The sequence below is a fragment of the Peromyscus leucopus genome, chromosome 4 (genome assembly GCF_004664715.2).
Source record: "Peromyscus leucopus breed LL Stock chromosome 4, UCI_PerLeu_2.1, whole genome shotgun sequence".
NCBI lineage: Eukaryota > Metazoa > Chordata > Mammalia > Rodentia > Cricetidae > Peromyscus > Peromyscus leucopus.
In genome coordinates, this window is record NC_051066.1 from 47,760,786 (window position 1) to 48,039,727 (window position 278,942).

Here is a 278,942-nt window from a genome sequence, read left to right on the forward strand (position 1 = left end):
GAATTGCTAATATGAGTCTGGATACAAAAATCCAAAGAAGAATTTCAAAACAACATTCCACAACTCTGGGGACAACAGGAATGGAGCCGGAAGACATCTATTCGTAGTATTGGGACCAGTGGAGATGCAGCAAAGTAGTGAGAAAACTGAAAGAAGAGAGAAGTATTCCTATGTGGCTGGGAAGACATGCTAAGTTTTGTGGAGAGCAGAGGAACCAGGGTTGGGGTGTGAGCCAGGGACAGTCTGCTTTGGCCTCCCTCAGGCTAAGGCTGCAATTGCCCCCTGTATCCCCAGTGGGTACTGTCTGGGGAGCAAGGGCCTGGCCAGGGGTGGGGGTAGGGGGTTAATTCCAGATTCCAGTCAATAGGGTTCAAACATGAACTTTACAAAATCTGCAAAATGGATGATGTGGAAATGGCTACGTAGGTAAGAAAAAAAAAGAAGGCGTGTAAGTGAGTCAGAAAGAAGGCGAGTCTCTGAGAGGAGAGGAGAGCTGGAGGACACAGGGTAGAAGACCACATCAGACAGTGCCAGGCCAGACGTTTTGGTCTTGCTGGCCAGAATCTCGATTATGTCCTCAGCCAATTCCTGTGACCATTAGTCTGCCTATTCCATGGCCAAGCTAATTCCTACCAGGCTGTGGCTGTCTTCAAACCTCTGCCCCACCCAGAACTGGACTCCAGCGAAATATGGCTTGCATAGCTTTTTTGAAGTGAACTTATGGAGGTAGAGACAGAAAGAGGACAAACAGCTGTGGCCTCCAAGCACATGAGGCTTCACCCAGATCCTCCGGGTTTTCATCGTCGCTCATCTCAAAACATTTCCATATTTCTTTTTTGATTTCTCCTTTGACCGGTTGTTCAACTGGGAGTGTGCCGCTTAATGTCCCCAGTATTTGCATTTCCTTCCCAGATTTCCCACGGAGAAAGGACAATGTTAAAATGTCTGCATTTGGGAGGCCCAAAATGAACCCGGGTTGGAGAAGACAGCAGGGCACGGGGTTAGGGGAAGCAGCGTCCCAGCGAGTGCTCAGAAGGAAGCCTGTGAGGCCTTCCACACACCCCTCGGAGGACAGCGGTGACTCTTCCTGTTTGTGGGAAGTCCACACAGGGTCTCAGACCCGGGAAGGTGTGACATGTCACAGAAGCAGGATTCTCCTAGATAAAAAGCTCGATCTACATCATCATTCTGCCTTTTTTTTTGGGGGGGGGGGCTGGGAGCCCTTCAGACAGTTTCTTAATTCCCTAGGTCTCAGTCCTCACATATGAGGATGACAGCCGCGCCTGCATCATGAGGTTATTGTAAGGACAGTGATAGTTCCTAGCAGACACAGCACCGCAGAAAGATTCATTTTGAGACAGGGTCTGTATTCAAGACTTCCTTCTTGTTCTGACGAGACACTTGACTAAAGTGACGTAAGCAAGGAAGGGTTTGGGGTGACTCAGTTTGATGATTCTGTCCACAGGGTGGGAGGGCGTGGTAGCAGCAGCTGCCAGCTCTGGCTGTAGCAGCCAGAGCCTAAGGCAGCTGGTCCCTTTGCATCTACCAAAGCAGAGAGATGGGAATGCGTGTCCTCAACTCACAGTCTCTTCATGGAGCCTGGGACCCCAGCCTATGGGATGATGCCGCCCACAGTCAGGGTGAGTCTTCTCAGCTACACCTCTCTGGAAACACTCTTATAGACAGGCCAGAAGTTTGTCTCCGAGGTGATTCTAAATCTTGTTGGCCATCAAAATGAACCTTTACCAAGTCTCACTAGGTAGCTCAGGCTGGCCTTGAACTTGTGATTATCTTGCTTCAACCCTTGAGTGCTGGGTTAGTGTGGGAAGATTTTAATAAATGTCAGCCAGGGGCCTAGGATCTGGGGCTTTTAATATCAACTTTGCTACAAAGCCCCCACTACTTCCTGGGTTTGAACGCTGACTCTCCCCTGGAATAATCTGGTGGCTTTGACTGGTCTCTTAATCTCTGCACATCTCTGTGCCTGCGTCTCCAAGGAGAGTGAGGGCTGATGTGAGTGGATGAACTCACAGAAAACTCTTCCAAATAGCCGGGTTACTCTGGTGCATACCTTTAATCCCAGCACTCGGGAGGCAGAGCCAGGAGGATCTCTGTGAATTCGAGGCCAGCCTGGTCTACGGAGCGAGATCCAGGACAAAACAAAAAAACCAACCAAACAAACAAAACTCTTTCAAATAGTCACATGTTCCTGCTACACTCATGAAAGTTAAATTCCTGTTAGCTTTGGAGAGACAAAAACCAATAAAAAACAATTTATCAAAAACAGTTGTAAGTTGTGATCAATGCTAGGAAGGCAAGAACACAAAGCTAAGGAGAGCCTGGGCAAAGGTGGCTTATTCAGGAATAAGTAGGTGAAGCCTTTCCTGAGAAAGAGACGTCTGAGCTGAGGCTAAAGGGCTACAAAGAACTGAGATCCGCTCTGTTTTCAACTTGGGCAAAGACTGAAGGGAAAGCCTTTCTGGTGGAGGGAACAGCAGATAGATACAAATGGCCAGAAGCGATTTCAGACAGAATTCCTAACAATACCAGCAGCAGCAGACCATGGATGTGTCATGTTTGCATGGGCATGATACAAGATGTTGAAGCACAGTAGACATGCTAAATGCACATACCTGGACTTGCAGAGGCTAGGCCAATGCTTTCCCGCTGAGTTCTATGATAGGCCAGACAGAAAGAGTCTAACAGAACAGATTGATTTGGGCGTATGGTTTCAGAGGTCTCAGTAGTTAACCGGGGATTCTTTTCCCTAAAGACTCACAGATAAGATTGTCTTGAGTCTCAGAAGAGACTTTGGGCTTTTGAATAATGTTAGAACTGTTAAGATTTTGGGAACTCTAAAAGCATTTTGCATTATGAGATGGATATGGGCATTTGAGGACCAGAGGTAGGCTGTTATGGTTAAAAGGAACATGGTTGGATGTCAAGTTGACAAGGAACGGACTTGTAATGTTAATTCTTCATTGCTAATTTGATTTGGAATCACTTAGGAGACCCACCTCCGGGTGTTCTTCACACTGGGAGAATGTTTCCAGGGAGGTTTAACTGAACAGGGAGAACACACCCTGAACGTGCATGGCACCATCCCACGGACTAAGGCCCCAGGTGTATGAAAATGGAAAAAGCAGATGACCATCGCATAGGTCTCTCTCTCCTGGCTGCAGATGCAGCGTGACAAGCTCTGGCTTGCACCCTTGTTGCCACTGTGCTCTCAAAGTGTGAGCCAAAATACGCCCTTCTTTTCCTCAGTTGCTTGCATCAGGCATTTTGTGATGAAAGAAAGGTTACTATTACATCTAAGATACTACCATTTTCACATGTGCTAATTATCCTCGTTTAGTCTTAATTGTCAACATGATATAGCCTGGAGTCATCTGGAAGGAATTGAGGAATGCCTCAATTGAGGAATTTCCTAGATCATGTTGGTCTGTGGGAACGTCTATGAGAGAGGGTCTTGATTATTAATTGACAGAGGAGGGTCCTGTCCACTGTGGGCAGCGCCATCCCTCAGGCTGTGGTCCTGGGCTATATAAAAAAGCTAGCTGAACATGAGCCAGTAAGCAGCATTCGTCCATGGTTTCTGTTTCAAGCTCCTGCCCTGATTTCGATCAAGGTTATATTGTGACCTGAAAGTGTAAACCAAATACACTCTTTCCTCCCCAAGTCACTTTTGGTCAGTCATTATCACAGCAACAGAAATCAAACTAAAACCACCATAAAAATCTATTGAGCTGGTTGGTGGCTCTTGCAGTGGCCTGTGCAGGTCTATATGCTGTACTAAGGGCTAGAGATATGGTGATGGAAGGTACTATTCATACCACCATGGAGTTGGTGATCCAGCAAGAAAGAGAGGCAAGCAATCCATCACAAAACAATACAGTTGTGGTTTCAATGTGAAGTGTCCTCCACAGCCACGTGTTTGAACACTTGGTCCCCCGCAGATGGAGCTGTTTGGGGTAGTTACGGAACCTTTAGGAGGTGGAACCTTGCTGGAGGAAGTGGGTCGCTAGGGGCGGGCCTTGTGATTTAATAGGCTGGCATGACTTCCGGGTCACCCCCTGCTTTCCGACAGAGGATAGCACGTGACCAGCTTTCCTCCCCCGTCGGTTGCTGTGCCTCCCCCCCACCCCCCATCATGATGACTGCGTCTCCTTAAATGAAACCAAAAGAAACCTTGCTCCTTTTGGTTGGGTCTTGTAAGAAGGCGTTTGCTCATTGCAAGGAGAAAAGCCACTAACCTTGCGCTATGTACAAGATGTTACAGAAAGAGAGCATCTCCTGTTGATGGAGTCGAGAGCTCGTTTTCCCGATGGAACCTAACAGTGACCACTGGTCGGCTTGGTTGGCGCAGATTCCTAGTCACGGAAGTCCAGCCTTGTTTTCCTCGCCACACCCGTTTTCTTTGTGTTGTTTCTGGCTAGCGACTAACGTCTGCTGTTTTCTTTGGTGACACTCTCTTTGCTGCTTGTCATTTCTCTCGGATGAGTCCCTTTTTTTTCTAGTGCTCTTGGGGATGAAAGAACCAGCATCAATGTCTCTACAGTTTGGCTTCATCCTAGGAAAATCCCACTATTCCTAGTCGGTTACGTCTATTTCTCATTTCAAAACTCAAGAGTGCTTTGGAGGTAGAGGCTGAGGATCAGAAGTTCAAGATCAGCCTCGGCTACCCAGTGAGTTTGAGGCCACGTTAGGTTTTATGAGATCCTGTCTCCAAAGATCAAACCAACTGACCGTAAAAACAAAACAAAACAAACCAACAAACCAACCCTAAAACAACGGGAAGCGCCTACAAGATAGCTTGAGACATTCTTGTTTCTGTGTCGGGAGGGCGGGTTGCTGGCTCTGTGCTTGAAGGGAAGCTATAACTTAGGTGACCCCAAACAAAGAATGAGCACCTCTCTGCTGCCTCACTTAGCTTCTCTGGATACTTTCTCTCATATTTTTGGAAGAGTCTCGTGTGTCCTCAAATCCTCCAAATTTTACCTTTTTAACATACAGTGGTCACACAGGCCTTCCCAGCCTTCAGGTTGAAGGCTGTCTGCGAGGTTCCCCTAATCCACTTAGGAGGAAGTAAAGGTCCCTGCAAATCGCTTTGGGTGAGTCCCTGGCACTTAGTGACTGATGGTTTGGAGTTTTTCCTTGTTTGTTTGTCTGTTTGTTGAGACAGGGTTTTTCTGTGTAGCCTTGGCTGTCCTGGAACTCACTCTGTGGACCAGGCTGGCCTTGAACTCAGAGACTCACCTGCCTCTGCCTCCTGAGCGCTGGGATTAAAGGCATGCTCCAACACCGCTGGTTCCTGGTGGGGGTTTTTAAGGCTACACAGCAGTGAGGGGAGAGGAAGGCAGGTAACTATTCTTAGGAGCCAGAGACAAAGCATGGACTTAGTTCAGACAAGCATTCTGGCACCCTTCTGTAAGTGGAGAGTTCTGGATTTCCAGAAGGCTGGAGATCTGTGGCTAGCTGTTTCCATCCTTTGTCTGCAGCCATCAGATGCTACACCCTGTAGTTGTATTTTCCTTGTCTCCTTCTTAAATCAGCCATAAATCATTTTCAATGCTGAGATTTCCGCAAAAATTCCCTGTGGTTTCTCTTCGTCTGGCACTCCAACTCTCACGTTGCGATTCCCACTGGCAATAACGCCGGCATCTGCTCTCTCTGCCCGCACTGTTTGCAAATGCTTTGAGACCAAGTCCGCGATCACTACTCCAAAGTTCAACTTCTGTTCGCTCGGAGCCAAAACACACACTGCATTATCCAGTTTAAATAGTTTCCGATCCTCATCTGGGTGGCAGGCTTCATCAGCTCCTCCTTATTGGAATTATTCTCCTCCACTGCTCCTAATCCTTTCCGTTCACTCACTGGAGGGGAGATTAACTCTGGTCTTGAACCATGCTCACAGCCATTCCGTGCCTCATTCCCCTGCAGCCGCGATATTGGGGACTTAGTTTGCACATTCTCAAAAGCAAGTCACCGGTGCTCATCTGTTTGGTGTTCCACCCCTTGGCCTAAGATGTGCACAAAAACCTACTGTGAAAGAGCGTTTTCTGTAGGGTTGGTTTCTTCTTTCTGGCTTGAAATATGCATGGCTTTTGGTGGTTTGCATGTTTGTAATGTGCCTGTGGTTTGGTGTTGGTTTGAGATTTCTATGTGCAAGTATGCATGCCTTTGGGTTCTCTTGGTTTTGTTTATATACTCTCCTGAACCACTTAGCTGGACGGTTCCACAGTAGAGCTGGGTATGCCGTTCTGAGCGCAGTGACATTTTTACAAGTGGTCCTTTGGGCATGGGCACTGTTTCTGGTCTTGTGAGAAATACATGCCCATATGCTCATATGTACATGTCAGTACACACATGAAAGACTGGTACAGAAATTAAAATCACACATAGAGAAAGATGCCTAGTCAAACCCAACAGCCCACAGGAATGTCACCTACGCTGGCTGAAAAGCTCTCCTCAGGTTTTCAAAGATACATTCGCATTTATGTGAGCATCAGAGGAAATCATAAATTCAAATGAAACTCATTAATATTCTCATGCTACAACTAGCAACATTTTGAAGGGGCTCCCGTATCATTTGCTACCCTGTTTCGAGGCAGGACTATCCTCATCCTGTTGACAGAGAGCGCCAGGGGCTCACCCAGGGTTTCAGGTCAGATTGGGGGAGGACCAGCGCCGGTCATACATGACGACGACGACGACAGCGCCTGAGTCCATTTCTTCCCGTTTGGGTTTTGTTGTTTTCACATGCTTCAAAATCAAGAGTAGGAACGAAATGGAAGATGCTCTTCCTGCCTTCTGGTAATACATAATTTCTTTGATAAATCTAAGAATCTTTGGGGTTTTGTATGTATTTGTTTTGTTTTTAATTTTACATGTGTGGGTATTTTGCCCGAGTGCAGTGCCCTTGGAAGCTAACAGAAGACACTGGATCCCCAGGGACTGGAGTTACAGAAGGTTGTGCGCCATGAAGTAGGTGTTGGGAATCGAACCCAAGTCTTCTGGAAGGACAGCTAGTGCCGCCACAGCCAACTCTTCAGCCTCCCCACCCCCCCAATCTTTGGGAGCTGGAAGTGGTACTGCTTCCTGGTTGTACAATCAACACTCTGAGGCAGGAAAAGATTGGGCTGCTCCAGGCACATATCAATCAGGACTTCCAACTCCAAACCGACTCCCAGTACCAGGGTGCTTTTCTTGCAGTGGACTTAGGTCCTTTGGTCCCTTTCTTGAAGTGTGTCTTGTTAGTAAAAAGTGACTTTTAGGCTGACTGTACTTCTTCTCCGCAGTAGTCACCCCCTCCCCCACCTGAAGGAAACTCTGAGCTAAAACAGGAGTCCCGCCTTACTCATATCTAGCAGGACACATTGTGTGTATTTTTGGCACTTCCAAAAATGTCAAAATATTTATAAGGAAGATGAATATTTCAATAACAATGGGAAAGCCGCTTGTCATGTTCTAGTGATGACAACAGTGGGAATTCAATTAAGATTTGATAAATCAAAAAAAAAAAAGATTTGATAAATCAATTGAATTTCACCTTCAAATATTTAGGAAGCTTTCTCACACTGACTCCCAAAACTCTCTAAACTTTGAAAAAAAAAAAAAAAAAAAAAAAAAAAAAAAAAAAAAAAACTGTTTCTGGAATAGAAATGAGGAGTATGAGCAGATATGGAAATGTTTCCACAGCCTCGCAGAGGGGCTCTCTCCTTATCTGTGACCACACAGAAGAAAACCCTCATGTGCAAGCCCAGGCCTGGTGAAGTGGGGGTAGGCATGAGTTCAAGGCTAGCCTGGACTGAATGACAAAGCTCAGCCCCAAAGTCACAAACAAAACCATAAAAAAGGATGTCCCCAGGTGCCTAATGAGCCGTGTGTGTGTGTGTGTGTGTGTGTGTGTGTGTGTGTGTGTGTGTGTGTGTGTGTGTGAGAGGGGGGGGGAGGGGAGGGAGAGGGGGCTGTGTGTGTTGTGTGGCATGCCTGGGTGCTTGGGCGTCTTCCAACCATTCATTCTCTACCTCGTTTTTTGGAGATAGGGTCTTTCACTGCACCCAGAGCTCGCAGGCTGGAGTGGCTGGCCAGTGAGACCCAGAATCCTCTTGTCTCTGCCTCCTCAGCACTGGATTGCTGGTGTGTTCCCCAAACTCATGTTCTCAGGCTTTCATGCCAAGCACTTTACAGACTGTAGAGGAGAAATTAGTAGAATCATTGTATCTCAGGTAAACTTGCAAATGAAATAGTTATTTTCACTGTATCTAGGGTAAACTTCAGAATGAATAGTTGTTTTCTAGAAGTATTTTGACCTTGAAGAAATCATTGTGGAAAACAAGGATTATTTTCTGTGACTTATAGAGTTGTTTTTCTGAAGGAGCTTTAGCTTTAGATGTTTTGGTACAAGATGGTTGCACACCTGGAGCATCTTGACTTATTGGGTACTGCAAACAGTACACGAAAAGGATTAAAGCTGTAAGGGGTGTAACGTTTTCCTTCAAAAACATATAGATTAGATCAGGGGCTTTTGTATAAGGAAATTGTTTTACCCAAAAAACAAGTTTTGTGTAATGATCAAAACTATGTCTTTGCATGCTGTTCGAGTTTCAGTTCACAGAAACTGTTCTCCCTGCTGGGAAAGAGCCTGAATTGCATCTTGTAGTGACCCTCTTTCCTGTGTCCCACGAAACACAGAACACCCGACAACAGACTGAGCCATCTCCCCAGACATGTTAAAGGCTGTAAAGCTCCTTCAGAAAACCAACTCTTTAGATTACAATAGATTCCCAGTGGGCTCCAGGATAGGTGGGGAAATGCTGAAGAGCTGGACAGGGCAAACTAGTGGGGACTCCAATGTGGCTCAGTTGAGAAGCAGGACATGAAGTCAACAAAGCTGATCAGCAGGAACCATGTAAAAGAACTCGGCAGGATCACAACATTCCTAAGTGGGTGGCTTTAGCACTGTGAGTACAAGGGGACTTCCATAAAACAGCCCCTGCAAAGAGCCCCTTAGTGACAGACTGACAGCCGTTCCCCGGGGCTCTCTGCACTTCACCGTTAGCAGAGTAGGAAGCCACACTGGGTATGAGCACTGGAGCAGGAGCCCTGCAGTCTCACCGAGTCTGGTGGGAAGCCCAGGAACACCAGTGAGTAGAGGTTCAGGGAGCAGCTGAGGAAACTGAAAATACAAAATAAACAGCAAGAGAGGACCCTTTTTATGAGATCTCACTTCTCCGTGCAATCTTGCAGAGTCTGTTGTTCTGTGTTGAGGATAAAAACTACTCACATTCCATCATCTCTGTGGGAAGCCAGATGCCACTTTTTTTTTCAGATCCCACCTTTTAAAGGGTTCTTATGAGGAGGAGAGAGGGATAAGAAACTTTTTAGATCGAAAGAAAGCAGAGAGGAGACAGACAGAAACACAGGACAGCTCCGGGGGGACCTGGATCAAAACCCAATGGCCCCTTCTGTCAATTCAAAAGGGCTTTTTATAACAATGTCAATGGGTGGGGCAAACGACCCCCCCCCCTTGCTAGATCAAAGCATACCACACAGCTAAGTGCAGACCCTTCCAAACACCTGATAACCAGGTCCAGTGGTCCAATCATTCCCCTATGCAGCCCTGCTGGGAAAAGCAAGCTCAGATCTCACTAGGAAACCTCTGTGGGTCTCCACACATCTCCCTCTGCCTTTCCCAACTCTAAGCCAGTTTATAATCCATGGAATTCTGTGATGTTTTCTTTTAAGTTACAATTCAGTGGCTTTCAACTCTAACTATATATCAGAAGCTCCCACATAATAACCATTCCCTAGGCTCTTCCGAATGAGTGCCTAGAATCGACATCTAATGGTAGACCCAAGTCGGGAATGCATTTGTAACTTCCTAGACTGCTGTATGAACAGGCAGACAAGCGAGGAGGTCCAGTGTCCCACAGCAGTGAGAAGTCTGCTAAGATTCTCATTTTAATGTGTGTGCAGTTACCCGGGGATCTTGTTAAAGTGCACATACTGGTTTGGTTGTTCCCTGGGGACCGAGGTGCTGAACAGCTAACAACCTCTCCCGGTGATGCCAATGTTGCCATGTGCAAACTGCTTCTGAGTCTACAAAGACGGCAGAAAAATGAAGCTGGATAAGAAATTCTCAAGTAGAGTGGACAGAAATGAGAACAAAATAATGAATTTTTCTTCTGTCACCAGAGGGGGTTCACCCAGCAACTGATGGAAACAGATTCGGAGACTCACAGCCAAATATTAAGGTGGACCTTGGGGAATCCTGTGGAAGAGGAGGGGGAAAGATTGTAGGACCCAGTGGTGTCAAGGGCACCCCAAGAAAACCCACAGAACCAACTAATCTGGGCTCGTAGGCGCTCACAGAGACTGACCGACAACCAGGGAGCCTGCATGGGATGGACCTAGGCCCTCTGCATGTATGTTACAGTTGTGTAGCTTGGTCTTCCTGTGAGACTCCTAACAGTGGGAGCAGGAACTGTCTCTGACTGTGTTGCCTGCTTTGGGGACCCACTCCTTTTACTGGATTATCTCATCCAGACTTAACAGGAGAGGAGGTGCCCAGTCTTACTGCAACTTGATATACCAAGGCTAGCTGACATCCACGGGAGGCTCCCCTGTATCTGAAGAGAAACAGTGAAGGAGGAAGGGATGGGGAGAGGGGAACTGGAAAGAGGGGAAACTTTGATTGTGATGTAAAATCAAAAATAAATAAATAAGCAAACAAAAAAGTTTAAGACAAAAAAAGAAATAAGAACAAAATTATGAAATGTTCAATGAAAAGCACAAAACAGAAAATGCATATGGCTTTTTCTTATTAAACCTATGATCTTAGCTAGAAGGTAGAAAAGTAATGGCCTCTTTTTTTATGTGATGAAAAAAAAATCAGTGTGGGATTGCTGTGGTTTGAATGGTCGTGTGCTACATACACCTCACCCACCAAAATACACACATGTATATGCATGTATGTATGTATATATAGGCTATGGTCTTTCTACATGTGCCCAGCATCATGTGTGTGGAGTAAGGGGGATCAAATACCTTGGCTTCAGGCCCTCTGTACCTGTTCACCGTCCTGACCTCGAAGGCCGTTGGAAGGGCTGAGCTGTTCCAGGTTTGCTAACTGAAGGGCCATGCTGATCCCAGAGCACGCCTGGGGTGGAGGCCTAGCTGTACTGTGGTGGTGGCAGCCTGAGCCCTTGGGGACCCTTAGTCTTCTCTCGCCGTGATAAAACACCATGACCAAAAGCAACTTGGGGAGGAAAGGGTTTATTGCAGCCTCCAATTCTCAGGTCACACCTCATTACTGAGGGAAGTCAGGGCAGGAACTCAAGGCAGAATCTGGAAGGCAGGAGCCGAAGCAGAGGCCATGGGGGAGTGCCGCTTACAAGCTTGCTTCCCATGGCTTGCTTCCCCTGCTTTCTCATACCATCCAGGATCACCAGCCTAGGGGTGGCACCACCCACAGTGGGCAGAGCCCTCTACAGCAATCATTAATCAAGAAAACATTCTACAGACTTGCTTACAGGCCAAGGTGACGGGGGCATTGTCTCGATTAAGATTCTCTCTTCCCAGATATGTCTAGGTTTGTGTCAAGTTGACAAAACCAACCAGGACAGTGACAAGACTTTACACCAAGTGCCAGGCAGGGTCCACGTGGGTTAGGCGGAGTGAGGAATGGTGCGAAAGAGCACTGAGAAAGGGCAGGAAGTTAGGCAGAAAGCACCAAGAACATGGTTGTGGAAGGCCAGGCAGAGCACGGGGGTCAGGGTGGTTTTTAATGTCAGGTACACATTAGCATCATATCGCCCACCTTAGTTAGCTATTCTGCAGTGTCCAGCTCAGTGGCATTCTGCGCATTCCACGGCTGTGTCATGGTTACTGTCTGTCTATAGAACTGCTCCATCTTGCAAAATAAAAACTCTGCATGAACCCACTTCCATCTCATGTAAATGAGCGATTATATATATATATATATATATATATATATATATATATATATATATATATATTGTGTGTGTGTGTGTGTAATAAGAGGATCATATATATATGTATATATATGTATATATATGATTTGTTTATTTTATACATCTTTAAGTTCACCTATCTACCTGAGTTGGATTTTTTTCTCTCCTCTTTCTCTCTCTCTAATGACCAGGTCTCATGTAGCCTAGGCAGCCTTCCAACTTACTTTGTAGCCTAGGGTGGCCTTGAACTCTTGATTCTCCGCCTCTGCCTTTCAGTGCTAGAACTGCAGGTGTCTAATCCTTCAAGGCTGAACAATGTCTCATTACAGCAGATGCCATATATTGTTTACTTACCTGTCTGCTGACAGTCAGTTGAGGTATTTCCACTTTGGGGCTATTATGAATAATGATACGGCGAGCATGGGTGTACAAGGAGCTCTTCAGGATTTTTTAAATTTTTCTTTTGAAAATAGAGCCAGAAATAGGATTGCTGGAAAGTCTATTTTTAATCTCTACAGGTACCACTGTACCATTTTCCACTCTGTGCAACATGCAAGACTTTCTAATTTCTCCATGTCCCCTGCAAGACTTCTTTCTTTCCCTCCCCCCCACCTCCTCTTCTCCTCCCCAGTTCTTCCACTCCTCTCTACAGGGACCTGAACCCAGGGCCACAGACTAGACAATTACTCTACCATTGGGTCATTTTTCCCTTTTAAATTATGCGTCTGTGTGTGCGTGAATCCTGTTGAGTAGTCGTGCCCCGGGAGGCTAGACAGCATTGGATTCCCCTGGAGCTGGAATTGGAGAAGTGCTGAGCCAGCTGTTGTAGGTGCTAGGAACCGAACTCGGGTCTGCTGTGAGGGCAGTACTTGCTCTAGACTGAACCACCGAGCCAGCTCTCTAGCCCCACTTCCCTTCCCTTTTTTGTTGGTAATCATCCTAATGGGTATAAGGTATTATCCCATAGTGGCTCTGAATTTTATTTTCTAATAATGAGAACCCTTAACAATTTTCACGTCACTGGCCACTATTTGTACATGCCTTTTGAATACGTGTTCATTCAAGTGCTTTGCCCAATTTAAATTCTTTTTTTCATTTCTTTTTGGAGACAGCGTCTCACTATGTAGCCCACGTTGGCTTCAAACTCAATCCTCTTGATCAGACTCCTGAGAGTGTAGATTACAGGACATACCATCCTGTCTGGTGCCTTTTGCTTCTTTTCCAGTCAGGTGATTTCTATTGTTGAAATGTAAGGGGTTTTTGTTTGTTTCTTTCTTATTTTTTTTTTTAACATAAGGAAATTCTAGCTTCTAAACCCTTTCAAATACATGATTTGCAAATATTTTCTTCTATTCCATGGTATAAACCACTTGAGGCACACCAGTGACCAGGCCCCTCCCTTGAAAACCTCCAACTGCCTGGTTACAGCCACAGAACATTCTCACTGCCCAATGGCTGGACCCCACCCCCCACTCCGCTCTATGTAAAACGCCCACGCTCTGAACTTGAAATCCCACCAATCCCCACCCTGGAAAGTATCACCCTGAAAAGCTAAATCTCTTTCCCCCCAAAAAACTATATAAACTCTGCCTCCTGTTCAGGTCTCTGCTGTTTCTCACCCAAGCAGAGGCGGCCACCCTTCTGGTTTTTTTTCCTCCCAATAAATCTCTTGTGTGAGGTTCGTTGTGTGATGTGACTTTGTAGTTTTCCTTGGCTCCCAACTGCCAGGACACCTTTCCATCTGAGCTGTACCACTTACACGTGGGTCTACCTTTTACATTGCTGACTCAAGGCTGCACTGTTGTGTTGTACCCTCAAATGTGCAGATTTTAATTGTGATGTGACCCAAACTGTCTCATTTTTCTTTTGTTGTGTACTTTTGGCCCTATTCATAAAATCATTGCCAAGCCTAACATCATATCATTTTCCTCCACTTTTTATTCTAATCATTTTTATAGTTTTAGGTTTAAATTTACATTTTAACCTCCCTTAATATTTGCCTCTGGTATACAAGAAAGACTTAACCCCCGTGTTTTGTATGCAGATATCCGGTCTTCCCAACATGATGTTGAAAAGACTGTCATTCCTTATTGAATGGGTTTTGGTCCCCTTGTCAAACTGTGGGACTCTATGCGTGCAGTCTTATTTCTGGACTTCACAAACGCTAGTGTTTGAGTTTATTTGGGGGTCAGGTGATAACTGAGAGGTCAAGGTGCACACTGTCATGAGCACCTCGGGTGAATGGCCCATGGAGTGATGCTCTGCTCCAATCCTTCACCTACCGAGAGGGATCTCTTGCAGATCTCTTCCAAGTAGCTCAGATTCCACCTGTGACTGTTCGGATGGATGGTGAGGATGCTGAATGGGGCTGAGGTTCTGTGAGCAGAGCCCTGACATGTAGCAGGAGGTGATTCATGTGAAGCTATGGGAGGCACCACTGACAGGACCTTGGGTGCTAGACAGTAGGTTCTCTAGAAAGGATGTTGTTAGGCTTTGGCTGGGTAGCACATGATTGTGGTGGTAATCTAATTGTACTGAAATGTGATTTTGATTGTATGTTAATAAATAAAGTTGCCCGGGGGTCAGAGCTATTAGAGCCATAGACAGAGTGGGGCGGTGGTGGCACATGCCTTTAATCCCAACTTCTGGAAAGAGCTATATCCTGTCTGTTCATTTTTTTTTTATAGCATTTTGTTCTGCCTTCTCATTGGTTGTAAACCCAAACACGTGACTGCCTCGTCACTGTCTGAATGTACAGCCCCCTAGGTCTTAAAGGCATATGTCTCCAATGCTGGCTATATCCCTGAACACACAGAGATCTATGGGATTAAAGGCGTGTGCCACCACCGCCGCCACACTCTTGCTATGGCTCTAATAGCTCTGACCCCCGGGCAACTTTATTTATTAACATACAATCAAAATCACATTTCAGTACAATTAGATTACCACCACACATGATGACATTTCTTCTTGTGGGGCCCCCAAAAGAGTCTTAAAATAAATATAATAGGGATGGCTTAAATGATGTGCTCAAAGGCTGGTGACCACTGGAGCCAAAACTTTGAGTAGGAGTTGCTAAACCCACCTGAGCCAATGGGCATCCATTCTGAACTGTCAGCATCTAAGAACAAGGGTCTATCCATGCTCACTGCAGTATCCTCTGTGTCCAGCACAGTTTCTCACAAAGAGATGCTTAATAAATATTTGTTGGGTTGACCATAAAGCAGGGAAACAGAAATGACTGTATCAAGTAAGAAAGTCCCTTTTCACTGCTAGAGAGGGTTTCTTGGGATTAATAAAATAATAACAACAATAATTTATTATTTAAATAATTTTAATATTTAAAACAATTAATAATTATAATCAGACTATTAGTTACTAATAATATAATTATTAACATGATAATTTTTAATTATAAATAATCAATGCTTTAATTTTAAATTAATAATAATTTAAAATTATTATTATTATTATTACTGTTATTCTAGTTCTTGGAATCAAACCCAGGGCCTCAAGTGCAGTATACAAGTACTGCATCACTGAACTACATTCTCACATCTTCAGCCCTAATTTATACTGTAAGACTTCATTTCTCTTCTCAAAGTAGACAAAAATCTTAATCACCATCTGTATTAGTCATGCTTCACCAGAGGCGGAACCAATGTCACACACACACACACACACACACACACACACACACACACACACACCCCAAATAGTAGCACACACCATGAAGGGATTCAGGATACATCAGAGGAGTTGGCTCACGTGATTATGAAGGCAGAACACTCCCACAGCAAGCAGCCTGCAAGGTGGAGCCCCAGGGGAGTGGATGATGGAACTTTCGGCCCAAGGTTGATGGCCTGAGAATTGAGGAGCTGCAGACACAAGTCCCAGAGTCCCAGTCTAGACATCCTAGAATTCTGACGGAAGAGTTCTCTCTAGAAGAAGGAGCTGGCCTTTCCTCTGCCTGTTTAATTCTGTCTGGGCCCCCAGCTGATGGAGCCTTCCAACACTGAGGACCAATCTTCCCTGTTCAGTCCACTGAGTCATGCACCAACCTCCTTCAGAAACACCCTCACCCCTACGCTGAGAGACAAGGATTTGCCAGTTATCTAAATATTCCTTAGTCTAGTCGAGTTAAAACCTAGAATTAACCATCACACCATTCTCCATAAAAAAAAACAAAAAACAAAAAACAAACAAACAAACAAACAAACAAAAAAACGCTATTCAGTCATGTAAGCCCTTATATGAGCAGTTTTTAAGAACTGGTCACCTCCTGGATCGTGTTTAGTCCTTACCCTAGTGTGCAGGCAGGCAGTGTCTTCATTGGTCTGGAGATACTATGTGTCTTGCTTAAGGTCACACACAGCGGCAGCAAAGCCAGGATTTCTACCTCCCGGGGCCCCACGCTTCTTCTGAGAACTCTTTTTTCTTCTTTCTACCTCAGAGTCGGCCCTTTCCCCAGCATGCTTTCCTTTTAGGGTAAATAAGCACATTTTCTCCAGTCTCTAATCATGACTCTGATAAACAAAGCATTAATAATAATCTTGTATCTGTCTCTAGCTTTCCTCCCCGTTCTACAAGTTTGGCTCTAACCAGCATTTAAAATATCATCTAGTGAAACACACACACACACACACACACACACACACACACACACACACACACAAAACACACATATATGTACATGCATATACACACATACATACACACACTGTTGTTTTGAGATAGGCAGGTCTTGAACTCGTGATCCTCCTGCCCCAGACTGGTCTCTTAGCTCAGATAATTTGGACCCTGGTCTAGAGCCGGCCATTTGTACAGAGCTGACAGGCAAGGCAGCGCTGCCTGCTGGAGCCCTCGGCCTTTCACCTGACATCTCAGCAAAGGTTTTCGGGCAGCAGGGTTCCCTGAATGCGCCCCTGGTTACAACTTGGGTGCCCATTTTGTTTGCAGTTCTGTATCCTAACAGCCCGCAGAGTCCTCCCATCTCTAAGACACAGGGTGGCAGCCGAGTGGTGACTTCAGCTTAGAAGTCAACGCTGAAGAGTATGATGGTGCATCTCCCTGAGCAGACTCCTCAGCAAAAGTAAGAAGGAGGAAGGGGGGGGGATGGGGTGGAGGAGAAGGAAAGGGGGAGAGGGAGAGGAGGAGGAGGGGAGAGAGAAGGGAAGGGCAGGGAAAGGCAGAGCGAGAGCATTCTGAACTCCTCAGTGTGTGTGGGTTTGCATGGGGAGGGAGACTGAAGGCTGGGGTCCTGTCCTCTTCACTCCGAGGGGAGGAGGGACGCCTCGTCTAACGTGAGAACATGGGACTTGAGTCTCACCCTCTCTTTCTCATGAAACAGTGTGCTCTGTAATTGGCTTCACTTGAGTCCAGTCCTGTGACTGGCTGGCCAGGGGTCCCGATTCTGCGGTTGAGTGTTAGGAAGTATTAGCAACTGTTTCCACGTATCCTACGTAATTATTAGCAATAGCTCTGATGTTCTAGCTCGCTTTCTGTCGCTGTGGGAAAACACTGACCAAACCAACTTGGAGGAGAAAAGGGTTTTGGCTTACGTTTCGCCATCACACTCCATCCCTGAGGGAAGTCGGGGCAGGAGTTCAGGTGGGACCCTGGAGGCAGGAGCTGAAGCAGAGGGAGGAAGCTGCTGACAGGCTTGCTCAGCCTGCTTTCTTAGCCAAGCCAGGACCACCAGCCCAGGGGTGGCACCACCCACAGTGGTCTTGATCTTTCCTCATCAATCATTAATCAAGAAAATGCCCTACAGACACACCACAGGCCAATCTGATGGAGGCGATTCTGCAGCTGGGGTTCGTTCTTTGACTTGCGTCAAGCTGACAGAAACTGACCAGCACAATCAGAACGTGAGCCTTACTCTCTTCACTGAGTCTTAGTAGGTCTCTGTGATGCGAAAAGCAGGCAGGAAACACAGACGCTAATTTCCGCTCCTCTCTGAAGACTCACCAGACGATGGGGACTCCACCACGTGGTCTTGACTATGGGTTATCCTGGGCTATTCACTCACTTACCCTCCATTGACTTCCTTACAGAGGGATAGAAGATTTTAAGTCACTTGGCCATTTTATTCTCTCTGATTCCTAACCCGTTTCCAAGGAAATAGCAATCTGGCTTTTCTCCTTCACTGGGCCTGAGGATTTTCTGGTTTGGCCAACGACTTCTTCCCATTCCTCTGAATATATCTGATCTATGTCTTCCTAAATTCAGGAATCAATGACTCATGACTTTGACATGTCATGGCGGAAAACAAACCAACCACAAGCCTAAGAACTCTGGGATGGTAAGCATCAGATAAAGGGAAGCCTCTATCCTATACATTACCAAGATCAAAATACCCTACTCACCATTTCTGTAGACTCATAAAATCCAGGAAACAGAAGAAACCTTACGCCCCTGCATGCTTCCTAACTCTGGCTCGGTTACATTTCTTTTGGTCTTTTTCAAGCTCAGGCAGGGGCGTTTAAGGACAAAGTTCAGATCCGGGAACTCAGTTAGGAGACACTCTTGCTACAATCAGTCTTCCCTGACCTTGCATTTCCCTGGAGCAACATTTAGCTGATCTCTGCCTTTGGCTCAACCTCCCTGAATATGATACTTACTTGCCATATACTATATACTGTAGATCAAATCCTTAAGAAAGACACTGCCCACCATCGACAGAGTTGAGCCCTCTGATTTGCTGCTCAGTTTTCTACTTCCATCCCACCCATCACTCAACTTTCCCATCCCAAACATGTAATGTAAAAAGAGCCTAAGTGTTGATCCGTGACTATAGGCTTCAGCACCTCTCTTTGGAAAGTTACCAACACAGTAACTGCTAATACAACTCCTCAAGTAGGCTAAACCAACCAACCTTCCTTCTTTCTTTCTTTCTTTCTTTTTTTCTTTCTTTCTTTCTTTCTTTCTTTCTTTCTTTCTCTCTTTCTCTCTCTCTTTCTTCCTTCCTTCCTTCCTTTCTTCTTTCTTTCCCTTCCTTCCTTCCTTCCTTCCTTCCTTCCTTCCTTTCCTTCCTACCTTTCTTTCTTTTTTTCCTTTCTTTCTAATTATTTTTACTCCTTTTAGATTTATTTATTTATTTTATGTGAGCGTTTCGCTTGCGTTTTTGTCTGAGCGCCAATGTGCACAAGGGGGCCAGAGGGGGTCAGATCCCCTGAAACTGGAGTTACTGATGCTTGTGAGCCACCAAGTGGGTGCTGGGAATCCAACCTGGGTCATCTGCAAGGACAAGTGTTCTTAACCACTACGGGCCACCCCTGCCCGGAGTACTTCCTCTTCACACGTAAACACAATCACAGAATATCGTATGACTGGAATAAAACGCAATATAAGTGGGCCACAGCAAAGGAAGTACAGATGGTTTTAAAAACTTACATGAAGGAAGAAAATGTTCAGTCACACAATCAACTAGGTTTCATGACCTCAGGGACTTGGACCACGAGGCCACCCCAGTCATAGATCTTTGGTGTTCCAATCCCCACCCCAGGCCAGGCCACGGGCAGGAGCTGGAGCAGGGGTGAGCCCTGCATGGTGTCAGGCCAGAAGACTGTGAAGAGGTCCTGCATTGTTCTCGGGACCCTCCTTTGTGCTTATGACCAGCTTCTCACCCCCTGGCGGACAAACAGCTCTACCAAATGTGTTCTAAGGAGCTGAAGCCAGGGCAGGAGCAGCATAGACAGAGCACATGCCTGGTGTGCCGAAATCCACTGCCCAAGTAGATATCAATAATATGTTCAGTTACTCTGTGTCAATTAGAAATACAAATGTATACTTTTTTTAAAGTCAAAACTAAATGACTATACATCTAAACTTGGAAGAGAGGGAGAAAAACAAAACAAAACCCCCACAAAACAATGAGGGGAGGCTAGCTTGTTTACCCAGGGGATGCACAGAACCTAATTCTCACTTGGGCACAGGGCTGCTGGGCGCCGGCTCCTGGCACCGGAGGTGGCAAACAGGTCCCCGATGAACCACTGGAAAGGCCAGCGAGGAATGAGCAGCAGCTGGAATGAAAGTCTGTCTCCGTGGCTGGTCTTCTCCCTCTGAAAGAGAAGATCTCGAAGCATTTCCTTGCTCTGTTGGGCAGGGTGAGCAGCACCTGGAGGGTGAGTTAGGATGGGAAGGCGGACCAGAACTGGAGGAAAACAAGCCGCTTCTAATGAAGCTTTGTCTCTTAATCTCTAGAGCCCGAGCATTCTATTAGGAAAGAGAGCTGCAGATGAGGAGAGTGGGTGATTAAGGACACACCCAGGTGAGGACGAGGAGACACACACCTTTCCGGATTTCCGAATCTTACTTTTCATTTCGACTAAGAAAGGAAGAAAAAGAAAAAAAAAAAAAAACCACCTATCTTTTAGAAATTCAAAGTGGATTGTATGTATTAAAATAAATGAGGACGGTGAGAGAAGAACTAGGAGAAACGAGGAAAGCAATTATTCTTGGAGGCAGAAATGTTTCTCTTGCCTCAGTGCTGTGTGCTATGCTGGCAATTTCAGCCATTTTCTCTCAGGTAATTTTCAGTACTGAGTGCCGGTGCTGCCCAGGGAGGCTGCGCTCTGGCTCACCTGCAGGAGCTGCCCACAGCTCACAAGGGATGGAGAGGGACCATTCTGTCAGGCAGAAAGGGCCTCAGGAGGGAGACACATTACTCCAAGGAGGCAGAAATCAAGAGAAATGAGGCAGCAGGTTGCATGGTGTTGCTTGTGCTAAGTACAGAACATTAAAAAAAAAAAAAATTAAAACCCACTAATACAATCAACTCAACAGCATTAATCTTAGGAAGTCACAGTTTAGCAGATTTCCCCAGGGAGAAAGCCTTAAAAGCCTGGAGTGTGGGTGAGTACACCCTCTCACTGTGGTTTTTTAAACAACCATACTTGATATATAAAGATTAACTGAGGAAAAATTAATTTCTTCTTCTTTTTCTCTTTGCAATGAACAAGGAAGTGTCTCCAAAAGGAACAAAAGGTTGAGAACATTGCCGAAAAAAAAAAAAAAGTTTTTTTTTTTTTCAAGACAGGGTTCCGGATGCAGCCCTGGCTATCCTGGAACTCGACCCATCTGGCTCTGCCTCCTGAGTGCTGGGATTAAAGGCGTGCGCCACCACCGCCCGGTAGCGGTGGGAAATTTTTATAAGGATGACACAATTCACATTTCTCCTGGTGCCAGTCACATCAGCCCACAAAGAAGAAATGAGATTGGGGCTTGTTAGGGGGCGTCAAAAGCTCGGGAGGCAGAGCCAGGCGGATCTCTGTGAGTTCGAGGCCAACCTGGACTACAGTGCGAGACCCAGGACAGGCAACCAAAACTACACAGAGAAACCCTGTCTTGAAAAACCAAAAAAAGAAAGAAAAAAAAAAAGCTCATTTTCTTGTAACATCTGAGAGCAAAGCATTGTGGTCTCCCCCATCCCCCATCCTTGCTCTACTTAGTGGCTGCCTACTAGAGAAAATCAAAGTTAAGACACAGAACACTGAGATACCAAGCTCAGGGACCTGGCGACTGCTTCCAGTCCGGTATGGATTCCCCACCTCTTTATACAATGCTCACGTGCCTCTAACTGAGTGAATCTCAACCTTCCCTACCCTGCAGCCCTTTAATCCAGTTCCTCACGTTGTGCTGACCCCCAACCATAACATTATTTTTGTTGCTACTTCATAACTGTCATTTTGTCACTGTTATGAATCATAATGTAAAGAGCTGTGTTTCTGATGGTCTTAGGTGATCGCTGTGAAAAAGGTCGTCCGTCCTCCCCAGGGGTCGCGACTCACAGGTTGAGAACCGCTGGCCTGGCTGTTCCTTGCTGGAGGTTAAGTGGTTGTGAAACCGCAGGCAACGGGGAATCAGAGGCTGTTGTTTTAAGCTCTTGGCCAAGTCGTGGCTCCCGTCGCCTGCCTCCGACAGCTCCGGCGGCGGCAGCTGAGGGTCGGCTGTCTTTGGCCATCTGGAGGTTTTAACGTGTTCCATCCATCTCATGCCAATCTGCTGTGCCAGAGTCCCGGTCACTGTGCTCAAGCCCTCTGACGTGGTGTGCGGGGAGCTGTGCTCTGTGGCCTCCCGAATCCATCCTCCTTTGCAGGTGCCCTTCCGCCTTTTCCGGCTGGTGCTATTTTTCTTGCCCTCTGCAGGCTCTCACCTGCAGAGCTATTATTACTTGCTTGTTGCCGCATGTTGCTGATTCATACTCATAGGAAAAGTAATTTTGTCTCCAACACCTCTTCCCTGTCATTTAAGGCATATGTTAATGAAAGGCAGATTTTGGCATCCACTCTCCTCTATAGCTCTGAGGCCACACTATGGATTCATTAAAAATGAAGATGCAAGTGTTATTTCACTTCTATTTATATCTGTAACCATACCGAAGCCAGCTTGCAGGGTACCTTTGTGCCTTTCAAATCCCAGACCATATTCCAAGAAAGGATCCACATTTCGTGTTTGAATTGGCATTAATGTGGCATTCATGTACATACAATGTTTTCAATAAAGATGTTTCAGGCATGTTTTATTACTGGCACCTCCTGATTTTACAGATTTTTAGGTTACAGAACAGCCCAATCCCTCTGAAGATGTTTTAAGGGCTTTCCCCTTCCTTGAAGCATGGAATATTTTATTTTATTTTTGTTCCTTTTAACTTTAAACTGAGGAGTATGCAAGTGGTGTGCTCTCTGCAAGGAGGCTTGCCAAGTGCAAGGCCTAGCCGAGCCTGCGGGGTGGGGTGGGGGTGGGGTGGGAGTGAGGGGGGTGGGGGGTGGGGAGGGGGTGGGGCCGAGCTGAGCGGACTCAGAGAGCTGAAGAGAGCCGATTGAGGAGGCCCTTTTCCTTTGCCATTCCTCACGGTCCTTTCCCTTCCTTCCTTTCCATTTTATAACTGCGGACAAGTGCGACCTACTTATTTCACAGAACGACCGGATCTCCAAAGAGCAGGGACCTGGAAGGTCCTCTGAGCCCAACTCCCACGAGCCCTGCAGCGGATTCAGAAGCCTCTTCTCCGGCATCTTTCCCAGCGCCCTCGAGCCCACAAACGAGGTTTTCGGAGTCAGGCCATTCCAGGTCTACATTCTGACTCTGCCAGTCAACACCTCTCATATCCTGGGCAAGTCAGTCACCTAGCATTTCAGAGCCCCAGTCTCATCTGCTAAATGGCCCTGACAACAGCTAATTCGTAGGCTCTTGGGAACCAAATAAGCACCTGCTGTATACACAATCCGCACTCAGAGCTGAATGGAGAGAAGCGAAGTGGTTCAATGGGACCTGGAACCCATGCTTTTCTAGGAGACACTTTTCCATAGCATTGTACTGTCTTTCTCTCACAGTGTCTCAAAAACCACCGAAAAGGTATCTGTTGAATGCTGCACACGCTACCTTGTAGACTGTAAGCGATGTTATTAATAACAATACCTCACACATTCAGTGCTCTGGAATTTACAGTATGCTTTCCACAAGGGGGAAAGTACCCCGCCAACATGTAGTCTCCTGATGACTAATGGGCAGGCGGGCAGGAGGAGGAGAGGCTTTGAAAGAGGTCTATTAGCGATGCAAATGTGAAGTCATCTGCCCTTGTGAGGAGCATAATAAACATCAGAATCAATTAGCTAACGAAGCTGATATATTCAGGTCCCCATGAGCTGGAAAACCATAGACATGGAGGGAAGCAGTTCTGGGAGAGAAGGAAACCATCGGGATGGCTCAGATGACTGTGGGGTTTGTCCCCAGGAAAGCAGTTATTTGCATATGGGTGATTTTCACCTAGCAACTAGAGTGCAGCAATGATTTACAAGCACTTCATGGTAGGAACCAGGATGTGTGCACAGTTTGGAACCCAAACAAGTGGTTAGCAGAAGTCAATGGCAACTGAGGAGGATTTCGATAGGACACTTATAACATCGGAAACCCCAAATCGACTTCCTCTCCACCTTCCCAAGTGGATCCTCCTGGGAGAGTGTTCCCAGGTGGACAGTGTTCCAAAGTGACTTTCAGAATTGGAGAAAACAGAGCGTGCTCTTTTAATCTATTTCATTGTTTCCCTCGTGTAAGAAGACGAAGGAATACACCTTTTTCTGTTAGAGGGAAAATGGACTCTCTGAAATGCGGCTCTCTCAGAAATGGATTTTTAAATATCAGCCTCTGTTAACCACGGTCCTAGCTTTATGAATGTGAGGGGAATTAGAATTCCACGCAGTTATCAGCTATTTTAAGCTAATACTCAAACAGATACATTTGTGACACCTCATGATTTCTCGGTGTCTACAGGCAAAACTCCCCACAGCCCCCTTCTCTTGGCTGTCTCTGCTTCTATCTGCATTTCTGTCTGGCAGCAAACCTGAGGAAGGATGCTCACGCAGGTAGGCTGAGTGGAAAAAGGACCGATCAGAACACAGAAGATGGTGGGGGGTGGGGCCGCTGTGGCGATGTTCAAAGATGAGGAGATCTATGCTGGAGAGAGCCCAAGAAAGCCCAGTTTGTGTCTCAGAGTCCAAATTTGGTTGATGTATTTTTGAAGCTTTTAAAGGTTAACTCACATGCTGTAATACATTATAGAAAGATATGAAGCTGAATTTTACTGTGCCAGTCAAGAGGCTGGCTTGAATCTGCTATTTAGAACTGAGAGAGACAGTACAATTTACATGTGTGAGAATGTGCGAATAATTTTACCTTCTGTTGTTTTTAAAAACCACCTTGGGCCATGGTTTTTAAATGGAGACATGAGAAGATCTGTTGGGGTTCCCATAGCAACATTAACTTATCTAAACTGCCCTGTTGTATATAATACTTTCATGACTGTTTTGGCTTTTAAATGTAGACTTTAATTATGAAATACAAGTGAGTTAAGAGTCTTGGGCAAATTCTGACTCTTCCATTTACTGATGTGTGCCCATTTCAACAGAAACCTTGATAGCCGTACTTTTGAGAACTTGCCACCAAAGGCAAATGTATTCCAAAATCAGCCTGAGGCTTTCCTCACCACTGATCATTGGCCTCACCCATTTTTCGTGCCATAGACAAGTCTTCAACAAATCTCTCTAAACATGCTTGTAGAACACCATGGCCGGAAGGAACCAGCTTGGATGGCTCCTGTCTGGAGACTGGATGCCTCATCCTCACAGTGCTGGTCTGTTCACAAGCTGCCTTGCTCCAGCTCGTGTCCTAGGCAGGCTGATCTCATTCAAACACTCTTGAGAACAGAGTCAAAGATGAGCTGAGGCCCAGCTCCTTCATTTCCCCCCACTCCCCCCCTACCCCCAGCTATCTCTCCTTAGAAGGGTGACCCTGCCACCTGCACTGTGTGGGATGATGATGATGACTGAGCGTCTGTGCTCAAGCCTGTTCCTTGAGGCACTTGGCCTGACTCCACGCGTTCTGGGGATACCATCAATTAAGCTCTTCTGCCACAGTCTGCTATGAGGTCAACCTGTTATCCAACTTGGGGTTACAGTCTGTGCTCCAAGTTAGGTCTGGTCATCCGTCCTCAATAAGTCAATTAAAAGAGCCAAACTTACTGGGCGGCGGTGGCGGCGGCGCATGCCTTTAATTCTGTCTCTAGGGAGGCAGAGGCAGGCGGATCTCTGAGTTTGAGGCCAGTCTGGTCTATAGAGGAGGGTTACAGAGTATAACCCTGTCTCAAACAAAACAAAACAAAACAAAACAAACAATCAAAAAAAAAAAAAAGCCAAACTAAGGAGGAAACTGGAAAAAGATTTACTCGATGTAGTCACAGCAGAAGAGGGGCAGAGACGCTAAGAAACCCCATGTTGGTCTAAATCTTCCAAAATGAGATTGAAGTTTAAATACAGACCCTAGGACAGGCACATCTAAGCAGTCTCATCAAGGTGTGAGCCTGCACACCACTGATACACCCTTGTCTGGACTTCAGTCTTGTCCTGTAGGGTGCTGTTGTTAGAACTATGTGGAATCTCCTTCTGGCAGGTAAGTCCCCCCCTGTGGCTGATGCCTGCTGTGGGATGGTCTTTCTTTATGCTGTGAATATGTGTTGCTACCATTGGTTAATAAAATAAGCTGCTTTGGTCTATGGCAAGGCAGCTTAGAGGCAGGTGGGAAATCCAAGCAGAGATACAGAGTCAGAGGAGAAGCTGAGCACTGCCGGGAGAGCAAGATGTAATAGAACACAGGTAAGGTAACGCCACGAAGCCATGTGGCAGAACACAGATTAACAGAAATGGGCTGGATTAAGTAGCAATAAGCCTGAGGCCACAGACCAAACATTTTGTAGTTAATATAAGCTTCTGTGTGTTTCCTTGGGACCAAGCGGCTGTGGGACACAGGAAAACTTCCTGTATAGATGCCCTTTCCTTCAGGTCAGCATGAGATCCTGGGGTGAGTTCCACTTCTTCAGGGTCCACTGTTTCAATGGTCTGATAGTCAGATTGAAAGACACAAGTGCATCTTTGGAATATCTTCATTTCTGTTGGGTTACAAACCTACAATCCCAAATGGACTCATCACATTCTTCTAGGAAACCAAATTCTAAGGGATTTCAAAAGTCTCACACCTGGAAATCTGAGCACCCTGGAGGCCAGGGCAGCAGGATCATGGCCTGTGTTGAGGCTAGTCTGGGCCACAAGTCAAATTGTTTCAAACAAGCAAACAAATAAGAAAAACTTTTGGACCTGGATTTTTTCCAGACCACTGCTTTCAGAACTGTGCATCTCCTCTGGGTAAGTCCCTCATCTGCTCATTGTCTGGATCTGAGTTTACAGAGACCAGCCCTTGGATAGCACCACTTTGATAGCACATCCTCAGCACTCTATTTAAACTTTGATCTCACTTCAGAACCCCAAAGACTGGACTTAGAGAGGTCCCCTGGATCCCTCTGACCCTCTTCCCAATGTGTCCACATTGAATAAGTTTCCTTTTTCTGCTTTCTACTTTACTTTGATTCTTTTAATTGGCTTCTTGAAGATGGGTAACCAGATCTGAGTTGTGGTACAAGTTGTGGCTCCAAAGTTTGATAATACATAATGGAAACATTCAGTAAACACTGCATAATGAGGGACTTGTTTTAGGAACTCTGTTTTACAAAGGGCAAATAGCAAGCCAACATACTTCTTTCTGAAGCAAGGGAACAAATACATTTCTAATTGTTAGAAGAATTTTCTTGAATGTATACCTTAGTTTCTGTGATAAAAATACCCTGACCGTGGGCCTGGAGAGATGGCTCAGGGTTTAAAATCACTGGCTGCTCTTCCAGAAGATTCCTAATGGCCATATGACAGCTCTGTCCTGTAGTAGTTTCTTTCCAGATTGAAACATTCATATCTCAGAGTTAAGACATAAAGTAGATAACTCAAGATAGCTCCAGGAAGTCCCGAAAACTGAGTAGATTCACTAGGCCCCTCCCTCCCAAAAGTAAATAGTAAAGAGGAGCCAAGGTGCAAAGAAGCAAAGACCGGGAGCTGCCTAGAAGAGAGTGAGGCCTCTCCAATCTCAGCAGCCTGCAGACTGTGCAGTGTGCGTCAGGTCCAGCGCTGGGGCTGCTGCCCATGCTGGGTGGGCTTTGGTGAACAGCTGTCCTTCAGTCATTTTTACTCCTGTAAGCAACCTCTCACCCAGATTCCTGTAAGTGACCCCAATAAAACTCATAGGTTCACTAAGTTGGACTTCGGTAGTTAGTATCCGTACTTTGTTCTGTCACAGGCTCCTTATCTGGGGTGAGTAGACAAGTGTGTGTTGCCTCTGCCCAGAAGAGTCTGTCATACAACAGTCTCACAGCCACCTCTAACTCTAGGTACAAAGGATCCAGTGCCTGTAGTGAGTCTTTCTCTGTCCTACCAGGCAGCTCCCAAATCACACTTACTATTATGAAAGTAAATTTATGAAAAGTAAATTATGAAAGCTTGGCCTTAGTTTAGGCTTATTCCTAACTAGTTCTATAACTTAAATTAACTCATGCCAATTTTTTTTTTTTTTTTTTTTTTTTTTTTTTTTTTTTGGTTTTTCGAGACAGGGTTTCTCTGTGTAGTTTTGGTGCCTGTCCTGGATCTTGCTCTGTAGACCAGGCTGGCCTCAAACTCACAGAGATCCGCCTGACTCTGCCTCCCGAGTACTGGGATTAAAGGCGTGTGCCACCACCGTCCAGCTAACCCATGCCTTTTAATCTATGTTCTTTTATATGGCTTGGTTACCTTTACTCTGTACTCTCCCCATCCTGCTTCCTCTCTGTCTGGCTGGTGACCCTGCTGTTCTTCTTCCAGCGTTCTGTATGTCTGAAAATCCTGCCTAGCTATTGGCTGTTCGGCTTTTTATTAAACCAACCAGAGTGACACATCTTCACAGTGTACAAAAAGATTATTCCACACCATTTCCCCCTTTTTTTTGTCTAAATAAAAAGGAAAGGGTTTAACTCTAACACAGTAAAGCTATATATAATAACAATTATCAGGTAAGAATTACATTCACAAAATTTCATCCATTTGTATTTGGCAATTTTGGAGAAAATACTTTATTATTTATCTTACCTTGGTGAGTTCAAAGTTCTGTACCTAATTAATCTTCTATCATAACTAAGAAAAACTATAACTATGACTATCTAGTCTTCAACTCCATCAAAGACCTCAGAATATAATATTATCTGAGTAAATATGAAGTGAAAGCAAGCAACTTCCAAAACTAAAAGAGATGACAGAGACAGCTGGCTGCCTGGACAGTCACCCAAGGTTCCTCTGTAACATTGAGGCATCCATCTTCAGCCTATAGGCCTAGAATATCTGACAGACTTTTCTGTGAAGCGGGAACTTTTGAAAGACATTCTACCCTGTCTTGGCAAAGTTTGGCAGTCACTTTTCTTTGTGTCCTGCTGGTCCAGTTTGGACAGCATACTGTCAGCAGTTGAGACAGGGGCAGTTTCTTGCCCAAATGGCTAACTTTTGCTATAAAGAAAGCCAAATCCTTATGGAGGTTCTTTGATGCCTATCATCCTTTTTTTTTTGAAGTAAATTGGTGCTGCTAGGAGCAGACGTGTCTCACTGTCATTAAAAGCCCTATGTTAACAAAGCATTTTAAATGTCATATTTTTGCAGGTCTTTGAAGTGTTTGAAGATCACCTATTTATATAAAATATATTCCTGTACGATCTTGAAAACAGACCTAACATGACTGTTTTATAGTTACAGAAGACTAGCAATTAACCTCTATTTATTATCCTAAATAGTTTTCAAAGACTAAAAAACTTTACATAACCTTTTAAAATGAGCTGCATAGGTACAATACCTTAAATAAGAATAGAAACACACACACATATATACATTATAACAAAAATAACATTAATTTGTATTAATATACATAAATCCACACCAATGGAAAATAGTTGAGACTAGTAGTTGTTTAAAAGTAGATTCAACAGTCTACCCCTTTATCTCATCATTTCTATACTATACCTCCCTTTTTTCCTTCAGAAAGATATTCTTGAATCTAACTTCTTTGTTTAGCTTTTTTTCCTGACCAAGACCAATAACAACTTATAACCAACCCTCCTAGATGACAAACATCTATAACCAATTGAATGACCAAAAGCCATCCACCCCACCTCTTGGGAATGTGGGTGTTATGTTCTCTAGACTGCTTCCTATTGTCTGGGAGCACTGGCATGTTTAGGAGGCCTTGGGGAAATTGGGATATTGGTCAAGTCCTGGGAGAGCTAGATGTATTATTTGTTGTCCAGCCTCTGTGCAATGGTAAAGTGCAGGGCTTATCTGAAGTTTAGACTGGAGTATTCTGTGAGGCTGGACCATCTCGGCCAGTAGCCTTGAAGCTATTCTAGATGCAGAACTCTGCGGAAACTGCAACAGAGGCACTCTGAGAGGCTGAATCACCTGGGCCATCTGTTTTCATTGGTATCTGGTTCCCTTGTTCTGAAAACACATAAACTTTCAAAGGTAACATACATATCTGCATTAACACAAGAATGGAATGTGCAATGTGTATAAGTCAGTTAAAGATGACTTTTTGTTTTATGTTTGAGCAAGTAAGTAAAAGGCATCTGTCAACTTCCTAAGTCCATTTGGACTGTATAATCAAATTGTAATATAAATCTCTACCCATGCCATATGAAAGGATGGCATGTAAAAAATAAGTCATGAGGACTCTGTAGCCAACAAGATTTATCATGTCTCATCTCATCTCAGAGCTGTTCCCATGTCAAGGGATCAGTTTACACACCACCTGTCTGTCCTGTAGTCTTTTTGGCTTCCTCTCCCATGTCTGTAGCCAAGATACTCAGGAGGTCTGCCCCAGTCAAATCTGATCTCTGTTAATCTGGAAGATATCCACAGCTTTTCATTTCCACTGGAAACAAAAGTATAACCTCTACTCCAATGCAACACATTGTCAGATTTCCATTTCGAAGTTAAGACATTCTTAAAATATATAGGTTGGTTTAATTTAGCAGTTTCCAAGTCCAATGTCTCTCTGCAGCTATAGTTTGTTTATCAGCAATCAGAAAAAAAAATTGAAAGACAACACAATAACATGCAGGATCCAGACTCCCTGTGTATTTCCCATCTCTATGTGGCTTATTCTTTATTTTTTATTACTTTACTCTTTAAAGACTTTATTATATTTATTTAGTTAATGTATTTTTATGACTGTCTATATCCTTTTTCTTAAGCCTACACACATTGTTAAACACACTGTAACCTGTTTAGAGATTTTTTTCAGTCTGAATCTGCTTTACTGAGTATCTGTAACCTTTTCTGTCTGCATGAACACAATTTTAAACCACTGTGCAGCTTAGCTCATGGCTCACTGGCAGCTCAAGCATGCTGACAAGTCTCTGTACCATGGCCAGCATGAGAGACAGAAGACTAGGACACTGCCTTGGCTCCATTCTTGTGTGTTTAGAACCTTTTTTTTTTTTTTTAAAGCTTCCCCAGGTCTTATGTGGATATATGTGATACCACGGTGGATGCCATTTGTAGTAAGTCTTTCTCTGTCCTGTCAGCCAGCTCTCAAATCATAACACAGAGACTTATTGTTAATTACAAAAGCTTGGCCTTAGCTTAGGCTTGTTCCTAACTAGTTCTATAACTTAAATTAACTCATATCTTTTAATCTACATTCTTTTATGTGGCTCAGTTACCTTTACTCTGTCCTCCTCATCCTGCTTCCTCTCCTTCTGGCTGGTGACTCCCCCTTTTCTCTTCCCAGCCTCCTATATGCCTGAAAATCCTGCGTAGCTATTGGCCATTCAGATTTTTATTAAGCCAATCAGAATGACACATCTTCACAGTGTACAAATTCCACAACAGACATCTTCAGCAGGCAGAGATACTGATGGCCTCTGCGGGCACTAGGCATGCACACGGTATACTGACATACATTCAGGCAAAACCCATGCATATAAAATAAAAAAAAATATTCCAACAAAAGCAACTTAGGGGAGAATGGGTTTATTTTAGCTCACAAATCCAGATTACAGTCCACCGGGTTACAGCAGGGAAGTCAGGAACATGAAGTAGCTGGTCACATTCACAGTCAAGAGCAGAGAAGAAAGAACACAGGTATGCCAGGGCTCAGCTCACTTTGTTCACTTTTACTCGGTTCAGGATCCAAAACCCAGGGAATGGTACTGTCCACAGTAGGCAGGTCTTCCCACATCAATGGACACAGTTAAGACGAACTCACAGGCAACTGACACTCTGGAGACTCTTCCCAGGAGAGTCCAGACTGTGTCATGATGGCAATGAAAACTAACCCCACAGCAGGGCTGTCTCAGCAATGACCTGCACATCTAAGGACAGTCGGAGAGTGAGTTAACGAGGGCCACACTGCCTCATTTTTGGAGAGGAAGAGAAACTAAAATTGTATTTCAGACATTAGCATGGGGAGGGAATAAAAAGGGGGGCTGGAGAAAATATAATAGAATGAAACAAAAACAATAAACCTTCATCCTGGGCTTGTAAGTTCCCCTAAAAATAAGACACACTGCGCCTCTGCTACTTATTGACAATGGAGGGCGGTTTGACTGTCTGGGAATGCTTCACCACACCTAATAATAAAGAAGATTATCTATTCCACCTCTAAAAAGCGGACAGGTTGCATTTCTCAAAACTATATGCCTTATATCAGTAATTTAATTCAAAGTCATAAAATTCAAGGGAACATGGTTAGACAAAACCAAACCAAACAAACATACATTTCAAGTTCTGAAAACAGAGGTTGGGACATTCTTTCAAGTCGCTCCGTGTACTTAAACTGTCCCAAGAGCTCAGACAACAGAGCAGAGGGCCACAGATGCTCTCCTCACTGTCTATGGACAGCAGCCTTTGAACAACATCACACCCTGGTTTCATACCTTACCGTGACACGTAGCTCAGTCACAGAAAGGAGTGGAAATGCTCATTTCAGCCCCTTTGAGTCCAGTGCAGTGGTTTCTGGAATTTTCCTTGAACCCACACTCGGTGCATCACCACCTGTTTTTTCCTGTTCACTTGCAAGCGATGATCAACCAGATTTTGCTTCTCATGTAATCCAGCCTCGCAGAACATACGGTGGACTTCCCCTTTGAGGCAAAGGTGGCAGTCAAATACACAGCATGTGACGGGGCGAGGGAGGAAGGACCAATGGGGCGCCATGCAGGACTGTTCATCTGAGTTTCGTTTACACCAATAAGCACTGTACAGCTAGGTGAAGGAAACCCACAAAACCAAGTGCGGCAATCTTATCTCCCCCGTTTGCGAGTGGGAACAGGTCGACAGGACAGGGCCATCAGGACCAGGGTAGATGATCAATAGTTTGAAATGTGCCTCCTTCACGGGCCTCTGTTTTACAACGCAAGACTACATATTCTAAAAGGCTCTATGAAGTTTGAGGAGGCCCTTGGATGCAGGATTCACTTGGTGTTGTCAGAAGCACTTGTTCAAGACAAGAAATTGACTAGTGAGAACTGATTTTCTTTAGACTTATAAAAATAAAATTCTTTCCTGTGGCTGTGGCATACTATCAATTTTTTTTTTCATACCCAGGCTAACGGTATCTCCAAAATTACACCCGGAACCTTTACTCTAATATAAAAGTGAAACAAGTGACTGTTTCTTTAGAAGCAGTTCTACCTGGGAGACATGCAAAGGCAAAGGCTGTTTGCAGGCTTTCATGTGGAAGTGTCGTGAGCACCAGGGCATGAAGATATCCGGGCCGAATCACCACTGAGGCCTGGTGCTCACAGCGTCTGAGTGTCTCCCTGGCAAATAATTACTTGAGGAGAATTTTCACAGCTCATTATTTACCTTGGGTAATAGATCAGCATACCTTTTGTAAAGAAATAGGCTCTGGTACCATCTCCTCGGACATAAAAATTTTCAGATAAACAACGCCCTAAAAAATAAAAAAAGAAAAACTTGATAGTTCCTTCAAAAACAAGACAAATCAAAATAATTTGACATGAAATATTTTTATAGTCCCAAAACACATTAAAGTAACTTATAACTCAATATACTATCACCTTTTAAAAATTCTATCTTTATTTTAAATTACGTATATATGTGTCAGTGTATCGGTATATGCACATGTGTGTGGGCAGACACCAGAGAGGGCGTGGGATCCCCTGGAGCTGGAGCTACAGGCGGTTGTGAGCTTCCTAGTGTGGGTGCTGTAACCAAACTCCCATCTACTTTAGAGCACTTAACCACTGAGCCACCCTTTCAGCCCTGTTACCTTTTTTAAAACGAAGCTGAGCATTATCGTATCGTCCATGATCCCGAAATAACAGCATTCCCCCAGGCTTCAGCAACCTGGAGAGTCGGTGGACAACAGCTTGCATCCTTGGAAAACAAAGTAAGCCAAAGAAATCATACATGTAACAAAAAACAAAACAACAACAAAAACCACACGGAAAAAAAAAAGCATTTTGTATCCGAAGGAACCAAATTCGAAAGCTCGACTGCAAACCACAAATCTGCAATCCCAGATCCTGAGGCAGGAGGATCGTGGATTCCAGACCAGCCTCAGCCACGTAGTGAGACCTTGTCTCACACAAACCAAACCGACAACTCACCCACCTGTCCACTTATGTTTCCTCCATTAAATATGGTAGGAGACAAAGGTAAAGGTGTGCCATTTTCTGTAGAATAAGACATGCCAGAGCCACCCCAAATTCACACAGCGAAACGGGTCATCTTTCCTCCACCTTAGTTCTTCTCCTAGCCTGCCTGCCTGCCTTTTGTGTGTGTATGTCTAGTACTCACGAGTAGGCACATACATGCTCACATACGTGTGTAAGCCCACAGCTGACATTGTGCAGGGTCTCTCACGGAACCCAGGTTCAGCTAGCCTAACTAGCCACCTTGCTCCCGGCTCCTGTCTCTGCCTCCTGGATCCCAGGATTGTAGACTGCACCCACGTCTGTCTGGATTTCCCCCTGGGTTCTGGGAATCTGAACTGGGGTCCCAGCGGTGTACAGCAGGCACCTGAGCTGCGGAGTCATCTCCTCAACCCCCGACTTCACCTCAGGATGCAGGGGTCATCCTTCTTTTCTTTCACTATCCTATCCATGTGCTCAATTTTCCTCCTTCTCCTCCCCCTCCTCCTCCTCTTCCCCCTCCTGCTCCTTCCCCTTTCCTTTGCTGTTTCCTGTTTCTCCCGGCAGTTCCTTCGGACAGACAATTACCTCTCCAAGCCCAGAAACAGAATCACTTCCCAATACACTACATGTCCTTCTTGTTAATTCTCTGTGGATGTTAGCAATGAGTTGTCTGACATCAAACAATGGTCCTAGAAAATCACCTCATTGCCCAAAGAATTTCATGATTTTAATCTGGAGGGCAAAGTTTTCTTTCTTACAGGGTTCTGAGGATGAATTCTTCCAATGGCGTTTCTACTGCTCTGACCAAAGCTTCCCTCCCAACCGAACAGGACGGCACGATGGGCTCCGTGGCCTGTGCAGGCCTTGTGTATACGACTTCCTCCAAAGACAAAGCTCCTTTCTCCTTATTCTTGGCCTGTTTCGACTGTAGTCACATCTCAATTCCAGCTCCATACCAGGAGGTCTGGCTTCACTCTTGTTCAGTCCTTATTCTGCTTCTGGATCGTGCAATCAAATAGGACTCTTAAAATAAATCGATGTGGTATTTTGGGTTCTGTGTTCACGGTCTCTGTTTTGTGGGCCAGAAAGAGGCAGGTCTTCTATTGATGGTGAGTGACAGGCACCGGCCGCCCACAGCGCCAGTGGAGAGGGCTCACGGAGCCCACGGGGAATGACAGTCAGGGCACAGAGCTATGGCCACTGCCTGCTGGGGGAGGGAGGAGAAATGGCAGACTACAGGGCAAGTCTTTGCTGTCTCTGTTTTGTTTGCTTGTTTTTTGGCTTTTAAGACAGGATCTTACACTGTAGCCCAAGGTGGTCTGGCACTCATTATGTAGCCCAGACTGGTCTCGAACTTGGGTCAGTCCTCCCGTCTGAGCTTCCTGAGTGCTAATGTTACATACGTAAGCCACCACACCCAGCTCGGCCTCTGCCTACCTAAGCCACTTAAAGTTGCCGAGGCTTTCTTATTTTGAAAAGATGAGGTTAGCTCAGGTAATTTATAAATTCCTTTCATTTAAAACAACATTCGTGTCTGCCAAGATAGCTCAGCAGGTAAAAGCATTGCCACAAAAGCCTGGCAGCTTGAGCTGGAGCCCTGGAACCCATGTAAGTATGAAAGACAGACACCCACCCCCTACACTCTCTCTCTCTCTCTCTCTCTCTCTCTCTCTCTCTCTCTCTCTCTCTTTCACATGCATAATTTAAAAAATTTTTAAAATTAAAAAAAATAAAATAAAAAAAATTAAAAATTACATTTAGTAGAATAGTGGGGTGAAATCCAGCTTCTGCCAAATTATAAAAAAAAGCAGTCAGGTAAGTGGTGACACACGCATTTAATCCCAGCACTTGGGAGGCAGGGGCAGGTGGATCTTTGAGTTCAAGGCCAGCCTGGTCAGAGCATCCAGGACAGCCAGGGCTATACAGAGAAACCCTGTCTTGGGAAAACAAACAAACAAACAAAAATTAAAATAAAAAAAAGGGGTTGGGGATTTAGCTCAGTGGTAGAGCACTTGCCTAGCAAGCACAAGGCCCTGGGTTCGAGATTTAAAAAAAAGAGATTAAGACAGAGAAAGAACAAGAACTCTCCAGTCTGCCAACTCTCCACTCTGTTGTTTTACAGTGTGTAGCTTCCATTTTCTTTCAATGACCAGAAAGACAATTAACTCCCTCCTGTAGCCTCCTCTCATGATTCTTTCCACTTAAACTGCTATCCTCAGACTCAGGATCTAGCTGAATTACTTGCCATTTCCTTGCTTCTGCTGCCAGTGAGTTACTTTTCTAGGATTTTCTTGGATGCACATTCACAGTTACAGTCCTAAATGATCCTAAAGACACTGCTGAATTATCTCTTGATTGCCTCTCTTCTACGGGATCACCTCACTTTTATATAGTTAAAATGACTCAAGGTGGGGTTTCACTGTGCTGTCCAGGTTGGTCTCAAACTCCTGGGGCTCCAGAGACATTGTGTCTTAACCACCCAAGTAGCTGGGACCACGGGTGTGCGCCACCACACCCAGATCATTCACCTCATATTTAGATCATTTCCATATAGGCAAAAAAGTTGTATTGACATGAGACATTTGAATTTATTTTATAATAAACAGAGTGAATATTATAAAAGTAATCATCCTAAGATATCTGTTTCACCTTTTTACTAATATTCAATTCAAATCACAATAAAATACACGATCAGAACCAATCTCAAATAGTCTTTCTGCAGTCTTCTTTAGAATCTATGCATTTCCTGTTTTAAGTACCAAATAGGAAATCTTGCTCTTTATCTCCTACATCATCTTTCTAACTATTCACATACAGAAGCAAAGCCCAGAGCTGACATCTGACTCTTCTGCAGTAGTGCCAGCAGATGAACATGTTATCAGAAAAGAAATACACTGTGGAAATGGTGAAGGGAAAGTGGCTTTAGTGGCACCTCATCTACGCATCAGGTGTAAATATAACTCTCTTTTTGATTAATCTGGAATCAAATTTTCCCTCACTAAGTAGTAAAGTGCTCAACTTTGAATGGGATCTAAAACGCCAGCAAAGGTGCCTGCATGCAGGACTCACGTTTCTGTGGGAGGGGATTACACTATCAGCAAAAGGAATCCGACGCAGCCCTGTTCCTCTTGTCGGGGGCTGTGAACCCTCATTAAAGCACAAGTCCTATGGGCATGGGGGTGCATGCCTGTCATCCCAGCGTGGGGAAGTTGAGGCAAGAGGGTCACTGGGAGTTTGAGGTCAGCCTGGGCTGGATAGAGAGTTCAAGGTCAGAATAGGCTATTCAGTGAGACTCTTTCTCAAAACAATCAAAAATGAAAACCAATATCATGTAAGCATAAAAACGTAAGTCATACTTAAGAGGTGAGGGACACTCCGCAGAAGAACACATGCTGGACATGCGCAAGATCCTAAAGTTAATTCCCAATAACACACACACACACACACACACACACACACACACACACACACACACACAAATCAATCATGGTGCTCGATCCACCTTAGCCCCTACAGGTCCAAGCACACCCACTTTGTCAAATCACTATAGCCATGATTCCTCAGCAGGCTTCTTTAAAACACAAGCCCCTCACTGGACCTTCGTGAAACCACGCAGACTGCAGCCCACCTCTCCCCAGACAGTTAATATGAGTCTAAATCAAAGATGTTTGTTTCTGATCACCTAGTGCAATCGCCCTCCTGGGAGTCTATTAGGCTGTTCTGCATGTGTAATTTCCCTGAAGTGCTGTCACTTTTAATAGGTATGTGTCTTCCAGAATATGCTCACTTCACTCTGACAGCGACAGAAAGCTCGCTAATGAAGCATTTGACCAGTTCCTTTCTTAGAGTGTGGAGAGAGGAGAAGCCGCACTTAAAAGGTTGCATGTTAAACATAACGGAGCTCACTAGATAATCAAGTCGGGGAGTGTCGCTTTTGCTTTGATAGTTCTGAAAACCCCGGCTGCTAGAGGAGCTCCACACATTAGCTGTGCCCTTCCGTCTTCGTTTACCTGCCAGGGTGAATGGAGGAGAGCACAAAGACGAGGAGAATAGCGTCCAGGACCCCGTCCGGAAAGGGGTAGGCCAGGCCGTCATCGCACACATCATGAACAAAGGCAGAGCAGAGGGCCTCGGTGTAGGACGCATGTGACTGTCACGGAGAAGGGATACAGAGTGGGAGTTAGCAGACCTCCAGGGGGCTTGTTTTCCTTATATTTTATATCCTTTTTTAAATAAAGGCCATTTTAAAAAATCCTTTCTTGGATCAGTGAGGCGGCCTGGCGGGTAAAGGTGCTTGATCTCGGGCCCCACATGGAAGAAGAGAACCGACTCCCCCAGATGGTCCTCTCATCTCCACACGAGCCCCCAGGCATGTCTATTCCCTCCCCACAAAATAAATAAATGTAATAAAAATTAACATTTTTCTCCCAAGCGTCTTTCCTCTGTGAACTTAATAAACTTCATTTCTAGTTCTCTGTTACCGCACTTCAAGCTGTCCGAAAAACCAAAAACAAAGCCAGCGGTGGTGGTGGCACACACCCCTTTAATCCCAGCGCTTGGGAGGCAGAGCCAGGTGGATCTCTGTGAGTTCAAGGCCAGCCTGGGCTACAGAGTGAGTTCCAGGACAGCCAGGGCTACACAGAGAAACCCTGTCTTGAAAAACAAAAAACCAACAACCCCCCTCCCAAACCAAACCAAACCAAACCAAACCAAAAACCAACCAACCAACAAAAAGAAACCAGAAACTAAGCCGGAAGCACTTGGACTTGACAGCAAACACTTCCCACAGTCCCCGTCAGTTTGGAAATGGAGTGGGGTAGGCTCTGGTCTGTGGGACTGCTGCTCAAGGCCAGCCCCGTGTTCTTTGAGAAGCGCCAAGATGGTCCTCACGCGTACCACTGCTCTGTGTTCCACGTTTCCTTCTCCTTAAAACACAAAACATCTTCCGCTACATATCCAAAATTAGGTAACAGTGATGGCCACACAGCTCTACTACTAAAATTCACTCTCTTGTCCACCTGAATGGGATGCAGTTCAGTAAGGCTATTTTGTCTGCAGAATCAACAGCGGAAGGAAAGATATCAAACCACCATGTCATCCTGGGAAATGTGATGACTGGTATACTTGCCTTCTTTAATATGCAGTTTTATTTTAGGAACTATCTGTAACAAATATTACTATTGTCAAAAATTAACTTTCAATGTGAACTTGTTTCTCTTTTTCGAGACAGGGTTTCTCTGTGTAGCCCTGGCTGTCCTGGAACTCACTCTGTAGACCAGGCTGACCTCAAACTAGAGATCCACCTGCCTCTGCCTCCCAAGTACTAGAATTAAAGGTGTATGCCATCACCATTTTTGGTTTGTTTGTAGTTACGTGTTTGTGTGCACAGGAACACTTGCATGTGCAAGTGGACACGTGTGTACAGAGGTTACAGAACCACCTCAGCTGTCTTTCCTCAAGTTCAGTTCATCTTAGTTTGGAGACAGGGTCTCTCCCTGGCCTGGGACTTGTCTAATAGGCTAGGGTGGCTGGCCATGACCTCCAGGGATCCATCTGCCTCTGCCAGTCCAGGGCTGGGATCACAAGCACACATCACCATACCCAGCTTTCCCATCCAGGTTCTGAGGATCTGAGTTCAGGTCCTCACGCTCGCAAGGCACGCCCTTTACTGACGGAGCCATCCCCACACTCTCTATTAACAGGATGTCTCTCCACTTTCCATTTGCTGCGACCATCCCTTCATCCTAAGGATGGCTAACCGGCATTCATGGATTCGTACAGGATTCGGACCCAGGTTCCGGCTGCTTTCCTTACAGTTTCTTAGATTTTTTTATTTCAAAAAATTCAATTTCATGAGTGCCTACTATGTGCTAGATTGTGTGTAAGGTGTTAGAAACAGACATGAATGATGACTTCTTGTAGTTTGACTAAAACATTACGTTTGGGGTAGGTAGTTGTTAAAATCTTGACTAATGTTATTGGTATCCTTCGGACTTCATTCATGAACATGTGTACAGTCTGAATTGAAAAAGATTGTTATTTTCAATTGTGTTATATGTATGTGGGTTTGTGCATGAGGTGAGAAGGTGTTGGATCCCAGGAGCTGGTTGTGTAGGTGGTTGTGAGTCTATGCAAGAGTGTGCTGGGAACCAAACTTCGATCTTCTGCAGGAGCAGTGTGTGCTCCTAACCACTGAGCCATCCAGCCAGCTGTGACACTCTCTTAAGTTCAAACAATGTCTATTGTTTTAGGTTAAAAGCAGACATCCTGTATAGGTAATATACTTAGACATCAGTTGAAATAACTTCCAGAAATTGCAAAAACTCAGCTAAATATCATCATAGATGCACCTGATATAGAAACATTTCAGAAGAATCAATCACTTCAAAAGCAAACAGACCATTTAAAAAACAAGATCTTTAAAAAAAATTGTTTTAATTTATTTTTATGTGTATAAGTGTTTTGCCTGCATGAATGTCTGTGCCCGGTGCCTTTAGAGGCCGAACAGGATATGAGATCCTCTGAGAATGGAGTTACAGATGGCTGTAAGCCACCAGGTAGGAGCTGGGGATTGAACTTGGGTCCTCTGGAAAAGCAGCAAGTGCTCTTAAGCACTGAGCCATCTCTCCAGCCCCCAAATTAGACCTTCTAAATTTATTTTTTTGTTCTATGTGTATGGGTATTTCACCAGTGTATATGTTTATGCATCATGTTCCTGCCTGATGCTCACAGAGTTGAGAAGCCAGTGTTAGACCCCATAGACCTGGAGTAAGAGACAGTTGTGAGCCCCACATGGGTGCTGGGGATTGAATCCAGGTCCTTTGGGAGAACAACCAGTGTTCTTAACTGCTAAGCCAATCTCTTCAGGCTTCTCAAATCATAGCTTTCAAAGCCTCTATTTATTTATTCATTTATTTAGTTTTTGGGTTTGTTTTGTTTTGTTTTAAGACAGGGTCTCACTATATAGCCCTGGCTATCCTGGAACTCACATAAATCCACCTGCCTCTGCTTCCCAAGTGCTAGGATTAAAGGTGTATGCCACCACCACCCAGCTCTCTCTTTATTTTTAATTTATGTGTGTATACATGCTTGTGTATGCATATGTGTGTTTGAGTGTTTGTGGACATGTGTGTGTGTGTGTGTGTGTGTGTGTGTGTGTGTGTGTAGGTCAGCGATCAATACCAGCTATCCTTTTCAATTGCCCTCTACCTTGTGTTTTGAGGCAGAGTCTCTCATTGAACTTTGCCTGGCTGGAATTACAGGCTCCCACTGCCATGGCAACGTTTTAACAAGGGTGCTAGGGGTCTGAACTCAGGTCTTCTTGCTTGCCTGACAAGTACTCCACTGATGGTCATCTCCTCAGCCCACGCCTCTCTTTACATAAGGCATACCTTTACAAGCTGCACGGCTTCAGGGGCGAAATCACAGCAATAAAGAAAGGCTCCTGGAAAGTTCCTATGCAAACGGAAAAGACATTTAGATCTGAGTCAGACATGTTCAAAGCAGAGAAGGTGTGACAAGCGCTTGTCATTACGGGTCACTTGGAAACCCTTGTCCTGTGTTGAAGGAGCACCTGCCTATGTCTTACCTTCCCCCACGTGGAAACTTCTAAGCCCACCTCCCACCTTGTTCCTCGCTCACCCTATGCCCGGCATGCCCAGCTCTGCCTTCTCCAAGCCCCTCAGAGTCCCGTGCCTCTCATTCTTATATATTTGCAACATGTTTGGCTTTTGAACCTTTCCAGACAGGTGCTGGGGCTCTGGCAGGGCAGAAGAAGCACATATAATTTTATCATGGCATAAACACAATTTCTAAAAGAGAATCAAACTCTAATACACAAATTCTTGGATATCATTTCACGCTATTGTCAAGCATTTATTGAACCTAATATATATATACCAAGCATGAGAATATGAAGTTGGAAATGAGGTTACCTAATTCAAATACTGAGATTGTGGGTTTAGGAGCCAAGCGGCTCTGTTTAGGAATCCTGGATTTGCCACTTACGAATTTGATTTAACTTTTCTGAAAATCAGTTTCCTTATTTACAGCATGTTAATAAAAGAAAAAAGTTTTTTACAGAGGAATGTTTACCCCTACGAAAATCTGGACTAATTTTAATTGGCCTTCAAACTTAAACATTCTGTTTGGCCTTTATCTGAAATCCAGAAATGATGGCTGGACTCTCCATTGTTCATGGGCAGGCAGATACCACAAATTCTGTGGGCCAGTGCCCTTGGTGATCGTTCTCTGTATGCCTGCATCAAACAATCTTCGTGTCATGCTGCTTAGCAAAGGTCTGAATGGCTGAAAACAGGCGAGTGTGTTACTACACAGTGACTGTAGGTACAGGTACGGGTTGGCTCTTGTGGATTTTAAATCTGGGGGTGTGGCTGGTTAGTTTCATACAACGTTTGAAGGAGCGAGAGGACCATCACCCCAAAGTGTCTAAGTATTGGAAGTTTTATAGGGACAAGTTGGCATTGCTAAGTGAGAATCAGCATGGCATAAGGGTTTAAGGGTAGGAATCATGTCAGAAATAAAAAGTACACCAATCTAAAGAGTCCAAACTGGCACATGGCAGGATGTCAAGAGAGGTCCGAAGCACAAGCTAATCCTCTTATTTGATTCAAGAGACATTTCAGGCAAGGTGGACATCTAAGTCAATAAAGAATACAAGCAAAACTACAAATCTGGCAGCCTAGACTTAGGCTGTGCTCTTCGGCTACTTGCTGATAAATACTATAATTCACATACAATTCATCTATTCTGCGGCACCAGGGTCTGCATTCGACTTAAGATCTGTCTAAACAAGTAGAAGTATCACAAATAGGACTTGACTGTGAAAAGTTAACCAGCACTAAATCAAAGTAGAAGATTGCAGCGCTTGGTTTGGTTTGGTTTTTCATTTGTCTCCTATAAAAACGATGCTTTGCTGGGTATGGGGGCACATGACTCTCTACTCCAAGTACTTGTGAGGCTGAGGCAAGAAGATTCAACGTTCAAGGCCAGTTTGGGCCACCGAGTGAGCCTCTGTCTCAAAAAAAGAAAGGAAGAAGCAAGTACATCTTAGGACTTTATTCTAGCATATACTTTGTCATCTTCCATGAAACCCATGTAACTGTGACCTGTGAGCTACTGAGTGCTGTGTGCCTGTGAAATGTGCTCAGTTCACACTCAGATGCACGTGTGATCTGTGGCTAAGGACGGAAGGCCTCTGGAACCAGGCTGCCCTAGGCCTGACACTTTGCTCCAGAATTACTAAGTGATGTGTCTGGAGGATGGCTTCTTAATCTGTGACTCTGTGTCTTCATCTTTAGAGATAAATGTGATGTTTATGGTAGTTGTGAGGGCTGAATGGATCCACATGGGAAGGTCTCTAAAAGACTCATGGCTCAGAAAAACAAGCATTCAACAGATGTCAGCCATTATTATAGCTGTTGCTATTATTCATTTATTTATTTATTTATTTATTTATTTATTTATTTATTTATTGAAATCTGCTTCTGCCTCCCAGGAACTTAAAACTTAGATGACCCTCCAAAAGTGTCTATATAATTCAGAATGTCTTTCTGGACTCTAGTCCAGCTCACACATATGAAAGGCCTGCTATCTACCTCTGAATAGTTACAGAACACCTACTGGACCCAGAACAGTCCAGCAGCTCAAGGAACGCATGTGCCATGTGTCCTATCAAGGTGACAGCCTGACCTCTGAGATGGAATTCTGACTGCATCAGCATCCCAAGCTGCAGCCTTGTGACCACCCAATGACCTTCCAGAGCTTTTCCGTAAAGTCAGCTGACTGCCTTGGCTCTTCTCCCAGAAACTGGTATGCACGTCACTATCACCACAACAGCAGGCAGGCACTGTCTGGTGGAGGTTTAAGGAAGAAATGATCCTTGGAGAATGATCTGACCCCTCAAAATTCCAATAGTCTAATTATGGTGAAACATTCTGAAAGTTTAACACATTAATTCTCCCTTTGGAAGGCTGGCCACTGTTGGGCTTCTAAAGAGGAATTACTTCCCCAGGTTACTAAGCACACTTGTAATCCCAGTAATGGGAGATGAAGACAGAAAAATCTTGTTTGAGGCCAGCCTGGTGTATGTAGCAAGACCTTGTTGGATGAGGAGGGGGGGAAAAGGAATTAAGAAGTGTGTGTTTGGGGGGGGGGGAGCTGAAGGGAAGGGGTGCAGAAGAGGTAGGAACTTAGAACTTTCCATTATGAGTTAACTGAAGAGAGGACACACTAGGCATGGTGCACGCCTTTAATTCCAGCACTCAGGAGGCAGAGGTAGGCCTGGTCTACAGCGTGAGGACAGCCAGGGCTGTGCAGAGAGACCTTGTCTCAAAAACCAGAAAAACAAAAAAAGAAAGGAAGAAAGGACGAGAAAAGAGAAGGGAAAGTACAGCTAACTAATACAAAATTAATAATCAATACCTATTGAGCTCTTACTATATCATACTGTTAGGCTACCTGGAATACACAAAATAGAGAATCAAGAAATTTAAAAATGGCATGCTTAGTAAAATCTTGAGAACAGTCACAGAGTAACACAAGCACTCGCCAGTGTGGGGTCACCAGGGTGTAGGGACCTGGTCATGTGATCCAGGCGAACAGAAAATTGCATCTCAGACACTGGGCAAGGGGAGACAAGAAAATAAACACAAAGGGTAAGAGCACGGCCATTCACCACCACCACCACCCCGCCCCACGCCCGGCCATGGCAACTGCCGGCAGACAACACCAGGGGAGCTCTGTCCGTCACACTAGTGTCCAAGAGCATCAAAGAACAGCCTGAGTGTTGGGAGATGCTTCCTGAATCCAGAAGCCGCATGATGGTCGGCATTATGTTAATAATTGTTGAATCACGGTGGTGGGTGGGTTCATGGAAATTCATTGTACCACTCTTTGCTTTCCAAAATGCTTTTACATAGTTGTAACTGAAAGTTAAAAAGAGGGGCTGGAGAGATGGCTCAGTGGTTAAGGGCACTCACTGACTGCTCTTCCAGAGGTCCTGAGTTCAATTCCCAGCAACCACATGGTGGCTCACAACCACCTGTAATGAGATCTGGTGCCCTCTTCTGGGCTGCAAGGACACATGCAGACAGAACACTGTATACTTAATAAATAAAAATCAATCTTAAAAAAGAAAAAAAGCTCTTAAAAAAAGAAAGTTATAAAGATCATACTGTTAAGTTAAAAAATATGTATGCAGGATGGAAATTGCTGTGTTAGAGTGATGGGATCCCTCACTTCCTCCTGATGGAAGCTCTCTGAAATGTGCTTATGCTGAATTTAGTGGGGGAAATAATATGAAAGTTATTGTGCAAACCTAAAGAAAGATTGGAGAGACCAGAGGAGGTAAAAGGTATAGAGAGTTTTGTAGGGGTGGCCTCATCACAGAAACACTAGAACACCAAGGCGAGACTGGTAGTGACCTCGAAGGGCAGGGAAGGAGGACGTCTGTGTGGTGCTCATCTAGTTCTACTTCCCTGCTTGTGGTCAGCATCACCACTCTGGATGACTCTGAGTCCAGGCACAACGATCTGCTGTGCAAAGGTTGTGTGTGGGGCAGGGGTGGGGGCGGGGACATTGCTCTGGCAACGCTGATGCCGTAAGATGAGGAGTGAGGTGTGTGCTGCAAACCTAGTTCTCTGTGTAAGGTGCCATCTGGTACCCAGGAAGAGCGCACCATGTCTAACGCTAAGCAAAGCACAGCTTGGTGGAAGGATGGAATCTCTTGCTCTTTTCTCATTCTGCCTTCTACATAAACACAAGTTGAAAAACTCCTTCAAACCCATGGCTGCGGAATGCTTTTTCGGAATGCTCCCGGGTTCATATGATGTTAGTCACTAAAATCGTGTCCTTTGAAACTTGCTTTAGTCATGGTTTATATGGGAATTCAGAATTCTTGGCATAGGCATGACAAGGTATTTCCAGAATTTTTCAACACCCATAAATATGTAGATTTTGTAGGGGAAAATACTTAGAACTCACTGCAAGGTGTTCAGGATTGGAAAGACACTATTTCCAGCACCACAGCCAACCTGAAATCGAGAATAAACAAATGTGAAAGCATTACATTTCACTCACAATATTGGATTTTCTCTTTAAAAAACAAACTATTACTAGAGTTCTGGGGATGGCAGAACTTGGGAAACTCAAAGGCCAGAAGAAACAGATCCCAAGAGTAATAAGCGAAGTTTGGCTGTGGAAACCCCTACAATCTGGAGCCCACCAAAGCGCCTCCGACTGGATAACTAAGCACACGACGCTTTGCGACAGCACAGGGGCAATGAGGCGTCTGCAGGGGCTGTGACAGGGGCAGGGCTGCTGAAGTGGACACGGGGGGGGGGGGGGGGGGCGGGGCACAAATACCAGCGCACGCGTCTCAGTGTCTGGAGAGCCGGGGGAGCACTGAGTGGTGAAAAAGACAAACTACAGCAGGTGAGAGGCTCTGGAACTCCACACCTGTGATTCTGGAAGCTCAGGAGGCCGAGGCAAGAAGAAGACTGGGTTATAGCGTGAGTCCAAAACCAGCCTGGGCAACTTAGGGAGACCCTGTCTCAAAATGGGCTGGGTGTAGAACTCTTGTCCACCGTGTTCAAGGCCTTGGGTTCAAACCGCTGTATGAGTGAGCAAGAGAGAAGGCTGGTCTCGAACATGTATGATATTGTCTCTGTCTCCTGAGTGCTGGGGCTGTGGGCACATGTCCCCACGTCTGCTTCTATTAGTATAGTTTCTTAGAGAGCAGTTTGGAAGTCTGCTTTAAGAGCTCTAAGAGTTTCCAAATATTGTAAACTAGTAAATCTAACCCAAGATGGGAAAAGGAAATGGAGGTAAAGACTACAAATGTCTACCCAAAGACATTTGCTGAGAAAACAATGGCAGCAGTTTGACACCAGGGAAGTAAAATTATGGTATCTCACTTGCAAAGTACTGTGCAGCCATGAAAACATTTTTGGAGAACGATTAAAGGCAGACAAGTGCCTATGACGGGATGTTAACTAGTCTCCAAGCTCACCACAGCCTAAACCGAAGCGGAACAAGTGGTTAAATAACTTGTTCGTGGGCTGTCACTGTATCTCTCTTATGTGCTCCTGCAAATTCTCTGTCATCAACAACTATTACTGTGGAATCGGGAAGATGGCCTTTAGATTCAAAAATGGAAAACCACTATCTACACTATACTACAGCAAACTAAACATATTGCTTATTTTTATTTCACTCCAAAAAAGGGTTAAAAAAAAAAAAAGGAGCAACTGCAACTATTAAGACCAAAAGTTTATCAGGACTTAAAAACTGCCTCCAAATTAGAAATTACAGCAAATTAAAAGGGAAAAAAAAGGTAAACAAATGAAATTAAAGCCACAAAGTTAAAACTTGACTGATGAGAGATGCGAGTCCCAAGTCCTGCTTATGCGTGTAAGCACTCGAGTGTTTGGGCAATCTGGACCATTCAGAAATAGTACGGGGTATACACTTCCACACTCCATCACCTCCTGTCCTGTCCCTCGGACACAGTACCTCCAGGATTCGGAAAGTGGCATTGCTACCAGGGAAGCGCCCCGTCTTCCCGGGCCCGTCACTGTGTTCTTCCAAGTCTGGGTTGGGAAAGTTAGGTCTTCCTTTGTTCCCAGGGGCTGAGGAGACACAGCTCTCTCCACAATGGGTTTCTGTTCCCTGCATTCTTGAGAAGTTGCTTCTGATTTGATCCCAGGATGATTCTTCCACTTTCTCTTTAGCGTTTTGATCAACTGGAAGAATTTCAGGAAATTCCCTCAACAGCCAGTTACGATTCTTGAAAAACTTATTCTTATGAGTCTGGTAAAATGTGTCCCAGTATTTGTTAGCATCACTTTCAAACTTAACTAAAACAGAAAGGGGGAAAAAATCCATTTTACTATGAATTGTATTTACTATTGGCTGCTTTTTTGGTAACTAAATACCTTTAATAATTAAATATTTAAGCCAAGTGTGGTGGTGCACACCTTTAATTCCAGCACTTGGGAGGCTGAGGCAGGCAGATCTTTGAGATTGAGGCCAGTCTAGTCTATAGAGTGAGCTCCAGGACAGCCAGGGCTACACAGAGAAACCTGTCTAGAATAACCTAAAATAAAATAAAATAAAAATATCCAATAAAAATACTGTAAATGTATCACATATTGTAGTAGTTGAAAAGAAACTGGCGCCTTAGGCTCATAGGGAGTGGTATTATTTGAAAGGATTAGGAGGTGTGGCGTTCTTGGAGTAGGTGTGGCTTACTGAAGTGTGTCACTGTGGGTGGGCTTTGAGGTTTCAGAAGCCCAAGCCAGGCCCAGTGGCTCTCTCTTTCTGCTGCCTGCTGATCCAGATGTAGAACTCAGCTACCTCTCCAGACTGCCTGCATGCTGCCATAAGAATGGACTAAACCTCTGAACTGTAAGCCAGCCCCAATGAAATGTTTTCCTGTACAAGAGTTGCCATGGTCATGGTGTCGCTTCACAGCAATAGAACACTAACTAAGACACATATATTTATCAATAATTGCATTTCCAATTTAATAAGTTTAATATTACTTAATAATCTAACTTATCTAAGGCTAAAAATACAAAAGTTCATTTAATTTTCTTCAAAATCAACATGTAAGATACTTAATCCAACTCTTAAAAATCGATTTTTCTGTCAATAGTTGGCCATTCCATTTTGTGAGGAATTGAATCTTTGAGAATTGTTTTCTGCAGCCAAGTTTTGAATTTTCTCTCTTTTCTATCTGTCTGTCTGTCTCTCTATTATATATATACATATGTGTGTGTGTCTTATATAATATATATGTCTTATATATATGTCTCATATATAATATATATGTCATATATATTATATATATTATATATATATATATAAAAGACAAGATCTCACTATGTAGCTTTGGCTGGCCTAGAACTTGTTATACAGACCAGGCTGGCCTCAAACTCACAGAGATCTGCCTTCTTCTGCCTCTCGAGTACTGAGGCTAAAGGCATGTACTAACACACCTGGTCTAATAAATGTATTTTCAATCAAGTAGCTGTGTGGCTTTTTATTTTCTTGGAGAAAGTACCCCATCCCCATTGGTCTCTACAAATGCACTTTAAATATGACAAATGTGCATACTGGCAATCAGAAAAGAATGTGTTAATTGTAAGTGACATAACTTTAGAGCAAGAGGGTTCAGTGAGACAGTTTACTCTTCTGGAGTTCCTGGTTCTACATTTGAAGAAAGGAGCTGAAACTGCTTGTAGGGTCCACCCCATAACTTCATCCCCCACAATACCCCCAAATCCAGAGGCATCTCTTTCTATTGCTGTCTCCTAATAGAAGTCTCCAAGAGAGTTACTGATGCTTTCTTAACAGACAGGCTCTTAGTGATATCATCTTTGGGTTAAAGGGGCCACAGTTATGTCAATGGTCTCAGAATTTCAGGCATTTCTTCGTCTCTGTTTCTTCCCATCTCTACCTTGCATTAATGATTCAAGCTAAGCATAGTAACACAGGCCTGTAATTCCAACACTTGGAATGCTGAGGCAGGAGGATCACAAGTTAGAGCTAGCCTGAAATACACAGAGAATTTGGAGCCAGCCTGGACTATATCGAAAAACTCTTGCCTCAAATAAATCATGGCAGCACCTATCTTTAAGCTTAGCACTTGTGATGAGGAAGAAGGTTCACAAGCTCAAACAAAACCAAATAAATGAATGACTAAGTTAATTAAACAAAATAACCTGCTCACTCTGTCTTTTACTGAACAACCATCTCCTGACTCCGATTATGTAACAAGGTTAATCCTTAGACTTAACCCACGGATGAAGAATTCTTTTACCCTAGAAGACAGACTCATGACATTCTAAAGTGCTTTCAAAGTCTGCAAAGCTTCCTAATGGGTGTGTAACGATCTCCAAGGTTTAGTGTTGGAGAAAAGTAAGGCACAGGGCAGTATGTATATTATGCCACCACTAGAAGGGAGGAGGAGGAGGAAGAACACTGCATGTGTACATAAACACGGTGGCACACACACTCACACACTTACTAGTATAGATAAAAACAGCACCGGACATGATGGCCCATGCCTGTAATCCCAGTACTGGGGAGGCTGAAGCAGAGGACTGTCATGAGTTCAAATCCAGCCTGGCTACACTGCAACACTGCCACAAACAAACAACAAACAAACAAACAACAAAACCAAACAAGCAAATTTTAAAAACCTGTGGTTTAACTGAGAATCTTTGTTTAGTTTTGATTCATGTGAATTTACTATGGATTCCCAAATTACACTAAACCACAAATAAAAATAATGGACTGCTTTCATTTGTAATTCCAAAGAGACTCAACCTGTGAATCATGTAGCTGCCTGTAGTCCGTCTCCTTCACTTCATGACTGTCCTGAATCCTTCATAGTTTTCCTTCATTTTTATCCATATGGCTTTGTCCCATAGGCCTTCCTGCATCCAGGCACATGCTTCCTGAGTCTGCTCTGGCAGCAGACGTAAAGACAGGCATTCCATTTGCATTTAAGGTCTGAGAAATGGCAGTGGGCCCTATAACTAAAAGGAATTGTGTGCTTTTTTTTTTTTTTTTTTTTGAGACAGGGTTTCTCTGTGTAGCTTTGCGCCTTTCTGAACTCACTTGTAGCCAGCTGTCTCGAACTCACAGAGATCCGCCTGCCCCTGCCTCCCGAGTGCTGGGATTAAAGGCGTGCGCCACCACCGCCCGGCAATTGTGTGCTTTTAAGTCTAAACCATCATCTCATCTGCATTAACCAAAGGAAGCCTATTTATGGTTAGTCCAAAAGTGCATATTTATCTTGAAAATGGTTCTGTGTTCACTTTTAACAATCAGAGTGCACCTGTGTACTGTGCAAGAAAACAAAACAACGTTCTGAAAATTAGACTCAGGAGGAAATAAAAACTTCCAGATTTCCCAAGGGTTTTCTTACGACTTCTTGTCTTCCTTTGTCTTAGAAACTCTCTTTGTCACTCACTCTGTGCAGACAGATTTTGTACCTAAGAAAAAGCAGCCCAAAGACCTACATTTAAGGCTAACAAGGCCCACATTTAGTCAAATCTATAGGATTTGGTTTTCCAATATGAAGCTACTTATGAAGTGAATTTGAGATGAATCACCATTAACTAGAATTTAATACCACACCATGGCTAATCTCAAGATGAACTCCCCTAACAATTAACCAGGGTAGAATAGGAATTCGAAGAGAAATATGACAAAAATATGTGCAAAGAGTTCTATTTATTACAGGAAAGAAGTGACAACTAACTCAAATGTGCAGTCTGGAAATGAGCAAGCAAACTATGTGGGCCAAAACTGGGCAGACACGCAGCATCTGAAACATACAGGATACAAACAAGAAAAGCATTCATACAACAGCTAAGACACTGGTGGCAACTCTGGCATTTTATTTATTTATTCATTCATTTCATTCATTCATTCATTTGTTTTTTTTTTTTTTTTTTGAGACAGGGTTTCTCTGTGTAGTTTTGGAGTCTGTCCTGGAACTCACTCTGTGGACCAGGCTGTCCTCGAACTCACAGAGATCTGTCTGCCTCTGCCTCCCAAGTGCTGGGATTAAAGGCACGCGCCACCACCACCCGGCCCTTACATTTATTTTATATTCATTCATAGTGGATGGAAGTTTTGAATAGGGCAGTATAACAATTATTAGCTAGCTCTATCGTTTGCAAAGCTGTTGGCAAAGATGAAGAACAGCAAGGGGGCGCTGGGGAGATGCTCTGCAAACACAAGGCCCTGAGTGCAAATCCCCAGCACCCACAGGAAAACCTTGCACAGGTGTGCATGTCTGTAACATCAGCACTGGGGGGTGGAAACAGGTAGATCCCAAGAACTCATCGGCTGGTAAACCAGCCTACTCAAAAAACTACAACCAACCAACTAACCAAGCAAACAAACAAACAAGCAGGAAACAGTGGACTTCCGGATTACTGACAATAAGGCTAAGTGTGCTAGAGGAAGACATCTAGCCTCCTGCTGCAGCTTCTACATGCCCACATATGTGCATATGCATTTGCACACTTACATGCATGTAACACATACACACACACACACAATCTCATATGAATTAATCTATTCATCTTGCTAACTTCTTTTAATGAGAATTAGCATATTTGTACAGCCTGTTTAAGCCCCCATATATGTGTGTGTGTGTATAAATATACATATATATGAATTTATGGAAAACAAGCATTACCAGTTATTAATCTATAATGATGTGGCTGTAATAAGTTACATTCAAATAAAAAAAACACATTGGGCACCTATATTCAACCCTAGCTGGGCATAGTGGTGCACCCCTTTAATCCCAGGCCTCAAGAGACAGAGGCAAGGGCAGAGGCAGGCATACCTCTCTGAGTTCCAGGCCAGGCAGGCCTTCATAGTGAGGCCCTGTTTCAAAAACCAAACCAAACCAAACCAAAAATGAAACAAACAAAAAACTCCAACAGTGACCCACAGAAACACCCAGTTTCAAGCTCTACATCGACTGCTTTTCTTAAGTGTTTCCCATTTACTCCTAACAGTATCATTACCTAGTGTTCTGCTTACTGGCCTGGCCGAATTCCCTCCTTGTCCTAATCTTGTTTATCTTTGGGAACAGGATGTCTTAAGGCCAGAAGTTCCTCTTCAGGTGGGTTAGCCAAAACCAACTGGCACTAAGATAGCTGACGGTGCTTTCTGGAAGCCTGTTCTTAGTGATCTAATTTACATACTAAGTGACACCCTACAGGCTGCCTTGGTAAGAATCACCACACTCTAGAAGATGTGACAGTGCCCGGGAACTGCCATTCCCAGAAACAGCATAGCTATTCCTCCCTACACTGACCTCTTCTTCCCATTAACTAACTGCATAAACAGTGGGCTCCACTGTCACGTTTTCATACACGGATATAAAGCTCTTTAATCATAGTCACCCACTAGTCTTTCTTGTCCTATTCCTCCCCCTTGCCCCCCTCTTCTCCCCTTCATTTCACTTATCCCAAATCCAGGGCTTCCCTACCCACCACGGAATGAGATCTGTGAGCCCCAAACTCCCGCTTGTCTGTGTTTTGGACATTGAACAAACTTGGATTCTTCCCATGAAGCTTCATTTTTACCTTCTGGCTTTGCCACACCAAATGGAGAAAGGAAGGAAAGAAGAGAAAAGGGAGAGGCGGGGAGGGAGGAGGGAGAATGTGTGTGTGTGGGGGAAAGAATGAGAATGAGCCGACCATGGGGGAAGCCAACAATTTGGGGTTAACAATATCTTTCATATAGACAGTATTATTACAATTTAAAGACAAGAAATTCAGTGTCAAAAGGCATGAGATTTCCCCCTCCAAGGTCACCCGGCCAGGAAGTGTCAGGACCTGGGTTAAGTCGGTCAGACTCCAGAACCTGTGGCTCTTGGCCATCACACAGCACCATCTCCCTCTACAAAGTTAGCATGTGCTCCCTCCAAAATATCCCTAAAGATAGTCTGTTTTTCTGACTCTTATTTTCTCCCCAATTACAAAGCACCAAGTTGAAATTAAAACCTCAATGCAAGCTGTAATAAGTGCATTGTAAAAGCAATGCTGCTGGAGTCAGCTTTCAGAGAGAGGTGAGTACAGCATCAAGCCCAGTTCTCTGACTGAGATAACATACAAGCTGGATGAAGTTACAGGACGAAGTCGTGCTTAGCAGCGGAACCACACACTGGTCTATGGGCACAGGTTGGTTTGTCGGGCAGACACAAAGCTGGATGTCTTCCACCAATGCTGGCAAGTCCGTGGTTCCCGGGACTTCAGAGAAGCCAATCAACTTCATCACAATTACGGACCTGAGACAATAAGCACCTCCAGTGTCTGAGTGAATTTCAGGAACTGAAAGTGTGCCTGTAAGGACAGGGAATTACAGGTGCCGTTCTCGAACCATGACAGGAAAACTTCAGGCTCACCTCTAACTGCCACCAGTTCAGGCCAGGACCCACAAAGAGTCTACACACTGTGGGAAAGCTGAGCTGCCCTGACATTTAACAGGTGTATGATGACAAATTTTCCTTGGAGGAACATCTTTTTCTTTTGTTGTCCTAGGTTGCTAGCTGTCCAGAATAAACTATCCTGTGCCAATGCCAACAAAAGGGTTATAGTGATCTGTTTCGGCATACCCCGATGAGGGACGTTCTCAATTCTTCATTTATTAAGTTCCATACAGCTGAGTAGAACAAGGAATATAGCACGCTAACCACACTTACAGGTTCACCAGTCATCTGAATCGCCCTGAACATCATAACTGAAAAACCAAATTGAACCATTTATGTATCTGGCATATATGATGTGATTAATATGAATTATGAAAATTTATTCTAAGTTGCTATGTAAAAAAGTAATTTAAAGTTATTTTTGCACATCAATTACGCAAATACCTGAACTCTCAAAGTTGGAAATTTCCACATGTCATTGAAGGAAGTTCACTGTCTAATAAAAGAGAACTCTTAAAATTATAAAAATAAAAATGTAATTCTAAGGGCACTGCATGGAACTTTCAGCAGCCAACGTCTTCTTAGAGGCAGGCACACTACATTTATCAGCACTGTGTAGAACTATTCTGTTGTTTCTTTTTTCCCCTTCATCTAGAACATTCTCTTCAGTGGTAACACATTCACAGCACAAAAGTGTAGACTCTTGTTATCTGCTAGGTATAGACAACTTTCCCTAGGTATGACTTTATTTACAAAGACATTTTAAAGTTGAAATAGCAGCTGCTGTTGTTATTGAGTTTTAAAAACCCATTACACTTGCTATACGACCAGCTGACATATAGCACACTGGAGATCTTTTTAAGGAAATTATAAAATATAATCCTGTTAACTCAAAAAAATGCTGATTATATCTTTTTTATTTCTCTGGGTTAACCCAGTTTTAAAAGAAATATGAGCTATAATAACATTGAAAAGTAATTAGGAAAAGAAAACGTGGAATTAAAAATCATTAATCTGGGCAATCTAATTGAAAGAAATATTGCTAACTAGAGCCTGGATACTATACATTTTCATTATACAAATGAGCCCATAGCCATTCGGCAGCAAAAGGCGATCATCTGTCATGCCGAAGATCTTATTTTCAGATTGTGAGGCTGTTTTCTAACTTCTGTTTTCACCAAGGGCTCTGACGATAGGTGAGAAATGGAAGAAGAGGGAGGGACATACAGAAACCAAAAGAGATGGGACAGGGTTGGCTAGCTTGGAAGAACAGCCAGTATGTCCTCCCAGTGGCATTAATAAAGGAGATAAGATCAATAAACAGTGCGCCTCCTCTACAATACTCTGCAGATGGAACCCTTTGTGATGGCAGAGAATTGGCTCTTTCAGACACTCGAGGAGTCTCTTAGACAGGAAAAGACGGTGGCTAGGTCAAAGCTTCTTTAGGGCTCTCACTAAAGGGCAGAGCCGAGTAATCTATTCCTTTGACCCATAGTCATCAGAGGCATGCAAGAGCGAACAAGAAGCCTCTCACTGTGCTTCCCCAGAACAGTTTTCCTTCCTGGCCACCTTCCTGGCAGTCTTAGCTACATCTTTCTTTAAATATAAGATAGTCCCCCAAAGCATGTTTTCCTGCAGCGTGGTCCCCCAACACTCAGAGCCCAGAGCACTGAGCAGAGGCACGCAGAGGAAACTCAGAACAAATCTCTACTTCTCTGAGTTATTTTGAAATGGAATCTTTAGTTCTATATCTTTACAGTAGCCAGGAAAATACTTAGAAGACTGTCATAGTAAAAGCAAATCAAATGTCTCAAAGTGGTACCGCAGGCCTTCGAGTCCGCCTTTCCTCTTCTACAGAGAGGCCAGTCATCACCTTTCTATTTTGGTCACACTATGGTTCTGTAGGAACTGTCGTTTTCCTTTACTGCGGTTTCTGAGGCACTAAAATAACCTCATTAGCTTCACTCAAGTTCATTGTTAACACAAATAGGACAAAGTAGGCGGCCACAGAGAACTTTAACATTATCAGCCCTGCTCTATTTAAGTTCTGAACAAAATATTCAAAAGGAAGTTAAGAAAAAAAATTCCTGGTTTTTCATATTATTAGGATAATGTGCAAATAGTACTATGGGTAAGTTTTAATTTCCTGGAAATGAATTAAAACAACTGATAATGTTGGTCTTAGTTCAGTCTGGAGTCTCTGCCACATCCAGGTGGCCACTAGCAGAAGCCTGAGTAATGTGGAAAATATGTCTGCGCTGCTGCTGGCAAAGAAGCGAGGTTATACTTCCTCAGAACAGTGACAGAGTTCCTGTGAAGGAATGTGAGGCTGGCTGACTTCAGGCCACACCGCCCTGGTATACACTCTCAAGTCCAATCCCAACACTCCTTGGCCGCCTTCCACTCCAGACTGCCCAGTTAGAGCTCATAAAAATAGAATAATTCCACTGGGGTCAGAGGCTCGTCTTTCCTGTCCAGCTAGGATCCCCTGATGCTGAGGGAGAGGGCCTGGAACTAAGGAGTAAAAAGCAGTGATAGAGGATATGATAGGTCACCAACTACTCCAGAGCAAGGGAGGCTGGCACTGCTCCTTTGCCTGCTAAAGGCTGAGGCTGTCACATTATCTTAAGTCTCTCCAGGTACCTTTGCCTCATCATTTCAACTGTGTTTCTCTTGACATGCACTACGTGCCTTACAAGGAAGACTGCAAATATTTTTCCCTGGGAAGTTTCTGGATAGCTGGTCAACCTAGGTCTGGAATTCCAGTGTTGGAAGAGCCTTTCTATAAAGTGCCAGATAGGTATTTAGTCTTTATGTGACATTTACAGTCTCTTTGAACCAAAGAGCTCAAAAGCAATCACAGACAGTATGTCAACAAGTGAGCATGCCTGTGTTCTAATGAAACTTTATTGATAAAAACATGCTGCAGGTCGGGGAGAGGGCTCAGTGGATAAAATGCCTATGTAAGAGTTCAACTCCTCAGACCGGAGTTCAGATCTTTAGAACTCACATAAAAGGTGTGGCAGCTGATTGTAATCACAACACCAGAGAGGCAGAGCAGAGGTCTGCCTGGGCAGGCTTGCTAGCTAGACTAGCCAGAATCTGCAAGTTCCAACTTTAGCAAGAGACTTTGCTTCAATAAATAAAGTGGAGAGCTACCGAGGAAGACACACATATCAATTTCAGACCTATATACACCCGTGAGCATGCAAACCGCTCACAAACAAAACCTCAGTAAGCTGGGTTTGGTGCACAGACACCACCACCACCTGCTGACCCCAGTCTGCTCTGAGACGTGGATATCACCACGGAGTGATCAAGAAAGCAGAATGATCCCCTCAAACAAAGCTGGCATGGCGGGGGGAGCAGCTGCTCTCTGAGAGGTCTGAGGGGATGGAATAGTTCCAGGAAGCGGCTATGCTCCTGGTGACCTGTCTCTCCACGTCAGTGCTAACAGTGATTCGAAATCTGGTAAACGATGTGAAAACTCTTGTGAATTACATAAATTTCTGTATATATTTGTGACTTCAATAAATTATTTCTTTTTGACTTTTGAGATGGGATTTTACCAGGTAGCTCAAGCTAGCCCCAAATTCACTATGTAGCTCAGGCTTGCCTCAAACTCATAGCAATTCTCCTATCTTGGTCTCCTAAGTGCTCGGATCACAGATGTGCACCACCATGCTTGGCTCTAATGGACTATTATTTTAAGAAAGAAAGAAATCCAGGCATCCTAAGCACCTGGAAGGCAGAGGCAGGAGGATCACTGCAAACTGGAGGCTGCTTTGGTTTACGTTCTGAGTTTAGGCCAGCCAGTGCCGCACAGTGCTGAGTCAGTTCAGTTGGTAAAGAGCTGGCCCTGTAAGGAGCTTCGTCCCCATCACTCGTGGGGGACAAGCATCACTGCGCACAGTGGCAGGAGCTTGTAACTCGGTACCAGGGATGCAGTGCCATGCTTGCTTCTCCAGCATGAGGACCTGAGCTGATCTACAGAAGCTACATTAAAAATGAACAAATAACAACAACAAAGCCTGGCATGGGGGCGCACACTTATAACCCCAGCAGTGAGGAGCAGGGGTAGGTGGGGCCCTGGGGTTCCCTGGCTGCCAGCCCAGCCTCCTTGATGAGGCCTAGGCTAGTGAGAAACCCTGCCTGATCCCCTCCCCCGCAAAGGTGAACAGCATCTGAGGAACAGCACTCTAGGTGGCCCTCTGGTCTCCATGCACATGCTCACACATGTGCACCCGTGCACATGAACATACTTACACACATATACATGCAAACACCTGTAGCTAGAGTTTTCTGCCTGGCCCACAGTCAGGACAAATCTTTGTCACCCGCCAGTCCACAGCCGCTCAGACCCAACCAAGTGAACACAGAGACTTATATTGCTTACAAACTGTAATGCTAACCTAAATAGTTCCATAAATCTATACCTTGCCACGTGGCTGGTGGCTTACCGGCATCTTCGCATGCTGCTGTCATGGCGGTGACTGCAGTGTCTCTCCGCCTCAGCCTTCCGCTTCCCAGAACACCTACTTCCTACACTGGCCAATCACCAATCAGAGCAATTTGACATACGACGTACAGAGGAAGGAGAGGTTTCAAAGAGGAAATCATCTTAGGAAAAATAAAGTAGAAGATGGTATACAGCAGTCAGGGAGAGTGACTAGGGGACCCCATCATGCAGTTCCATAGACACTGACCACTTTCAGCTGACATTTTCAGCGTGTTAATTTGGAGAGGGGGTGGGGTTTCAAACAGGGTTTCTCTGTGTAACAGCTCTAGCTCTCCTGTAGAACCAGGTTGGCCTCTACCTCAGAGATTCACCTGCCTCTGCCTCAAAGCTAGGATTAAAGGCGTGCGCCACCACTGCCTGGCCTCAGTGTGCTATTTTTAAAAACTGTGGCTCAAAACACATAAGATGGAGCATCTTAGCTATTCTTAAATGCATGGTCTCATAGTGTTAGGTGTGTTCACACTGTTGTGAAACAGACATCTGGAATCCATCCTAAATGCCAACTCTAACACGGTTACATCGCTCTTCCTTTCCACCTACCCAGTCTTTGGCCTCACTACTACGTAGCATGTTTTATTACCTGTTTATCTGCAGTAGCCCCAGCCACCTCTGGGAAATGGCTGCTGAATCCATGTCCCCAGAATATCTGGACATTGTTACATTATTACCCAGATACTAGCATGGCACTGTTCTTTCCTCTAAGGCTAAACTTACTTTTCATTAACTTATGAACAGGATGCTCTTTAACAGTACTGCCTGTTTTAAACACTTGTGTTTTGATTGTGTTTATCTTTTGCTTATCATGGAGACTGCTGCCGTGAACATGCAATGCATGTATCTTTTTGAGTGTGCGCTTTGAATCTTTCGGGACATATCCTAAAAGTGAACTGATGATAGGGGAGTACTATTTTAAATCTTTAAAAAAGTTTTATTTTATTTGTGTGAGTGTTTGCCTGAGTATATGTAAGTGCCCCGCATACAAGCCTGGTGCCCGTGGAGGTCAGAAGAGTGTTAGTCTCCTAGAACTGGAGTTATAGGCAGTCGTTAGCAGCATGTGGGTGCTGGGACCTGAACCAGAGTCCTGTGCAAGAGCAGCCAGTACAGCAGTCACTCTTAACTGCTGAGCCGTCTCTCCAACCTCTTTAAGTTTTAGGAGTCTCACAACGGCTTCCATGGCGGCTGTACCATTCACATCAAATGTACACCAGGGCTCCTGTTTCTCTGCATCATTTTCAACACTTGTCATTTTCTAGGAGTTTAATAGTAGTCCACACCAAACTTCAGAAGTGATTTATGAAGTTGTCGAGGCCTTCCCTGAGGGAAACTCTGAACACAAACCCTCTCAGTGTAATTGCTTTCGATCCCCGTTCAGTCGTTCAGTCGGGGGAAGAGCTTGCTGCACAGGCAGGAAGACCCCTTAGGATTCCAGGTGTGGTGGCATGCTTCTGTGACCCCAGAGCTGGGACAGGGCGGGGTTGGGGGTGGGGGTGGAGACAGAGCTCACTGTCCAGCAGTCTGCCTGATTTAGTGAGCTCCAGGGTCAGTGACAGACCTTGTCTCAAAAAAACAGGGTGGAGAGTGAGAGAGGAAGACACTTGAAATTGACCTCTGACCCCACCCCACGCACACGAGTGAGTGCCCCCCCACATTCTCTCTCTCTCTCTCTGTCTCTCTCTCTGTCTCTGTCTCTGTCTGTCTTTCTCTGTCTCTCTCTCACTTTCTCTCTCCCTTATCCCAAAAGGCCACCAATATTTTGATATGATTTTTTTCTTCTTCAAGTTTATGAATTTGTTAGAAGTTTCTAGCAAGTGAAATGCACAAAAACACACTGAAAGTGGCATGGCTCGAAGGAGATTTTAAAGTTATATTTTCATATCTTGCTTAAAATGCCACCCATATGTATATCTCCCACAAAAAGCAATATGACTACCAAAAGACCAATTACAGGGTGAATACATAATGTATTTCATTAATTTTGGTCCCACTCCAAGGGAAGAACTGGAATCCCACCAAAGGGAGTTAAGTGGGCTGACCGGCTGGGGTGTCAGCTAAGACCTCTCCAATGCAGAGACGTGATGGGGAGCCAGCCTTACCTTGTTCTTCCGGAGCAACTCGTGTGGCTGAGTTTTCCTCTACTTTTTTTCTGGCTGCTGCTTCTTCTTCTTCAGACCACTGCATGTGATCCCTATCAAGGGGGAAAAAGACAGCAAAACACGGTTGGCGAGTAGGAAGGCAGAGCCCACTGCCTGGGCACTCCATCTCACATCCTAGGCCAAGCCGTACAAAGTGACTCCATGTGCTAAGTGCCACCCTGCAACCCCCACAGGTTTTCTGTTTGAATCTGACTGTGGGATAAGCCAGCCACCTTTGGGAAATGACTGCGTTAGTCACGTCCTCAGCACATTCCAGTACATGACTGTCTGCAGGCTGATATGGTACGACATGTTCTTCTGAGGAGAAACCTACTGCCTTCTGTTAACTTCAGAACATGGCAACATTCTGATACTCCAGTGCCAGAAATGTGTGCGAGCACATGAGTGCACACCTGTGCATGTATGGTTTTTTTTTTTTTTTTTTTAATGTGGACATGTCAATATCAGCTGTCTCCCTTTATCACTCTATTCTGGATTTTTTTAAGATTTATTTATTTATTTATTTTATGTAGATGATTGCTCTAGCTGCATGTATGCCTTTAAGCCAGAAGAGGGCATCAGATCCCACTACAGATGGTTGTGAGCCACCATGTGGTTGCTGGGAATTGAACTCAGGACCTCTGGAAGAGCAGCATGCTCTTAACCAGACTCTCCATCCATCACTCTAGACCTTATATTTTGAGATAGAGTATCTCACTAAACCTGGCACTCACCAATTTGGCTAAAATGACTGTCTAGTCAGCCTGTCCCCCCGTACCTCCAGCTCTGAGGCTACAGATAAGTCCTACCACGCCCTTTCAACGTGGGCTCCAGGGACCCAAACTCAGGTCCCTGTGCTGCAAGACAAGCACCTAACCCACTGGGCCATTTCCTCGGCCCCAAGAGGCAAGTTGTAAAACATTTAGTTCTCTTCTAAATTTTTTTTTTTTTTTTTTGTTTTTTCGAGACAGGTTTCTCTGTGTAGCTTTGCGCCTTTCTGGAGCTCACTTGTAGTCCAGCTGCCTCGAACTCACAGAGATCGCTGCCTCTGCTCCAAGTGCTGGATTAAAGCGTGAGCACCACGGCTAAATGTTTAAAGTAATTTAAGTTTCATTTTTTATAAGCTATCTCAATTTCTGGGATAGATTGACTTATATTAAATAAAAAGATCTTTTTGTTATAGCTGTTTTGTTTGAGACAGATCTCACTGTGTAAGCCAGGCTGACCTCACATTCATGATGACTCTGCTTAAGCCTACCGACTGCTGGGATTATAGGTGTGTGCCACCATGGAGCCAAATGACGAAAGCTTGATATGGGATGTAAAAGACTCATTTTTCTTAAATCTCTCACCTGAGGCATTTTACTCCCTTTGTATGACAACATAGTATTTTGTGCTATAAAAATGTTTCTTGCTGCATACCATGTATGGGGTCCTGGGTTCAAAACAAAGGAGGAGGAAGGGTGAAGGAGGAGGGAATGAGGATATGTTTCCTGAAGTGAGCCCTTTCTCTAAACAACCAAACATCGTCTAGTCAAGTTCCCCACAGCTTACTGATACCGTCTTAGTTAGGGGTTCTGTTGCTGCGATGAAACACCATGAGCAAGGCAACCTGGGGAGGGAAGGGTTTGTTTGGCTCACACTTCCAGGTGACAGTCCATCACTGAAGGAAGTCAGGAACTCAAACAGGGCAGGAACCTGGAGGCAGAGCTGATGCTGAAGCTATGGAGGGGTGCTGCTGACTGGCTTGCTCCTTGTGGCTTGCTGAGCCTGCTTTCTTAGGGAACCAGAACTCTCTGTCTGGGGATGGCCCCACCCACAATGGGCTGGGCCCTGAGCTCTCTGTCTGGGGATGGCCCCACCCACAATGGGCTGGGCCCTGAGCTCTCTGTCTGGGGATGGCCCCATCCACAATGGGCTGGGCTCTCCATCAACCACTAATTAGAAGGTGCCTTACAGGCTTGCCTATAGCCAGGATCTTATGGAGGCATTGTCTTTTACATAATTTCTTTATTGATTCTTTGGGAATTTCACATCGTGTACGCTAATTCTGCTTACCTCCTGCCCCCCCCCCATATTCCTCCCACCCCTGCAGTGCCTCCCCAAAAGAAAATTAAAACAAAACAAAGCAAGCAAACAAATAAACAACAACAATAAAACCCTCTTCATTTCTCCTTCTTTCCCCGCTCTCCAGCACTTCTTCGTCCACCCCGGTGGTACGGGGAGTGGTGTGCCACACAGCGGACCCTTTGTCCAGTCTACTCCTTCTCTGGAGGCATTTTCTTAACTGACTGTCCGATGACTTTAACCTGTGTCAAGCTGACATAAGACTAGCACAGAGAGCCGCACGGAACAGCGGGGCAGGGTGGAGGCCGAGACAGCTAGACCCCTGAGCTCGCTGGCCAGCCAGTGTAACCGAGTGAGGAGACTTCTGTCCCATAAGAACAGAGTGGACAGCAACTGAGAAAGACATCCAGTGCTGAGCCCTGCCTCCACACACACACACATGTACACAGGCGCCTATGAACACACATGCATGCACAGAGACTCAGATCCTGTTATCATACCATAGTTGTAATCATCTGAACAATGAAAAGGGATAAATAAAATTCTTGGTGGCTCATGATGACCAACAAACATTGGCTGAGCCATTGGCGTGATCATAATCACCACAGGAATCACTGCCACTTATTATTTATTACGCCAGGCACCACACAAAACACATTTCACATATTTGTCTTATTTGATCTTTTCAAAACTTCTGTGAAAGGGTTATAATCCTGCTCATTTTATATGAGGGAATAGAAATATAGCCAGGCAGAAATTGAATTCAAACCCAGATTTGGGTCATGTACAGTTAGAATTTTCCTTGGGCTACCAACCAGAACCCAAATAGTCACAGAGACTTATTATTAATTATGAATACTTAGCTTAGGCTCTTTTAATTTAATTTAATTTAATTTAGCCTCAGGGATTTTTACCTTTCTTTCATTCTGTATGTCCTATTTTTCTGCTTCCTCTGTGGCTGGCTGCCCCTCACCCCCACCTTGGCATCTCCTTGGCATCTCTTTTTCTTTCTTTTCATGCCTAAATTCTTCCTCCTCCTTACTCTCCCTGCTAGAAAATCCCTCCTATACCTCCTCCCTCAATACTGGTTGTTCAGCTTTTTATTAGACCAATCAGGTGCCTTAGGCAGGCCAGGTAAAACAGCAACACATCTTTACATAATTAAACAAATGCAACACATCTTTGCATGGTTAAACAAATATTCCGCAACAGTTATTTGTAAGACGAATTGCTAAACCATCTTATTCATAAAAAAAACCTGGGTCAGATATTGGGGTGAAAACTGAGAGATCAGAGGAATAGGACAAGCCACAGACAACCTCACCTCACCAACTCCTCAGCCTCCAGGGAGAGCTACTTCCTGTATACTCACTTCTATATACCTTTCTGTTCTGCCATCTCACTTCCTTTCTCCGCCCAGCTACATCACTTCTTGTCTGTCTGTACACACCTCGAGACCTCTATAGTTAGTGCTGGGAATTAAAGGTGTGTGCCACCACGCCTGGCTCTGTTCCCACTGTGGCCTTGAACTCACAGAGATCTGGATGAATCTCTGCCTCCTGAAAACTAGTATTGAGAGTGTGTGCTACCACTGCCTGACCTCTATGTTTACTATAGTGGATGACTTTTTCCTCTCATCCTCAGATAAGCTTGATTGGGGTGCACACAAAAAATGTCACCACAGTCATGTCCAAGTCCACCTTCACCCCTTAGTTCATTAGTCTCTATCGAGGTAGCTGGGGGTTTTATGGACTCCTTGTCCATCGAGGGCATGGATTTTCTTACTGCACAGAGAAAAGGGAATGATGCAGTGGTATCAGAGGGTCAGCACTGATGGGTAGAAATGGGAGCTCAGCCAGTCAACACTATCTGGGAAAACAGGAAGAACAGAAAGGTAGGTTTGAGCTTGGGTTGGAGGAAAGGCGGGGTGGGGGTGGGGTGGGGGGATAGGGGTCGGGGCAACTACTCTTCCCAGCAAGAGACTGGCAGTACAGACAGGACACGTGGAGAGCAGTGAAAGATGTCCACTTTGACGGCTTCTCTTCGGCAGCTGCAGGTGAAGTTGGGAGCTGGGTAACGGGATTGCAGTGAGTACCATGCAGGGTCGGCTGTGGGAGGAGCTGCAGGGAGGTCAGTTAGACTCCTTGGTCTGGGGTGATGAACCCTACACCAAGGTGGGGAAATGGGAAACCAGAGGGAAGAGCACAGGAAGACACTGAGAAATCTGTTGTTGTGACCTAGACATGAACTACACACCCGGAAGAGTTGGCCCTGACTGTAAAGACACAACCATGAATGTCTAGGAAAGCAGGGTGAAATGACAGACTAAGGAGTCACCTTGGGTGGCATGGTGAGAAGCCTGGTTCTATTCTAAGTGGTGTTTATGCAGTCAGATACGTGAGCACATTCCGGTGACCTAGTTACCTAGCTATAAACACCCCTATTGAAAGGTGAGAAACTGGTTCATTCTTTCCTCTCCCGACTCCCCACCACCTTAAAAAAAAAAAAAAAAGAAAGAAAGAAAGAAAAAAAGAAAAGAAAAATAGAGTATCTTGCTAAGAAGCCCAGGTAGGCTCTAACTTGTAGTAATCCTCCAGCCTCAGTCTCCTGAATGTTGGGATTACAGAATCAAACCACCAGCTCTGTTCTTTTAAAAAAAGATGTTGGGGTCTGTAGGAAAAGTAACCGAAAATATAAAAAGATTTCACACAAGAAATTTAACCACAAGTATTTTTTAAAAACCCAATCACAACCCAAACAATCACTAAGCATCTTCGTCATTTGTTTCAAAGAATGAAATCTGAATAGACTTTTGTTTTTACTTACTATAGAAAGGTGATCACATATAAACTAAGGCTTCCAACTGTACTTTATGTACTACTTATATGCACACATATATAACTTTTGATATGACAGTTATAACACTAAAATCAACAAGTCAGTCACTTAAAAATTATTATTACTAAGACTAGGGATGAGTTATCTACAAATTTTTACAACATATACAAAAGAAAATAGAACAATTGTGGTGAATGGTGCCAGTCGGCCCATTCAGAAGACTGACATGGGAGAATTACAGTCCAGGAGCCAGTCTTGACAGCCTGGTGAGACCCATGACCTAAAGAGCAACGTCACAGCAGTCAAAAAGACAGGAGGGCCAGAACTTCAAGGCCAGCCTCAGCTACATAGTGAGTCTGAGGCCAAGTTGGTCTACATCGAGAGAGCCTGTTTCTAAAAACAAACCTCATCTAGTGTACAGAATCAAGTCCTGAGACAATGAGAGCGTGTGTGGTCTTTAACACACTTGTCTTAGTCTTGAGTTTCACTTCCTGTTTCCTGAGTAGTTCATTAATTTGGTTATTTATTCAATTGCTCTTAACTTCCTCACACTGTTCTTTCTGTTGCTTCATTTTCTTAAAACTGTGAAGTGAGGAGAAGACCATACACTGTGCTCTGAGGAACAGAGTTCCCCACTGTCCAGTTCCCCCCAGCAACTGCAGACGTCCCTGCTGTACGTACAGGACTCTCTGCAGCTATTGCTAGCAGAAATGGACTCCTCTGCAGGAAAACCCAATGGCCAGCGGTAAGAAGTATTCAAGTCTTACAAGTAACAAACACAACCACAGAATTCAGGCACGTGACTAATTAGCAAACCAAAGCACCAGGCATTTAACAACCAAAGGGAAAGTAGTTTCCACCGTTTGCTCATAAATCGCACACCTTGAAATTGATTATAATAAAGTATCTCAAAAGAACAGTGAATTTCTGTGCAGGAAAATATCTGTACAAAGATGTTTAGGGAACACTAATTAAACAGCAAGAACACGGAGGGACCTTAGTGGTTAAGTTCAAGTTAAGTTCAAGGTCTCAAAGAAAGACACTGCCATTCCAATTAATGTGTCTCCAGAAACTTTGCATCTGATCAGAAGCGTGTGCTGCTTGCAGAAGTGAAGACCCAGGGCCCAGAACAGGAGCTCACTTGGTTTTTATTCTAAGACAGCAGTGAATGACTGAGTCTTTTCCTATTGGCTGGGATCCCACCTCACAGCCTTCTTCAAATGCTAGTTCTGAGAATGCAGCAAGACTTTATGTAAACAAAACTGTTACCTGGTGGGAGGGATGAAATATTGTATAATAGTTTTGCAAGGTGAGGGATATAAAAATTTCGAATATAAAGTTTTAGAGTATTTAACAGAAAACACTATATTTAGTAATAGGGGAATCAACATTTATGGTGACTCAAAGGGATATTATGCAAACATGTAAAATAATTAACAAGTAGGCAATTATTTATTTATGTGTTTGTTTGTTTATTTTAGGCAAATTCTTACTATGTAGCCCTGGCTGGCCTCTAACTCATAGAATTCTGCTCTCACATGCTGGGATTGAGGACATGGGTGCCACCATGCCTGACCAAGCATGTTTGTTATAAGTAAAGTTTTAAAAAATTTATCTCAAGTTGAAGCAGTTCTACAATATTAAAGAAAATTTAAAAGTTTCCTAACCCTGTATTCTAACATAATTATTATTCCACAATTCAGAATCTTTATTCAATGTGTATACAATAATTTACACTAACATAATTATTCCATAATTTAGAATCTTTAATGTGTATAATAATTTAAAAAAGATGTAATTATAAGCACATAATTTTAGAAACTTTTTTTTTTTTTTCTGTATGTGGTAGCACATATATTTAATCCTACCATTAGGGAGGGAGAGACAGGCAGAGCTCTGTGAGTTCAACGACAGCCTGGTCTACAGAGTGAGGTTCAGTCCAGCCAGGACTGCATAGTGAGACCCTGTCTAAAAGCATGTAAATAAATCTGCTTTTCATCCTCATATTATTTAATAACTCTTTCATATTGTTTCTGAATACTGGGATTATAGGTGTGTGCCATCATGTCCACATACAATTTAACAAATGTATAAGGTGATTAGAAAGTTTAAAAAAAATCTTATGGTTACTAGTTTCAGCCTAAAACTATGTCAATAATTCTTAATTTCACAACAAGGTTATTTTTCTATATGGCTACAAGACCTTTCTATAAATATAAATTAAATTAGCTGTACAGGACTTGATTTTGTCTACAATATACAGTCTCCTGCTATAAAAAATGATTATGCTGTACAAATATCTGAAGTAAATGTTCTTAGGCACTGGACTATATATAGTGTAGGACTACAACTCTTAAGGGATGAGCAATACAAGAGGTAAGTCCTCATGCTCACCCAGGCATCCATCCTATCTGAAGAAGCACTTCTCTGCAGTGGGGTGGAGGTGGAGCCCAGCAGAGCGGCTAGCTGTCTCACTGAGCAGCAAGAGAGCAGAGCTGCTGAGCGGGGAAGGCCTGCGCAGGGGAACACTCACAAAGCTGCTGGTTAGAGGCCAGGACCCCTGCAGCCTGCAGAAAGCTCTTCCAGGTCGCTGTGCGAGTTTTGTGTGCTCAGCCACAGGGGGAGCTCCAGAGACGCTAGCAGGAAGAGAGGATTCTGGGGGTGAGGGTGGAGGCAAGAAGACTAGCAGAGAAGGCAGTAGCACTGGTGTGGGCAGACACTGGAGCCCCAGAGGGGAGCAGGCTCCCCCCACACCTCAGGGAGCTGGTTAAGGCCCTGTACTAGAGACGGGATGGAGGACTGCACTAGACAGCAGAGAGCATGAAGACAGCTCACCTAACAACACTTAAAAGAAAGGCGTAGGGCCTGGGGGTGCATGCCTGTGATTTTAGTACTTCAAACACTGAGGCAGGGGAATTCCACGGTTGAGGCAGCCTGAGTTACTTAGCAAGAAAACAATGCAAAAATTAAAAACAAAACAACTCGAACCTGACCCAAACAGCATCTGGTGGGAACTTGGCAAACAATAACTCATCTTTGAAGGAGATAACACAATCCAGACTCCATGCAGGATATCACTCATGATAGCCATCCCACAATAAAACATGGTTAGACATGTCAATAAAGGTACAAATAAATAAATAAATAAATAGACAATAAATAAGGACGGAAAATCTGTTATCAGAATAGGAATGTGTATACAGCGACTTTGAAACAGCTTTAAAATGTGAAAACTTACACACTATTCCAGCCCTAGCCCATTCCACAGTGCTCTCTTTCTCTCTTAATGCCTGTGCTTAATTCTAATTAAAACTTTAAAAAAATCCAACTTGGCTACATTGAAAAACAAAACCAAACAAAAGCCAAGCAAGGACTAGGAATACAGCTCAGTTGGTAAACGGTGTACGTGCTGTGCAGGAAACTCTGGATTTGACCCCTAAGGGCTGCATAAGCCAGGCATGGCAGTGCATGCCTGTAATCTCGGTGCTCAGGAGGTGAGGCAGGAGGATCAGCAGCTCAAGGGGACTTGAGGCTGCACAGTGAGTGCTAGGCCCACCTGGGTCGCTGGGCCCACCTGGGTCGCTGAGGCCCACCTGGGTCTCTGAGGCCCACCTGGGTCTCTGAGGCCCACCTGGGTCGCTGAGGCCCACCTGGGTCGCTGTCGAAGAGTGAGAAGTCAGTCCAACAGAGGACCATGTAAAAGACTGGAACAGCAATGGTTGGGATGCTGCTGCTATGGTATGAGTGTAGTTTGTCTCCCAAGGGTTCATGTGTTGGAGGCTTGCCCTCCATCTGCAGATGTTGGGGGTGGTGGACTTTTAAAGAGGTGAGGTCTATGGGGAAGTTCACAGGCCCTCAGGAGGGAGTAAGGGGGGCCTAGGAGCTCAGTGGTGACTTGCTTCTCCAATGTGCACAAGGCCTGGGTTTGATCCCCAGAAACACAAATGTAAATTTTATTTTACTTGTATTATTCATTTACTTATTTACTTAGCTGAGACAGAGTTTCTCTGTGTATCCCTGGCTGTCTTAGAGCTCACTACATAAATCAGGCTGTCTTGATCTCACAGAGATCCACTTGCTTCTGTCTTGAGTCCTGAGGTGTATACCACCACGTCTGACCCAATAAATACATTTTAAAATAAAATCATTGACCCTCAGAAACACTCTTTTTCATATTCGATGTAACAAAGCAGTCCTCTATACAGACCGTTCCTCACACTGCTGTGTGATGACCTGAGGAAGTGCTGGTGTGTGCTCACACTGCAGAGGGGAAGTGCTGGTGTGCACTGTACAGATTCAGCTGCTTTCCTGTGTGTCTGAGTGCTGAGGCAGACTTTTTTTATAGGATGCTATTTTTACTTGAAAGAACAACTACAAATAAAACTATAGTTATCTGGGCATTTGGAGTATGTTTTCTCAAAGGAAAATAAAAATGAGCCTATCACTTCAAGAAAACAAATGCCAGTATTTGTTGCCAACAATAAATCTGGAGCTTCTAGTAAAAATTAGAATTTTTGAAAATTTGTGTCTACCACCATGATTCTGATAGCTTCCCAATACAGAGTTTTCTGATGAGACTGGTGTTGATATTAATGAGTGTGACTTTTAAATATTGTACAATGAAGTGTGTTAACATTTGGGAATTTTACATAATGCAGGAAACCAATCTCATTCAATTCATCCACGCTCAAGGTTATGAAATGACGAACAGGTAAAGACTCCCTCCAAAGTCCACAGTGCACCAACAGGCTCTAACATCACAGAACATCATATAGCTTACAACCCATACTATAACTAAGACACTGCCACTGATATCCAGTAGAATACCAAGGAGAAATCTGAGTGGGCCCGTTGGCACAGGCCTGTGGTCCTCGGTAGCTGGGAAGCTGAGGAGGGCAAGTTCAAGGCTTCCTTTGGCTAAAGACCAATTCAAGGCCAGCCTGGGTGGCTCAAAATACAAAGTATATAAGAAGGGCCGTGGGGTAGCTCAGTAGCAGAGTATTGTCTGGCATAGTCAAGGCCCAAGCCCTATTACCAAAGTAAATAAATTAACAAATACAAATTGTTCTGAAAAGGTTATCAAGTATATTCTACTTTTAAGTACCTATCTGTGTGAGGACAAATTTCCTTCATACAATTCAACCTAAACAACATGTTACAAAATTTGAATGCAGGAGCAGATGTAGGACTCCAGCTTCCTTGGCTAAACAAGATGCTAAGAGACATGTAAAATCTTAGGGCAGCAACAATCTTTGCACTATATCTCTGAGAATATATAGATATTTTCTTTAACACATGTAATTTTAATTAATATGTAAGTTTCATTATTGTTTTGAAATGAACAAACACATATATACATGTACACACACATGTAATATATACAGAAACATACACACATATATATTTGGGGGAGTTGGTTTTTTAGTTTTTGAGACAGAGTCTCCTATGTAGCTCTGGCTAGCCTGGAACTCACTATGTGGACCAGGTTAGACTCACAGAGATCCACTTGCCTCTGTCTCCTAAGTTCTGTAATTAAAGTTATGCATCCCTAGCTTGAACAAACATTTTAATGTCCCTTTTAATTTCCACTATGAAAAATATCAAGACATAATTCACATAAATAATATGTCTCTATGGTCCTCTGCAACTTAAGAGTATAAGGGAGTCTTGTGACCAAAGTGTTTGAAACTATTGGCCCTAGAATTATGCAAAAACATAAACTAAAGAGCCAGTAGAGGGGATAGAATACAAGGTATTAAATTTATTCAGATCAAGGTAGAAAAAAGGAGCAGAGAGACAAAAAAAAACTAAACAAAATTGTGATTTATAAAACTAAGGATGTGCAGAGAAGTCACATGGAGCCTACTACCAATAAGCATATACATTCACGTATATGTTCTCTGCATAGCCGAACAATGACAATCCCAAAAGCCATGGATGAGCAAATAAAAACCCCATGCAGGTGTGGGATATTCTCAGTTGGTCAGAGGAGGCCTCAGCAACCCCCAAAACAACACCGGCTATTGCCAGTGGCCTTGGCTTCTCACCAGACCTACATATTCAACCTATGGCTGAAGTCAGCACCCACCTTGGTGGCAAGACAAAGAGAAATCGAGCTGAACTGAACTGGAAGCTCCCTCCTTGCCTGGTAGATTGCATAGACCCAGAAGAGGCTATCATGTGGGCAGCTGAGGGAGAAAATTCATCAACCGTCTTACTTAGGTGTAAATGATGAATGCTACAGTAACAACCTATCAGGCAAGTCATGCTCACTGGCACAACAGTGGTGTGAGTATTAAAGTCAACTGCTTTTGTTTAGATCTGAGGCTCCTTCATAGGAGGGAATTCACGCCTGGTAGTGGGTAAACCTAGTCAAAGGCATATGGCTGGGGAGGTCACAGGGGCCCTTTCCCTCTCTTGGGAACAGTGGCTACCAGGGGAGAAGAAGTCATTGTCTTCAGTACTGTAGCCCCTAGTGACTAACCCCTGCTCGAGTTGACAGATCCACACCGATGCTCAGGAAGAAGGCCCTGCTTAAACCCAGTGGGTCACCAAACAAAGAGAACAACTGAAAGACAGGAGGGTTAATGAGGGTTGGTGTGCGGGTAAGAGAGGATGGAGTGAGTGTGATCAGAATTCACCACACACATGTGTGAAACTGTCAAAGAATACATAGTAATAAAGACGAGTAATTCACATCATCACCAGGACGGCTATCTACGTTTCTTTTCATTTGATCTTTATTTTCCTTCTCTTACTTTTGTGTGCAAATTAAATGTATTTAAAAATGTGTCACAATGTTCCTGATTTAATTGTTTTGTTTTGATTTTTGAGACAGGGTCTCAGCATATAACCTGGAATTGACTAGTAGACCATGCTGTCATCAAACTTAAAGAGTGTTGCCTTTGGACGTGACACCGTGTCTGTCTAACAAGCATTTTATTGTTTCAACTGATATTTCTTTTACTATTGGGCATTTCCCCCCAATACTCACAGGAATTTCCTCCTGGTTCAACTTTCTATATCCACTGCCCATTTATCCATGTATCAAAGGATTTTATTGCTTTTCTAACAGGGTAACAAATACTCTGCATATAAATCCTGATGTATGTGTCTGTCTGCTTTATATTAATCAGGGAAGACTAATATTCTCAAAACAGTATTCAAATTAAGTACTTGAAATTATAATTATTCTATTTCATCAAACTAAGATGCTATTATTTTCTGTACCTGTAAGAAAAAAGCGTCCTCCAATTATAACTGTAAGATGTCATCGGCAGTAAGAAGTGTCATGATTTCAGAGACGCTAATTAGTTCAGGAGCGTGATTCCCAGAATGGATGAGCTGCAACTGTTACAGGTGTATCAGCTAATAGGTGAACTAGTTTCAATTAAATCTTCTTTTCCACTATTTATGCTAATTTATATTACTGACTCCTGGATGCCCAATTCTCTTTTTAGCCATATAAATATCCCAGTTGATTACTGTTATTAGTAAGTCAGTTTCTTACTTAGGACTCAATGACTCACAGACATAACATGGAAAAAAACTGAAGCCTCCAAATTCAATGGGATGGGAGCCAGCTTGAGGTAGCGAGCAGTCTTGACCTCTCTAATTAAATATTTATTGGGAATCCTATTACATATTAGATTCTGACCTGTAAATCATTAATGAAAATGATGGGGTAAAACCCAAAATTGTTGAGGGGTTCTAATCTGTACTAAAACATATATAATGGACCAGGCAGATAAGGAAGTGCCAACAGGCAAGAGGCAGTCTTTCCTTAAAATTAAAATTCAACTAATGCTATACATATAAAATGTAACTTGTGCACGCTACCATCTCTAGAACTGGGGGAATGAGGTAGGAGAAGTGAGAGTTTGAGGCCAGCCTGGGCTACATAATAAGATCATACCTCAAATAATTACAACCTGAAAAACAAAGCAAAATTCCTCCATCTCCCCCCCCCCCCAACCAGGTCACTCCGCCCTCAACAGCGCTCACTGATGTGCCGTGTATCTCTACAAATTCATTTGTTCCCTAGAATAGTACTCCGCACTGCAGAGAACAAAATTCAAACACACGGGTTCGAATTGCAACTAACCACACATAACTAAAACCGGATGGGGGGACACTGCCATATTCTTCATCCATAAAGCCTTTTACTCATTACAGGAATTTAAAGTTCATACATGTTGTGTCTTTTTATTTTTGAAGATTTTTATTCATGTGTATGTATGTTTGCCACATGTGTGCAAATACCTATGGAGGCAGGAGAGGGTGTTGTATCCTCTGGGGCTGGAGTTACATATGGTTATGAGCTGTTCAGTATGGTGCTGGGAACTGAACTCAGGTTCTCTAGAGAGCAGCAAATGCTCTCGGCCCTGTGCCATGTCCCCAGCCTCGTATGCATGTGTGTGTGTGTGTGTGTGTGTGTGTGTGTGTGTGTGTGTGTGTGTATCAACAGCAGGTACACGTTTAACTTTTCAAGAAACTGCCATGCTATATTCCAAACTCCATATAACCGCCAGCAGTGTAGAAGGTTCTAGTCCACCACAGTCTCACCAACACTTGGGAAGAAGGCTGGTATTTGGGTTTTGGCTATTCTAACGAGCATGAAGCTGTATTTCCTTGTGACCCTCATCTGCATTTCACTAATGACTAGTTATACTGAGCATCTTTCCATGAGCTTATTTCCTGTCAGGGTATCTTCTTTGGTAAAGTGATAACATCTTTGTTTATTTTCATTGGCTTGATTTTTATTATTAAACTTCAAAAACTTTTAAAAAATTCTGATTATGAGATCATCAATAAGAAGGAACAAACTGCCGGGCATTGGTGGTACACGCCTTTAATCCCAGCACTCGGGAGGCAGAGCCAGGCGGATCTCTGTGAGTTCAAGGCCAGCCTGGGCTACCAAGTGAGCTCCAGGAAAGGCGCAAAGCTACACAGAGAAACCCTGTCTCGAAAAACCAAAAAAAAAAAAAAAAAAAAAAAAAAGAAGGAACAAACTATTGATACATTGAACAACGTGGACCAACTTGCAAACAGTCATGCTGAGGAAGGCCAGGCATGTATGACTCCCTAGAGAAAACATTAGAAGGTGGAAAGTACCTCACAAGGCATTTTGCATTCTTCTCTCTCCTCTTTTCCTCGTTTTGAAGGTAAAATTTCCTAGACACTGTACTGTTTTCAAAGACCTTTTCACCCCTCCTTATAGGCTCCATTTAGAGGCTGGGCACTGAGGCTTTTCTCCATTTTCTGTGGCCTGAGGAGGGGTGAGGGGTGGGCTGGGGAGGGCGACCGGCTGACTTCACTGAGCGGCAGCAGGCTGTCTTTCTGGGGGCTGCAGGCTGCTTTCTTCCTTGTTCGGTCAAGTGATCTTTGATCGAGGTGGTTTCCTCTGGAGTTCAGCAGCTGAGCATCCCAGTGCAGCACTCTTGATGTCATCCATGAGGGCACGAGGCAGCAGCTTTGAGCTCTGCAGTCCAAGAACAAGAACGGGCAATCCCTGGGATCTCTTTAACAGTCCCAGGCGCTCTCCAGATCAAATCTGTCGGACGAGGCCCGCTATCTCATGAAAAGTGCTTTCCCCACTCTGCTCAGCATTTGTTTTTTCTGTTTTCATTGCCTCTGAGTCGTTTTTTGTTTTTGTTTTTTGTTTTTTGTTTTTTTGAGGGCTTTGGTGATCAGGGCAGAGGCAGAAGGTGCCACCTCAATCCGGGACTGCCTGTCCTAAATGGTCACCTCCACTCTGATGCTTAGACTTGTCTGGTTGTTGGCCATCTTTGTGATGCTGTCATCAACTTTTGTCGGGGGCGGGGGTTGAATAGGTGTGGCAACACCTGGAGCCTGAGCAGAGGAGGCAATGCCTTCCACTGGTACATCTCCACCACCCACTTTGACACCTTTGGGGGTGACTCGGACGGCACAGCAGAGGCAGCGGGTATAAGATACCCCTGTCAGTGTAACACTCGAGGAGAGCTGCATCTTGGCCTTCTCCACTCTGAAATCTGAACAGCCATCGTGCTGTTAGTTTTTAAAGGTCACAAAGGTCCTGTGCTATGCTTCCTTACCTGCTCAGGGTATATGATATGATCCATTTCTAAAGGAGCATCGTCTGAGCTTTGGACCACTCAGTTCAGCACAGAGCCCTGAAAATGATGGGCTCTGCTGAGGCCACGAATTCCCCTTCAATAAGTTAAGAGCATTTCTTTTCAAGGATTTATCCAACCTCTGCCATTGCCTGCTGAGTATCAGGAAAAAGTCTTATAGTCTGTCAGTTGACTGTCCTACCCAGGACAGCTTCTCAGGGGTGTAGGTGGGTCAGAAGCCACTGAGTCACAGAAGAATTGATCATTTATAACTCTTCCTCAGCCGCTAGTCTTCTGTGTGTATGGCCTCTGTGGATTGCTGGTATACAGTTCTGCTTGATTTTCACTACTTCTCACTGACTTTGTTGAAGAAGGCAGCCTTTAGGGAGCTTTATTTTTCTTTCACATCACCTTCTTTACCTGGAAGGCCCTTGTGTATCTGTGAAATAGACTAGCACCGTGAGTATATCCTCTTGGCTGTTCCTAGTCCAGAGTTGAGCACAGATCCGGACACAAACAATGGTCAGGATAAAGTATATCCCCTGTGTCACAATGGTTAACTCTTAAATACCTGAAGAAGAGCCAAATTAATTTTCCTAACTATTTCCTCTCCTGCTCTTTCCTATGTTGCTGGGGATTGAATCCTGGCATCAAGTTTACTAGGAGGCAGGATTCAACCAGAGTCGCTCAATACTTCTTTCATTACATCATCCTGCTCAGTGTACAAAACCTCTCATCTAACTAAGCAGGTCTATTTGAGCGCTTCAGAAAATGGTCTAGGGGGCTGGCGATATGCCTCAGTGGTTAAGAAACACTGGTAGCTCTTCCAGAGGACCTGAGTTCGGTTCCCAGCACCTACATGAGGGCTCACATACATCTGTTAACTCTAGTTCCTGAAGATCCAACATCCTCTTCTAGCGTCCATGGACATCAGACATGTGGTATATAGATATACACAAAGGCAAACACTCATACACATAAAATAAAACTAAATCTTAAAAAGAAAAGAAAGGGAAGAAAGAAAGAAATGTCTACATGAATATATCCAGACATTCCTCATCCTTCAAGGTCAGGCCAAAGTCTACCTGCTCATATAGTTGAGGGTTTACAAGTGTTGTTTAGTAAGACGTGTGCATCTCAATTCTCCACCTGACAGTGATAAGAAGAATGCCTTTAGCGAGCTCTAAGCTGAGCTTGAGTGATTTTCCTTAAATAGAGGAGTCCCATGAATGAACCTCCTCGTGTAGCTGGAGATCCATATATGCCTGGTATGAATTAAAATCTCCTAGACTCTGAAGCCTGTTGGACAGGGATGGACATGGGATGGGAATTTAGATCTCTTAGACTCTTGAGCCTACCTTCAGCCACTATATTAAGTTTTAGCCTGGTTATAAACTTATGGTAGACAGGAACTGGATCTTCCAATTTTATACCAATTTACTACTAAGACATAGTTACTGGGCACCATTATATAGGGATTACAACTATAAAACAGAGCTGCCTAAGTTCACTGTAAAATCATGCAGGCTAATAATGAACATGGAAACAGTTGTATAAATAAAGTGTACTGGGCTGGAGAGATGGATCAGCCATTAAAGGCTAATATCATAACCAAAAATATATGTAAAATGTCCATAGATTATAATACTAATAAGATAGCTAATTCTTAGGTGGTATATTGCTTATTTACTATATACATATATTTAATATTATATATAATCATTTAATTCTTATAATACCTGGTAGGTAGTTATTACTATTTGATAAGTTTTGAATCCCTGGTTATTGGATATCATCTGCTGCCAATGTAATAAGCCAATCAAACTGAATTGACAAATCCAGGTTTAATGAACAAAGCAAATTAACTCCTAAGTCAGGAGGACAGGAGAGGAATCATGTGGCAAATATGGCTACCAGGTCTTATACAGCCTGTAGGTGAGGTCTTGAGCAGCCCCAGGGAGGGCTGACTTTTGGTGGGCTTTCTCAGAGGTGGGGCTTAGAACGGGAGGAGTGAGACCAGAGCATGGAATGGGGCCCCTAGCTGGAGATCCCCAACAATATTATTAGTCCATCTCACAGATGAAGAAACTGAGCCTTGGATAGATAAAGTGGCTTCTAAAAGTTAGGTAACTATTGAGTCTGTGCCCTCATGTCTAGACAGTGTCTTTTCTGGTACGTCATGCTAAAGGAAGCTAAAGGAAATATTTATTGATTAACTGTATTAAAGATCTAAGGCTACACCGGGGTATGGACTCAGAGAGTAAACACAATGATTCCATAAGGAAGATTACGTAATGAAGAACTCCTGCCATCTGTACCTCCTCTGATCCTGGAAATGGTCCATTATTTCCATGATTTATGTAACAGGTCATGTTGCAACATCCAGGTCTTACCTTGAGTCTCCAGAGAATGGTTTAGCTCGGTGTTTTCTTAACTAAAGGTCATAACCCTCTGGGGAGTCATAAGATCAATTCTGCTAGTCTGAATAACATTTACAAATAGAAACAAGAAAAAGAAAAACAGAAAACATGGGTGCACAGCTCACATGGCAAAACTAACCATTTCGACCTTCAGTCTTGTTCTATATGCGCATATAATGTCTATACGTGCTGATCCACACAGCAAATGGCACTTTTCTAGAAACATCTTTTAAAAAATCAAACATATCAAAACAAGAAACACATTCTTAAAGAAGACAAGGAGGAAAATGAGAGATTTTGGATAGAACTGTGGACTTGGAGGAAAATGGATAAACTTACAAATCTTCTGAAAAGCCACAGCCAAGCTGAGTGTGCTGGTGCTAATCAGTCTGTAATTCAGCACTCGGGATGCTGAAGCAGAAGGTCGGCACTTGAAGCCAGGCTGTGCTACACAGTGAGACCTTGTCCCCAAGGGCCAAAATAACAGTGACAAAATAAACATTGAAAGTCCTGTGTGTGTGTGTGTGTGTGTGTGTGTGTGTGTGTGTGTGTGTGAGATGAGTGGTGTAAAGCAGTCGGAGGACAGCCTGCAGCAGTCAGTTCTCTCCTTGTACTGTATGGGGCTCGGTAATCAAACTCAGGGTCCCAGGCTTGGTGGACGTGTCTTAACCCATTGAGCCATCTCACTGGCCCAATAATGAATTTTAGAAATAAAAGGGGGAGGGGAGCTGGAGAGATGGCTCAGCTATTAAGAGCATTGGCAGCTCTTCCAGAGGTCCTGAGTTCAATTCCCAGCAACCACATGGTGGCTCACATCCATCTATGATGGGATTGGATACCCTCTTTGATACATACAGGTGTATAAGTCCTAGGTCTCTGCTTGGTTCAAAGTGGGCCTGCTAGTACAACTATCCAGCCACTCATTCACCTTGGTGTTTTTGAGATAAGGTTCTGCTACATAGCCCAGGCTAGCATTTAACTCACAGCAATCCACCTGCCTCAGCTTCCCATGTGCTGGGATTATGGGTGTGCACCACCATGCCTGTGTTTTCATCTTTTAAATATTAAAATTTTACATTAAAATGTCACTTGAATAAGGTTTTCTTATTGAAGGAAAGTCTTCTAGCCACTGGGCTAGATCCAGGACTGCCGATCCCAGCTCCTGATAGACTCCCTAGAGCTTTTCAGATGGAAAACCCTAGACCATGGTTCCACGGCTCTAGCTGAGAGAAACAGTAACTCTCCAGTCCCTCAAAGCCACGAGCCCTCCAGGACAAAGGCTGCTGGGTTCTCCAGGGTCCATGACGAGACAGAACGTAAAAATCAGCAAGCAAGGATCCCAGGCTACATTGACAGTGGCAGCAGATGGAAAAGAGGCAGATGCTTAGAGGATGGTTGGAAACTTAGGAAAAACCATGTGCTCGCTGGCCAGGAGTCCCTCTGGAGCGCTCATTGCCTGAGAAAGCACCCATGCTCTCTCCCAGCCTACAATATCAGACCCGGGAATGACAGTCTGGGTGGTTTAATGTGCCTTTTGTAAACTGTAGAGAAATATAATAGGAACCACACATAGAATTTCAAGTTTCTACTTAACTTTTTCTTTTTAAGGCATGTGTATGGCTCAGACCTGTAATCTTGTTACTCAGAAAACTCATGTGAGTTTGAGGCCAGCCTGGGCTACTAGTAAGTTCTAGGACAGCCTGAGCTATGATTTGAGATCCTGATAATGTGAAAACCTATCACAATCTCCTCAATAAAGTTAACAACAACAACAACAATTGTGAGAAGAAGCCTCTAACTCCAGCCCTGGGAAGGCTGAGGCAGAGGGCCTGGGAGTCTGAGGCCAACGGGAGCCACATAATGAGACCCTATCTCAGAAAAATAGAGCAAGCCAAAATAAAACAGGTAAAAAGTTTATTTCACAAACCTTTTCATTTAACTCAAAAAACCTAACATGTCAATCATTTTAACATAAAATTCAATATAAAATTTGAGATAATTTACTTTTCATTTTGTGCTAACTTTTCAAACTCTTACAGCACATATCTCTCTCTCTCTCTCTCTCTCTCTCTGTGTGTGTGTGTGTGTGTGTGTGTGTACATGCATATGTGGAGGCCCAAGGACAAACTCAGCTGTCATTTCTAAGGGGTCATTCATCTTGTTTTTTGAGATAGGGCTCTCAGCGACTGGAGACCCCTGGGGCTCATCGATCCAGCTATGCTGATTGGCCAGTGAGCCAGGAACCTGCCTGTCTCTGCCTCTTCAGCTCTGGGATTACAAGCATGTGACACCAGGTCCAGTTTTGTTTGGTTTTTCCCAGGTGTATCCTGGGGATGGAACTCAGGTCCTCAGGCCTGTGTAGACTTTAAGAACTAAGTCATCTTCCCAAGCCTTCCAGCACGTCTAAACTTGGACCAGCCAATGTCAAGTGCTCTGAAACCACAGTGGTCAGTGGCTATCACGATTGCCCAACACAGAACTAATCAACAAACACTTGTATTCCTAAGACCCCCAAACTGCTTTTCCATCGCTACAGACCCTGCTCCTTAGGCTAGGCCTGAGGCAAAAAAAAAAAAAAAAAAAAAAAAAAAAAACAAACAAACAGGGCAAAGAAAGACTTTGTAGGACGGAGCAGGAGCCTCTCACCCTGGGATCTGGCTTACGTCTCTTGAGCAGAACTTCCAAACCACCTGCAAAGGACTATAATCTCTTTTCTAAAAAAAAAAATCTAAGCAAAATTATGAACCATATTTATAGTAAAAACATATGCCTTTGTCTGCTGTGGATTATGGATAAAAGGAATGCTTTCAACTTTTAAAAATGTTACTATGTTTGCAAAGTTATTTTTAAGTTGTGCTTTGCACTCTCATGTGCGCGGTGCCTGTGAGGAGGTCAGGGGACCGCTGTGACAGTCGGCTCTCTGTCCACCATGTGGGTCCCAGGACTGAACTCAGGTCGCAGGCTTAGCACCGCCCCTTTGCCGACCCATCTCTCCAGCCTCCTATGTTTCACATTGTACCTCATAAAGCACCTTAAAATCTCATTTACTACAGAAAAGTTCTTTAGATAAGTAAGTGTGACAAAAAATAATTTAAAAAGAAGCAACAGGAAAAGTAAGTGTAACAAAACAAGGTGGTTTAATCTTTAAACCCCCTGAACAATGTAACTCTAAAGGCCATTAAAACCATGTGTGTATGTAATATATATGTATGTATGTTGTATGTATGTATGTATGTATGTGTGTATGTATGTATGTATGTATGTCCTGTCACTGCGGGTTTGTACAGCCACCTTTTCTTGAGGCTGGGACACGCTTTCAAACCTCTTCCTGCTCTCCCCCTCTAAAAACTTAAATCTCAACATGTATTTTATTGATTTTGAGATCGAGTTTCGCTATGTAGCTCAGGCTGTCCTCAAACTCACAGAGACCTAGCTGCCTCTGCTTGTTAAGTTCTAGGATGAAAGGCGTGTGCCACTATACCTACCCCTAGCATGTATTATTTTTGTTCTTCATAAATCCCACCCTTTACCTAATAAACGCTGACTTTGCTTCCTGCTAACTGGTCCTGAAATCCTTTCCTGTGATGTGAGTCTGGACCAGGAGCTCCCCTCAGCTTGCAGCAGGCAGTGCTAGTGTGAGCCTAGGCTCCCTTGGCAGCCTCCTCGGATACTCCTCGGCCCTGTCACACACTTCTTCTCCTTCTCCTCCCCAGCAGTGGGATCTGTATCCAGGCATTTTAGTCGCTTCTCAGCTCTTGGCTGTGATCCAGCATGGTATTTGGACATTTGAAGCTGAATGTCTTCTCAAAGCTTATCTAAAATATCTACATAACCTTCTTCCCAAAATAAACTAGGAGTCTACCTATTTTTATCAGTGACCTAAGTTCAAAACCCCCAAATCAAATTCTTCCATTTCCTTTATTCTGCCAGTTCCTCTTTATTCTTCCTCCACAGTCTTCCTCACTGGCCGTTTCCTGCTGCTCATCTGTTCAGGATATTATCAGCAATTATAGGATCGATCTAGTGTCGTCCCTCCCCAGTGACTCTGTGGTGCCTGAATGTCAGCTCTGAATCCAGCACCACAGGCAACCTTGCTCCTACTCCACCGATGTAGCATAAGTCTTAAAAGTTCTTATTAATAAAATCAAACCTGAGGCCAGTTATTGGGGTCAACGCTGGAAGATCAGAGAGACAGAACAAGCCACCGCTACCTCATCTAGCCAATTCCTCAGCTGGTCCTGTTTCCTCAGACTGGAAGCCTCTGAGTCCTCATCCAGAATGGGTCTCACTGAATTGCTGCTCAAAAGCCTGAATCTTAACTAGCTAAAAGCTTAACCAGCCAAATGCTTCTAGTTCCTGGTCCTCATGCCTTATATACTTTTCTGTTTTCTACCACCACTCCCTGGGATTAAAGGCGTGAGTCACCATGCTTCGCTGTATCCTTGAACACATGGATTTCTGCCTCTGGAATGCTAGGATTAAAGGCGTGTGCTACCACTGCCTATCCTCTGTGTTTAATATTGTGGCTGTTCTGTCTCTGACCCAGATAAGTTTATTAGCATGCACAATATTTGGGGAAATACAATACCACCACATTTCCTCTCTTTTTGTCTAAAATTTAAAAAAGCTTATAACTAATACAAGAAAAATTATATCCAGTAAGTGTATACAATATACACAGTCAAGATTACATTAACGATGTCTAGTTCATTAACATTTGACAGATTCAGATAAAAAACTCCATTATATATATTAACAATGTCCAGTACAGTAACATTGATAAACTCAAAAGACACCTCTGTCCTACATCATTCCAACCTTATTGGAGAAAAGAATCTGGGGGTCAGATTCATTGATCTCCTGGAAGAGCCTTAAAAAAAAGAAAAAAGAAAAGCAGACAATCTTATTTAGCATCTCCTGAAAATGCCTTCTGCATTCTCGTCTGTGTTTTATTTTTCTACCCAGCCAGGATGCCCTTACTCCAGCTGTACCATATATTTCAAAAACTACTTTGGGGTGCGTGTGGAAACAGTCTCATTCCGTAGCTCTAGCTGGCCTGGTACGTGCTAAATAGACACTTGCCTCAGAGATCCACCTGCCTCTACCCCCTCAGTGCTGGGATTAAAGACCTGCACCACAACACTCAGCTCTCAACAAAGGCACTGCCCCAAGTACTGAATAATACTAATAAATAATCCTAATTTCAGGTTTCCCCAATTTGAGAAATCTTCCTAGCTGGGCATGGTGGCTTACCCTGTAATCCCAACACTTGGGAGGTGGGAGCAAGAAAGTCAAGGGGTCAGCCGGGCGTTGGTGGCGCACGCCTTTAATCCCAGCACTCGGGAGGCAGAGCCAGGCGGATCTCTCTGTGAGTTCGAGGCCAGCCTGGGCTACCAAGTGAGCTCCAGGAAAGGCGCAAAGCTACACAGAGAAACCCTGTCTCAAAAAAAAAAAAAAAAAAAAAAGAAAAAAAAAAAAGAAAAAAGAAAGTCAAGGGGTCAAGGTCACATCCTCCTCTGCTATAGAGTGAGCCCAAGGCCTGCCTGAGATATATGAAACTATCTCAAAACAAAACAAACAAAAAAGTCCCTTTCCTATGTCCATACAGAAGCAGTTTCTCATTACTAAGTTGTTTCTTTTTTTACAATTTGATTAATTTATTTATTTTACATCCGGACTGCAGTTTCCCCTCCCCCCTCTTCTCCCATTCCCCTCCCTCAAATTGTTTCTTATACGGCAGTCTATAACACTCAGCACTTAGAACCTGAAGCATTGCGTTGCAATTATTAGCCTTTTCATAAACACCCATCTTCCCAAAGAGCATGGTTTTCTTCAAAGCATGAAGCAGGGTCATGCTGAGAAGCAAAGGGTCCTGCATGAGCCCTTGACAAATACCTGTGAAGAGGGAACTATGTAAAGAGGGAGGGGCCTATGGGGCCCCAGGAGCTCTGACCCAGTGGCCCAGGCTATAATATAAGCTACCACAGAGGCTGAGGGAGAAGGGCGGCAAGTTCAACCACCAGGGCCACAGAGAAGAGATCCACTTAGAAAAGGGCCTGTTCCCCTGGCCCCATCAGCAGACTGGCCAGGCAGGGGCAGGGTCTGCAAGGATGCCAAGGCTGCTGGATGTACGAGGGAACGTCCACGTTCCATTTGCAAAGAAGTTCAGAATCAGCAACATGTGAACCAGGCTTTTGGACTTCTACAACCTACATTGGATTATCAACTTAAAAAAAAAAAATCCTTCCACGACAAGTGTGGTGATGCATGCCTTTAGTCTAAGCTCTCAGAAGGCAGAGGCAGGTGGATCTCTGATCTGAGTTCAAGGTCAACATGATCTACATAGAGTTCCAGGGCTACAAAGAAGGACTCCAACTCAGAAAACAAAAAACATACAATAAAATCCTTCCTTTGTCATAATGAGAAAAATACATCTAACAAACAAATACAGTATCAAATTTAAAAGTAAAAATTGGGCCAGCGGTATGGTTCAGTGGGTGGAGGTTCTTGCCGCTAAGCCTGATCCGAGTTGGATCTTCAGAACCTACATGGCGAATGAGGAGAAAAGATCCCCGAAAGTTGTCCTCTGGCCTCCATCTGTACTCTACGGCGCGTGCTTCCCAAATAAATAAATAAATAAATGTTGGGGGAAAAACTCACCACATGTTGTGCTCAAAAACTTTGGCTGGATCAGTTAAAATCCTTGACCCCAGGGGGGCCACTGGGTGGGCCCCACTCTGGCATCTGTGTGGCACCTTCCCTTGCTTCAGATGACAAACACAATTTCTCCAAATCATATTCATCCTAAACAGGACCTGCAAAGTGACAAGCAGTTAACTAATTAGTCAACAAGGATTAAAACAGTTTGCCAAAACCAAGCAAAGACACAACAGAAAAAGAAAGCTACAGATGAATTTCTTTAGACGAACACAGATGTAGAAATTCTCAGCAAAATAGTTGCAAACCAAATTTAGGGAAGCAATGAGAAGATTATACATTATGACCAAGTGGGCTTCATCCCCAAAAGGCAAATTTGGCTCAACATATGTAAAACAGTAAGTGTAATACAGCATATAAATAAACTTAAGGACGGAAACCACATAATTCTTTCAATTGATGCTGAAAAGGCATTGACAAATTCCAACATGTGTTCATGAGAAAAATTCTGGAGATTTCAGGAATAGAAGAACATGCCCAAAGTAACAAAGGCTATCTATAGCCAACATATGGTAAATGGAGACAAGCTGAGAGCATTTCCTCCAAAGTCAGGGACAGGACAAGGATGACCACTCTCCCTCTCTAATTTGATAGCGTGCTTGAAGTCTTAGCTGTAGCAACTCCACAGACAAAGGCATACAACAGACAAAAACAGGAAAGGAAGAAGCCAAACTACCCCTCTTAGCAGACAACATGGTTCTTTACTTAAAAGACCCCACTGAGTCCCCTAGAAAACTCCTAGACCTAATAAACACCTTCAATAAAGTTGCAGGATACAAAAATCAATATTAAAAAAAAAAAAACAGATTCGACATAACACAAAAATGTACTCTCAGAAAAAGAAACTAGGAAAATATCCCATTAAAAATTCCCCCCAGATTAAGTATTTAGGAATATGTCTAACTCAAAAAAGAAAAGATCTGCTGCAGATCTACTTCTGAAAAAGAAAGTCACAGAGATATTATATGACAGAAAAACCTTCCATGCTCCTCTATCAGCAGTTAATACGTGTATACTTTTAAGAATGGTCAATAATGATGCTGCAAATACATTTCCCCATACAACACACACATTTCAGTTCTAGCTCAAGAGACGACTCATTAGTGGAAGCTGATGTTGATCATTTAAGTTTTAAAGGCTATGCCATCGCAGGTATATCCTGGTGAGCACGTCACTCTCACATGTTTATGGAAAAGTGTTCAAAAGACACCTCTGTGTCCAGTGTGCTGCTGTTTGGCGGTTCGGCTGCTCCTCCCAGCACTCAGCCTGCTGCTGTGTCCAGTCCACAGAAACAGCACTAGGTAACACGTATGTAACAGGCCCCAAGGCGATCAAAGGTGCCATTAGACATAAAACCACAATGCAGAGAACACCCTCGCTACCCTGCTGAAAATGAACTTTGGAATGTCAAAGACGTCTCACTATACATTCACGACAATTTTCGAGGGTTCTCCTGTTGGGGTGTCGTCAGGCAGTGAGAGGTTGGCCAGCTCCAGAGAGCAGCAGCCGGTGCTGGCCCCAGTTCTGCGTCTGCTTCCCTCCCACACACCGCTCGGCCTTGACCCTCACGAGTCTGTTCTCTCTACAGCCAGCACTCCACACGACACCAGCACAACTCTGCCCACAAAACCACCTTCAGCCCTTTCCGCATTGAATACATTCATAAAATGACGTTCTGTATGCCAGAGCAGAAACTGATGACACCCACCAAGACAGGCAATCCATGCTCAAAAGTGCAAAAGGATGCAAACTACACTTCCCACCCAGGAGAGCCGAGTCTGGATGTGACCCCCACCCTTCCAATGATCATGTGACACTAACCATTGTTCAGAAAAGGCAAAGGCAAAGTTTCCCTCACTGCAAATGACCACACGCAAAAAGACACAACCAGACTGGCTATGAGCAAAATGTCAGGAGTGTGTGCCTTGCAGGCTGCTGGCTGGCGGACGGAGCTTCGCATGGCCAGGGCCTGAGCATGTGGCGCTTTCCTTGTTTAGGCAGCTGCTTCTTTAATTAACCACACAGACATCCAGTTCTTTCATTTCTTTATCATATTTAATAGCCACATCTGGTGCTGCACTGCTATTTATCTTCTAAATGAAAAATATCTAATAAATCTAACAGAAACATAAAAATATTTTAAATACATAATTTTAATGTATTTAAACTCCTCAACCTGAGTTGCCAGCTTCTAGAAGCAGAGCCCTGCTATTTGTGGATTGTTCGACGAATTCATAAAAATGGTACTTATTTGACATGAAGGAATGAAAAGACCTCATAGATACTGAAAAACTAAATGGATATTATAGACAATTCTTTACTCATTTATTTATGGGATAAATAACTTCGAAAAACAACTCACCTATAATAAGTTTCTAACACATCACACACACACACACACACAAAAAAAAAAAACCCCAAAACCTAAGCAGGCCTGAACGTATGAAATGAGTCTATAATTTAAATAAAAACAAGATCATGATGACTAACACACATGCATGTACGCGCGCGCGTATACACACACACACACACACACACACACACACACACACACACACACGTAAAGAATAAATCAGAAAATGCAAGTGTTGGCAAGGATTTGAGGAACCTGGAAACCTTACACACTGCTGATAGGATGTAAAATGATGCAGCTGCTATGGAAACAGTAGAGTGAACTTCCCAAAAATTAGACCCAGAGCCAGGGATTCCATTTTTGGGTATATATGCAGAAGGAATGAAAGCAGAGAGGGACCTGAAAGGATGTCTGTATGCTCAGATTCACGGTGGCACCGCAGACAGACAGCCAAGTGGCCTGAAGTGGTCTCTGAAGGAGGAATAAGAAACACCCAGCACTGTATTTTGGCCCAGGCTACACACGGTCGGATCTTAAAGACAATTAAGGGAAACAGGCAGTCACAAAGCACACTGTGCCTCTTAGAGAAGGCTCCTGCGGCAGGCAGACCCATAGTGACGAGCAGAGTAGTGATTGCTGGGGGAGGATAGGGAGTTCAAATGTCTAATGGGCACAGGTCAGAAAATGGAAAACGACGTGATGTCAGGGAGAGCATGTTCAGTTGTATGCAGGAGGAGCAAATCTAGAGAGCTAATGCACATCATGGATTTTTAAAAGCATGTGTTCTTTCCATGTATGGAGATGACATGATGAAATTCAATACTTTCTATGCTAACCTAAAATTCAATTTTAAAAAGTACATGTTCACACATACATACACACACTCACACAAAGGCTAACGGAGATTTCACTACCTATGTGTATCGATATGAAAATGTCTCACTGCACACCTTAAAGATATACAATTTTCAAAGGAAGCTAGTCAGATATGGTGGCACGTGCCTAGAATCCCAGCCTTTGGGAGGCTGATGTAAGAGAAGCAAAGGTTTATGGAAAGCCTGGTGAAACTCTGTCTCAAAAAGCAAAGTAAAGCAAAACCCACGTCCCCAACAGACAAATACATACAGAAATCAAGAACAGAACAAGCTAGACTGAGAAACAAGTGCAGTTTCCACTGGGGAAGACGAAAAGTCCCAGAGATGGGTGCTGGTAATACTTGTACAACATGAATGCCTAATGCCTGGAAACCACACTCTTAAGAAGGATTAAAATGGTGAATCTTCTTTTAGGTATATTTTCCCACAATAAAAAACAAACAGCTTTCCTACAAAGAGAGCTGACGGGCCACACATCCTCACTAGTGAACACTAAACATTTAAGAAAAAAACAAAACCAAAAACCAACACCAACAGTACAAAACCCTACAGCAGATGAGAACACTTCTCAGTTCCTCTTCTGAGACGAACATAGCTGGGAGAATTAAAATGAGTCTGTACGAAAAAAAAGCTTGAACATGGCCACATCATTATGGTACAATTTTCCCGCTGATGGTGCTTCCCATTAGATTTTCAGGTTACAAAGAATTTGCTAGGAATAAAATTTGAGGATATCTAAGAGGGAAAGCCTAGGCGAGCATTTTCTGAGCATTTCTTATTATACTTTAATTGCTGAGGCTGATATAGTCATGAGCTGCATAGCAATATGCTGGTTAAAGACAAATTGCATATAGTAGTTTCTCTAAGATTACAGTGGAAAAAAAGATTACAATGGGGAAAAAATCCCCACCACCTAGCATTTTACCCCACCTTTCCTACGTGTAGATGACAGACAGACAGACTGTGGCATTACAGTAGTCATGGAAGCGGTGCAGGAACATCGTTCATAGGTTTATTATCTAGCAGGGTCGGCTACAACATACAGCTTAGGTATAAAGGGAGGCCTTGGCATCTACACTGGTAGCACTCTGTTGTGTGTACATAATAACAAATCGTCTACGGACATGTTTCTCGGAAGGTATCCCCATCGTTAATGAACCGTATTTAGCTGGTGACACTCCAGAGCAGAGAATTAAAGCAACAAGACCTCCACACAGCCTGCTTACCTATTTTGAGCTCTGTTTACTTTTGCAGCTGGAAATGTGGCTGCAACCCTTCCCTTAGCTCAAACATATGTGCCACATCCAATTCTAGCCCATATCACCAAGTGGCATTTCTTTTCCTTCTTCTGTCCATTTTCCGCTCAGCATCCTGCAGCTGAAAATGGGCCGAAGCAGCCATTAAGGATCAGAAACCCAGGAGGGAGAGAATGCTCACACACGCATCAGATTCACATGCCACCACGGATAGCATTGATTACGCTACCAAGGTCACAGAGGTGTACTGTGATTCTCCAACAGGTTCCTGACAGCGCTAGGTGTGGGCAGGTGTGGTGGTTTGAGAGAGAATGGTCCCCCCACCCCCCAGGTTCATATATTTGAATCTTCGTCACTGGAAGAGGCACTATTTGACAGATTAGGAGGTGTGGCTTTATTGGAGGAAGTATGTCACTGGGGGTGGACTTGGAGGGTTCAAAGGCCCATGCCAAGCCCAGAGTCTCTCTCTTCCTGCTGCCTGTACATCTGGATGTAGAACTCCCAGCTACCTCTCCTGCACCATGTCTGCCTGCATGCTGCCACACCCCACCGTGAGGATGTGCACTAACCTCTGAAACTGTAAGCAAGCCCCAACTAAATGTTTTCCTTTGTAAGAGTTGCCTTAGTCATAATGTCTCTTCATAGAAATAGAACACTAAGACAGTAAGTATCTGCCTACTTTAGAATTTGAGGAGGGGGGGAACCAATACATGAAATGGCTTGGGTCCAGTAAAGGGTATGACAAGCTGAGGACAAGATGGTTTTGATACCCACTGGCCAGTGACCAGCTGCTGGGCCAACCACCACCATCACCACATCGAACTTCGGTACAGAAGCAGCAGCCATGACCAGAAAGGGTAGCTTGCAGGAAACAGCTTGCTCCAACTCACAGCTTCTGCCAAATATCTTGCCCTCTGCTAAAATGTATCCCCCTTTTCAGTAATCCAAACAACTGCAGACCCATACCAACTACAACACTGTCTACTGGAACTGGTAAGATGTACATAGTACACATAAAAATGCTTCCCATGCCGTGTGTGTGTGTGTGTGTGTGTGTGTGTGTGTGTGTGAGAGAGAGAGAGAGAGAGAGAGAGAGAGAGAGAGAGAGAGAGAGAGAGAGAGAGAGAGAGTTTTTACTGGGGATTAAATCCAAGGTGTTAAACAAGGACTTTACCACTGTAGTCCCAACCACAAAAAGAAAAGCTCTTCTGAAATAACTGCAAACTTTATGCTTGTCAAACAATAGTTTATGTACTTTTTTTTTTTAAAAAAAAGGAAGGTTTTAGTTAAAGGAAATAGTCCATTATATGTTTTGCAAATTGGAAAAAAAAGGAATTAAAGCACCAATTCCAATTGATCTTTCATGCGAGTCTCAATTAAAGAAAAAGTTAAGTGTGTCCAATGCTAAGGTACCGCTCCTTGATGCCCATGGAAGACCCCAGGACAAACTCTATAAATGCTCCAGTCTTTCACACAAAACAGGAGTGTTCATGGGAAAGTGTGCACACCCTCCCTCTAAGTTTTAGTTTGGTCTACTTTTTTCTTTGGTGCATGTATGTCCACGTACGCGTGTGTTTGTGTGACTGTGTGTGTGTGTGCGCGCATGTGTATGCCCCGGTGTCCATGCACACTCACACAAAGGATATGGGAGAACACCGGGTGTCTCGATCATTCTCGAGACAGCTTCTCAAACCCCAAGCTCACTCCTGGTTTGCTGGCTGCCCAGCAGACTTCTGGAATCCCTGTCTCTCTCAGCCACGGAGCTCCAGGCACACATGGCTGCCTGGCGTTTCAAGTGGAGCTGAGGACTCACACAGATCTTTAAGCTTGTACTGCAAGTGCTCCTGCCCGCTCGGCCACCTCCCTCCCCCACACTTGTTTTCTGAGGCAAGGTCTCTGGCCAGTGAGTCCCAGCGATCTACCTGTCACTACCTCTGCACACTGGGATTAGAAGCACTAGCCACCACGCCCAGGTCTCTTTGACACGAATGCCCAGAAGTGAACTAAGGTCCTTACTTTTAGATGACAAGCACTTTAGTGACAGAGCCATCCTCCCCACCCACTTGATTTAGTTTTTAGTTTTTCCAGACAGGGTTTCTCTGTGTAGTCCTGGCTGTCCTGGATCTCTCCCTGCAGACCAGGCTGGCCTCGAACTCACAGAGATCTGCCTGCCTCTGCCTCCTGAGTGCTGGGGTTAAAGGCATGGGCCACCACCAGTTTTATTTTGTTGTGCTGAGGACACTGGGTAGAAAGTGGAAAGCCAGGGCCTAAGCCCTTCCTCCACTGCATTTCCTCCAGAGTGTTTAGAACACTGAATACAATGCAGATGCTGTATATACAGTTATTATACTAGACGATAACACAGGGAATAACGACAAGTAAGCAGTCTGTATGTGTTCAGTGCAGATACAGCCCCCATCCAAAGTTTGTTTGCTTTGTTTTTTGGTGTGGTGTTAGAGATTGAACCAAGGGCCTCACACATTCTAGGCAATTGCTCTACTACCGAATCTTAGCCCCTCGCCGATCCCCACCACCCTTTGAAAACTCTTTCTGAGAGGCCCCGCTAGGTTACTCAGGCTGGACTTAAAGCCAGTCTGTAGTCTAAGCAATCCTTGAACTCCAAATCCTCCATGAACTTCCAGGCCAAGCTCCAAATATTTTTAAAGATTTATTTATTATGTATACAGTGTTCTGCCTGCATGTATGCCTGTGCGCCAGAAGAGGGCACCAGATCTCATCACAGATGGTTGTGCTGGGACTTGAACCCAGGTTCTCTGGAAGAACAGCCAGTACTCTTAACCTCTGAGCCATCTCTCCAGCCTAGCTCAACATATTTTTAATCACAATTAGTTGTAACCTCCATTTCCATCAAAGAGTGCTGTGGGATGGTCTGTATGTCAAATTGCTCTGATTGGTCAATAAATAAAACACTGATTGGCCAGTGGCCAGGCAGGAAGTAGGTGGGACAAGGAGAGAGGAGAATTCTGAGAAGCGGAAGGCTGAGGCAGAGAGACACTGCAGCCACCGCCAGGACAAGCAACATGTGAAGACGCCAGCAAGCCACCAGCCACGTGGCAAGGTATAGATTTATGGAAATGGATTAATTTAAGCTATAAGAACAATTAGCAAGAAGCCTGCCACGGTCATACAGTTTGTAAGCAATATAAGTCTCTGTGTTTACTTGGTTGGGTCTGAGCGGCTGTGGGACTGGCGGGTGACAGAGATTTGTCCTGACTGTGGGCAAGGCAGGAAAACTCTAGCTACAAAAGAGTATTATTTTAGGGGGGAAAGAATCAATGAAGGAGAAAGGGAACTCATGCTCTGACCTGGAGTAACAAATTAAATACAGTCGTGTGTGCCGACTAGGAACTGATGAAATCTTGATTCCAATGCAAGCAGTCTAACTATGGAAGCCATGTTCTATCCTTCTCTCCCTCCCTCTCCCTGCTCTGTCCTTTTTGTTGGGACAGCCTTGATATCCCTATCTATCGATTGATCGATCTATAGCTATATATTTGTGTGTGTATACACGTATGTATATGTAGATACACACACACACACACAGAGAGAGAGAGAGAGAGAGAGAGAGAGAGAGAGTCCCATTGCCTACTACTTTTGAACCCACATATACCAAAGGTACCCCAGTAGTGACTCTTGAGTCTTCGCGCAGTTACTAATTGTTTGTAACTGACTTAAGGAGGCCGCCCCCTCCATCTCTGTAGCTTCTCCTGGGCCTTCATCAAACAGCCAACAAAGAATGCAGCTGGAGTCCCCAGCCCCAGGAGAGTTTTAGTGGTTTTTTTTTTTTTCCTTCATTGCTCAGACCTCAAGAGACTCCATCACGAAAGAAAGGAAGGACCATTTTACCACAGGTTGTTCCACGGAGCAGAGCGACCACAGCTGGGGAGTGCAGGAAGGAAGAGGTCTTAACTTCCTGCTTCTTCAGCTTGATCCTAACTTAGGGAAACTTCAGTGTGAGAGGAACTCCAAGGAAACAGAGCAAGAAATCCTGTCTGTGGGAAACTCTTAAGAATTACCCCTGGAGCACTGTGCTGGCTCCAGGCCAAACCGATTTGTAAGACTCCCCAAGAATGATTCCCAGTTGTCTCAGCTCCCTGAAACCCGAGGGAGAGAATCGTGCTCATCACATGCTAAATGTCTGCCCACCACTTAAAGGTTAACTCGCCTTCAGAGTTGCCTGGGTTCCGAACGAACCTCTCTTAAATAAACAGATTACCTCTGTAACTGTTTAGCTTTCTTCTCAGCGGGGAAGCTGGTAGAACAGTTTCATTCAGAGGCGCAAACGTCATCTAGACAGAGCTGCACTGAACTTCACCTGAGAGCTAGCATTAATGAGAGGGAATTAAAGTGCTATTGTTGCACTATTTGGAGAGAAAAGCGTCAGGTAAGAAACACTTAAGTATCGACTACACTAAGTCGAAAACTGAAGCTTCAATTAACCCCAGCAATTTCCGAGAACTCCGAGGGTGACCACTGAAGGCAACCGGCTCCGCAACTCACACATCTTGTTTTAATCTTTCTTTGCATGATTATAATTTTGGGGTATAAATAAGGTTATTAGCAAGAGCAGAGCAACAACAATAATTACACTAAATGCTTGCAGAGCGCTTTGATCATGCTATGACGTCAGTCACCCTGCAGCTTCAAAATGGGAATCTCATGGTTAGTGTTTGCTCTCCAGGGCTGTCCTGGGAGGTGACATGCCTTTTCCCACAAAAAGGGAAGCTGCTAGAACTCGGGAATAAGAGAATAAGTTAGGGATTTCAGGAAAGCCCACCAATCCAAAATATCTGAAGGGGTTACTATTTTAATCACTCTGGGAGTGCCATTATAACACATTATGCTGGCTCAGAATAGAGCTCGTTTAAACTCATCCAATGCCATTTTACATGTCCATGCTATAGGAACATTTGGAAGTATTAGCCAGTTTGGTGGGCTGATAAATGGTCCTAAGGCACATGCATGCTCATCTATTAGCAGCCATTACAAGTGTGATAAAAGCTCACATCGATAAGATCCCGAAGCCCTGCCCTGCTTTCCCATCCCCTGTAGAGGTTTCTATCTTTAGGGATACTAGGTAGCAGGAGACATTTGTATCCATATGCACGATTTACTTGGTCATGTCTGGGCTGCCCTTATCAGTAAGACTGTCTTAGCTGAGAATAGAATATTATAAAATTTCCAGCCATAAATGCATATTAGATCTAAAAAAAACTTGAGCTATATCCTCAATGAATAAAAATGTCCAAATGGATGCATTTCTGCAAATTTAAAGTAAGACGAGATTTACACAGTCAGTGGCTCTAACACCATGACAGGTCTATTTTAAAGGACACAGTTGCTGTGGGGGTGGGGGGGCTCACATTCAGAATCCCAGCACCTAGAAGGCTGAGGCAGGAGGATTTCAAGTTTGAGACCAGCCTGAACAACACAACAAGTTCCAGGGCAGCCTGGGCTATACAAGGGAGACCCCATCAAAACAAAGCAGAATGCTACTTAATTTAGACAACAGTGTAGGAGAAGCAAGTGTAATACAGTACAGAGCACAGAGGAATGAGGGAGTTGGGGAACTGCCTGTGTCTCAGAGGACTGCCGGGTACTTCCGGTATTTGTGTTGAGCAAGGAAGAATGAGTAGGGGGCGGAGAAGGTGGCCCAGTGGTTAAAATACTTGCTGTGCAGACGTGAGGACAGGCACTCAGATGCCCAGAACCCAGAGGGGAAGCGGCTGCTTCCCTAGAACGCCAGCCTCACAAGGTGGGGCTGTATTAGCCTATTTGTTTTCCGTCCGTACTCATAACGGCCTGAAGCTTGACTCTATACTATGCTCTGTTAAGGCCAAGCCCATCCATAGAGAACATGAGTGGTCTCTTAGCCTTCTGCTTCCCAGCAGAGGCCTGACCCCTCTGAAATCTCGTGAGCAGTCTGTACTGGCCACATTTCTGTCAGCATTCCACACTCCCAGAGCAAGCTCTACTGAGACTAACCATATTGGTGAGCTCTGAGTTTGACTGAGAGACCCTTCCTCATTGAATAAGGTGGAAACCTAATTGGGATTGGTTCCTGACATCAACCTCTTGCCTCTACGTGCATGTGTATGCACACCTGCTCACACATATGCAAGCATGCATACATACATGTATATCACATATACACACACATGTAAAAATAGAAAATAAAAGTAAGGGATAGCCAGGGAGATGAAGGTAAAAGCCAAGGCATTTCAGGTAAGGATTGGCATGCAAAAAGCAGGAAGATAGGAAGAGAAGGAAGGAAGGAAGGGAGGAAGAAAGTGAGGGAGGGAGGGAAGGAGGGAGGGAGGGAGGAAGGAAGGAAGGAAGGAAGGAAGGAAGGAAGGAAGGAAGGAAGGAAGGAAGGAAGGAGAAAAAAGAAAAGATGGCTGGTGAAACCAGATCAGTAGGTGAAGGCACCTACCACCAAGCCTGAAGACCTGTGTTCAATCCCTGGGCCCCATGTGGTGGAAGAAGAGAACCAACTCCTGTAAGTTGTCCTCTGACCTGCACACACAGGGACCTGGCATATGGATGCCACCCTAATAAATACACAAAAGTGTAATGTAAACAGTGGTAACTGGATGTCTGAAAAGAAAGTTGAGGAAGTATAGCAGAAAGTAGTCCCATTTTACAAAATCACAAACTGTTTTTTTAAAAAGAAAGAATGAGAAGAAAGGAGGTGTGAAGGCATATGGAATATTAGGGGAAATAAGAGTCACTGGGAAAACGGTGCTAACTGAAGTGACTCTGGATGAGGAGAGTCTGCAGGACTATAGACAATGATAGGCAATACAGCTCTCGGTGTGGGAGCTGAGAAAGCTCACCAGCAATGTGAAAGCATCACAGGCAAACCGCGATCCAGCAGCTGATGAACAGATGGTAAATGGCAGAAACCAAGCTTCTCTCATGGAGTGGGAGGTCAGAGACAAAGAAGGGGAGAAGGTACCCCGCTTCCAACAGTCCCAGACGAGAACAGAGGTCATTGCCGCGAGGTCCCGTTGAGTTTAATAGAAACAGATATAAATACAAATAAGCCATCTGTAGATGTTTGCACACGTCACTGTCCGTCTTCATTATCAACTGGACTGCTTTTGGAATCGGCTTCACCTCTGGGCATGTTGTCAGTGAGGGTGTCTCCAGAACAGCTCAACAGAGGACGGAAGACCCACCTGGATGTGAGTGGCACCGTTCTGCTGACTGGACAGCAGACTGAGTGAAGGGGAAGAAGAGCAGCGTGATGGGCAGTGGCACTACCCTCTCTCTGCTTCTAGACTACAGACGCAATGTCACCCACTAACTCAAGTTCCCATCACCATGCTTTCGCCACCCTGACAGACTGCAACCTCAAACCACACGTCTGAATAAACTCTTTCTTGAATTGCCCGAGTCAGGTATTTTGCATAGCAACAGGCAAAGGTAACGAATACAGAAAACTGTTATCAAGTGGGATATCACCAGGATGAACCTGACCATGTGGTTCATAGGCTTGGGAACTGGTCTTAAGGAAGAATGTGAAGCTAGACAAGTCCTAGAGTCTCGTAAGCAGAATTTAACAGGCATTCTGAGTGAGTTTGGAAGAGCAACAGTAAAGAATGTGCTCTTGAGGTTTCAGAGGGGTCAGGACTCTATTGGGAACTAGAATGGCAAGAGATCACTCAAGTTCTACATGAATGAGCTTGGCCTTAGCACAGCATGATATACATTCAAGCTGAAGGCAATTACGAGTAAGGAAAACTAATACAGTGCTAAGGAGCTATGTCCCATGGTTACAGAGCTGGATTGCCCCTTGAACCAATCCCACCTCTACCTCCCCTACCCTCACCCCACCTTCCTGTGGGGGCTAGTCTTCCGTCAACTTGACACAATCTAGAGTTATCTGAAAAGAGGGAACCTCAATTGAGAAAATGCCTCCATAAGATCCAACTCTAGGGCTGGGTGGTGGTGGCGCACGCCTTTAATCCCAGCACTCAGGAAGCAGAGTCAGGCGGATCTATCTCTGTGAGTTCGAGGCCAGCCTGGTCTACAGAACGAGATCTAGGACAGGTACAAAAACTACACAGAGAAACCCTGAATGGGGAGGGGGGAGGTCCAACTCTAAGGCATTTCCCCCCAACTTGTTTTTTTAGGCAGGGTTTCTCTGTGTAGCCCTGGCTGTCCTAGAACCCACTCTGTAGACCAGGTTGGTCTTGAATTCAGATCCGCCTACCTCTGCCTCCTGAGTGCTGGGATTAAAGGAATGTGCCACCACCACCTGGCACAGAGCATTTTCTTAATTAGCAATTGATGGGGGGTGGGGCAGCCCATTATGGGTGGTGCCACCCTTGGGCTGGTAGTCCTGGGTTCTACAAGAAAGCAGACTGAGCAAGCCACAGGAAGTAAGCCAATGAGCAGCACCCCTCCATGGCCTCTGCACCAGCTCCTGCCTCCAGTTTCCTGCCCTGCTTGAGTACCTGTCCTTCTTTAGATGATGAACAGCAATACGGAAATATAAAGCAAATAAACCCTTTCCTCCCCAATTTGCTTTTTGGTCGTGGTGTTTCAACGCTGCAATAGAAACTCTAGGTCACCTCCCTTATTGAGCCAACCAATTCCCATAGTCATTTAAGTCAGTTTGAGCTTTCTGTCATCTGTCACTAAATTTAGCCATTCTTTCTTCCCCCACTTGAAACGAAGTCTCAGGCTGGCCTGAAGTCCTGACCCTCGGTCTCAACCTCTGAAAGCTAGGGACGTGGTTCATCAGTGGGACATTAACCCAGCATGTACAAGGTCAAGGTCATTTCCCGGTAAATAAATAAGCAATAAACAAATAAATGGAAGCGGCCAATGAAGAACTAGGTGGGTTGATGGACTTGATGTGGTTGCAGCCCAGGTGCAATAGAGACACGGGAGCGGGAACAGACAGGAGGAGGGTTTAGTAATTAAGTCCTCTGAAGTGGCCTCCCCGGTCGCCTAGTAACAAAAACAGTAACACTGTAACAACCAGAAGAACATGCTGTTTTGAGTGAGAGATTCTTACAACATGGCTAAGACCACAAAGCCACAAACATCTATGAGAAGGAAACACTTGGGCGTTGGAAAAGCTCAAGCCCCGACTCCCAGTTACCACCTTATTGCAGTCTTCTGAAAGGCAGTCGGAAAAGTTCCCCCATGGGCACATCTTCTCAAGGAGGCTTTGTCAAACAAACGGCCCATGATAATTTCACTGGGTTTTTATTATGATGATAATCTAAAAGCGAAATCAACAGGAGCACACGTGTAACCGCTGCTTCGTCTCAACGCCTGTGCTTGCATTTATGATCTTGTTGGCAACAGCAGCACAGATGTAATATGTAAATGATGCATCTGAGTATACAGCACACTGTCAAAAGATTCCGCAGCATTCTGAATAGAGAAAGGCGGGGAGGGAATTGAGCAGACACACAGCACACAACAGCACAGATGGGTTGAAGTCAAAAGAACCTGTGTGGTGATGGCCACTGCCTTGTTTATAATGAGAGCTGCAATTGAGCTCCCGTAGAAAAGCAGCAGCCGCGCTATAATGCTGTTAGTTTGAGTTTTATTGGGTTTGTTGTAGCGTTTGTACTTCTTCTGATTTTATGGTTGAATGAATAGGTACTCTGTGCACAAAGAGCACATACCTAGATTTGTGTTCACAGACAATATAGTAAACACATTTTACGTCAACCCGGGAGTCTTTGAATGTTTTTCCTTGAAACAGTCCCGTAGTTCTCAACATTGAGAACTACAGTGTTAGGAAATTCTGTTCCAGAAGATTCTACTCTTACTTCTCCTTAGTAGTAGAAATAAATACTCCAAGTTTCAGGTGTGGTGAAGGGTTTGGTCTGAACTGAATCCAGGGTTTGTCACTGATGTCTTAGCTTGACAATTAGTCCCAGCTTCCCAAGGACCAAAGACCAAAGACCAAACTATTCAAGGGGGCTGGGAAAAAGCGCTGAGCTGACGGCAGGACCGGCCCCTAGTTCGATCCCTTGTTTGGTCGCCAGTTACCCCCAATTTTTGGAAGAGCTATTTTGCTTAAACCTATGGGTTCATGGGTAAAATGGAGTTAATTCTTTTAAAACAAGATTTTGTTTTTATTTATTTGTGTGTGTGTGTGTGTGTGTGTGTGTGTGTGTGTGTGTGTACACCTTGTGCACTTGGAAGATAGAAGGAAACTTGTAGAAGTTGGTTCTCTCCCACCATGTGGGTTCCGGTTCTAGGAACTGAACCAAGATCATCAGGTTTGGACAAAGTACCTCTTCCTTGGAGTCACCTCACTGGTCCTCCGTAACATTTTTAAAGGATACTGCTTAAAGCTTGAAGAAGAGAAAGGAACACAATAAGATTAATGAATAATGAATCCCTCCCAACACTGAGAGTAATTAGGTGCTGAAGGGCCCAGTTGGGACAAGTCAAGCTGACAGAATACCAAGGCTCTCGCTGCATCCGTGTGGCCAGCGGAGACAGACAGGGGAGGCAGCTGCCAAGTGTTCCCTTTCCCCTCAGAACAGCCCAGGGGGAGATCAGGTGGGTCAAGCATAGAGGAGAAAGAGTTAAGGAGCCTGGAAAAATAAAGGCCTATTACAGACCTCTGAAGCCGGGGGATGGGGAATTGAATAATACAGAAGAGGAAGCATCTTGGAAGACATCCCTGGAGAGTCTTGTGAATGGAGGCCCCGAGCTGGGAATGCAGCTGTAACTATGAACATGGCTAGGATCTCCCTGAACACTTGTAACACACTGCCTGGGCCAGCATCTCAGTGAGGAGGCAGCATGTTCCTTCCTGGCAAAGCTCACAGTCGCTTACGTTTCATCCTGAAAGGTCACTTTGGGAAGTGGTCAGAGGGCCCATGAGCCAAGGAAAAGAACATGGGCGTTTACTGCCTGACGCACAAGAAAGCGTATAAGCAGTAATGACAACCCAGTGCATCCGAGACTAGCTTGGGACCGGGGCCCCGTAACTCAGTTTGTGGAACACCACCTAGCACAGTGGGCCCTGGCTTAATCTCTAGTACTTTAAATTAAAAACGTTTAGAGAAGCCCATGAATTATAATGCCATGACAGATAATGAGACTATTAATTACATTTTCATCTCATATACAGAGAAGCCTTAGCAATCTCCAGTCTATGAATGGTCTTATTCTTAAAATCATTTGTAAGACTGTGGTAAGGTCTCACAGCATATTTTCTCTTTTTCCTCCTTCAGACAGGGTCTCCTAGCTGAGGCTGGCCTGAAACTCCATGTAGCCAAGGATGACCCTGGACTTTATCTTCTTGCTTCCACCTCCTGAGTGCTGGGGTTACAGGACTGAGCCACCATTCCCACTTTCAAGTGGTGCTGGGGATCGAACCCAGAGCCTCACGCATGCTAGGCAAGCGCTATAGCAACGCAGCTACATCCCACTCTAAGCACATTCTCTATAGAAACATTTTAAGTGGTAATTAAGATACCAGGCTAGTTCACACATGCTTTTTAAATACATAATGTGGATGAAAAGAAATGTGTTTGTTTATTTCAAATGGCCTTAGAAAGCTGGCAAATTCCATTTTCCCAGATAGCTGAAACACTGCCAATCCATACTGCCTGGGGCAACTTGAATCTTATTTAACACAAAAACAATCTGATTAAATGATGATTCTTTTAAAACAACAATAACAACAACAAAACCTAAGGCCTGTCAGCCATCCCCCTGCTGCCCGACAACACAATGGGTGTGCAGGAGGGAACAGTGTTTAACTGTATCCGTGATCAAAATAGGGTCCCTCTGAATAAGTCACACAGTAAGAGATCGCTGTGTCCCCCAAGAACAACGGAACAGCTCTGAAATCTCATTTCCGGAGGGGCTCCCAGCATCCCGTTCCTCTCTTCCACAGCTCTAGGCACTAGGACAATGTCCTTTGTTTTCTGAGAGAGTTGCTGTTCTTTTGCTACAAATGTATAATTTCCCAAAGTAACCAGCTCCGGAGATCAGATTCACTAAGGTAACAGTTTCTGGTATGCTCTGCTTCCTTAAACAGTCTTCAACAGTACAGCTCATAAACCCAGCTCATAGCACAAACTGTAACACCACAAATGACAGAGTCCTCAGTGTACACTCTGCTTGAACAAGCCATAGCTATCTGGAGATAGGAACTGAGTGTTTTTAAAAAATGTTTTTTAAAAAAGGGAGACACACACACACACACACACACACACACACACACACACACACACACACAGCAGGCTGGGCAAGATCTCTATACAAATGCTACCAAGAAATGGCACACAGGACTGGTAGGAAGAAAGCTGTTACTCTGTAGAACAGAGTGAATAACGACTTTAATGAAAAGACAGTATGTGAGCTTCTGAAGGTAAAGACTCATGACTAAAAGAAAAGAAAAAGTCAACTTTCTTCAAAAATCATCTATAAAATTAAAGTAATTGTTCCATCAGAAGCTCTGCCTCAGCCCGCTTCCTCTCTCTCCAAACCCTGCCCCTTTCGGAAAGCCGCTTGTCGAGAACTGCTCAGGACCTCGCCTACAGGGTATTTGAGCTCTGGTCCATAGACCTGCCACGTGATTTCTCCTCTTCCCACGAGGTCACCCGGGAGTGCTTTGCTCAGACTAAACCTGGTCCTTTACTTTTAATTTGGCTTGATTTGTCTTATCGCAATGGTGGAGAAACCTAATACCAGGGATTCCAAATACTTATCATTTGATGCCGAGTCTGGGTAGAGTTGGGCTCCCTCAGCAGTCACCAGCCATGTGGGTGCATATTCCCCACTGGTCCCCAAGCAACATGGGAAGCCATTCTCCCTTCCACCCCACCTCTACCACACTGGACCAACTTTTGCTTGGTGAGTCACCCATTTCCAAACCAAAAGCCTGTAAGGGATCCAGGATCTCTTCCAAGTCTTCTGGCCCCTTCTGAGTCAAAGGCTCCCAGGTTATCGGCCATGTCGCTGCAGCACCAGGTAACTCTGGCCCACGTCAGGAGCAGACAGTCCCTGCCCCTTGGGGTTCCCTTGTTCAGGAGACATTCTGCACAGAGGCAATCCCCACACCATCCTGGTCACAGGTTTATAGAACTGGACATGATTCTATACCCTTCAATCTCTGGAAAAAGGCGTGTGAATGGGTACTTGTGGGTCCAAGTTCGATTTCCAGAAACCCTCAGGGTGTCTCCGACAAAATTTATCCAAATTGAGGCTGTCTCACACTATACGCTGGTTTGAGCTCCCTCATGCAGGGTTACGAGCTTTGCATTCCCATCCCTTCGCTTTTCACTGTTTGTCTGTGTTTCCACCCCCATGTCCGTCTGCCTACCTGCTTCTCATGCCCTCCGCTCCAAGATGGCTTTCACTCAATCACTCTCCCAGTTTCCCTGATGCACTAACTCTGGTGTCCCTGCTGTTTTCTCTTCCTGGAACGCCTTGGCAGGGCCCACCGGAGGGTGCCCACTTTGACTTTGCTCACCAGGCTTCCCTGGTGTTTGGTCTGGCCACACTGGGATTCTTCCCACACTAGATCTGTTCTCTCTGTTCCAGCCTGCTCTCCCACCCTAAGCTGCATAAACGTCTCATGCTTCCGTTTGTTACAACATGTAAATGAAAGCTGGAGACACTGGCTGCTTCATGCCAGCACATGGCTATTCACTTCCCTCCCCCGACAGTCGTGGAGACCCACAGTTTAAACTCCAGCTGGCTGTATTCTCCACGTGGCTCTCACTCTTTGGTCTGCAGACCCACATCTCTATGGCTCTACTTTCTCACTCCTAATGTCTTTTATTCTATGGTTTCTTACATGCTGCTTTATAGTGTAAACTCTTATTTCAGGATTTTCAAATTGGTCATCTGACATAGTTTCCTGTGAAAAGTTTTGTTTCTCTTTCTATGAAAAAGGTCCTGTCTATTTTATGTTTATGGATGGAAACCTGTCCACTGAAAGCTTGTTTCTGACTGGTCTTGGATGCCTGAGTGTATGTGTTCAGTGTGTCAGCCACTGCTATTAAAAAAGAAAAATTAACTTAAAACTGGTAACTCCAAATTGGAACTGCTCTGGAAAACACCACATGGTCTGCCACCACCTTAATTAAGTACAACACATGGGCAGTCACCATTTTGATGGAGAAGAAGGAGGTCCTATGACTTCACGGCCATCTTAAATAAAGGTGACGACCACATGGAGTGGTCCTACTAAGGAGACATTAGGTATTTTACCTTAGGATGGATTTCTGTATGTCAATTCATGTCCTGTCCTAAAAACAAGGTTTATAAAAGATAGGAATTAAAACAATGCTGGTCTACTGAGGTATTAAAGCTGCACTTTCATGCGTTCATGTACTGGGACATATCTTGCTGACAGCCAGATTTTGTAACATAAGAGTAATCCCCCTGGTATTGATTTTTAGAAACACTAAATTGTTTACACTGTGAAAACTGAGTTTTGGCTCCTAGAGATACTAAACTGCTTATACCTTACAGATAATGATCCCCTGATCCTCAAACACTTCAGCGATCTGAGAATATGGCATTTAATAAAAAAGCTTCTCACGACAGAGACATGCTAGCTCCTAGCAGCACCCTGTATCTCCTCCAAGGAAGATGGATGGCCACAGAAGAACTTCCACTTGGAGCTTGCTTTAGATGTAGCAAAGCCAGCCACGGAGCAGAAAACTGCTTTGCACCTTAACTGCTGCTAAGACCCTGTCCAGACTGTGGACAAGCAGGACACTGGGGAATTGATCGCCCCACTTTGCCAAGACAAGGTAGGCCAGTCTCCCCCAAATTCCTACTCCACAGGATCTTCTGGGCTTGGCAGCTGAAGACTGACAACTGCCGTGGGACCTCTGTCCCCGGTGACAACAGAGAAACCGGGGTGGCTGTCTAGATAGTGGACAGCCGTCTGGCTTCTGATTGGTCAGGTGAAGTTTTTCCTTCTCAGATCTGGTAGTGTTTGATGACTAGGGTACCCAGAGATTTACCGGTTTAACAGCCCCCCTCTCCTGACCTCCCAAGGATACAACCATCTTGGCAGCTCATTAGTTCACTGGTTAAGTTTCCTGTTAAAAACACAGAAAGGTTTGCCTTGTTCACAGGCTTCATAGTAAAAGGATAAACAGGCTTCATAATTTTAGCATTGAAAAATGCAGTTTTCATAAACTGATAGGGCACTGACTACAAATAGTTTTTCAGAGGTTCTTAAATTTCTGTGGCCTTTACTGGTCCCAGCTTCTAGGACTCCATAGAGGCTTTTTCAGCATTTTTGTATTGTCTCCAGCCACATATGACAAAACTCTGCTGAAATGCCAACTCCTCCCCCTCTGAAACAGGTTAGCATTAGAGAGGGTATGGAAGCCTGCAGGAGTGTTCAACTCCGTTCCTCCTCCCCCACTCCTCGGCCTCCTCCCCTCCCCCTCCTTCACTCACCCAACCTCTTTTGTTCAGTAAATTTCCGATGGTTGTCTTCTAAGTATAGACTTAAAGGTACATTTCATCAGGCTAAAACCAGGCCCTAGGAAAAATGTTTTAACCAAAAGGCACAGTCTTTGCTATGACACCAAGGTATGAATCTGTTCCAGATGTTTTACAGGCACCTGCAGGTTCCTGGGGAAAGAGTTCTGCTACTGTATCTAGGAATCTGGCCTGGTGGAAACTATTATCAGTCTCTGGACAGGTTCACTCCTCCTGCCAGACTTAAGCCAAGGCCAATCCGCAAGGAGCCATCCAGATAAGCCAGCCCCTGCACCAGCTCCAAGGACACCAATCAGGCAAGTACTGGCAGGCTGACTTCACCCACATGTCCACTCATAAAAAGCTCCATTATCTCTTAACTCTTATTGACACTTTTATGGAATAGATAGAGGCATTCCCCACCTCCAGGGAAACAGCAGATATGATGGCTCAGGTAATCCTGGAACACATTTGCAATTGGGCATGCCATCCCCACAAGCTCCTGGGACATCAGTGCCGGTACCACCTCTCCAGACTCGAGTGGGCACCTATCCAGGATAAATGAGCACACCTCCATTCCATTCCTTCTGGCAGTCTTCATTCTTCCCATGGCTAGCCCCATTCATAGGGCTGGTGTATATAATCTATTTTTTCTCCTAGCAATTTGTCTTCTTACTTCTTCAAGAAACAGACCCCTGAGGTCTCTAGAATGGCAGTTAACCGAATGTTTCTTCACCCACACCTCCCACTGAGCATGAGCCCACCGATTCTTGACTCTCCTTCCTCACATAGTTCCATGCCAACAGGAAGTAGCCAGACTTGAACCAGCGACCATATATCCAAGAAGGTTGGGATGTTCTGTTGGAAACTCCGACTCAGCACCCCCCCCAACACACACACACACACACACACACACACACAAACTCTGCTCCTTTCAGCTCACCCAGAGATGCTCAAGACCAGCCTACAGGATATTTACAGGGTATTTAAGCTCCAGTCCATAGACCTGTTATGTGATTTCTCCCCACCCCCACCCCACCCCTGAGGTCACCCAGGAATGCTTTGCTCAGATTAAACCTGGTCCTTTACTTTTAATTCAGCTCGATGTGGCTTATTGTGTCGGAGGAGAAACCTAATACCAGGGATTCAAAAATACTTATCAGTAATTCCAATCAAAATTTTAAAAGTGTTTTGGGGGGAACTTGAACAAGTAATTTAAAGGTTCATTTGGAAAAATAAGCATACAGGAAGCGCCAGGAAAAGAGAGAGAAAATGGATGATGGTTCTAGATTGGGCTGGGCTTCCGGGCAGCGCAATAGAAGTGGGCTTGTCAGCCAGACCTTGGAGCACCTATAAAAAAGTAAATCCTGGCCATGTATCTAATGCCAGGATAGAGCCACAACAAATGCAACAGGTTAGGAAGTCCAGAAACTGACCAAAATAGATATTAAAAGGTCTTTCTGTAACAGCTAGTGTTTTGAATCAGTGACTTAAGAGAGCAATGGCTAATTCAAAGAAGTACATTAAGAAAATGGGCTACCTCCCATTTGGGGAAATATTATTTCTCTGTTCCACATCGAACATGAAGACTGCAGAAAAATTACACTTTGAACATTAAGCCAGTAAGATGGCTGGGCAAGTAAACAGTCTGAGTTCCATCCCTGGGACCTGCATGGCAGGTCCTGCAAGTTGTCCTCTGACCTCCATGCATGTGCCAGGGCACACGGACACACCCCTCCAGCAATAAAAAAAAAAATATATTTGCAAAAAATTTAAAGTTATATCTTCTAAGCTTAAAAAATTATAAATATTTCTAAAAAGTGGGGAGGAAAAATCTTATAAACATGATATCAAACTATAAAAATAAAAAGAAATCAATTGATGGGGCTGGGGGGACATTTCAATGGTAAGAATGCTTGCTTTGCAAGCACAAAGACCTGGTTCAAACCCCATATAAAAAGCCAGACATAGCTGTATGGATCTATAATTCCAGGGAGGAGACAAGCAGATCCCAACTATTGGGGAATATTATTTTAAGGTGTGTTACTTTGTTTATGTTGCATTTGTTTATCTCTGTGAAGCTGTGTTACTTTGCCTGTCTAAAACACCTGACTGGTCTAATAAAGACTGGACGGCCAATAGCAAGGCAGGAGAAAGGATAGGCAGAGCTGGCAGGTGGAGATACATAGAAGGAGAAATCTGGGAGAAGAAGAAAGGGAAGCAGCCAGAGAAGGAGGAGGACTCCAGGGACCAGCCACCCAGCTACACAGCAAGCCACGGAGTGAGAGTAAGATTTACAGAAGAATGGGAAGAGCCCAGAGGCAAAAGGTAGACAGGATAGTTTAAGTTAAGGAAAGCTGGCTAGAAACTAAGTCAAGCTAAGGCCAGGCATTCATAATTAAGAATAAGCCTCCGTCTATGATTTATTTGGGAGCTGGGTGGCAATCCCCCAAAAAGAGCCAAAAAACTAACAACACCCAACACATTATGGCCAGTCAGCCTAGAGGAAACAGAGTTTCAGGTTCAGTGAGAGACCCTGTCTGAAGGCAATAAAAGGGGAGAGCGAGAAAGGAAGACTTCTGGGCTGGAGAGATGGCTTAGCAGTTAAGAGCACTGGCTGCTCTTCCAGAGGTCCTGAGTTCAATTCCCAGCAACCACATGGTGACTCACAACCATCTGTAACAAGAACTGGCACCATCTTCTGGCCTGCAGGCATGCATGCACACAGAGCACTGTATACATAATAAATAAATTTAAAAAAGAAAAAAGAGAGGAAGACTTCTGACTGACACATGTGCACACACAGGTGTGCACCTGCACACTCACACGTATGCACACTCACACACAAAAAGCATGAGAAAAGATTTTGGAAATGTTATAAAAGATGGTGGGGATATTTGTAAGCTATTAGGATGTTTTATTACCATCCATAAGAAATGCTTAGAAAACAAGTAGAAATGACCTCAATAGAAAATATGCTAATGTCATTCACAAAAATAAATGCAAACCGCCACTCAGAAATGCTTACCACCAATCATGTCTTCGGAGATTCTTCTACCTTTATCCTAGGCTGAGAGTCCTGTAGCTGGTTACAAAATGGCTGCACCAGTTTCAGATACCACACTGACAGGACACCCTCCACATCTTTCTTCAGTCTCTTTTTAGGAATGAGGAAACTACTCACAAGCTCCCCAAAGACCCACTCTCAAATGTCACAAGAACTGAGTCACAAATTATCCCCCAGCTAATGTCAGGTGAAAGAATGGGCTGCTATGAGCCACTGAGAATTCAGCTTCTCAGTGGGGTCCACAGAGGCCCCCAAGTTCCCATCAAGAATCATCAGAGGTCAGAACTGTTTCCACGATCATATCAATAAGTTATTGACCTTTTGCTCACTGCCACAGCCCACCGACGGTATTAGCCCACCGACGACGACGACGACGACGACGACGACGACGACGACGACGATGGTGTGTAGACAGAATGGAAGCAGTAACCGCAGGCTGGCCTGACGCAAAGCAGAGGTAACCAACCATGCTGAGCTGCTGGCCTCTTCACTTACCGGACTCTCAGGACGGCCCCCACCCTCACACACCTCTACAATGAAGCCATAAAAAGTGTCTTCAGGGAGCACAACTTTCCCTTTGTCAGTTCCTCAGAAATAAAGCATGCCTGTTAGGAAAACAACAGACACCACGTATTGTCTTTCATAGAATTTGAGCTTTTAGGCAAAATTTAAAATTCTAGTCAATGTGTGTCCACCACTATGAGGAAGCAGCTTTCTAATACTTGTGCACTGCTGTACTGAGGGTAAGATTTATTTATGACACAAGGAAATGTGTCTACATTTGGAGGACCCACTACAATGGATGAACTACTATTTTCCCAAATACCAAGACATGTTACAAAAGCACACACAGAGGGTGAAAGCTTTGTCCCACCTACAAAACAGACCAATGAACGCCTGTCAGATTGATTCCCTATGTAGCTCAGGCTGGCCTGGAACTCTCTATGTCGACCAGGCTAGTCTTGAGCTCACAGAGATCTGCTTAGACTTCTGCCTCTGTCTCCCTAGAGCTGGGATTAAAAGTATGCATCATCCTCATAAGAACACATGATGGAAAATTCCATTTTTAGAAAGATGTTGTGTAAAATAATCAGAATATATTAAGAATTTGTCACAGCACTGATTGTACATATGCTGAAAAAGTATAGTTATTTTTATAGTACTGGCTAAATTATTAAATGCATATCCATAGAGAGGAAAAACAAGTATCTGCAAAATGTCGTCAAACTTTTAAACTTATTAATACAGAAAGAAGTTCTCTGAGAGGTGGAGGAGAAAAGCAGGAACAAAGTCTTTCGAATGGCCCCTTTTCAGGACCTGCATGCCAGCATAAGTGCACATGCGCAGACGTGTTCTAGGAAGATGCTTCTAACTCTGACTCACAGGTGGTCTCGGCGAATCTTAAAATGTTTTTTTCCTAGTTTGGTTGGTTGGTTGGTTGGTTGGTGTTTGTTTGTTTTGACACAGGGTCTCGGGTAACCCAGGCTGGCCTTAAAATGCAATGTAGCAGAGGCTGGTTCTGAACTCCTTATCCTGTCTCCACCTCTCAAAGGGAAAAATCCTCCAAGTACCTTTGTACTTACAAAACAATTACTTTTAAAGTTAGTAAGTTTACAAGTTCCACATAATATCCACACGTAGAGGAAGGAGGGGAAGACGATAGGTACTAGGTACTAGGTGGCATTTCCACTTGAAAGGTTTCATGAGCCCCCATTAGGATGTCAAATTCTAGTCATCTAGAAACTTCCTATTCACCAACTACAGCAGGAGCTTGCTACCTTGACTTTTTGTTTTTCCTTCAAAATTATGCACATAATGTAAACATTGTGTGGAGGAACCGTTGGACGGCTCTTCTAGTTCTTTATAACATACACTAAGTGGTTGTAGCTACAGCCACTATATGAGAGTAGAATGGCAGCTGACTCCATTTTTTGAACCAGGTATGGGACACCTCCTGACCCCTCTTCCCCTCCCCTTCCCGTCCTCTGGTGACCACAGTTCTCCACTGCCATGTGGCATTATGGCTGCTTTCTCTCCTCGTTTAGCAACGGTGGCTCTGATGCCCCACGATCTTGTCATTTACAGTACTTGTTAATCCTCAGACAGCAGACACAGATGGCCCCCGTCAGGTCCGCCCAGCCCTGGGAAAGCTCGCGCGCCCTCTGGTGGGCGTCTCCAGAGAGACAACTTCCCAATCACAGGCCTTTTATTTGCCTTTCGGTTTCCAGCAACTGCTTGCTCAAAGAGACAGCTCCTGACTAAAGCATTGCTTTCTTTCTTCACACCAAAGAGAAACATCAAATTGCTCCGAAAATATAATCCATCGATAGCATTGTGGGGCTCTGTAGACTAACTTCAACAGTGATAAGAAAGCATCATAAAAAGCCAAGCATGGTGTCCCAGACTTTCATACAATCCCAGGAGTCCAGCGGTTGAGGAAGAAGGATCCTGAGTTCCAGGCCAGCCAGGGATACATAGCTGAGCCTCTGTCTCAAACAGTTAAAGAAGGAGAAAGGGCTGACAAGATGGTTCAACAGTGAAGGGTGCCTGCCTCACATGCCTAGCAACCTGAGTTCCAGCTCACACCTGCATTGGGTGGCCAAGTCAGGAAGCAAGTTCAAGGCCAGCCTGGCTACAAAAGGTGTGTTTCAGACCAGTCAGTGCTACACACCTGAGAACGTATGTCAAAAACCCAAACAAAAACCAGGATGGCTTAATCAGAAATCTGCTGAAGACCAAAAAAGTTAGCTTCAGAATCTCAATGCAGGGGCATCTATCTTCACAGACAGAAGGCCCTGCCAGGCTCAGTGGCTTTGGCACAGACTCAGTCATGCCTCACACAAAGGAGGAAACTAAGGTTAAGAATTCTTAGTGGTAAGGGGCACTTGCAGAGGACATAAGTTCAATTCCCAACCCCCACGTGGTGGCTTACAACAATTGGTAACCCCAGTCCAGGGGGTCCAGCACCCTCTTGTCACCCAGCCTGGGCACTAGGTATGCACATGGCACATAGACATACATGCAAGCAAAACACCCCTATACATTAAAAAAGGAATTCTCAAGTCCTGGCCTTGCTTTCTCTTGAATCTTTACAATCTTGATGCTTTCTCCTTTAAGAATGCAGCATTCAGGATACAGTTCTGTTGGCATGCCAACCCCAAAATCAGTATGTAGAAGAGGAGCAATGCAGTGAAATTCAGCTGTAACCACAAAAATGCCCCAAACTAAAGAGCAAAGTGGAAATGATAAACAGAATTAACACATATTGCCACACATTCCTCTAAATCCTCTTCTTTATCATCTCAGACCACAGAAGAATTTATTTAATAGAAGACAGCGGAGGCTGGAGAGTTGGCTCAGTGATTAAGAGCATTTGCTTCTGCAAAGGACTCAGATTTGGCTCCCATCACCCACATTAGTGGGTCTGTAACCACCTGGAGCTCCAGTTCCAGGGGATCCGACACCCTTTCTGGCCTCTGCAGGCACTGCACACACATGCATGTATTCACTCACAGGCACATAGACACATATGCATAAATAAAAATCAATCTTATGGGGGAAACAAGACTCGGCGATGGAGACAGGGGGATGTGACATAATTTTGGTTATTAGGGTGACCGATGAGGCTAAGAAGGGAACCCCAGCAGCCTAGCATCTGGCTCATGTTTTTGTTTTGTGTTTTTGAGACAGGGTAGTCCTCTATGTAGTCCTGGCTGTCCTGGAGCCTGCTCTGCAGACCAGGTTGGCTCTGAACGCACAGAAGTCCTCCTGCCTCTGCCTCCTGAATGCTGGAATTAAGGGTGTGTACTCGGCCCAGCTTGGGTTCATCTTAACCACTAAGTCCAGCAGCTTCTCTGCAGAGGCATTCACCACATTCAAGAAAAGTTTCAGTTTCGGGACAGTTCTAGGTTGACTGCTAAGTTAAGGATCTCCTGAGTTCCCGAATATCTGACATACCTTCTTCCCCCATGCAGCTCTTGTATAAATTTGGTGTGCTTGTTACCATTGACAACAGCAGAAAAACATTATTACAAACTTGAGTCATACTTCATACTTCATCTGTGCTGCCTTCGTTTCCCCTAATGTCCTCTTCTCTCCCAGAATCCCCGCCGGGATACCACGTTACAATCGGCTGCCATATCTTCTGATCCTGTTTCTCAAAGTAAGACTTTTCCTGTATTTCAAGGATCCCGTGTTTTGAGGAGTGGGCATTTTGTAGGATGTCTTTGGCAGATATTTACCACATTTTTCTTAGGACTATAGTAAGGACGAGGTTTGCTTGGGTTTAGTTTCGGGGCTGGGGAGGAAACCCAGGCCTTAACGCATGCTAGGCAAACACTCTACCACTGAGCTACACCTCCAGCCCAAGGTGGTGGCTTTCATGGAGGGATGTCCCAAAGGAGACTGCAGACCCTTAGCTGGTCAAGGTGCTGAGAATAAATGACTGCCGAATGTCCAGCCATAAGGGGAACATCGAGGGCTGGTGAGGTGGCTCTGTAGGTAAAGGCACTGCTGTGAGAGCCTGGTGACATGGTCCCTGGAACCCACACAAAGGTGGAAAAAGAGACCAAACTCCAAGTTGTTTTCTGACCTCCAGGCTCCTTCCACTCTACTAATCAATATATTCTTAAGTCGGGGAGCTCTATCACCCCTGCTCCAAGGCTGGGGACACACTGCAGAGGAAGGGGAGGAAAGAATGTGAAAGAGTCTTAAGTGACTGGGAATGGTGTGGAATGCTGAGTGCAGGCACAGCATGGCTACTGCGTTCTTGATCTCAGAGCAGCAGTGAATACCTGCACAAGATGCACACAAAATCAGGCTGGCCATACTGTGTTTGGGGGTGTGTGCTCATATTGTGTTGGGGGGAGGGTTCTTTGAGTATTTATATACAGATAATGGTTGGTGGGAGAGAGAGAGACATTTTTTTTTCAGTGGTGTACTACTGGTGAGGTACCCACACCCTTGTAACAACCCTAATAAAACTCACTGGGTCAAAACAAAAACCATGGAAGTAGAAGGCAGGATGTGTGTGTGTGTGTGTGTGTGTGTGTGTGTGTGTCTGAGTGTGTGTGTGTGTGTGAGTGTGCACATGCCCATTGTTGGGAAAAGGAAAGTGATTAGCAGAAGTCAGGGGGGAGACAAAAGAGAGTAATGGGGTGAACATGATTGAAATCCATCAGGTACCTGGATGAAAGTGGCTCAATGAAACTCATTAATATACATAAGAATGCATGCTATTTAAAGACATTTGAGAGAGAGAGAGAGCGCACAGAAAAGGAACAGGGAAAAGGCCACGCTGGGATATTAGAATATACTCTTCAAACAAAACATAAACATTTAAAAACAAAAAGAAGTGGGGAGTTGGAGGCTGAGGAGGCGCAGCAGTGGGTGAAGCCACCTGCTGTGAAGGCATGAGGGTCTGGGCTTGAGTCTCTAGCACCTACCCGAAAGGTAGGTGTTGCTGTGCATGCCTATAACCCCAGAGCTTGGTAGGCACACAGAGGTGGACCTTGGGGACTTGCCCAGCCTAGCCAAAACAGTAAGTGACAAATTCAGACAGAAACCTGTCTCAAAACAGAGTAGTAGAGGACACACTGGCTAGTTTGTGTCCGTGACAAAAGCTAGAGTCATTCTGAAAGAGGGAACCTCAGTTGAGAAATGCCCTCACTAGACTGGCCTTCGGACAACCCTGTGGTACATTTTTCTTCTCGTGACTAAGGGTTGGTGTGTGAGGACCCAGCTCACTGTGGATGGTGCCACCCTGGGCTGGTGGTCCCGGATGCTATAAGAAAGCAGACTGAGCAAGGCATGAGAACATAGCCTCTGTTTGGGGTTCCTGCCTTCAGTTCCTGCCCCGACTTCTCTCAGCAATAGACTTCCCCTCCTCTTCCTCCTTTCCTTCCTCTCCTGTCTCTCTGGACTGTAAACTCCTAGTTTCAGCAAATGTACACCATCATTATAGTTGTACATAAAATAGTTTCTCACCCTAAAAAGAACAACAGTCCTCAGTGTACCGTACTAACCCTCTGCATTCCTACCGTAGTCTTTTGGTTTTCAAGACAGGGTTTCTCTGTGTAGCTTTGCGCCTTTCCTGAAACTCACTCTGTAGCCCAGGCTGGCCTTGAACTCACAGAAATCCGCCTGCCTCTGCCTCCCAAGTGCTGGGATTAAAGGCATGTGCCACCACCGCCTGGCTCTTGCTGTATTCTTCCTAACAGAGAATGCACCGGGTGTCATATTTACATCTCAGGCTTTGCCCTTATATGATGCTTGTATCTGTAAGCGTATATAATCTCACTGCAGTCTTAAAGTATCCACTCAGCAGATGACTGAGTGAACCCAGAGGGAGGAGGGGGCTTGTTCAAGATCTCAGTGGTGCTGCTGCCGTGGCTACAGCATGACTGACTCTGGCTATGCTGCTCTTCCCACTGCTCGATCCTTCCCTGCAGCCGAAAGTGGGGCTAGCTGTGCAGTGTGGAGGGGAACTAGATTCACATATATATATGTGAATCTAGTTCTGGAAACTGGGTGAACTTGATACTTGAGAAGCCCTCCTGCTGTGCAGCACCCCAAATGCTGGGTAAACAAACACAAAATACAGATTATTTTAACAACATACATCACTGAGCCAGCAAGCTAGAAAGATCTTTCCAGAAACCAAAATTCCAGATCTGACTGAGCACTGGAGCCAGCAGCAACCCAAAGCCCGCAATGCACAAAAACAAAATACGTCACCACGTTTATCTAAATGGACCCATTTAGCCTATCCAGTGTATCTATGTACTTTACCACATTATCATACTGGAGGGAAAAATCATAGATCGCAGCAGCAAATATACACAAGCACGGATGAAATTCCATGTCTAGTTGATCAAACAAACAGAACTTTAGCCAATATGGAACAGGAGAGAACTTTATTAACCCGATAAAGACCCATCATCAGCAACCTGCAGTGCTAAGGGTCTAGGAGTTAGATCGGTTCCCTGGCAGGCAGACAAACAGGGAGGTCTGGAAAGACGAGACATGTTTACACAACGGTTGTGAGTCATCAACCATCCTGTCTTTCTTCAAAAGCGACCAACCCTAAGTCGGAGGGGGAAGAAGAGACTGGATTTCTCCACGTCCTGAGTTGTCCTTGAGTGGTGGTCGGGTGGGGGAGCTTGGGGGTGGGCTTTTTCTCTGTGCGTCCGCTGCGTGAGTGTTTCCTCACCCCCAGTACAAGCCTCCCTTCAACTGCTGATTCTGACTGATCCTGTTCGTGTGTTCGTGTGTTCGAGACTTCTCCACTGCTCCCTGCTGCCCTCTTCCTGCCTTTCAGCTTTAGGGGGCAGAGCAAAGGAACCCGTTAAGACCCCTGGCTGGTAGCAACGTCACCCTCAGTAGCAGCTACTCTCTATAAACACTGGAGTGAGCTGTCAGTGTTGACACCTGAGGAGAAGAAACTCAACCGCACACCTGGGTCAACACAGCAAAAAAGGAAACAGAAATAAAAGATAATGGGCAGGAAAATAACAAAACAGTCACAATTTCCTGAAGGATTATCAACATCGAAAAAACTCCTGGAGCCCACAAGTGATGATTATCATAACTAAAGAGGAAGCCTGGGCAAGAGTGCTCGACCTACGAAGACATATGCATGTTAATCTACTCAAAAGAAGAGTAATATTAACAAATCTAACTGGGCCAGCCAGGTGGCTCAGCACGTAAAGGCATTTGCCACCAAGCCTGATGGTCAGAGTGTGATCCCTGGGACCCACATAGTGAAGGAGAGAACACACCGGGGGGCTGTCTTTTGCCCCCACGTATAAACCATGGCAAGCACATGCCCCACCCCCTGAGTAAATACATTATGTAATAAATTTAAAACTAGAATTTTTAGCCAGGCATGGTAGTGCAGGTCTGTAATACCAACATGGGGGAGACTTTGGCTGGAAGATTAAATTTGTGGCCCAGGAGCTTCATAATGAGTCCCTGTTTTAAGAAAGCAAAAAAAAAAAAAAAAAAAAAAAAAAAAAAAAAAAAAAAAAAAATGCATACATATATCATTTACAACATTTATTAAAAATGATATTCTTAAGTGTAGCAGGAACCTTAAAGGTTCTTATTAATAAAATCAAACCCGAGGCGAGTTATTGGGGTCAATGCTGGTAGATCAGAGAGACAGAATAAGCCACAGCTATCTCACCTTGCCGGATCCTCAGCTGGTCTTGTTTCCTCTGACTGGAAGCTTCTGTGTCCTCATCCCAATGGCTCTCAGCTGAACTACTGCTCAAAAGCCTGAATGCTTAACCAGCCAAAATCTTAACCAGCCAAATTCTTCTAATTTCTGGCCCTCACGCCTTATATATCTTTCTGCTTTCTACCACCACTCCCTGGGATTAAAGGCTGGCTTTCTGGGATTAAAGGTGTGTGTGTCTCCATGCTTGGCTATTTCCAATGTGGCCTTGAACTCACAGAGATCCAGAGGGATTTCTATCTCTGGAATGCTAGGATTAAAGGTGTGAGTGCCACCATTTTCTAGCCTTTGTATTTAGTGGCTGTCTGTTCTCTGACCCCAGATAAATTTATTAGAGTACACAATATTTTGGGGAACACAATACCACCACACTTAAGACTTTTGTGGGATGGTCTGTATGGCAAATTACTCTGATTGGTCAATAAATAAAACACTGATTAGCCAGTGGTTAGGCAGGAAGTATAGGCGGGACTAACAGAGAGGAGAAAAGAAAGAACAGGAAGACAGAGGAGATACTGCCAGCCGCCACCATGACAAGCAGCATGTGAAGATACCCGTAAGCCACGAGCCATGTGGCAAGGTATAGATTTATGGAAATAAGTTAATTTAAGCTATAAGAACAGTTAGCAAGAAGCCTGCCACAGCCATACAGTTTGTAAGCAATATAAGTCTCTGTGTTTACTTGGTTGGGTCTGAGCGGCTGTGGGACTGGCGGGTGACAGAGATTTGTCCTGACAGTGGGCAAGGCAGGAAAACTCTAGCTACATAAGACAATGCAAAATATTTTAGGAATAATTTTTTGGATAATATTTCCTTTTAAGAAAATCACCAAACTTCAAAGAAACTAAAGAAGATCTAAGGAAATCAGGAAAGACTGTTTCTATAGACTAATTTGAAATGGGAAGGCTGCTGATGCTCTTCAACTTGATATAATATCATCCATCCCAATCAAAATCCCAAAGGGAGCTGGAGAGATGGCTCAGCAGTTAAGAGCACTGGCTGCTTTTGCAGAAAACCTGTATTCAGTTTCTAGAGCCCACCACAGCAGCTCACAACTGTCTATAATCCTGTCCTAGGGGATCCAATGCCCTCATCTTATGTCAACGGGCACCAGACATGCATGTGGTGCATGTACATACATGCAGGCAAAACACTCATACATGTAAAATAAAATAAAAAATATATCTATTTTTTTTTAAATTCTAGTGAGGTTTTCTGCGGAACTTAAGGTGTTTTAAAACAAAAAGTACAAATAGAAAAGAAAAAATTTTTTGAAGGAGATGGAATAAGGTATAAGCTTTGCCCTGACAGCTGTCAAGCTTTGTTACAAAACTGACTGTAATAATTAGTCAGCTATTAGCTCAGAGAGAGAAAAACAGGACAGACCAGAGACTAGAAACAGACCCAACGATGTGCCATGGCTTACATGTGGTTCAGATGTGTCCCCCAAAGGCTCATGCAGAGGAAACTTGGTCCCCAGTGGAAAGAAAGGTGGTAGACCTTCAAGAACAGGGCCCAGTGACGGTCAGTGGACTGCTGGAGGCGCTGTTCGGGAAAAGGAGTAACACAGTCCCCACCAGACCTCGGTCAGTTCCTGGTTCCTATCACCATATGATCGGACCCATGTTCCCACCACGATGCCATCGACCATGTTGTGATGCAGCCAAGGAAGAAGACACACAAATTCAGCCTCTGGATCTTACCTTTCAGCCTCCATAGTAGGAAATTAAATACTTCTTGATTAAGTGCCCAGCCGTGGGTATTTTGTTACAGCAACAGAAGACAGATAAAGCCACTACCTATGAAATCTGAAGAACAGTAGAGCTAACACTGCAGCTCTACACAGAAATGAGGACTAATCAATAAATGGTTCTGGACAAGTGGCTAGTCACATATGAAAAATAATAAAATGGATCACTCATTTGTATCATTCCCACATTAAATTAAAGACTCAATGGAAAAGACACATTCTTAAAGCTTTTAGAGGAAAAAAAGGGTGGGCATTTTGTGACATTGAGTTAAGAGCTTCTTAAAAAAGGATCACAAAGTTTTAACCCTATAGAGAAATTCTAAATAATTTTTACCTGATTTAAATTGAAAGCTGTTTTTATGTGTGTGTGTGTATATATATATATATATATATATATATATATATATATATATATCCCCAACACTCACATAGAAAAATGTGTGTTGGTGTATATCTGTACCCCAGCAGAGTGGAAGTAGAGATGGACAGATTGTCCTAGGTAATTGGTGAGCACACGGTTCACTGAGAGACCTTGCCTCAAGGGCAAGGCAGAGAGAAATCAAGGAAGACACCAGCATCAACCTCTGGCCACCACATGCATGTATACACATAGACATGCAAACATGCATACACACACACACATGCATACACACACACACATACATGCATGTACAGCGTAGCATACACATGTACCCATACACAAGCTACACATATAAATAAGTAACAAAGAATTAAATCTTGGCTGAGTGTTTGATATCACAAGATGTAGAATATTTTCGAAGTTTTTTCAGAGTGGATATAGATTTTATAATTATAAATGCTGAAATATACACCACTTTGTATAAATACCTAGGATAAACTGGCAGGAGGCACGTTTAGGACCCTTTCAGATATTGTTGGAAATTCTGTCCTAATCAGAAGCCAAAATTCATTTCACAATTTATTTATGAAACTGAAGACTGCAACCCAAACAGAAAATTTCAAATCAAACATTCTAACATGGCAGAGTCTAACGATATAATAATTTGGTCCTCACATGCTGAGGAATGAAGATAAGGAAATATGGAAGTCCTTGTTTCCCATATTTAAATCAGGATGACTCCGAGGAACAGAAGAGCTTGTATAGACATCACCAACACTGCAATTCAGAGCCTACAATGGCCTTGAGTCCGCACTAACGCCTTTTAGGAAGTGTGCTGTGTGGTGCGCCAGGCAGCATGTGCTGTGTGAAGTGTGGCCACCGTGTGCTCAGAACTGAGGCCGCAACATCAGCAGCACTGCCAGAAGCCCACCAGATTCACCACACACTTCGGTTCTGAATTAATTCTTGGTTGTACATTCAGAAACCTTTTACTGTTGCCAAATGTCTCATGGCCCCCACATTCAGACATGAGATCCTGTAACGGCTGGAAGCCAGTTTAAGAAGCTGGGCCCACCACTACATTCTCCACACTGTAGCCAAATGTTATTAAAACGAACTAGATCATGCTACTCCCCTCCTCTAAGCCTCTCGTGGCTTTCCATCATGACAGAATAAATTCAAACTCCTTCCTTCAGCCTGAAAGGCTGGTCATGGTTTGGTCCCTGCCTACCGCTCTGAGTTTATCTCCCTCCTGGATACAAGAGAGCCACACCAGACATCGGGACAGTATAGAAAAAAACAACTTTGTCGTCACAGGCCTGGAGGACCCTGTGGCTGAGCATCCCTTTGCCGGGATGCTTGCCTTTGTTTGAGAAAGGGTCTCACGCTGCAATTCTGTAGCCCAGGCTAGCCTCAGACTCACATGGACTGGTCTGCCTCAACCTCTTGAGTTCTGGGATTACAAATATGAGCCACCACACCTCTGTAGAGCAGTCCTCCTCATCATTCAAGGCTCAGCTTGAAGTACCCCCCTTAGAGAGGTCTTCTCCGGCCACTCTGGCTCAAATGGGGCTCCCAGTGATCCCAGTACTGAAAATCTATGTTTTCAACCCATGATGATGAGATGCAACACTGAGTACTGTCTAGCTGGTCCTTCTATCACAGTCACAGCTATACCCTACCAAACAGGTCCCAGGCCCGGCAGAGGACAACTACTGCTGAACAATGGCCTCCAAGGGCCTTCCTTCAAATTTTGTTTCAAATACTCAAAAGCCTGAGAGCTTAAATACTTAACTAAAATATCTTTCTTTAAGTAAATCATATAAGCAGATATTTTGCTAACATAAAACAAAGAATGGGTGAGTGGTAAAAAAAAGAACCAGTATTTATTTTACCATCCCCCCAAACTAGAGAATCTGTAATCATAAGCTGCATCTGTTAATGCTATTATGAAAAACACCCACCTTTTTTTTTTGTTTTTGTTTTTTGTTTTTTTTCGAGGCAGGGCTTCTCTGTGTAGCTTTTCGCATTTCCTGGAACTCGCTTTGGAGACCAGGCTGGCCTCAAACTCACAGAGATCCACCTCCCTCTGCCTCCCGAGTGCTGGGATTAAAGGCGTATGCCACCACCGCCCGACCCCACTTTCTTTTTTTAAGACAAGTTCTCACGTGTAGCCTTAGCTGTCTGGGAACTCCCTATGTAGACCAGGCTGGCTTTCAATTCTTAAGAGATCCATCTGGCTCTGCCTCCCAGGGGCTAGAACTGAAAGTGTGCGGCACCAGACTGGCTGAAAAATACCTACTTTAAAGGTACACTTCACAGGGATTTGTATTTCTCATTTCTGTTGTGGCTCCCTATGGATTTAAAGAGTAAGAGGAAACAAAATCTTCATTGGTGCTAAAAGCATTTAGTTGCTGATAAGTTCTACACATTGGTTTTGTAGGCCATTCATTCATTCATTCAATATATGCATTACCACATTTTAAGTAGTGTGCTAAAGAGGCAGAACAATATCACAGCTCCTTTTTCTGCCCAGGCTAGCTCAATATATAGAGTATATAGAGTAACTTGGGGTCACACTCAAGGCTGCTTAGCTGGAGGGGGTTGAGGATAGGGTTCAGGCAGAGCTGTGCCATCCGGGGAGAGTCTTGAGCCTAACAGCTAAGAGAAAGGAAGAAAGGGAGCACTAAAGAAAACCGAGCAGAAAGGCTTAAACAAGTGGACACACATCGCACAGGGACAGACACCAAGGGCGGTCAAGGGATGAGGCTGAGCTGTAGCCATGTCCTTTACGGGACACTCAGGGGTTCTGATGGACCCTCTATGGACCCTTAGGGATCGACACATGTGTCCTTTAGACTGTTAGCCTGATCAAGAAACCCTTATTTTCAACTTGATTTAAAAACAAAAAAAAAAAAACTTCAAAAAGGAAAAAAAAAAGAACCTTAACAAAAGGATAGTCAGGATGATGACTATCTAGATGCTCTAGGTGGCATCGTTCACCCGAATGCTGTCCAGTTTCGGGTCCCACATTGGGGTTTAGGGGTGCACTCCTCAACAAGCTGTGCATTTGCCATGAGTGCAAAGTAATGAAAGAGTCTGGCTAGTTTTATGTCAACTTGACCCAAACTAAAATCACTGGAGAGGAGTAAACCTCAATTGAGAAAAATGGCTCCATAACGGTGGCTCTCAACCTGTGGGTCAGGACCCCTTAGCGGATTGACGATCCTTTCATACGGTCCCCTAAGACCACCAGAAATATTACATTACGAGTCAAAACAGTAACAAAATGACAGTTATGAAGCAGCAACGAAAATAATGTTATGGTTGGGGGTCACCACAGCGTGAGGAACTGGATTAAAGGGTTGCAGCATTTGCAAGGTTGAGAACCACTGCTCCAGAGGACCAGGCTGTAGGCAGGCAGGCCTGCAGGGCATCTTCTTAATTAGTTATTGATGGGTTCATTGTGGTGAGGTCACAGCTGGACAGGTGGTCCTGGGTTCTGTAAGAAAACATAGTAAGCACAGCCCTGAGGAGTAAGCTGGTAAGCAGCACTCCTCCAGGACCTCCACATAGCCCCTGCCAGGGTCGGAGGCCCTGCCAGGGTTCGGAGGTCCTGCCCGGGTTGGAGGTCCTGCCAGGGTTGGAGGCCCTGCCAGGGTTAAAGGTCCTGCCAGGGTCAGAGGTCCTGCCAGGGTTGGAGGTCCTGCCAGGGTCGGAGCCCCTGCCTTGGCTTCCCTCAGTGAACTGTGATTCAGGATTTATAAGATAAATAAACCCTTTCCTGCCCAAGCTGCTTTTGGTGGTGGTGCTACAGCAGCAGAAAAGTGAACAAGACCCTGATGTGTAGAAATGATGGTATCCTGTGAGGGCCAAATAAAGTCCAGGCACACTAACCAAGGGAGGTCTTGGGTGGTTTAAATAAAGACTGGGGCACTGAGTAATCTATAACACTAGAAAAATACCTATAGGTCTCAATGGAAAAACAGTGTCCATGAAGGACAGGACAGACTGATTGATGGGCTTTCTGAATTTTTAAGGTCTAGCAAACAGTACCACTGATCACAACGAGTAAGCATTTGTTCATTTGATTAACAAATGCCTGGTTATTAGAGTTGCATAAAAGATACATAGGAATTTATATAGTTTTATATTTACATACGTTTAACATACTAAAAATACTTTAACAATGGAAGATCCTGGGTTGGATTCTGGTTTGAAACACTATGAGGTGGGTGACTAGGAGCCACTAAGAAGGATGTGACAGCTTCGTGCATTAGTAAAGGCACTCTACAAAAACTGTGGCAGGTTGGGATCGAAAATATCCAAGCAGAGGCAGAAAGAACAATCAGAAGGCTAATTAATAACATGATAAAAGTGGGAAGGCACTAAACTACTCAGAAGAAAAGACCGGACAGAAATAGAATCAAAAGGACTTGGTTGTGGGAGAGGCAAAGACAGTCTACTGACTTTCTCTAGGGAGACCGATGGTAAGATAAATACCACAGGAAGAGAACAGGTAAGAAAGAGTATAGGTTGTCCAAGCTGTGGACACTCATGCAGACCCTTCTTGCTCCCCCACAGCTCCAGCCTGCTCACAGGTTGTCAGAAATGGTGAAAGCAAGCCGGGAGGTGGTGGTGCACGCCTTTAATCCCAGCACTCAGGAGGCAGAGCCAGGCGGATCTCTATGAGTTTGAGGCCAGCCTGGGCTACAGAGTGAGATCAAAGATGGGCAACAAATCTACACAAAGAAACCCTGTCTCAAAAAAACCAAATAATAATAATAATGATAAAAGAAAAGAAAATAGTGAAAGGAACCACTTACCATGATGATTTAGGGGTCAAGCTTGATGCCTCAGGAAGACCTCAAAAACACTTAGAGGTAACCGGCCTTGAAGTACCACCCTGGTAAGAGTGCAAGATGAAGGGGAAACATGTCAACAGACTTCTCAAGCTTACAGAGTTCCCAGAGGACAAGCAGTTGGATCTGTTAGAACTGGAGGACTTTGATCCAAACCAGGAAAGGCAGCACCATTATAATGGAGCAGCAAATGAGGAGGATGCCCAGCATGTGTGAGGGCTGGGTCTGTGTCCAGCCACTGAGTAACTCACTGCTGGCACTTTGTATGCAGAAGTGAATGCGTGGAGGGCAGAATCACATGTCCACCACTTGCCATTGTTTTTGTTGTAATATTCAACTATAATGGTGCTTTTAAAGTTAGGTGAATGATAAGCACGGATACACAAGCTCGGCGGCCATGGTGGGAGAGCACAGAGAGACAGAGCTGCAGGAAGAAAGAGATGAAGAGTGCAATTCAGCAATGATTTGCATTTCGCTTCAGCCAAAGAAAATCGAGATATATTTTTCTGGGTTCCAGTTTTCTCAGTGACAGCTGCATTCATGAATGACCAAATTAACTATTGTAGAGCTTTCTAAAAATACATAAAGCACTCCACCCTATGCTATCAGCAAGTCATGAAATATCAGCAAAAAAAAAAAAAAAAAAGCCAGACCGCAAAGAAAATGCATCAAGGGTAAAAAGACAGTTTTTCCTTTCCTTTTTTCCCCCCTAAACAAAACAAAACCCCTAAGCGCTTAAATTGCGACCCAGCACACTCATTTGGTATTGTACTTCTAAGCTGTCAATCAGAAAGCTGGTGCGATTACTGAGTTTTTCTTTAAGCACCTAAGATCAGGAGTGACAAACCGAGTCTAGGTGGGAGATGCAGACGCCTCACTCAAGGGGTTTACAAGAAACGAATGGTGGCGTGTGGTATACAGTTAAGGAAATTTCAGTGTGCTGGGAATTTTGGACACGCTGGCAGAGCTAGTTAACAGAGAATGTTAATTTTTACTCAGGGACGTCAACCTGGATTATCTTAGGCAATCCAATAGGAATGTAAGCATTTCATATTTTATTCCCTATATGGGGGGGAATGGAAGCAAGGAGGAGGGAAACAGCAATTACCACAAAACCAGCCAGGGTCCCCGCTGGCCACACTAGGGCCTCTGAGAAGGAGAAATTTAATCTTAACTTTGGTGGGAAAACCAGCATCTTGCACCACTAATTCCAATTCGAAAGTGTTTATACAACCAAATGCTTGAGTCAACCTCATCCACAACGTCCCAAGTGCGGCTGAGGCCAAGCCGCAGGGCGTACCTTTGGAGGGTCCCACTGGACACAACGCCCCTCCGAACACGTGGCCAGAGCCTCGCGGGGCCAAAGCAGGGCGTCCCACCACCAGGGCGGAAAGGGATTGCTCCCTAGGTGCGGGGCACACAGAAGAGACGCCACCAGGAGGCGGCCGCACAGCCGCCCCAGAGGCCTCCCATGCTAGCCTCGTGCAGCCCGGAAGACGACCCGACCCACCGCGCAGCCCTACGGCGCAGCCTATCAGGGCCGGGAGAGGAGGGCCGAAGGTAGGGTGGGGCGGGGCCGGACCAGCCCTCGCTCTGCCTGATGGGAATTGTAGTTTTCGAAAAAGAAATCAAGTAGAGTTGGGGGGAGGGGAGGCCATGGGAACTACATTTCCGGGAGAGGGTGTGTCTACGGCGGGTCGCGAGGTGCGGCGTGCAATCCCGAGAGTTGAAGGAAGGGCCATGCAGGGGCCGTTGGTTCTCTTCCTTTGCACCCAACCCGAGTGGTGCTAAGTCTTGCTCTCTGCCCCCGAGTGCCCAGTGCGGGGCTCCAGCGTCCGCCTTCCCTTGAGGCTCGCAGGTGGCGGCTGCCACCCCTCGCGGAAGTGAGGGGCGCGCCCCTTCACGGCCCTGCGGACCCCAGGCCTCCATGGGCCGGACCCCGAAGACCAATGTGTGCCGCCGACTGAGTCGCCGGGCTCTAGGCTTCTTCGCACGCGACGCCGGCGTGGTGCAGAGGACGAACCTGGGCATCCTGCGGGCGCTGGTGTGCCAGGTGACGCCCGCTGTAGTCGGGGTGCCTGGGGTCCATCCTCCTCCCAGCGTGCAGTTTTTTACACGCTCGGATTTCCTTTGAGGGTTATAAGTGGGGAGGGGCATCCGTGTCAGGCAACTAGGATGTTAGTAAATAGGTGCTTATAGGTCCGCATCATGGCTTTAGTTTTTAAAAGCTTTTGCCTTCCTGCAAACAATCGATCTAAAAGTTGGGCATCCAATTAAGCCAACACGTGTAGGCAGAGGGAGGTAGAATAAAAAAAAACAATGTACTTGAAAGTAGATTTAAACTACCCACTTAAAAATGGTTCCATAGCAGGTAGCTGAGTTCTTTCCTAAACCGAAATTCTTTGTATCTTTCAGGAGAGTACTAAATTTAAGAATGTTTGGACAACTCATTCCAAGTCACCTATAGCCTATGAGAGAGGAAGAATATATTTTGACAATTACCGGTGCTGTGTCAGCAGGTAAATCTTGGTGATGATTTTTTTTTTTGCTGTAATTCACCTGACCGTAGTTTTTATAGAACCACGTGCCTTTAGTGCTTAGTGAAATAGGAAGATGGAAAAATGAATCCATAATAAAACTAGGAGGAAAATGCATGCGATTTTAAAACCTCGTTAAATCTAAAGTTGTAGGTTTCATCTTCGTAAATACTTATTTCACACAAAATTATAGCATAGGCAAAATAATACGTTGCTCAGCACAATTTGCTGCTTTATAACATTAAAAGGTCAGAGTCAAGAAAACAGGTTATGAAATAATTAGATGATGCTTGAGAGACGGGTATTCGTATTTTGTTTTAGAAGTGCTTACTTTTTTTTCCCCAAGAGAAAGTATTCAAACAAAAGCATAGGATTTATAGATGCTTAATATTTAACAGCCTCATCCACAACCACTCAAGGTCAGGCTACAGGGAAAGCCACAGTGAGTTGATGCTTCCACCTAGACTAAGAATTATCGATTTGCCTCTCTTTTCTTTCATTTCTTTCTTTCTTTCTTTCTTTTTTTTTTTTTTTTTTTTTTTTTTTTTTTTTTTTTTTTTTTTTTCTTTCTTTTTTTTTTTTTTTTTTTTTTTTAACTTTTGAGACAGGGTTTCTCTGTGTAGCCCTGGCTGTCCTGAAACTCGACCTGTAGAACAGGCTGGTCTTGAGCTCAGAGATCCCTCTGCCTCTGTCTCCCAAGTAGTGGGATTAAAGGGGTATGTCACCACTGCCTGGCCCTTTATTGTGATGGTAAATATTTTAAAGCATATTCTAAACACATCCTTCACTTTGCATCTCTAAAAAAAAAATATGGGCATTTTCGTTCTGTGTCTACGGAAGCAATAGGTCAGTCTTCAATGCCATTCCTCGGGAGCCATCCACCTTATTGTTGAGACAGGGTCTTATTTCACTGGACCAGGAAACTAGGTTTCCAGTAGATGGCCAGCAAACCCTGTGAATTTGCCTGTCTCTGTTGCTGATCTCCAGGTTCCCCAACAGGACGGTACATGGAGGGTGCCATGTGGCTGTGGCTTACCAGTAGCAAGCCTTCTGCAGAATTCTCCTCTCTCCTTGTCCCACCTACTTCCTGCCTGGCAACCTATGGTCACTGCCACTATCTCCACCTCCCCAGCTCTGGGATTACAAATGGCAGAAACCATGAGAGGTGGGGATTTAAATGCAGGTCGCCTTGCTTGCGTGGAGAGCATTTTACCAATTGAGCTGTCTCCGAGGTGATAACATCTAAACTGTGTTCTTATTGGATTAGAAACTAGAAGTCAGAGAGACTAGTGATTTTTGAGGTTTGCCTTGACTCTAGTCCAGTGGTTCTCAACCTTCCTAACGTTGAGACCCTTATGCTGTGGTGACCCCCAACCAAAAAATTGTTTTGTTGTTACTCCATAACTGTAATTTTGCTACTGTTATGAATCGTAATGTAAATATCTGATGTGCAGGGTATCTGATGTGACATCGAAGGGGTCGTGACCCACTGTTGAGAATCACTACTCTTATAGTTATCCTTTTTGGTTCTTTGGCAAATCAGCTAACCTACAATTTAGCCTTTAGTGTTAGTGAATTACCCATGATTCCAGTGATTTATAGAGTGCTCATATGCTTGAACTCCTCCACATCTGTTGCAAATAAAGTCAGTTTTATTGGAAAGAACTGTGGGCTATCTGTTTTGGAACTGCTTCTCTGCCCAGGCAGTCTTCAAGCCAACTCTATGGGGCTGGTCACAGGAGTTGACTCCCTTAGTGGAAGAAGCAGAGCAGGTCAGGTGGGTGGAATACTCAGCTTAGGGAAGCAAGGTAAGGCCAGTCTGGACATTACAAAGAAAGAGAAGTGATGTCAGAGTCCTGTTATTCTACCCTGTAGGATACCCAAGTAGAGCCTCCCTGGGGCCTGGGCAGAAGAGGTCCTGACTTTCAACTACACTAACATAGGACTCAGCCTCAGCAACAATGACTGGGGCTGGATGAAAATGGTGTCACTCTGCCTGTTCTTGGGAGAGTGCCTTCTGAGTCAAAGCAGCAGGGGGAAGGATCCTAGAAGTCTCGGCCATGACAGTTTAGAGCTATGAATGATACCATCTTCCTGAGCTGGAAGGAAGAAAGAAGGAAATGTGCTTGGTGCAGACATTGAGGCCTCCCACTGTCCTTACTGAATTACAGAAGGTTCTCATGAATAACTGCTTCTTTGTGTGCTTTTATAGGAACAACCAGAGGCTTAAGTGGTTGGCCCTTTAATCATTTCCTTCAGTTTTTTTGAGCACGGTGTCTGTTTTAAGGCTCTGATTCTAGCTTTAGAAATCCAGACATTCTCTTTTATGTTTGTGATACTCATCACCATACCTTGTAGTATTAACACTGACCCTTAGGTATTGTTCAGTACCCAGCTCATCAGTTTCCCAAGTCAGACAGTTGTTTTGATTTTTAAAAGTTCAGTGAAGGTAAATGCTCTTGATTAGTGTCGGGTGTTCTTCACCATGCTGTTAAGGAGTGTTGCACCCACGGGTAGAATCACAGGAGATTGCTTTTGCTCCTGTGACATTCTGTTGGATTTAAACCTTCAAGTTACTGAGAGAATATCAGAGGCGAATAAAATGTCATCCTTAAGATTGTTTCTTTTCACAATAGTTGAACTTTAAAGTTCTTCAGTTAAGAAAACATCTATGACCACATCTCAGTAGTTCTCAGGGAAGTAGAGACTAGCTGAGGGAGGTGGCGGGCTGTAGCCCCAGCCCAGGGAAGCTGAGGCGAGAAGGATTGCTTGAGAACAGCCTGGGCATGGTAGCAAGACTGTTTCAAAAGTAAGCACCAGGGATACAATGTTCACTTTTTCGGTAGGGAGGGGGTAGATGTAGTTCTGGGACAGTCTGGGTCCTGGCAAGCACCTTAAATGTTACCGAAGTCTAGCCTTGAAGTTGCTGGAAGATACAATGTTCAGTGATAATGGGATAAGACACATTTAATACTTCTGAAAGAAATAAAATATACATAGAAAGTGTTTCCTTTTGTATCCACAAATGCTTATTCAAACTAGTGTGTCTTAGAATTACTATTGAAGAAACAGCGAGATCAAAGAAACTTGGGGAGGAAAGGGTTTATTTGGCTTATGCTTCCACAATACTGTTCATTCCTGAGGAAAGTCAGGACAGGAACTCAAACGGGATAGGAACCTGAAGGCTGGGGCTGCAGACATGTGAAAGAAATGTCTCAAATCTGAACAAAGACCACCTCAGTTAAAAACTAATAATGCTTATTTTCTTTTTTTTTCTAGTGTTGCATCAGAGCCAAGAAAAATTTATGAAATGCCAAAATGTTCCAAGGCAGAAAAAATTGAGGATGCTTTATTATGGGAATGCCCAGTGGTGAGATTTCTTTCTAGAGCATTGTTTTTTTTTTTTAAAAGCTCCCTCAGCTCTTAAATGTTTTGTTTATTTATTTATTTTTACATTTATTTCATTTTTTAAAATCTTATACATGAGTACTGTGTTCACATCATTTCTACCCCACCCTCTCTCCATTTCAGTTCTTTCCATGTTCCCTTATACACACTCCCTCTCAACGTCATCTCTCTCTCTCTCTCTCTCTCTCTCTCTCTCTCTCTCTCACACACACACACACACACACACACACACACACACACACACACACAAACACACACCTGCTGAGCCCATCTCCTGTTGCTTAGATGCGTATGTGTTTAGGGCTGACCCCTTCAGATTGGATAACCTGTCAGGAGGCTAATCTCTGACAAAGACTGATTCTCCCTCTCAGCAGCCATTAACTGCCTGTAGCTCTTCATTTAGGGACGGGGCCTCATGAGATTTCCCCATCCATGTTTGAATGTCAGCTGCTGGTGGTGGTGGTGGTGGTGGTGGTGGTGGTGGTGGTGGTGGTGGTGGTGGTGGTGTGCAGGCCTTCTTTAAGCAGCAGTATTGTTGAGATTTCATGGGTGCAACTCCCTGCCATAGATAGAAAACACAACCTCGTAGCAGATGTGCCGGTCATCTGGCTTTGCATCATTTCTGACCCTCGTCCATGATGTTCTTTAAAGCATTTTTGTTTAGAAGGACTAGTCATTGTTAGTGTATTATGTAAAAGATAAAACTTAAAAAATCTGTGACTCCCAAATCTTTAGAATAACCAGGAAGAGAATGTGTTTTTTTCAGTATTAATACAAAGTTATCTTTAAAAAATCATTATTACAGGCTGGAAAGATAGTCCAGCAGGTAATGGTGCTTCCTGCCAAGCCTGCTGAACTGAATTCAGTCACCAGGACTCACACAGAGAAAGGGAGAACCAAGTTCCAACACTTGTCTGCTGATCTCCCACATGCACACTCGCGCACACACAAATACAAATGTAATTTTTTTTTTAATCAGTAGTTGGAATTCACTTATTTATTTTGAACAGGCTCATGTATGAGCCCAGGCTAGCCTAAGACATGATATAGCTGAGGATGAGCTTGAACCTTGTACTCCACCCACCCTGAGTGCTGGGATTATAGGTGTGCACAACTGTGTTCAGTTCGTTATGAAAAAATTCAAATTGGAGATAACTTATAAATCTTAAAAAGTTAGAAACTGATTAAAAGTTTTATAACAATGTAAGGTAGTTTATAGTCATTCTTGTGAGCAACTGTTATGTAGATCTTTGAAAGTAAATTCTTGTAAATACCATCTATGAATGTAGTTAGGGAAAAATAGGATAAAAATGAAAGCTACAGGAGCTATCCCCTTAGGCCAGCATCGCCCTGGATGTGCGCCTTTCAGAACACTGTTCCAATGGGATGTGAGCATACAGATTACCAGGGAAGCTAGGAGGAAGCTGTCTGGGGGAAAAAATGGAACATGGAAAGTTCCAAAGATTAAACAAGGAGATTTGTCACATTCCTCCTCCATCTTTAATATTACCGCTTCTAATAATGCTCGAATACACAGTAAATGTCGGACCATCTTGCCAAACTCTTTAATCACAGCCCTTTTTTGAGGGACAGTTCTTCCATTTTGAGTTTTCCATAGCATCATTTCTAGGAAATCCTCTTAGGACACACTGCAGCAAATTAATCATGTCTGTGAGTCTGGTTGGTTGCTTTTTAAGAGAACTCCCAGTCTGTGACCAAAAGTACTATCTAAGCCATGGGCAGTAATATTCTTAATGCAATGTTCAATTTTTTCCAGGCTGTTGTTTTTCCATAAAGCTGTAATTTTTTTAAACTGTCATTGCCCCTGTAATTAACTCGCTTTTCATAGAGGTCTCCTTCTTAAAAATTAGAAAGTTGGAAGCCTGTTTTCTTCCTCTGTAATTGAAAGCTGAGAATAATTGTGCCTTAAACAATTTAAAGCCTTTTAATCTATTTTCTTGAGGGGGGATTAGAGAGATGATGGGTTTCTTAATTAAGAAAGTTTGAATATACCAATTCAAACACCCAAAATATAGAGCAGTCCTGGAAAAATAAAGTTAGCCTAATTCTTATTCTCATTCCATAAACATTTCGATGATTTTGTTTTTATTTGCGGTGACATAAGATTTTCTATGAAGAACTCAAAGGAACACTGTATTGTTAATATGTGGATGCAAAACTACTTTTAAATTAGTACTCTCTTGTTTTGTTTCTGAGATAATGTATGAAATGCCATTTTTGGCTTAAGAAAATAGTTCGAATTCATACTATGTACGTGTTCCAAATGTCTCTGCTGGACTAAGTAGGGTAGTAGATATTTGAAAACTTGAAGGTCTACATGGGATGCTACATAAGGCGTTGTATTATAAAAGCATTCATGGTGTTGCCCGAATACAACATTACCATGTCAGCGTGAATGTAAGCGGACCAGTTCACAGTTTGTACTACACACGGTCTGCCTAAGAAACAGCAAAAATAAATCAAACCAAGCAAACGGCTGTTTCCCTGGAATTTGAGAGGCTGTAGCCTCCTCTTTTCTGTTGGTGGTTTACCCAAGCAGATGCCACATTAATTTCAGCTTCTCGATTCATCACTTTACTGAGGGAAAATGACCATGTTTGCTCCTCTTTCCCTTCTGCCTCAGACCTGGACGTTGTCAAAATAGTGACTCCTAAGAGCTCAGTGGTCACTGTTATCAGAGCAGCAGCATTGCTAATGCTCCTGTTGCTGTTGGCTAAGTCTGGGGGATACCTGTAAGTGATGCTGAGTGAGCTCGGCCAGGCGCTGTGTGAATGCTTTATGCTCATTTGTGTATATAAATGAATAAACTCATTTAATAAGTTCCAAAGACGAACGAGACGGCTCAGTGGCTGTAAAGGCACTTGCTCCCCAGGGATGTAAGCCTGACACCCTGAGTTTGATACTCAGAACCCACAGGAAGGCAGAAGGACAGACAGCTGATGATGGTGGCCCACACCTTTAATCCCGGCACCCAGGAGGCAGAGGCAAGTGGGTCCCCGAGTCTGAGGCCATTGTGGTCTACAGAGCGGGTTCCAGGACAACTTGAGCTACCCAGAGAAACCTTGTCTCAGAGAAACAAGGGAAAGGAGAAACTGGTCCACGTAGTAGTCCTCTGACCTGCACATGTACACTGTGGCTTGTGTACCCATATGCACACAATAATGATGATAAGTTTTAAAGGCATTAAAAAATAAATAACGGTTAAAGTGACAACCCACAGTCTAGTCTTCCCTTGCCTTCTTCCTGTGTGCAGTTAGTAACTCTCTGGTTGACTTATTTGAACTGGTAACTAGCCATTTTCTTTGGACACAGTACTGCAGATTGTTCATAGCCAAGCAGTTTGTTTTTATACCTCTTATTTATTTATTTTTTTTTCAGGGAGAAATACTTCCTAACCCATCAGATTATAAGTCCTCACTCATAGCTCTGACTGCTCACAATTGGCTGCTTCGTATATCAGCAACTACAGGGGAAATCCTGGAGAAAATATACCTTGCTTCCTATTGCAAGTTCAGGTATCCACTGTGAGATTGTTAAAGTTGTTTTGAGACCTGTGGCCCAGGAAATCTTAGGCCCCTCTTCAGTTCTGCCCTCTGTCCCAGTTTTTCCCGAGTATTTTAGGATCCCGGACTCTGAACTAACTCTTTTTGTTCCTTTGCTTTGTTCTGTTTGAAGATCTGAGGCTAGTGAACTACACTATTTACTTTGTGTTCCTAATAAGTAATTATTCTATACATAGTAGTTAGAGGTAGATGACTGATGAGTTCTCCATTCTAGTATAATCCAAGAAATGCAATTTTAACAACTAGTTTATAATTAGATGTAAATTAGAATGACTGTGAGTATGGAATTTGTAAAAGTAATATCTTTAACATTTTTTGTACCTCCCATTTAAAATTGGGAATGGCGCACGCCTTTAATCCCAGCACTAGGGAGGCAGAGCCAGACAGATCTCTGTGAGTTCAAGGCCAGCCTGGTCTACAGATCGAGATTCAGGACAGGCACCAAAACTACATGGAGAAACCCTGTTTCGAAAAACCAAAAAAAAAAAAAAAAAGAAAAGAAAAGAAAAGAAAGAAACAGTTTTTAACTGGCATGGCAGCAGATGCTCTTAATCTCCCAATACTTAGAAGGCTGAGCCAGGAAGATCAGGCTTTCAAAATTATCCACAAGTTCAAAAAACTGCCTGGATTACATGAGGCTTTTCTCAAAAAAATTTTTTTTTAATTAGAAGAGAATTATTTAAGAAAATAATACAGAGAAACCCTGTATTGAAAAAAAAAAAAAAAAACTAAAATTTATGTTTTAAGTAGCAGTTGTATCTATATAAGGATCTAGAGGAAATTATTAAAGCTGTTTGTTTTTAAAATAGATTAACTTGCTTTTATAATTTAAATTATATTTAAAGAAAACATGAAATACCAAGCCAACATGGTAATTTATGCCTGCCATCTCAGCAGGAGAGATGCCCAGCTACTGCAGGCAGGTCTGACAGCAGGTTCAAGGTCAGCCTGGGCTACCTAAAGAGTCCTAGGCCAGATTTTATCACCCCCCAAAAAAATGTAAAATAAAGATAGGTAGGTAAGTAAATAAAGTCTAGTGTTTTGATTTTACATATATATACATATAACATTCAATCACTAAATGCTTGTGTGTTCTTTCCAAAGGTACTTGAGCTGGGACACTCCTCAAGAGGTCATTGCGGTCAAGTCAGCTCAGAACAAAGGCTCAGCAGGGGCCCGGCAGGTCTGCAGCCCTTGTTAAAGCTCCCACAGGGCCTTCGGATTGAAGATTGCTCTTTACATTGGAAGATAATTTTCCTCCCAAAGCAGACCATTCAAATGGGTGTCTCTCTGTTTTATTTCTGTTTTTTTGAGGGCACTGGGAATTGAACCTAGGGCCTCATGCATGCTGGTCAAGGGCTCTAGTGCTCAACTACATCCCTCAGCTGTTCTCTTTTTGAAGAATCACCTAGAATTGGTCAGGCATGGTGGTGCAAGCCCTTAATCTCAGCAGAGGCACGAGGATCTCTGAGTTCCAGGCCAGCCAGGGCTACAGGGTGAGACCCTGTTCTTCCCCTCGACCCCCAAAAAAGCATCACCCAGAATTTACTAGACCTTTATAAAGCCTAGATCTATTAGGAAACTTATTTCTGTTGGTAACTGATAAGGAAATACTTAGAAAATATTTATTGAGCATTTTTATGAAATACAGTTTTGTTTTTTTTCTCATAGGGGTTTTCTGTTCTTATCTCAGGACAGAATATATATATATAAACAACTCCAATAAGAAGAGTTATTTTCTGTTTGCTTTTGGCAAGATCTGTATTTGAATTCCTCCTTGTATTTAATGTAAAACATAGCCTTCTAAAAAAATTCCTGTAACCTTAACTGTCAGGTAATTTACTTAGAATTCTAGGTGCCTTTTTGTGGGCAGTGTTTTGTTTTGTTGTTGTTGTTGAGAGAGTCTGACTGTGCAGCTTAGTCTGTCTTCAAACAGATCCTCTTGCCTCGGCCTGCCAAGTGCTGGGATTGCCGGTGTGTGCTCCCGTACCTGATTTAGACCCTTTGAACAAATTAAATAGTCCCTCCGCTTTCACCTTATTTAAACAAGCTCATCAGGTGTCCCTTACCAACTCCAGCACGCTCCTTCCCACTCAGCTTTCATTCCTCTCTTTCCTGCCTTCTCTGGCTTTGTGTGCCCCACTGAACCAAATAAGCTACTGATTAACTTTTAAATTCATCTAGAAAGTTTTCATGGGCGGTGGTGGCACACCTTAATCCCAGCACTTGGGAGGCAGAGGCAGGCGGATCTTTGTGAGTTCGAGGCCAGCCGGGTCTACAGAGTGAGTTCCAGGAAAGGCACAAAGCTACACAGAGAAACCCTGTCTCAAAAAAAAAAAAAAAACCAAAGAAAAAAATTTTTTTTTCATTACACTAATTTATTTCTATGTGTAATGTAATGTTTATATATATTTCCATGTCGCAGCATACAGGTAGAGGAGGGCAGAGGACAGCTTGCAGGGGTCAGTTCTCTTCTACCCTTTGAGTTCCAGGGATTAAACACCTCACCACTGAGCCTTTACCCAGATCTAAACTTAATTTTTTTTTTTTTTTTTTTTTTTTTTTTTTGGTTTTTTGAGACAAGGTTTCTCTGTGTAGTTTTGGTGCCTATTCTGGATCTTACTCTGTAGACCAGGCTGGCCTTGAACTCAAAGAGATCCACTTACCTCTGCCTCCAGAGTGCTGGGTTGTCTAAAGGCGTATGCCACCACCGCCCCGGCTCTAAACTTACTTTTAATGATGGTTATTTATAAATATTTCCTATATCTTGCCCAGTCATATTAATAGCATAACTACATACCTTTCGTTGGGGTCTCCTTGGCCTTTGAGGTGGCTGGCCTGAGAGAGGGTTACTGTCTGTTGTTGATGCTTTTCATATTCATTGTGTAGCTCTCTGCTCTGGTAAAGGAAAATTCATAAAAGTTAAATACTATAACAAAGTAACACAGCATTTCATGAGAATTCTAGAAGCACCTGGTCTAATATGCCTCTGAGAATTTAAACACCAGAAGAACTAGGACTTCAGTCTAACTCTGCACAGTATTGTGGATTGAGGTTTTTATTTATCACCTGATAATATTATTAAAATCTCATAAGCATTTCTGCATTTGAGACCATGTTCCCAACTATATATAAATACACCTGCCTTTAGGTTTTAGGAACAAAGATCTTAGTAAAAGTGTGTTTCTTTGAAAGGGAAGGTCTCTGGGCTTTAAACATCACACTCCGTTTCTGTGTTTCTTTGTGCTTTAACTTTTATTTCCCGTGTTGATTGATAGTCTTGGTGCTCAAACCCTATTTCTGCTCAAGCAGAAGTCGCTGTGATGGGGCTGACAGCCGTCCTGTCCCTAAATTGAAGATACTCCCTTGAATTCTGTACTAGAGAAGTAAATAGATTATTTTGCATATCGTAATGGAAATAATTGTTGGGAACTTGTTTTTCAAGATAAAGGAGCTCTCTTCTCCAAGTCGATAGATCATTCAAGCCTTTATTGATGTATTGTTTGTCTTCAGTACAGTCATACCAATACAAGTACTTTCAGTGATACGACCATGGTCACACCATGCTCTTGGTTAGGCTCATTGTTAGAACCCCAGTTTACAGTACAAATCCACAAGATCGTAATGGTAAGAAATGCTTATGTTATGTTTCCTTTTGTAGAGTTTTATGTTTATGTACTTGCATGTGTGAGGAGCTGGAGGGTTAGTGAACATTGTAAGTGTTTGGTGAAATAACTTCTCATTCTAAATAGATGGATAGTCTCAACTCATGAAAACTTTTGTATACTTGAAATTATACAAGGACAGAGGGATATTTTGAACTTGTGAAGATAATTGTCTTCTGAAGTACTTTGGAGAGCTTCCTATAATTTTATTCTTTTCTTCTAGGCAGGCACTCAGCAGCCTGTTTTGTTGTACCTTGCAGTATTCCGGGTTCTGCCCTTTTCCCTTGTAGGGATTCTGGAGATCAACAAAAAGGTAAGAAAACTAACGTCTTCCTTTTTTTTTTTTTTCTTAGTGCAGGATCTCACTATGTAGCCCTAGATAACCTGGAACTCACTATGTAGACCAGGCTAGCTTTGAGCTCAGAGATCCACCAGCTTTTGCCTACCAAGTGCTTGAATTAAAGGTATGCAGCACCACACTGCAATTACTTAAGTGCAATATTTTATTGACAATTAAGTGTAATATCTTCATTTATTTATTAGATGTTTTGAATGGGAGTGTTCTATCTATGAAATGTTTACTGATCTATCTTTTTACATATCAAAATGTAAACATTTGACTAGGGAAGAAGCCTAAACTTCCTGCATGTTTTTATGCCTCTCAGATGGTTAGTGTTATTAGTGCTGGAAACCTGTGGTCATTTACAAACTGCTATTTTATAAAATTATGAAATGCCTAAAGAATTTTTTTCAAAGGGAATAATATGTCAAAGCTTATTAAAATGATCATGAAGCTTCAACAAAATGTCTCATTTTTAATTACAAGGTAAAGGTCTAAAACTTGCTTTATAGTATATAAACAAGACTTGTAATGGAATACATGAATTTTCTAACTCACGCAGTTTGGGGTTTTATTGTGTTCCCATTTGTCATGATTTGTGGAATACATGGGAGGAAAGAAGAGCCAAATTTCAACTGAGTAAGAGTCTACTTTCTTTTTAAAAAGTTTTTACTTTGTGGAAAGTTATCTTGGGAATTCTGCTAGTGTTTAAACACTGAAAATATTGTAGGAGTCAAGATCTTGAGAATCTATTAGTAATCACTAGCAATCAATATAAATCTATTTAAACATTTCCTATTATGGAAGCTTATACTAAATTGCATAAGCTAAAGAATAATATTAGTTATCACTTATAGTTTATTTTGCGCTAGTCACTTTTAAGTATTTTAAGACTTTGTGACAGTGTATTCTATTAGAAGTTGAGCAGTTATTTACTAATTTAAAAGTGTTTGAATTATCCAAGTACTTCTTTTCAAAGTGTGGAACCAGGAGGAGGGAACTGAAAAGCTAAGAGCTACCCAACTCAAAGCAAACCATAATTATCTTTCTAAGAAAATGACAAAAGCCCAGCTTGTCACGTCATTGTTTTCCTTATGCTTGTGGATTAAGTAATTGTATGTGTATTACATTCTGCGGCAGGAACACACAAAAAGACTAGCAAAGTCAAAGTTGTTCCTGCTTATTTTTAATGTATCCATTGTAATCACTTGAGGGATTTGGTCTTGATTATTGTAACTGTACATCTTTCTCTTATTATATGTATTAAAATTATACAGGGGTGAGGCTCTTGAGCAGCTTATTACCATGGTACTTCTTCACTGAATAATCTTCCTTGAATAAAAGTCAAAACAGATTTTTAGTTCCTCTATACTGCTTTTAGTACTGTAAATATTTGCCTACCTTGCTTTTTGTTGAATATAAACGAGGCACAGAATTGTGTCCTTTCTCAGAGCTGTAGAGAAAGTCATCATAAGATTCAAGAATAGAATTTTTAGGGAACAATAAGTCAAACCTTACTCTCGTTAAATGTCTGTAGGGGTTTGATCTTTATGGTTTTGCTTTTTAAGCAGTTGAGAAATGAACCCTTGATAGAAATTAAACAACATAATAGTGACAAACATCTGGAGTTGGGAACTAGGGAGATAACTTGGTAGGTAAGAGCACTTGCTATGTAATCATAAGAGCATGAGTTTAGATGCCCAGCACCCACATAAAGTCCAGGCCTGGCCATGTGTGCAACCCTAACACCGCACAGGAGAGGTTTCCCAGGGCTTGCTGGGCAGCTAGCCTAACAGTGACAGTGGAAAGCTCTAGATTCAGTGAGAGAGAGCCTGTCTGAAGGGGATAAAATGGGGAGTTGTAGAACAGGACACCAGTGTCATGCTCTTGTGCTGCACACAGGAGCATGGGCTTATGTCCCCGCACACACGCCCACACTGTACCCACAGCACACAAACGCACATGGATCCACACGCCCGCACTGTACCCACAGCACACAAACGCACATGGATCCACACGCCCGCACTGTACCCACAGCACACAAACGCTCATGGATCCACACGCCCACGCCCACCCACACTGTCCACACTGTACCCACAGCACACAAACGCTCATGGATCCACACGCCACCGCACCAGCACTGTACCCACAGCACACAAACGCACATGGATCCACACGCCCGCACTGTACCCACAGCACACAAACGCTCATGGATCCACACGCCCACACTGTACCCACAGCACACAAACGCACATGGATCCACACGCATGCACTGTACCCACAGCACACAAACGCACATGGATCCACACGCATGCACACTGTACCCACAGCACACAAACGCATCATGGATCCACACGCCATGCACTGTACCCACAGCACACAAACGCTCATGGATCCACACGCCCACTGCCCCCCCCCCCCCCCACACTGTACCCACAGCACACAAACGCACATGGATCCACACGCATGCACTGTACCCACAGCACACAAACGCTCATGGATCCACACGCATGCACTGTACCCACAGCACACAAACGCTCATGGATCCACACGCCCGCACTGTACCCACAGCACACAAACGCACATGGATCCACACGCCCGCACTGTACCCACAGCACACAAACGCTCATGGATCCACACGCCCGCACTGTACCCACAGCACACAAACGCTCATGGATCCACACGCCCGCACTGTACCCACAGCACACAAACGCACATGGATCCACACGCCCAGCACTGTACCCACAGCACACAAACGCACATGTACCCACAGCACACAAACGCACATGGATCCACACGCATGCACTGTACCCACAGCACACAAACGCACATGCATCCACACGCATGCACTACCCACAGCACACAAACGCACATGGATCCACACGCCCACACTGTACCCACAGCACACAAACGCACATGGATCCACACGCATGCACTGTACCCACAGCACACAAACGCACATGGATCCACACGCCCACACTGTACCCACAGCACACAAACGCACATGGATCCACACGCATGCACTGTACCCACAGCACACAAACGCTCATGATCCACACGCCACTCCCCAGCACACCTGTACCCACACTACCCACAGCACACAAACGCTCATGGATCCACACGCCACACTGTACCCACAGCACACAAACGCACATGGATCCACACGCTCACACTACCCACAGCGCACAACGCTCACACACGCCCACACTGTACCCACAGCACACAAACGCACATGGATCCACACGCTCACACTGTACCCACAGCACACAAACGCTCATGGATGCCACACGCACCACGCACTGTACCCACACCCACAGCACACAAACGCACATGCATCCACACGCATGCACTACCCACAGCACACAAACGCACATGGATCCACACGCCCGCACTGTACCCACAGCACACAAACGCTCATGGATCCACACGCCCGCACTGTACCCACAGCACACAAACGCTCATGGATCCACACGCATGCACTGTACCCACAGCACACAAACGCTCATGCATCCACACGCATGCACTACCCACAGCACACAAACGCACATGGATCCACACGCCCGCACTGTACCCACAGCACACAAACGCACATGGATCCACACGCCCGCACTGTACCCACAGCACACAAACGCTCATTGATCCACAGCTGGCCATTTCTCTTATAATTACTTTCCAAGTTCCAATCATTTTGCCTTTAAGCATCTATAAATATTTGTCTTTATGAAGAACATCTTAGTGTAAATACTGAGTCTCTATTGGATATACCTGATAAATACTACTTTAGAATTACATGGTCTTACTGTTTATCACTGTTCCACAAAAAGTCCAATTTTTAATTACTTGGTATTGACAAAGCCGTACAGCAGATGGATGCTGACACATCATTATTCTGGGCCCTGGGTGCAGCGCCCTTTGCTGCTCCAGCTTGAGCATCGAGTGGCTGCTGCTTGCCTCTAATAAGACTCTAGCTTGAAGCTGCTGAATTGTAATTGAGTTTTAATGTGAGGCAGCCACGATGACCTGAATATGAGGCAGGAAATGCAAACATTTTGAAGACTCAAAGGAGTGGCCTTTGGATCTTTCCTAAGGTGACATCTGCCCTTCCCCTTAGGTTTTCGCGAATGTCACAGATGCTACGTTGTCACATGGGATACTGATTGTGATGTACAGCTCAGGACTGGTCAGACTGTACAGCTTCCAAGCCATCATTGAACAGGTAGAGAAAACTACAGTTGGACATTTCACACTCAGTGTGAGGTGTGGACTGAAGTTTTTTGTCATTGTTTGTTTTGTGGTTATTGTTATCGTTTTTTGACAAGTCAGGCACTCATACAGTTTTAAATTATAAGTTATTATAAAAATGTGAAAAGATACATAATCTTTGCAAGAGGGATAGGGAGAATAAACAGAAAGGCCCTTGAGTGAAGACATTTCTCCGTCATGTGCATGTAAATTTTATTTTTCCCTAAACAGGCTCTAAAGCCACCGTTTTTGCTTTGTTTTGTTTTTAGTTCATGCAGCAGAAACTTGACTTAGGGTGTGCATGCAGTCAGGGCGGGACCACGGGGACAGTGGGAGAGGCTCCTCTTGGCATCCCCTGTAATGTTAAGATCACAGGTATGGCTGTGTACGGATCTTTTCAACTCAAGAAAGTAAGTGCTCATCTGACTCGTCTGCTCTGAAAGCACACTCTTTCCTCTCTGACTGTACCCTGACTTCTTTGACTCCCATACAGCATGTGTATCCTTCACTGTTGAGTAAATGTCAGCACAGTTCTGTCCACTGTTCTCTGGAATGGAGGCCTGAGGATACTGAGCCTTCTGTCAAGTTCTTTTACCTTTCTGATCCTTGATTTCCTTGTCTGGAAAATGATAGTTGTGGCGATTCATACTATTCTAGCTTCCTTATAACTTAAGGTTTTTTTAATTTTGTTAAGTCTACCCATTTCTAAGGATAGTGTTTTCCAAGGAAATATTAATGCTATGCCCACTAAAGATAGACAGATCCTAGACCTAGGGAGAATAAAAAAGAAAGTTTTACATGATTCTATGAAGACAATTTTAAAAAAAATTCTGTATTTAACTCACTGAGCCATGTATGGTATATCCCTAGAATCCCAGCACCTGGGAGGTGGAGGTAGGAGGGTCAGAAGTTCAAGGTCATCCTTGGCTATATAGTGAGTTTGAGGCCAGCCTGAGCTACATCAGACTCTTTCTCAAAAACAAACAAGCAAACAAAAACCACCCCAACTTATTAAATTCAGCAACTTAGTAAAAAGCTTTCAATTGAAGGCCAGCCTGAGCTACATGAGATCTTGTCTCAAAAAAAGAAAAAAGGTAAAATAATAATGTTCAAAAACATAGTCTTTGAAATTATTTTCTATTATAGAACAATATAGTTGAATGGTTTGGGGGTGTCATCTGCCTGAGGGGATTAGCACATTATGTAGGGTGTTTGAGTGTCTGTTGCACGCTGTGGAGATGGCAGCCCTCTGTCCAGATCTCTTCTCAGGCATCCAAGGACAGCCTGATGATTATAGTCCAGTTAAAAGAGGCAATTAGAGAGATGGCATTATCCTAGTATTTTGTTTCTATTCTGAATTCATTAAGAGTCACTCACTATGATGCAGAGAACATTTGCATCTATTTCTAACCAATGAACACTATGGTTTTTTTAGGTGAAATTTCAAAAGTTTCTCTAATATAGCCAGGATAAAACAGGAATTTTTTAAAAATCATCATTTACCATTGTATCATCAACAAATAGTCAAGACACAGAAATGAAAGATGTAAGAAAGGAAAAGAATGTTCTGTTTAGTGGCAAATGGCAATTATATAAACTATGAAAAGTGCCCGGTATAATCGTTTAAGCTATCCATGAATTCCAAAATAAGTGTTTTAAAAATGATTCATTTTTAAGTGAATTAGGCAGTTTTATAAAAAAGTTAGCAGTACCTCCTAACCTCAGAAATACCTCCTGCATTTAATACAAACATGCTCATAAAGCTCTTTTGAGAATTTTGTATGTCTCCTGTCACTGTTTGGAGCCAGCAGAGGCCAGAGGAGGGTGCTGGGTCCCCTGGAACTTGAGTTGTAGATAATTTTGATGAGAGTGCTGGGGGCCGAACCTGAGTTTATTCTCACATGGCATTTGAATCTTTTTCATGGTTTACTGACACATGCCCTTTGGCTGCTATTATATTTGGATATTAATATTTTTTCTTATTACCTGAAAAGACCTTATTTAAGATATTTCTTTTTAAAAGCTTTTAAGTACTTTAAATATCTTTGATATATCTATACCTATTCTTTGTTTCTCCTCAAAATTGCTTGTAAGCTGCTTTTCCTTGTTTTTTTCCTGTGTATAGCTCTCAGAAGTAAGAAAAACCCTAACAAAGCACACATTTCCATTCTAACATGTAACTCTTATATGAATGATCTGAGAATAACCCCTTGAAGACAAGTGACTTTATAAACCAGATATTCTCCAGGGAGAAGCACAAATCAGGAGGCCATAGATGAGCAGTCTGACCTATGGCCACCAAAGGAGACTGTGCCCTCCCTGCAATCCCTTCTCCTTACAGTGTTTAGAGTGGATCTATTATGTTATAATTAAAACTGTGATCAAAGAAGAAGAGAAAAAAACGCCAACAAAATTGTCTTTGATGTCCATCCCCAAGAGACTGATTTGATATGTCTGTAAAAATGAACTTGTTTGATGATAATACTGGTAGTGATGTCTGCTCTTTAATAAAGTCTCATTGTGGCCTAAATTGGTTGTATTCATTTAGACTGACATTGCTTCTATACAAGAAACTAACACAGGTCAGCTTTTGTAAAATTTGCTGTTATGTATTTGTTAGACTATAATATGGAAGGTCTCCTTGCCTTTGGAAGGTTTAGTAGACCTGATTACATTCCTCAATTGTTCAGGGAGTTGAAATTGTGGCTAATCCAGAGTCTTACACATAGACCCTCAGGGTGGCTGCAGTTTTTGTAATATATTTACCTCCCTCACTCCCATGATAAGCACCTTCTGCCCTGTTTTTCCCCACATGTAAACCATGTATTCCCACCAGAATACATGCTAGAAAGTTAACTAATAGCTTCACTTTGTTTTCTACCAGCTTTCTGTTCTCTTAGCAACAAACTTCTCTTCTGACTGCATTTTATTTCCTTGAACATAGTAATTTTTCATTAATGAGACTTCATAAAGTATATATATGCACCAAGAAATGTTGAACTTAATGAGTGGTACAAGTCCACCCAAAATGAGAAGCCAATAAATTTCTCTTGCTCATCTTTGCAGACTCACCATCTCCACTCTTTGAAGTTTCATCCCTGGAGAATGCATTTCAGATAGGAGGCCATCCTTGGCACTACATCATCACACCTAATAAGAAGAAACAGAAAGGAGTTTTCCATATTTGTGCCCTAAAAGATAATTCCTTGGTAATTCATGAGTACTCAACTTTTTAATAGTAAATTTATATTAGAAATTTTGATTCTCTACTCCTCTAATAGCACTATATGCTCAGGAATTACCTTCTCATTTAGACTGTGTCTCTGTGTAGCAGTGGCTGGCCTGGAACTCAGAGATCTTCCTGCCTTGTTACCCCAGTGTTGGGATTAAAGATGTGTGCCATCACACCTGGCATTTGGGGACAATTTAAAATGCAGAGAACATAGGAAATAGTGTTTTGTCAACTAGATTTTTAAAACACGAATTTTTGAACAGTCTTAAAGCACCAAGGATTCTCGTTTTCTGTCTTTCTCTCTCCCTCCCTCTCCCTCCTCCTCCCTCCCTCTCCCTCCTTCTCCCTCCCTCTCCTTCCTCCTCCCACTCTCCCCTTCTCCCTCTCAACCTCTCCCTCCCTCCCTTTCCCCCTCCCTTCTCTCCCTCTCTCCCTCCTTCCGTCCCTCCACCCCTCTCCCAGACACTCATGTAACCCAGGCTGACCTCCAGCTCCCTCCTTGGGCAAGCCTGGCCTTGAACGTCTGATACTCCCGTCTTTGCCCCCCAAGTGTGTGACTGTAGTTATGTGTCCCCATACATAGTGAAGGGTTTTGTCCTAACGGTTTTGCTGCAGGCTTCTCATGGAAAACATCTCTCAGATGCTTCCGTGGGAACTGTTGCTAGAATATACTCAGGCCGCCTCTGAAATTGCTGTGGAATGTGTTGTTGATTTTTGAAGCGAGCAGAACCAGATGGAGTTCTGGAGCTCACAGTGTTGGCGCTGAAATGGAGTATTTTCAAGGGTTTCCTCAAGTTGCCTCTGGCACCACAGGAAGAAATGGCTCATGGCAAACAGTAAAAGTTTAACCCATTAAGTTCATCTTAATTTTCTTTCAAAATATGACTCTTTTTCTTGAGTTTCCATTTAATCATTTGAGGTCTGGCATGGTCCGACACGGCTAGGGATACATTTTCCTCCTTGCTTAAATTCTCCCAGGATTCCTTCCCTGTTGATGTGTCACTGGGCCTGCCCAGAGAGCCCCTTTACCCCCTGACCCATGCTGTGGTTCGTGTCTTTCCTTGTATCGCTGACTCACTGTGGTTTTTATCAGATAAGTTTGCTTTTTATGAGGTGGATTGAGTTTATTCCACACCCAGGTCTTCCAGGACCCTTGTGCAGTCTGTCACTTTCGGCTCCGGTAGCTTTTAGAGTCACAGGTCCCCACCGTCCACCTTGTTGAAGGTCAGCATAGCCTTGGGTCCTGGTATCTCCTTCTGATGTCATAGGGTCGCTGTGTCTAGTGTCTTCTAGTTTACTTTTGTGAGAACCCTTTGCCCTCCATTTTCTCACTTCTTGGTCACAGGTAACAGCCCTGTAGCCCCTCTCCCTTCCGTCACATTTTTCAGAGGATTTTCCTGCCATTGCAAGCCCTGAGGTGACTGTTCACCTCTCAACCAGGCTCTTCAGCCACCAGGACCTGGTATTCTCTGTCCCTTTGCATCCACTCAAACCTTGTGCAATGCATATCCTATACATTTACCATATGTTTTTATGTAAGAACTGATTCAGTGTGTTCTTTCATAAAGAAATAAGTGATCTTTAAGCATACCTATCTCATACTCTCTAATAACAACAGCATTTTTGGTCAGGCCTGTATTTCAGCACACTTATAAATAATTGCCAAAACCAGAAGTTAATGGATGCACACTGCTCTTAGTTCCTGGTGCTGCTGGGTAGAAGGTAAAACATGAGTCCATGTGGATCATTTGTCATACATTGCCTTTCCCCCTACTCCTTTTCCTGGGACAGGATCTTCCTATGTACCGCTGGCTGTCCTGGGATTCACTATGTAGACCAGGCTTGAACTCATAGAGCTCTGCCTGCCTTTGCCTCCCAAGTAGGACTAAAGGTGTGCAGCACCACACTTGGCTTTTTTCTTTATTTTAATGTCTAAGAATGCCTACATAGTTTAGAATAAGACTAGTGTTGTCTTAAATGCTCATCAGTGTTAGACTCTTTTCTCAGATATGAGAGTTTAATATTTGACTTAATCAAGGAGATTATGTGACCTGAGTCAGAGACTCTTGCTTTGGTTACGTGTTTATGTGAGTGTGCCTACTCTTCTGATTGACAGGAAGCTGTGGATAGGGGTGGGAGGAGGAAGTTGTAGGAAACTGCATGTGTATAGTCATGGAAAGTTTGTGGACTTTGGCGTCAGATCTAGTGTTTAATGGGTTCAAAACAACGGGCAAATATTTGTTCTCTCTGTGTGTCAGTCTCTTAGCCATAAAATGTGGCTGATATTTGCTTTGAGGGTTATTAAAATTCAGCACAGCAGTGACGAAGCATCCCCACAGCCCCCAACAGCACATGCCTGAGCGAAGGTAGCTTGGGTTACTGTTACCTGAGGTATATTGCATGGCACAGGGTAAGTCTATGGAGTTCTGACTTTATTTATTTATTTTTTTAAAGATCTATTTATTTATTATACAGGCCAGAAGAGGGCACCAGATCTCATTACAGATGGTTGTAAGCTACCATGTGGTTGCTGGGAATTGAACTCAGGACCTCTGGAAGAGCAGTCAGTGCTCTTAACCTCTGAGCCATCTCTCCAGCCGAGTTTCTGACTTTGACTGTTCAGAATTTCTCAGCTTTGTATGCTCTCATTTGGACCTCACACAAGTCCCTCTTCAGCTGCTTTATATTGTCTTTCCTGTACCTGTGAGTTACTGAAAGGGTTTGATTTGAAAATTTGTTTACCCTTCTAATCCCTGTCTTATTTTTTTTTTCCAACCTCAGGCAAGAAATGGAATCCAAGAAATGGAGTGTTGTTCACTAGAATCTGACTGGATCTATTTCCACCCCGATGCTTCTGGAAGAATTATACATGTTGGTCCAAATCAAGTCAAGTGAGTAATTTTGTTAGTACTTTAAAATTAAAAGCAATTTTTGTAGCATTTATTGGCATTTTTTATTTTGCTTGTAACCATTGTAATTTTATGAAAAATTTGCTTGTGTGGAGTAGTTCCTGAGAGACTATTGTCTGTACAATCTGGTTTTATTCTTCAGCTTTCCCATTACTGCTGTAAGTATTACATACAAGTTCCTTGATAGATGATGATATGTGAGTGAATGAAGGGAATTAGGGATTATCCTGCCATCATTCAGTTTTGTTTGCTTTGTTTTAAGACAGGCTCTTAGGGGTTTGCTGTGTAGCTCATACTGGCTTCAAGTGTCTAGCCCAGCCTGGCCTTGAACTCATAGTCTTTATGCCTCTGTGCCCCAACTTGTGGGATTATAGGAGTGTGCCACACACCTAAATGGATCTTCATGTTCTAAGACTGATGAGAAAGAAAGAAGATAGCTGAACCAGGTGGCACAGGCCTGAAATCCCAGCTGCCCAAAAGGCCAAGGCAGGAAGATCGCAAGTTCGAGGCCAGCCTGGGCAACTTTGTGAAACTTTATCTCTAAAAAAAGGGGGAGTGGGAAGGAGGTGCTGGAGATACAGTTCATCAGGAGAGCACTTGCCTGTTGTGAGTGAGGTCCTGGTCCAGGCGCCCTCAGAGAAAGGTGGTGATTTGCCTTTGTTCTGAGCTTGTGGACTGGTGTTTGTTTACTGTTCTCTTTCAAGTCGACCTTCTTCCTTCAGATGGTCTTCATTTGGCTTCCTTGACAGTAAACTGTTTTCTCCTCCTTCTCAGCCTTCTTTATTATAATCTTTCATGGTTTTGATCTTCTACCCAGACCTCTGCTAACTGTTACTTAGCCTCAGTGTTTACATCTTCTCTTCTCACTCAGGATTTTCTTCCTGTTTGATTCTAGTTATTCCCTTGATTTAAAAAACTGGAAGTGTACTCTCCTTCCCCAATCCCCACCCCAGTTATATACTAAAAACTGGAAGTATACTCTCCTTCCCCAACCCCACCCTGGTTATATACTAACCCAGACCTCTCATCTGCCTCGTGCCAAAAACTTTTTTTTTTTTTTTACAATGTCTATCTATGCTGTAGTGGAACTTGCAATGTAGACCAGGCTGGCCTTGAACTCAGAGATTCACCTGCCTCTGCCTCCCTAGTACTGGGATAAAATGCGTGCACCACCAAGCCTGGCTTCTCCCCAGCTCTTAAAAGATAAGCCCCTTTGAATATTACCACTAATTGACTCAGCTATCGGTTGAAAACATTATCTGATTTCTTTGTCATTTTCAATGTGACGTGTCCAGTTATCCCTGCCACTGTGGCTCCTCCTTGCTGTTCTCTTTGCCTATGGGACTGTAGAGCTTTGAGAACATGGTGATTTTGAAGCTTTTTAATGATGTGAACAGATTTCTGTGGGTGGGAAGCAAGTTGTCTTATTTTCTCTTGATTAATCAGCTTGACCCATAAGATCATTTATAGTCTGCAAATTCAAATCTTTAAATAGAATCCTAAAAAAATGGTATTGTTGAGTGTGCATTTTACTCTCTTTGAAAAGTTCTGCATTCCAGTTCATTGCTGGTCCTGTCTCAATCACTGTTAGCTCTAGGTGAATTCTTAGCTCTGTAGTCTACAGAAACAACAGTGCCACTGTCGACTCTAACGTTAGGGGGGAGACACGCAGGACCTGCTGCAGGAGAGTGAGGTTTGCATGGTGGTGTCATTAAACTTGTTGGAAAATGGTTTAGGTCTGAGCAAGCCACTGCGTTACCTATTCAGTGGCACTTGTCACACACAGCTGTGATTTTCTGTTTCACAAATAGGAGTGTGAAGAAGGTTACGGATTTGGTATGAGACTAGTATTACAGACTAGACAATGGAGGAGAAGTGAGTTGCTGCAGTTTTCATTTGTTGAGTTTCAGTTGAGGTCAGCTTGGGCGGTTTGATGGTGTTTTGCAATCTTGAGTTCTTAGAATTCTTTTTCCTTTTCAGAGTCTTGAAGCTAAGTGAGGTAGAAAATAATAGTTCTCAGCATCAGATCTCTGAGGATTTTGTCATCTGGGCCAATAGAGAAGACAGGGTAAGTCAGAAATATTTTATATCCTTTCTCTAGAACCATCTAGGTAACTTGTAATCTGCATGTTTTCCTGCTAGGCAGACAGGACCACTGTGCAGAATCTACTCATCTTGTCTGCATGAGTAGCTGTTCTAAGCCCCACTCACGGAGAAGATTTGAAGGCAGTTGATTATACTGAGTTTATCTTGCCTGTTTCTTTTTTCTTTTCTTTCTTTCTTTCTCTCTTTTTTTTTTTTTTTTGTCTTCAATTTTTTTAAATGATGAATTGTCAATCTTTGGTTCTAATTAGTTGTGCAAACTTAGGGCTAGGTGTGGTGTATATCTTTTAAAACCAGATACATTGACTGTAGCTGTTGCTTTTCTTTTAGTGTATAAGCCGAGACCCTTGAAGAGGGGAGGATCTGAAAGCAGAGCCACCCTCCGTTTTCTGTGCTGGGTTAAGGCAAAAGTCAGAAGGATGAATGAAGAGCAAGTCTATAACCTTTAATTAATTAGCTTTTGCCTATTCTAACATTTTATCCATTTAAAACCTTTGTTAAAATAAATTATTTTCCACTGAGTGAAGGATTGAAAATTATATTGAAATTAAATTTGGAATTTTCTCAGTCAGCTGAAGGATTGTGGGTGTTGGAAAGGACTGGCTGGTTTGACCACATTACTGAGGACTGTTGCCTTTGATTGCCTGTAATGGAGCATGTCCTGATTTTCCTTTCCCCCGATAGAATGAAAACTTAATCACTGTTACAGCTTCTGGACGTGTGGTGAAAAGAAATTTCAACCTTCTGGATGATGACCCAGAACAAGAGGTATTCTTTAGTCAAAGATCACCATCCAAGCCAGTAGCCATTCCCGTGCAATTGAATGCTTCCCGGGCCTGGGGCGGATACTGGAGGAAGGGTCCCTGCAGGTGGGGTGGTATGTGTGGTTTCAGTCGGTGTCACCCGCCTTCTCTTTCTTATTGGAATCTGCTGCACAGTCTGTAGTAAAGTTTCTAGGGCTAAAATCATTTGAAAACGTGATTAGCTTACTGTTTTTGTGAGGTATGCATTCAGTCAATGGCTAGCTCTCGAGATGGTTCTGCAGGTAGGAGCACTTGTGTCCAGGCTGGTGCAGGCTGGATGACCTGAGCTCAACCCTTAGATCCTTCAAGGTAGCAGGAGAGAACTCTCTTCCAAGAGTTGTCCTCTGACCTCCACATGTATGTGCAAGTGCAAGTGCACGCACACGCACACACACACACACACACACACACTCACACTTTTTTTTAAGATAAAGAGTTTTTAAAAGGCCAATTCTTCAGGGTGAGTGATGAATATATAGTTCAACAGTGGAGTGCCTGAAGAGCATGCATGAGCCCCTAGGTTCAATCCCTGTAGAATGGAAAACAACACTCGACAGCCATAAAGTTGAGGTTGTCCTGGCAATACTCTTGGGCTGCTCAATCATAAGGACGAGTTCGGGTCGCAGCACCGGGGAACAAACGGGCATCCTGCAAAGGCCTGTAACTCCAACTCCAAGGGATCCAGTGTTCTTTCTGGTTCTGTTTGCCAAAGTCTACAGGATACTGCTTGACACCTGAAAATCTGGGGAGTGACCCATGTTTTACAGGTACACACACAGAGATACATTTCTACTGAGTCTCTCACCCATTTGTTCTTCCTGCTGCTGTATCGTAAGGAATAGAATAATTAAATTCAAAATGTAGGACTATTCCTAGCTCATTAACTGGCATTGACCCTACTTTCATCTGTCTCCAAGACCTTCAAAATTGTGGACTATGAAGATGAGTTGGACTTGCTGTCCGTAGTAGCTGTCACTCAAATAGATGCCGAAGGCAAAGCTCACCTGGATTTCCACTGTAATGAGTACGGAACCCTACTCAAGAGCATCCCACTCGTGGAGTCATGGGATGTGGTATGTATAACCATTGGATACTAAGTTGGAAGAGTTTTCTTTACAGGTTCCATTTATTAGAACATGTTCGTATCAGTCCAGACTCACCTGTGCCATGACCACATGGAAGAAGTTATTGGCCAACATGCAAGACAAAATGAGTGCTTCCTAAGCCTTCTTTCTCTTAGCATTAGGATTACCTTCTTACCAGTACCCCTGAAGATAAAACTTTGTGTTACCTGAGACATGTTATTTCCTTACCACAGTCTTGTTTTCCTCCAAATTTTAAGTTTGGTAACATTTTTTTAAATGAAATTATAATTATCTCCCACAGCTAGTTAATCAGAGGCAATATCTGAGCAAATCAGGTTTCCAGCACTTGGAAATAATTGTTCCAAATATTCATAAACTTGACGTGTACTGGGAATATGGCTCATTGAGTAGAGTATCAGCCTAGCGTACAGAGACCCTGGGTTCAGTCACAGCACCACCTAAAATGAGTTGGTTTCAAGGGAACTGGGGAGATGGTTCAGTGGCTGTGCAGATGTGAGAACTTCCAAGTTGGGATCCCCAGCACCCACATAAATACTGCCAGGTGCAACAGCCCCTGACATGCAGGTGAAGACAAAATCTCTGAGGCAAGATGCCTAGGTCAGCCAAATCACTGAGCTCTGGGCCCAATGACTAAGGTGGAGAGCAAATGAGGAAGACATCCGGCATCTCCCTCCGGCCTACACACACAGAGACCTCCACACACAGGCCTCCATACACAAACACACACAGAGAGACCCCCACACAGAGACCTCCACACACACACACACAGGCCTCCACACACACACACACACACAACACACACACACAGAGAGACCTCCACACACACAGGCCTCCATACACACACACACACACACAACACACACACACACACACAGACCTCCACACACACACAGGCCTCCACACACACACACAGACCTCCACACACACAGAACACACACACAGAGACCTCCACACACAGGCCTCCACACACACACACAGACCTACACACACACACACAGACCTACACACACACACACAGACCTACACACACACACACACAGGCCTCCACACACACACACACAGGCCTCCACACACACACACAGGCCTCCACACACAGGCCTCCACTCACAAACACACAGGCCTCCACACACAAACACACACACACAGAGACCTCCACACACAGGCCTCCACACACGAACATACACACATAGAGACCTCCACACACAGGCCTCCACACACAAACACACACACACAGAGACCTCCACACACACAGGCCTTCACACACACGAACACACACACACACAGAGACCTCCACACACAGGCCTCCATACGCAGGCCTCCACACACGAACACACACAGAGAGACCCCCATACATAGGCCTCCACACATATATACACACACACAGGTGTCCACACACGTGAGCATGCACACATTCCACAGCACATACAAAAATAAAAGTTACAAGAACAGCGTACCTTCTGCCCAGGCCTCTTTCTGTCAGTGAGGAACTTGAGTGTGTGAAATGCGTGTGCGTGCTCATGCAGTCAGTCAGTGTGCAGTGCTGACAGTGAACTGGTACCCTGCTCCTCACCCAGCTCTTCCTGTTCTCTGAAGTTTCTGTTAGTCATTCATGCACATAAATAATAAAAAATCCATTCTGGCAGCTCTTTCATGTCTGTGTAGATAGGAAGGCTCCTAGGGTAGGTGCTATGATATTTTGGTGACATAGCAGTGACTATGATTCTGTGAAAAGCAAATCCCACGTGACTGTGTTTTTGTTGCAGACATATAGCCATGAAGTCTACTTTGACAGAGACTTGGTGCTACACATCGAACAGAAACCCAATCGAGTCTTCAGCTGCTATGTTTACCAGATGGTCTGTGACCCCGGGGAAGAAGAAGAAGAAGAAGAAGGAGAAGAAGAAGAAGAAATTGTCAACAGAAGTGATTAAGACAGTGCGATCATCGTAACTTGAGACATTGGTGAAGCACCTATCAGCTGTGTCCAGTCCTCCTTATTGTCTGCATGGAACATTCTGCAGTATTTTCCAGAACAGGTCTTGTGCTAGCTTCAAAGGACTAGGTCAAACTCTTGCCACATAAGGTAGTAAGGACTCCATTTTATGTAAATGCTCTCTAGGATGCTGTCCCCAGACGCCCAGCATTTTGAAACTTTTAGATGAGGTGCTAATGTGAATATAAAATGCTAGGGAATGGAAGACAGTTAAACTTAGGTGTCCCGGAGACATCATCAATGCAGGGATAATTAGCATGATTCTTAAAGACTACTATAATGTTTTCATTGGTAAGGCTAGGAGAAAGAAACAAATAAAAATGTGAAACATAGAAGCCAGAAGTGGTGGAGGAAACCTGTAATCCCCAGTACACGGCACGTTGTCGAGCAAAAAGATCAGTTCACAGCCAGTGTTGGCTGTATAACAAATTCAGGACCAGCTTTACGAGGCCTGGTCTCAATATGACAACCAAAAGATTAATCCTATATGCTCTAGACAAGGATTAAGGATTAGAAATAGGAGTTATAATGTGAAATCATACATTTTTGATTTTGAGCCAAAAATCACCACAGCTTCTTTGTAAAAAATAATATATATGTAGTTTTTTGTGTGTTTCTATACAATATCAAGAATTGATTCTAGTTTTCAAATTACCATTTCTTATATGGTCTTATTCCCATGGCCTGATGTTCTCATTGACTGTATTTGGTGTGTGTGTATCTTGATACCAGTGCACTTGAGTGTTTTTATGAGGATATATATGCATGTTCATGTGTGTACAGGTATGCCTGCATGTGTGCATGTGCATTTGGAGGCCTGAAGTCAGCCAGTGGTGGTGTTCTCAAGAGCCATCTACTTCGTGTTTTGAGATGGGGTCTCACTAGGATCTGGGGCTCACTGATTATGCTAGTCTGGTTGGCTAGTCAGGAGTTCTCCTGTCGCTTCCCCAGCACTGGGATTAAAGGCATACCATCAAGCCCGGATATTTCCATGGAGGCAAGCACTGTCCAGACTGAGCTATCTCCCCGCACTGGGTATTTGTGTTATAAAAGACTCCAAGCAACACTGAAATGAAACCTTTTCCTGATTTGTAGCCTGTTTCGCTCCTAATACATCTGAAGATGTTGGTCTATTTTCCATTCTGTTTACCCAGTGAGTCTGTTTCATCTAGCGATTTTCATATCTAGGTGAGAACATAAAGGGGCCTCTGTAAGGCTACTTCCGCGCACTGCTGGCCCCTGGTGGCCTCTTCTTCGTAGCGCAGTTGAAACCCCAAGAGTTCTTTCCTGTCTGAGAATCACCTGGTTAGCCAGAGGAAGATTTTGATTGTTCCTGGAAGGAGTGTTTTTTCTTCTTAGAACAGATTTAAAGCATGACACTTGAATTCCAATAATGACTTTCCAGAATGTTAGACAAAGACAACCTATGTCCAGGGAGAAACTGGTATTTACATTGCCTGTTTGAGAAATCCAGTTGCTCAGAATGCACATGTTCATCTCATTGTCCCAATTCAGCCTCAAAAGAATAACTATAAGACAAGAAAAGATCAGTCAAGGCAGGTAGCTCACACCTGTAATCCAAGCACTCAGGGTACTGCAACAGGATTGCTACAAGTTTAAAGCCAACCCAAATCATCATCATCATCATCATTATCCCAAAGGCAGAAGCAAGACAATCAAAAGTTCAGTGTCAGCTTGGCGTGTAGTGAGTTCAGAGCCAGCCTGGGCTACATGAGACCCTGTCTCAATAAACCATAAAAGAACGGCAATAAACCATTTTTTAACTCAAGTTTAACATTAAAATATGGAATTTTAGCTTGGAAAATTTGTATAAAAATCTTTCCACTTTGTCTTGACCATATGTCCTGACATATGTTAAGGACAGTGTGGGTTCTGTCCAGTCGGCCCTTGAAAGTCTGCAAAGATGTTTCTAGTTGATTATGATCAGCAGAACTAAGGAGAAAGGTGTTGGCTATTTACAAATCAAAGAGTTAGTAGCAGGATCTATACAATCAAGAAATAAAGGGAACAAATCTAAAATCATCTTTTTGTGCATAGAAAGTTACAGATTGAATATACTTTATCCAAGATGCTTAGGACCAAAATTGTTTTGTAATTCAATTTTTCCCTTGATTTTAGAATATTTGCAGGTAGGTACGTTATAAGATCTTGGTGATGGGTTCAAGGTTGAAGCATGAAATCTTTTTGTGTGTTTAATACATATCTTGTAGCCAGACGGTGGTGGCTCACGCCTTTAATCTCAGCACTCAAAGGCAGAGGCAGGAGAATCTCTGTGAGTTGGAGGCCAGCCTGGTCTACAGAGTGAGTTTCAGGACAGCCAGGCCTACACAGTGAAACCCTGTCTTGAAAAATAAAAACAAACAAACAAAAAAACCCACAAAAACTATGTATCTTGTGTACATAACCTAAAGGCACTTTTATGCACTATTTTAAGTGTGCCCATCTGTGTTTTAACTGTGACCCAACACATAAGATCAGGTGTTGAATTTTGTACTCATGACATCATGTCAGCACTAAAAAAGTTTCAGTTTTTAGAGCATTTTGGGTTTCCAGATTATGGATACTAGTATGCATTGACATCGTAGAATATATGTAAGCTAAAAAGAAGTCTTTCTGAAGGTGATCCTATGTAGAATTGCCATCTGAGAATGTAGAAATAATCACTTCATGAGCAAGGTAGTAACATGTTAAAGTCTAGTACTTGGATCTACTCTTTGAAAAATTCAGTCTCCTTTATACTTAACAGCTAGCTCTATTTAGTGTCTCAGAAGCGCCGAGAGCATTTTAGAGACAGCATTATAATTATAGAGCAGTTAACAGGTGCATGCCCAGCCCTGCCTAGCGTGGTCACACCTTGCTGATTTGTTTTTGCTTTGTTGTTTGGGTGGGGGAGGTTGTTTGTTTGTTTGGGCTTGGGGTTTGTTTGTTTGTTTGTGTGTGCATGCATGCTCGTGGGCCCGGGGGTGGGTATTTTTTAGACCAGGTCTCACTATGTAGCTCTGACTGCCTTGCTACACTATGTAGACCAGGCTAGCCTCAAACTCGCAGCACTCTGCCTTGCCTCCACCTTTCAAGTGCTGGAATGCACCCCACACCTGACCCACAAGTTTACACATTGAAAAAGAAATCTAAAGAGAAGAAAGAGCACAGCGGAGAGAAGAAGAAAGGACCTGCTGTAGAGGCGCCACACGGCCGTGCACCTGCTGTGCATGGTGAGAGCGTTTGGAGCAGTGTCTTTCGACTTCAGTCTTGGCAGAGTCTTTGGCGGTCATTGAGAGTTTCTTCTTTAAATCATTGCTCTCTCTCTGTGTGTGTGTGTGTGTGTGTGTGTGAGTGAGAGAGTGAGAGATAGTTGAAAGAAACCCATGTATTTAGAAAGGCAGTTGAGACATTTATGAGATTCGTGGTGAGAAGGGATGGATTACTTCTAGTCTCAGCGTAGCATGACCACTAAGAGACTCCTAGTGTGAGCCGAGCCTGATGGTTCATACCTGTGATACAGGAGGGTTGCCACAAGCTGGAGGCTAGCCTGGGATCCACGGTTACAGGCCATACTGGGCTACACAGCCTCGTGTAACTCCAGCTCCAGGGGATCTAACAATAAATAAGTGTGTGTGTGTGTGTATGTGTGTGCACTCACGCACACTCGCACACAAGAAAGCTGTGTCCAGCTAACAGGATTAGCTACAGCTGTTTAGTTTTGGCCAGTTGACACAGTTTATGGGAATGTAGGCTGCATGACTGGTAATGGGATGGTTGATAAAAAAGATGCCAAAAGATACTGGAGATAGAAAAGAATGGAGGAAACTTAAATGCCACTCATACCAAGAAGTTGAGCTGGGGATTGAGCTCAGTGGTGGAGCACTTGGCTCTTGTGCATGAGGCGCTGGGATCAGTTCCCAGTGCTGAAGTAGCAAGCACGCCGAACATCCTGCAGTGCATGCGGCCCCGAGGCATGGGCCTGCAGTGTCTGCCCTGCTCACTCCGAAGCAGTGCGCTTCTCAGCAAGTGCAGATGTTACTGTGTTCCCGAGTGACAGAGCACGCTTACTGTTCTTGGACTTGCCCAGGATTTATCACAACTCTGGGAGAAACAAAACAAATCCTGTCACTGTTGCTATTGAACTAATAAGTGAGGAGATGATTTTGTTCTGTTTAAATTAAGATAGTCCATAGTTTTCAACTTTTGAGCATTTTATTAAACCTTACATATACTTTTTTTTTAAACCAAGGTGGGGGGGGACATGTTCTCTCTCTCTCCCTTGCCTCCACCCCGACTCCCCAGAATTTCCTGTGTAGTCAAGGCTGTCCTTACCCTGTGATGAGCCTCCGTCGCAGCCGTGTGTACTGGACAGTTTCTGTCTGCCACTGGTCTTGATGTATGTAAAGTGTCCTGTTGAAGTAACCCTCGTCAGGGGTGAGCCATTGTTTCCCCTTTGTACAGGAGGGAAGTGGGGCCTGTGCAGAAGGACAGGAAGGGCCTGGGAGGGGTTTACTGAGGGTTTGTTTTGGGTGACCTGCGCTCCCACCCCAGTGCTGAAGATAGAAGAGCCCAGTCCTCTGTGCATACTAAGCAATGCTTTTGCTATAGCCCAGCTCCTGGTAGGTGTGTGTGTGTGTGTGTGTGTGTGTGTGTGTGTGTGTGTGACAACTGAATTTCCATTTTTGAACTAAATTTGGATAAGGCAGAGTTTATGCACAAATAGACAGAAAATGGCTCTTTGTTCAACAATTGGAAGTACTTCAGAAATGATAGTTTGTAACGACAGTAAACACCAGTATTACTGACTACTCATACCATGATTTAGCTTCAATTCAATAATTTTTGAGTGTTGGCTATACACTTGAGAAGCAGGAGTATTGCCACAAACTCCAGGCCAGCCTGGACTACTTAGTGAATAAGCTCCAGGCCAGCCTGGGCACTTAGCACAAGCTAGTAAAGACTATAAAGCAAGATCTTATCAGAAAAAGATGATGATGATTTTTACAGTTCCTTCTCTTTCTTACCATGGTTGTGTACATTAAACATTTAGAACCTAAACAAACTCAGGAGCTAATTTCTGCACCTCTGTTGCTGTGTGATCTCTGGCTCACACGGAGAACAGTGTATTTCAAGCAGGGTCTGTATTACATGAGAGTCAGAACTTTCCTCATTGTGTTGGGAAGATTTTAAACATACATTGAAGTTTATATAACTTTATTGTGTGTTACCAAACACCAACCACATAGGTTCCATTCTCTTTTATTACCTAGCTTTTCAATGCATTTCAAAAGAAATCACAAATGTCAGATTATTCCCCCAGTACATTAGTACACATACAATAAATTTATTATTCATTTAGATTTTACATCTTTATTTCATATTTACATGTAATGAAATGCACAGACATTGTATTAATTTGCTGAGATTTTGTGTGCGTGTAATCCAAATCCTTTTCAAAGTTTAAAGCGTTGAAGTCCTCCCTTCCCGGGCCACCCTCATATCACCTGACTCTGACTCCGTCACATTCCAGGGCGAACTACTCGGCACCAGTGGTAACCAGGCCAGGACTACAGGCCACCACCTCATGTGGTTGCTCTTACCTTCTGATGAGAGTTCTTGTATGAAAGAAAGATGACTGAAATTCATTAATGTTGGAGCATCACTTCTCTATATTCCTTTTAACTCCTGAGTATTTTACATGAATACATCAGAGTTCTTCTGTTTCCCTACTGATGGGCACCTGAGCTGTTTCTGCTATTGTCTTCTTACTGTTGTGAATAAAGCTGCTGTGTTCACGTGTGTGTGTGTGTGTGTGTGTGTGTGTGTGTGTGTGTGTGTGTGTAGGCATAGTGTCTTTTGACATAATTGTGCACTCACTAAATTGCAAAATGTAGGGAGAGCAAATGCCTCTCACACAGCTCCCCTATTACAGTTTGGAAAACACAGACCCAGTACAGCTGCCAGGCCCACAGACCTGACCCAGGTCTCCCCAGTTTCCCAGCCTTTTCTGTGTATGTGCAGTCTACCACATTTCTTCATATAGAGAACCATACAGCCCAATCACAGTCGAGATGGAGAAGTGTCCGTCACAACGGAGCGCCCTGTCTTCCTTCAGGGCCGCATGCTGCCATCTTCCTGCAGACGCTTGCCGACTCTGACCAGCTCTTGGTCATAGTTTATATCTCTGTAAGAATGTTATACAAATCGATCATAAAACCCTTAATGTCTTCGCTTGGCTTTGCCACTCATCTTTATGGCCCCCTTTAAGCTGCTGCATGTGGCACCGATTTGCTTCTTTTTGTTACTGGGCAGTATTCCCGTGTATGGATGGACCACAGGTTTCAGTCACTCCTGCTAAAGGAGATTTCGGTTATTTCCAAATAAATATCTTTTTTACAAATAGTTCTCATATAAACAGTTTTCATTTCTATGAAGTAAATTCTCAGGAAAGTCACTATTGAACTATTTGAGAAAAGGACATAAGTCACAATAAGACATTCCTAGATTGAACTACACAGTGTCTGTGCCATTTTACATCCCCACTACCAATGTATGAGAGATCCAGTTTTTCTTCATCCTTCTGGAATTTTGTATCATAGCTCTTTTTATTTTGCTCATCCTAAGAGTGTTCTAGTGTCTTATTGTGGGTTTAGTTTGTATTTCCCTAACAATTAGCAACTTTGAAGATCATTCCATGCGCTTGGTTAAATATCTAAATAACTGTTGACCTAAAGTATTCATTCAAGTCATTTGCCTATTTTCTTGTTTGGTTTAGTTTTTTGAAAGATTTTATTGGATTTATTATGTGTATTTGGGTGGAAGGTTAGGTACTTGAGTGCCTTTGGAGGTGCTTTGAACCGAAATGACAGGCAGTTGTGAGTCACTCTGTATGAGTGCTGGACCCCAAACTGGGGTCCTCTGGAAGAGCAGCCAGTGCTCTGAACCACCCAGCCCCCTTGGCTTGCTTTTTGTTTGTTTTTAAATGAGTCTCATGTAGCTCAGGCTAGTCTCAAAATTGCTGTGTAGCTGAGGCTAGCCTTGGACTCCTGACCTTTTTTTTTTTTTTTTTTTTTTTTTTGAAGAGGTTGTTTGTTAAGGTAGAGCCTCATTCTGTAACCAGGCTGGGACTACAGGCACACAACACTCATGTGCTCACTTTCTATGTGGGTCACTTGTTACCTTCCTGATGAGCTGAGAGTTTCTTGTATATTCTAGATATACAATTACATTCAGTCTGTGCATATTTGTGTCATCAAAGTTTTGTTGGAACACAGTCATATCCATGTATGTATTTATCACGTGTCACGGTTTTCACACTGCAATCGCACAGCTGAAGCAGAGACCACACGGCCCCTGAAGCCCATGGTATTTACTCTCTGGGCCTTTTCAGAAAAATGCCCTGATTCCTGCTCTGAAGTAGAAACTGGAAAGATGAAATTCAGACCTGCTGAAGTCAGGTTCTTCTGAGAGATGCAGAGAAAGCCAGTCTATGGGAGAAAACCATTCAGACTTGCTGAGGAAGAGTTGAAGAAGCCAAGGTTCCATGTCTGCCCCAGACCCTGGACAGGATCCATTTCCTACACCCCTGCACCTCTACTGAACCAGCATATTCAACTTTTGCTGAAGCAAATTCAAACCACGCTTCATAACAGTCACAGGTCTCATGAGTAAAGCATTTTTTTTTTTCCTTAATGTTCTGCTTGCTTTGAGGCAGGCTCTCCTGTAGCCCACTGGCCTTGAATTTGCTTATGCATGTAGTGTAGCTAAGGCTGGCCTTCAACTCCTGATCCTTCTGCCTCTGTTCCACAGTGGTAGGACTACAGGGTGTACCACCCTGCCTGCCTCTTTTAGCTTTTGTAAGGTGGGTGCTGTCCTGTACATGGGTTAGGTGAGCCTTGGCAGGTGTAGAACCTAAGAGGCTGGGCCTCCGGGGGAGGCAGTTAAATCACAGAGGGTACTGCACATGTATAAAAATTGCTGTAGTTTTCCTGAGACCCTGGATAGCTATCACAACGAAGTTGTGGTTACAGGGTGTGGTGCTTTGAATGAGACTGTCCCTCATAGGCTCAGATGTCTGAATACTTGCTCCCTTGTCGGCAGCACTGTTTGGGTAGACGTAGGAGGTGTGGCCTTGCTGAGGAAGTGTGTCACACCGGGCACATTTTGAGGTTTAAAAGCCACGCGCCCATTCTCAGTGATCTGCTCTGGGCCCTCAGCTCCTGCTTCAGGCACCTGGCTGCTGCCGTCTCTGCTCTGCCCTCATGGACTCGCACCCTCTGGAACCGTAAGCCCACGGAAGCTCTTCCGTAAGTTGCCTTGGTCACGGTGTTCTATCCCAGCAACAGAAAAGTGACTGCTCCACAGAGCAGGTGTCGTCCCTGGCCAGCCTCACCGTACCATGTCATCTCTCCGAGCTCTGTCCACAATGGTGAAACCCTAGCCAGATGCCCCTGGTGAGGGCACCCGCAGCATGCTGTTCGTACGGTCAGCCTCCAAGACTGAACTGTGGGAACATTTCCTTGTCCCTTTTCTCAGTTGGAGTACTGGGATCCAACCCAGGTACACGCTGAGCAAACACCGCCACTACATTCTCTCAGACCAAGCTCTCTCACGTCCCACGGAAGGAACAGGCTTGTGTTTCTACCACTAAAGGAACTCTGGCTAGGGCAGAGTGGTGAGAGTCAGAAGGAGGCTTGCCATTGGGCAGAGACGGTGTAGGGGAAAATGAGAAGAAAACCGCGGACCAGCCTCGAACAGTCATTTCAGGATTTTCAAAAGCCCTCTAGCTGGGCACACACCTATAGTGCCAGCACTTGGAAAACGAAGGCAGGAGGATCTCAGGAGTCCAAGGGCAGGCAGCCTTGGCTACAGGAAACCATCTCAAACAAACACACACACCAGAAGAGCATCAACAAAAATCCCCCTCTGGAGACTCATCGGAACAGGTGGTAGCTCCGGCTTCCGGTTCCTTTTAACTCAATAGTAGCCCCTCTCTTCCTCTTGCTTCCTTGCCATGAGTTATTTTTGTTAAATGGATGATAGTTTAAACAAAACTATGTTTAATACTAGCTCAGTGTTGTACAGGCCTGATACTAAGTGTATCAATCAAAGACGCAGAACACAGGTGAGATGTCCGTTGTTGACCGCAGGCACAGGCCCCACTCTGGGTGGCCCAGTCACCTTCTTGAACTCACAACAGCTGGTGGGAAGCAGCTTCAGCTTGGCTCCTCCAGGGGCTAACCTCTAAAACAAGGACTGGTAGCTTTCAAGACACAGAGAAACTATGAACTTCCTTCCCTTGTGTGGGAATTGTAGACTGTGGGGATGTGGAGGAAAGGGCCCTGGACTCTAGACTTCCAGACTCGGCCTCATGCTGGAGGCAGGAAGATAAGACATTCGCTATTTATTGTTTTAAATCTACTGCCACTTTATCGATTGCCTTGGCTCTGGTGGTTCTTCCCTTTCCTTTTCTTTTACTTTCTTCTTCTTTTTTTTAAGACATGGTACCATGTAGCCCAGACTGACTTCAAACTAAAAAAAAAAAAAAAGTGGAGCCAGCCATTTGTGGAGTGAAACTCTGAAACCGTGAGCCGATGTAAATGCTTTCTCCTTTTAAACTGTTTCCCCTATATATGTTTCACGGTGACAAAAAGCTAACACGTGAAAAATAAATGAATAAATAAATAAATAAAAATAAATGAATAAAATATCATGTTATGTCCTGCTGGGAACCATAGGGTTGGCTTGGCCTAGGTGCCTGGAGAGGCAACGTCACAGGTTTTTCAGGTTAGAATCTGTGACTCTTCGGGCACCGAGTACCTTCCAGTTCCGGAGAAACCGAGGCCCTCCCTCAGGTGGTGAAGTGTTCAGGCCACTTTGTGTTTCTCTGCATTTTCCCTCAGAAGTCACAGAAGCATGGAGACTTGACGGGACAAGTGGTCTCAGATAGTGATCTCGTGTCCCTGTAAAGCTGGCCAGCAGCCTTGTAACCTGGGCAACTGCAGTGTCTTGATCCTGGCCATTGCCACTGTATTCTGTTTCTGGTAAGGGTATAAAAAGTCTGAGTGCTCTTAATAAAGTTGTCACAGCCTCAGTCTTGCTGTGGCCCCTCCAACCCCAGCCTGGTGACCTTGTACAGGTGCTCACACCATCCATCAACTTACCAAACAGCTTCAAAACAGAGACCAGTGACACTGTATTGGGCATGGTGTGAAGGACCGCCATGATACAGTTATGGTAAAATCGCAACGATCTTTTATGAGACAGTTTATTTGATTAAAATATTTTAATCTAGCAATTTCAATTTAAAAATTTGCCTCAAAAGCATCCAGAAATATTTTAAGATGTTTATGAAGGCAATTTTAGAATAGTGAAAATCTATAGAAGCGCAAATGTTGATGTCAACAAATAATTCATTAAATAAATCATCAGGATAGCAGTGTCTATATAAGTGAGGTCTCTATCCAAACTACTCAAGTTTGATTCACAATCCCATTATTTTCTTGCTGCAAACTGTCTTCCTTGTGGTCTGGTTTCCTCATCCGTAAAATGGGATTGCTGTAGGCATTAAATTGGTGGAAACATACACCTGATATATTCTAAGTGATGAATAAGCATTCATAATTTTCATGATTGAATCAACACAGATCACCAATGCTCCACACAAGAGCCAAGTGATCACTCCATTTTAGAACAGAGTGAGAGAGGAGAAGGAGAATCTCATCATGGGGCTTCGGAGGAAGGCAAGTCTGAGTGTTGGGGCAAGGAGGTGTCAGAAAAGAAAAGAGTTCAGCAGAAGGAAAGAAAGCTGGAGCAAAATCAAGGTCCCCACAACAAACAGCCTAACTGCGGCTCTCAGGCCCGGCTGTGCCAACAGAACATCAATCAGACTGTCCATAAATAAAAATGAAGCAATCCAGAGGCGAACCTTTTCTTCCTTCGGGAGTGTGAGTCAGGAGAACTCAGATTCCACAGCCTTGCTGGGTTAAGAAGACACAAGGCTTTTCTAGGCTGATTCCTAAAATAACCATCAAATCATTCAAATGCTGTTTTTTACACACCTATCACATCAGGATGGTAACTGGACTTTATAGGATGTGAATCTGATTTAGTTGGTTGCCTTCCCTTGATTGACAGGGCCAGCTGTTCACTTTATAGATTTAAAAGCAGAAATAAACCTTAGACGTTTTGCGGGGGGGGGGGGGGGGAGTCCCCAACCATTTGTGTGACATGGATTCCTTTGGCAAGCCAATAAGGCCTCTCCCTCAGAATATTGTTTTTAAGTGCATTAAAAATCCCAAACCCACCAGCGTTGTGCACGCCTTAATCCCAGCACCGGAGGCAAGCAGCATCTCTGTGAGTTCAGGCCACCTCTACCAAAATCAAAAGGCAAACTACACAGAAAATGTCTGAAAAAAAAAAAAAAAAAAAAAAATCCCAAACCCAAAGTTATAGGAAACTAATCAAAGGAGTTACTAACACTTTGAAGATAAATGTAAACTTTGTGATGTAATAAAGTATCTGTTGGCATTGATTCAATAATAATATCTAACTGCAATTCTCAGTAGTAACTAGTGTTACATTGAAAGAAAAAGGCTGATCTCAGATGATATCTGTGAAAATCCTATGACATAAAAGTATCAATTGTAGTTAGGTGATAGCTACTGCAAATACAAGTGTCATCCACCCACATAATTAAAGACTGTTGCTCAATTCCATTCAGTAGTAATGAAAATAAAAATGCTGTTTTCCCATCTGTGTTTTGTTCACATCCACCTGGTTGAGACCCTAAATAATACTAAAGCTGTTCTGTCACTGGTTAGCAAATTATAGCCCAGTGTTTGGTCGCTGTGCATGTCACGCAGGCTAGCAGCAAACCCAAGTGCCTCATTCTACCTGCCTCCAAACTGATGCCTGCCTGAAGCCTCAAGGGCCTGGGCTCCCATAGAAAGAACATGTTAATGATGGAGCCAAGTTAGCTTGGGACAAAAGTAAGCTTTGGAGGACCAGGAGAGAGCACCGTCAGTCAAACACCAGTCACACAAACACGAAGGCCTGAGCTCAGTACCTAGCACCTACAGAAAAAAGGCCCAAAGCAGACTTCACACTAGTGGCCCACACATTTAATCCCCAGCATCTTCGAGACAGATGCAGGCAGATCTCTGTGAGTTCAAGGCTAGCCTGTTCTACATAGCCAGTTCCAGGCCAGCCAGAGCCAAACCATGAGACCCTGTCTCAAAAAATAAAATAACGTATCAAACATGCTTGTAATTCCAGTCCTGGGGAGGCAGAAACAGGCAGGTCTGTGAGGCTCACAAGACAGCCAGCGCCACCTAATCAGAGTTCCAGTGAGGACTGTCTACAAACAAACAAACAAACAAACAAACAAACAAACAGAATCAAACACAGGGATTGCTCTGAAGAACAAGTGAAAATTGGACTTAGACCAGTTTTCTCTTTAAAAAGACGTTCACCTGTTAACAAAGATACAAGTAAGCCTTCCCAAGATCTAGTAAGATACATTTAAACTATTTGCCTGTAAATTTTATTTAGAAAATATCTAGTATCTCTCTGGAGACAGCAAGATGGTTCAATGGGTAAAGGACCAACCCTGATGATCCTGATGAGTCCTAACTCTCAGGAGGCACATGGTAGAAGAGAGGACTGACTCCCACAGGTGTCCTCTGCTATCTCCCCCTCCCTCCCTCCCCCCTCCCCTCCCTTCCTCCTCCCTTCCCCTCCCTTCCTCCCCTCTCCTCCCTCCTCCCCCTCCCTCCCTCCCCCCCCCCCCACACACACATTCACTCACTCACAAACAAAATAAATTTTTTGAAAGGGAAAGACTGAGACTCTCTCTTCTAGTCAAGAGTTCTTTTTCATGCTTACATGATCCTTTCACACTTCACTAAGGCCCTGAGGTCTATGAGTGTGAGGTCAAATTCTGGAAACCTATTTCTGAGGTGTGCTGCCTATGAAAGCCCTTTAAAAACTGCATCTGCGACGGGAGGATTATCATTAGAATACCTGCCGACCAGAAAGGCCCAGTAAAAAAACTCCAAAGGTAGAGCTATGGTTTGGAGTCCTCATTAATTGCATAGCCCAGTTCCTTACACGGTACAATGTCCCACTCACACAGCCCAATGTACTTATAAAACTTGGTTTGTGTGTGGGACCTTGATTATGAGAAACATGTTTCAGGGCATTCCATTCACTTGCTAACTCCTAGCTTTATCTGAGGCTCTAACCACCTCAGTCTGTCAGCATGAATGTGTTTTTAAATACTCTCTGTCAACAACGGTTCCAAGCTGTTTGTTATATTTTCTTATTTTCAGTATTAGTCATCTCTGGTATTTGGTGTACCCAGGGAGTCACCCCTCCCAGTGTATAAACTAATTCCTGGAGATAACCTACCTGCCTGCCTTTGACATGCCTCCCCTGATGAAAGCATATTCGCCCCATTAGCGGGGCTCCGACTTTAAAACACTAATCCTTCTATTTCATTAAGGAGCCTTTGACCACTTTTAGGGCTTGGCTTGCATCATGAATCGCAATCTCAGCTGTGAGTCACTTGACCTTGGACAAGTGACTGGGACATTTTTTTTTTCTTTCAGCACTGGAGACCAGAACCCCCAGGTCCTCATGAATTCTAGGCAGGTCCTTGACCTCTGAGCAGTACAACTTTCTGACCCCCAAACCTCTTGTCTAGGAAAAAGGAAGGGAGACACTGTGATTGCATCTTTGATTTTTGTCTCACTGAACGTACCCATGCATTCACAATGAGACAGAATGTGAGCTGTCCGTTTCCGGTGGAACATTAAGGAGGCCAGCTTGACGCAGGAATGGTACTGACTCTCAGTTCTTTATCCAGCTTCTTAGATGGTTTTACATTTTTATTTATTTATCTCTGTGTGCATGGGGGCTAGGGGTGCACAGGGGTCACGTGAACATGTGGAGGTCAGAGAAGAGCTCCAGAGAGCCTGCTCTCCATTTCCATCAAGTGGGTTACAGGGATTGAAGGTGCCTGCCTGGGGCGAGACTAGGGTCACAGTACGACCAGATCAGTATTTTTCCCTTTATATTAGTCAGAATCCGTCAGGAAACACCAAGTTCACACAAAGGATTTATTTTGAGGAGGTGGAATAGGTTGAGTATTTTCAGAGGCCTAAACAGACTGAGGCAACCATGTAGCAAGGCAGATGGGAAGCAGGACAAGCCACTGCGGAGGTGAAAGCCTGAGGAGGCGAGGGGGCCTGATCAATCTCCCCTGAGAACCACAGCTGTGGAAGAGAGCATATCAGAAAATACCAACAGAAAGGAAAATGAAGAAAAAATGACCCGACATGGAGACACCACCGTGGGGCTAATAGGTGAACTCACACGCCCTTCCCTTAGCCTGTGAGCAGCATCCATCCACCAAACTCGGCTGGAAGCCACAGGACAAGGAAGGCTGTCCTTGTAGACTAACGGTTCTCAGCCTGTGGGTCTTGACCCCTTCGGGAGTCGAATGGCCCTTTCACAGGGGTCCCCTAAGACCATCGGGAAACAGATATTTACATTACGATTCGTAACAGTAGCAAAATGACAGTTATGAAGTCGCAACGAAAATAATTTTATGGTTGGGGGTCACCACAGCATGGGGAGCTGGATTAAAGGGCCGCAACGTTAGGAAGGTTAAGAACCTCTCTGCAGACTGAAGGTTCCTGGACACAGGCAAGGCCAAGGGTAGAGGACGGAGGAGCAGATAGAGCAATCCACACAGTCAAGAGATGGAAATGCAAAAATATGGTCTACTTATGCCAAAAGTAAAGCACCACGTTGAACTTTTTCGGTTGAGAATAACAAACGTCTTACTCACGTGCCGTCATGCTTGGCCCTGCTCACTCGGCTCTGTGCCCTGGGGCGCTGACCTGCAAGAGTTACAGCCTCCCCCGCAAACCCCCTCAACCCCCCCACCCCTCACCCCCGGTGTCTGAGGAGGTTCTGCTTAGTCACTGGAGGATCCAGGAGATGGACAGGAAGGGTAACAGTGGAATAGTTACCTCCCGTCCGGTCTTTTCCTTTGAGAGTCCCTGCAGGATGGCTGCACCTCTCACACAAGGTTGCCCCACCCCACCTCACCCCCGAAGGAGTTTTCTCTCTGGACTCCAGTAAACCTCTCTGTTGGAGGCTTGGGACAGTGTGAAACCCTTGTGGTTTCCCACATCCTGTTCACAAATGTAAAAAGTCCTGTTCGTTACCACATTGCGCAATTTGAATACGCTGTCCATTCTCCGTCAAGACCCTAATAGACACATTCATCTCCCAACAAATGTTTACTGAGTAAAAGAAGATAAACATTTATTGCCAAAGATATAAGGGCCGTCTGGAGAGTGGAGACAGCCACGGGGATATAGTATCACATCTTTGTAGGTGGTGGAGAGGCACTGAATGGAGAGGTGGCTGGGAGGAACATGGTCTGGGGGCTGAACGGATGGGAGGGTGTCTTGGAAGGTGGAGGAGGTCAGGTAGATGTAGAGGAAAAGAGGTCGCTGGGGAGGGCTCGGGCAGCTCCGAGAGACATTTACAGTCAACCACCACCAGGATCAGTCAGACTGTGGTAAGTGATAAGAATGAAGGGCTAGGCTGAGCCAGATCATAGGAAGCCTTGAACTGAGGATGTATTTCTTCTCCTTCCATTTGCTTAATCTCCCTTTACCAAGGGGAAAAAAAACCCCACACAGCTACAGGCCACTGTCTCAAACTCGCACCCATTAATCCAGCCCTATGCCCAGGGCATTGACGCTCCACTTCCTTGGTCTAAAACCTTTATTTAAAAAAAAATCATACAATATTCGAGTAGCTGAAGAGTTGGCTCAGCTGTTAAGCACGCTGGTTGCTTTTCCAGAGGACCAGGGTTCAGTTCCCAGCACCCACATGAGAGCTCACAACTATCTGTTAACTACAGTCTAAGGGAATCCAATGCCCTCTTCTGGCCTCTGTGGGCATTGCATGCATGTGGTACACAGACCTATGCAGGCAAAACTCTCACACATATAAAAATAAATAAATCCAAATAAGCAAACCTTTAAGATAATCTTTATATTTTCTTATTATTTTAAAAACAATTTAAAACGTCTATTTGGTGTGTGTGTGTGTGTGTGTGTGTGTGTGTGTGTGTGTGTGTGTTCTGTGAGCAGCACAGCATGAATGTATGTGGAGGTCAGAGGACAACTTGCAGGAATAAGTTTTCTCCTTTTTACCCTATAGGTTCCAGGATCACACTCAGGTCATCAGGCTTGCTGACAAGTGACTTTACCCACTAAGATATCTCACCAGCCTTAAAACCTGTCTTTGGAAAATCATTCCTGGATGTGCAAACCCACATGCACATGCATGTGCTCACACACACACACACACACACACACACACACACACACACACACACATTTCCTGAACTATTTAAGGTTTCCGGGGCCTAGAGTGAGCCTCTCCAACTGCCTTTTATGAGCCTCAGCATCCAGAACCCTTTTCCCCTGATAATAATGCATAATGCTGACAATGTTCTTATCCTGCCTAGAAGGGCAGGGTGCCAGTACCTCTTCACCGAGGTAAGTCACAAGGGGAGGTTTAAGGTTTGGGCAGGCAGACATCTTTTAAACCCATTTTACCACACTCTAGGCAAGTCCAGGGCAGCATCTACCTGTGCGGTTGCAGATGGCTTATTTTCTGTTCTCTCTCCCTCTTTCTCTCCCCCTCTCCCCCTCCCCCCTTCTCCCCTCTCCCTCTCCTCCCTCTCCTATCCCTCCCTCCTCTCCCTGCCCCCCCCCCCATCATTATTGTTCTTACTGTTGAGATCCGGAAGCATGTATCTCAGGCTGACTTCAAACTCTCCTTGTAACCGGGGATGATATCAAACCTCTGCTCCTCCTGCCTCTACTTTCCCAGTGGTAAGATTACAGTTGTGCACCACCACAATCCGGTTTATTCTGTTCTAAGAACTGTCCCCAAGTCTTTGTGCATGCTAGGCAAACTTTCCATCAACTCGCTCTTCCACCCTTCCCTTTTCTCTCTTCTCTGTTTTGATTTGGAGGCAGGGTCTCTGTAGCCAGGCTGGTCTGGGACTCACTACTGTAGCCTAGACTGGTTTTACAAGTCTGGCTGTCCTCCTGCCTCAGCCTTCTGAGTGTTGGGATCACATGAGAAATCACTACCAGTCTGTGCAGGTGCGTCTTTACTCGGTAAGGCCAAGTCCACTGCTACCCACACCGGCTACCCAAGTTCTTTCTCTCCATCCTCTGAGAGTCGGGAATCTTCATTAACTAAAACCGTAGGCATCAACCGCATCCAATGGATCTCTCCCACTCTGATAACTAAGAGCATGCGCCACTGCCCTCCCCACGAATAAGGAAGCGAGGCGGGAAGAGTTCAAGGAAAGCGCTAGGCTTGAGCTCCCCTGCGCTCTCCCGGTTAGGCACTGACCCAGACCTGACTCACACCCTGGGAGGTCGGATGCTCAGCCAGGCGGCCACCGCACAGCCAGAGCGCCAGAGCTCAACGGCTGCGTGCGTGATCAGGGTGTGTGTGTGTGTGTGTGTGTGTGTGTGTGTGTGTGTGTGTGTGTGTGTGTGTTTTGGGCGGCGGCCACCGCACAGCCAGAGCTCAGCGGCTGCGTGATCAGGGTGCCAGAGCTCAGCGGCTGCGTGCGTGATCAGGGTGTGTGTGTGTGTGTGTGTGTGTGTGTGTGTGTGTGTGTGTGTGTGTGTTTGGGCGGGGGTGACCGTCTCGGAGCTCGCAGCACCCTCGGGAGGCCCCACAGCCTGTTACCCCGAGAAAGCTCCTCCCCTCGGGCGGAGACGGTGCCGAGGAGGAGTCGCCGCCCCGGCCCCGCCGCGGGCCAGTACCCCGAGGCTGCCGCGCCGCCGCCGCGCAGAGTTCTCCAGCAGCCTGTGGCGGAGCATGGGGTGCTGCTGATGGCCATGGAGGGCTACCGGGGCTTCCTGGGGCTGCTGGTGTCGGCGCTGCTCGTGGGCTTCCTGTCGGTGATCTTCGTGCTGGTCTGGGTCCTGCACTACCGAGAGGGGCTTGGCTGGGACGGCGGCGCACTCGAGTTTAACTGGCACCCGGTGCTCGCGGTGACCGGCTTCGTCTTCATCCAGGGCATCGGTACTGGGGCCCTCGAGGGGGTGGCGGGGTCACTGCGCGGTGGGGACCGGGACGCCATGGAGGATTCCGAGGGATCCAGGAAACTAGGGAAAGTTACTCCCGTAGGCAGGGAGGGCCTGCGCAGTCAGGTGCTCCGAAGCCCTGCTTCGGGGAGGCCAGCTCTTGAACTCCTTCAGGGTTCAGAGGCAGAGAGGAAGGCGGGGAGCTCGGGTGCCTGCGCAGCATCCTCAGCGGGAGCCAAAGGAGTCCTCTGCTCCACCTTCCCCTCTTGTCCTTTCCTCTTGAGCACTCACGGGATGCTGCCTGGCTTCGCTCCACTTGTCGATGTGGCAAAAGTTTCCGAAGTTTCTTTTGGGTGGGAGAGGCGGGCAGGTCGTGGCCCTGAGGGATGGCTGGCTGCCCTGGGTCCGGTTTGCTGGCTGCACTAGGGCAGTATGGAACTGTTGGTGTGTGTGTGTGTGTGTGTGTGTGTGTTGCCACGCCATGCCGCTTGACTATCTCACCTTCAGCCAGTGTGGTGCAGCACCATTTCACGTTTCCAAAAGGTGGTGGCATTGAGAATACATTCAGAAAAGCAAAGCCGTTCTGCTGGGATTGGTTCACAGAAACTATTCAAGAGGCTCGGAATGGGTCCCAGCCGGCTGGAACCTCCATCCTGGCCTCTGAACAAACCGCCTCTTCACCAATATCAAAGTACCACAAACAAGCAAACACAGAAGTGTTGGCTTTGTTCCTAAAGGGAAATGTTTTCTGTCTGTGTGGCCAGCCTTCTTCCACGGAAATGTGAGGGAAGGTATTACTAACGCTCAGCCTACGGAGGCTTCTCGGGTGTGAGGTGAGCATCCAAGCCATTTTGTTGCACAGTTCCAAGCTGTTTGACCACCACCCTAAGTTCCAAAGTTCCAGTCACCAGAAACGCTCTTTCCTTCCTGGTGGAGCCCTTCAGTTTGGTCAGAGCTGTTAGTACTCTCTGTTTAATCAACTGGTCCCAAACATCTCTTCATGGCTTCCACCCACCCAAAACAGCTCCGGATACCATGAAACCCTTCAGTGGTTTGGACTGTGTCCTGTAGTTGAGGGTAAGGAAAACGCAGATCGTAGCACATGTTACTTACCGTACTGTCTCCACTCCATTCTATAAGAATAAACAGACACGGAGGCATTGACGTCCCCAAGGAAATAGAAGTTCTTTCAACACCTTATTTACAACAATTTCCTCTCAATGCTTTCATTTAGTGTGCTTTTATGGCAATATGCCCAGTTCCTGAAAAGTGGTCGTTTTAGGGAGCCAAAATTTCATCTAAAATATACTTTGAGACTCTCTACTCATGTTGGAATCCGTTTTGCTCTTTTCCTAAAATGATTTCTATTTTTTTGGTAAACTTTGGACTTAATCTGTTTACTTACTTTGGGGCAAAAACATGTATATGGAGGTTCTGGAAATTTTCATCTGCTGCTCTTGGGCAGAGTTCTTCTAAGCTTAGTCAGTCTGTTTGTGCTGATGTACCACTGTTTGTCCGTCAACATTACCAATCCTGTTTACAAGGATCCCAGGGTCGTGACCCACTCTAATCACATAATGCAGTTAATGAACGAAAACTAGCCTTTTCATACATGTAGACACATGCAGAATTCTTACTAGTTCTTCCACACCTTGGCCCACAAATCCCCCTCAACCCAAGAGTGGGAAGCCTGCAGCGGAAGGGACAGACACTGCTGCTCTTCTGTTTAGAATGGTCTTGGATCCCCAGTAAATCCATTGGAAGTTGCAAGTTGAGCATGCCTTTACTACACCTAACTCGTGCCTTAGCAACTGCACACTGCAGAGCGTTGCTGTTTGTATCCCTGCGATTGAGTGCCTGGCTCTTTGCCACTGCCCACATCAGAATCAGATTAGATAGATCAAAACTTAAAGTACAGTATCTACAGGGTCCACAGGGCTTTCAGAGGAACTGATGAACCATCCTAAATCCTCTAGAGACATCTGAAGTTGACTTTAGAGGCTGTGAGAGAAGCATGGGCCAGAGACCAGTCATGTCACAGGGCACTTTACTGCCTTGGGGATGGATATTTTTATGCTATAAGATGTTATATTTCTAGTAGAGAGTGTGATAAGAGTTATTCTGTAATACACGGGCATTCGGAGATGATGCAGGGATATCTAATACACAGCCACTGCTCTGAGTTTAAAATACTTTAAATATGTATCAAGCAAACAGTAAATAGTATTTGAAACTGTTCAGAATAAGGACGGGTCCTTTGGGACCTATATGAATGGAGTCAGCTGAAGAAAGAAGCCACAGAAATGGGACTGGAGAGATGGCTCAGCTGTTAAGAGCACTGGCTGCTTTTCCAAAGGATCAGGGTTCAATTCCCAACACATGATGACTCTCAGTTTTCTGTGACTCCAGTTACAGGAGATTCTAACTCTCTTCTAACCTCCGTGGGCACCAGGCATGCATATGGTACACATACATACATGCAGGCAAAATACACATAAAATAAAAAAAAATTTTTTAAAGAAGCCACAGGGTCAATCTCTCCCCTCTGTCCACATACCAGATATACTTTGGGAAATGTATGCATTCCTAAAGTACAACAAATTATGGGAGGTCTGAAACAAAAAACATAACACTGGTTATGGTGTCCAGACTAGACTTGAGTTTCTGTGCTCAAGAGATCTTTTTGTTAGAACATTGCAAGTCCTGGGACTACAGGTGTGTGTCACTGACTACAGGTGTGTGCCACTGACCACAGGTGTGTTCACTGACCACAGGTGTGTTCACTGACCACAGGTGTGTGCCACCGACCACAGGTGTGTGCCACTGACCACAGGTGTGGACCACTGCTCTCTGCTAAATAAAATCTCCAACTAATGGGAAATCTAGTCACACTCTGCCATGGATGAGGAAGCGTTCGGAAGAGGCCTTTTGCTTCTCTAAAACAAATGCTTCCTATGAAATAAATACTGCAGAGAAATCAGAGAAACGGCCATTGTGAAGAAGGCCGCAGAGCCAAACAGTTGAAAGCGCTCCAAGTGGCCGCCGACCTTTCTAAAGGTTCAGCATGCTGGAAAGGATTCTTTAGTGAAAAGTGGAAAATTCAGGCGTCTGCATTAGTGAACAGAAGTCTTGGCAATTCTACACTCCTTCCTTTCTGTATGTGCAACTGCTTTTGTGACAGAAGCTGAAGGGAGAGAGATTAAATAGCACAATGATCTCAGGCTGGTTTTGTGAGAGAATTTAACTACATTTAAGTGGCATTTAAAAGACTAACCAAAAGAAAGAGCAGTTATTAAAGGCAGTTGAAATATCCTCCGAATGCACCTATAAGTGACCGAATTCCAAGATCACTTAAATATATTTGAAAAGGCTCATGGACTAAACCCTAGCAAAGAAGAAAATGGAGAAAGTCCCCAGATGATTTCCCCAAGAGCCTCGAAGAAGAAACCTTTATAACAAATCTCCCAGCTTCTGGGAACTGGGGTTTTTACAGAGCATGAAGGGACAGTCCAAAGTACCTCAAAACATGTTTTTGTTACAAAAACCACATGTGAATCACTTAATAATGGAACTGGTAGAGTACTTTAAATACAATTAGTTTGCTCCTGCTGGATCCTTAGTACCGAGAAGCACACGATAAGTCAGTAAATTTTTCCTTCCTGATTTTCCCCCCCAGTGGTGTTAGAGGGAAGCCAGGGTCTTGCACATGCTGGGCAAATGCTCTACTACTGAGCTGCATTCCATGCCTCTGCCCCTGTTTAGTAGAACTATCTGTTTTCTGTGCTGGGAACAAATCCAGGCCTTTCTACATGTCACTCAAGGGCTTTGTCACTGAGCTCTATGCCTGGCAATAGCTAACTGCCGAATGAGTTATTTCTGCCTCATCATTAAATTGTTAGTAACCAAATGCAGTTTTACAGCCACCCATTTGTAATGGTAATAATAATAACAGCATCTAAGGTAAAAGCACCGTTCCTGTCACCTAGTCATTGTTCAGCGGTTTAGAAACACCACTTAGCCAAACCCAGGGAAGAAAGGAGTCCTGTCCTAATGGAGAAGCATCTCTGTTCCCAGACTTCTCGGCTGATAGCCTGTGACTGCCTGAGTACTTCTGTGCCTCCTCACCCCTTGCCTACACTACTGTCCAGAGCTTTACATCAACCTGTCCACTTCACATTGCTAATGTCTCCCCCCATTGGCTTAGTGCCAATATTTTATATCTGTCCTCTTTTAAAAACCCATACCCTTGGGGGCTGGCTGGCTGGTTCAGTGGTTAGGAGCATCTATTGCTCTTACAGAGGACCTGGGTTCAGTTCCCAGCGCCCACATGGTGATTCACAACTATCCAGTAACTCCAGTAACACTCTGTTCTGGCCTCTGAGGGGACCAGGCACATAGGTAGTGCACATACATACATATATGCAGGCAAAACACTCATACACATAAAATAAATAAACCCTAAACACAAAACCCCGGCACCCTTGACTCTCTATTCTCTTCTGCCTCGCTTTTCTGGGTATCCTTCCGAAGAACTTGAAATGTGTGTCACTACGGCGGTCTATTGTTCCTTTCCCCCTCCTCTTTCTAGAACCTCCTCCAGTCAAACTTTTCATCCTTCTGCTACACAAGAGCGCTCTAGAGCCACCCCCGCAGGGAACCAGCTAGCTCGGGGACATAGGGCAGGAACTGGAGATCACAGCCTTCTCAATAGGCACCCCAGTCCACGTAGCTACCCACAGCCTTCGTTAGTCACCCCCACACTCCTTTTCCCAGGGGACAGCTCAGACACCAGGAGAGCATACCTGTGCTGGAGGGATCAGGTCTTGAACACCTCACACCCCACAGGAATCCGCATCTTCCGTGATGCTATATAGACCTGGATCCCAGGATCCCTGCAAGGGTCTTATGGTGGTTGAAAACTGGCTTCCAAAAGATAAATCCACAACCTCGTCCCAGGTACTGAGAATGTGCCCTCACTTGAAAACAAGTGTTTGCAGATGTAATGAAGGCCTGCAAGTGAGATCAGCCTTGGCCGAGGATGGCTACACATCCAGTTCCTGGCTTCCCTGTTAGAGGAAGGGGAAGGAGGCTAGAGACAAAGTCTCAGAGGGAAGGCCATGGAGGATGGGGCAGAGATCAGCATGGTGTGTCTGCAAGCTGAGGAGCATGGCAACCCATGGGCAGCCTGCTAAGAGACAAGCTGCTAAGAGAAAATAATGGAATGCACTCTCTCCCCGGTCCTCCAGGGGATCAACCTGCTCAACACCTTGATTGTGAATTCCTGTCCTTCAGGTCTGAGAAAAGAAAACATGTTTTAAATTACATTTATTATTTATTTGTGTGTTTGCATGTGCATGCGTGCTGCGTGCATGTGTGTGTGTGTGTGTGTGTGTGTGTGTGTGTGGCACTCAAGAGTGCAGAGGTCAGAGGACATCTTATGGGGGTTGGTTCTTTCCTTCTACCATGTGGGTCTCAGAAATTGAACTCAGGTGGTCCGCCTTGACTGCAGGCTGTTTTATCCGCTGGGCCATGTTGCTGGTCCGAATTTTGGTTCTTCTCCTTCTTTAAAATGATTTATTTATTTATTTACTTATTTATTTTGTGTGTGGTGGGGGGAGTTTTGCATGCATATATGTGTGTGTGTGTCCCGTAAATACATATGTTCCACATGCATGCCTGGTGCCTGAGACGGTCAGAAGAGGGCATCCCACCCCGTGAAACTGGAATTACTGACAGCTATGAGCTGAACCCAGATCCAAGCCATTTCTGAAGACCCCAAATGTTGGTTCTTTTAAACTGCTAAGCTTGTGGTAATTTGCCTCAGGAAACAAACACAAGATAAAATAATTACCACTACTCTCTGGGAAACCCAAAGTCTTACCATTCTCATCAAGAATTTATGGGGTTTTCGTTGTTCCTCCAAGTATAGACAAGGATCGCCAGCCAGAGGTTTTTATTGTAAGTGAGTGGCGTTGCCTAATACCACTGGTAACAAGCAGCTCTTTTATGAGGACAGGTAACACCAGGTTACATCCTCACGCAGCTAAATACGGGGAATGCCTGGAGAGGTCAGGCCTGGCATGCAGAAACCTGGCAGAACAGAAGCTCCCACTTGGCAGCGGCAGAGTGTGGCTGTGTGGGGATGCCCGTCCACAGCCGCCAGATTCTCCCATTTTCCCAGGAGAGTACAGATGTTTAAACACTGGTTCAGTGGGGGCTGGAAAGAGCTGGCTCAGCAGTTAAGAGCATATACAACTCTTCCAGAGGACCTGGGTTTGGTTCCCAGCAATCTATCTCATCAGGTTAAATCAGGTCCAGTACTTCAATACAGCCAGTTTTCTAACAACATAAAACTCCTGGATAGGGGACTGAAGAAATCGCTCAGTGGTTAAGAAAACAGTTTGCTCTCCCAGAGGACTGGGGTTCAGTTCCCAGCACCCATGCAGTGATTCACAGCTGTCTATAGCTCTAGTTCCAGAGGATCCAATACCCTCTCTGGTCTCTTCAGGCACTTCCTGCATGTGGTGCACAGACATTCATGCAGGCAAACTGGGTACACGTAAAATAAAGGTAAGTAAAATATAAAAAGAAAACACTCCTCAGTATTAAAAATATCTAGCCAGTTGATGAATTCTTCCTGCCCTGATACTTTTCAGACATTTATTTGCCAGTAAGCATTTGCCTTTGTGATGATTTCAGTCACCTCACTGCCAGAACGCTGAGACAATCCCCAGTTGTCCACATCACTCACATCTTCAGTTCAGTTTCTTGGTATTCGGGTGTGTTGCAAACTTTTGGGTTAAAGCCAACTACGGGATTTTAAAGAGATCAAACGCTCTTTGCTTTTCTATTTAGAGTTGAGGCACTCTGGATAGGACCTGGTAAACTGGGTACACAGGGAAGTGAGTTCTAGGGATGGATGATGCTGTTCTGAACATCCTGCCAGAAGGGAAAATAATGCTTTATTCTAAAAGAGAAGGGAAGTGTAAAGGCCCCCATGTTTAAGGAGACTTCATAAGTGATTTCAAATTCCCATGTACTTCAAACGCTTAGTTTTAAATTCCCTTTGTGCTGTTAAATGTGCCCAAGAGCAAAATGCTTTTTAGTTATTTGAAAGCCACATTTGATCTTATATAAACTAGCATTTGTGTCTGTAGTGCCGATTGTCTTGAGATTTTGATTTGTGCATTTTATTTGTGTGTGTGTGTGTGTGTGTGTGTGTGTGTGTTACATAATATGCACATGTATGTGTTGGAGCACTTGCGAGTGCATGTGCATGTATGGCTAGAGGTCAACTTCAAATGTCCTTCTCTGTCATTCCCCACCTTATTGTGTGAGACAAAGTCTCTCACTGAGCTGGGAACTCACTGATTAGTATACACTGGCTGCTCAGCAAGCCCCTGGGACCTGTCTCCAACCCCAGTGCCCAAACCCAAATCCTCATGATTGCACATGGAGCATTTTACCCTCCTAGACATTCTTCCAGGTCCCAATTTGTACTTTTAAAAGAGGATTTGGGCTGGCGATATGGCTCAGTGTGCAGAGGTGATTGCAGCCAGGCTTGATGACCTGATCCCTAAATCCCATATGGTGGCAGAACTGACTTCTGAGAGTTGTCCTATAGCTTCCACATGTGGACAGCAGTGCACATGTGCATGCACGCGCGCGCGCGTGTACACGTACACACACACACACACACACACACACACAAATAAGTAAATATTAGAAGAGGATCTGTTGCAACAACACTGATGTATCAGCTAGTTTAAACTAACCATTTCATCATACATAACAAAAGATCACATTGTATGGCCTAAATATATTCAGATGTTCAAATATATCTTACTTGGTTTTGAGATAGGGTCTCATTGTAGTGCAATTTGGACTGGAACTCACTCTGTATCCCAGGCTAGCCTAGCACTAACAGTAATCCTCCTGCCTTAACCTCTCAGTGCTGGGAATATAGGTGGGAGCCATCGTATCCAGTTATATCTTACTTTTCAAGCCTACAATTAAAGAGACAGGCGGTGGCGGCGCACGCCTTTAATCCTAGCACTTGGGACGCAGAGGCAGGAGGATCTTTCTGAGTTCAAGGCCAGCCTGGTCTACGGAGTCAGTTCCAGGACAGCCAGGGCTACACAGGGAAACCCCGTCTCAAAAAACCAAAAGTAAACAAACAAACAAATAAACAAATAAAATTGAAAAACAAAACAAGCACGAGAATCTATTTATGTGCTGAGAATGCAGAATTAATTGCTCCTTCGTTAAAAAAATTTTTTTCATAGATACTTTGTGACTTCCCAATATGTGACAGGCACAAGATGTTTATAGACATGCTTCTTCCTTCATGACTCACAAGGTTCAAGCAGAGAGGAACTATGGTCAGGCATTTTCTATATCTGGGGGCATATCTGCCCCCTAAGTCCTCACCTTGACCTGATCTCCGTTTGACAGACTCAGTCTTTACATGTGACACACACTTGCATACGCAGATGGGAAGAAAGCTGGTGTCAACCCAGAGACCACCTCCTAGAGAATGTATATTTTCTTATATCCCTGAATTTTGATTAGGCAACTGGGCTCTGATAAATGTTCTAATAATTGGACTCTATTTCCATCTTGAAAGACTTGAGAAAAATGACATGCAGTTGTGAGCTCCCCCCCAGCGCCCCCTTCTTCTTAACGATTTTAAAGTAGCATGCTCCACCACTCACTGCTTCCCTTCTGAAGGCACTGACAGTGTCTTCCTCACGCATTTCATGTTTCCCCTCATCTCCTGGAGGGAATGGTCCTTCGGGTCAGAGCCCCCCAGCAGAACGGTTGTTTTCCTCACACATTCCTGCTCTCTCCTCCTCCTCACCAACCGCAGGAACAGAGTCTAGGCTGGCGAGGAGAGCGGGAGCTGGTACTCTCCACTCTAGGCAGTTTTACAGCTGCCAGGAGTAGCTTCTTGTTTAAGAAAAAAAAAAAATGTGGTCTGATTTGTTAAGCTCACCCGGTTTTCCTTAAACGCATAGTGTTTTGGATATTTATATGTCTGGGGAAATGGGTAAACAGTATTTGAAAATACACTATTTCCAGCCACACTTCCCTTGTCCAGAGAGCCTTCTGAACACACTCAGCCATGCAGCAGAGCTTCTGGACCGCCTGGAAAGATGTGGAAAACCCCTGGAGTCCTTTACAGGAAGGCTTCACATCACCACAGCCCCTGTGAAGAGTGGGGCCTAACTGGCTACTGGGTTCACAGGCTTATAAAAACACACGTTTTACTGTTAAAACAATAAGGAATCCTTTTACCCACACAGAAAGTAACACAAAAAAAGTCCCCGTGCCCTGACCACACAGATAACAAATGTTAAGATTAGGGACAACATGAAGAAAATTAAGCTAGAACTTAGAGCTAATGAGAATCCTAACCTGAGAGGAAGCAATAGAAGGAATAGAAAAGTACCACAAAGTCTAAAATTGTAATTGTCAGGGTCCATTTGGGTAAGTGGCAAAGCACATATTCCACTTCAGAACTGCCTCCTGGCCTTCCCCTCAGAAAATAACCAGAGCTTTGCGGATGCCACAGCCATCAGTGAAGGGTTAAATATGCTCGGTCGCTGCCACTACTGGAGAAAGAGCATTTGTGTGCAGCCATCTAAAACTGCTGGCCGCCCGAGAGCTGAGGTAGGAGCATCCCTTGAGGTCAGGAGTTCAAGGGCAGCCTGGGTCATAATAGTGAGCTCCTGCTCTAAACAAAATAATAACCCACAGAACAAACACACGTTTGCACGAATGCAATGGCTTCTGTGACGTTCGGCGCATTCCTCTGTGTTGCCTGTAGTACTGGGAAGCATAAAATGCTTGACTGGAAGTTCAGTTGTCTTTGAATGTGTGTGTGTGTGTGTGTGTGTGTGTGTGTGTGTGTGTGTGTGTGTGTGTGAAATGACATTAAATCAGGGAATGAAAGTGTAATTCTCCCCCTCTCCCCCATCTCTATTACTGGAAATAAAATCCAGGGCCTTGTACTGGCTAGGCCCTGATAACTCCACCACTGAGTTCTATCTCCGGTTATTTTATGTCTTTCTATATTGTACATTCTCATGCTGTTGTTGTTTATTTCAGTTGATACATGATTTGCAGTGCCTCTCACGAACTTCTACATTCAGACTCACACAGAGGGCTTAGATCTTAGATTAAGAATGATGTCTAGGCCTGAGTTCATGAGTTCAATATTTTTGCCTTTTGACTGCACAGCTCTCTCTCCTGACTTGTCTTTATTATTGCCAGCTTTTCTTCTTTCTTTCTTTCTTTTTTCTTTTCTTTCTTTCTTTCTTTTTTTTTTTGTAAAGATTTATTTATTTATTATGTATACAGCATGTATGACTGCAGGCCAGAAGAGGGCACCAGATCTCGTTACAGATGGTTGTGAGCCACCATGTGGTTGCTGGGAATTGAACTCAGGACCTCTGGAAGAGCAGTCAGTGCTCTTAACCTCTGAGCCATCTCTCCAGCCCCTAACCAAATTTTTCTTAAATTATCTCTTCTACCTTTTGCCTCTGGGCTTTTTCTTTTCTTACTTCTGTAATCTTACTTTCACTCTTACTTTGTGGCTGGCTGTGTAGCTGGGTGGCTGGCCCCTGATGTCCTCTTCCTTCTCTGGCTACTTCTTCTCTCCTCCCAGATTTCTCCTTCTATATATTCCCTCTGCCTGCCAGCTCTGCCTATCCTTTCTCCTGCCTTACTATTGACCATTCAACTCTTTACTAAACCATCAGGTGTTTTAGACAGGCAAAGTAACACAGCTTCACAGTATTAAACAAATGCAACATAAACAAAAGTAACACACCCTAAAATAATATCTTACAACATTTTCACTTTACTAATTTTACTCTTCTCAGATCACACAGATTGTAAAAGACCTCATGTTGTAGATTAAAAATCTTTTAGTCATGTCATGGGGTAGAGGCATCTACTCTCCATGATTATATGAGGTGTGCCCCTAAATCCTTAAAAAAGAAAAAGCATGAGGAGAATAAGCTGGTGTTTGAGTTGACACTAATTTGGTTTCTAGACATTGGTCTGTCTGCTGAAAGAGCTTTGTGTTCATTTATTTTCAAAAATGTTGTGGGTCACCCTCACAAGTAAGCAGAGCTGGAGCAACCTGAATCAGGGCAGTAAGTCACGCTGATGTCAGTTTCCTGTTTGTGATGTCATAGGTCAGAAGGTGTCTGGAGAGCCTGGAGGGAGAATGTTGAGAGCTTTCTGTATGAGCTCTCACAGTTACATTAGGAACTACAACTAGCTCAAAATAAGACTTTGGAGAACATTCATGGACCTTCATACTGTGAGGCTGTGTTAGGCTCTAAGACACAGGGAGAAATAGAAAGACACCAATATGCTGAGATGAAGTGCCTTGAGCCACCTGCTAAAATCTAAGGTACTGTGATAAATTGCTTGAAGAGATTCACTGAATCTAGAAATGATTAGCCAACGGGTCTCCATGTCCTAATATGGTCAATCAGCAAGAAACATGTTTTTATTACATTTATTTAGTCTCTCTGTGTGTGTATGTGTGTGCGTGCCGGGCACAACTGTCCAGATTAGAGGACAATTTGTGGGTTCTGGGGATCGAACTCAGGTCATCAGTCTTGGTAGAATGCTTTGCCCTGCTGAGCCATCTGATTGGCCTTCAATCAGCATTTTTATAAAGTACCCACATAATACATTGACTAGTAAGCAACAATCCCTTGGAGTTTGGGTTAAGTAAAAGAAATACCGTCCTCTTGGTGGGAGCTCTCGGGTGTTGGAATGGAACCACGGGGCAGGACTCATGGTCTCTTACAATGAGAACTTTAACAAGGTCACATTCCCATCTATCTTTGTAGTTTTAGATGTTTTTCTCCTTTCATGTTTTTATGGCCTTAAGGCCTGTACATGTTTTAGAGTTATTTGTGTGTGTGAGTGTTTGCCTGTATGTATGTATGTATGTATGTATGTATGTGTGTATGTATGTGGACCCTGTGCGTGACTGTTACTTCTGACCCTGAGGAGGTCAGAAGAAGGGTGTCAGACCCACTAAAATGTGTATCACAGATGGTTGCGAGCTACCATGTGGGTTCTGGGAACTGAACCTGAGCCCTCTGCAAGAACAATAAAGACTCTTAACCATGCGCCATCTCTCCAACCTAAAAAATTTTAATATATCCCAATTATATTGGGTTTTGATAGTGTCGGTCTCCTTTTCTTTACTTCCTGGAAGTAAGAAAGGACATGGCCCATGACTGGTGGAGTGGAATCCATCTCCCAAGGAAGTGTTCTTCAGAATTTTCAACTGTCACACATTTCCAAATAGTTAGAATTTTCCTGACATGGATCAGATAGGGGGAGAGGGGCACACGGTTGTCTTCGTGACAAATTAACAAAAAGTTAATCGTATGCTGCTTAATGTGGGCACTTCAAATATTTTAAGGCTCTTTATTGAATTTTAGTATATATGCTGAAAAGTATACATAAAGTGCATCCACTGTCTTCAGTGGATATTATTCGGCAGTGTGTCTCTCTTACTATTGATGATAGACATTTGGGCTACTGTGAATGGTGGGCTGACGGTGGTGTCTGCCGGTGAACGTATGTATCTATGTCTTTGGGGCACACACTCAGGAGTGAAATGGCAGCATGGGAGGATGAGGAGGAGGTGCAGAGAGAAAGGGAGCCTGGGAGAAGCCGAAGCCAAGGGGAAAGTCCCTCAGAGGAAGCTGTCCAGTGGGTCAGAGGGTTTACTCGGGGTCGATTTGTAAAACACGCTGTTTCCTTAGCCATCATCGCGTACAGATTGCCATGGACTTGGAAGTGCAGCAAGTTTCTGATGAAATCCATCCATGCGGGCTTAAATGCTGTGGCTGCCGTCCTCGCCATCATCTCCGTAGTGGCCGTGTTTGATTACCATAATGTCCGCAGCATCCCTCATATGTACAGTCTGCACAGCTGGGTCGGACTGACGGTCGTCATACTCTACGTTCAACAGGTCAGTGTCTCGCTGTTACGTGTGAACAAAGCAGCCCAGGGACTGAGGATGGGCTCGGAACTTACTCTTTCACTTGTGTCCGCAAGAACTCTCGCCCCAAGGAGGCAACGAACCTCAGAATTCCCAGCCTAGGAGCTCGGGTGTGTGATCTGTCATTTCCACACCTGTAGTATAGGGAAGTTGCCGTCTCCTCACATCTAGACCAGCATTGCCCAGACTTCAATCCCGTGTTCTGAATCAGCAAGCCTAGGTGGGAGCTCTGTTTTTATCACCTTCTCTGATGCATTTTTAGGTCACCCTTTTCTAAACGATAACGCTGATTTTCTTTGTTAACCTTTTGCAAGATATCAAAGGTATAGTGTGATTCCTTTACTTACTCTTTGCATGTATTGTTAAAGGCATGTATTCTGAAAACACCGTACTGAAACGAAATTTAATGGCATGGGACACTTAGCAGTTTTATGTCACAAGAGTAAAAGCTGATGTTCTGAGTCTTTTGGTCTTGGCCACTTCATTGAGAAATCTTGGCAAACGGTATTGATTCATTGTCCTTCCTGTTAGCACGGTGTATATTCACCTTCCTGGTTGGGGTATCGTTTTGAGCTTTATTTTTCTATGGCTACAGAGTGAGACACTAGAATGGGTACACACCACCTCAAAGCTTACCCTAAGATAAATGGCCCCTTTAAAAAGCAGGCTGTCTTACCAGATATCGGCCATTTTTCTTCTAAATGAATATATATTTGTAAAACCTTGAATTGTGATGTGTTTTCATTAAATAGTGGATATTCTCTTGGGACACTCTTAGTTAGTTAGATCAATTAGCCGTCCTGGGTGTATGGGTTGGGAATGGAAAGGAGCCAGGCGGGAGGAAGATCCATAAAAAACTCGGCACCACTGTGGTCTTCCCAATCAATAAGGAAAATAGCTCTAGCTGAATAGCAGACCCAGACTACTGGGTCTGGCTTAAGCTTCTGAGAGCTCAACGCCCACCCCCAGTGACACACTTACCTCCAACAAGCCACACCCACTCCAACAAAGGCCACACCTCACAATAGTGCCACTCCCTATGAGCTGTGGGCCATTTTCATTCAAACCACCACGAACATACTAGAGATACCATGATACTGAAAGAGAAAAATTAATATAGACATATCTTTCCCTCTTCAATTAATATCTGTTTCACACAATTTTCAATGTAAACTTAGTGGGAATCGTAGAAATTGTTATGCAGAAGAAGAACTACCCAAAATAACCAAGAAACCCTTAAAGAAATGAAGGCACACCTTCCTGGTTTCAAATGAGTTATCAGCAAACAAAACAAATACAGGAAGGACCGGAGAGGCTAGAAAAGTCCAAGTATGTGTAAGAACTTGTTCGTGTTAGAATAACACTTATTTAACAGATTCTGTGCATTTAAGAAAACCATATGTACCACATCACATAACAGGAGGAAGACCCAGATTAAGGGCCTAAATGTAAAAAACAAAGACAAGGAAAAGAGAAAAAAATGTGTATAATCTGTGTGGTGTGAAATGGGTGAGGCCGGAAGTTTGGTTAAAAAAAAAAAATCTAAAAGCCATATGGGGGGAAATGCATATTTACTGCATAGTTTTTTAAAAGTGACATAAGACATCAGACAGAGTAAGCAAAAACACTAGAGAGCTGTGGGAATAGTTACGTGCCATGTGTCAATGGGTGAGCAACAATGAACGTTAAAAATCAACAACACAGAGACGACTTGGGGCTGTTGAGACAGCTGGGCAGGTGAGGACGCTTGGTGCCAAGCTCAACAAGCTGGCTTGGATCCCTTGGGCCGACACGCCTGAGAGAACTGACTCCTGCGGACTGTCCTCAGACCTCCACCGCGCGCATTGTGGCACATGCTCGCCCGTGTGCTTGAGCTTGCTTGAGAGAACGCACCTCGGTTTATCACGATCAAACCGACCCATTCCGTAGTGGTCCTAGGAGAGCGGGAGCCTGGTGGTAAAGAGCCACTAGAAAGCTAAGGCTCTTCGGGTAACTGGTGCAGGGGAAAGCGCTTCTGAGACCAGAATGGCGAAAGCCAGAATCTGAGTTGTATTCTGAGGGCCAGCAAAGGGAAGGACTGTGCTCAGGGCAGTACTGTGTCTGCATTTCCACCACCAGAAGGGTGTCATGGCTTGAAGAGCTTACCCAAAGAGTGAAAGAGGCCAACTCTTCAGGAAAGGAAGCAAAGCAAGCAAGCAAACAACAACAAAAAAACAAAAACAAAAAACAAACAAACAAAAACTGAGCAGGGGCCTGGAAATCCCACCTAAGCAGGAGGCCGAGGAAAGGGGATCACTAGTTCAAAGCCACCACTAGTTCAAAGCCAGTTCAGGTAACTTAGTAAGACATTGTTTCAAAAGGAAAAGGAAAAGAGGGCCGGGGATACCTCTCAGTGGGAGATCATTAGCCTGGTATGTGTGAGGTCTCTAGGTTAAATCCTCAGTAATGAGGAATCAGTTTTCATTTCCCAGTGAAGACAGCGTCCTCACCGTGAATGCTGGTCCTTGCGGCCACCACTTTTGGGAGGAGGACACGGGACGCCTCAGTCTCCAAGAGCCACATTGCCGCTCACTTCCGCCGCAGGGTCCGCCTCCTGCACCGTGTTATCTCAGTTTAGGAGTTCAGTTTGTGCTCCTCCAGCTCTGTACAAGGAACAGCGCTAGCCCCGAGGCTGAGGAGGAGGAGAGATGTTAAGATTAAATGTTCTGCAGGGCTCCAGCTCACCCCTGTAAAGCCAGGGTCTGCCTGCCAAAGAGTGGATGTCTGGATGTTTAACAAACTAGAACCTGGAGGCAGGGATTGAAGAAGAAACCATCCTGCGCTACTGATTACTGTTTTCTCTCCTTGGCTTACTCAGCTCTCTTTTTGTGAAAATTTAGTTGACATATTTTTATTTTACATGCATTGGTGTTTCGGCTGAATGTGTGTCTGTGTAAGAGATCATCTGGAACTGGAGTTACAGACGGTTGTGAGCTGCCATGTGGGTGCTGGGAATTGAACTCCGGTCCTCTGGAAGAGCAACCTGTGCTCTTAAGCACTGAACCAGCCTCCTCAGCTTGCTTGCTTATGTCATCCAAGATATCCTATCCTGCCCAGGGGTGGTATAAATAAATACAGTGGGCTGAGCCTTCCCACATCAATCATTAATCAAGAAAATGGCCCTGAGACTTGCCTGTAGGCAGTCTGAGGGCAGCAACTCCTCGTGAGGTTTTGCCTTTCCAGAAGACTCTAATTCTGTCCTGGAAACTAACCAACTCGCTAGGCAAGCACTCTACCAACCGAGCGGTCTCCAGCCCCTAACTTCCCAGTTTTTGGAGACAGGCTGGTCTCAAACTCACAACCCTTCCTGCCTCTTCTTCAAACTCTTAATTTCTAACAAACCAGTCGGGATAAAAAGATGTCTTCAGGCTGGTGAGACTGCTCAGAGGATAAAGGCACGTTCTGCTAAGACTGATGACCGAGGTTGATTCCAAGGACCCACAGGGGAAGGGGAGAACGGACCTCCACACCCCACACCAAGGCACATCTACACACACACACACACACACACACACCCCACACCGAGGCACATCTACACACACACACACACACACACACACCCCACACCAAGGCACATCTACACACACACACACACACACCCCACACCAAGGCACATCTACACACACACACACACACACACACACACCGAGCACATCTACACACACACACACACACACCCACACCAAGGCACATCTACACACACACACACACACACACCCCACACCGAGGCACATCTACACACACACACACACACACCCCACACCAAGGCACATCTACACACACACACACACACACACACACACATACCCAACAAACACACACACACACACACACACACACACACACACACCCACACCAAGGCACATCTACACACACACACACACACACCATACTTTAGATGTTAAATAAATAAAAGACGTCTTTTTGTGGTTCTAATACTTATTTCATTCATTTTCTAATACCTGTTTGTTTCTTTTGTCCACAGTAAAAAACAGGTTTGTGTGTCTTTTCTTTAAGGACTGACAGGGATTCTGAATCAGCTTCCTTTTTACTGAGATGTGTTGCTACATTTTCTTCCAGTTTGAATCTTGCATTTTTCTTCTCTCTCTCTCTTTCTGATAAGTAGAAATTCTTGGTTGCAGTGCAGCCAAGTGAATCATTTTCCATCTAGGGTTACAGTTTTTCAATTTTGTTTCCTTTCTCTGACTTTATTATGAAGTCCCCACCTTCCCTAACGTACTCCAACACCTTCTCCTTCCTTCCTTTCTCTGTTTTTGTTTGTTTTGTTTTCTGAGGGAATCTTCCTGTGTGGCCCGGGTTGGTCTTGAACTCTATCAAGTGGCTGCCTCAGCCTCCAAGTTTCCTGCCATGCGCCACCCCCTCCGTTCTCTTTCTTATGTGAATACTGCCCAGGTCCCTCTGGGTGTACTGTGTGTGCTGTGATTCTGCGCCCCCTTCAGTTTTCGCCATCTGGATCATTTCCACGGCATCTTTTCCTGACTCGCCCCTCCTCTGGCCGTCTGTCTGCAATGGCAGCTCTGTCACGTGCTCTTGCCTAGACAGTACAGGAGACGCTGGGGAATGTTCTGGGAGTTTGTAGAAGTGTATGGAAGAAGAGGTAAAAATCCGCCAGGCGGGGGTGGCGCACGTCTTTAATCCCAGCACTGGGAGGTAGAGGCAGGCAGATCTCTGTGAGTTCGAGGCCAGCCTAGACTACAGAGCAAGATCCAGGAAAAAAAAAAAAAAAAAGGATTTTTTTTCTTTCTTTTGAGAGAAGAATCCTTGACGCTGCGTTGGAAAGGATGTTTCTGACAGGTGACTGTGGCGTACTCTTGCTTTCCATCTCCTGTCGCTGTTTTGTGGGCTTTTGTTATTCTCTGTCTATCAGGAGTGAATCTGGAATTTTATTGCATGTTTTTTTCTCTGTTGAGATAAACATGATTTCTCTTCTTTAATCCATCAATATAAAACAATGACATCAGTAGATTAAAATTTTGAACAGTGAACTAAAGATGTATTTGATCATCTGGACTTCTCTGTGCTCTGAAATATCTTGATTCTTAGTTCTCTTTTTCCTCTGTGTTCTCTGGACTTCTCAGAAATTTGGTTTCGCAACACTTCTTGGTTTTGTTTGGAGCAAGGGGCATTGGCTGGTAGCTTCTTCCTTGCTCACATACAGAGGACATACAATTTACAAACAAGGTTTGCAGTTAGGGAGACCTCTGTTAGTTCGTTTGTTGCTTTCTTGTTTGGTTGTTCTGTTTTTTATTATTTATTTGGGTTTTAGTTTTTTTAGACATGGTCTCATTGTGTAGCCCTGGCTGGCCGGGAACTCCCAGTATAGACTGGGCTAACTCATAGAGATCCACCTGCCTCTGCCTCTCATGCTGGGATTAAATGCAAACGCCACTACACAGGTGAGACCCGTTTGACATGGTTGGTCCCTACATTTCACAGGTGGCCACCTTGAGTTACTTTAACTTCTCCACCTACAGCAGTAAGGCTAATGATCCTTCACGAAATCATAGGAGTCAAAACCAAATTATGCCTGCAAAGGCTCAAGCCTGGGTGGAGCACGTTGAGATGATACATTGGCTCTTGTCACTAGAGTGTAAATGGGTGGTAGGCTCCTTGGTGATCTGAAAATGGGAGATTTCATTTTTACTGGGGGTCATGGCGTCTTCATGGTCAAGAACATGGATTTTATGTCAGCAGAACCCATTTATTTAGCAAAGTTAAGTGTCTGCTACCGTCAAGTACCTTCCTAAAGCAGGGACATACATCATTTCACAAGACAAACGCGGGATCGGGCAGACATAGTCTCTGCCTTTGTGATGTTTGGAGAGAGAGACCGGTACCTGGGTATTTGGTAGATGGTGAGTTCCGAGTGTCCTGGGAGAGTGCTCTGATGATAAAGGAGCATAGGAAGTTCCCCTGAGGCCTGAGCCACGGTCCTGGGGTTGAAAGCTCAGAGTGTCTTCCAGCCCGTGGGAAGAGTTTGCTGTATTTAAGAGGAAGGAGGCAAGGCTGCCAATGGATATGGAACATGAATGGGCGGATGTCGAGACGTCAGTATAGGAAGTCTAGTGGAAGCAGTTCTGAGGTCCAGAGGAGAGATCCGACGGCATGGCGGGGTGGTGTTAGCAGTGAAAGACGGTGGATAGATCCCAGTTATTTAGGAGGTGGAATTTAGAGAGTAGATTTGGGAAGAAAGTGGTTGAGAGAATGATAACCAGAGGGCAGATAAGATGGGGATCCTGGGGGAACCCCTCAGGACTTGAAGGATGTCTAGTGCTCTAGGAAGATCTGCAGACATGATTTAGAAATTGCCCATCAGGATTGGTGGTGGGAAGTCAGTGATGACCTTGGAGGGCAGAAGCAAGGTTGTAGTGGATTGAAGAGGAAGCAGAAAAGCTCTGGCGGGCCCTTTGGGTGAGTGGAGTAGGAAGAATGTGGGCAGTGTGGGCAGTCACTGAGCAGGGAGGGCTATGAGCTGAAGTTGGTATTTGGAAACTTGGGGAATATTTGTGTGGGTTTTTCCCCCTTCTGCTTTTCATTAGAGAAGTTTAGGCATGTAAAAATACCGACAGGAGGCCACCAGAAAAGGAGAGTATGTGGGGACTGGGAAGACACAATTAGCTAAAAGCAGATCTGCAGGAGGCAGGTTGTAGACCAGCTGGAAACTCAGAGATGCAACACCAACCTCAACTGTCACTGAAGACAGGGAGGAGTCCTTGGATTGGGACACTTTGTTTGGTGTGCTGGCAGCACACCAAAGCTCTTCTCAGAAGCAGCTCCTGGTTTGCCAAGAGGAAATGGTCATTGAGGACAGTGTGACGGAGGTCTGGTGGGTGAGGTTGACAGCAGGGCTGAGCCCCTCTCCTCCAGGAGTACCCACCGATGCAGCCTCCTTGGGCATCGCCCCCATTGCGCCTAGCAGCCAGGGTTAGTCATGACAGGGGCTGAGCCAGGCTGAGATGTTGTCGGGGGCACGTGATGGAAAGATGGTGTAGCAGGGCGGTGTAGGATGTCAGTCAGAGGCGGAGCCGCCATTTCAGTGGCCATAATTTGCTTTATCGACATTTACGGGCATGTTCTTCACATGTTGGTTAGCATTTTTAACTTTGAAAGTGAAGTGTCATTGTGTTCTTGCATGTGGAGAACATAACGTGGATATGAAGTAAGCTAGAATTTCTCAAAGCCTGGTCACCAGACAGCAGCAGCAGCAGCATCTCCAGGGGAATGAGAAACATGGGTTCTCAGCTTCCATCCAGATTAGATTAGAAACCATGGGATTGGGCACCAAAACCTGCTATACAACAACTTCACCAGGCCATTTGGGTGTATGCTCACGTTTGAGAGCAATCAGCAAAAAGAAAAAGCTGTAACACAAGGTTAGACATGACAGTAAGATTTTAAAGAAAGATTTATTTATTTTTAGTTTTTATATGAGTGCTTGCCTACATGTATACCACATGCATGCCTATTGCCCTTGGAGCCAGGAGAGGGTGTCGGATCCCTAGTACCTGAAATTAGAGGGTTTTGTGAGCTGCCATGTAAGTGCTAGGGAACTAACCTGGGTCCTCTACAAGACCACCAAATGCTCTCAGCCACTGAGCCACCTCTCCAGCACACACACACACACACACACACACACACACACACACACACACACACACACACAGCTCCCTGTTTGAAAGATAAAGTCTTATTATGGAGCCCAGGCTATCCTGGATAACTTGTGGTTCTCCTGCCTCGGCTTCCCAAGGGCTGGGCTTCCAGGCATGTGCCGCCACACCTGGCTATGGTATGGTGAGCCCTACGCAAGTGGGTGAGTACCAGGAGGGCAGGAAGCTGGTTCATCTGGTGGAGCAGACCAGGCACCAAGACGGCTTCCCGTTCCTAACAAAGGTTTCAAAATGTATGGAAATTGATGGCATGAGTACTTAGGAAGGATAGCAGAAAGACGAAGGGGAGGTGGGAAAAGCTTCCATGTGATCAGTAATTAAATTGAATCATTAAATCTACTTCTAATCCTCCTGCCCCCAAAGCAAACAATAGCTGGTGTGAAAGCTAGCCATATCTGTGCCCTGCTCTCATGAATGGCTTTTGCAATAAAAGATTTTTTTAAATGTCTCAAAGTTCACATGCACTATTTTTTTTTTTAAAGACATCTGTTTCAGCAGGGCACAGTGGCACAGGCCTGTAACCCCAGCATTTGGGAAATGAAGACAGAAGGATCAGAAATTCAAAGTCATTCTTAGCTGCTCAGTGAGTTTTGAGGTCAACCTGGGATAACACATCTATTTCTTTTCTTTTTCTTTTTGTTTTTTTCAAGTCAGGGTTTCTCTGTGTAGCTCTGTGTAGCTTGGTGCCTGTCCTGGATCTTGCTCTGTAGACCAGGCTGGCCTCAAACTCACAGAGATCCGCCTGGCTCTGCCTCCTGAGTGCTGGGATTAAAGGCGTGCACCACCACCGCCCGGCAAAACACATCTATTTCTTAAACATGAGATAAACTAGCACAGTAGAGATCTTCATATATTTAAAGAGAGTAATAATTAACTGAGAAACACTCAACTGTTTTTTAAACAGACTCTATAAAAGTAAACTTTTGTTATCTAAGTGTAGCAGAGCCTTAGTTTTCTATTATGATAAGACACCATGATCAAGACAACTTACAGAAGAAAGTAGTTTGAGCTACAGTTCCAGAGGGTTAAGAGTCCATGATGGTGGAGCAAAGGCATGATGGCAGAGCAGCTGAGAGCTCACATCTTGATCTGCAAGTAGGAGCAGGGAAGAGGCTGGGAATGGTGGTAGTCTTTTGAAACCTCAAAGCCTGACCCTAGTCCCATACCTCCTCCAATAAGGCCACACCTCCTAATCCTTCCCAAATAGTTCATCAGCTGGGGACCAAGCATTCAAGCATTTGAGCCTATGTGGGCCATTCTCATTCATACCACCATAGATCACATGTTACTTTAAAAATGTATCAAATGTAGAAAAACATAAAGGAAAGACAAAAGTCACGGATAATGCCAAATCTACAGCCATCGTTACATTTGAGATTAGTTCCTTTAGGCCTTTGTTATACCTACATATAAAAGGAAATTGATGTTTAATTTTTTAAAAGATTTATTTTTATTTTATGTGTATGAGTGTTTTGTCTGTCTGTATGTAAGTGTACTGTGTGGGTATGTGGTGCCCTCAGAAGCCAGAAGAGAGCACCAGATCCCAACGAACTGGAGTTGAGGATGATTGTAGCCCCCATGTGGGTCCTGGAAACCAAGCCTGGGTCCTCTTCAGGAATAGACAGTGTTCTTACCTGCTGAGCCATCTCTCCAGTACCCTAGATGTTTAACTTTTAAGCATGATTAGGATTGCATTTTGTTTTCACTTTTCATCTCTGAGTAATACGTTTTTAGCTTTTATTTTTCCTTACCTCCTGGGACGGGATCCATTGTGTGAAGAACTGTGTCCATAGTGATGACTCCTGCCATTAAACATGTCTTTGGATTGTGGTCTTCAAATCAGAACATACATAAATCTCCAGGACACCCTGTTCAAACGCGGATTTCTGGCATCTAGAAAGTCTGACATAGCAGCCCTGTGTGGGGCCCAGACATTGCTAACAGGTTTTCTGTACCCCAATAACATGTTTCTCTGCTGATGCAGTAAGAACAGGTTTATTTGAGCAAAGCAACTCCTGGGTGAGTTCTGCAGTCCCAGAGATCCAGGCAGGAGAAGTCATGCACCTGAACTGAAGCAGGGAGCTTATATAGCCTGGAGGGGAGGGGTGATGATGTGTCCACCACAAGCTGGGTCTGTGCCCAAGTATGGTCAAAAGCTGAGCACTTGGGCGGGGTCTTGGGCTGCTGGCAACTTCAGGGGAGGAGCTGCTGCAGCCCCAATAATGTGGGACTGGGCTCTTTGGTGCCTTCCCTTTGTTCAAAGCTTCTCTGAGTGGACCGGGTTTGGAGAGAGAAAGAGAGAGAGAGAGAGAGAGAGAGAGAGAGAGAGAGAGAGAGAGAGAGAGAGAAGAGGAGAGGAGAGGAGAGGAGAGGAGAGGAGAGGAGAGGAGAGGAGAGGAGAGGAGAGGAGAAGAGAGGGGAGAGGGGAGGGGAGGGGAGAGGGAGGAGAGAGAGAGAGAGAGAGAGAGAGAGAGAGAGAGAGAGAGAGAGAGAGGAGAGAAGAAGAGAGAGAGAGAGAGAGAGAGAGAGAGAGAGAGAGAGAGAGAGAGAGAGAGAGAGAGAGAGGAATAGAGCTTTCCAGATCGAGCAGGAGTGAGCTGGAGGTTCCAGCCCAACAACTGCTCTAAGAGCATCCATCCCTCAGGCCCTTGAGTCTTAAGTGTTCCTGGTCACTTTGGAAACTGCTGGCTTTGGGACAGGGACTCTTGAGCTTTTGAGTCCACTAGGTTATAAATTGCTGTCTTCACTTGTAAGGTAGTAAGACGGAGATGGTTAAAAGGAAATAGTGTATTGTAAATTATCACAAATTATAAAGTTTGCATCATTACATCTTGAAACACTTTCAACAAAGTCAAACCTTCCATAACGCTCCCCTTTTCCTTTGAAAAGCATTTGAGGAAAAAAAAAAAAAAGGTGCCTTTAAATTCAATAAATTCAATAATCTGATAGCAACTACATCATCTTTTATTTCTCGAAGAGGGAATACTTACTGGGCAGAAGCCAGGGGCCAAACTAACAGAAGTGTGGGGCCAGGACAGACTTCAGGGCATGCAGGAACTTCCTGGCCTCTGTAAAGAAGCATGCTACTGCAGACATCGTTATTGAGGACATGAACTAGGGCTGCATTTGGTTCTTCCTTGTGAAACACATTGTCAGTTTCTCTCTGGGTTTGGCTTTTGAGACAAGGTCTCTCTATAGCCCTAGCTGTCCTGGAATTTGCCTGGACTCATAGAGATTTGACAGCCTCTGCCTCCAGGGGCTGGGATCATGGCACCCAGCCTGGCATCAGTTCCTATCCACATAGCTTTGTAGGCTGGCCAGACTGAACTGTGTGTCCTGTGTTTGGTTTTAGGGAGAAGAGAAAAAAAAAAAAAAAACATTTCACTTCATACTTAGTAAATAAATTGCTATATCCTAAAAATAGAGTACTAACTATTAAACAAATTAAACTAGGCAAAAATGTTAAAATGGAAGCATCTGCCCATCTCCAAGATCCACTGTTAAGAAAAGCAAGTGAGGTTACCCATGTGTACATTTAAGAACATCAATTGTGTAAACTGGACACACTCAGTCCTAGCACTTGGAAAGTTGAGATTGAGATAAGAGGATTGCAAGTTTGAGGCCAGCCTGGGGAGACTCTGTCTCAAACACAGACAGACAGACAGACAGACACAGACAGACAGACAGACACACACACACACACACACACACACACACACACACATTCTAGAAGGATATTCAAGACAGGGATTATTCTAGTTGTTACCTTTGGATGTTGGAACTGTGCATAGAGAAATTTGCTGTTCATTTTATGCCCCTTAGTTCTGCCTCTGCCTCTTGAGTGCTGGGACTGAAGGCACGTGCCATCCCACCCAGCTAGAAGGATAATTGAAAACTGGAGTGAAATGGTAACACTGTGCTCCGCTGTTCAGCTTATCCTAGGTTTTTTCATCTTTCTGCTGCCATGGGCTCCGCTTTCTCTCCGGGCGGTCATCATGCCCATACATGTGTATTCTGGACTCCTCCTCTTTGCAGCTGTGATTGCGACGATCCTTATGGGAGTGACGGAGAAGCTGTTTTTTGTCCTGTAAGTTTGCCGCCTTCTTTCTCCTAATACTGAAGCTAGAAAATACGGAATACTTATCCACTGGGGAAACATAATATAGAGAGCTATTTTAAAAGATTCATTTCTATTTTGTATGTACGAGTGTCTGGGTACTATATGCATGCTGCGCCCTCTGAGGCCAGAAGAGGGCATTAGATCAATCCCCTGGGACTGGAATTACTGGCAGTTGTGAGGTGCTGTGTGGGGGCTGGGAAACAAATGGGTCTTCTAGAAGAGGAGCAATGCTCTTAACTGTTGGGCCATCTCTCTAGCTCCATAAGTAGCCATCTTATCAGCAAAATTTTAAGTTATCATCCCATACACATCATATAATATTACTAAAAACATAGAATTATTGGGGCTATGAGTTGTGCATTCATCTTCTGGGGGTGCATTTTTATGCTAATCGTAACTATAGTGTGTATATGTTTTTGTTTGTATCTTTTTCCAGTTTTCAAATGACATGAGGTATCCCAAATACTGTAGTCTTTCCTCACGTGGAATTTTAAAGTATTCTACAGTGTGAATCACAGTATACCCTAAATGTCTCTTTAAGGCCATGCTGTAAGGACATTGATGTTGAAGCTGTACCATGGTTCACTCTGAGCAGGTGGATTCAGTATATGTTGTGTGCTTGTAACTGGCTCCACTCTCTCTCTCTCTCCACAGGAAAAACCCTTCTTACCATTCATTCCCGCCAGAGGGTGTTTTTACAAATGCCCTGGGCCTTCTGATTCTGATATATGGGGCTCTCATCTTCTGGATTGTTACCAGACCACAATGGAAACGTCCCACAGAACCAGGGTCTATCCTCCTTCAGCCAAATGGAGGCGCCGATGGAATGGAAGGTGCTATAGCAATAAGCTCCGGTCGCAGCCCAGATGCAGCAGATACAGAGCTAAGCAGCGAGGGAACAGCCAGAAAAAGAACTCTCGGTCTTGAGGATGCTGGCCAGAGATCCACCATGTGAAATGTAGATGCAGCCACGTAAATTCTCTTCCAAAGTCAGCCGTACAGTTCAGCTTCTCCTGCCTAGTCATAGGTGACTTGGGTTCATAGTGTCGAGGTATACTGTGGTCACCAGGGAGGATTTCCTGAGACTGATTGTATTGTAAGGCCTGTGAACTTACCAAATGTAAAAGGACATGATCAATATGAGTTGTGATTGTTTGCTCTTTATTCTCGAGGACCCGAGCGTTGGATGTGCACCCTTGGCCTCTCACTGGGCCCCATAAATTCTGGGAGCCCGGTGATTTCAGAACAAGGTAGAACCAGCCCTAACTTTAAAAATAAGATCACAAATACCTGGACCAGTGTTTGGACCCTGACACCACACAGCTGTTGTGAGTAAAACATGTTGTGGGGAGCGGCCCTTTAGAAAAAGAACCAGTTCCCTTTTCCCATGGTGGCCTCCTGTTCCCTCTCCAGCTACTTTGGGCTCACCTGGGCCCTGGACGTGAGAGTATTCATGAAGGTGTTTTGGAGCAGTTGCTGGGTCAAAGACAGCTAAAGAGATCTCTGGTTAGAACTGGAAGATTTCTTACACTCAGCCCAGTGCCTAGACTCCCAGGAGCTGGTTCACAGTTCAGCTTCTGAACCTCTCTTGCAGTGCCAACGCATCTGAGCTCAAGCTGCATAACCCGCTCTGCATCCGCACACCGTGACGAGCACATTCCCTCAAGTTTCTGTTTTATTTTCCAAAGTGCTTGCCTGGCTCTCACTATGTGCCAGCCACTCTCCTACTAGGCACTTTACAAATATTAGCTCCTTCGGTTTCCAGACAGACATCGTGAGACAGGTATTGTTACTAGCCCCATTTTTAGGTGAAAGATCTGAAGCTTGGAAAGGTTAGTAACTTGGCCCGACATCACATAACTCTTAAGTTGATGGAACTGACATTCAAACCTGGCAGTCTGGCTCCTCTGCCCATGTGCCTACATTTCACTGGACTCCTTTCCCCCATTTAAACTGCATGGCAGGATGGCCGTCCACCCCTGAATGAAGTGGCCAAGTGGAGTCTAATGGAGTTGTTACAGGATGCTGCTTTACCCTTGGTCCTCTTCCAAGGGGACCCTTTAGAGGGTGGGAAAGGCGCCATAAGGTCTTAGATGTAGATCTTGGGGCCTCAGCCACTGCCAACAAGCCAGAGCCTGCCTCCATGCCCTTTTAATCTTAATAGGGCATCTGTCTTGCTGACAGGAAGACCTGGGCTGGGGTACTCACAGCCATCATGATTAAGTCATTACAGTGCTTATTCTTCATGATCTTAGCTGCTGAACGACTTTTGATTTGGAGAGACTTGTATCCTGGGCTGTCTGTCCTTCCCTGGGGCCATAGGCAGGTTCTTTCCTGATTTTTGTGGAATTGGAGTTCTTCGTAGAGAACTGAGGTTCAAAGGTGATAGTGTTCACATAGCCAGACTTCTGTCGGAACTGCAGAAAGGATGCCTGACGGAGATTGGTTGATTTCACTGGGTTTTCTGATTGTGATTCTTGGGCACACATGTGTGAGCTTATAGTTCCAGCTGCTTGAGAGGCTGGTGTCTGAGGCTCAGTTCAAAGCCAGCCTGGGTAACACAGTGCAACCTTCTCTTGGGCTTTTGACAGTCTCTAGTAACCCAAGTTGACCTCACTCTTGTAACTGAAGGTGGCCTTGAACATGTGGCCTGCCTTGCCTTCACTTCCCACATGCTGGTTTACAGGCATATGCCACTAGCCACCATGTCTTAGCACAGCTCTGTTTTTTAAATAAAAAATAAACAAAACACAAGAATTTTTTTTTTTTTTTTTTTTTTTTTTTTTTTTTTTCGAGGCAGAGTTTCTCTGTGTAGCTTTGCGCCTGTCCTGGAACTCACTTGGTAGCCCGGGCTGGCCTCGAACTCACAGAGATCCGCCTGCCTCTGCCTCCCGAGTGTTGGGATTAAAGGCGTGCGCCACCACCGCCCGGCAAAACACAAGAATTTTAATGTGGAGAAAAAAAAATTTGTAGTTTACAGCAAAATATACTCAGTATGTTTGGTGTGTAGTGGAAATCCTTTTAGGTAATATGATTATTTTCATAGCCTGGTGTGGTGGCACACATCTTTAGTTACAGCACTCAGGAGGCAGAGGCAGGAGGACCCCTGTGAGTTCAAGGCCAGCCTGGTCTACAGAGTGAGTTCCAGCACAGCCAGGGCTGTTACACAGAGCAACCCTGTCTTGAAAAAACAAAACAAAAATACAATTATTTCCAAAGCCTAAATACAACTTACAGTCCATCAGAGCTCTTAAACTTCGTAACAAGTTACAATTCCCTCAATACATCATTGCTTTCTTCTTATTTAACACATTCTATTTCCAAAATTGGTTAACAGCATCAGAAGGACCATGAGCGATCGACCCAAGGTCACTCTTCAGCTAGATAGAGAGTTCAGGGCCAGCCTGGGGTACGTGATACCTATCTCAGAAGTCCAATAAATAAATAAAGTTGGTCTGTGTGCTAAGTAGGAGTAATTACATGGTTACACCAAACAGTTTGCTAAATGACGGCTTACCATAAAGAGCTGGGTCAAATCCTGGGGTTATTTTGGGGGAGAATTGGAGGCTCATAACTGAGCCCCAAGAATCATGGCTGCCTTTCCTTTCCACACAGGCCCACAGTGGCTATCAGTGCAACACTAATTATGTGGCACTAGAATAGCTCTGTTGCAAAGTATTTGAGCACCCCTTGTCTTAGCCCATTATTGTCTCTCGGGTGGGCTAATGTGAGGGTAATATTATAGGCATTTCTTTTCTTTCTTCTCCAGCGTCTATGAAAGGGTGCATAGCACAATATATAGAAAAGATCTTTCTATTTGAGACTCTTCTTTAATGGGCTCTTTATTCCAATGATAATTATACCTTTATCTTTCAAAAGCTGATGTTTCCTACCTAAAGCATCTCCCCCCTCCCCAAAATATCACATTAAAAAGTCTGCAAAGAATAGGGGAGAAGAAAAGCTTAGGTATCAATTCCAAACAGTGATTGAAACCTCCCAAAATAATTATAGCTTATATCCTCTACAGAGATTATCTGGCTTGGCTTACCCCATAATCTAATTTCAGGAAAGAAAGCTTTATTTCAACACTGATCTACGTCAACATGAAAGCCTCCTCTTTCCCAGGGCTGGGCGAGAAATCGAAATGAATATACTTTATTGAATTAATGTCATCAAAAGCGTACAGCTTCCCTGTGCCCGTGTCAAACAGAGCCCACCCTCCATGGCCCTTTCTTCCTGTTAGCAATGTGGTTTTCTTTGAATCTGTGCACTTAGAAATGGCGTCTGGAACCTTAGAACAGAATGATAGATTAAGGCAAGCATACTTTTTAAGGACGGGTGACAAGTCGTTTCTGTCTTCTAAAGGACAACAATGTAAATTGTATGTCTCATTTTAATTAGGCTTTCTTCCCCGAGGAGCTGGAAGCCTCTGTACATTCATTGACCATGGCTGCACAAGGAAAATACAGGGGAGGAAGTCGTGCATTATTCCAGTTTTAGTTGTCCTGTGATGGACTATTTAGCTTTAGATGTCCATCTTTTTGTTTTTTTCAGATAACTCCAACAGGAAACTATTATAACTTCTAGGTCTAACAGGCATGTAGAGGAGAAAATGGGTGTTCTTTGTTTATGAGCTACCGGAACACTTTAAGAGGGAAATCATTTCTATCTATAAATGTGACTTTTTATCTCAGTATATTGATGAAAAAGTATTATCTTGACTATTTTATAATTTTGTAGGGAATATATGTATCTATTTTTCTTGACTTTTAATATAGCAATAAAAAGCTACTTCTAAGCTTTTCGTGTGTGTTATCTGTTTGTCCTGGGGTAATGGGAATAATCATTTTTCTCGTAATATTTTTTAGTTGTTTTTCAATTGGGTTACTTTTTTTTCCAGTTCTTTTATTGAAAATACTGCAAGCTTTTTCTGTATGCTCTGAGTACCAGTCTTTCTGTGATGCCAGAAGTACTGAGGTTGTCAAACCCATGGCATTCCCTTCCACACAGGGTCTGAGTTGGAGCCCATGGCAGGTTGGAAGGGTACTGCAGAGCATGCAGATAAACTGGGAGGGGGGGAATCACAAGTCTATCCAGTGTACGGCCTGTCAAGTACCGGCTCTTAGTGACTTTTAAAAATATATTTATTTTGCCGGGCAGTGGTGGCACACGCCTTTTGTCCCAGCACTGAGTGAGTTCGAAGCCTGGTCTACAGAGTGAGTTCCAGGACAGCCAGATCTGTTACACAGAGAAACCCTGTCTTGAAAAAAATCAATAAAATAAAATAAACCTATTTTTAACTATGTGTATGCCTTTGTGTCTGTGTGGGGTATGAGCTATATGTATGATTCTTGGCACTAGCGAGTAAAATTTAGAATGCCCAAGATGAGAAGAAAATCTGTTGAACTTCATCCCATGTCTTTTCTCTTGTTGCTGACCCTTCTTTCTGATGTCCTAAGCTCTCTGGACATTTCCTTTCTGTCTGGAGACTTCGTGTTTACTGTTTATTTCCAGGAGGTCTTCTGCAAGAGCCAGATGTATGCTTAGTGGCTGAGATCTCTCCAGCTCCATCAATGCCTGGATCATTTCAAAATGGATTCACTTGCTAACGGGCTGCATAGAGCTATTCCTTAGTCTGCCTACCAGTTTACCTTGCAGCGTGAACCTCGTGACTAGAGAGCCTTGAAAAGATTCCAGGCTCTGTTTCCTGCCTCTAAAACATGGGTTCTCAACCTGTGGGTCACGACCCCTTCAGGGGTCCCCTATCAAATATTTACGTTGCAGTTCATAACAGTAGTGAAACTACAGTTCTGCAGTAGCAGGAAATAATTTTATGGTTGAGGGTCACCACAACATGAGGAACTGGATTCAAGATTCGAACCATTAGGAAGGTTGAGAAAGCACCGCTCTAAAGAGTCTACACCAGCTTTAATAGGCAGTTTGGAAACCACGGGTGGACTCTTATTTTAACTTTGGATGGGTTGCGTGGAGTCTGTCTTTCATATATGATGTATAAGGGCCAAGCGAAGTTTACGTGCAGAATTTAAAGTTCTTCTTGTGATGTCAATCCTGGTTTGTCAGTTTGACTGGATTGAGAGATACCTCAGAAGCCAGCAAAACACGTTTCTGGGCATGTCTACAAGGACATTGCCAGAAGTGACCCACGGACCTGTGGGCAAGGAAGCCGAAGGGGGAAGACTCAGTTTGAATATGACTCCAGTAGCCCAGGGACCCTGGATGAGACAGAAAGCGGATGACAGAGAGTTTGCTCATGCGTACTCATGGGAGCGTCCTGGAGTGGGTGCGACACTCATTCCCAGCACAGCCCAGACGGAGACCGTCAGCTTTCGAATGTGAGTTTGCACCAACAACTCCTCAGCGGGCATCCAGGTCCCCAGCTTCAGGTCCAGCGGCTTCCCTGCTCCCCCTAGTTCTGAGGCGTCTTCATTTTCCGACTGAGCAGGGATCGGTCCCTTCAGCTCTCCAGTCCCAAGGGGGGACAACCCAGCCCCTGGTTGTGTCAGCCGCTCTTATAAATGCCCTCTTAACTAAATGTACAGTCTGTGACCCCTCTGTTACGGTCTTTCCAGAGTCTGGCCGCACTTCTGAGCTGCTGTGATCAAGCGGGAGTTTACCCTTGGACTCTTTAAGCATTTTCTATGGTTTTTAACTTCCCTGCTCACTTTCCAGTCTTCAGGGAGGGTTTGTTGTTGTTTTCTTATTTTCTTATTTGGTTTGGCTTTCCGCTATTACTGTTTAAGACGGTCCATGTAGCCCAGATGGTCCTTGAACTTGAAATTCTCCTATCTCAACCTTCCAAGTACTGGGATTACAGCATGGAGTTTTATAGAAATAAATGTGCTTATTTATTTATATTTATTTATAAAAATGGGGGGGTGACGTCACAGTGGGTAAAGGCACTTGCCGCCAAGTCTGATGACCTGAGTTTGATACCCGAGATCAACATGGCGGAAGGTGATAACCAACTCCAGAAAGTTGTTCTCTGGCCGGGACAATAAGGTGGCAGGTGCACACCTCCCTCCTCCCTTCTCACGTAAATGTGATTTTTTAAATGTCGGTAGTGTTTGGCTGTTACCTGTGGGACAGTAGAAGTCATGCATGCCTCCATTATGAAAAACCAGAACTATCCGGCACTTTTAATTACCACTGATTATACAAATTACATTTGTGTGTGTGTGTGTGTGTGTGTGTGTGTGTGTGTGTGTGTGTGTGCAGGTTTGTGCACATGAATGCAGGAGGCCAGAAGCATTGGATCCCCTGGATCTGGAGTTATAGAAAATTGTGAGCTTCCTGATGTGGGTGCTGGGGCCTGAACTCAGGTCCTCTGCCAGAGCAGTGCTCACTGAATTGCTGAGTCATCTTTCCAGGCCAGAGAGCGTTTTTTGTTTTAACAGCTCAAGAATTAGTTGTTTTGCTTGGAGAAAAGCTAGTCCAAACAGCATTGCTCCGCTGACCTTCAACTTGTAGCTGAGCTGAAGACCTGGTTTATCACCCAGTTAAATTTAATTCTCCTCCAGCCAGATGCTGCAGAGAGCCAGGGCTGCCTCAGACATCTTGCAGGAGCAGGTGAGGGTCTGACTTCCACTGTAAGGTAGAAACAGGCAGGGGATGCCAGGCAACGGTAGTCTAGGCTTACGGATGTCAGCACACTTGGGTTCGATCGCTGGACAAGAGACAATTCTGCCTAGAAGACTGTGTCCCGTCAGCTTGACACTTTGATGCAGAACACGGACAAAGCCGATTCGTGGAAATATAGGAGCACAGAACACAATGCCTCACTATGAGGTGAGGGCATTTTTTTTTTTTTGAATTTTCTGTTAGCTTTGCGTTTCTGGACTCACTTGGTAGCCAGGCTGCCTCGAACTCACAGAATCGCTGCTCTGCTGAGTGCTGGATTAAAGCGTGCGACCACCGCCGCTGAGGTGAGGGCATTTTTAACATGGACTTTAAGAAGTTTATTTCTGGTCAGCTTGGTACTTGATTTAAAGGAAGCGATCCATTCATATTTTCTCAACTTCTTTTTTTTTTTTAAACTATAGAACAGGTGGACAGCCTGGTGTAGAGAACGCGTACTGTCCGTCAGATTCAGCAATTGCTTACGTTTGCGGTTGCTGCATTCACTCCTCTCTTTTTCTTTTCCTAGCCCGGCCCCCCATGCTTTGAAGGCCAGTCGACCTGCCCCCCATGCTTTGAAGGCATCACGCCCCCACGAAGCAGTCACCCCCCCATCTGAAGCCAGTCGCCTCCCCATGCTTTGAAGGCCAGCCACAGACACAACACAACGTCACCCAGAACGTCAGCGTGCGCCTCTTAGCAATAAATAGCTGCATGGTGTTAGCTCACAGCCACTTGAGGAAAACATGCAGATCGTGTCCCAGATGCTATCTTGAGACAGGCTGGTTTTTGACTTCACTCCCTTTAGAAAAGAAAGATAGAGAAATAGAAGGAAAAAGAGGCAGAAAGACACTGTGGTGGTTTGGATAAGGATGGCCCCCAGAAACTCGGATACTTGTTTTTCCCCAATATAATATTTTTAGTAATTATTTGGGATTTCATACAATGCACCCCGATCACACCTTCCAAGTCCATACTTCTACCCTTTTCCTCTGGAAACCAAACACCAAAAACAAACAAACAAAAACCCCCACCAAGTCCAATTTGTGTTACCCCCTATCCTCAGTGGGGCACAGTCAAACTCCCAGTGGCCGGCCCCTTAAAGACAACTGAGTCCTTCTTCACCCCACCCCTACCCGAAGCCATCAGCTGTGAAGAGGCACACTTCGGCATCTTTATCACAGTTTTTAAAGGACTCTCTTCAATAGCTTCCTATCTGGACACTCAACCTCCCTTTCTTTTTTCTGTGGTGGCGGGGAGAGGGGAAGAGGTTGGCACAGAAACCAATGTCTCTCATTCTCAGTCATGAGTCTGCGCTCACAGACACCACTACAAAAGAAACTTCCCTGCCCATGGCGGCAGCATGGACCACGGACATCAACATGGTTTCCGGCAGCGGCATGGATCTAGGAAGTCTTCCGAGGAGACTTAATCCAAAAAATGAAACTTTCTTCATCTCAGACGTCTTGTTGTTGCTCAGAGTCAGGGTGATCCTGCCGTTGGGCAGCATGTCCAGGTGCAGGACCTGCATGAGCTCCAGGCTGCTCTTGGTGCTGGCTCTGGGTGCTGGCTGCACTGACCACGCCCACTGTGCACTCTTCCTCCCAGCAGGGCAAGCAGCAGCAACAGCTGGACCTGTAGGCCAAGCTAGCATCAGCCTAGTGGGTGGTGACTTCGTGAGGCAGGCCCAGGGGTAGCCTGAAGACCAGCTCTGCTTGGCAACAACGTGATCCTTTGTCTGCTGTGCCCACAGTCCCTTACCTGTTGTAATGCCACAGCTTTAGTCCGGCTTCTCTCTGCCGTGTGTTTTGGTCTGTTCCAACTTTTTTCTCTCCTGTCTAAGCTCATACACGGAACGCTTAGTCACCAGAGAGTGGCACTATTTGAAAAGATTAGGAGGTGTGGCCTTGTTGGAGGAAGCGTGTCACTCTGGCTGGGCTTTGAGGTTTCAAAAGCCCATGTGAGACTCAGGCTCATTCTCTGCCTGTGAGTCAAGATGTAGAACTCTCAGCTCCTTCTCCAGCACCGTGTCTGCCATGCTTCCCACCATGATGATAATGGACTAAACCTCTGAAACTGTAAGCAAGCCCCAATTAAATGCTTTCTTTTATAAAAATTGCCTTGGTCATGATGTCTCTTCACAGTGACTAAAAGAGATAAGAAAAGGATTCTGTGAAACTAATGTTGTTATTACTTCAGAAAGGACACATACATGGCCTAAAGCAGTAATGTGTATCATACAGTTTTAGCATGTCATGTTGATTGGCAGAGCAAATTATTGTTTTTTTTCTTATGTGTGTATGTGCAGGTGCACACATATGATACTTGGAGGGGAGGCCAGGGGGGGATGTCAGGTGTTTTGCCTTGTCACTCTGCCTTGTTCTTCTCAAACCTGGAGCTAGGCTGATGGTAATTCTCCAGTGTCTGAGCTGAGCCCCACAGCAGTGGGGTTATAGGTGTGCACATTGCTACCCTCGGCTTCTCATGTGGTACTAGGATACAAACCCAATGGCAAGGAGTCTCATCTACTAGGCCATGGCATGACAAATAGAATATTCTAAGTTCTGGTCCATGTCAGGCTTAGGGACCGGTCTCTGCCTGCAAACATTGTAATTTTAATCGGGTTAGAATCTGGTAAGACATACTCAAATATCCCACCCTACTTTAACTTGCTAAGGCCAATTTGCCCTCTGACACGGGGATCCATGGACATCCTCCAGGAGAAGCTTTCTGGGGCGCTGCCTCTCCTTTGCTCTGGGTGAGTGCTGTTCCTCAGGCTCGCAAGAACCCAGGCCCACCGTTACCCAGTCTCGCCAGGGTAGATTTATCGGCTCCTTGTTTCTCCTCCCCTGACTTCTACACTTGCTAAGATTTGAACTTGCTGACTTCCTCTCGGGCCAGCTATGTATTTGTTGAATGTTCATGAACAATTAGCCAAGATAAGCAGACTAGCCTAGCGAGAGAGACAGGAAGTCGGTGAGAGAGAGAGACTGGTGTGGGGCAGCCAGAGCCGCTCTGGAACGGCTAGCCAGCTGTGGGAGTGGCCCGAAAGTTAACCACATCCTCTGCCTGTGTCACAGTGTCTTCCCCTAGTCTCCTGACCCTCTTTCCTGTCTGTGTCCCAGCCCTACTATTTCCCCTACTGAAGATCACCCCATTTAAGGTGTTTGCAGAGCAAGGTGGGGTCTGGGAAGGACCTCAACATTGAGATCTCGCTCTGTCATACACACATACACAATTAGCAGTAAAATGTAACTGAATAAGAAATGAAAATTTTTTTTTTTTTTTTTTTTTTTTTTTTTTTTGAACATTTCTTTGTAGCTTTGTCTTTCTGAATTTGCTTGGACACAGCTGCTCGAACTCACAGAGATCCTCCTGGCTTTGCTTCCCGAGTGCTGGGATTAAAGGTGTGCGCCACCACCACCCGGCAAGAAATGGAAATTTTAAATGCCCCTATTAACATCTATATTTTCTATAATTGACATTTATTACTGTTTGGTTTCGAGACGGAAGTCTCACTGTATAGCCTAAGCTTGCCTCAAGCTCCTGACCCTCCTGAATGCTGGGTTACAGGTGCACACTGCGACATCTTAATTTATTGATTACTTGTATGCTACAAAAATATCTACAAGTACTTTACAATATGTGTTTTCAGACACTCATCGGCCTAACTGACATGACCCCAGTCCTTGTCTACTCTAACCTTACAAGACAGTGAGGAGAATATTTTTGCAAACAAAAGCAATGCTTTCTTAACATCAGGAAAGAGGAATTAAAACACCTCACTTGGTCAGACCCCAGCCTAGCCCCAGGGACAGCCTGCTTTGCAGACATGCTAGCTGCCAGGTCCCCAGAGGCATAAACATTCATAATCTCCCAAAGCTGATGCCAAATACTGAACCTGGAAGGCATACCACTATGAGAATGGGCCAAGCAGGAAATCGGATTCTTGTAAGGATGCTAGGACAGTCTAGAAGTGTAACCCTGGACAAGTCACTCTATCTCTCTGTCCTCTACAAAAGACCCACTGACCTTCTTCCTGAGGGGCCTCAAGACCACGATTACCACTCCACTCATAAGTTTATGAAGGCTGATGAGAGAGGCAATAATAGAATAACGGAGAAGCTTTAGTCAGGTGGGCGGGGGGGGGGGGGGCCGTGCTCGGGATCTCAGTGGCAAGAGGGTTGCCACTAGTTTGAGATCAGCCCGTGCAAGAGAGTGAGACCCTGTTTCAGCCCTCTTACACCCCAAAGAGGAAGAAACAAACTAAGTAGTTCATCAAAGACAGGATCAGAACAGGGAATGGAGAGATGGCCCAGCTGTCAAAAGCATGTACTTGCTCCTGCAGAGGACCCGAGTTCGATTCCAGCATCCTTGTTGGGCAGCTCACAATGCTTGTAACTCCAGTTCCAGGGGATCAGACACCTCCAACCTCTGAGGCACCTGCACACGTGCACACCCCCCACACAGACATTTGTGCATACACATCACTAAAGATAATATAAATACACCTGCTTTATAAAGAAAAGATGAACCAAAAAAGTCACAGCTTGGCCCTGAACAGCTTGGAGGAAGGGGGTGAAGGAAGGAACTCTGAGCGAAAGCGTGGGAGAGAACCACGGTTCCAGGTGGCGAATTCCTGATAGGCTGTCCGAACACTCTGTCCTCTGAAGGTACATTCATCATTCTTCAGTCCAAACTAAGTAATATTTACGAGTTTGCAATCTCTGCTACTGAGGGAGAGGGCACACTGAGTGACTTTATTCCTGAAGACTTGGTGCTGCGCACAATGGCTGAGTCAGAAGCTCTGACGGGTGGAGAATGAGCCAGGATCTACAGAGGCTGGTGCTTGCCTCCATAGGGGAGCGGCACAAGTTAAACATGGACATAAAGGACACAATAGTGCCAGGGGAAGTTACTTTTATGTTTCTCAGAAGATATTTCTGTACTTTGCTAGGCACAATGGTTTGCTCTGTTCTGTTTCCGGAATGTTCTAATTTGATTGTGCTTCCTGATTGCACAATGACAATTTTGTGACATCCATTGCTGTCCCTCATCGTATGACAAAGCGCTCGCCAAGGTGATTCAAGGGCTTTTGGCGACACTCAACTGGAAGATAAACCGGTAGAGCACATGATCACATAAGGTTGTGACCTCATCACTCATGTGTGAACATGCCTGCGTGCAGCGTGATGAGGGGTATCCAAGAAACACGACACATTCACTAAGGAAAACAGGTCTACTGATGTGGAAACATAATTATTACCATCCCCAGACCCCTTTGCTTGCTTGATGAGCACTCCCTCTTTGTGAGAAATCAAAGAACACAGTGTCATCATATGCCGAAGAGATCCCCTGAAGTTGTCCTAGGCAAATACAGGACCAGTCAGGTGAAAGGTCACTGTGTATGGACAGGAATACACATATTTTCATGGAGATCCAAAGTCAGATGTTCCTGGCCATTTGATTTACACAAATACTTAGAGCAAAATAAATTCATGCTTCACTATATAAAAATAAATAAAATGCCTGATGCCATCTCTTCTTGTATCAAAAAAGGAATGCTCAGTTGAGATCATAAATAATGTATCATAGCATTTCAGTGCTTTGGAGATATATATTACATATTCTACAATTAAATATTTACAGCGCAATCACTGTACAGTTCCAAGCCTGATTTCATCTCCTGATGTGAAAACTTCTGGGGTCTCTCTCCAGGTACAACTTCTTCATCTGTAAGATGGAGCTGAGGCCACTGAAGCCTCGGGTTTGTGGCTTTATCTCCTCAAAACCTAAGAACTGGCAGGGGAATGGATTTGTTTACTGTTTGGGCCGAATCTGGAGAGAAAGACATTCTGCCTGTCTTCACCTTGCCTACAGACATGTCATGATTTGTGGAAAAGATGAAACAGAAGCCTGGAGATTTGCAGACGCAAGTTTAGCCATGACCAAATTGTCAGGATGAAGGTCCATCTTTCTTCCCCAATGACCAATCCCTCCTCTGGCTCCAGGGACCCTGTGGCTAGCCTGTCCTCACCCACAACATAGAATTTTCTGGAAAAATTATAATCCTAAGGTTCCTATTACAAGACTACCTTATGAAATGGAACCAGCCCAGATGTCCATCAACAGAAGAATGGATAATGGAAATGTGGCAATATGGAAAATGAGTATTAATAAGGTGTAAAGATGAAATTTGTAGGAAATGAGTGGACTTGGAAAATACATTAAGCAAGGTGACACAAACTCACAAGAAAAAGACCCCGCATACTCTCCTTCATAAGCTGACCTTAGCTTATAATGTGTACATGTATATATGTAAACAGGTGTGATTGTGGGCATGGTATGAAGTTTAGACAGAAGACCAAAGGACAGTGGAGTAGATGATTGGCAAGGGTGGAATGTAGGCAGAAGGACACACGAGTCTTCAAAGAAGCTGTAAAGTTAGTTTTTTATAGTTTCAACTCCATCACAGTTTTCTTCAGGTAGATATATGGATTTCATTGTTTTCGGTAATTTCATTGTTTTGGATATTAAAGTAGAACTGTTTTTGTGTTCTATGAGAATCTAGAGTGGTTGGGGCTGAAGAGATGGCTCGGCAATTAAGAGCATCTGTTGCTCTTGCAGAGGACCCAGGTTTGACTCCTGACACCCACATAGTAGTTTACAGCCATCTGTAATTCCAGTTCCGGGGGATCCAACGCCTTCTTTTGACCCCCCCTCAGGCACCAGGCACGCATGTAGCACACATTTATATCTAAGGAACAGAGGAAGCCTTGAGTGTGTGAGATCCTGAGTGGGTGTATGTTGGTCATGCCAAGGAACCCAGCCTCAGACCCAGGGGAGCAAGGCAAAGCTTTCCCTTCGGGTTCATGTGTGGATGCTGATGGTGCGTGCAGAACATGTCCACCATAGTTTACTCCCCAAATGGGTTATGGCCTGAAGACAGCTCCCCTACAAGACTGCTCCTGCCGAGGTTAGCTAAACCTGCCCCCTTAATCCAGCTCTATACCACAAAATCCTGCTTCTACCAGTGTGTTCAGAGACCAGTTGTGTTGAATTCATATTCCATCGACCATCGGTGCGATCTGAATTAGACATGACTTGTCTCTGATTACATTTGTCATATGATTCATTTTTAAAAAGTGAAATTTTTTTAGGTAATTTGTTTTTGGGAAGGGGCTTTATAACCAGAAAGATTTTCATTATTTTCTTTTGTTTAAAACTATATTAAGTCAGGCAGTGGCGGCGCACACCTTTAATCCCAGCAGGAGGCAGAGGCAGGTGGATCTCTGTGAGTTTGAGGCCAGCCTGGTCTACAGAGTGAGTTCCAGGACAGCCAGAGCTACACAGAGAAACCCTGCCTCAAAAAACAAGTAAACAAACAAAAACTATATTAAATCACAATCACTCTATTATAATGCCATTTAATGGTATTGCTGTATATAAACTAAAATATGGTTGTTAAAAATAACTAGCAGGACTACCTTATTCCTGATGTTTTCAAAGTGGGCCTTCAGATCCGTGGACACGTCTCCCATCAAGAACTGAGGTTTAATTTCTCTCCCCTTAAGGGTGGGCCGAACATAGCAGTTCACTTGTAAAGCAGGAGGGCCACACCTCAAGTACTGTGTGTGCTGGCTAGTTTTAAATCTCCGTTTGACACAATTGAGAATCCAGAATTCCCTGGAAAGGGCGTCTCAATGAATTATCTAGATCAGCCGTTCTCAACCTACGGGTCGAGACCCCTTTGGGGGTCAGACAACCCGTTCACGGGGTCACATAGCGGACATCCTGCAGAGCAGACATTCACGTCACCGTCCATAACCACGGGAGAATGACGGCTGTGAAGCAGCAGCGAGATAATGTTATGGTCGGGGTCACCACCGCGTGAGGGGCTGGGTTAGGGTCGCAGCGTCGGGAAGGCTGAGCACCGCTGGCTTAGATAAGTTCATCTGTGGAAGGGCACATACGGGATTTTCTTAACCGGGGTAACCCCGGGGGACAGGCACACCCACGTGAGAACGACACCCTTTCATGGCGAGGCCTGGAGTCAATGAAGAGAGCGTGATCAGAGCGCTGGCTCACACGCACTGTTGACTGAGCACTAGCACTCACGCACGGCTGACTGAGCACTAGCACTCATGCATGGCTGGCTGTTCTTCATCGTGCATGTGGTACAGCCCTCCAGCTCCTGCTGTTGTGACCTCCGTGGACAGACAGTGTGAACTAAAATCAACCCTTTGTCCCTCACCAGGGTCTTTTATCTCAGCACCAGGGAAGTCAGCCTCGTGCTGACGTTGTTTCTGTTTCGTGAGGGAGTCCAGGCGAGCCTCAAACTCAGACTCAAGACACTCCTCCAGCCTGTCTCGAAAGTGCTGGGATGACAGGTACCCACCACCAAATCCAGAAACGCTGCCCTAATCTGGAGTTGTCTTTTGGGGTGCTGGTTCTGGGAACACACTAGTCCATCATTTGGTGAAGCCAGATTGAACAGCAGCCGCACGGAGCAGTCCTGGGCTGCGGTCCCCAGATCACTGCTGGCATCGTCCTGTCCCTGATGGTCTCAGCTAACGCTCCGTAGAGAACAGGAGGGAGCCCCTTCAAATTCTTCCCAACCTGTAGATTCACAAGCAGATAGATGTGGCTATTTTGAATTATTTTAACCATGACAAAAACTGACAATATGGCAGTGGCTTCAGGACTGGCTGGGAGGTACAACTTAGAAGGTTTTCAAGGAAGTTTAGTGAAAGTACCATTCTCTTTATTATTCTTGTTGTTGTTGTATATTTATTGTGTGTGTGCCTGAGTGTACGTATGTGTATCATGTGTGTGCAGTACCCTCAGAAACCAGAAGAGGGAGTCAGATTCCCTGGAACTGAAGAACAGACCACCATGAGCCACTTGTTGTGGGTGCTGGGAACTGAACTCAGGTCCTCTGGAAGAGCAACCAGTGCTCTTAACTGCTGAGCCAACTCTGCAGCCTTGTTCTCAGGGATCCTGCAGGAAAATGTTACTGGGACATGAACAGAGGACCACAGGTTTGTCAACATTGTCACCTATGGTCACAAGGAGAATGAAATGACATCTACCTGCGGGGATTGTTTCCGGAATGGGATGGAAGGTACTGCCTAGTTTTCCACAGTGACTGTGATAAAAAAACAAAACCAAAACCAAAACAAAACAAAACAAAAAAAAAAAAAAAAAACAAGGGGAGGGAAATAAACCGAAGAGGGAACTGTTTACTACAGCACATGAAACAGCATCCAGAGGATCAAATCCAGAGTGTGACCAGGTCACTCCAAAGGCAAAAATCACGGCTTAACCATATAACTGTTGACAGCCCGGGGTGTTTAAGGGTGGCTTCTTAGACCTTTCAAGCAGACAACAGGCTTGCAAGCCTTAAGAGAGTCCCATGGAAGCTTTAGGGGAGTCTGAGAGAAGGGGGGGTGTGCATTCTGCCCAGCAGAATTGGTTAGAAATCAATCCATATGGTTTTAGTTTTCTAATGAATCATGATCAGCTAGGACTGAAAGGGACATTCAGCCTTTTGAATCTCAAATAGCTAAGAGCAATATACCATCTAAGGAAACTCTTGTGTGAGGATAAATGAGCCCACCCTAAATGCTGTCCTTCAGCATCTTTCTGTTACCTGTTCAGAAGGCCTCCAGATACAACATGGCTCTGAAGAGCTCGTCTTTTGTGGAAGGAATTCTACACCTGCCTATGATCATAAACAGCAAATGTAGACAGAGGCTTCTCTTCTCCAATCCTCCAACATTTTGTCTGGAAAAGAGAGATGGTGTGTGATGCCATTGCCGGCTGTTGCCTGGGAGACCCCACCTTCATCACAGGGCAGCTTTTGTCCCTCCTCAGCCTCCCAGAGCCTGTGACACCTCTGTTCCTCCCAGAAGTCCCGATTCCTTTGTTTAGATAGACAAAGCTCAATTATTTGGCCGGTCTCTGAGTCAGCAGTACCCATGGAGCCTCTGCTGTCTCTCGACTTGATTCCCATGTCAAGATCGTGGACCTCAGGCCTGATTCTAATGCCGCAGGAGACACACTGTTTAAAGGGGTTAAGATGGGTAGTGAGTACATTTTGCAGGTAGAGGAGAATGTAAAGAACTTATGGTCTATGGGATAATTTTAATGGTCTTAAAATATAGCTGAGGATTCTTTAATGAGTCTTCCCAACAGAAGGCAGATCCAGCTGCATTCCCTGGAACACTGTGGCCTCTGTGACTTACTTTCAACAGACTGACCATGGGAGAAGTGATACTGTATGTCCTGGCGAGTTTTACGTCAACTTGACACAAGCTGGAGTTACCTGAAAGAAGAGAACCCCAATTAAGAAAATACCTCCATAAGATCCAGCTGGAGGGCATTTTCTTTATTGAATGATGAAAGAGGGCCCAGCCCATTGTGGGTGGTGCCACCCCTGCGCTGGTGGTCCTGAGTTCTGTAAGAAAGCAGGCTGAGCAAGCCATGGCGAGCAAGCCAGTAAACAGCACCCTCCATGGCCTCTGTATCAGGTGCTGCCTCCAGGTTCCTGTCCTGTCTGCGTTCCTGTCTGGACTTTTGACGATGAACAGTGCTGTGGAAGTATAAGCCAAATAAACCCTTTCCTCCCCAACTTGTTTTTTGGTCATTGTCTTAGTTAGGGTTTCTATTGCTGTGAAGAGATACCATGACCACAGTGACTCTTATAAAGGAAAAACATTTAATTGGGGTGGTTTACATTTTCAGGGGTTCAGTCCATTATCATTATGGTACAACATTGTGGTGGTCAGGCAGATATGGTGCTGGAGCTGAGAGTGCTACATCTTGATAGGCAGGCAACAGGAAGTGGTCTGAGCTAACTAGCCATGGCTTGAGCATATATGAGACCTCAAAGCCTGCCTCCACCATGACACACTTCCTCCAACAAACAAGGCCACACCTACTCCAACAAGGCCACACCTACTCCAACAAGGCCACACCTACTCCAACAAGGCCACACCTACTCCAACAAGGCCACACCTACTCCAACAAGGCCACACCTCCTAACAGTGCCACTCCCTTTGGGGTCCATTTTCTTTCAAACTACCACATTCATGGTGTTTAATCACAGCAATGGAAACCATAACTAAGACACTACATGACTTCTCAATCAGAGTCACAGAAGGGACATAGGTTTGCTTTCTTCTCTCTGCCATTAGGATGCCAGCCTTTGGAGCTAGCCACTGCTGTGTAAGGATGCCAGGAAGCTATAGAGAAAGGACCTATGGATGTGTCTCTCAACCATAATGATAACTGGGGGAAAATCAAGTTACAATAAGAGCTGCAAGAGCTGGGTGTGTAGCTCTATTGACAGAATGCCTATACATAAAGTCCTGGGTTCAAACCCCAGCACAGCATAAATCAGGTCCTGGAGGTGCACAACTGTAGTCCGACTACTCAGGAAGTGGAGACAGAAGACCGGAAGTTCTGAGTCATCTTTAGCTACACAATGAGTTGTAGGCCAGTCGGGGCTATACGAGACATTGGAAAGAGACAGAGACAGATGGGGCGGGGGAGGCAGATGAACAGACAGACTCTATGTAAAAAAAGCTTTAAAAACACGAAACCTGTGCTTTGTACATTGTAAAACCAATGTTTTTAATAATAAAAGTATTAATACACAGCTCATATCCATGCCCACATGGGTGGCCCAGTTAAACCCCATGGGACACAAAGCAAAAACTAGACATGGTGATGGGATGGGGACTCGGTGACAGAAGAAGGGAGCTGGTGGGGGCAAGAGATAATAAGATGGGAGGACATGTGACCAGAGTACATCATATACATGTATGACATTGTCAAGGAACAAAACTCATTTGTTAAAAAAATAAATGAATAAAGCTGATGTTTTATACTGTGTGCGGATACATATATATTAATAAAAGTGCAAAGAAGTTAATAAGAATGATGAACATGAAATTCAGGGGAATGGACACCATAGGAGTTGTCTATTCTGTAATAATGGAATTAAAACTAACTTTGAAAAAGGAGAAATTAAAAAGATAGCAAGGAAGGGTAGTCTCACCCTGATGGAGGTATGACCTTTGGAATGTCAGTCGGAGGGGGTGATTTGGTGCATATGTAACTCCTGCATTTGATGAGCAGATGAAAAATCATTCCGTTAACATTCAGCGTTCTGATGCATTTATAAATAATTCCAATAGTAACCTTTTCCATTGGGAAACACCTGTACGGTGCCAACTCTGATTACTCCCTGTGGATATTGCTTAGCTCAAAATTAATATATCATACTTTCAAGAATGACAGACTGTGGGCTGGAATAGGAGAAAACAGTAATTTATAAGATGGAGTAATTACTGGAGGATCCAGGTACTATTTACTGACTTTCTTCTTTGTTCTCAAGCCAACAAAATTATCGAGTCCACATTCCAGAGTCCTTTATTAGCCTTAATCTTAGGTTGTCTATCAAAAACAATGCTGTTGTGGATTAATAAACACCACAAACCCATAATAAACCGCGCGGGCTCTTGGTCTTCCCAGGTAATAAGTGAGCTCAGCTGGAGCATTATCAAAGTGACTGACTGGGGGTCCCTTTGCTGCGGCTGCTCACTCGGCTGGGACGGCCACGCTGGCTGCGATACCAAGAATGTCCACCAGGTGGCAGCAACCCCACGACTGCCAACCGCAGCGGCCCTGGAGGGCGGCAGAGGCCACCTCTGGCTTCTCAGCCACCAGGAAGGTTTGTTCAGAACTAGGTTTGGTTGTTTCCTTGAGAGATGGGATTTGGGGAAATATCGTGATAATTTTCAATTAAAAACTACTGGTGCCAATCACAACTAAAATACAGCAATAACTTGATGCAAAGAAAGCCCACTCTCTCTCTTCTCTTTGTATACCTGATGATAAAATTTTATTTGGAAAATATGACCAGGCGTGTGCGTGTGTGTGTGTGTGTGTGTGTGTGTGTGTGTGTGTGTGTGTGTGTGTGTGTGTGTGTGTATGCATTAACCCATACTTGTACACACATACTCCTAATCCATGGACTGTGCACCACCAAGGTAAACCGTGGTCTTAGGTGATAATGATATGTTAATGTGACACTTAGTATGAGTTCATCCGTTATAACAAATGTGATGTTGATCATAGAGACTAAACGTGTGGGGGACAGGGACGCAGGGACTCTTGGCACGTCCACTCAGTGTCACTATGGGCCCAAACATGCTCTAAAAAAATAAATAAATAAAGCGTATTTTAAAAAAAAAATTCCAAAGGGGCATTAGGCATGTGAACATTTTCAGATAACACATGTTAAGGAAAGTCTGCATTTAGAATATCCAAAGGCAAGCTCTGGATTAAATGGCAGCATATTTGACAGGTAAGTTACAGCTGGTTTCAGGCGGCTCCTCTCGTGGGTTTTAAGCTGAAATGCATGCAGCTAAGAAGACCCTCTGATTCCTCGGGAACCCAGGCTTCTCAGAGGACGATGTCTCTTCTCAGCTGATATTGCCATATTTTCAAAGGAAAGGGAGACTCGGCCCCTCGGTGTGAGCCCTCGGAACAGGCCTGGGGTGTGCTAAGAACAAGGCCCAGGAGGCTGTGTGATTAGCAAAAGCTCTGGCTTTGAAGCCCAAGGACTCAGTCTCTGGCTGGAGCCTTCCCCCAGACGCCTTGTTCCTGGAATGGACTTAAAAATGCCTCGTCTGCTGAAGTCTCTGGGCACCGTGAGACTCACCGGAGATAACCTAACAGGTACTCAAGAAAGGTTGGCAAAATACCACTGTGAAGGCAAAACTGGAGGGCTTGGAAAAGAATCCAAAGCACATCACCGAAGCCTCTAACTTATGTCTTAAGGATGCTGTCTCTAGTTCTGGCTTAGTATTGACGGGGGCTTCGAGCCAGTGAGGGAAGGACAGACACACGGACACATGTCCAGGGAGCTGGGATCGGATGGGGTCTGCTACAGCTCCAACCAGGAGCCTCCACCTGTTTCCGTCTGCAGTAGTCTTTTACTGGTGAGCTGTCTCGGTGGTAATCATCCAGGAGGCGGCCGTGGCGGCTCGTCTCTACACACTGGTCACACACCTATAAACACTTACCCTGCGTCACCTGAGCCGAGCTTTGCCACACCTCCTGAGGCTCACTGGGGGAAGGCTTGGCCATTTCCACGGAGCTGAGGCCCTGGAGTCCTCAAGGAGGCCATTCCTATGTCAACAATAACACCTTCACTCAGGACTTCCCCCACTCAGAGCTTCCTCTACCCCCTACCGCATAAATTCTTAAAATCCTTGGGATTTCCGTAGTAAGGGGATAAGAGGAACCACTTTGGTTTTTCCGAATAGGCTCCCAAATTAGAACTGGCAAGCCCGCCCACTCTAGACCTCTGGGGCAGCAGCTGACGTCCATAACCGTGAACCAATGTTTTAAACAATCACAACCCGAACCCCAGAAGATGAAGTGAGAGGGAACTTCCGATCGGTGGACTAGCCATGTATCAGGAGGATGGCACTCCCCAGCCTCCTCGAGGACAAGGTCCCTCTGCCTCCGAGCCTTCCCCTCTGGCTACTTAGTCGCGCTCCTTATGACAGTTTTATTACAAGCCGGCAAGCGAAGCGTTTCTGAGTTTTAGTGCTGCTGGAGAAAATAGGCAGGAGGAGCTGGTCTCTGGGACGCGATGCAGGTTGTAGGGCCACCACCACACACACCTACACTCTGGTTAACTCGGGCAACGTGGGCTGGTGTGGAGAATTCGATGGGACCCGATGGTCACAGAGAGGGAACCCCGGCAAGGCTGGGCTGCTCGGGTAGCTTCATGGACACATAGTGAGGATAAACACCTATTCCCACAAGGCTGAATACATCCGCGCCTCATCTTAGACGTCCCGATGTATCAAACACAGCGGTTCCCACCAGTGAGGGGCAGGGATGAGCTGACACGTGCTTTCAATGATGCTCATTCAAGCCAGTCCACTCGGCCCCTCTTTCTTGTTCCGTACCTCATTCTTAGCTTGCTCTCTGCTCTCCAGGTGGCCACAGGCGGCTTCCCTCCGCATTAGTAATTACGCACATGAAAACTCCAAGGGGGGAGGGGGTTTGAGACCCAGTCTTATTACATGACTGAGGCTGGTCTTGAACTCCTGTGCTCAAGGGATCCTCCCAATCAGCCTCACTGGGCTTCCAGGTGTCTGTCATTGCACCTAGGTATGGTTTTGTGGTTGGAATTGGTGCCATAGCATGATCCCCAGAGCAAGCAAAGCAGAACTGCCCATCCGTCGTCTTTTTACTTCCGTGGGTGGCCTATTTTGGAAATCTGAAACATAACTATCTTGTTTCCTGAGAAGCACAGCTTTAAAAAAGTTGGCCAGATGAACTAAATGTTATTTCTCAGTTTGTGTTTCAACAGGTAATATAACCTACCATCCACTTTGAATGCTAATATGTGACATTTAAATATCTTTTTAATTACAAGACAACATCAAAATTACATTTGTCGATCTCACATGGATTTGAAACGTGGATACATACTAGACTTTCTAACTTAAGGAAATTAACATATTACTCCACTAACTTTGGGGGAAGTAGAAACTCTCTTTCTCTCCCCTCATTCACTAAGATCTTACCATGTAGCTCAGGCTGGCCTCAAGCGTGTGCCCCTCCTCCTCCTGCCTCAGCCTCCCAAGTGCTTGGGATTAGAAGTATTCGCCACCAGACTAGGTGGGAAGATGTTAAGAAATCATCTCAGCAGTCTCCAGGAATGCGGTCCTGTGTCCCCCAGTGCTGTACAGTGGAGCTTAGTCCTCCTGGATAAAACTGACATTGTGTATGTTTTGGTGGGGGTCAGAGAACAGCCTTGGGCATCGGTTTTAGCCTTCTGCCTCGTCAGGACAGGGTCTCTTGTTTCTGGTGCCATGCTTTGTACTCCAAGCGAGCTGGTCTGCAAGTGTTGTAGCCATTCTCCTGTCTACACCTGTCGTCTCAACACAGGAATGCTGGGGTTCCAGATGTGCGCTGCTGCGTCCCACTTGCTGTGTGCAGCTGGTGTTTGTATCCACCAAGCCTTTCCCCTGGTCCACAGTCTGTGTATTTTAACCATCATCTCATTTCCTCTCAGCCCACTATGCACCCCACCAGCCTTTGGGGCCATTTTTTTGGGGGGGGGGACTCCACCTATAAGTAAGACAATGTGGAGGTTTTTTTTTTCTGTGCTTGGTTTATGTCACTTAAAATAATGTCCTCCAGGTTCCCTCATACTGTCATTTGTGGGAGCATTCGGGGCATGCTCACAATGCTGCAGGAAATATAGACACATTTAAAAAGTGCTCGGAAATCCCAGATTACCATTGTTAATAATCTACTGCAAACACCCCCAGCTACCCAGCAAGCAAGGGAAGCCTGATTTCCCTTCCGCTACATCCAATCTCATACCTCACTTCTAATTTCTATGCACGTCTTGTCCAGTGTTGCTCCTTATCCTTAGAAGGGGGAATATTAGTCAGGGTTCTCTAGCAGAGCAGGACTGACAGAGCGAATCTATATTAAAAGGGGGTTTGTTACGTAGGTGTACATAATACGTGACCTGGGTAGTCCAGCCAGGCTGTCTTCATGGGAGAGAAGCTGAGAAGCAACCGGTGCCCGGTCTCTGAGGCTGGAGGCCTCGGCAGTCATGATCTGCTCTGAAGACTTAAAGGATTCTGGGAAAGCCACTGATTTTCGGTCCACATTGGAAGCCTGAAGAAGGCACAGATAACAGTGAAGATGCAGCAGCAGCATTAACAAGAGTGTACATGAACTTGCCAGTGAGACTTCGAAGGCAATGGAGCAAAAAGTGTTTCCCTGGGGTTCTCTTTTATCTGGGTTGCTATTGGAAGGTGCCACTCACATTCAGGGTGGCTCTTCCACGTCGGTGAATAGAACCATGAAAACCTATCATAGGTGTGTCCAGCCAAATTGACAAGATTAACCTCGGCAGGAGGCAGAGTGTGCGGGGCACTGTCTTGAGAGTCGTTCGGCTCCCATCCTTGCTCAGGCATGCTCAGTGTTCTACCCAGAAGAAGCCACAGACCCTCTAACTTTGTATTTGTTTTCTTAGGGAAACGGTTCTACCGGTTCTTGAGATGTAATCGTTCGATGATTTCTGTTACTTCCCAACATCAGCCCAGCAGCCCTTCATTGGTGAGTCTGGGACTCACACTATAACACAATCATTAAGTACATTTAACCCCTTCACGTCAGCTCACACGGTGTTCAACCCGTTACAATACCATAGGCTGCCGGGAAAAATCACTGCATCCATATAGACAGTTAATATTTGCTTCATTGTGCTGTCTCCATGGCAACCCTGAAATGTCAGTTTCGTCTGTGCTATAAAGTGACAAAACTGAAGTTCAAAGTTGTGAGATGATTTTACTAAACATCTTATGTGCTCAGAGTGGAAGAGTAGACTTTAAAAACGATTTCTAGCATGGGCTAAATTTTGTAGAAAATTACGTATTAAAATGATCAGAATTTCTGAAAAGCTTTATATAAAAAGAAGATACATTCAAGAACACTGAACTACTTTATTTTTTATGAATCTAAAAGTATTAGCAAAACAAAAATTTATTTAAAGTATAAAAACGGACATGTGATCTTACAAAATTATATACCTTCACTGTGCTAAAATATCTTTTCTATGGGGGTGAGGAGACAGGTCAGTCAACAAAGAGCTCGCCACTGGAGGACTTGAGTTTGGATCCCAGGACCCATATAAAGTTGTGCAGAGTGGTGTCTGTCTTTAATGCAAGTGCAGAGGAGACAGGGCCTAGCGGATCCCAACGAGCTAGTCTGCCCCAGGTGGAGAACCTCCAGGTCCATGAGCGACTCGGTCTCAAAAACAAGGTGATCTCTAACTTCGGTTTCTGTTGCTGTGATAAAGCACTGGCCCAAGTCAACTCGGGCGAGGAAAGGGTTTATTTGGTTACAGTTCGTGATCCAAGGGAGGCCAGGGCAGGAACCTGGAAGCTGGAACTAACGCACAGGCCATGGAGGAACGCTACTTAGTGACCTGCTCAGCCTGCCTTCCTATGCAATCCTGGACCACCTGCCCAGGGGGGTACACCGCCCACCGTGGGCTGGGCCCTCCCACATCAATCATCCATCAAGAGAGTGCTGCATAGACATGTGCACAGGGCCAATCTGCTGGAGGTGACTCCTAGGTGACCCTATTGGTCAAAGTGACAGAAACTAGCCAGCACCTGTGAGTGGTGATAGAGGCAGACCTGAGGTTGACTTCTAGCTTCTGTGGGCACTGCACTAATATATGCGCGCATGTGAACACGTACACGGACACACAGCACACACAGAAACACACAAGTAAAATAAAATCTATTCTGATATATTTTATATCAGGAGTCCTTTTCTGCTTTCCACACCTGTCTCCTCTGTTCTTAAAATCTTGTGATGGTAGCCACAGACTTTGGGTCCATCGTGGTATTGGAAACCAGGAGCTAACACCAAGCTGTTGCAAAGAAAAAAATGTATTTACAGCCAGGCAAAACTTTCAGTCTCTCATAGTAGAAGAAGGAAGCAGCCCAGATTCAAGGCAGAGCAGCCTCTGTCTACCAGACAGCAAGTGATTACCAAGTGGAATTTTGCAGTTATTTTGATGATCATGGGAAAGGTACATACTACGGGTGTATGGTCAGATAGTTATAGGAATATACCATGAAACATGTTATCATTAGTCAACTCTTGAAACATATGAGATAATGGAAATTATTATGTGTAAATAGCAAGTTTATAGAGCAAGAACAAGTCAGAAAAATAAGTTGACCTCCAGCTTGGGACATGATTAGAGACTAACATTATGTTCAGCTAGGAAGAGGAAGAAAAACATGGAGTCAGTTCACCCTTAACAGTTCACCAGCTACAGAACCACGTCCTCAGTCATGCAGAGTCTCCGTGCACTGACGTGTCTCCTCCAGTCTGGCCAAAGTTCTGTCTCTCTGCTCTACCCGCAGATCAAGTTGACCTCAAGAGAAGAGTCTGCTTGGGGATGGTGAGAATTTAAGGGAGGGGGGGGGGGTCCTTAAAGGCACTCTGGGCACATCCTCATCCTTCAGCCATGGGCTGTGAGGCTGCCTTGAAATCTCCCTCAGGGGTTCACAGCAATGACTGGATGGTTGCCAGTAGAGGGTCTCAGCATGAGAGCAGATCACTTTGCCTGTCTGATGGCGTTAAGAGTCCTCTTTCCTCTAGGTGCATCATGGGAGTTATGTGTGTAGCAACCCTTTTGTGTTAAAGAGGACTTACTTTTTAAAATTGTTTTGGCTCACTTTTTAAAATTGTTTACATCTTCTGTCTTCCAACCATGAGTCTGCTGGGCAGGTTTAGGGGTTTGGGGAAACTGAATTTGGAGGAACATAGGAAGCCCGAGGAAAAGAAGCCTGTCAGATTTTAGAAGTCTGAGCCATTTCTCAGAAAGGTCAAAGGTGTTGTAAGTCTTCACAGTGGAATGAAAGCCAAAATAATAGGTACAACTTCTGGGTTGTGCCTTCAAGAGGCCACGAGAAACCCCCCTTCACCTCTTTTTGCAATCAGGAGAGTGGGGGTGAGTGTGAGATATCTGGGTGATAAAGACGAGGGCTGTCTGACCAAGAAGAGCAGAAACCTGAGCCTTTGGCCACAACGCCAGAGAAAGCTATCAAGGAAAATGGTCCAGCTGGTGTGAAAGCCACTGGATCCCATTGGGTTTGCTCCCCAATGCCACCGTCTGTGTCGGCTCCCTGGAGTCCCTTTCGGGCTCGGCCCTCTCCCCCACTGTAATTAACTAGGTCAGGTTCAGGTTCGAGGGAGAGTGTGTCCTGTGCTTCCCTTCTCTGCTTTCTGAGACCTGCAGTTCTCAGTTACGTTCTCTGTAATAGCGTCACACAATGTTCTCTCCAGCTCTGTTCTCTCCAGCAAGCCCACGGGCAGCCAATCAATCACCCGCCACTCTGCTGTCCCAGAGCTCCCTAATCAGCCTCTGCACTGTGCTGCTTCGAATCTGGCTGTAGTTCCAGGTTTCTGCCTCTCATTCTTGACTGTCTTCGGTGCCCAGTAGATTGGGACAATTTATCTCCTGCAGAAAACTCTCTCTCTGCTCACAAGCTCTCACATAAAACTACCAGGGTCAGGGGATTACTGACTTAAGGAAAACAAATATACTCACAACACTGTCACTCTTAGAGCCATCTGGACCTGGACAGGGCAGATAAAAAAACTGACACCAGCCACACATACACACACACACACATACCATAGGAAAGCTGGCTCTGCACCACTGAGCTGTTACTGGGGTTTGAGAAAACAGTGCCTTCTAACAGGATACTCAGCAAGCCAGGCTCCGATGCTGGCATGAGAAAGATGCTTCAGGGACCTCAGCTGCATCTTCCCCAGGAGCAGAGCATGAACCAAAAACAACTAGGGCAGCCGGGCGGTGGTTGCGCACACCTTTAATCCCAGCACTCGGGAGGCTGAGGCAGGCGGATCTCTGTGAGTTCAAGGCCAGCCTGGGCTACCAAGTGAGTTCCAGGAAAGGCGCAAAGCTACACAGAGAAACCCTGTCTCGAAAAACCAAAAAAAAAAAAAAAAAAAAAAAAAAAAAACAACTAGGGCAAACTTTGTTTGGACAGCAGCTTGCTCTGACGTCTGGGAGACTGGTCAGCGGAGAACAGGGCTCTGAGCACTCTCCTGAGACACAGGCTTAATAACAGGAAAACAGCTGAGTATGGTGGCACATACCTGTAATCCCAACACCTGAGAAGCTGAGGCAGGGGATTGCCCCAAGTTCAAAGCTAGCTTGGACTACTATCTTTGTTAGGGTTTACTACTACAGTGAAGAGACACCATGACCACAGCAACTCTTATAAAGGGCACATTTAGTTGTGGTGGCTGGCTTATAGTTCAGAGGTTCAGTCCATCATAGCGGGGAGCATGGCGGCGTGCAGGCAGGCACGGTGCTGGAGACATAGCCGAGCATCCTACATCTTGCAGACAACAGGAAGTCAACTGACTGTCGCACTGAGGGAAGCTTAAGAAAAAGAGACCTCAAAGCCAGTCCCCATAGTGACATACTTTCTCCAGAAGGTGTGGCCCAGATGAAAGGTGTGTCCTCCCGCCTCAAGATCTGAATTAAAAGCGTGTGCCATCCAGCCTCCTCCAACAAGGCCACACCTCCTAATAGTGCCATTTCCTATGAGCTTATGAGGGCCAAATACATTCAAACTACCACAACTACATAGGAATATCCTATCTCAACAACAACAACAACAACAAAATTCAACTAAACAAACAAACAAACATATATCATCTTTAAAAAATGGAAAACAAACTATAGATATGACACATTGAGATCTACAGGGCAGAGGATCAGGGCTGTCTTCCAGGCTTTAGAACCAGGGCACAAGGGTATGCCAGACCAAGAGCAAGAATGAATGAGTCCCAAATGCCCAAAGGATGCCACTAGAAAAATGTATTCTACAGCAGGATTTTTACCCTGTTTCAGAGACTGGGAAGCATTCATGCACAGATATAGATATTAGGAATATATAAGGACCCCCTAGGATTATATGCAAAGTTAATTTTTTTTTTCATTTTTTCTGGGTATCTTCATCTCTTTGTGAAGCATTTATCTAAATTGTTCTGTTATTAATAAAAACTTGGGTGTCAGATATTGGGGTAAAAACCTGACCAATCAAGAAAGCAGCAGAGGAATGACTAGCTGACCCCCTCTCTATCTTCCTAGATCAAAAAGGCTGTGAATCTCTCCAAGCCCCTCCCTATCTCTTCCTGTGCCTCTTCTGTCTGGGCCCTCCAAAATCTCTATGGCTAATTCTGGTCAGCTAGTCATGGATTCTGTCCCTTGATTCAAGGTCCAACTCTATTAACAGTCTTAGGGGTGTCACAATGTAACCAAACATCCCACAATATCTTTGGGTTCCTGAAATAAAATATCATAGACTGGGTAGGCTATTTATTTACTTTTGGTACCTTTGAAACATGGCCTCTTGTAGCCCAAGCTGGCCTCCAACTCATTGTATAGCTGAGGCTGGCCTTGCATTCACTATCTAGTCTGGAGCTGCCACCAGATAGGACTGGGTAAAGTCACTTCCAAGGAAACATAATTGGTTAAAAGTCTTAAGGCAACATAGGAAGCTGAGGCAGGGGGAATCTCTTGAGCCCACGAGTTCAAGATGGAGAAATGCCATTCTCTCTCTGTCTGTCTCTCTCTCTCTCCCTCTTTCTCTCTGTCTCTCTGTTTCTCTGTCTCTCTGTTCCTCTCTCTCTTTTACACACACACACACACACACACACACACACACACACACACACATGATCTTAAACAAGGTATTAATAAATCCAACCAGTAATATACTAAAAGCTTAATTCTTCGGTACCAAGCCAGGTTTATTTCCACAATAATGATAATTCAGGATAGGCATGGTATCCATGCCTTTAACTCCAGCACTTGGGAGGCAGAAGCAGGAAGATGTCTGTGAGTTTTAGGCTGGCCTGGTCTACATAATGAGACTCTGTCTAAAATAAAAATTAATTTCACATTACAAAGCCCATTCAGCATTCACCATCATTCAGTAGATTATCTGATTGATTTAAATTGTAATACTTCAACAGATTTTTGAAAAGCAACTGATTAAACTTAATACCCCCCCCCCCATTTAAAGACAGTCTCTCAGTCTGTAGCCCAGGCTGGCCCAGAACTTTCAGCAATACTTTGACTTCAGTCCCCCCAAGTGCTGGGATTATAGTCTTGAGCCACCAGATCCAAACCACTAACCATTTTTATGTTTGAAATTCTTGGTGAATTGAGGCTGAAAGGCCTGATAAAGGGAAATCACAAAAATCGAATGGCAAATGTCGTCGACCCAAGACCTTAAGATCATTTCCTTTGCGGGCTGGAGAGATGGCTCAGAGGTTAAGAGCACTGGTTGTTCTTCCAGAGGTCCTGAGTTCAATTCCCAGCAACTACATGGTGTGGCTCACAACCATCTGTAATGAGACCTGGTGCCCTCTTCTGGCCTGCAGTCATACATGCTGTATACATAATAAATAAATAAATCTTAAAAAAAAAAAATCATTTCCTTTGCAACAGGGGACAAGACTAGGGTGATTTTTCTCGCCGCTTCTATTTAGATGGCCCAGCTTGCTCCTAAACCGGGAAAAAGAGCAAAAGGCACCAAGCAAAGGCACCAAGCATGGCGTGGTGGTTAATCTGGGTTGTCGAACGGACATACCTGGGAAGAGGGAACCCCAACTACAGAGCTGCCTCTAGCAGATGGGCCTGTGGACATCGTCTTCATCGCTAACTGACAGAAGAAGGCCTAGGTAGTGTGTCTCCCCACCCCTGCCCGCCCCACCCTGGGGCATGTGGTCCTGGGGTGTATAAGAAAGGTAGCTGAGCAAGCTAGAGGAGGCAGCTAGTTAGCAGCATTCTTCCATGGCCTCTGCATCAGTTCCTGCCTCCGGGTGCCTGCCCCCTCCCCCCCCCCCCCCCGTTCCTGTATTGGCTTCTGTTCATGAGGGACTGTGATGAGGAAATGTGAGCTACACAAACTCTTTCTCCCACCCCACAGGATGCTTTTAGTCAGTGTTTTGCCACAGCAACAGAGGACAATCCAGCACAAACGACAGAGAGCTCTAGGTGTGCGTGGCTAGCTGGGAAATTCCAAAGAACTTATTGAGAAGTCGTTGGACTTCCCCTGTGTTTACCAGGTCTCCGGAAAATAAGGTCAGTATGCAAGACCAGGGCCAGCGAGATGGCTCAGCAGGTAAAGGCCCCTGCTGCCAAGCCTGACCTCCTGAGCTCAGGCCCCAGATACTGCATGGTGGAGGCAGAGAACCCAATCTCACAAGCTGTTATCATGACCTCCACATGTGTACTGTGATGCGTACACACCCCACACACAGGCAGAATAAATACAAGGTAAGTGTAAAAGAAGAAGAAGAAATGTAAAGCTACACCTGAGCAAAAAATATTCAGAAAACACAACTACAAGGATCAACCAAACAACAACAGCAACAAAACAAAACAGCAAAGCTCAATCGGTGTTGCTAGGAAGAATTCTGGAAGAAATTTTTCTTGTCCTTCCTAGTTCAAATAGTGACTAATTTATGCTTTTGACAATATCAATAAACAAAAATAAGCCCAAATATCATAGAACAAATAATATAGCACAGCGGAGGCTCATTCCTGGACCCTGGGTTAGCACCAACAACACCCAAACACCTGTTTTCACAGAGAGATTCTTTACTAAGTGGGGGAAAAAAGTTAAAGTGGATGCTTTCTGACTCAGGTGGGAAAACAGTGGCCAATGACCTTGTGGGTGTCATTTTTAAGAGGAGAAGGGGAGGTCTATGTTAGGATGGGGTGGTAAAGGAGACAGGGGATGAGGGAGAAGGGGACAAGGGAAAGGGGGCAGGGGTATTTGACCCAGAAGGACAAAGGACTGCCTCTGGATGGAGAGGAGACAGATGTGGTACTTAGGCAAATGGTGGTTTATAAAGGTAAAGGGGAAAACCCCATGTTAGGATGAGGTATTTAAATTTAAATTAGGATGAGGCATGTTAATTAGGTGAGCCAAAGGGGGTTTCTGATTGCTGGACTTCAATACTTTGATAGCTGGACCTTGGTAGTCAGCCTCAGGAGGAGGAAGTGGTCAAATAAGGGAATAGACCTTGGTGGCTAGCTTTAGGAATGTAATCTAATGGTTTTCAGCAAGGCAGAGGGAATGGGGAGAAGGGCAAGGCCTGCCAGAGCCACGCTCAAGTGTGCTGGCATCCCAATCATCAATAAGCACATTTTCCCCATAATGAATTCACTGTTATCCGTGGAAGACTTGTCCCATCCACCCCCCAGACCCAAGAATCTGAAGATGTTCAAGTCCCTTAGAAATGATGTGCACACCTTCCTGCTCCCTTTAAGCCATCTCTTGATTATGTATGGTACCCAATACAATATGCATGCCATGTAAATAGCTGTATGGTATTGTTTAAAGAGCTATATGAGAAAAAATAATCCACGCACTCGGGACAGATGCATTCTGAAAAACGTTTTCAACCTGTGATTGATTGATTCGTGGATGCTAGTGAGGACTGGCTAGTCTCCTCCACAATCCCAGACCTTGGCTCTAGGCCAACGAGTTTCTGGCTTTTGTTATTTACAGCAGAATCCAGGATTCAGAGTGAATAAAAGAACTGAGCAGAAATATAATTCTCAATAATATTGTCTCTGTACCCTATGCACTTATCCTTTCTGTCTCTCACCAGGGAGACAGCAGTTATTCTTCCTTATGCTAAATCCAGCTGTCCCCCTCCCGTGGTGGTCATGTAAATCCTGGCCCCAAGCATGAAGCCTGTGGGAAGCTTTTACCAGAGAGCAACAGGCGGCCACACGCCCTAAACTGCTCAGCCATTTTCTCCTAAAAATGTACGGTTCTATTCATCAAAAACTTTTATATATTCTTGTGATTTTTCTTAAAAGGAAAAAAGAAGAAGAAGGAGGAGGAGGAGAGGAAGAAGAAGAAGAAGAAGAAGAAGAAGAAGAAGAAGAAGAAGAAGAAGAAGAAGAAGAAGAAGAAGAAGAAGAAGCAGCAACATGATATGCAGGCCAAGAATAAGCTCTCATGGTTCACAGACCATGGTATCTTTTCATTTTCCGGAGTAAGTAAATAATCCTGGAGAGGCATGGTATCGACGGGATTCAGCACACAGCACACAGATGGACAAGGAGGGATCTGCCCTCCAGTGAGACATCTGAGTAGTTCTGTTTGGAGGAAACTGTCCCCCCGAAGACCCATTTAACAAAATGAGTTACCCAAGGGCCGAGTGTGAGACACTGAAACTCCGTTTTAATGTGATTTTGAAATGTCAGACTTCTCTCCATCTCTTCTCAAGCAAAAGAGCATTAATTATGTAGACAGGACTAAAAGTTCAAGACATTTAAGCCCTCTGCTTTTATTTTCCCTCCTGTGTCTTCACTCTTTGAAAACAATTACAGGCCACATTCCTGTGATGCCTACACTCAAGAGACTAAGACAGGAGCATCACAAGTTTGAGGCCAGCTACACACATAATGAGCCGTGTCTCAAAACAATAAATAAATACATCAATAACTGAAATAAAAACATTCATTGCAAGTCCAGATCATTGTGTGTTTTGTTTGTTTGAGCCAAGGCCTCAGGTAGCCCAAATTCAAACTTGCTATATAGCCTAGGATGACCCTGAACTCATGAGCCTTATGCCTCCACCTCCCAAATGCTAGGCTCACAGGCTTGCACCACCATGTCTAATGTATTGTAAACTTCACAATTGTTCTATATTTTCTTCTCCCTGCCTCCAATGGTGCTGGGGATTGAACCCAAGGCTTTCTGCATAGCAAGTAAACACTCTACCATTGTTCCATATCACCAGCCCATCTTTTACTTATTAACACAATAAAAAAAATTGAGCTTAAAAATCATACTCCCACTACATTAAAAATTAATAGGGATCCATTTTCCAGACTCTTTCTCTCTTGCATTCATCTTACATAATTTTAATACAAGCATATGTTGGGTTTCAAAAGTCCTTAACATTTTTAAAAAACGTATGTTTTATGTGTATGAGTATTTTGCCTGCATGTATGTCAGTATACGACATGTGTGCCTGATGCCTGAAGAGGCCAGAAGAGGTTGTTGGGGCAGGATGGAGACAAAGGAAAAGTAGGTAACTGTGGTGAGACTTGGGATGAGCAGAAGAGCTGAGCCGAGGTGGTCCCTTCTCTAGCAATACCAACCTGCAGACACAAAGAGAACCTTCCAGTTAGAAACGACACAAAAGAGGCCACAGTCCATTACTTTGCTTTATAAGGCTATTCATCCCTTTTCTGAGGGCTCCACCTCATGATTTAAGGCCTCAAGACTTAATTCTGTCGCATTGATAATTAAGTTTCAACCACACACACACACACAAAAAAATCATGGTGTGGGGGAATGTAAGCCTTCAAACCATATGAGATTATAACTGGGGAGACGTTGAAAATCCCTATAAAATGAGGTGGTTGGTTTTGTGGCTTTAGTAATCTGTCCCTCTGAATTAGAAACTGAACTGAACTATTGTAGTTCGAGGTGGGGTGTTTAGGAAGTACCTGAGTTTAGAAAAAGCTATAAGAGTGGAGGCCGTGGTGGCTCCATAAGGAGAGGGCACAGGGTCATATTCCCACGCACCGCCATAAGTAAAGTGTCTGCAGCCAGCAAGGTGGCTCAGCAGGCTGTCACCTGTCACCAAGCCTGACACATCTGAGTTCAATATCCAGAACCCATGTGGTGGGAGGAGAGAGCCAACTCCTAACAGCTGCCCTCTGACCTCCACATGCACATGTGCACACACACAACACAAAACACACATACAAACAAACTGAATGTAATAAAAATTTTTAAGTGAATACTGAGCAAGGGAGATAGATTCCAGAACTCATCCAGGACAACCAGCAAGGGCCAATCTCTCTCTCTTTGTTTGTTTGTTTGTTTCTCTGTGTAGCTTTGTGCCTTTCCTGGATCTCGCTCTGTAGACCAGGCTGGCCTGGAACTCACAAGATCTGACTGCCTCTGCCTCCTAAGTGCTGGGATTAAAGGTGTACACCATCACCGCCTGGCCTCAACCTGCTTTCTTATAGAACCCAGGACCACTAGCCCAGGGATGGCACCACCCACCATGGGCTGGGCCCTCTCTCATTGACTACTAAATGAGAAATTGCCTTACAGCTAGATATCAAGAAGGCATTTCCTCAGCTGAGGCTCCTTCCTCTGATGATTCTAACTTGTGTCAAGTTGACACACAAAACCAGTACAACTTGCTTTGTAAAAAAATAAAATAAAATAAAATCACTGGGATCTAGATTTTTCTATCTTTGCAAATGAACCTGAATGAGATGCAATGTGTGAGCGCTTTCTGCAAAGAGTCAAAGTGTATAGATTCCCTAGTGTTAGCCATCATTACCAATGACACTAAATTAGAATTAAGCCTTAGCTTCTTTTTTTAATCCCTAAATTCTCAACTCTCTCTTTCTCTCTTTTTAAATCTTACTTGGGATTTCTCTCATTATTGTCCATAATCATTCCATGCAAGCAAATCCTATCTAACAAGACCAGAGATTTCTTTATTTCTCTTTTGTATCTTCCAGACTCTGGGGAGTATTAAGCACATAAAAGACCTGAAACGTCAGAATATCTTCAGCCACTCATCTACTTTACTAGGCATTTATAAAAGAAACTGAAGGGTTATTGTGGTGATTTGAATGAGAATGGCCCCCATAGGCTCCTGTGGGAGCAGAGTCACCCCTGGGCAGGCAGGTCTGTGTTGTATAAGAACAGGGCAGGTTGAGCAAGCCACTATGCATCATTTTCCATGGTCTCTGCATCAGCTGCTGCCTCCAGGTTCCTGATTGAGTTCCTACCCTGACTTCCCTTAGTGATGGATTCTGACCTGGGACTTCTAAATTGAAATAAACCTTTCTCTCCCCAAGTTGCTCTCGGTCGTGATCTTTACTACAAAAAAAAAAAAAAAAAGTATGAAAGAAAGAAAGAAAGAAAGCAAACTAGGACGGCTTCTATAAACATTTCAGGATCTATTTCCCGTGTCCTGCAGCCAGGTGCACCTCCTGCACACCGGAAATTGTTTAGCACTAGCCAGTAGAACTGTCTGTGGTGATGGAAACATCCACATTTGCACATCTGCTCCTGAGGCTATGATGTGGGTGCGACTGAGGAGATAGTTTTACTTCCTTTCAACTATTTTAATTTACGTATCCACAAGTGACTAGTGCCCACCCTATTGGACAACAGATACAGATGAACAGAAATTGAAATCGCTAGGTGTGGCTGAGTGGAGGCTACTGTGTTGGATTCAGCTTTGACTACATTTCAAGAATACCTTGTAAATAGCTGACTTCCACTAGGGGGTGCACAATGCCTGGGTGTCTTCCACTGGGGTGAACCGCCCATGGTGACCAGCTGATTAGTGAGTTACAGGGTAATCCTGTTCTTTCTTGATAATTTCTTCTGAATTAATGAGATTAACTCTATCTAGAAGAACTTCCTCCCATTAATGAGTTCTGAGGTATAATCTGCCCAGGAAAGGCAGAGGAAGACTTCTTCCCTCCCCCCAGAAAGTATGAGTTGAGTCCCTAGGGTTTTCCAAAGACGGATAATTTTGTTTGTTTAGTATTGTTGTGAACCAACTTGACTGTGCTTCAGTCTATCACAGCTAAAACACATCTTGATGCTTGAATTGCCCTTCATTTGGTCTGAGGAAACTGCTCTGACTGAACATCTTAGCCATGACCTCTGCGGTTTTTATACCTTCCCTGTCTTTTAATAGGACTACATATTCCAGCCATAATTATTTCCTGCTCAAATTAGCCACTTTGGTGAGAAGTGCTGGAGGTGCTGCTCCTTTTTTGGGGGGGCTGGGGCTGAGGGGAATTGTGTTTAAACAGCACAGCACAGTCTGCGTGCTCAGACTTTCCCAGTAGATAGAGCCAAGGAATGTTTTCCCATTTAAAATGCATCATACATTTGTATTTTTAATTCAAATTTAGGACTACATGGTATTTACTGTTCTGATTTTGTATTTGCAGCTTTTGTGTTGAACATCTTGGTTCCTAGGGAATGTGTAACTATTTGTTTTATCTTATTACATGCATAACAGTTTAGAATGACTGTGGTGATGTTAGTTACAGTATCACTCCTGGGAAAGACTTCAGGAGGCATCAGTGAAAAAAAAAAAAAAATGGTCGAACAGAGTGGAGTGCTCAGCCCTGGAGAGAAGCTGTTTTCTTCAAGGGGCTGGTCCCTGGGAGTTTGACCATGCTCTGGTATCTGGGCAACACAAATTGAACTTGCCTTTTCGGCGGGGAGTGGCACTCCAGGGTGGGAGGGTGGACCTGGCAGGAATAGGAAGCAAGTGTGACGGGGTGCATTGTATGAAATTCTCAAATGATTAATAAAAATATTATGTTGGGGAAAAAAATGTCAAGAGGCTGACAGTTGGAAGCCAGCAAAACTTTCTGAAAAAATCAAGCTTTAAAAGGCTGGTTGATAGCTTACCTAGTGTCTTAGTCACTGTTCTATGGCTGTGAAGAGACACCATGACCAAGGCAACTCTTATGGAAGCATTTAATTAGGGGCTTGCTTGCAGTTTCAGAGGGTGAGTCCATTATCACCATGGTGGGAAGCAAACAGGCATGGTACTGGAGCAGCAGATGAGAGCTTTACATCCTGACCCACAGGCAGCAGGCAGAGAGCGTGACGAATGGACCTAGTGTGGGCTTTGGAAATCTCAAAGCTTACTTTGATCTGAAAGTAGGAGGGAGGGAAGGAGGGAGGGAAGAGACTGGGAATGGTGGTAGTCTTTTGAAACCTCAAAGCCTGACCTTAGTCACACACCTCCTCCAATAAGGCCACACCTCCTACTCCTTCCCAAACAGTTCATCAACTGGGGACCAAGCATTCAAATATATGAGCCTTTGGGGTGGGAGCATTTTCATTCAAAACCACCACACTTAGCAAGTTCGAGAACCTAGGTTACATTCCTGGTCAAACACACACACACACACACACACACACACACACACACACACACACACATTCGTGTTTGCTTTTGCAGTTCTACTTGCCATACTTTACATCCCAATACAATTATATTTTAAAACCCCTTTCATGGCTTTTTTTCTGTGTGGTTAAGAATTCACAACTGGCTCATTAATTTGTTTTGCATTTTCACAGTTACTTTAGTCAATAAACACGATTTTACCAGGCAGTGGCGGCACACGCCTTTAGTCCCAGTGCCTGTAAGACAGAGACAGGTGGATCTCTGTGAGTGGGAGGCCAGCGCTCATCTCGGCGTGGACTTCGCGAGGCCCTCCCCGTCCGTGCTGGGATTTTGGCTGGCTTGAGCTTGTGCATGCTGTCACGGCCGCTGTGAGTGCGCAGCAGTGACGTGTCCAGTGCACACTGGTTTGTGGTAGTGTCAGGCTGGTCTTGTGCATGCTGTCACGGCCGCTGTGAGTGCGCAGCAGTGACGTGTCCAGTAAACACTGGATTGTGGTAGATGTCACCACGGCTGGCTCTCACGGTCTTTCACCCTCTTCTTCCACAATGATCTCCGAACGTTCAGGGAAGAGGTGCGATACATGTGAACACTCCACCTCCTTTTATTCTCTGTCTGGTGACCAGTCGTGGGTCTCTGTGTTAATCAGCTTCTCTCTCTCTCTCTCTCTCTCTCTCTCTCTCTCTCTCTCTCTCTCTCTCTCTCCTCTCTCTCCTCTCTCCTCTCTCCTCTCTCCTCTCTCTCTCTCTGTTTCCTGAGACAGGGTTTCTCTGTGTAACAGCTCTTGTTGTCCTCCAGGATGCCATCTGTAGACCAGGCTGTCCTCAAACTCACAGAGATCCACCTGCCTCTGCTTCCTGCCTTCCTGCCTCTGCTGGAATTAAAGATGTGTGCCACTACTACCCAGCGCATCTATTTCTTTTTAAGAAGTTTTTCTGACAAGGGTTGAAAGACGTGTTGATATACGGGTGTAATGATAAGAATTTAGAGGGCAGTTTGTTACTATATGCATTTTTAGGAAAATAATAATTAGATTCACCCTGGGACCTATAACATAGTCAGACATGGGTTTTTGACCCAGTTAAGAGTATCAGCTATGAGTTCTGTCTTATGGAACCAGCTTTAAATCCATCCAGAAAGTGACTGGTTACTCCTATAACATTCCTACCATTATTGTACGTGTGAGCATGTCTTGCCAGGCCAGTGATTATTATAGCTCACAGGGTTCACAGCTGGGTAAAACTGTTGGTCATTTTTCTCCCTGTGAACCTGCATAGAACCTTCCAGCACTGTGAGAACCAGCTAGTAGGAACGAAACTTCTGGACAGCTTTTTTAAAAATTAGCCTTGGTTCGGGTTTATCTTTCACTCAAATTAGTAAATCTGACACTTTAAAAATGACACAGTACCATGAGCTCCCCAGCACGCCTGCCTCCCCCCCCCCCCCCCTTCTTCCCTTTGATTTGCTCCAAGTGAGGATAATGGCGGCCATGGTAGGAGCGATTGCTTTGCATAAGTGTGGGTCTGAGCAGCAGATGAAAATACCAGATGGCTTCATTCCACGTTTTATGTTTGTTAGGGTCACAAAATAGAGATGAAGCCATTTCACATTTTCTGCTGAGACACGCTTTGCACTCTAAGCATTAAAATTATCCCAGCAGTGAAATAGCGGCGTCGAAACTCAGTCTTCAGCGAGAGATTTGGGACGACACACTAAGGAATTCCAGGAAAACGAAGCACGGAGAGAGGTCGTTGAGTTCCTCCTTACCCTGTTCACATCCGCACGAGGTGATTTAAGGAACTGACGATGCCAAAGACAGATCTGTGAAATGGCTTCATGGAGGCAGCCATGAGCACGTGCCTGGGAGATCCACAGACACAAGGCGTGGAGTCGAGGGGGTTCCAGGCACTGGTGTGCTCGGGGACCCACCGAAGCATTTAATGGCGCTTTTAAAGCTCCCATGGGTCTGAGGCTATGATCTCTGACATGGCTGTACCCATGTCAACAGTATTCACTTAGGACTTCATTCATTCAAGGCTCCTTCTGCTCCCGACAACATCTGGCCTGGTGTCTGTGTCCCTATGGTTCCTGCGTACCTCCCCGTGCATGTAAAGGGAAAGAGAATAAACCTTTCAGGTTCTGTGGTCTTGTGGTCTCTGTGGCAACTACACCACTCTCACTGGAGCACCAAAGCAGCACCAAAGCAGCACCAATGCAGCACCAATGCAGCACCAATGCAGCCGTCTACAGCACAAGCGCTGGGTGTTGTTCTAGCACAAAATTTATTTCCTCAAGCAGACAACAAGGTAGAGGTCTAGACTTGCTTCTTAGTAGAACCAAGTATTAATATTCCCATTGCTATGGCCGTGGCTACCCACTTGTAACATGTCAGCCTCAGATCTTTATCTGTGAAGTTAGTTGCACTGGATCTCAACTCTGGAACAGCTCTGTGGTTCAACAGTTTCAGTTTCAGCACATCAGCTGTTATTTCTACTCTCTTTCTAGCTAGGATAGATTAAGTGTGTGTGTGTGTGTGTGTGTGTGTGTGTGTGTGTGTGTGCTTACATTTTAAAATACTGTCAACCCTCTCACTTCAAACTATCTCACAAAAGTCAAAATCAAATAAGACTAGCTCAAAGGGGCTAGAGAGATGCCTCAGTGGTTCAGAGTGCTTGCAGCTCCTCCGTAAGACCTCACTTTGATTCTAAGTACCCATGTCTGGTGGTTCACAACTGCCTGTAACTCCAGCTCCAGGGACCCAACACCTTATTTATTTATTCTGGCCCCATGAGAACAAGCACACACGTAACAAACTCTCTCTCTCCCTGTCTGTCTGTCTGTCTGCCTCTCTCTCCTCTCCTCTCCCCCCCCCCCCCCCCCCCTCTCTCTCTCTCTCTCTCTCTCTCTCTCTCTCTCTCTCTCACACACACACACACACACACACACAAATCTTTAAAAAATATTAGCTCTAAAATATTTAAAACTAATATTTCCCCACAAATGTAGGAAACTAGGAAGACAATTATCACAAGAAGAGGAGAACATCAGGCTTGCCTGTGGTTTCTAGAAAGGGACGGACGAAACAGAAAGCACGCTATGAATGAGCCGCAGTGCAGCGTCTCATTGAACCAGCCCACAGGGTGTTGGAGCCTGATCACAGGCATCTCCCGGGAGGAAAATTGGGAATGTTTCTTTAGGAACTCCACAGTGTCGTTTATTAAATAAGCACCCTGGGAGCTGAAGGATTGTTTAGCTCAGCACCATCCAGACACATAGAGAAGACCAGAGTGATGACAGCAGATCTTCAACAATGGAGCAGTCTGCCCAGGGGAGGGGAGCTAATGTGTTAAAAGGGGCCATCAGCTGTCACAGTGAGGACAAAAGCCGGGATCTGTGTCTGTGTTTGACGAGCAAGCTACTGCCCAGGAACACTGAGCGCAGGGACCCTCTCAACCACACACAGCTAGAATGCCCACAGATACTGCATTAGCATTGAGCAGAAGGAAATCTGTCAAGACACTAATATCACATATGCGTCTGCCCCGGGTTCAATAGACCCAGTGTGACTTCACAGGGCAGTGTTTTCTTGAACACTATAAAGATGTTATTCTGCCCCAAAAACAGTCATAATAACTTTAAAAAGAAATGTGTTTTAAGAAGTCTTTTAATATTTAGAGGCTTTATGTATTGTATCTTTTATTATGTATATTACATGCGCAGCAGCTGACCTGTCGATCAGTACCTGGATAGGGGAGTGAGGATTAAGAAAAGACAAAGGCAGAAGAGAGAATCGGGAGGGCTCTCCGTGAATGCTTCAGCAGCCCCGAATTTATTTCTCATAGCCTTTTTATACCCAAAGCAAGGGAGGCAAAAGACTTCCTTACCATGGATAAAGGGATGAACAGGTATAAACACCTCCTTAATTCTCAAAGCATCTAGTAACCACGCCTTTGGCCAATCATCCTGTTATTCAACCTTAATGAGAAATAACAAGCTTGAACTCTCTGACCTTAAACCAAGGTGGAATCAAGCCACAAGCTGGAGTCACTGTGGGCACCAGATTTCACTGTAGATGGTTGTGAGCCACCATGTGGATGCTGGGAATTAAACTCAAGACCTCTGGAAGAGCAGCCGGTGCTCTTAATCTCTGAGCCATCTCTCCAGCCCCATAGTAACTATTTTTTAACAATTTATTTTATTTTCTGTGTAGGTAGATGCCTGTGAGTGCAGGGCCTGCAGAGGCCAGAAGAGGATGTCAGATCCCATGGACCTGGAGTTACAGGTGGTTGTGAGGTTGAAAACCTCATTCCAGAGGTATCCTTCCTACATTGTAAAAAAGAGTACCAGGACACTCTCTCTCTCTCTCTCTCTCTCTCTCTCTCTCTCTCTCTCTCTCTCTCTCTCTCTCTCTCACACACACACACACACACACACACACACACACCTTGCTAAGTGGCTTCAGTGCATTTCCTTTTGCTCATATTTTGTTGGTAGACTCCTAACTATCCCTTGACTATCCCCCCTTACATGCCCAACCTAAGCATAGTTTCCTGCTTTGGGGAGATTTTATTTTTGTAATGTGGACTCCTGTGTCAGAAAAAAATCTTAAGAGTTGTTTTATGAAGTAAACTCTACAGGTTTTCTTGATGATGAGATAAAAACATAGATCAAAAGGGAGGTTATTTGGAGTGAGGTCAGGGGATGACGAGCTGGCTCAGTAGTTAAAAGCAGAGAACCTGAGTTTGATCCTAAGCATCCACATCAGGATACCTGTGACTCCAGGTCCAGGGGATCCTACACTCTCTTCTGGCCTTGGAGGCACCTACAGTCAAATGCACATACCCACACACATACACATGACCTTGAGGTAAGAAGACACATCTTTAATCTGGGCCATATCTTCTGCTGGAAGCCCATGTAAGGACATAGAAGAAGGAAGTTTTGCTCGTTGCCTGCTTGCCTTCACCCGGCCAGCACATCCATTCCTTTCCTGGCATTGAAGCCTAGTTCTTTGAGATTCCAGCATATACTGAAGACCAGCTGAGACATGCAGCCTTGTGGACTGAGCAAATGCTGTATTCTTGGACTTTCCATCCACAGCCAGCCATTGTCGGATTAACTAAACTGCAACCTGAAAATCATTCCAATAAATCTCCTTGAACTATATATATTTTTACAGAGAGAGAAATATATATATATATATGTATATATATACATATATACACACACAGAGATAGATAGATAGAAGATAGATAGATAAATAGATAGATAGATAGATAGATAGATAGATAGATAGATAGATAGAGATATCATTCTGTAAGTTCTGTTACTCTAGAGAACCCTGACTAATACAAGGGCTAGATAATCTCAGCCACTTGGGAGTCTGAAGCGTGAAGATTGTAAGTTCACAGCTCCGCTTGGGCAGAGAGAAATCAAGGCCAGACTGGGCAACTTAGTCTGACTGTCTCAAAACGTAAAAAGAAAAGGAGGGCTGAGGATATGGCTCAGTGCAAGAGCAACAATTCCCAGAAGTATTAAAAGAAAAACTTAAAGAGGGGCTGTCACGGCGTGTTTTGGTCTTGTAAATATACTTCATATCCAATTGGTAAGATTTTGTTCACTGGAAAGGGACTCGTGTACATGCCTAAACAGCCGCGGGAAGGGGCTTCTATCCCACTTCTTCCCCCAATGCAGTGAACTCACTGCTGAGATTGAATTGTATATCAACAGGCAGAACTAAATACTTTTCCCATACACACCTGGTTTTTAGTGTTGGAGCAAGTTTCCTAATAAAACTCAACACTGGTAGAAGGGTGAGGGAAAAAAATTACACTACTTTAGAAGATCCTACTTTGCTTTGAGTACAAACCCTGAGTCCCTAATATTATCAACAGTTAATTATTTTTTTTAATTTCTTTTTAGCTTTATTTATTTAGTGTGTGAGGTTGTGTACAGGTGTGCAGATGTGGAGGTCAGAGACCTAATTTGGGGAGTTCTCTCCTTCCACAATGTGGGTGGCAGAGATAGCACTCAGGCCACCAGGCTCCATGACAAATGCCTTTACTGGCCACACCATCTCCATAGCCCCAAAGTGAATTTCCTAAGCATCACCATAGCAGCTACACTTTGTATTCCAGACAACAGCCAGACCATTCAAATACAATTGACAACTATAATAGTGGAAGAATTCTTGTGGGTTTTTTCAAAAAAATTTTAATGTACCACTATGTAGCCCAGGCTGGCCTTGAATTTGCAATCCTCATGTCTTAGTTTCCCAATCCTGGGGGTACAGGTATGCTAAAAGGTATATTCACCCAAAAGGTATTTTTTTCTTATGTCTTGGGCATTTAACAGGCTTCCTTTGGGCCATTGTGATTCACTTCCACCCTGAGATTCTGTGGTGTGCACATTTGATTTTAAGGGATTCATTTGTTTGGGGATCTGGGTTGGCTTTAGGTTTCGTCAGATCTAGTTCAAACATAAAAAATAATGCCAGGCCACAGAGGATCCAGAGGGAATATGGGACTGAAGAAGGCAAATTCCATGACTACCTGTTCTGTATTGACCTGGGATTTTGCAAATTAAAAACGTGAGATTACTTGAGAAACAAAGATGGAGTCCACCACAGAAGAATTGCTTCTCAGACCCAGGTGTCAAGCAAGTCAGACTGCGGAGTGAGAACCAGCAGTGACTTCAGGAACGCTCCTCACTAACAAGCAGGATTTACTAATATCTCCATTCTCCCTTCCTTTCTTCCTCCTACCCTTTCTCCATCTTCTCCCTCTCTTCCTCCACTTTCAACACTGTACACACACACACACACACACACACACACACACACACACACACGGCAATCCATCTGTCTCCCCTCCCCCCCAATCCATCTTTCTGCCTTCTCCCCTTCAATCTGCTCACTCCTCTCCCCCTTCCTTTTGTTTTGGGATGACTTTAAGCTTCTAATCTCTCTGAGAACGTCAAGCTCTGGCTCCCTTAATCTGAAATCTTGCCAGCAGATACCATTTCCCGAGCACCATTAAGACTCATCAGTTGCTTCTTTGATTCAGTTCCTGACTGGCTCTTCTAACCTGGCTTCCTGCACCAAGACAGAAACATTCTTAAGTGTTTCTGAGGAACATCTTTCCTCAGGTCTCAGTTTGGTTTATAATGTCCCTTGAATCATTTTATTTATTCAAAACAAAACAAACAAACAAACAAACCCCAAAACCTGTTTTTAAGATAAGGTCTCATATAGCCTAGGCTGCCCTAGAACTTTCTATGTAGCAAAGGATAACTTTGAGCTTCTATTGTGTAACAGCTTCCTATGAGATTGAAACCCTCCATTTTTGAAAGAGGCTCATTAAAACACAGGCTGTTAAAAGGAAGGTGAAACTGAAAGTGTTATGAATTATTGTGCGGGGGACCCCCAAAGGTATCCCAGACGTGCAGGGAAACATGCCGGGCAGATGCACGCCGTGCGGGTATGGTGGCGGCCGCCAGTAACTCACAACCCAGACGCTGCATCCATGTGGAGAGTTTATTATAATAGAGAGATGAAGAGAAAGATAAAGAGAGAGACAGAAAGAGAGAGAGGTGGAGGGTGCACACCTTGTGAGAGGAAAAGCAAAAGAGAGAGAGAGAGGAAGGGGAGGAGTTTTTCCTTAGACGAGGCTTTTGCATCAAGACACAGAACACAGGGCAACACCAAGGGGTGGGATTTCAAGGGGCGGATCAGAATATTAACAGAAAGTGTTACAGCTCTGAGGAGGTAACTGTTGCAGCTCTGAGGGAAGAGGTTTCCCCAGTGGAAATGTTACGGCTCTGAAGGGAAACGTAAACTTGCAGTCCAGAGCCTAGGAATACCACAAAGTCACACCACACAACAAACCTCACACAAGAGAATTATTGGGAAAGACACAAGAGTGTGGCTGCCTCTGCTCGGGCAAGCAGCAGCAGGGAACTGAGCAGGAAGCAGGCTTTATATAGGGTTTCTTGGGGAGCAGAGCTTTCCAGGGTGACCTGGGATGGGTGGGATTTTGTGATGTGGTCTCAGGGCAGGCTCAGAGATTGGTAGGATTTCAAGCTGAGGGACTGGTGGGTTTTTGAGCTCAGAGATTCATGGGTTTTCAAAACCTGGAAGTGAGAATAGACTTTTTACTCTACAGAAACAACAGGCATTTTAGGACAGGATGATTACAGAGAACTAAAACAACAAAGCGTTCTAGGGGAGATGAGACATTCCGTCCACCTGGAAGATCTGTTTAAACTCAGGAAGTAAACAACTTAAAATAGCGTCAGGAAGTCCCTGAAACTGACCAGATTGATAATGTCTCTCTCCTTAGCATATATAATCTGTGAGAACTGGTGAGAGTCTCTCAGACCAGCAGAGCAGCTTAAAAGAAGCAGAGACCACCTGAGTTACCTGGAAAGGACACTCTCCAATCTGCTGAAATGCCTCGGGCTGTATGGTGTAGTCCAGACTTCCAGCTGTCATCCAGGCTGGGCTGACTTTTGTGATGCAGCTGTCTTTGAGTTACTTATGGTCCTATAAGTAACCCCTCCCTTGGTTATATTCCTGTAACAAACCCTGATAAAAACTCCTGGGGTCACTAAGTTGGGCTTTGGGTGTTATCATTACTTTGGTCTGTTGTCAGTTCCTTATCTAGGGTGAGGAGTCATGTTTTCCATGTGTCCCCAGGAATAGTGTCACACAGTAGCTTCTGATCCTCCTGCCTCCACTTTCTGAGTGCTCAGGTCACAGGCTTGTGACTCCTTGCCTGGCTTGTAAGATGCTGGGGCACAGATGGCTTTATGCATTATAGGTAAGTTCTCTGCCAACCAAGCTACATCCCTAACACACTCAAACTATTTTTTTTTAGTACCTTCTAATATATAGTCTTGGTTTCAAGCTTCTAAAGCATCCAATTTCTTGCCCATTGTGAATGGACAGTAATTCAGCCTGTCCTTGCCACTGTTTATTGAAGCAAAAACCTGACCTAAGAGAGGCCTGCCAGTCAGGATGCGGTGGTTGTGGACATTGAATTAAGAGCACGGTGCAGTTGGAAACAAGATGGAAAAGCAGAAGTGCATAAGTTGCCAGAGAGCTATAACAGCAGGTGCCTCCAGCTGGAGGAGTGGTCCTTCGTCCAGAAGGATGATGACGGAGGGATGGAGGGAAATTCTGTGCCCTCTGACATTTCTGTAATGAAGTCCACTGAACTGAACCGACAATAGATGAATTAAGAAGAAAAGGCTCCTAAATTTGCTCAGTGCACAGGGGCATCACAGGAAGCTGGGTACGTAATCTTCCAGGGAGGTCTAGAAGTTTCTTAACTTTTCTGTAGAGAGGTGGGGGAAGACATGACACTGTAGGCAGTTTTGGAGGAATGGCAAATGATTTCTAAGGGAAACTGACGAGCCCCGAGAGCAGACAGTAATCTGGGACAAAGTTCATGTGGTTGAATCCAGTGTCCACCTGCAGGTGAACCTTGCTGATTAATGGGAGATCCGGGACATTCACATTCCTGCTGTCCCCATGCTTTGAGAGAGGAGAGGACAGCATCATTTAACTTTCATCCCTCCATCCTCCTATCCTATGTTCAAAGGATTCAACAATGTCTTCCAAATAGTGGAATTAACAGAGGGGCTCAAGACCCTCAGCCCTTCCTGGAGAGCATAGGCAGTTAATGGCAGCTGAGACAAGGAGGAGTCACAGACCTCATTGGAAAAACCCTTGCTCAAACAAGTAACCCACCACCCAAGTTCATACGAGCAACTTAATAAATAAAATGCAGTGGTGGTGGGTGGAGAAAAAGAAAGAAAAGAAAAATGGTTAATGGGGGTATATGATCAAAGTACATTATATATGTATGGAATTATGAAAGAATAAACAAAATGTTTATAAAATTAATAAAATAAAAAACAAGTAATTATGGGATGAAGAGCCACGTCTAGAGAGGATTGCTATTTAAATGAGTTCTGTGAACTCTAATAACTCTCTCAGCAAGATGGAACATGTTATGTTCTTTCAACAATGATGCTTTTGACATCGCATCCTTTGGTACCTGCTCTCGGATGCTGCTCCTGATGAGGATAACCAACTCCAGCAACTGGCAGCGTTTCCTTGGCTGATGAGAGACTGATCTATAGGCTTCTGAGGGGGACGGGGGAAAAGGTTGAAGGCAATTAGACTGAGGTGAGCTTGTAAAGCAGTCAATTAAAAACCTGAAGGGGGCGGAGGACACACCAAGTTCTCTGCCACTGCAAACTCCCTTTGTGATGAATGTCCTGACCTATAACATTAACTTCCAGGGCGCTCCGCCAATCAGACGGAGGCTTCGCCTAACTATTCCCGCTTAAGACTATTTTCAAGCACAAAGTGAAGCTTGACTTGAGATTAACCTTTCTGAAATAAATAGTTCTGACTTTTTGCTGGGGAATGGAAGAGTTAGCTGCTGTCATACAGATGTATTTTCTCTCGCAAAATGTACAATTATGATTCTTTAACATTTTGAAAAGAGAAAGATCAAGGCAATTTGGTTTTAAAACCACAAAAGTTTGATATTTGGGCTTCAAGTTCATTTCAAAGAACTTGGTTTCTTCATCATCTGCACTTTGGATGTATCTTTTCCCTTTGGTTAAAAATCTTTGTTGACTTCCTGCCAGTGTATCTTAAAATTCAACTACGCGAGCCCAGGAGTGACTCATCAGTACTATTATGGCTCTTCAAAGCTCATCTAACTTTTGTATATATTAAAAAAACAAAACAAAAACTTTGGGTTTGACATACAGATGGTTTTAAACATATTTTTCACATTACTCGAGTGCTTTAATCCTAGTACTCTGGTGGCCGAGGCAAGCAGATCTTTGAAAGTTAGGTTCCAACTTAGTCTACATAGAAGAGATTTCCAGGGCTACACAAGGGAACCTTGTCTCAAAATTAGCTCTTTCTCTTTAGATTTGATTTTAGAATTTAGAAATGGTGCATACTTTCAAGGGTTTAAAGGATATTGCAATACAGAAATACGAGGGCACTGTAACCAACCCTAGCCAACTGGAAGGCATTTTCTAACAAGCTCCTTCTTGGGGCTGGGCAGAAGGGAGAAAGGACAGATAGGGTGGCCTTCCTAGGAAAGACATTGACAAACTCTGACTTCTCCCTTCAAGCTGTCCTTGCATGAATGCTTTTTTTGAGGGGGTGATTTTCAAGACAGGGTTTCTCACTCTGAGTCCTGCAACTCACTCTAGACCAGGCTGGCCTCAAAACTCACAGAGATCCTCCTGCCTCTGCCCTCACCCCCAGTGCTAGGATTAAAAGCATACACCACCACTGCTAGGCTGCTTTTTTTCTTTTTCTTTTAATTTTATGTGCATTGGCATTTTTGCCTGAATGTATGTCTATGTGAGCTTGTTAGATCTCCTGGAACTGGAGTTACAGACACTTGTGAGCTACCATGTGAGTGCTGGGATTTGAACCCTGTCCTCTAGAAGAGCAGCCAATGCTCTTAACTGCGGAAGCCTCTCTTTAGCTCCTGGTAGTTGCTTTCTTAAATGTGACCATATTATTAGAGAAAGCAAAAGGAAAATGGTGATTATTTATAATATAAAACAGATAGCAGGGTTTGTGTAGTCAACAATTCAATATTAAGTGACAGTTGCTGGGATCAGGGATCAGCTATAAATGCTATCAGACATACCAGGGCACTGGGGTAGGGGATCCACAATAGGAAACCTTCCCTTTCTCCTGAAATAACAGTTCTATTAGGTATCTGATTTGGTGCTGGAAAAATTGCTGGGGGCACAAACAGAGGACGGAGCTGGCCCAGGTGGGTCTCTGCTCCTTGTAGCTCTGGGGGTCGAATGTATTTGCTGGTGGTGATGATGGTTTGCCCCAGGATGGCCCATGTCTTCCTCATTTGGACTGTAGTCTCAGGGAGCCTCTGTTGGGGGGGGGCTACTGGATAGTAAAGTGGGGCCACCTCACAGCATGCCCTCACACACAGGTCGTATGTCACCTAGTCTGAAAGCCAGAGTTACTGATGGGCAGGGAATTAGGAAAGCACCAAAAAGTGGCTTCACAGAATGTATTGTGAAAGAATTCATTGAAAACTCTTCTTTTGCTTTGCAGTCTTTGAAAATAGGTGAATGAGGGAAGCTGACTTTGAGTGAAGCCAAGTGGAACCAAGAGCCAATTTCACCCCCATTTCCAAATAGACGTCTATGCTCTGTCTATACAAAATTAAAAACATTTTATGTGTGATTAGCTGCAGATGAATCACTTGTTGGCAACTTCATAATGAAACACAGAGAGAAAACTTTCCAGACCTGGAAAGAATATAGATTTGGTCTATATTGGATAATATTTAAAGATACTCAAGGGAGTTGGCTTGCCAACTTTAGAAACCATTGGACTTCAGTCACAAGCCAGAGCAATGTATACACTTGTCAACCCCCTTTGATAACCTATATACTCTACGTAACAATAATACAAAAGCCCATTGTTGGTTGGTATTGTTTTAAAATTCTCCAAGCCTGCCTTTGATATGCATTGAACTAGAAGGTCGGGAGGTTGGGCCTAGAGACTGTTTTCAAAACGATCCTCGGGCTCAGTGGTAGCACACTTGCTTAGCATGCACAAGGCCCTGGATTCAGTTCCCAGATCCCTTCACTGGATGTGCACATGTTCCTCAAATAATCCTATACACAGTAAATTTTGAAAAGCACTACTCTGGAATTATACAATCAGCCAATCCAGGTTAACTATAACGTCCATTTTCTAAATCCATCATAGTTTCAAATGTTCTCTTTTGTAAGTACACCCACAGGTTTGTCTTGGTTTTGTTTCTTACATGAGCCCAAGTGTAGGTCCAGACAGTATGTTATCAGTCCATCAGAGTAATGACTGGTATTTCATAAATTTATACTACCTACTACACTGAAGCTAAACAGAGGCTTTTGGTTTCTGTATCATGTCTTGTCTGCTTATAAAATACTACCTTTTGTATCACAGCTCTGCTCTGGACTATGACCTGTAAACTGACTCCATGTCCAAATATCTGTGCTCCTCCAAGAGTCACAGTGAAACCTCACCCACAGTATGGCAGTATTAAGCCTCTCAAGTACTGACATTATTGGCTTGTATTCCCACCTCTGGTAGAACTCAGTGTATCTTTAAAAGAAAAATAAGACAAGGGTATTGGTGCAGCTAAGCCCAGAGCACATGCCTAGTGTGCTTCAGGCTCTAAGTTCGGTTCCTACCTAGCATGAGAGACAGAGAATGGGGAGGGAGGAGGGGGGAGAGGGAAGAGAGAGGACAGAAAGAAAACTGTCATCTAAATGTTCTCCTAAATATTTTTTAAAACAACGCACACACACAAACTAAGACAAAGAACAAATTAAAGAGATTATTTTACCCAGATACAAAAACTTACTAATAAGTCACTACAGTGTTGGGTAGGGGCGGGCAGACTGGGGACCCCCAAACAGAACCATATAAATGTGGGTGCTTGTTCTATCACCACTGGCTTTGCAGATCCCTCAGGAAAGGAAGCACTAGTTACTTACTGGTGCCAGAACATTGAAAATGCACAGGAAAAAGAGAACTCAGCAGGACCCCTACTTTGTACTTTTCCACCTCAGCTACATCCCCAGCCATCGGCTCCACTGTGATCTAAAGACACAAATGTGGAATAACCCAAAGCTTCGTGCATGCTAGCCAAGCATGCTCCCAGCTGAGCTACATCCCCAGTCCAAACTTGAGTTTTTAAAGTATTTATTTTTGTGTATACATGTGTGTGCTGATACCTGCAGAGGCGAGCCCTTGGAGCCGGGGTTACAGGCGGTTGTGAGCTGCCTGATGTGAATGCTGGGAACTAGATTCCAGTCCTTTGAAAGACCAGCAAACACAATAAACCACTGGGCCATATCTCCAATCCCCTTGTATAAGAAAAAAACCCACAAACTGTTATTAATGCTAATACATTGACTATAACTTACTCTATCATCTTATCGTGTCACATAACCTAGACACCCCCACCCCACCACAGATATTATATATTTATCCTTTAGTTTAGCAGTTCTCGACCACATATTAGATATTTTGGGACATAGATATTTATATTACTATTTGTAACAGTAGCAAAATGACAGTTATGAAGTAGCAATGAAATAATTTTACGGCTGGGAGTCGGCACAACATGAGGAACTGGATTAAAGGGCTGCGTGTTAGGAAGGGTGAAAACCAGTGGTTTAGAGGGGTACCATTACGTCACCCTGGAGTATGGGATTTGCAATGAATTCAGGAAGTTTCCTTCTGTTCCTAGTTTTGCTAAGAGTATTGTTTATTTATAAATGGATATAAAATCTTATTACTATTTCCCCATCTATCAATATGTGGGTATGTTTTTCTCCTGTACATTTTACATATTTGGAACTTCTGGCCTATGAGCAAGTCTCCAAGTCTTCAATAGTTTTAACTTTTTTAGTAAAAAAAAAAAGTCATAATTTTTTTCTGTATAAGGATTACATGTTTCCTTTTCATTTTTTTCCTGGTTTTCTTTATATATATATTACAATAAATATCTTTAGAATTGTATATCTGGGTATATTCCTGGACTCTAGGAATATGTTGATTTCTAGATGTGATTAAAAGACCCGTGCATTCTTTCAGATTTTTTATGTGGACAGTCATACCCTCTGAAATCATTAAGTTTCATTTTCTTCTTCCATTGTACCCAATGTTGAACTACACTGAGTAGAGACAGTAGCCACCCCAGCTAGCTGGTGAGCTTAATGAGAACAGTTGTTACATTTCACATCAGTGGTGGTTTGAATGACAGTGGTTCCCATAGGCTCATACATTTGAATACTTGGTCCTCGTTGGTGGAAATGGTTGAGAAGAATTAGGAGGTGTGGTCTTGTTGGAGCAGGTGTGTCACGGGTAGGCTTTGAATTTTCAAAAGCCCATGTCATTCCCAGTTAGCTCACTCGCTAGCTCTCTCTCTCCCTGTATTTCTGTCTAGAGTTTGTGGATCAGATGTAGGCTCTCAGCTACTGCTCCAGGGTCATGTCTGCCTGCTGCCATGCTCTCCACCATGATGATCATGGACTCTAACTCACTAGAACCAAGAGCTCAATAAACATATTTCTTTTGTAAGTTGCCTTTTGTGGTGTCTCTTCAAAGCAATAGAAAGTAACTAAGACAACATCTAATGTGTGTTTTATTAATTGGCTGGTGTCTTTATCAGGTTTAAAGGTCCCTGTCCACTCTTGTTTTGCATTGTTTAAAATTATGAGCAACTGTTTTACATTTTCCATGATTACCCAATGACACATCTTTTTGATGTATCTCATGCCTGTTTTCTACGCCAAATGAACTAGTCAGCAGGTTAACATGGTATTGATGTAACCAACCGTCTTATTAAATAAGAAACACAGAAACAATGCAAAAGAGGAAGTTGAGAGGTCAGAGCTCAGAGCTAAAATCTCACCCTTCCACCTGCGGTGTCCCAGCTTCCCGAAATGAGGGCTCTATTTCCTGTCTGTTCGTCTATTTAAAGTATTTTGTTCTGCCTTCTCATTGGTTGTAAACCCAAACATGTGACTGCCTCGTCACTGTCTGAATGTACAGCCCCCTAGGTCTTAAAGGCATATGTCTCCAATGCTGGCTATATCCCTGAACACACAGATATCTATGGGATTAAAGGCGTGTGCCACCACCGCCACACTCTTGCTATGGCTCTAATAGCTCTGACCCCCGGGCAACTTTATTTATTAACATACAATCAAAATCACATTTCAGTACAATTAGATTACCACCACAACATGGTATGAGAAAAAGGGCTTCTGGTGATTGAACAAACTCTTTTTTCCTGTGATGCCGATTTCTACTATTCTTATCAACTGCCTGCCCTTTCTCCACCTTCCTTTCCTGCTTTATTCCTCTCCTCCTCCTCCATCCTTCTCCCTTTCTCTTTCACTTTATTCCTTTCTACATCATCAGTAAGAGGAAAGAGAGAGGGGGAGGGAGGGAGAGAGAGAGAGAGGAAGGAAGGAAGGGAGAGAGAGAGAAAGAGAAAGAGAGGGAGGGAGGGAGAGAGGGAGGAAGGAAGGAAGGGAGAGAAAAAGAAAAAGAGAAAGGGAGGGAAGGAGGAAGGGAGGGAGGGAGAAAAGAAGGGAGGATGAAATAGCTGGCTGAAGCCCAGTTAGTAGATACTTATTTTAATGAATGTTTTTTACATTCACAGGACAATGTTTCTTTGTGTTTGGCATGGCCAATTAGTACTGCCTAGATGCTTAGGAAGAGAATCTGGTAGTCATGGAAAACAATACTGATTGTTAAATGAGGACTTCAATTCTCTGTTCCTAACTCCCTGTTTTGAAACATTTTTGAGAGCAATTCCATCCCATACATAACATGTTAATTCTAGACCTTTCTGCCCCTGACACTCAACAACGAAGAGAACAATTCAACATTGTAAAAAAAAAAAAAAAAAAAAAATCAAAAGTTCATGGAAGTGAGAGCTTTTCCTCAAATAATATGTGATGATTTTTATAGTGTCTTTTATGAACCTTTGGGTCTGTACTTTGTGATCAGTAGATACCCCTTTCTCTCCTTCTGAACAGCTTGAATACAATTATTTGTGATGGAATATTATTCCTGAATGATAAAAATGGCTTTAATTTTCTGAAAAACCTAGAACATTTCCCTCAGCCCTTTTAGTCAAGAATATTTTATATTTTAAAATATAAATATTATAATATTTATAGTTTGTATATGGCATAATATATAAACTATAAATACTATAAATATCTAGTATTTTAGAATTCTCTCTATCAATATAATTTCTTTTTTTCCCTTAGTGACTCGGTGGCTGAATATCGAATCCTCTTCACAAAAAGCAAATCTCTTACTCAAACCATAATTAAATTACAGTAGACAGAATTTAAAAGGGTCAGGGACCTGGTCAGAAAAGAAAACAAAGACTGTAGGAGCCAGAGGTGATGGAGGACTCCAAGGAAACAGGATCTTCCAGACACAGCAGGACTGACGCACGTATGAACTCAGAGACTGTGGCAGAATGTATAAAACATTCCCGGGTTCCAGTCAGACAGGGTCCCAGCCCTGAGAGGGGGAAGTGGGCCCGCCCCTAACCAAGAAGCTATCTGTGCCGCCTTTAATCCCAGCACTCGGGAGGCAGAGGCAGGCGGATCTCTGTGAGTTCGAGGCCAGCCTGGACTACCAAGTGAGTTCCAGGAAAGGCGCAAAGCTACTCAGAGAAACCCTGTCTCAAAAAAAAAAAAAAAAAAAAAAAATTGACACCTGCTGGAAGTGGAAAAATTTATGCTGTGCTTTGGATTTGGAGGTGACCAAATCCAAATTTGGGTGATTTGAGTAATTCATGATGATTGATCACACATAGAGATTCTTAAACTCATTACATTTACAAAGACTATTTTTCCAAATGAGGTCACATTCATAATCGCTTAGAATGGATGGATATTTCAATATAGCAAAATATAAGGACCTAGGAAAAAACAAGGTAGGAAATAATGTAGAGCTCAAGATAATGTTAATATTCAGAGTACACACACTGCTTGTAATAGACCTAACATTTGGCTCTACATAGTCTAAATAATTAATAATAATCACTTAAAGCAAAATGAGACAAAACAAAACAATATGGTGTCTGCATATTTTTTATTACAGCCCAGTCTGGCTTTGGCCTTGAACTCTCGATCCTCCTGTCTCTAAGCCTACAGGCATGCACAGCCATGCCTGGCAATAATCACTTTTGTAGAAAGCAATACAGCAAGACAGATCCTGTAGACGGCATAATCTATTTCATCCCAGATGTCAATCTAGACCAATCACAGCACCCCTATGTCTTTGGTCATAAGTGGTTAAATAACGTGTTTGTGGCTAAATTTTGACAATATGGACATAGAGGGAAGTCTTGGGGTAGGGGGCTCCCAAGAAAGTCTCCTTATTCTTATATTGAGAGACAAGATAGTATTTATGAGTTTATGTGCACCCTGTGCATGCAGGAGCCCCAGGAAGCCAGAAGAGGGTGTTGGATGCCACCCTGCAACTGGAGTTACAGGTGGTTGTGAGTGGTCTTGTGGGTACTGAGACTGGACCAGGGTCTTCTGCAAGAGCTGCAGAAACTTTTAACTTCTGAGCCATCTCTCCAGCCCATCTCCCTCTCCTAAGTACCTCACTAACATCCCCAGGCTTGCCTCGGCCTCCTAAGTGCTGCGTACTACAGGCATGCACTGTGCTGGGCTGAGCCGTGTTAGGGATCAACCCCGGAGCTTTGCATGCGCTAAGCAAGTAGTCAAGGAGCAGAGCCACACCCCCAGCTCCTGGTGCCCATTCTTTGCCTGGATGTTGTGTCCGGATATGCTTGCGTCTGATGAACAGCTGTCTTGCTATCAGCCTGAAAATAAAACCAAGAGGCAGAAATCAGCAAAGCCGTAGAGTCTGAAGACTTGGGTTTGTCATGTTGCTTTGGGCCACATGATACCTGGTCCTGGGAACTATGGATTTTTTTCCTGCATAATACAATTTAGTTGGGATTTTCTGGTACTTGTAGCCACAACATCCTAAATAATAAGAAACAAACAGGCTTTGGTTCTACCACTTAATTTATTCTATAAAAACTTGAAGAAAAAAATTAAATGTCTTTAATTTTTAAAATAATTTACCAGCAGCCAGGGGTGGTAGCACACGCATTTAACTATGGTTCAGATTAATAAACAAAACTAACAACAATCTTCCAGATGCCCTTGCAAATCAAGAAGCCTCAGTTGCCTTGGGTCCTCATGAGAGACAGTCGCCTGAATTACTGCACGTGGGAGTAATTCTAAGCACTTGGGAGGCAGAGTCAGGTGGATCTCCGTGAGTTCGAAGCCAGCCTGGTCTACAAAGCAAGTTCCGGGACATCCAGGGCTGTTACACAGAGAAACGCTGTCTTGAAAAACAAAAACCAACAACAACAAATTACCAGGCTGAGGACATAGTGCAGTCAATAAAGTGCCTGTTGTACAAACTTGGGAATATGCATTCAATCCCCCAAACCCACAAAAACAAAAACTACCAGGCATGGTGGTTCTTGCTTATAGTCTCATAGTGCTGAGCAGGTGTAAACCGACAGACTCCAAGCTTCAGACCAGCAAGAGACCCTATCTCAAAAACCAAGGCAGATGGAGGAGGAACAGTACCTAAAGTTGTCTCTAGCCTCCACACATGTGCACAGACATACACACTCACGTGTGCACACACATATGCACCTTCACACATACACAGTTTACTTGTTTGTTATTTATTTATCTTGACAAGATGCTGCTATGTAACCCAGGGTGGCTTTGACTTCACAGTTCTCCTGATCTTGCCTCCCAAGTGCTGGAATTATGCACATGTACCTTAACATTTAGTATCTTTAAACAGTTCTTTCACCTGGAAGTTAGAGTAAGCAGCACCTACTATACAGACTTGATATAAAAATTCAATAGATAAAAAAAGCACATAATATGTGTAGCATGGATCCTGCCACATAGTAATAGCTTCATAAAGATTTTAACACTGAGGAGAAATGCAAACAATCTATATGAAATTGTCAGGCTCTTTGAATGGCAACCGAATTTCTCAGGCAGTCATTAGGGCACCTGTCTCTCAGGAGGACCCAAGGCAACGGAGGCTTCTTGATTTGCAAGGGCATCTGGAAGATTGTTACTAGGAGTTTTGCTTATTAATCTTAAACAGTAAATATCTAAATCCAAAACGATGAACTAACCAACCTCGTTCCATTAATCTATGCCCTGGCTGAAGGGACACGGATAGGGCTCAAGTGCCACCATCAAGCTACGGAGATGGGCAGCTTTTCTGGGGCAGCTCTTTTGTCTCTTCATCTCTCTAGATGAGCTTGTTCTGTTTCCCGTCTGCTCTTCCAATTTGCTGAGCAAATTGTGGGCAGGACCTCCTTAGGTCTGACAGAGCCAAATGCTGTAGAGCCGGTCTTGAGGAGGCTATGACAATGCGGGACTGTGGCAGTTTGTCACTAGACTGTCTAAACCCAGTGCGCTGATCACTCAGCATTGGGACCTTACATTCAGTCAGAAGAGAGGCTCAGTGAAGAAGCTGGGGCAAGGGTGGCTGAGAAAGGAGGTAAGCACGGCAGGAGAAGGAGGCTGGCCACATTCAGGTATCTCTCTATAGACCTGCTTTCTCTAGGAAGAAGCACAAAATGATTCTGTAGATGTAACCAACCGTCTTATTAAATAAGAAACACAGAACCGATGTAAAAGAGAAAGCCGAGAGGTCAGAGCTCAGAGCTAAAATCTCACCCTTCCTCCTGAGTGCTCCTAGCTTCCTGAAAGAGATCTACTTTCTGTCTGTCCGTCTTTTCATAGTCTTTTGTTCTGCCTTCTCATTGGTTGTAAACCCAAACACGTGACTGCCTCGTCACTGTCTGTATGTACAGCCGCCCAGGTCTTAAAGGCGTATGTCTCCAATGCTGGCTGTATCCCTGAACACACAGAGATCTATGGGATTAAAGGCGTGTGCCACCACCGCCACACTCTTGCTATGGCTCTAATAGCTCTGACCCCCGGGGAACTTTATTTATTAACATACAATCAAAATCACATTTCAGTACAATTAGAATACCACCACATGATTCATTTAATGATGCTTCTTGGAAACAAGGACTACATCTTCTTCAGTAGCACTCATTGATTGTATGTTCTGAGGGTAGTTTCTGGGCATATGATTTCTGTATGTGTGTGCACACTGCATGTGTGCACGTGTGCACACACTATAGTTAGTTTTTGTCAACTTGACACAAACTAGAGTCACCTGAGAAGAAGGAATCTCAATCAAGGAACTGCCTCTATCAGATTGGGCTCTGCACACGTGGGGTGTTCTCTTGAATAATGACCCATGTGGGAAGGCCCAGCCCACTGTGGGCGATGCCAACCCTGGGCAAGTGGTCCTGGGTTCTATAAGAAAACAAGCTGAGCAAGGCATGATGAGCAAGCCAGTAACTATCATGCCTCTGTGGTCTTTGATTCCATTCCTGCCTTGGCTTCCCTCCATGGTGGATTTTTGACGTGGATGTATAAGCTGAAATAAACCTATTACTCCCCAAGTCACTTTCGGTCATGGTATTTATCACAGCAACAGAAACCAAGTTAAGACATTGTATGTGTGTTTATGTACACGTGAGTGTGCATCTATATGTGTGCAAATGTATGTGAACATGAGGTGTCTTCTGTTGCTTCTCCATTGTATTTTTTGAAACAGGGTCTTTCATAGAATCTGGGGCTCAAAATTCAGCTAGGCTGGCTGGCCAGCAAGCTCTGGGGATCTGCATGGCTCTCCTTCCAGCATTGGGATTACAGGTGCATGGCATCACATCTGCCTTTCACATGGGTGATGGGGAGCAAGCTCAAGTCTTTACGCTGGCACATTACCAATTGAGCCACTTTCCAGCTCCCGTTGTTACAAGCTTGAAAATAAAATTTAAATGCTAATCTCTTAAAAAGAAAAGTATTAAGTGTATACTGTTGTGTGGTGATATATTGTATACCCTAATAAAATTTTTCTGAAGATCAGAGAACAGAACAAGCCACTAGATTAAACATAGAGGCCAGACAGTGTTGGCACACCCCTTTAATCCTAACACTCAGGAGGCAGAGATTCATCTAGATCTCAGTGAGTTCAAAGCCACCCTGGTCTGCATGAGATTGACTCAGTCTAGGAGAGAAACAGAGCCAGGCAGTGGTGGCACACACCTTTGACCCCAGCACTTGAGATCTCATGCCTTTGCTACCAGTATTTGGGGATCACACGCCTTTAATCACAACACTAGGAAGGAAGTATCACTGTGAGGAGACAGGAGCTAAAAGCTTTTCGACAGAAGCCCTTTTCGGCTGAAGCCTTTTGGCTGAGGAAACTTTTTGGCTGAGAACACAGAGAGATATTCAGTCTGAGGATTTGTGGAGACAGGATTGGCTGAGGAGTTAGTGAAGTGAGAGGTGGCTGTGGCTTGTTCTTTTGTCTCCCTGATCTTTCAGCATTTACCCCAATATCTGGCTCTGGGTTTTTATTAAAAGACTAAATTAGATTTCGTGTTACACTGTGTTTGGTTTTACACAGTGTAACATTTCAAATATATTTCCACATGTCAATAAATGTATTTCTTCAGTTATATTTCTACAACATCATTTTTAACAGCTTCCTTATTACTCCACTATATAGAATCTACATGTTTGCTCGGGTATGGGGGTTCATGCTTGTGACTTCAGCCCTTAGGTATCTGACACAAGACAGTGAAGCTAGCCTAGGCTAACAACAGCAGCAAAAACATGTAAGTTCTATAGGATAAATAATGTGCACAGCCAAACCAGTAGCATGGGATTCTTAGACTTCTTCAATATTTTTGTTTTTATAAATAAAATTTCATGGTATTTGGTAATCAATCCCTGTAAAGTTTCTCACTAAACTAACATCCTCAGTGGAATTGAGGGTTCAAAGTATTTATATTATGCTAAGTTTTAAGTAAACACTGCAAAATTCAATGGGCACTTTAAAACACTTTTATAAGTTATATATTTTATTTATAGAAAAATTTCCCCTTCTTTCTCCATGTTTAGCATCATAACCACCTTACATTAGGCTGGCAGAAAATCTACTGCTCTGAAATGTAAAGGGTTTTATTTTAACTAAAGTAAAAAAAGATCATCAATCATCTCCTAGCTGCTCACTTCCTTGAATTCCTTCCACACCTGGAGTCCTGATAATTGGTTTTGTTGCCTAATCTTTTGGTTTATTAATACAGGTAAATCTCTCTAGTAGTTCTAGTCATCTTTTGATTAAATTGATCATATTGCACAGAACAGTAAGCTGCCAGTATTCAAGTGAATTCAAAGGAGGCTGTGCCAGGCCTTTTTTGATTTGCAAATCTACATATAAATGCCATTCCACATGGCAGTTAAATGCTCAGTCTTCTGATATTAGCACAGCATGAAAAGCAACAGTTTTTATATTTGCAAGAATACATTTTCCTTAACAACACGCATACGTTAGTATGTATACATATGTATATGCCTTTTCTACTATGGTATGCTTTATTGCATACAGAGATGAAATCAATTATTTAACTACTAGACCCAATTATTTGCAAATATGTTTGGCTATTGTTTCTTATCTGAACAAGACCACTAGCTAGCTGTTTCCTTCTCTGTTACCTCAACCTGGGCAAAGGAGTGTATAATTTAGTAGTTTACTAAATGAGTAACTATGTTCAAAGGCTCAGAAAATGCTGATAACTAGACAAGGAAAAAAGAAGTCCATAGCATGGACGACTTCATTCACACAAAGCTGGAAAAAATGTGTAGAGAAATATGGCCTATTTGGAACAACTGTCATGACATGTGAGTTTCCTTAAGTCAATGTAACAGAAGTATGCACAGTGCATTAAAAGCCACATAGTAAGTCAGCATTCTTGGGAGGCATGAGATTGTCAGGGTTTGTACATATGTTGGGAAGGCATTGTGGACATGCAATTGTCAGGGTTTGTACATATGTTGGGAAGGCATTGTGGACATGAGATTGCCAGGGTTTGTACATATGTCAGGAAGGCATTGTGGACATGCAATTGTCAGGGTTTGTACATATGTTGGGAAGGCATTGTGGACATGAGGTTGTCAGGGTTTGTACATATGTTGGGAAGGCATTGTGGACATGAGATTGTCAGGGTTTGTACATATGTCGGGAAATCCGGTATTTAGAAATAGCACATTTGAGAGTGGTACCCTGACTTTAATCTTCTGGATGAAACAATGAACTCATTAGTTGTTATGAGCCACTGATCCTCTTTCCATACCTTCTGGGTTCGATTTCACCCCAAAACTGAACAGAGCTAGCCCTGTGTTCTGCTCCCCAGCAGTGACCTTTCTGATTCAAATGTAAAATGCTCTTGCAGATGAAATTCACTAGGACAAAATGTTCAATAGAAAGATTACATTTCCAGTGGGGCAGAAAGATATTTGCCAGCATCTCATTAAGGCTTCGATACAAAGTCTTGGATTTCAATCAGAGCTGAGATAGAATGGCAATAATCCAGGAGCAAGATGGGAGCTGGGCGCTTTGTTTCCGTAGCATTATGCATTTCCCTCCCCCTCCCCACCCCGCCCCATCTACAATAAAATCTTGAAAAAATTTCCAGGAGAATAGATATGGAAAAGAAATAACCCCATAGTCATTTTAATGTCAGCCACACAACGTGCTCTGTGAAGCCTCCGTGGCCTGATAACTTTGCCTCGCACTCAAGGAGGAGAAGGTGACATCATTTACATTTAGCCCAACACGTGAGGAAGGCTGGAAAAAAAAAAAAATCCCTGCACCATAAAGGCCGCATCAATTCTTCCATCTCTGCAGCCCCACCTCCCATCATTAATATGGTCCAGCCATTTCCTACCAGCATTTTATTCTCTACCCCTAGAAGTAATTTACCGACTTAATGGAAATGTGAGAGATTTGCTTTAACAGATTTTATGAATGTAAGCACAAGTTCTCACCGAACATTTCCCTCTGGAGAGAGGTTATCCTTTGGCCAGGGGGCATTTGTAATAGTTCAGTAATCAAAAAAGATTTGCTTCTTCAGACTTGCTAATTTGCTCAGTCTCTTAAGTAACAAAAGGGTCTAAACTCTGCCTCTCAATTTAAAGTGAGCCCCGTAAAAGCTTCCAGCTTAGCAAGAAATCGGAGAATTCACATCTGAGCTTTTAGCCCCCATTTCAATTTGTGCAAGCCTAATATCACTAGAGCCTGATTTCAGCTGCAGGGGAAGGGGTGACTTTTTTGTGGAATTTAGTTCTCCATCTGGGAGGGAGCTGCTCAATGATCATATGGACAGGGAAAACTGCTGGACAGATAAGCTGGTTTTCCTTGAAGGATCAGTATTTCTGAGTCCGTGACAGGTTTCATGCCAAAGTGAAACTTCTGCCTTCAAGTCAGAACTCTGGACTGGGTTTTGATGAGAGGGTGTGTGTGGGGGGTGGGGGGCAGCCGTACTTTTCTTAAATTGCACAGTTGCATCTCAGTGAGGTACAACTGGGTCACTGGATCCACAGCTGTGTTCCCAGTGTGGAGGAAAGTGCTGCGCAACAGGATGGCCCATGGGTACTGGTTGAATGGGTGACAGTAGGTGAGAGGCACCATTGCCATGGTTCAGCCATGGAGAGAAATGCCCCTTGGCCTTGTGTTCTTTACCCAGTCATTAACTGACTCCTTTGAACTGGTTGCATTAGCTCTTTCTGCTTTCAGACTCGGAGTCCTGAGTTCAGCTGGCCAAACCGTGCAACTTCATGAGAAAATGTATGGTGAGGACTTGGGCCTTGTTCACCCACAAGGCAAGTGGAAGGAGAATCTTTCAATCTATAATTTTGCCAAACAACCTCGATGTTTTCAAATAAACAATTAAGAGTCTGAGATGACCAAATATGCCAAATCCCTAGTGTTACTCTATGTTTTGTTTGTTTATTATTGTGCTTTTTGAGACAGGGTCTCATATAGCCAAGCTTAGTCTCAAACTCGAAAACAAGCTGAGCATGATCTTAAATGCCTGCTCTTCCTGGCTCCCCCTTTGAATTGCTGGGTATACAGGCCTGCACCACCACACTTGGTGTTGAACTTTACATGTGTTTTCTCACTGTCACCCAAGTCCTTGCCTAACCATGGGTTCATGGTAAGTAGACACATAGGCAGGAAAGTGCCTCTGCCCAAGTTAATTAAACTATACTATCTGCTCCAGAAATATCATTTCATGGATTACTGAAAATTTCAATAATTTTATCAGGCATGGTCAGCTCCTCCCAAATAGGCAGAGCGATAAAGAAAATTATGGTTGGTTTATAAGTTTATAAAGGAAGAATGTCAGCTAAAAAAAAAAAAAAAAAAAAAAAAAGAATACATCTAAGGAACTGGATGTGACTGGCTTTATGGAAATATAAACAAGATGTTTCCCTTTCAAAACAAACTTTGTCTCTGTTGATATTCTTCCAGAAACATTTCGGCAGTCCTAAAACAAGTTTCCTGGTTATTCTGTCTATGCCATCCAAGGACCTTTGCCTGGCCTGTCTCATGGCAGACTGGCATGTTTATTAACAGACCAATTCGTACTAAAATCTTTCAAGGACTGAAACATAATAAAGAAATCCCAGGTTAGAACACATCTTTGGAGATTATGACTTACAGAGTGGGAACAGGGAGAGAGTTCAGTTGGTAAAGTGTTTTCTGTGTCAGCATGAAGACCCAAGTTTTATCAGCAGCACCTGTGTTGAAAATCAGTGGGTGCCGGGCGTGGTAATGTGTGCTGGTGATCCTAGAGCTGTGGAGAGAAAGAGGCAATCCCCTGGAGCTCACTGGCCAGCCATTCTCAATCACTGAGCTATGCTCCACACCAGCGAAAAGCCTTGCCTCAAAAGTAGATAAATAAATAAGTGGATGGCTAGTGCCTGAGAAATGACAGCTGAGGATGTCCTCTGCACCTCCACACGTATTGGCACACACACGCACCACACACACACACACACACACACACACACACACACACACACACATAAAGGGCATTTGTAGAGATTTTACTGCCAAGGGCCATGGGGGGATACAGCAGGTGATAACTAGTGTTTGACAGGTCGACCCACCAGACGTATAACTCCCTGATGGGGAGCCCCACTAGGCAAAGCCGTGGGGTCCCTGGCTGTGGGAGCCGGTTGTTTTCTGTCTGTAATTTTCTCATGTGCCACCGTTAAACCTCCCTGTAAGAACAGCTGTGGGTGCTTTGCACAGCCCTGTGGTGGTGTGTTGTACATCTCTGGGCACACATTTAGCTATGGATTTCTGCTTAAGCTGTACTATTCCGATGAACAGAAATATTACCCGAATATTCTTCTTTACTGACACAGGAAAGTAACAGTATTCTCAGTCTCAAAGACAGCCTTTTACACATTTTGCAAAGACCTTACAACTATTCCGAAACAGACTAAACCTCCCCTACAGAACATACACAAAGACTAATTCCCAGGTGTTGTTTATTGCTAAATCAAGGCCAGGCTGTCTACATCAAGACATAGTTCTTGCAGTAGAAGAAAGTGATTTCTGCACGTACCCTGACCGCTCAAGGTTCAGCCACTGTTTACTGTCTGGGACCCCTCACCAACTTAGCGCTACATGCATGGGTCAGTGTGACCTTACTAGACTAAGAGAAGCTACTTGACTTATCTTGTGTTTTGAGAATGGGTGGGGCCCTGAAAATGTAACTTATAAATGTCTAGCATTTGGTCAAGGGAAAGCAGCAGCTGTGGTGTGGGGAGGGAGGGCTGTGTAGAGCTATGTGAGAGCTGCTGCAGAATGTGAGTGAAGCGTGTGTTTGTGTGTGCGTGTGTGCGTGTGTGTGTGCGTGTGTGTGTGTGTGTGTGCTGGGTGAGAAATGAAGAAGGAGAAGCATGAGAGAAGTGTGAGGAAGTGGGTGTGTGAAAAAATGAGTGAGTAAAGAGTGAGTGAATAATGTGTGTATGTGAGTGAGTGTGAGAGAGAGAACCCTGTGGAAGAGCGGCTGTTGTGTGGAGGAGCCATGCCTAGGAACTGTGGAAAGTGCTGCATGCTGAGAGAGCCGTGTAAATGAGATGTTCAGCTGTGGCTGTGTGGAGATTTGTAACTGTGTGGAGACGAGAAGATGAAGCTGTATGGAAGAGATGTATAGAAGAGAAATGTATGTAAAAGATAGATGTGTAGACATGTGAAAACAGATGTAACTGTGTATAGAGATGTATGGCCGAATGTATAAGACATGTAGCTGTATGTATAGAATGTATAAGATATGTAGCTGTGTGAAGACAGAAAGAATCAGAGACAATTCTTAAGATGAAGTAAAAGAGAAAGTTAACATCAGAAAGCATGTGTGTTTTCTTATTTTACCAGTCAGATAGATAGAAACTTATTTCTAAATACCCTCCAACAGATAAAGTCTAGCCCTTGCTGCCTTTGTGTATTTTCTTGCATTATCCTAGAGGTGACCTGTAACTAGAGTTTTCCTGCCTCGTCCACAGTCAGGACAAATCTCTGTCACCCGCCAGTCCCACAGCCATTCAGACCCAACCAAGTAAACAGAGAGACTTATGTTGCTTACAAACTGTATGGCCATGGCAGGCTTCTTGCTAACTGTTCTTATAGCTTAAATTAATCCATTTTCATAAATCTATACCTTGCCATGCAACTCGTGGCTTACCGATGTCTTCACATGCTTCTTATCATGGTGGCAGCTGGCAGTGACTTCCCCTCCCTTCCTGTTCTTTCTTTTCTCCTCTCTGTTAGTCCCGCCTATACTTCCTGCCTAGCCACTGGCCAATCAGTGTTTTATTTATTGACCAATCAGAGTAATTTGACATACAGACCATCCCATAGCAGTGGCCTCGGAGCAGGCTCTCCATAAGCCCCCGATATTTTACCTTTGTAAATAATTCCTACCCTCCTATTTTCAAAGTAAATGTTCGTGAATTCTTGTCTTAAGCATAATTATTGCCTGAAAAATGCACATTACATAAACAGGAAACACCAATATAAAGGCCTGTCTCCCAGTGTCTCCACCAATACATTTTTACTTTTGCTTTTTCTTCCAGAATCAATCTCTTCATTTCTAAGAAATAGTTTTGGCTGCTATTTCTTGACTTTTAACAATTTCATTTATTTTTTTCTGACTTCCTACTACTATGCCACACAAGGATTTTTTTTCTTACCCTTTGTGGTGGTTCAAATGAAAAATGTCCCTCATAGGCTCATGTATTTGAACATCTGTTCCCCAGTTGGTGGTACTGTTTGGGAAGGTTGCCGAACCTTTTCCATTCCTCTCTCTGCTTCCTGTGAGCAGATAAAATGTGTTCCCTCTGCTTTGTTGCTAGAGTTTTCTGCCTTGCCCACAGTCAGGACAAATCTTTGTCACCCGCCAGTCCCACAGCCGCTCAGACCCAACCAAGTAAACACAGAGACTTATATTGCATACAAACTGTATGGCTGTGGCAGGCTTCTTGCTAACTGTTCTTATAGCTTAAATTAATCCATTTCCATAAATCTATACTTGCACGTGGCTGTGCTTACCGCATCTTCACATGCTGCTGGTCATGGCGGCAGCTGCAGTGTCTCTTGCCTTCCTGTTCTTTTATTTCTCCTCTCTGTTAGTCCCGCCTATACATCCTGCCTAGCCACGACCAATCAGGTTTTATTTATTGACCAATCAGAGCAACTTGACATACAGACCATCCCCCAGCACAGCCAAGTGCAGACCATCTCAGACACCTGCACTCAGGCCCATGGTCCTAATCATCCTCTATGCGGACCTGCTGGGTAACGCCACAAAGAACCCAAGAAGGGCTCCCACAGGACATACAGATCATCCCACAGCACTGCTTCTTTATCATGATGGATTCTATCCCTTGGGACCCTTAAGCCAAAATCAACCCTTTCATCCCTAAATTGCTTTTTGTCGTGGTATCCTATCACAGCAACAGAAGGCATGCTAATATACCCACGGTTCACACATCTGTATGGTTTTTCCTATTAATCTGCTAGTCTTACAGCTAAGCTGCCTAGCAGACTGTGAGTATGTTTTCTTTAGGTGTATGTTGGACCTTCCACTGGCAATAATTGGCTCAGAATTTTACCTGCTTTATTTCCATGGTTCATTACCAGTGTCTCAGACACACTGGGTCGTCTAGCAACTCCCCTGTAATTGTTGAGTGGCATCCTTACTACACTCTCAGACTCCATCTGGCTGTGTTGTCCAGGCTTCACACCAGTTAGGAATTCCTCTCTTCTCTGGCCTTGTCTCGATGGCTTCTTTCTTGGTTTGCCTCTTCTTTTTCCAAAGCAATGCCATTAAGACTTCTTTTGTTGACCAGATTATAAATGCGAACAGACAATGTATGACCTTATTGCTTGTTGGGTGTGTTTTACAAACATATTCTACTGACTTGAATTTGTTTTTTGAGACAGAGTCTTGTAGCAGGCTTTCTTTTGGGCCACCAACCAGCTCCCAAATCACGACATGGAAACTTATTAGTTATGAATGCTTGGGCCTTAGCTTAGGCTTGTTTCTTGCTAGCTCTTATAAATTAACTGTGGGGGACACACCCCCCCATTTCCCCCAGGGTACTCTTGAGGAGTGAGGGATAAGAGATTTAGATAGAAATATAGAGGGGAGAGAGAGACAGATAGAAACACAGGATAACTTTGGGAAGGCCTGGATCCTTATCCATCGGCCCCTTCTGTAGCTTCCAAAGGGCTTGTGTTTTTTTGTTTGTTTGCTTGCTTGTTTGTTTTTGGGGTGTTTTGTTTTGTTTTGTGAGACAGGGTTTCTCTGTGTAGATTTGTGCCTGTCCTGGATCTTGCTCTGTAGACCAGGCTGGCCTCGAACTCACAGAGATCCACCTGACTCTGCCTTCCAAGTGCTGGGATTAAAGGCGTGCACCACCACTGTCGGGCATAAAGGGCTTTTTAAAGGAATACCAAGGTGTGGAGCAAAAGACCTCCTTCTAGCACAGCCAATTGCAGACCCTTCCAAACACCTGGTAACCATGCACGTGATCAATCCATCCCCTTATGCAGCCCTGCAGGGTAAAGCAAGCTCAGCTCTCACTAGGAAACCGCTGTGGGCTCCCACACTTAACTCATTTCTCTTCATCTACATTTTGTCTCGGGGCTTGTTACCTTTCTTTCCCTCTGTATATCTTAATTTCGCTGATTCTCATGTCTGCCTGACTTCTGGCCCCAGGCATGTCCCTCTCTTTCTCCCTCATTCTCTCCTCCTTCTTCTCTCTCTAGCCTAGATTTCTCTTCCTATTTATTCTCTCTGCCTGCCAGCCCCACCTATCCCTCTGCTGCCCAGCTATTGTCCTTTCTGACTTTGTATTAGACCAATCAGGTGCCTTAGGCAGGCAAGGTGAAACAAATGCAACATGTATTGACATAGTTAAGATAATATTTCACAATAGAGTCTCTCTCTGTTGCCCAAGCTGGCCCTGAATTCACAGTTCTCCTGACTTTCCCTGAGTGCTGAATTACCAGTGTGTGCACCAACGTGTGTGGCATGACTTGGCTTTTAGTGCAACTTGCACACCGTCTGAAAGTCAACAACCACCAGGACATTTCAGGTACCTTTGAAACTGCTGCTCTATTAATGTAAGAATCAACTGAAGCTATGTACTTAAATACTCCTGTTGCTATGAGAAATGCAAAGACATGATATCTAAGAAATTTATAGTGTGTAGATTATGATGATGACACAGCACATGGGCTCCATGAAATCACAGGGTCCTAGAGTGTGGAGATGGAGACAGAAGTTGGTATTAGAGAGCTGTAATCCTGTGAAAAAGAGTCCACTGTTCCTGACTGACTTCAATGACAGAAAGTGCCATGAACCAAAGACTATCAGGCAGTCCTTAGAAACTTAGAAAAGCAAGAAAATAGATTCTCAGGGTTAGGTATATAGCTCTGTTGGTAGCGTGCAGGAGGTACATCCCCAGTACCACATAAAAGCAAACAAACAAAATAGGCATGTGGCAAAGTCTGTAAGCCCAACATTTGGGAGGTAGTAGCAGGGAGATCAGATGTTCAAGGTCATCTTTAGCTACATAACAAGTTTGAAGCCAGCCTGTCCATGAGACTGTGTTCACCTAAAAAAAAAGAAGAAACTAAGAACACGGAGCCCTGCAATAGCCTTTCAGGAGGGAATAACAACTCTGTCAAGATCTTGGCTTTAGCAACAGGGACACTTATTTCAGATTTTGAATGACAAAAATTGTAAGACACTATCTGTATTGTCTTAAGACACAAAGTATTTGGTAACTGGCTACAAAAGATCAGGAAACTAACAAAGACATCCAATGGACACACACATGACTGTAGTTACATCATATATGATTGTTGTGTTGTGGTAGCCAGTTTTTCCATTGCTGTGACAAACACATGAACCGAACATTTTAAAAGAAGAAGACTTTTATTTGGGTCCAAGGTTTCAAAGATTACCACCTGGGGTCCATGGATACAACATCCTGACGGAAGGGTGTGGCGAGACAGAGCTGCACACTTTACGGCAGAGGGGAAGTAAAGAGAGACAAGACCCTGTCTCAATAAGTCAATCAATAAATCAACAAAGAAAAGCAAATACCACACACACACACACACACACACACACACACACACACACACACCACTGCACTACAATAGCCAACTCAGTGAAATGCTAGAAGAAGTTTGGAGAGAATCTGGCATAATCAACCCATGATAACCTTCTGGATGCTTCCACTTGGCTGAGTTTCCCCTGCGTGAACAAGTGTGTTGCCATCTCCTGCTGCTGCGGGCTTGGCTTAGCCAATGGTACACTTTAGCTGACGTCAAACAAAGACAGACTAATTGTTCGCGCCTCTGGACTGCATCTGTTTGCCAACAGTCCTCTCTCTTGTCATCTGGAACGTGGTCTCAAACATCTGGAAATCGATAATTAATCGACCCAAGACTCATAGCAAAGAGAAGGATTGTATATTGGCTCATCCTTATTGACAAGCATAACTCTTCATACCAGGACCAGGTCCTTTCAAGTCTAGATTAAAATCCACCTAAAATTATTACACCTCAAGACCAAGACAGAAAGAGCCCACCCGTGCTCAGCGGTGTTTTCTGTGGTCCTCCCACATACATTTCCATCGCCTCTCCTTTGCATGTCAGCATTTCCAGTGGTCTCTTTGCATCCCCACAGGCATGTGACCCCTTCCTGAGGACCTGGGATGTTCCACAGTAGTCAATCATTTGCTGCAGTTAAGCTCAGAAAGCAACGAAGCCTTCTCCCTCTTCCTGCATGTGATGCTGCTAAAGTGTTCTCACTTACGGCTCAGATCTCCAGGACTGTACAGGTGCACTCAGCGCTGAGAGCAAGGCTGCAGGGCAAGAACATCAGAACTTGGTTTTCCTCGGGATCTCAGGACTTGCCCACGCTAGGTAGGCTGCATCTCCAGCGCAGGAGAACGGAGATATCTCTTCTTTCTTCAGTAGTTTTGTTGTTGTTCTTTTTGAGACAGTCTATCGCTATATAGCACAGGCTGCTCTGGAACTCACTAAATCTCCCAGGTTGGTCTCAAATTCACAATCTTCCTATCTCAGCCCCAAGTGCTAGGATTAAAAGCATATGCCACCAAACTGCTCAAGAATATGGGAATACAAATATAAATTTTAAAATATGGCATTAAGTAACTCCTCCCCATCTTGAAAAAGACCTGTTCAGTCAGGTGGTAGTAGCGCACTCCTCTAATCCCAATGCTCGGGAGGCAGAGACAGGAGGATCTCTGTAAATTCAAGGCCAGACTGGTCTACAGGTTCCAGGACAGCCAGAGCTGTTACACAGAGAAATTCTGTCTCAAAAAAACCAAACAAAAACAATCAACCAAACCAAACCAAAAAATCCCAACCAAACAAAAAAAGACTTGTTCATTTTGTATTTTATGTGGATGAGTGTTTGCTTGGATGTATGTATGCCTACCAAGTGCATGCCTGGTACCTAAGGAGGTCAGAAGAGGATGCCATATCCCCTGGAAGTGGAGTTATATGGACAGTTATAAGCCAGCATGTGGGTGCTAGGAACTGAACTCAGGTGCTCTGGGAAAGTAGCAAGTGTTTTTAACCACTGAAGCATCATTTTTTAAATTCTTTGACATCTGTATGTGAATGATTTACGTCTTCTGTTCTTCTCTGCATTGAGTTGTATGGTAGGTCACCTTTTGAGGAACTGATAGGCCCCCCCCACACACACACAGAGGTACATGTTAAATTTGGGTCAAGAGAAAGAAAGCAGTGTTGTATCTACAACATCAAATACAATGTCTTTGAAGAACTCTGGAGTCCTCCATCTGCCTCACTCCACTTACTCCTAAATAAAGGACAGTGTGGGACCATTGCCCAGGATATCCAATACGGGATCCCAAATATTAGGATTAGTAAGAAATATGGTATCAATTTACTGAAGTTTCACATGCCGTTTCTTATAAAAAGTGGTAAAATGTGCAATGGTCTTATTAGTGAAAAACATTTCCCTTGAACAATGAAAAAAATCTAAAACCAAACAAACAGCCAATACATACACTTTGCTGGCTTTGCAGTACTCTATGGAGTGTTTTACCCTGAAATGAGCTATAAACGATTAAAGTCAGCAGTCTAGTCAGGTGAAATCCAGAACTTACCTTGACTGGTGTCCCAGTTAGGTTTCTGTTGCTGTGATAAAACACCATGACCAGAAGCAACTTGGAAAGGGTTTATTTGGTTTACACATCCTAATCACAGTCCACCAGGGAGGGAAGCCAGGACAGGAACTCAGGGCTGGAACCTGGAGGCAGGAACTGAAGCAGAGACCACAGAGGAACACCACTTACTGGCTTGCTCTGATGATCAGCCAGGAACACTCTCCTAGGGACAGCCCAACCCATAATGGTGTGGGTCCTCCGACATCAGTCATTCATCAAGAAAATGCTCCACAGACTTGCCTACACCCCAATGTGATGGAGGCATTTTCTCAGTTGAGGTTCCCTCTTACCGGATGACCCCAGCTTGTGTCAAGTTGACAAAAAGTAATGAGCTGTCTGGTTTCCAGCAGAAACAAGTGCTATATATTATCGTCAGAAGCAAACCTCTTGTGTTGACTGACATCTTCCCTTTGTCTGTCCCCATGGGCTTTCACCTCTCCTCGCCCATCTTGCTGCCTCCTGTGCCCATCGGGTCTCACCTTCCCATCGGGTCTCACCTAACTTGTCTATACCATCTCTTTCAGCCTACTGACTTTTAGTGGGATAGAGTGAGTCAGGATGAGAATTTCTTTCTTTCTTTTTTTTTTTTTTTAAAGGATGAGAATTTCTATATTCAGTTGTTTCTATATTCAAATTGTATTCATAGAAAATCACCTTGGCTCCCAGACCCATTAAGTAAATGTTAGACCAAATTATCACACCTCTTAGAAGTCTCAGGTGTGTCCCGTGCCCGAAATCACTCATCGATCTTTCTCCACCGTCTTTAAAACTATTCCTCAAGTCTATCCTCAACTCTCCCATTGACTTCCTTCATCTAATCATCTCTCACTTAAGATGCTAAGTGGTTTTCCTGCCCCTGCTCTAAGTCCCCACCAATTCTTTCATTCAGCTACCAAAATATTTTAAGAGTATGAATTAGAGCACCCAAGCACTGTAAAATGCATCAGTGGTTCTCGGTTGCCAACAATATAAAACTCCTCAGCAGTTGTAATGTGGGCCCTGGCTCCATTCTACCAGCTTTGTCCATGTTATGCTCAGCTCTGCCCTTTACCAGACACTTTCATCTCGAATGTTCACCAACATCCATGCACCCTGTGGGCACAAAGCTGAGCGAGCTGCTCTTGCAAAGCAGCCTCGCCTCCTTCATTCTCAGAACGCTTACCACTCTAACTGTTGGATGTACCTTGTATAAACACGCCCATGACTTTCAACTCAATGGGACACAGCATGAGTTATTAACTCACACTTAGTAAATATTTTTGTTTGTTTGAGACAAGGTCTCATTGAGCAGCCCAGGCAGGCCTTGAACTTATGACCCTCCTTGCTCAGCCTCCCCAGTGCTGGGATTACAGGGGTGTACCACCATGTTCTACTAGTGTTTTTGAATGAACATTGAATGAAAACCCTTATGAATGAAATACTGTCTCTAAATGTCATGAATGAAATATTGTCTCTAAATGTCACAGTCCTGTATGTGACTTAGCTAACCCTAAGTGGGAAGAGAAAGGGAGGGAGGGAGGGAGGGAGGGAGGGAAGGAGGAAGGGAGGGAGGGAGACATAACCAGAGACTAGGGTAAGAGCTAAGGAGTGGAGTGGAAATCGAGGACAGCTTTTCAGAGGATGGGGAGAGAAGACGCCTTTGGACATAAGGCACCTGGAAAGCATCTGGCACAGAAGAGGACCTCAGTGGAGATGTGGCTAAACAGGTGCAGGACACAAGCCTCAGACAGGTGCCTGGGAATCCCCAGGCTGTGGACAGGGGCCTGTTGTTTGTAGACAGCTGAACCTTCATTCTAACGAAATTATCTTTAAAAACCCCAGTATGAGCCAGGCAGTGGTGGTGCACGCCTTTAATCCCAACACTCAGGAGGCAGATGTAGGTGGATCACTGTGAGTTCGAGGCCAGCCTGGTCTACAGAGCAAGTTCCAGAACAGCCAGAACTGTTACACAGAGAAACCCTGTCTTGAAAAACCAAAAGACAAAAGACAAAAAACCAAGCACACAAACACACACACACACACACACACACACACACACAACACACACACACACACACACACACACACACACACACACACACACACACGGCCCAGTATATGAAGTAGATAAGGCCATAATTTTATCAGTTTGGCTCTACTTTGTGCACTCAATTTCACATTTAACCTTTGTAGGTGGAGTTTTTCATCAGGACCACTGGCCAGCTCTGTCCTGCCAGCCTGCTCCCAAATGACCACACAGAGACTTATTATTAATTATAAATGCTTGGTTGATAGCTTAGGCTTGTTACTAGCTAGCTCTTTCAACTTAAATTAACCCATATTTTTTATCTACACTCTACCACATGGCAGTACTTTTTTTCAGCATGGCATATTCATCTTGCTTCTCTCCATGTCTCTTGGTGACTCCACCCTCTTCTACCCCAAGCTCTCTTTTTGTCTGCAAGTCCCGCCTAACCTTTTCCTGCCTAGCTATTGGCTGGCTGGCTCTTTGTTAAACAATGAGAGTAATACATATTCACAGTGTGCAAAATGATTGTCTCACAACAAACCTTTACTTATAAAGTTAGTTGAACAGCACACTTGATAAACACAAACATTTGAATGGGTTAAGGTGATAACTGTAATTATTATTTTTTTTTTTTTGTGATGCTATGAGTTGAATCCAGGGTCTTGTACATGCTTGGGAAATGCTCTGTCACTCAGCTATATCCCCAGTTCACTGGCTGCAGTCTATGTATGATAATAGGTTTTATTATATTTTATATATGTATATGATATATTTGATCATATTCACCCCCAAGACCCTCTCTTGACCCCTCCAACCCCTGCTGATCCCTTCTCTTTAACATGGTGACTTCAGTCATAACAGCACTTTAAGCATTGACAAAATTCAAACAGTTTGCTTTGGGAGTTTCTAATTTCTTCCACATTCTGTAGCTCTGTGGAAATTTGACAGATACATTATCAGCCCTCAGTGTCTGAAGACCAGAAATCCCTGATGCCCCAATCCTTATGTCTATCTTGGAGGTGATCCCACTAGTGTTGGTCTTTTGGGGCAGGGGACTGTCTACCCATTTGATGAAAACATTTCCTCCCAGGATCATCTGACTCCTCTAGTGTGCCACCACGCCTGGCTCAGGAATAATTTCTAAGTAGGACATTTGTTTATTTTATCCCATTGTTTTGTTCTACAATGACTCGAAAACAATATATTGGGCATCACTCTAATTCTCCTTGTTTACTGTTTTAGGCCATGTGTGACCAAGTCCTTGCCTGCATTCCTAATTCTAAGGACATACTCCCCATCTTACGTCTCCACCCCCACCCCACCCCCAACCACCGCTGCTTCACTTTCTCTTGTGTCTCTGACTCTGGAGCTATCTTGGATCTCAGCATTCTGGATTTGTGTGTCCTCAGGATGTTCTGGTCTGGTGCTAGATTCACACTTACTACACCACCACAAGAGGCCCTCCTGTAGCCTCTGGAAATGAGGCGCCATGATGAGTGAGGTACCTATGATGAAACCCACAGTGGTCAATGTGGGGATGTGGAATTTGAAAGATGGTGCTTTAGTGCCCCTGTGGCTTGAGTAACTGAGGAATAGAAGCTTCCTTTAGTGAGACTGGGAACAGGAGAGGCTTGCTGGGAAGGCTTGCACATGTTGAATGTCAACTGCCTGTGAAATCTGCAGGATACACCACTTGAAAGCTCAGGAGACCATGTTACATTTGTGTAAATGTTTCTCAGCGTGTAAGCATGTGTGCCTATTCACACACATACATATATTCAGACATTGGCCAACACAACATTCTCAAAGCTGAGTATCTGCCAGTGATCAAGGTTTCTATATTCATATATAGAGAAATGTTGGCTGGAAATATTACTGAGTAAAACTACATTTCTTTCCTTTTATGCAAATCTGGACATGTTGTTAATCAACATTCTGAATAATTAAAAGATCATTTCCATGTTAATGTAGAAATCTTAGCCACCCTGAAATTTGCCTAGATCCAGAAAGGTCAAATGTTGAATAAATATTTATTCAAAGAGGAATATGACAGGTCAATGCTTCTAACCTGAAAATTAATCAATCTGGGTCTGGCTTGGGTTTCACACATCATCCGTGATTAACTGTATTTTGCCTGGGGATTAGTAATTGTTGTTCTGCATGCCCCAAGTTCCAAAAACAACAGACTGAACACCCAGGAGTAGCTCTGCAAAAAAAACACTTCAGGATTTTATTCTACCACAAGAAACTAAATCAATACAAGAAACCCAGGGAGACTGAGCGTCCCCTCGCCACATCTGGAGGGTGTCAGCTCCTTTAATAGGGCACTCATAATTCCCATTACAGTTAATGGGCAGGGTGTGTGTGTGTGTGTGTGTGTGTGTGTGTGTGTGTGTGTGAACGCAGGCTCACTGTCGCTATCAGGAAATGATTCCTTTTGTGTTGATCTCCTGGCTGTGTTTTCATTCTGCCTTTTAAAACCATTACACCTAACAGAGTTTGGAGTGCATTACAGGGAACTTTAGGAAGCCGTCATTATCTCCTCTCTCTTAACCACATAATAGGGGGTAGAAGAGCGAGAGTACAGTATATACCCCACGCTGAGGAGAAGAAACTTGCCTTGAATTTTTGAGCCCCTCAGCCCATTTTCTGTAATGTTCAGTGGTGAATCACTCTTAAGTGCGCCATCATTCAATAGGATATGTGCTTCATGCCAAAGGTTACCAGATTACAAAAGTATTCTCAGCTCGGAAAGGACTCCTAATTCACCATCACCTTATTTTGACACTAAGAGAGAAAATATGTGCATCAAGACAAGTAGAGGAAATAATGGGGGAAAAAACCCATATTAACTTAACAATGCGGCAAACACTCTGAAGGGAAAAAATACAGACTAGAACAATAATAAGGATAATAGAAAAGTAATGCTGTTATATTATGAGAGACTTGCTGGTCAGCTCATGAGCACTTCCTTGGGTGAAGAGGGTTTCCTAAAGAGCTTCCCTTACCACGAGAGGAAATGGGAAAGTTAAGATGGTTCCAAAGTTGGGAGAAAACCCTTTCTTCTCTCAGTGTTTCCCAATGGGTCAAACACAGTTCCTGAAGGTGAAGCGGAAGTGTTTGGGAAAAAAAATTAAAAATGTGAGCAGCTTGGAGAAGTCATTAACATTCCAAAGACGAGCAATCTTTAAGTCCCAGAGGCAGAGCCTCATGAACTTGGATTGGCAAAGTGAGATCTTAGACGACCCCCTAATTAATGTGGGGAAAAAGTAATAGAGATCACAGCATTTGTGCAAAGATCTTAGGAAACATATTCTTTGCCTGGTGAAAAAGTCACAGAAATATGTCTTCGACTTTAATATATTTCATTTCAGTAGAAGTTTATCTAACCAAGTGACAATACAGATAAATATTAAATGATATAATTGCTAGTGTCTACAGAGACTGCTCGGCAGTTAAGAGCACATACTGCTGTTCCAGAAATCCCAGAAGTCATATCAGGAACTCACCACCATCTGCAACTCCAAATGATGCCTCTGGCCTCTGGCGGCACCCATACTCACAAGTATACACCACACACACACCACACACACACACACACACACACACACACACATAATAAAAAATAATTTTTAAAAAGGTGCCATTGTGCTGGGCGGTGGTGGCACACACCTTTAATCCCAGCACTCAAGAGGCAGAGGCAGGTGGATATCTGTAATTTCCAGGCCAGCCTGGTCTACAGAGTGAGTTCTAGGACAGCCAGAGCTGTTATACAGAGAAACCCTGTCTTGAAAAACCATAGATAGATAGATAGATAGATAGATAGATAGATAGATAGATAGATAGATAGATAGATAGACAGATAGAGCCATTGCTAAAAAGCTTCATATACTGCTATCAGACCACAGTTTTCTTTTCCACAATGACATAATTTCTATGATCTGTGTGATGAAGATACACATCATAAGTTTGTCAGCGACTGGTAATAAATCATAAAGTTGACTATTCAGAAAAGATCTGGTGAATCCCCTGACTCTTTGGAGATCCTGAATCTCTGGGTAGCAGAATACAGCTGTGACCCTTTCAAACTCTTCCTCTTTCAGTTAAGGTGGATGTGACCTCCTTTTGACACTTTGCTTCACGGGTACTTTCCGTTCTTAACTTCTTGATCATATACTACATACACACAACAAGGAGGAGCCTTGGTGGTCACCACTGCTAGAAGAGGCTTCTCTGACTAATGCTGAGAGCTACACTAGCCTGTGGGTATAAACACAAGTATTTACAAAGCAGCTTAATGACATGACCATTGAGCTCTAGTTGAATCTTTCATATCTGTTGCTCCAGTCATATCTTAGCTCTTTCTCTTCTTTTTACAGCATGCTGATCACATTTTACTTTACATTGTCTGATCATTTCAAAATGATCTTTGAAAGATCAAAGGTCTTTGTGGGCCTTTCTCCCCTTCTTGCTATTCTAGTTGGCTCTTGCCTTGATCCCCTTTTCCCTCATGAGCTCTTTGTCTTTCTTAAGGTTTCTATTGCTGTGACGAGACACCATGGCCACAGCAACTCTTATAAGAAAAACATTTAATTGAGATGGCTTGCTTTGAGTCCAGAGGTTCTATCCATTATCATCATGGTGGGACATGGCAGCGTGCAGGCAGACATGGTGCTGGAGAAGGAGCTGAGAGTACTACATCTTGCAGGCAACAGGAAGTGGTCTGAGACTCTGGACAGTATCTTGAGCATATATGAGACCTTAAAGCTTGCCTCCACAGTGATACACTTCTTCCAACAAGACTACGCCTACTCCAAAAAGGCCACACCTCCTAATAATGCCACTCTCTTTGGGGCCATTTTTTTTTTAACCACCAGATGCTATCATCTATTTTTGCTCCTTCCAAGCCCAGAGAGCAAGCCTGCCCCAGCATTAAACCAGTTTTTGTTGGTGCTTTCATGAACTATCTGGGAACTACCACTCCAGGCTGTAAATTCCTGTGAGAGCTTATTCTTAGGGGAGACTGCCTGGTTCCAGTGCCATGGAAAGTCAGGCTGCTGGACATTTTTCCAGGAGGGGAGTCAGGTTGGAGTGGATTTCTTCCATCAAAGATGCATTGGGAAGTGTGCTTTTAAAACTTAAGTGTGAAGTAGGCACTGGTGGGCTTTTCATCTTGCGCTTACCCTACAAGGCTGTGGAGTCCACCAGGTTAAGCTATGAAGTTCACCTATGGCATCTCACCTTGTTTTGCCCTCTGTGCTGTGGATTGAATTTGGGATCTCACACTTGTTAGGCAAACCCTGTGCCACTGGGTTATATCCCCACACGTCTATGTTTTTTAATCCTAAGCATTTCTTACTTCCTTTCCAATGCCTTGACATCAGAAGGAGGGTGTTTCATCCAACAGTTTTAGGTATCCAGTGGAAAAGCCAGTTGGGTGACCACTAACTATGCTTTACTGCTATCAAAGTGTTAGCATAACCTTAACATTTCTCTGATCTATTTCTCCTAGTTTCTATTAATAATGCCTTGGTGTCTTTATGGTTTCCGATTCCATCCCCAAATCTGAAAGGACCAAGCAGATGCCATAACAGGCTGCTCAGTCTTCTCTCAGAGATCAGGCCTCAATTTCAGTTTCCTGAGACTGAGCAAGTAGTCTCTGGGAGGGCCGTGAACAAAAGACATAGTCCTTGCAGTAGCTCCCTTTCTGCACGTACCCTGACTGCTCAAAGTTCAGCCAGATGTTTACTGTCTGAGACCCCTCACCAACTTAGAGTTATGTGCTTGAGTCAAGGACAGAGCCTATACCACTGAGCCAGTCCCCACAGTCAGTACGTGCTTGGCCAGCCAGCCCCCATGGCGGCTCAGGGACAAAGCCTGGAACTTGTGCTGGACCCAAAGTGATAATTGTAACCACCAACCAGTAAATTCAAAGGTTACATACCCTCACCCAATTAAAAGAGAACAGAAATAAAAATAAACCAATCCGAGTTGCATCCGTGCAAACCTGCTCCCCCAACCTCCCTGAAGGGCTTGTGGTTTTTGCCTTTAAAAAGCTAGCCTCACAAAGAAAGAGCAGCTCTTCCCTGCCTCACTGTATTGGGTGTAGGAATGAGTTCCCTGTCTAGACTTGTATCTACAGAATAAACCTTGCTGTTGCATTCTGGACATCCAAGGTCTTCGGTGGTCTCTTTGGGGTAACAATCTGGGCATAACAAATCTTCCAACGCTACCCTCTGCTTCCAAACTCTCTCTCCTCTCCTCTCCTCTCCTCTCCTCTCCTCTCCTCTCCTCTCCTCTCCTCTTCTCTCATCCCTCTGAGAGAGCTGTATTAGCTAGGGTGAGGATGGGGTGCAGAGACCTAAGCAATAGTAAGTGAGCAAACAAAGAATGAGATGGGGCTGAGGAGACGACTCTGTAGGCTAAGGCACTTGCTGCCAAACCTGTCGACCCTGAGTTCAATCCCCAGGACTGGCTTGGTGGAAAAAGAGAACAAACTCCTGCAAGTTGTCCTTCTGATCTCCACATGTGCGCTGTAGTACAAGGGCACGCACACACACACACAACACACACACACACACACACACACACACACACACAAAATGTAAGAATTTTTTTAAACGGATGAGGTAGCACTCAAGAACAGCTATAATAGACCAGGTGATAAAGAAATAAAAGGGAAAAAAGAAATAAAAGAGAAAACAGTTACCAGAAGCCAGTGAGAACCAGAGTCATAGAGGGAGGGAGAGTTGAAATCATTGGTAGAATGAAATCATTGCTGCTAATGTAACTCGGAGGAGGAAGAGTGGGGAAGAACTGTCCCACTGAAGGAGAGTTAGAGGGACAATGGGTAGACACGGAGAGTGAAGTAGGTCCCCTGAGATGCCAGCCTCTGTCCCCAGAAGATACTTTGAGGAGAAACACTGGGAAATCAGGTTAGGGGATGGCATCTAAACAGGACCAATAGGGAAAAGCGAGGGACTCAGGGGCTCTATGAAATACCCCAGCCAGAGTCCAGTTAGTGGACTCAGGACCTTAGGCCTTCCATCCAGAAAAGAAAAGCTGCTACCTTCTCTTTCTCCAAGGCTCAGTCTTCCCTTTTCCCCCAGACATTCGTTTCTTGGTCTGTTCCAGAGAACCAGCTCAGTGAGTGCCTATGTGACTGACCAGCAACACCACACTACAACATCTTCATTTTCCAGCTTGCCTCGGGGGACTCCTTTTGTGTTTGTTTGTTTGTTTGGGTTTTGGTTTTTTGAGACAGGGACTCTCTATTGTGTAGCCCTGGCTGTCCTGGAACTCACTATGTAGACCAGGCTGGCTTGAACTCACAGAGATCTGCCTATCTCTGCCAGGCCCCCACCCCCTGAGCTGTGAATAAAACCTTGTGACACCATGCCCTCCCTCTGAGGTCATGCACAGAACAGTCCTTAGAGAGGCACCCCAAGCATGAAAACTTCGGAGTTTAGTATAAAAGGGCAGGAAAGAATCAGAGGGACAAAGAAAACATCAGTAAATCTCTTTTTTTAGACCATTTCTAAAGAACTATCCAACATGTAAGCATGATCATGCCATTGTCTTCTTTAAAATCTTTTCTTACATTCACCACCTTAGGTCGCAATCTAAGCTGGATATGAGACTTTGTCCTTCCATGGCTTCAATCCTCAGGTCTTAGCCTATAGCCATTCTGAATTATTTCTCGATTCTCCACCATGCTCTGCTCCCTCATCTTTGATCCTATTTTTCTTTCTCATCCTCATCCTCCTCCCTCTTCCCTCTAGGTACCCTGGTATCTTTCTGCATCTTGTTTACATGGTTAACATCTCATCAACTTTCCAGAATCAAAGCCTTGTCTTTGGAATCATCTCTTCATGAAATGTTTCTTCTCTTGCCTATTTCCACAGTTTCTCCAAGGGAGAACCCAGTCTTTCTCCCTTTAGAAGAGGGGGATGTATTTTAGCTCTTATAGTATGAAACTCCATTCCTGGTACATGATGAGTGATGCTCAGAAGAATTTTTCAAGTGAATAAACAAAAACTAAATATTTGGAAAGAAGGAAACAAAGTTTGTATAGCTAAACACTCTTTGAAATTTTAGAACTTCAAATTTGAGAACAATCTAAACTTAATGTGCTTCTTGTCGGTTTTCTAGAAGATAAGAAAGATAATGCTTTGGTATTATCTTTAATACTTGGAAAATAATGCTTCAAATTATTCAAATAAACATTTCAAGCCATACATTTCTGGTAAATTCACAGTTCAATACTTTTCTTTATATTTAAAATATAATCAGATCCAATAAGAGAAAGGTATTCTACTATAAAATACTATAAATTATTTTATACACTAATTAGCA

General features: G+C 44.3%; 3 protein-coding genes across 7 annotated transcripts; 2 read left to right on the forward strand and 1 right to left on the reverse strand.

Annotated features, from left to right (window-relative positions):
• Positions 1 to 31,383: 31,383 nt before the first annotated feature.
• Positions 31,384 to 124,494, reverse strand: Mettl8 (methyltransferase like 8). Of its 3 annotated transcripts, none has more exons than XM_028885757.2 (11): positions 124,329 to 124,416; positions 122,993 to 123,072; positions 84,747 to 84,901; positions 60,629 to 60,720; positions 47,563 to 47,792; positions 46,033 to 46,082; positions 41,421 to 41,484; positions 38,040 to 38,179; positions 33,663 to 33,769; positions 33,258 to 33,323; positions 31,384 to 32,511 (listed from the first exon to the last, which is right to left on the reverse strand). In XM_028885757.2, exons 2-11 carry the CDS (start codon positions 122,993 to 122,995, stop codon positions 32,354 to 32,356), a joined length of 1,065 nt encoding a protein of 354 aa, XP_028741590.1. In that variant the 5' UTR covers positions 122,996 to 123,072; positions 124,329 to 124,416; the 3' UTR covers positions 31,384 to 32,353. The 3 variants fall into 3 exon arrangements, with proteins under 3 accessions (XP_028741590.1, XP_028741588.1, XP_028741591.1); XM_028885755.2 differs by having other exon boundaries at positions 47,563 to 47,906; XM_028885758.2 differs by lacking the exon at positions 122,993 to 123,072 and having other exon boundaries at positions 47,563 to 47,906; positions 124,329 to 124,494.
• A 203-nt stretch (positions 124,495 to 124,697) lies between these two features.
• On the forward strand, positions 124,698 to 154,090 carry Dcaf17 (DDB1 and CUL4 associated factor 17). 3 transcript variants are annotated; one of them, XM_028885751.2, is made up of 14 exons: positions 124,707 to 125,081; positions 125,444 to 125,547; positions 128,845 to 128,935; positions 132,373 to 132,509; positions 133,662 to 133,740; positions 136,446 to 136,535; positions 140,674 to 140,778; positions 141,074 to 141,179; positions 143,871 to 144,013; positions 146,818 to 146,927; positions 148,926 to 149,013; positions 149,733 to 149,816; positions 150,769 to 150,924; positions 152,721 to 154,090. In XM_028885751.2, exons 1-14 carry the CDS (start codon positions 124,956 to 124,958, stop codon positions 152,886 to 152,888), a joined length of 1,587 nt encoding a protein of 528 aa, XP_028741584.1. In that variant the 5' UTR covers positions 124,707 to 124,955; the 3' UTR covers positions 152,889 to 154,090. The 3 variants fall into 3 exon arrangements, with proteins under 3 accessions (XP_028741587.1, XP_028741584.1, XP_028741586.1); XM_028885753.2 differs by having other exon boundaries at positions 124,707 to 125,072; XM_028885754.2 differs by lacking the exons at positions 141,074 to 141,179; positions 146,818 to 146,927; positions 148,926 to 149,013; ... (1 more) ...; positions 150,769 to 150,924; positions 152,721 to 154,090 and having other exon boundaries at positions 124,698 to 125,081; positions 143,871 to 144,007.
• Positions 154,091 to 170,814: 16,724 nt separating this feature from the next.
• LOC114704488 (cytochrome b reductase 1) lies at positions 170,815 to 197,128 on the forward strand. The gene is made up of 4 exons (XM_028885750.2): positions 170,815 to 171,094; positions 183,900 to 184,108; positions 195,798 to 195,952; positions 196,640 to 197,128. Exons 1-4 carry the CDS (start codon positions 170,902 to 170,904, stop codon positions 196,938 to 196,940), a joined length of 858 nt encoding a protein of 285 aa, XP_028741583.1. The 5' UTR covers positions 170,815 to 170,901; the 3' UTR covers positions 196,941 to 197,128.
• The last annotated feature ends 81,814 nt before the right edge of the window (positions 197,129 to 278,942 follow it).

Excerpts from the sequence above, each read along its gene's own strand:
- Mettl8 (XM_028885755.2), bottom strand. Across the intron at positions 41,485-46,032 it reads CCAATCCTGAACACCTTGCA|GAACTTTCCAGGAGCCTTTC; the intron begins GTGAGTTCTAAG and ends CCGTTTGCATAG. Across the intron at positions 32,512-33,257 it reads AGCCTATTTCTTTACAAAAG|GGGAAGTCCACCGTATGTTC; the intron begins GTATGCTGATCT and ends TTTGCCTCAAAG.
- Dcaf17 (XM_028885751.2), top strand. The coding sequence starts at position 124,956 with ATGGGCCGGACCCCGAAGACCAATGTGTGCCGCCGACTGAGTCGCCGG. Across the intron at positions 149,014-149,732 it reads GGGCCAATAGAGAAGACAGG|AATGAAAACTTAATCACTGT; the intron begins GTAAGTCAGAAA and ends TTCCCCCGATAG. Across the intron at positions 149,817-150,768 it reads ATGATGACCCAGAACAAGAG|ACCTTCAAAATTGTGGACTA; the intron begins GTATTCTTTAGT and ends TCTGTCTCCAAG.
- LOC114704488 (XM_028885750.2), top strand. The coding sequence starts at position 170,902 with ATGGCCATGGAGGGCTACCGGGGCTTCCTGGGGCTGCTGGTGTCGGCG. Across the intron at positions 171,095-183,899 it reads CGTCTTCATCCAGGGCATCG|CCATCATCGCGTACAGATTG; the intron begins GTACTGGGGCCC and ends CTGTTTCCTTAG. Across the intron at positions 184,109-195,797 it reads TCATACTCTACGTTCAACAG|CTTATCCTAGGTTTTTTCAT; the intron begins GTCAGTGTCTCG and ends TCCGCTGTTCAG.